This window comes from Dipodomys merriami, unplaced genomic scaffold (assembly GCF_024711535.1).
Source record: "Dipodomys merriami isolate MVZ:Mamm:240054 unplaced genomic scaffold, mDipMer1.0.p SCAF_16, whole genome shotgun sequence".
Classification (NCBI taxonomy): domain Eukaryota; kingdom Metazoa; phylum Chordata; class Mammalia; order Rodentia; family Heteromyidae; genus Dipodomys; species Dipodomys merriami.
Window position 1 is genome coordinate 8,525,501 of NW_027202937.1, and position 277,752 is coordinate 8,803,252.

Sequence of the window (277,752 nt, forward strand, 5' to 3'; positions counted from 1 at the left end):
TGTGACCCTCAGATTTCAGCCTCCTGAATAGCTAGGATTACAGGCATAAGCCACTGGCACCCAGTTTTTCCTAAGAATCTTGAGATGGGCTAACAGCATCCCCGGTTCTACACATAATCAAAGGAGACACAGGGAAGGAGGGTGCAGATACTTGCCCAAGGTGACACAGCTGGGATTGAAGCCAAGGTGGCTTTGCCATGGTCAGTGCTGGTGGTCCAGCGCCCAGCTACATGGGGTTGTACCTGGGAAGTGACACCTCTGTCATTCAGGAATCTGAAATCAATTCTCTTATTGCTCCTTCCATTACTGGGCTGATCACTGAGTGTCCCCAGAACTCCTCCTGACTTCTGAGAGTGTCTCTTTCTGTCCCTCTCCAAATCTAATGACAGAATCCCCTTCCTCCTAAAGGGAAACAGCCAGTGCTGTGCTGAAGGCAGGTCTGGGGATGCCCAGCACCAAGGTAGAGTGTTTGCCATGGCCATGGTATAAGCACCATGCACAGCATCACACCACCTGAAGAATCTCAGTCATTGTGGCCACTTACAACTGTAATCCCAGATCTCAGAAGGCTGAGGCAGGGAGATCATGAGTTGGAAGCCAGCCTGGACTGCAATAGAGAAGCCCTGTTGCAAACAACAACAAAAAGCACATCTCAAGAGTTACAATGAGCCAGGCACCAGCGGCTCACGCCTGTAATCCTAGCTACTCAGGAAGTTGAGATCTGAGGGTCGTGGTTGGAAGCCGGCCCAGGCAGGAAAGACCACATGAGACTCTTTTTTTTTGGGGGGGGGGGTCCGGTCATGGGGCTTGAACTCTGGGTCTGGGCGCTGTCCCTCAGCTCTTCAGCTCAAGGCTAGTGCTCTACCACTGGAGCCACAGTGCCACTTCCGGCTTTTTTCTGTTTATGTAGTGCTGAGGAATCGAACCCAGGGCCTCATGCTTGCAAGGCATGCACTCTACCACTGAGCTACCTTCCCAGCCCCCCATGAGACTCTTATCTCTAATTAACCACTCAAAAACTGACTGTGGCTCAAGTGGTAGAGCATTAGCCTTGAGCACAAAGAGGCTCAGGGACAGCACCCAGGCCCTCAGTTCAAGCCCCACAACTGACTAAAAAAGAGAGGAAAAAAAAAAGAGAGGAAGTGTTACAATGAGTGACACCACTGTCAACCAAGCAGGGGCATGGCCAGAGATAAACAAAGATGACTGGGTACAAAGTACCAGCTGGTCGCCTGAGCCCTATGCCCACACCTGTCTCCCAGGCCTTTTCTAATGCCCCTAGAACTTGTGCAGGTCCCCTGGAGGGGCCCCTATCTCCCAACCTTATGAATTAACATTAAAGAGGAGGTATGGTTGGGAGGAGTTTATCTGTTTTTTTTTTTTAGTTTACTTCCTGATGTTTCAAACGTGAAGTGGCGCCTCCTTGGGGAGCTCATAGACTCTTATTTTCCTCTGCTCTCTGTAGATCTCCTTGGAAATGAGAGGAAACTTTAATCCAGCCAACGAAACTTGGCTGATCACCTATCAAACACAGGATACACAAATGTTCCTGACCCTGTCCTCCCCTAGAGAGGGAAACAATGGAGACTACAATGCTGCCACATCACCTGCAGGTGGCAGTGTAAGCTGCCTGGGCTTTGCCACCGTTCCGATGTTAACCAAAGTGGGAACATAGGCACTTTGCTTATCTTGGTAATTAACTCTATGCCTGTCACTTCAGTGAACTGAACTGGAAGAGGGAGTCCCAGGTTTGGAGGTACATACGCTTACAGAATAAGGGCTGAGGATAAGGTCAGTTGACTGATGCCAGTGGCAGGTCATGGCCACAGAACTCTTCCATATACCTACCATATTTGTGTCCACCATTTTAAAAATATACTTTATTTAGAAAACAAGCAATAACGAATGCTCATAGGGATGTGGGAAAAGGGAACCATATTGCATTGTTGGTGTAAGTGTAAATTAGTACAACTACTCTGGAAGGCGGTTTGGAGATTCCTAAAAAAATACTGAACTTCCCTATGACCCAGCCATACCACTCTTGGCATCTACCCAGAATATTATAAGTCAGGATATGGTAAAGACATTTGCACATCCATGTTCACCGCTGCACTATTCATTTTTTTTCTGTTCATGGGGCCTCAACTCTGGGCCTGGGCACTGTCTCAGAGATCTTCAGCTCAAGGCTAGTGCTCTACCTCTTGAGCCTCAGTCTCACTTCCGGCTTTTTCTGCTTATGTGGTGCTGAGGAATCGAACCCAGGGCCTCATGCATGCAAGGCAAGTGCTCTACCACTGAGCTACCTTCTCAGACCCGCTGCACTATTCATGAAAGCCAAATTATGAATACAGCCCAGATGCCCTACAACAGATGGGTAGATCAAGAAAATATACCTATACCCAATGGGGTTTTACTCCTCTATCAGAAAGAGTAATATTATGTCATTTGTAGGGAAATGGTTGGACCTAGAAAAAGCTATGTTAAGTGAAGTAAGCCAGGCTCAGAGAGACAAATGGTGCATATTTTCTCTTATATGTGGAAGCTAGATCTAAAATACAAACATACACATGGTTTTATGCATATATACACAAAAACTGTCTAGAGGAGGGTATATGGGGGAGGATAGCAATGGTGTAATCCCTCTGAACCACTAATGAACTGTTTAACAAAATGAATATCAGGAAGCTGATACATGTTCTTGAAGGGGAGTAACGAGGGGAGACACAATTGGGCGAGAAAATGTAGTCATTACATTCAATGTACATTATATAAAAACTGAACTACATAACTTGAGGGTAGAGATGGGAGGGGGAAAATTGGGGGAGAATGACATTGATCAAGATGCATTGTACTCATAACCTGACTTACAGAATTGAAACCTCTTTGTACAACTAATAAAAATAACAATTACAGCCACGCTTAGTAGCTCACACCTGTAATCCTAGACACTTGTAGAGTTTGAATGATCTACAGAAGTCAGGCAGGGCAAAAAATGTTAGCAAGATACTCCCCTCTATCTCAAAAAGAGAACAAGCTGGGTGCGACAGTTACCATCTGTAATCCCAGTTACATAGTCCGCAGAGGTGGAAGGATCACAGTCCAAGACTGGCCCAGGCAAAAAGAGAGAGCCTATCTAAAATATAACTGAAGCTGGGTGCCAGTGGCTCACACCTGTAATCCTAGCGATTCAGGAGGCTGAGACCTGAGAATCAGTTCAGAATCACAGTTCAAAGCTGGCCCAGGCAGAAAAGTCCATGAAACTATTATCTCTTAATTAACCACCAGAAAAATGGAGTGGTGCTGTGGCTCAAGTGGTATGGCACTTGCCTTGAGCTGAAGAGCTCAGGGACAGCACCCAGGCCCAGAGTTCAAGTTCCACGGCCAACAAAATAAATAAATAAATAAATAAATAAAGTGGTAAACCTGAGACTAGAACCTAAACCTACTCTTGATCACTGAGCTTTTTGTACTCCTCCCTGCCTATGTACCTCCACAGAGCTGACCACTGTCCGAAGCTGGCATGGTCTTATTCCCAGGAGGGCTCCCATGCTGACAGTGTAAGTGACACCCAGCTGATGGTTAGTGACTGCTTTTTTCCCTGGACTGTTGGGGAGGTCTACCCATACCAACCTTGAGTCATCTGATTTGGAGCATGTCAGCCTTAGTACAAGTGACATTTTAGCTCAGATGACTCTGGGGAGGGCTATCCTGGGTGCTGCTGCATCCCTGGCCTCTGCCCTAAGTATGTCAGTAGCTCATTGCCTCCCTCATAGGTGACAACCAAATGAATGCTTCTAGCCACAACGAACTGTCCCTGGCTGTCCAGACAAAACAGGGCAATAGAGATAGGATCATCCTAGTTCATTTGCTTGCTTTTGCTCTTCTATGAATGGACCATATGTATTTCCCAGTCTCCAGAAGATGAACTTTGAGGGAGTAGACCTATTTTTTTTCCTTTCCTTTTTATTTTATTATTATTTTTGGGGGGGGGGTCCGGTCATGGGGCCTGAACTCTGGGCCTGGGTGCTGTCCCTCAGCTCTTCAGCTCAAGGCTAGCGCTCTACCACTTGAGCCACAGCACCACTTCTGGTTTTCTGGTGGTTAATTGGATATAAGAGTCTCACAGACATTCCTGCCTGGGCTGACTTTGAACCTTGATCTTCAGATTTCAGCCTTCTGAGTAGCAAGGTTTACAGGCATGAGCCATCGGTGCCCAGCTCCATGCATGTTCTTTGAATAAAAAATATGTCTTACGTCTTGAAGGAAAATAGGAAAAGTCACGTGGTACATGACATGGTGCTTATAAATTCAGTGGAGTCATAAGTCCACGTGAAGCAGCACCTGGCTGGACCTGGAGGCTGGGCGAGGACGACAGGGAGGGACAGGATGCAGCTGGTGAGGACAGAGCTGCCTGTTCTAGAAAGAGCCAGTTTCTACCACAAGTGCTTGTCACAGCCATTATCAGTCACTGCCTGGCTCACTGGGCAGAGCTGTGCATGGCCAAGTTCTGCATGCCCAAGCAATGGCCCAGAGGAAATGGGTCTTCATGTCATGGTGGCAGATGATGACCTAACACTGGAAACAGATGGCAGAGCCAGCCAATCAGGTCCTGGCCACACTTGAACTCCCACATCAAATCCTGCTGCCTGCCCATCGGCCAACTGCCAGAGAGGTGGTCAAAGAGGCACCTAGCCCAGAAATGCTTCCCATCCCCCAACAACCTGTGCAGTGAGGTTCTGTTCTAGGAGCCCTGGGGAGGTGGCCAGCCATTGTTCATGACTTCCTTTCCTCATTCAAAGGTCAGCGCCACAGGAGCAAAGCCGGGTGGGACTCTAACTTTTATTCTTTCCCCTATTTCCGGTGCCTGACACTTGGAAGGCACCTAACACATATTTGCAGAATGGCTGAATGAGATAAGACTCCATAATGACGTTCAATTGTTTCCTTGATATTGTGGTTTTAAAGTGGCAGATGGATGGGCAAACAGGAGGATTTTCTGGATCATATTAGCTAGTGTCAATAACCTTCAGAGCCTTGTTCTAATTCATTAAGTTGTTGCACACCCAAACTGATTTACAAAACTCCATGTAACCAAGAAACCAAGATCACAATTATCCTCAAATATGTATCCTCAAATATGTTTCTCCTTAAACAAGGAACTTTTCCACAGCATCATTTCTTAGGCAAGATGGATAACTATGTGTTTGCTTTCTTTCTTTTCTTTTTTTTTTTTTGTGCTGGTCCTGGGGCTTTATACTCAGGGCATGGGGTAATTAATGTCCTTGAGTGCACAGGGCTAGTGTCCTACCATCGCACCATTTCTGCCTTTTTTTGGGGGGGCGGGTATTTGAAGATAATAGTCTCATGGGCTTTCCTGCTCAGGCTGGTTTTGAACTATGGATCCTCAGATCTCAGCCTCCTGAGTAGCTAGGATTATAGATGTCAGTTACCAATGCTGAGTTTTGGTTTCTTTTCTTTTTGCCAGTTGTGGGGCTTGAACTCAGGGCCTAGGCACTGTCCCCGAGCTTCTTTTGTTCAAGGCTAGCACTCCATCACTTGAGCCACAACGCCACTTCCGGCTTTTTCTATGTATGTGGTACTGAGGAATCGAACCCAGGGCTTCACACATGCTAGGCAAGCACTCTGCCACCAAGCCACATTCCCAGCCTGGTTTCTTTTCTTTCTTTCTTTTTTTTTTTAATATGGTCTTTGCTTCTAAAGACTGCCGATTGTAAAACAGGAAGCAGGGGCTAGAGAAGTAGCACATTTGCCTAATATGTACACAGCCCTGGGTTTGATACCTGGCACCACAAAATAAGGGCACACAGGACAAGATGATTTGTAAGGACAAGTTGATTAAAAGATGACAGTACTGTCTTGGTTAATAGTGAACGCCTCTGCAGAGTGTGGTGGCACACAATTGTAAGTCTAGCTACTGGGAAGGTGAAGAATCAGGATTGTGATCTGAAGCCAGCTCAGGCTGTTATCCAGATCTCATCTCAACTAAAGCCCCATGGGAGGTATACATAGGATTTCAGGCTGGGAAGGTGGATCAGTGGTAGAGTACTTGCCTTGGTTGGAGGCCTGGGGTTCGATTCTACAGCACCACATAAGCAGAAAAAGCCAGAAGTGGTGCTGTGGCTCAAGTGGTAGAGTGCTAGCCTTGAGCTGAAGAGCTCAGGGACAGCGCCCAGGCCCAGAGTTCAAGCCCCATGACTGACCAAAAAAAAAGAAGAGGATTTCAGTCCAGGCCACCTGAGCAAAATGATAAGCTCCTACCTGAAAAATAACTTGAAGCAAAAAGGGTATGCCTCAAGCGGCAGATCACTTGTGTGGCAGCATGAGGCTCAGTTCAAACCTCTCAGAACCAACAGAAAGAGTGGGTGGGTACCAGTAGCTCATTCCTGTAATCCTAGCACAAGAGGCTGAGATCTGAGTTCAAAGTCAGCCCAGGCAGAAAAGGCCATGGGAATCTTTTTATTTTTATTTTTTATTGGTCATGGGGCTTTAACTCTGGGCCTGGGCTCTGTCCCTGAGCTCTTCAGCTCAAGGCTAGTGCTCTACCACTTGAGCCACAGCACCACTTCTGGTTTTCTAGTGGTTTACTGGAGATAAGTCTCACAGACTTTCCTGCCCAGGCTGGCTTTGAACTGTGATCCTCAGATCCTAGCCTCTCTGAGTAGCTAGGATTACAGGTGTGAATCACTGGCACCTGGCTGTCCATGGGAATATCTCTACCAGCAAAAGCCAGAAGTGGAGGTGTGACTCAAGCAGTAGAGCACCAGCCTTCAGTGAAAAAGCTAAGAGACAGGATGTATGCCTTGAGTTCAATCCCCACTACTGGCACACACAAAAAAAAAAAGAATAAAAAAGGGGGGAGGTTAGGAGGATATATGCTCTGGCTTGCTACATTAATCGCTCCTCCTTCACAATGTACTTCACACATATACCCACTCACTGTGCAGATAGCCTTGTATCAGTCAGGTCCTTACTGATAGGCAAGCACCACGTGTCTTGCTATTACAAAGAAAATGGCATAAAATACTCCTGAACATAATGCTAGGTTCAAAGGGTATGTCTATTATTACCTGTCTGAATTATAAATAAAAGGGGGCCCTCATTATTTGCATCTTCACTGAGTCCTTCCAGCTATGGATCACAGAAAGAAAGTGATCACCATATGGGAGCACTCATTAATGACCTGACTTCTGAACTAGCCTTTGCTATATAAGTGAACCTGAAGAGTCTACCTGCCTAAATCTTAGTCTGCTGCTCTCTAGGGTACTATCGTAAACATGTGACAAATGATTAAAAAAATGCAGACTAATTGCAATAACCAAAAGTCTTGAGAATGATGGCAGATTTGTCGCAGTTCATTGTAGAACAGATTTGATGCTAGAAAACTCAACTATCAACTGCTGACAGATGGATGTCAGTTTCAGAACAGTGATGAGGTAGGTCTTGATGGGTACTTCTAAACAAGAGTATGGTAGGATATTAAATTTTTTTTTTTTTTTTTTTTTTTTTTTTTTTTTTTTGCTTATGTGGTGCTGAGGAATCGAACCTAGAGACTCATGCATAAAAGGCAAGTGCTCTACCACTGAGCCACCATCCCAGCCCCATGTTTTATGAAAAAATATTTCATCTGGCTGGGAAGTTGGTTCAGTGGTAGAGTGTTTGCCTAGCATGCAAGAGGCCCTGGGTTCAATTCCTCAGCACCACATAAGCAGAAAAAGTGGGAAGTGGTACTGTGGCTAGCTTGAGTTGAAGAGCTGAGGAACAGCGACCAGGCCTAGAGTTCATGCCCCACAACCAACAACAAAAAAATCTAAAAATCGAATGCTTGAATCATTCTATGCTCATGAGAAGAGTATCTATTTGTGCTAGGTGGGTGTGGTGGTACATGCCTATACATCCCAAGAGGTATAGATAAGATTGTGAGTTCAAGGCCAGCTGGGCAGTTAGTGAGACTGTCTCCAAACCAAAAACATACTGGGGAAATGGGTCAAGTGGTAGAGTGCCTGTCTTTCAAGTGTGAGGAACTGGGTTCAGTCCTCAGTACCTAATAATTACAAGGAAGCTTGTATAATTTTGTTGCGCCTTTGTGCTAACAGTCCCAGTGAGATTTCCTCCCTCCCAAGTCCTCTACATACTGTGTGGGTTTGTGTATGTGCATACCAGTATTGACCCTTGAACTCAGGGCCTAGATACTTGCTGCCCCTTAGGCTTTTTTTTTTTGCTTTAGGCAGGCACTGTACCACTTGAGCCACAGCTTCACTCCTGGTTTTTTGATATTTAACTGGAGGTGAGCCTCACAGACTTTCCTGCCTAGGCTGGCTTCAAACCACAATCCTCAGATCATAGCCTCCTGAGGAGCTAGAATTACAGGTATAAGTCTCTGGTGCCCAGTTTATGATGTTTTAGGTCTGGAGTTTTAAGTGTTTTTATTCACTTAGTATGACTTTTGTGGTGCCAGGTCTCCTTGGGCTCAACAGGCCTACCCTCCTCTTCAGGAGGAAGAGGAAGGCCTCAGCCATGTCTAGTGTGTGAGGGCAAGATTGTCCCCACAGTCGTGTGACCTCCACAGCAGCACCTGTACCCCATGTGAGGACCAGGGCTTTTATGAAGTCACTGAGCCCAGGAATGAAGACTGAGCTTTCTTTGCCTCCACTCACTGCCACTGTCCCTAGTGCCATCCAGGGGCTAGCAGACACATGACAAAATAGTTTGTTCTCCATATTCTCCTGAGCCACCCAGGGCTCCCATCAGGTGTCACTCCCAGGACATTAAGCTAGGACATACAGCAGCAAGTGACCTGAGCACCCAGCTGTGTGAGGCTCTTTAGTCCTGTGAAAAAAACTCACTAGTTTTGAATGGTATTTTTTTGTTTTGTTTTGTGTGGGTTTTTTTGTTTTTTGTTTTTGCCAGTCCTGGGGCTTGAACTCAGGGCCTGAGCACTGTCTTTGGGCTTCTTTTTGCTCAAGGGTAGCACTCTACCCCTTGAACCACAGCACCACTCCTGACTTTTTCTGTTTATGTAGTACTAAGGAATCTAACCCAGGGCTTCGTGCATGCTAGGCAAGCACTCTACTGCTAAGCCACATTCCCAACCCCATGAATGATATTTTCAAGTGCCATTAGGATAGAGCTACTGTTAAATAGTTTGCATGCTGTAGGCTCTGCTCTCTGTCTTGACTGCTCAACTGTCAACCACAGCACAAAACCAGCCACAGACAATATGGAAACAAGTAGTGGGATTATATTCCAATAAAACTTTATTGGTGGACATCAAGATTTGAATTTGACATGATTTTTCACATGCTACAAAAATATTTTCTTCTGTTGATAATTCTCAACCTTTGAAAAAATGGAAAACCATTCTTAGCAGGCTCTGCACAAAACTAAGCAGTGGGGGAGGGGTTTGGCCAGCAGGGGCAGTTGACTGAGCCCCACCCGGTCACATGGATACACTGCAGTAATACAAACCCTGCTTCTAACACCTTGTTTATTTTTTTCACTTTTCAGACCCAGATTCTCTTCATTATAAATACATGAGTAAATGTTTTCTAAATGTTCAGAGTTAAGACCTGTAAGAATCTCATGCCAGGCCACAGTTGAAAGAATATTGATACAATGCCATGTTGTGCATTAAATCAAAACAATCAAGAGAAACACATAATAAATTTGAGAAATTCACTGAATTTGAAAAATAGGCTTTATTTTTAACCAGTGGTATTGTCTGATATCCTATATGGCATACCTGATTACAGCCAAGTTCATGAATACAAATAAAATACAGTTTCCTCTTCTCCCTTGTCAGAATTCTGTTGAGAAAAACTGGGAGGATTATGCTCAAAATCCACAGAACTTTCCCAGTTTCAAGTTCAGGTTCTCCAAGCACAAAGCCTCCTAACACATATGTGGTCACATGTGCAAAGACCTTATATATGTATACATATATGTACATACACATATACACACAGATGTATATATATATGTATATACACACAATATTCAGAGCAGTATTTCTGTATGAAATCACACTAGCATTTACACCCAAACATCCTGATGAAATTCATCTTGCTATTGATGGTGAGGATTTCAAAGGTGAGTGAGGCTCTTCTACTCACTTTCCTGTAAGCACACAGAATCCCAGGTGAGGCAAATAACCCGAGACTCCACTGGGGCCTGCTGCCTTCCTTCTGTCTCCAGTGGATTCCGGGGCCCCACCTTGCCTTCTGGAGGCTGCACATCACCTCACTAAAATCGAGTCTGGAGACAAGCTTGGCTTAAATACAAGATTTGCCAATACTGAAATTGGCTTTACACTTCCTTAGTACACAAGAGGCTTAAATAAGATGGGTCCTCATATAGCACAGAATGCTTGAAATTCAGAAAATTACAACAGCAACACTTCTCTACCCCTGAGGATATTTCATCTATAAAGGCGAAAATATAAAATATTAAAATAATCTGCCCTTTCTCCCCATCAAAAGGAATCACATTCTCAAAGGATTCCTGCAATGTACAAAATTCTAAAACAAATTGTATTACTCCCTAAACCAAGACCATAAAATCAATCAACGTTAAGCTGCCAAGAAGACCTTTTTTCATGGAGGGGTAGAAAAGACACCTTGTTGACCAGTTTTCCTTCCTTCCTTTCTTTTTTTTTTTTTAAATAATCATATTTAGAGAAAGATAGCAAAAGGAGTTTCTGGGCTCGTGAGCTCTGTATTTTTCACTTTGATTTTAAATAGTTCTTAGCATTGATAGTTGGGAGAGAAGGGAACGACTTGTTTTCCAAAGTATGGGATGTTCCTGGGGAAAGACAGGGCTTTCCCAACATAGCTCTTTGAAAACAATTCGTTGAAAATCAGATGGCAAGAATAAAAATGCTATCCATCCACCTGTTCCATCTTTTCCGGGTTTTCCCAGCAAGAGCACCTGGAGTAGCAACTGTATTCAACGCCAAAAAGCGCTGGGGGCTGCAGAGGATGAAGTCACTTGCCCACAGCATCAGCTGGGGAGATACAAGATCAGAACCACCCAGGAGGTCTTCACAGGCAGACTTGCCTGGCCCAGGGCCTTCAGAGGAGAACAGCACGAGCAGCGGCACATGCTCAAACAGCAAGGTGTGCAAACATATCCTCACTTGGCTAGGAAGAAGGAGCATACAGGAAGCACACAGACAGCAGCAGAAACCTGTGCCTGACTACTGGGGTCAATTCTCAGGAGAGCTGTCTTGCAGGTGACAAGCAAGCAACACCCTCTGGCTTGGAGGGAGAGGAAATGCACATATACGCATGCGCACACATGCACACTTGGTTTCTTCTGGCTCATAGTGGCCACCCCACAGCTCTTGTCTTACTTGCTTGGCTCAGAACTTCAGCAGCTGAAGTCTTTCAATTATCTACACATCCTTCTCTCCTTTTTAAGGCACAAACATATTTATAGTTTCAAACACAATGTGTCAAGTTCTGAGACTATTAAGCAAGTTAATCACAGGCTGGCGCACAGAAGGCAGATGGTCCTTTCCGGCTGTGGCATCACTGAGGGCAGGCCTTGGACCTGAAGCAGTGAGGTGAGTTCCTCCTCCATGTGCTGCTGTGGCATGTGGTCAAGTTCACTCCGTGAACTTGACCATGGTGGGGCCACAGGAGAAGCCAAAGAGGCAAAAGCGTGACTAGGTCCAGGGACATGTCATATTTTTCACCTTGTATTTTCCATATCCTAACAAGATAGTGGCTCTTGTCTGCCTCAGCCAGCTTTCAGAAAGAGTAGGCAGAGTCTATGGCCATACCACCTTGAATGCATCCGATCTCATCTGAGCTGGGAAGCCAAGCAGGACTGAGCCTGGTTAGTACTCAGATGGGGAAAAGAGCAGGCAGGACAGACACAGACATCACAACTTCACATAATGTCACTGTGATCAGAGTTAGCTCACATTATGCTCTTCACCTTCCACAAAGACAAATGCATACACCCTCATCCACACTCACACACACACACACACCATGCACACACGCACCCCATCCACGTTGGAGGAAATTTTTCAACAAGAGGCACTTGAATAATATTTGGAGAGTTCCCATGAAAAGGCCTTCCCCTCACAGTGAAGTGGGAGCAACAGAACAGAAACCAGGTCCTCAGGACTCCATCTCTTCTTGGTCAAGGGGTGGTGGCACAAAGCTGACAACTTCATCATACGTCAGGCCTGGAAGTTGGGAAGGAAGAGTGAGCATCTTTGCTGGTGGACATTCTGACTTCTAAGTTCAAGATCCTTCCTCTCATTCAGGTGAGTGGTTTGAGGACTACTTCCAAGTAACTGGCTTTATTGTCTGTGTGTGAGATCCTAGTATGACATATGATTCAAACAAGTCCAAGTGCAGAGAGCCATTGCTTCTCTTTTCTTTCATCACTGACTGCCTTCTCTTTAAAGCTCTGGAGAAGCTGCTCAAGAATAAAGAAGCTGGGCATGGTGGCTCAAGCCTGAAGAAGCTGGGCATGGTGGCTCAAGCCTGAAATCCTGGCTAGGCAGAGATGTGGATGGTTCAAGGCCAAACTGGGTAAACAGTTAGTGAGACTCCATTTCAATCAATGACTGGGTGTGGTACTATGTACCTGTCATCCCCAGTGACACAGGAAAGCACAAATAGGAGGATTGCAGCTCAGGCTGGTAGGGACATGAAGAGAGACCCTACTCCAAAAATAGCAAATATAGCCAGGCACTGGTTATCATAGCTACTGAGATCTCAAGATTATGGTTCGAAGAGAGCCTGGGCAGAAAAGTCCGTGAGACTTATCTCCAATAAGTTACCAAAATGTCAGAAATGGAGCTGTGGTTCAAGTGGTAGAGCACTAGCTCTGGGCACAAGCTTGAGAATTCAAGATCCAGGACCGGCAAAAAAATTAACAACAATGTATAACCACATTATGAGGCCCTGAGTTTCCCCCAGTAAAAGAGTAGAGTACTCACAACTGCAGCAAAGATAGTCTTGGCTTTTATGATTTAACTAGAGTTCTGAACTTGTGATTTATAGAAAAAAAAAAAGAGAATAAGGAATGGAAATACGGGTTCTATGCCTGTATCTCTCAATAGGTTTTAGATAACAGATAAGATACAAATCCTTCTTGTCTCAAAACCCTATTAATTATACAATTATAATGCCTTACTACTCCCCATTCACCTTAGATTTTTATAAATGAAGAGCCTCTTAAGAACCCGAAGGCTCAGGGCTGGGAAGGTGGCTCAGTGGTAGAGCACTTGCCTTGCATGCCTGAGGCCCTGAGTTCGACTCCTCAGCACCACATAAGCAAAAAGAAAAAAGCCGGAAGTGGCGCTGTGGCTCAAGTGGTAGAGTGCTAGCCTTGAGCTGAAGAGCTGAGGGACAGTGCCCAGGCCCAGAGTTCAGGCCCCACGACTCGACCAAAAAAAAAACAAACAAAAAAAGAACCCGAAGGCTCTACACAGATGTGAGGAGTACTATACTGTCTGACTAAATGAAGCAGCTCAGGGGCCAGATGCTCTGCATCTAGAGTGGACTCCATCAGTAGGGGATGGTCATTCTGCATCAGCCCTCAACTCTTAAGTGTTACTCAGCTGAATGGAGTAATTCAGCTGTTGTTTTTCCTGAAGCCTTTGGTGAGCGATTTACCCAGAAAAGATTTTACAGTATAAATTCTCAAGGTGCATGTGAATCATGCCCTCAGGACTTACTTTTCCATTCATCTATAAGGAGGTCCCTGCTTTCAAATGACTGGTCGTAGGGATCGGCTACTGGCTCATCATCTGGATCGTGGTACTGCGCAAAGTAGGCATGTGCCAGGGCTTGGGCTGCTGTAATCCGCTTATCCGAGTCCAATACGAGCATCTTCTCCAGCAAATCGACAGCTATCAATCAGTGCCAGAGACAGAAACGAAAAATGAAGAGTATTAACATGCTAGGAAAAAACCAAAAAACTCCTGGTAACCTCGGAGGATAAATACTGCCATGATCACATGGCGCATGCCACATAACTGTGGCAAAACAGAGGCATTTGCAACTTTGCAAATTACCTTCCAGATGTAATTAAGAGGAGGGGAGTTCCCTGAAGAGATCAAGTTCCTAAGTTTCATCTTGCAAGTATCATGGGCACTGCCAGTCACACAGTTTTCTGATGTTTGCACTCCTTAGAATAAAAAAATCTTTGTGGCTGCTGCTTTTCAGCTGAATGTAGATTCTATGATGGGGTTTTGCCACGCTGAGAAAAAAGTACCATTTCTTATACTTGGATGAAGAGTAAGGCCAGAGTAAGAAAAAGATGTCTCAAAGATTTTGACAACTGTAAACACATACACTAACATCCAAGGGGCAATCTGAATTTTCATTAGTGTTATGTGGCTGACCAAACAGAGCTGCTAACACTTCGATGGCTGGTGCATCTATGCTCAGTCGGCATGCAGGGTACTTGCTCCTGATGAGTGGTGACGTACTGTTTGCAGCAAGAGGGACTTTATGACACTGCTGCTGGCAACGGGCCATCAGGCATGCCTGAACTCAGAGAAGTACCATGCTGAGTGACACCAGATGCTCCTTTTGAGGCACTTGATGACAGTCTCGATTGCTAAGTGATGTCAGGTTCTTTTCAATGCTGAAGTGTCACAGTGCCAGAAGATGGGGATATCTGTCAGGATGTGTGTGACCTAAATAAGCTGCTCTTCCAGAAAAAGGATGTTCCTCTTTCAAAAAACAGAATTATCTTTTTGAGTGTGTTAACAAAGGAGTTAAAAGGTGAATTATGTCTTATTTGAACCATGGGGGCTGGCAAAATGATAAAAGACACAACAAAGACAAAACTTCCAGCATGCTGTGCACTCGTGGCTTATGGGGCAGGGAAATCTGTGGGACTCTCATCTCCAGTTAACCATCAGAAAACCCAAAGTAGCACTGTGGCTCAGTGGTGGGACACTAGCCTTGAGCAAAAGAGCTCATGACTGACAAAACAAAAAACAAAAAAAAAGAGGGTGGGGTGGGGGGCTTTCTAGCACATAATTCTTGCCAACATCTTTGAGTACTTGTAGCTCCACAGAGCTTCTACAGAACCTTGAAGGGAACAGGACAGCTCAAGTGAGAGCATGCTAGAGCAGATGTAAACCTTAACCAAGAACTGTAGAATCCTACATACCCAAAGAGAGTGTGAATTCATCCCTGGACAGCAGAGCAACACAGTGGAGATCTGACACTCTGCATCTCCAAGGCTGGCGCAAATTCATCCAGAAGAGCCATGTGCTTCCAAGCACGAGCATCTCTGCTATTTTAAGAACTATCACACCCATTCTGAAACCCCTCTTCACAACTTCTGTGGTGAAGTTCTTAAAACAGGTTACACAAGCCAGCCTTTATCCTACTTTTTTTTTTTTTGTGCCAGTCATGGGGCTTGAACTCAGGGCCTGGGCACTGTTCCTGAGCTTCTTTTGCTCCAGACCAGCACTCTACCACTTGAGCCACAGCACCACTTCTGGCTTTTTTTGTATGTGGTACTGAGGAATTGAACTCAGGGCTTCATGCATGCTAGGCAAGTACTCTACCACTAAGCCACATTCCCACTCCTATCCCAATTTCTTAGGAGGTCATCATGATCATCAACCCTTAAAAGGAAAACACTAAGCCTGAAGCAGAGTTGCTGGGATGCTTCAACAGAGCGATGCCCCACACAGACATGAGGAAATGCAGTGAGATTACCAAACACAATCCTATTATATAATGTTAAGAAAAGGCTGCTGGTGACACTAGTTGTCATGGCAATGCTGCTTTCCTTCTGGTCCTTCTGTGTTTACCCGTAAATAAGTAGCACTGTCTACTATACTTTCCTTGGTTAGAGAACCTGAGCCTCAGGCAAAGCTACCTTCTGGGGCCATTTCAAGCCCACACCAGCCCTGCAGCTTTAAGGAATAGAGCAATTCCTGAGAAGCTGCTAGAATCTGGAGGTGATGGAGGAGGAAGGAATATGGAATCAATCTAAAACATAGGAAGGCAAGTCAGCTTTGCAAAGCAGAATAGATGAGTAAGCCTCTATGGAACAGAGGAGACGGAAGAACCTGAGTGTACCAGGTAGCTCCCTGCACATAAGAGGAGCACAGCACCTGCAGGTGATACCATGTGGATCCGCTGAACACCCATCCTTGCTTCAACTATTTCCTCCCCTCAGTGTGGGACAATATTGTGAACAATCCACAGGCTGTCATTTGTACCCGCCTTCCTGCTGCCCCAGTCTTCTCTCTTAATTTTTCAAGTCCTTTCTTTTCTTTTTTGTTGGTTGTGAGGCTTGAACTCTGGGCCTGGGTGCTGTCCCTGAGCTCTTCAGCTCAAGGCTAGTGCTCTACCACTTGAGTCACTGCGCCACTTCTGGTTTTCTGGTGGTTTATTGGACCTAGAGTCTTATAGACTTTACTGCCCGGGCTGGCTTTGAACCACAATCCTCAGATCTCAGCCTCCTGAGTAGCAAGGATTATAGGTGTGAGCCACCGGTGCCTGGTTTCCTTTCCTTTCTTTACTGTACCACTCATTTCTCAAACTAAATCTGTTGGTCATAGATATATTTCCCCTTTCTTTTTCTTTTTTCTTTTTGGGGTCCGGTCGTGGGGCCTGAACTCTGGGCCTGGGTGCTGTCCCTCAGCTCTTCAGCTCAAGGCTAGCACTCTACCACTGAGACACAGTGCCACTTCCGGCTTTTTTCCTCTGCTTATGTGGTGCCGAGGAATCAAACCCAGGACCTCATGCATGCAAGGCAAGCATTCTATCACTGAGCCACCTTTCCAGCTTCCCCTTTCTTTTGATGGTTTGAATTCAGGGCCTGGGTACTGTCCCAACATATTTGCTCAAGGCTAGCACTCTTTGAGCCACGGTTCCATTTCCTGATTTCTGGTGGCTAACTGGAGATACAGAGTCTCACAGACTTTCCTGCCTGGGCTGGCTCTGAACCATGAACTTCAGATCTCAGTCTACGAAGCTAGGATTACAAGGGGTAAGCCACCAGCACTCAGCTACATGTATACTTTTTTTTTTTTTTGCCAGTCCTGGGGCTTGAACTCAGGGCCTGAACACTGTCCCTGAGTTTCTTTTGCTCAAGGCTAACTACCACTTGAGCCACAGTGCCACTTCTGGCTTTTTCTGTTTATGTGGTACTAAGGAATCAAACCCAGGGCTTCATGCATATGAGCACTCTACCATTAAGCCACATTCCCAGCCCACATATACATTTTTCTTTTTTTTTCTTTTTGGTCAGTCGTGGGGCTTGAACTCTGGGCCTGGGCGCTGTCCCTGCGCTCTTCAGCTCAAGACGAGTGCTCTACTGCTTGAACCACAGCGCCACTTCCTTTTTCTTTTTCTTTTTTGTAGGTCATGGGGACTGAACTCTGGGCCTGGGTGCTGTACTCAGCTCTTCAGCTCAATGCTAGCGCTCTACCACTTGAGCCACAGAGCCATTTCTGCCCTTTTTCTGCTTATGTTGTGCTGAGAAATCGAACCCAGGGCCTCGTGCATGCAAGGCAAGCACTCTACCACTGAGCCAAATGCCCAGCCCACATACACACTTTGTAAAAAAGTAACAGCTGGGTGCTGGTATAATCCTAGCTACTTAGGAGGTTGAAAGCTGAGGATCATGGTTCAAAGCCAGCCCAGACAGGAAAGTCTGTAAGATTCTATGTACAATAAACAACCAGAAAACAAGAAGTGGCACTGTGGTGAAGTGGGAAAGTGCCAGGCTTGAGATGAAGAGCTGAGGGACAGTGCCCAGACCCAGAGTTCAAGTCCCACAAACTTCAGAGAAGGAAAAAAAGTGACAACACAAACACAAATAATAGATGCCATTATTGATCGCATTTCAAGATTTAATTGACATAAGTGTAACCCCTCTGTACAGTATTTTTACAATAAAAAAGTATAAAAAATTTAATTGATAATACTCTTATTTGGTAAAAGGAAAAAACTTTCTTCAAATTCCTAATTCATGTCACAACCAAATCAATACCATGAAATGAGAATATGATCAACTTACCCAGGGGATTGGCACCAATAAATACATTTGCAAAGTTCATCTTAGGCATCTGGGTCAAAGACTGAATATAGTTTCTTGCCTGTAAAAATAAAGGTTTTCAGAATGACTTTGTTCAACAGTATCTTGGTCCTGATTGAGAACATTCATCAAAGACTTAAAAAGAAAGTTATAGGAATTGGACATACACATGGCCATATTCCGTTCTTGTTAACTATGGAGATTAAATAATTGGTTTCAAGAAAGAGAGATAAGACCACTCTCATACAAAGAACAGTCAAACCTTTAATAAAGATATATGTAGATTGGGCAAATGCAGCAGCAATAGAAACAAAGTTAGGGGAAGGGGCCCTCTGTGATCCTAGCCTCATTCCCCCAAATAGAAAGGGCATCTTACAAAGAAGGGCCTAGTTACCATTGACTGTAAAACTAGTTATATTAAATAAGTAAGAATTGGTAAAGAGAGATTCTAGTTCCACCTAGAATCGTATTTATTCAATTTCATGTGTATTTTATTTTAAATAGAACTTTTAGTCATAAAAAATAAAAAGGTGAGCTAGGTGCCGGCTGGTAGCACACACCTGTAATCCTAGCTACTTAGAAAGTAGAAACCTGAGAATCAAGGTTCAAACCTAGCCTGGGCAGAAAAAGACTCATCTCTAGTTAACCAGCAAAAAGCTGGAAGTGGAGGTATGGCTCAAGTAGTAGAATACCAGCCTTGAACACAAATACTGAGCAGAGAGGAGGAGGCCCAGAGTTCAAGCTCCAGTACCGGCACTTTAAAAAAAAAAGGTGAACAGAAAAGTATGCTAATGATGTCAGTGAACTACACCTCGGATGAAGCCATATGATAGTAATCACTTTAACTACAGGAAGAAACACACAGGCCCTTGTACCCTAAATTTACAAGCCCACATACCAAAGGAATACCATTTTTACGAGCCTAACACTCATTCTTGATCCCACTGATTGGTGATGTTTGATGTCAAACGTGACATTTTGCGACAGCACACTCAGTCATGGCCTCAGGACTCCTTGGGACACATGCAAGCAAGCATTCAGTGACACTGAAGCCTGTGTCAGTTACACAGTGGCAATACAGAGAATGCAGCCTTCTGAGAGAGGCACTCCGGTGCCTCACTGTTTTTCTCACCTCATGGCTTGGCATCCTGTTAATGAGGTAAGCAGGGGGCGTCCCCGTCAGACGCATAATCTGCTGAAGCTGGTTAATATCTTAGATCCCCTGTCAAGGGCATTGTTAAACACACAGTGCAAAAAAACAAAAACAAAAACAAAAAACTTTCCAACTCCAAGTTTTAAGTTAAAAAAAAAATCCACCCTCAACACAAAACAAGACCCTGCTCCCACCCACCCCAGGCTAGTGCCCAAGGCTGCATGTTAAGGCATGCTTTGGTGAATGGCTCAGGTTGTTAGGCTCGTAGCCAGGGAGTAGCCATGCACATAGGAAAAGTTTCGTTTCTTTGCTTTTAGCATCATCTTCAATGTTCAATAGTCTAGGTCCCCTGGAATCTGATTGCTCCTTGAGCCAGGATGCCAGCCAGAGAACTGTTTCAAGAACTAATGGCCAAAACCTGTGTGCCTGTGGGATTAAAAATAGATGACTGAGGAAAATAAAAGATCCAATCAAGGAAGAGATTCAGTATTTGTGGCATTGGTTCTCCAAGGCATCAGCCCTCCCAATGAAGACATGAATGGAAGGGCAGATTGGTAAGTGATGCCGTCTCAAAGACATTAGCTGTGGAACATTCAAAATACATGCCACAAACATACAGGGTAAGTGGAGGAGGGGAGGCAAGTTAGAGGATAACAGCAGAGGCAAAATAGAAGTCACAAGCCATCGACAGAATTATGACATGCTACAAAGATTATTTCCACAAGTCTCTCTAATGAGTAAATGTAACAGATTAATTTCACAGAACAGACAGCTGGGAGGAAGTGTGCAAAACAGATTATGATGGAGGCAGAACTGAGTTTTTATCACATTTAAGTTCTACTTCAAAGTAACTGTGGCCACAATTCCCCAATTATAAGTCACTTACTCCCCAAAATATAAAAACTAAGCGTTAACTTGTTTTCTAAATCCTCAACTTTATTCAACTTTCCTTCCTTGTTAAAATCAGTTCCTTACTTCAGTTGCAGCATCATCTTCAATAAAAGCCATGGCCATATCATTTTGCCTCTTCAAGGCTTCCCTGAATAATTTCTCTAATTAATACTTAAGCTCCACCTCTGATTGCAACTCCCTTGTGGCCAGATTACTGCTAAGGTGTGTCTACAGCTGGCCTCTGGGACAGAGCTAGGACCACATGCTCCATTCTGCTCCCTTATCTCAAAGACAAAAGCCAGCACACTGTCATCACACAGTGTAGATGCACCTTTTAAAGAAACCATCTGGTAAAATGAGCCTGGAGAAATGACAAAGGCAGAAAAGAGGGTCACAAAGTAAACCAGCAATGGTAGGCTACTAGCTAGGCCTTCAATGTTGGAATCCTGCCATCCATCTTCCTTTTTGGGAGCAGTACGTGGCCTGGACATGTTCTGGTTCTGTCTTCTTTAATCAGTAGGTGATGACATCCCCCTCCTGTCAGCTTGTAGTTCCAGAAAAAACTGTGAGTCAAGCTTTTGCTTTTGCAATACAATGTTTTGTTCTTTCCCTGGTTACTCAAGGTTCTAGGATACCAACCAAATAAATTCTCTATCCTTAAGCCACAAACATCCAACTTATCCCTTTTCTTATGCCGCATCCTAACCTTTTCCCTATGCTGAGTGCATTTTCTGTTTGTTTTTTGTTGTTGTTGTTGTTGTTTATGCCAGTCCTGAGTTTGAACTCTGGGACCAAGTGCTGTCCTTTAGCTTTTTGTGCTCAAGGCTGGCTCTCTACCACTTGAGCCACAGCTCCAATTCTAGTTTTTTTGCGGGTTAACTGGAGATAGGAGTCTCACAAACTTTCCTGCCCAGGCTGGCTTTGAACTGTGGTCTTCAGAACTCAGCCTCCTGGGTAGCTAGGATTAAAGGTATGAGTTACCAGCACCCAGCTTGGCTGTATTTCCTTACTCAGAATGTCCCTGTTACAAATGCAGGCTGGGGTTACTAGTCATTGCTTTTCAGGGATAATAAAAACAATTAAAAAATACCTATTCTTTATGTTTACTATGTTTCAAACATTTAAAATCTTTGAGCAATTTTACTCACCTGGTTTTATTTCTCCATCCATATTCCACACATCATGAGATTTTTTTTCCCCCCCAGTGTGCTGGGGATGGAACCCAGAGCCTTGTGAATACAAGCAATCTCTCATTCAGCCCTTGCTTTTTTGAGATAGATTCTTAGTATGTAGCTCTGATTTGCCCCAAACTCTAGATGTGCCTGCTTCTGCCTCCCAGAGTACTTTAAAAATAAACAGGTTTGGGGCTGGGAAGGTAGCTCAGTGGTAGAGTGCTTGCCTTGCATGCATGAGGCCCTGGGTTCGATTCCTCAGCACCACATAAGCAAAAAGAAAAAAGCCGGAAGTGGTGCTGTGGCTCAAGTGGTAGAGCGCTAGCCTTGAGCTGAAGAGCTGAGGGACAGCGCCCAGGCCCAGAGTTCAGGCCCCACGACCGGACCCAAAATAAATAAATAAATAAAAAATAAAAATAAACAGGTACTTGGGCACTGTCATTCACAGTAAATTAATCTTGGCTGCACTTTTAAATAAAACTGTTTTTATCCACTTGCCACAATTAAATGGGGAAATTCATTCTGTTCTTCTTGTACTCAATACTGTATTGAGTATATTCTTTATTCTGGCTAATTCCATAATGCCCAGTGCTGTATGGAAGCTGTTGAAATATATGATGTGCCCATTTCCCATAAGATAAAGTCAGCTCCTTATTAGCTCATGTACCCAACACCATTTCTTCCTTAAACACAAACGATGGACTAATGACAGGTATGCACTAGGTTAACCATCCTGTGTTTTGGAACCTCTCATCTCTAGGGCAGATGGCTGGGTCGAAGGAGGCCATTATTCCCAGTCTCATTAGCACCACTCATTAATTAACTGAGCTTCTTTCCAACCCTCCTTCTGGCCCTTGTCCTTTTGGCAAATCTAAGCCAAAATATTTTTGTCTTTTTTTTTTTTGGTACTGGGGATCAAACCCAGGACGTTGCACTTGCTAGGCAAGTGCTTTGCCACTGAGCTACATCCCAGTCCTAAGCCAAAATATTTTGAAAACATAACAACCCATTCTGGGCTGGGAATTTGGCTTAGTGGTAGAGTGCTTGTCTAGGATGCATGAAACCCTGGGTTCATTTCCTCAGTACCACATACAGAAAAAAGCTGGAAGTGGTGCTGTGGCTCAAGTTCTAGAACACTAGCCTTGAGCAAAAAGAAGCTTAGGGACAGTGCTCAGGCCCCAGTTCAAGCCCGAGGACTGGCAAAAACAATAACAACAACAACAAAACCTCACGTCTTTCTTTGGCATCTTATCTTCTCTGATTCACACTAACCCAGCTTCTGTACTTCAGAAGGAAAAAGAAAAGGAGTGTTTGGATGGAGATTGTGGTCAATACTTCTGACAATGACTCTCAAAATAGTGCACAGCCCCATGAGATGATTAGGACATCTGGAATCTAGCTCTATTTCACTCTGCCAAATGACTCAGCATGACTCCAGCAAGTCCTGTGTCCCTGTGCTTCGGCCTCCTTATCCTAAGCAAGTAAACAAAACAAACAAAATAGAGCCAGAACATCCCTTTGTTGAAGTTCTGCAGCTTGGAGACTGACATTACTGAGCTGTGTGGTCCTTCTAAGAGATGCACACCAAAGATGGTATTCTTTGTCAGGGGGGTGATGAACCACTAAACCCACCTGTTCATGCCTGCCTCGAACTACACAGCTGGCTTCCCAATTGGGCAAAGGAGCCTTTCAGTTAGGAATCCAGGAAGACGCAGCTGGAGCTTGCACACTTTTTTCCTTTTTATCCAACTGCAGGGTGGGGCAGGAGAAAGGCTGGACTTCTGTAGTTCCTCTCAAGGCTCTGGCCCGAGCAAATGATCAACAGCAGGAAGTCATTGTCAAAGTAAGCCAGAGTCACCTGCCTGGGGCCCCTTTCCAAATCCCTGCTTACAGGAATTGGAGCAGAAAGGCACCAGTTCCACAGCCTTTCCTTAGGTTACTCAGCTTGGAGTTCATAAGAAGGACTTAACACCACTCTCCTGCAGAAATACCAGGAGCAGAGGTATTTCCTGAGTGGTCTGAGGGCTGGGAAGAGAGGAAACCCTAGGGTGAACAAATACTTTGTTGGATGTGTGTCCGTTCTACAACAGCAAAAAGTGAGTGACTTTGGGAGAGAAACAGGAGCATGGAAATGATGCACATTTCATTCTTTTAGGGATGAGGTTAGATTAATTGATGGGGAAGCCCATGTGCTAAGATCCAGCACCAGCCAGAAAGCAAAAAACGCTCATTGTCCATGAAACTTCTGGGAGAATGTAGTGAGGACATGAGGAATAAAGGCACAATTTTCCAATTCATATTTTCTGGGCTATAACTGCCCAACAGAGGTTCCTGAGATCCAATTACATACCCAGAAAAAAAGAACAAAACACACTCTTGCATGCAAGCAAGCACGCATGCGCGCACGCACACACATATACCTCATCTCAGACATCAGCATACAAAGGGCACTTGTGCTTACAAACATACCAGGGTCAAAGTACAGAAGGATGGAAGGCAAGTGGCAGAGACTCCCCACAGGGCAGGTAATTACAATCAAAGCATCAACTCACAGACTCTGAGGAGATTTTCTTCAAAAGCTCAGCCCCTGGGGTTCCAACGAGTCTTAAAATGAGCTTCAACTGATCAATATCTAATGGTAGACTATAAAGGAAAATGTTGGGACAAATAAAAATGAAAGAAACAAACAAATGAATAAATAAAAACAAACAACAAAACCATAACAAATATAACAAAATAAACAAAACATCCCAACAAGTTTAAAATCCCAAACCAAGCCAATAAGGTGAACTCATCTAGTCAAGCCTTCTGCAGAACAGTCATTTAAGGAGGACATGCACCCCTGTACAAAAGTCAAAATGTTGCCCCAAATGTACCAACTAGGATTCATTTTGTGCATCTGTCAACATCACCAATCAGTAAAATGAAGCGACTTTGGCTGGAGCTTAGCTGCCAAAGATGGCAGATGAAAATGCAAAGTCTCCACTTAGTCCAGAGGCTCAGCCTATACATACCTCCTCACCTTCCATCAAAGTACTAGGACCTGGCACATACTGAGTGCTGGCAAGCAGAGGGCTACAGAAAGGAAAAGAAAAAAAAAAAGAGCACAGCAGCTAGGGACATGCAGTCTATTTGTGACTATTCACCTAAGGCCTAACCTGAAGAGCTTGAAACATGCCAGTCCAGAGGCCTGTGGCGATCCCAAAGCCTGCCCCCTCCACACACCCTAAAGAGACTTCTCCCTCCTACGACTGCTGCAGTGGGCCAGCAGAGGGTGCTTTCTCACTGTATGTTCTTTCCAGAGCTCCACAAAGAAGCAGAACACACCAGTTTTAAATCTTACAAAGGCAAAGTGAATATAGAATATAGGCATGGGTGGCTCACACCTGTAATCCTAGCTACTTAGGAGGCTGAGATCTGAGGATCACAATTCAAAGTCAACCAAGGCAGAAAAGTCCTCATGATACCTTTTTTTTTTTTTGGTCGGTCATGGGGCTTGAACTCTGGACCTGAGCACTGTCCCTCAGCTCATCAGCTCAAGGCTAGCGCTCTACAGCGCCACTTCCGGTTTTCTGGTGGTTTATTGGAGATAGAGTTTCACGGACTTTCCTGCCCAGGTTGGCTCTGAACCGAGATCCTCAGATCTCAGCCTCCTGAGTAGCTAGGATTACAGGCATGAGCCCCCAGCCCCCAGCCCCCAGCATGATACTCTTATTTACAATTAACCACTCAAAAAACCAGAAGTGGCACTGTGGCTCAAGTGGTAGAGCGCTAGCCTTGCACACAAAAAGGCTTAGGCACAGTGCCAGGTCCTGAGTTCAAGTTCCATGGCCAGAAAAAAAGTATTCATCTGGGCAACCAAGTCTCATGTCTGTAATCCTGGCTACTCAGGAAACAGGTCTGATGATCCTGGTTGGAAGCCACCTGGGGCACACAAATCCTAAAGACTCTTTTTTTTTTTTGGGTCCGGTCGTGGGGCCTGAACTCTGGGCCCCGGCACTGTCCTTCAGCTCTTCAGCTCAAGGCTAGCGCTCTACCACTTGAGTCACAGCACCACTTCCGGGTTTTTTCTTTTTGCTTATGTGGTGCTGAGGAATCGAACCCAGGGCCTCAGGCATGCAAGGCAAGCGCTCTACCACTGAGCCAACTTCCCAGCCCCAAATCCTAAAGACTCTTATCTCTAATTAATCAGCAAAAAGCCAGATGTGCATGTGTGGCTCAGATGGTAGAATGCTAGCCTTGAGGGAAAAAAGCCAAACAACAATGTGAGGCCCAGAGTTGAAGCCCTAGTTCCAGCACAGAAGAAAAAAAGTAAAGAAAAAGTTTGCAAAACCCCATCCCAGAGCCAAACACCTATATTCTTCAGGAAATAAATTAGAAACAAGTGCATTAACATGTTATTTCAAAATTAAGAATATAAAAGAAACGTCTTTTTTTCTTTTTTTGTTAGTTATGGGGCTTAAACTCTGAGCCTTGGCGCTGTCCCTCAGCTCTTCAGCTCAATGAGACCACTCTACCACTTCCGGTTTTCTGAGTGGTTTACTGGAGATAAGAGTCTCATGGAGTTTCCTGCCCAGGCTGGCTTTGAACCTGGATCCTCAGATCTCAGCCTCCTGAGTAGCTAGGATTACAGGCGCGAGCCATTGATACCCGGCTAAAAGAAACATTTCTTAAAGCATATTGTTCATGGGCACAGAACAGGAATGAGGCAAGATGAATACTCTCTTACTCTAAAAGAGAAGAATCAGCTAGATGTCAGTGGCTCACACCTGTAATCCTAGCTATTCAGGAGGCTAAGATCCAAGGATCACTGTTCAAAGCCAGCCTGGGCAGGAAACTCTGTCTGACTCTTTTTCCAATAAACTACTCAAAAAGGCCATAAGTAGCACTGTGGCTCAAGTGGTACAGTGCTCAGGGACAGCGCCCAGGCCCAGAGTTCAAGCCCCAAGGACCTACAAAGAAAAATAATCTTCTTAGCTTATTTAAAAGTACTCAATTTACACAAATTAGTTCCTTCACAGAGTTCCCACAAGATAGAGTGTATCACACAAGAGAAAAAAAAACTAAACTATTTAAATCCTTAACAGGTCATCCTATATGAATCAAAACTGACCTATAAAATAAAGCAGTAGAGACTGATACTTTTGTTTAGTGACTCTGGACTAGTTGGCAGGAAAGTCAAGTCTCATCCACTCTGTAAGACAGAAACTATTGAGTGGCCTCCCAGATGCCCAAACTCATGGGAACCAACCTCAGTGGCTCCCATCACGAGGGTCACACTCCATACCTTTCTCCATATGGGTGGCGAACAAGCCTCAGTTACTCAGCTTCATACTCACAGCCCTCTGGGATTGGAATCAAACTTTTCTGAATCTGCCTTAAACTATGAATGCCGAACTCACCCAGTGCTTCGATTCACAGCAACTTTCAGACACTCCTAAGTTAAAAGGAAAATACCCACACCTCTCTCTCCCCCCTTGTACCAAGCATTTCCCCTTGTTATTGACCCTCTAATCCCTGCTCAAACAAGAACTCTTCCACAAGCTCTTCCTGGGTATCTTGAGTTTGAAAATTCTCTCATTTATTTTCCTAATAATATTCTTCTATCATAGTGTTTTTGTCTTTCACCTAATTTGGCAATCAGAAGAAGATGTTTGTCTAAGTAACTCCTACAAATCATTTCTGTTATTTTGTTTTGGCCAGTCCTGGGCTTGAACTCAGGGACTGGGCACTGTCCTTGAGCTTCTTTAGTTCAAGGACAGCACTCTTTTGGCCTTTTCTGTTTATGTGGTACTGAGGAATCAAACTCAGGGTTTCATGCATGCTAGGCAAGCACTCTACCACTAAGCCACATTCCCAGCCCATCTTTTTTTTTTTTTTTTTTTTTTTGGAGGGTTGGTCATAGGGCTTGAACGCTGTTCCTGAGCTCTTCAGCTCAAGGCGAATGCTCTACTGCTTGAGCCACAGTGCCACTTCCAGTTTTCGAGTGGTTTACTGGAGATAAGAGTCTCACAGACTTTCCTGCTCGGGCTGGCTTTGAACCTCGATCCTCAGATCTCAGTCTCCTGAGTAGCTAGGATTATTGGCGTGAGCCACCGGTGCCCAGCTTTTTAAAAAATTATTTTTGTGCTATTCCTAGGCTTGAACTCAGGGCTTGGGGCTGTCTCTGAAATTATTTGCTCAAGGCTAGCACTCTTACCATTTAAGCCACTACCCCACTTCTGGCTTTTTTGTGGTTAATTGGAAATAAAAAGTCTTACGGACTTTCCTATCCCAGCTAGCTTTGAACCACGATCCTCAGGTCTCAGCCTCCTGAATAGTTAGGATTATAGGCAGGTGCTACTAGCTCTTGGCTTAATTTTTTATAGTAGTACTGGGACCTGAACTCAAGACCTCAAGCTCTTATTTGGCTTTTTCACTAAGGCCAGAGCTCTACCACTTGAACCACACCTCCAGGTGTGTCTTTCTTTTGGTTAAATGAAGAGTCTGCCTAGGCTGGCTTCTAACCTCAATCATCAGCTTTCAGCTTCCTGAGTAGCTAGGATTACAAGTGTGAGTCACTGGCACCCGGTTCCCACTCAGTTTTGAGTGCAGGTAACATCATCCATAGAGTAGTTTGGTAAATCCTGGCTGTTCTGAAAAAGACATACTTCCATAGGCTTCTCAATCTGATTCAATCTACCTGGCTCTCAAAACCGTATTTTATGAAAGTTTACACCCAAAAATTGTTCCAAAAAAGCTGTTTCATTTACTACTGAGCCTGACAGAAGTCTCAAACACCCCACCTGATGTGTTCACACCATGAAAAGTAGGCAGACAGTGCTACGAAGTGTTCACACCAAGAAAAGTAGGCAGATACAGTGTGTGAGCATGTAAGGGCTTTGGGCAGGGCTGATACAGTATGGCAGCCAGGGTTCTGAAGATTAGTTACTGCATGATATAAAGAAGAAATCTGCTTAGTTGCTAAGAGCATTTGAATAAAGGAAGCCAAAGTATGTAAACCCTAGGTTCCCCGAAAGCTGCATTTCCAGCTAAACACAAGCCCAGTCTTTCAATAGGACCAGGTATTGCAAGGCCACAACCATGTGTCCGGGCAGATAAGCCAGGAGGAGTTTCAGGCAGCAATAGCAGTAGAACAAAGCAAAATTTAATGCAATATGACAAGAAGCTATTTCCATAGCAAGCCATCTTTTCTAATAGATGTAACCTCCTTTTACCCCTGGGTAGAAGGTCCATTTACTGTGCTTTAAACTTGAATCATAACGCCCCCTCCCCTTGAGTTCTCCCCATCCCCCCCAGCCCCCTGTTTGCAGGGCCTGAACTCTGGGCCTGGGTGCTGTCCCTCAGCTCTTCAGCTCAAGGCTAGCGCTCTACCACTTGAGCCACAGTGCCACTTCCGGCTTTTTTCTTTTTGCTTATGTGGTGCTGAGGAATCGAACCCAGGGCCTCAGGCATGCAAGGCAAGCGCTCTACCACTGAGCCACCTTCCCAGCCCCCCCCCTTTAAAAAAATATAACAAATATAGAAAATGGCGATCTGGACTGAAATTTGTTGTGTGCATGTGCATCCAGTACTGGGGCTTAAACATAGAATTGTGCTCTGGTTTGGCTTTTTCGCTCAAGGTTAGTACTCTACCACTTGAGCCACATTTCCACTTCTAGTCTTTTGCTGGTTAACTGGAAATAAGTCTTCCAGATTTGTTTGCCCAGGCTAGCCTTGAACCACCATTCTCAGATCTCAGCCTCCAGAGTGTCTAGGATTACAGGTAGGAGCCACTGGTACCTGGCTTGAATATTATTAGTAGTAATATTATTGTCAGTCATGGGACTTGAACTCAGGGCCTGGGCGCTGTCCCTCAGCTCTTCAGGTCAAGGCTACTGCTCTACCACTAGAGCCACAGCACCACTTCTGGTTTTCTGAGTTTATTGGAGATAAGAGTCTCACAGACTTTCTCAGGCTGGCTTTGAACTGCAATCCTCAGATCTCAGCCTCCTGAGTAGCTAGGATTACAGGCATGAGCCATCAGTGCTTGGCCTTGAAGATTATTTTTAAAATCAAGTTCTCTCAAACAAGAGCAAAATGTAGTTAGAATGAAGAGGTAAGGAAAAAAAACAAAAAGGACAATGGATAATTGGAGGGAAAGGTAAGAAGGATATTTTGGTCACTTTTAGTATCTTAATAACTCCTCAGAAGCATCTATGAACCAAAGTTAATGATGAGCAATAGACCTTGTGCAGGACCTACCTGCCTGAGAGCAGCAGCTCCCAGTGAACTAGATCCACACAGAGTAGAGAAGCTCGTAGGGACAGACAGGATGAGCTCCAATGAAACCCAGCCTACTTCTTTCTCTTCTGGATTTTCAGTTACACACACACACACGCACGCACGCACGCACGCACGCACACACAACTAGTAAGGCACCTTAGGTTTGTCAATAAACCCAAGAACTTTAGCCTTTTCTGGAAATATACATTCTAAAGTTACCAACATTTATTAAGGCTTAGTATGTAGAGTGAAATCACTTTGTAAAAATGAGGAAGAGGACTGGAGAGGTAATTCTGTTTCAGTGATAGAGTGCTTACACGCAGTCACGAGGCCTTGAATTCCACCTCAGCATTGTAGGGGGGTGAGGAGGAGGAAGAAGAGAAGAAAATGAGAAGAGCATTTGAAACCAACAACTGAAAGCCATGAAATATGACCACAGGGGGCGCTCCAGAAGCTTTGGTTCAACTACCCACCTTTTTATCACTTCATCTGAGTAGAGTGGACCCAGGTGGTCATTTATTACTCTTTGTTCTGAAGCGTGTCTGAACTGTTTCACAACAAGTTTGGAAGAGATGGGAAGAAGAAATGAGTAACTGTACGTGCTAATTTCATCCACTGAGCAGGCCATCAGTGGAAGGCAAGTGGGTTGTAGCACAATGGTCCCCCAGTCCTCCAGTCAAGTAAGAGCACTAGTAGTAAGAGCGCTAGTTCAATGCAAATGAGAGCAGGGCATGCTTTGACACATGTAGGAAATTCACTTAATTTACTTTATTACACAGGAAAGCAGGACAACAAAGCAAGACTGTGATCTCTGGGAGACAGAGCTGCAGTTGATGCAATAGGGTTCTGAGACTCATTTCCTTGCTTCCTTAGGTTGCAGTGAGCCTGGGAAATCATGTGTTTCTGAATCATTTCAAATCGATGGCATCTGAAATAAGTTAGCAGTACACCAGAGAAGACATTCTCTGTCTTCCCTCTATCTGATACACCTAGTCAGTCCTACAGACAAGGGCTGAATTCTTTACAAAACTACTCTTATGAACACTATTATTAGACCAGAAGAGTTCTGTAATCATAATAGGCAGATGGGCTGGGAAGGTGGCTTAGTGGTAGAGCGCGCTTGCCTTGCATGCATGAGGCCCTGGGTTCGATTCCTCAGCACCACATAAGCAGAAAAAAAAGCTGGAAGTGGTGCTGTGGCTCAAGTGGTAGAACGCTAGCCTTGAGCTGAAGAGCTGAGGGATAGCGCCCAGGCCTAGAGTTCAGGCCCCATGACCCGACACCCCCCCCAAAAAAAAAAGAATAGGCAGAGGTGGTGACTGTGTGACATCATGAACATAATTCCCTCTAATGAATTAGAAACTTACTAATGGCCAAGCGCCAGTGGCTCACATCTGTAATCTTAGCTTTTTAGGAAGCTGAGATCTAAGTATCACAGTTTAAAGTCATCCCAGGCAGGAAAGTCTGTAACCCTCTTATCATCAATTAACCACCAAAAAGTCAGAAATGAAGCTGTGGCTCAAGTGGTAGAGTACTAGCCTTGAGCAAAAGAGTTCAGGGACAGTGCCAAGGCCCTGAGTTCAAACCCCAGAACTGGCAACAAAAAACAAAACCCACATACACATAAATGTTTTTTGTTTTTGTTTTTAATTTTTTTTGGTCTGGTCGTGGAGCCTGAACTCTGGGCCTGGGTGCTGTCCCTCAGCTCTTCAGCTCAAGGCTAGCGCTCTACCACTTGAGCCACAGCGCCACTTCCGGCTTTTTTCTTTTTGCTTATGTGGTGCTGAGGAATCGAACCCAGGGCCTCAGGCATGCAAGGCAAGCGCTCTACCACTGAGCCACCTTCCCAGCCCATAAATGTTTTTTTTTTTTTTTTTTTTTTGGTCGGTCGTGGGGCTTGAACTCTGGGCCTGAGCGCTGTCCCTCAGCTCTTCAGCTCAAGGCGAGCGCTCTACCACTTGAGCTACAGCGCCACTTCCGGTTTTCTGGTGGTTTATTGGAGATAGGAGTCTCAGGTCTCTCCTGCCCGGGCTGGCTTTGAACCGCGATCCTCAGATCTCAGCCTCCTGAGTAGCTAGGATTACAGGCGTGAGCCACCAGCGCCCGGCTAAATGTTTGTTTTTAAACTTGCTTAAAGACCTGCAGCTGGAAGGAGCAAAGATCTAAACCCAGTAAGTATGATTGCAGTATGCAGTGTTATCTGTCTCTCTATCACTGCCTATGCAGGCATGTGAGTCTGTGACTGTCCAAATGAGAGCTCCAGATACAGCAAGGAGAAGGGGCAGAGGACAGCCTCAGGAAAATGTCTGCTCCAGAGGGCAAAACAAGGGAGCTACAAATTTCCCCTAATCCTCTCAACTTGGACTGTAATGTAGATATGCAGCCAACTGCTAAGGGAAAGCGATAAGGCAAATAAAACAAAGGACAAGGGAGAAATTTTGTGCATTAAACAAACAAAATACAGCAGTAGGGGTTAGTAAAAAAGTGAGTGAATATGGGGGGGAGGGTAGAATGGCTGAACTCTACATGGATCCCATAATGTCCAGGAACACCTTAGCTTTCCCTAAGGAGCAGGTGTTTCAGTTTCTGAGGGAAGTCTATGATCTCTAGCTAGGAGATGTTCAGAATAGAAAACATGGATAGATACCATGACATCACAGTAAACTGACATTCTGGCTGATCAATTCAATTCCTGAATTTATTTGGGTATGGGGCTACACCAGCACTTAAGATATTTAAGCATGATTGTAGAGAGGGAAATGTGGCCCAAACAAAACCATTTGCAGACCAGTCAGCTGAATTTTACAGATGCCGCCCAAGCCAACTGTAGGCACACATGTAAAGGCTCTCACATAAATACCCACCTTCTGTAAGTGGAGCAGATGAGAGAGTGAAAAGCCACATTTGAGGACATTTGACATTTCCTAATCATACAGCAGGGAGTACAGGGCTAAGCTAGACCATGACCTAGAGAACAAGTCTGGGACTACACTGGGACTGGCTCTACCCCAGGACAGAGTTGTGCTGGGACGGACACACACACACACACGCGCGCGCACGCACGCACGCACGCACGCACGCGTGCGCACATGACATGGTGACCTTCTTGCTTTTACTACTTGTTGTTACAAAGCAAACTCAACAAGACAGCAGGCCTGTCACTGCAGGGACACAACGCAGCCTTTTTAGTACATAAACCAAACTCAACCACAAGATACCCTTGATTTATAGATGGGTGTCTGCTCACTACGGGTTGCATAAATCCACTAAACCTGTCACTGGGGTCTAGGACATGTAGACACTTGGGTGTCAGAACTGCTATAGGAAGATTACTCCAATAAGAACCTTATTGTCCCCCCCCCACACACATACAAAAGAAGGGTTTTTGTTTTGTTTTGTCTTGTTTTTTAGCCCTGTGCCAGTGGCTTATGGCTATAATCCTAGCTACTTAGGAAGCTGAGATCTGAGAGTCACAGTCTGAAGCCAATCAGGCAGGAAAATCTTTGAGACTCATCTCCAGTTAACTAGCAAAAAGCTGGAAGTGGAGTTGTTGCTCAAGTGGCAGGGTGTCAAGCCTTGAGTGAAAAAGCTAAGGAACAGCATCTAGTACTGGCAACCACATGAACACATGAACACACACACACACACACACACACACACACACACACACACACACACACACACACACACACACACACACACACACACACACACACACACACACACACACACACACACACACACACACACACACACACACACACACACACACACACACACACAGGGTTTTTAAGCTTGGTTTTCCAGCTTGCAAAAAATAAACGGAAGTCTCTTTTTTAGAAAGGCACACAACCCAGCAGGAGGGGAGGAACTCATAAAAAATATCTAGATTATGAAAGCAAAAAATTGAGAGCTTCTCTACAGACAAGTAAAGCCAATACAAATCCATGGACACCAGAATATGCAGAAGAAACAAACTTTATAAAGGATACGGTCTGTACCAGGAAACAATGTTCTTCCAGTCAACAGCTCGGCCATTATGCATCCCACTGACCAAATATCCACTGGCAAAATTAAAGAGAAATAAAAGCACATAAATGGTTACTGTTATTATACTTGGTCACAGTAGGACCATCACTGAAGGTGAAATATATTCAAGCTAAGATGGGTGCTAGAGGCTCATACCTGTAATACTAGCTAGTCAGTAGGCTGAAATCTGAGAATCTCAGATCTGGATTTGTGTGGTAGACAAATCCAAGGAACTCTTATCTCCAATAAAGCAGTAAAATAGCCAGAAGTGGAGATGTGGCTCAAGCGGTAGTATACTAGCATTGAGTGAAAACCAAGAGCTTGCGGCCCTGAGTTCAAGCTCCAGTACTGGCACAAGAAGAAGAAGAAAGAAGAAAGAAGAAGAAGAAGAAAGAAGAAGAAGAAGAAGAAGAAAGAAGAAGAAGGAGGAGGAGGAGGAGGAGGAGGAGGAGGAGGAGGAGGAGGAATATTCAAGACAATCATTACATAAGACAACTGAAGTTAAACAATAATCACGTCTCATTTCTATAGAACTAAATAAACTTAAGACACTCAATATTTGACACCCCATAAAAGGTGTCAAAGTCATAACAAGGTAAAAATTTCTTATTTATAGAATAGTGCATTCTCCTACATAAAACTAATGGGCTACTGGCTTCAGAAGCACTCAAAGTTTTGTTGAAAACTCAAATAAAAACATAACTGCTAAATGACAGTTGGAAAGCTATTAAGAAAAAAAAAAAGCCCTGTTTCAGCATCTGAGCAAATGAAACAGTTTCTATTGATAGTTATTGAAAAGAACACTAAGGGAAGATGCTTCCTCCACTGCCATCTCTGAGAACCAATCAGCAGCCGGGAAATCCAAACCACAAGGCCCTGGGTAAGCAGAACAAGCAATACCTGTCTGGTTGTAATGCATCCAGTTCAGCATGATCTCAGGAGCCCTGTACCACCTGGTGGCCACGTAACCTGTCATTTCATCATCAGTATGTCGAGCCAGTCCAAAATCAAGAATCTAAGAAGACAATCAGGCACTAGAATAAGCAAATGCTAAGATTCATAGAGTGGGCAGGCAGGGAAGGTCTCTATTGCTTTATTTAAAAAGAAGCTATTGGGCTGGGAAGTTGGTTCAGTGGTAGTGTGCTTGCCTCACATACATGAGGCCCTGGGTTGGATTCCTCAGTACCACATTAGCAGAAAAGGCTGGAAATGGCACTGTGGCTCAGGTAGTAGGGTGCTAGCCTTGAGCTGAAGAGCTGAGGGACAGTGCCCAGGCCCAGAGTTCACCCCCCCCCCACCAACCCACACAAAAAAGAGGCTATTATTTTCTATTTATTTATTTATTTTTATTACTGTGAAAATACTGTATAGAGGGGGGAGGCTATTATTTTCATCAACAGATTTTTGGGGTCCAAACTTAGATTGAATGGTAAACACATTATAAGAACTTTAGAAAATTATAAGCAAAACAAAAGTATCCTTCCTTGGTATTTACTGGATCAATAAAAACATAAAAACATAAAGTTTGTCCTTAATGGCTTTACAGAGCCCCAAACCAGAAATAAAGCAAATTTCCCTAATAGATAAATGGGCAACAATTTCTGACATGCCTATCAAATGGAATACTACTCAGCAACAAAAGGGAAAAGACTCCTAAAACACATAATATAGCTTAAGAAAATTCTAAACAAAAGCCAGATACATAAAATTATATGATTCATTTGTATAAGTTTTTGGAAAGATTAATCTATAGGGTTTTTTAAAAAACGATATGTGGTTATTTGCAACCAGGGTTGAGGATACAGAGGTAAAAAATTTATAGGAGGAAAACTTTTTTAAAAATGGGGCCTCACCATGTAACAAAGGCTGGGTTTAACCTGGAGATCCTTCTGACTCCATCTTCTGAGTTCTGGGTTATTACAGACATGTACCATGATACCTGGCTCTTAAAAAAGAAATATGTGGCCAGGCACTGGTGGCTCATACCTGTAATCCTACTCAAGAGGCTGAGAGATGAGGGCTGTGGTTTGAAGCCAGCCTGGGCAGAAAAGTCCATGAGACTCTTATTGCAATAAACTACCCATAAAAAGCCAGAAGTGGTGCTATGGTTCAAGTGGTAGAGCTCTAGCCTTGAGCACAAAGAGTTTCAGAGACAACTCCCAGACCCTGAGTTAAAGCCCCAGGACTGGCAAAACAAAACAAAAAAATGTGTGTGTGTGTATGCATGTGTGTGTGCGCGCGTGTATTTGTGCATGTTTATTTTATTTTATTTTAATTTTTTTTGGAGTCCGGTCGTGGGGCCTGAACTCTGGGCCTAGGTACTGTCCCTCAGCTCTTCAGCTCAAGGATAACGCTCTACCACTTGAGCCACAGCGCCACTTCCAGCTTTTTTTCTTTTTGCTTATGTGGGCTAGGGAATCGAACCCAGGGCCTCATGTATGCAAGGCAAGCGCTCTACCACTGAGCCACCTTCCCAGCCCAAGTGTGTGTTTATTTTGCACTGCTGGGAATCAAACCCAGGGACCTATGCAGGCTAGGCAAGTACACAGCCACTGAGCTACATCCCTAGCACAATTATAATTGTGATGGTTAGGAAGATATATAAACTTGTCAAAGGTACACTTAAAATAGCACATTTTACTGTATGTTATTTGTTTTAAAAAAGTTAAGGTGGCACAGGCATGTAATCCCTGCAAGGCTGAGACAGGATGATCTTAAGTTGTGGACCAGCCTGAATTAGGATTACACAGTAAGACCCTATCTCAAAAAGATAAACAAAGTTATTTAAAAAAGGAGCATTAGACAAAACAGCTCTAGAACTCTATTCTTCTACACATAGTTTACTTATCTTTTTTTTTCCTTCTTTTTTTTTGACTGTGTAGGTCTTTAACTTTGGGCCTAGGCACTGTCCCTAAGCTTTTTAGCTCAAGGTGAGCACTCTACCACTTCAGCCCACAGTGCCAATTCTGGTTTTCTGATAGTTAATGGAGATAAGAGCCTCATGGACTTTCCTGCCTGGGCTGGTTTTGAACCGAGATCCTCAGATCTCAGCCTCCTGAGTAGCTAGGATTACAGGTGTGAGCCACCAGCGCCCCGGCTTACTTATCTCTTATTTCAATTATTTCAGTGAGTGGTTTTTGGCCATTTTTCCTAAATAATTTAACCTAAACAATCTAGTAATTATTGCTTCAGGAATGCTTGACATCCAGACTACAATTTTCCTTTATTATATTACATCTCAAATTTAACTTTACTCAAAATAAAACCAAAAACCACTCAATGCCACTTTCAATGTCACTGAAGCAGCTTACTCAGTCTATGGTTTAAATTCCACAGTTTCACCTAAAAGTTTATGGCTTAAATCTAGAAGTGTGCCTTGATCAAGATGCTTTGTGTTCATAAACTAAGATGTTGAATCAAAACTCCTCTGTACAACTACTTAAAGAAAATTTCATGAACAAGTGAAAATTAAAAAAATAAAAACACATTTGAAATTTGCTATTGCTCAGGATGAATTTTCAGACAAATCAAAGTCGGCCTGATTAGTCACAGGAATCATCTGTAGGCAAAGCAAACCACAGCCACTGTCTCCCTCTTGGTCTTACCTTTAGCTCACAGTCCTCATTCACAGCAAGATTACTGGGTTTTAGGTCCTAGGAAGCAAGTACAGAGAGGACAGGCTGGACTTTATCCTCAATGACAATCCTCTCCCTAGAGGTAATAGTGAGGATCCACATATCAAAGGAAGACCTTATTTATCCACACATCATCAGACCATCTTCAGCCTAGAGGCAAACTTACTTAGCCTTAACTAGGCATAAAATTTTAAAGAAATTGCAACTTTCTTCAGTCAATCTCAACAAAGAGCAGAGCTGCAACTGGTCAACATTCCAATGGCTAAAAGTATGTTTAAATTAAGATTGGCTGAAAGTTATTCTGTTTTCTTTGGTGATGGTACTAGGAATTGAACTTATTCACAGTCTCATGCGTGCTGGGCAGTGAGCTACTGTCAGCCCTGGGTGCCATTCTTCTAGTTCCGCCTCATATTCCCAAAATAATAACTGAAGTCATAATACATACCCTGTGAATTATGTCAGCTGAATGTATATACTGCGAAAGAGAAAGAAGTCCATCAAGTAAGTTCTTTTCAACTTTCAATTATAAATATTCTAGAACAAATTTATAGCACATTTTCATGAAACAATAAGGACCTACAACTATTCACAGTAGGAGCCAAGACAGTTACAATTAGCAATACAGTGTCCATTCACAGTCATGATTTCCACAGCCTTCAACTCTGCCTACTTGAGCTTTCAAGGATTGCTTGACTGTCTGAACCTCGATAAAGACTCAAAGCTGTTAGATATTAAAGATGGCTTGATTTTTAGGACACAATTTATCTTCTTCTGCTACAATTAAAATAGCCTTCTTGAGTTTGTTAACACTTCAGCATTACACTGACCAGATACATCATTATATTACAAAGTTACTAGTTTTTAATATGGTAAGTAAAAAATCCTTAGCTCCTAGATATTTATACATCATATATATGGCTAGAATGAAATGATGTCACTTGGGAAACACAAAGAAGCAAGGTTGGCCATGTTAAGATAGTTGTAGTTTCTGACAGACCACCGTTTGTTACACTGTGTTCTTTCCTTGTGATTTCGTGTGTTTGAATTTTGCTTCTTTGTTCTAATGCCTAGACAGAAGGAAGAGAAAGGAAAAAGAGAATTGGTTTCTCTGTCTATACCTTTAGACCTCGGAGAATCTGGTAGATGAGGAACTGAACATGGTCATCCGTGAGTTTCTGACATTTTACAATATTGTTCAGATCAGCCCCCATGAGATGGGTCACCAGATACCTAGAAGTGAATGGAAAGTTATACAGTGATACAAATGTTTAAAAAGTTTTTTTTTGTTTTTTGGGGTTTTTTTTGGTCCGGTCGTGGGGCCTGAGCTCTGGGCCTGGGCACTATCCCTCAGCTCTTCAGCTCAAGGCTAGCGCTCTACCACTTGAGTCACAGCGTCACTTCTGGTTTTTTCTTTTTTGCTTATGTGGTGCCGAGGAATCGAACCCAGAGCCTCATGCATGCAAGGCAAGCACTCTACCACTGTGCCACCTTCCCAGCCCTTAAAAAGTTCTTGTCTTCATAAAATTTTCAAAGGTTTTCAATGAAGGCTTGAAGCAGTGGCTCAAGCCTGTAATCCTAGCTACTTGGAAGGCAAGAGATTTGGCCTCGAAGTTTGAGGACAGCTTGCGCAAAAAATGTTTGCAAGTTGCCATCTCAACCAATGAGATGGTGGTATGTGACTGTCATCCCTGCTACACAGGGAAGCACAAATATGAGGCTTGTCATCCAGACTGAACCAGGCATAAAGCAAGATCTTATCTTAATAGTAACCAATGTAAAAAGGGATAGCAGAGTGAATCAAGTGATAGAGTGCCTGCCTAACAAGCACAAGGCTCTGAGTTCAAACTCTAGTACTATTTATTTATTTTGATTTTTTATCTATTTATTTTTTTTGTTGGTCATGGGGCTTGAACTCTGGGCCTGGGTGCTGTCCCTCAGTTCTTCAGCTTAAGGCTAGCACTCTACCACTTGAGCCACAGTGCCACTTCCAGCTTTTTCTGCTTAGGTGGTGTTGAGGAATCGAACCCAGAGCCTCATGTATGTGAGGCAAGCACTCTACCACTGAGCCACCTTCCCAGCCCTAGCACTATTTTTTTTTTTAAGCTGGTGCTGGTGATTCATGCCTGTAATCCTAGCTACTCAGGAGTTTGAAATCTGAGGATCCCAGTTCAAAACCAGCTGGGACAGGAAAGTCTGTGAGACTCTTCCTTTTTTTTGGTCGGTTGTGGGGCTTGAACTCTAGGCTTGAGGGCTGTCCCTGTGCTCTTCAGCTCAAGGCTAGCACTCTACCACTTTGAGCTACAGTGCCACTTCCGGTTTTCTAGTTTTCTAGTGGTTTATTGAAGATAAGAGCCTCATGAACTTTCCTGCCCGGGCTAGCTTTGAACTGCCATTCTCAGATCTCAGCCTCCTGAGTAGCTAGGATTACAGCTATGAGCCATGTGCGCCCAGCTGTGAGACTTTTATCTCTAAGAAAATACTCAGAAAAGGCTGTGGCTAGGGTGGTAGAGTACTAGCCTTGAACAAAATAAGGCCCAGGACAGTGCCTAGGCCCTGAGTTTAAGCCCTAGACCTGATTCCCCCTACCCCCCCCAAAAAAAAATTCCTTTTTTTTTGTTGTTGTTGTTGGTTGTGGGGCCTGAACTCTGGGCCAGAATGCTGTCCCTCAGCTCTTCAGCTCAAGGCTAGTACCCTACCACTTGAGCCACAGCACCACTTCCGGCTTTTTTTTTTCTGCTTCTGTGGTGCTGAGGAATCGAACCCAGGTCCTTATGCACGCAAAGCATGCACTCTACCACTGAGCCAACTTCCCAGCCAAAAAGTTTCTTCTAAGAGAAATAAACACAAGTATAAACAATTATTTTATAGCCATAATAAAGTATGTTAAATGTTTAAATCCATCATTATATTTTTAGTTCCCTTGTAAACCTGCCGTGCTATAGGTTCTAAAACAGGAGTTATATGTAGATTTTCAAGCTACCATTTTCCTTTTCTCCTCAAGTGACTAATAAAAGCATATTGTTCATTGACAATATTCCTGCGTCTGCCTTGAAGGAAGCAGGAGGCACCAAAGAACTCTCCACGGGTGTGGTACTGCTTATTAATCCTTCCTTTCACGGGAAGATGAGGAATGATTACATTCAAGTCCAACAGGTTCACCCCAGAAACCCTAGACTTTCATAATGCCTCAACCTATTCATTACTGTATTACCCAGTATGGGAACATAAAGACCAGACCAATATTACACAGGCTGACTCTTAATGTTAACATAGGTGCTTCTTCCTCCAGGAGGAAGTGAGAACTTTTTTCCTCCTATCACGATTTCCCTGTAGAGCTGCACTGTGTGAAGAACATCAACACCCAGCCTAGCTCTAACTTTAAGGTTATATGTTAGTATTCCCTAATTTAAAAATGTATATGTCTACATTGCCTTAAGGCAAGGGAAAATTCTAAAGGTAATTTTAAAGAGTAAATTTGAAGACCGAGTGCTGGTGGCTCATACCTATAATCCTAGCTACTCAGGAGGCTGAGAGGTGAGGATCATGGTTTAAAGCCAGCCGGGGCAGGAAAGTCTGTGAGACTCTTATCTCCACCAGAAAACTGGAAGTGGCACTGTGGCTCAAGTGCTAGAGCACTAGCCTTGAACGGAAGAGCTCAGGGACAGTGCCCAGGCCCAGAGTTCAAGCCTCATGACCACCACCTCCAACAGCAAAAAATTTGATTCTTTTGAGAATCAGTTTTTTTTTTAATTAATTTTATGTGGTACTGAGGAATTGAACCCAGGGCCTCATATATACTAGGCAAGCACTCTATCACTAAGCCACATTCCTAGTCCTAGAGAACCCCGTTTTTATGAAGTCAGTGGTGACTCTACCCAAGAGCTCTATTTTGTTTGGTAGCAGTCCTAGAGCTTGAACTCAGGGACTAGGCACTGTCCCTGTGCTTCTTTTGCTCATCAGTGCCCAGCCAGAGCACTTCTTTTGAAAAGTGAAAATCAAAGTGGGGTTCTTCACTGATGCTTGTGACTAGGTTCGGAAGGTGTTGGGTTTTATGTGTTTGTTTTTTTTTTATCTTGGTAGAAATATTATGCTCATTCTATGTAAAAACTAGCTGGTTTTCTTCATAACTCTTTCCTTTGTAATAAAAAATCTTGACTACAGAAAAAAAAGTGGAGTTCTGGTGGCTCACGCCTGTAATTCTAGCTACTCAGGAAGCTAAGATATGAGGATTGAGATTCAAAGCCAGCCCAGGCAAGAAAGTCCGTGAGACTCTGATCTCCAATTAACCACCAAAGTAGAAGGAGAGCTGTGGCACAAGTAGTAGAGCACAGCCTTTTTAATTGAAAAATCTCAGGGACAGTGCCCAGGCCCTGATTTCAAGCCCTAGAACCAACAAACACCCTGTAAAAATCAGATCAGTCACTAATTTTCCTAACCCCCCATTTAAAAAAAAAAAAATCCTTTCAACGTCCTTTAAAGCCCTGTATTATGTTAATCCAGGACTCTACCCCAATTTTTTCTGTTACTTCACCATCTACTTTTCTCCCCTGCTCTCGTTCAGCTCTACAACTAGCCTGTTTATTTGCTAATTCCAATACAATATGCAACCTCTGCTGCATGCTTTAAGGCCTTTACCTATCTTAATACTGCATTTAAAATTGCATCTCCCTGCTGGCCTTTATACTCTTAATTTCCTTTCTCTGTTGTACCCTTTGCTGTTTTGCTATAGCACTGATTGTCAACATCCTATATCATTTCCTTGTTTACGTTAATTATTATCTCCCTGTACATTGTGCATGGAGGATGGAACCATGTCTTACCCTGTGTACTACCTAGAGCAATTTTCTGGCAGATAATAGACACTCAACTATTACAGGATGAACTGACTCAGGACAAGGTGGCAATGTATTTATTGACAAGGTGCATGCCCAAGATCTTATCTGGTAAGACCAGATTGTTCTAACATTGGGGTAGGAGACCCACTCCTGTCACCAAGCAGGCTCTAATAAGCTTATTTCACAACAAACTATTCTCATTTGAAGTGAAGATTGCTAAAAGATGCTTGCAATCTCCATTACCAGCATTAATTGAACCAGATAATGCTCTATCACAGTCTGCAAGCCAGTTAAAAGAGGACACAGTGCAGGCCATCAGACACTAAGTCACCAGCCACTTACACAGGGACAGGACATGGCCATTCATTCCCTCAATCAAGTATTTGGTGTTCAGTGCTAGAGATGTAATGAGGAAAAGGGAGGTACCATTTAGATGAGAGGAGGGTGTACATAACAGAGCTACAATGGGGCCATCAGAGGTGGGGAATGCACACAGGTGATGGTCCCTACAGGGACCAAGGAAGGAGCAAATTAGGAAAAATTTCACAAAGAACTTGAACTCTTAGCTTGGCCTCAAAGCTTCTTTATTTTTCCTGTAGGTTGGCTTCAAACCTTGAGGCTCAGATCTGAGCCTCCTGAGTAAGGAGGATACCAAAGAGCCACAGATGTCCTGCCCCCCAGCTATCTATCATAAGCAAGCAGTTGTGTCTCATCTTTTTAATGAGACCAGAAGCAACTAGAAGACACATATACTCTTCACCTCTGGCATCTCACAGAATCTCACACAGCATTTACTCAATAACAAGGATTAGCAGACTTTCAAATGATAGCCTTGACTCAAGAAAAATGTGGTGGGAAATAGATGCAGAGCCAAAAGACCTGGGATGGATGCAATTTTGTATGTATTAGTATGTAATGAGGCTTGTCTCTTCCAACCTGTTTCCTTATCTGAAAATTAGACATAATGATACCTACTTCACAAGACTTCAGTGTCAAATGAGAAATCTGATATGCAAACCTTTGTAAGTCATCAAGGCCATTGATAAAGTCAAGTTAATAATTAGACTCACTCACATGCATAAGACTATGTTTTTAAACAAACAATCTGTTTGTAATGTCAAGAATTGAAAGCAAAGGAAAATTGAGATCAGATATTAATCCTGAAGATTATGTCTACATTTTAGTTCCTGGAAAAGGTGCAAGTTTGTTTCAGGCTTGGTATGCTAATTCAAAACATTTCCTGGGGCTGAGAAGGTGGCTCAGTGGTAGAGCACTTGCTTTGCATGCCTGAGGCCCTGGGTTCGATTCCTCAGCACCACATAAACAAAAAGAAAAAAGCCGGAAGTGGCACTGTGGCTCAAGTGGTAGAGTGCTAGCCTTGAGCTGAAGAGCTGAGGGACAGCGCCCAGGCCCAGAGTTCAGGCCCCACGACTGGACCCCCCAAAAAACAAAAAACAAAAACAAAACATTTCCTGGTGTGTTGGTAAGGATCCAGAGGAAACTGCCTCTACTAAAATTCAATCTTCCTGCACATTATAGTAAGGAGTGGGTGAGGGGAGAGGAATCAGGGAGAGAGTTGTAGCTAAGTAGCAAAGCCTTTCATCCCTTTCCCAGTCCCTCCCTCAGTGTCCTGGATGCTTTGATCTCTTTTCTCTGACAACCTCTTTACTAAGGCTTAGCTTATAAAGCCCCAAATAACCCAGCTCCTCCCCCATCCAGCTAAATCTTTCTCCATGTATACCTCTTATCCAAGGTCCATCACCTCTGCTCTCAGCTGTTGACTACTGGTTGAACCTGTTCAGTACTTACTTCAAGCTCAGTGGACAAATTTTTGCACAGCCTTCTCTGAAGATACATGTCTGGGGTAGGTGGCCCCTAGGGCTACAAGGCCCTTTAGAACTCTGTACCTGCCCTGCCTAGGGTGAGTATTACATTGACCTACTCAATAAGCAACATTCGCATGCCTGTGACTGTTCTAAGTACCAATGGTTGAGATGAGAAGACAACAAACTGCTCTAACACAGAAGGTAGCCACAAATATGATGGTAAAATCTACTAAGAACACAGCAGGGTAAGGAACAGAATCAAAAGTATTTCAACTGAGAAGGGAGAATGTATCACAGGAAGGCTGGAGGAAGGAAATCCCACAAGTGGGCAGTGTTCTGAGCCACCTTGAAAACCTAGGTCAGAGCTCCTAATGGGAATGTGGTGGCTCTAATATATTTTTCAAACCTTAAAAGGATAGTACTCTCTTGTCCCTGGAATTTTTTTTCCTGTCAGTAGTGGGGCTTGAACTCGGGGCCTGAGCACTGTCCCTGAGCTCTTTTTGCTCAAGACTAACACTGTACCACTTTGAGTCACAGTGCCAGTTTTTTGTGGTTAACTGGAGTCTCATAGACTTGCCTTCCTGGGTTGGCTTTGAACCAGGATCCTCAGATCTCAGCCTCCTAAGTAGCTAGGAGTACAGGTGTGAGCTACTAGCACCCAATTCCATGGAATTTTTGTAAAGACTCAACATCTGACTCCCTGAATGAGGCACCATGTGCCTGCCGTGATGGAATACTAAACCATACCACGTGTGGTCTACTCACCCATCCCAATTCATCCCACCCCCTTTTTCCCCTTAGAGCTGTATAACAGGAATAAAGAACCTTCTAAGGCCTGTGAACAGTTATGAACAGAAGTAGGCTGCTAATCATCCTCCAGCTAAAGAAGCAAATACAGGAGATTACTCACACATCGTTGAATTCCTCCAGAGACCGTGCAGGTGTGAAGACATCCAAAAGACCAATCACCTATATGGAACACACAAAAGTCAAAGAGTAAATCAGGGGGGCTGGGAAGGTGGCTCAGTGGTAGAGCGCTTGCCTAGCATGCCTGAGGCCCTGAGTTTGATTCCTCAGCACCACATAAGCAAAAAGAAAAAAGCCAGAAGTGGCGCTGTGGCTCAAGTGGTAGGGTGCTAGCCTTGAGCTGAAGAGCTGAGGGACAGCACCCAGGCCCAGAGTTCAGGCCCCACAACCGGATCCCCCCCCGCCAAAAAAAGAAATGTACTCAAGAGTAAATCAACAGCAGCTTATTGTAATACCCTAGGTCCTGAGCATTTTAAGTGGAACTAATTCCAACACATCCGCCTCAGTTCAATAACATTCTAACACTATATGGTTAACTCCAACTGCTTATCTACCCAAATCATGCTTTTGGGTCTCAATTTTTTCCCCCAATCCACTGCTGAACCATGATTCTCCCACATATGCTTTCCTGTATAGCAGGAATGACAGGTATGCACCACCACACTTAGCTTCTCCTTAATCTTTTCTGCCCAGGCTGGCTTCAAACTGTGATGTACCATGTACACCACTGCATCTAGCTATTGGTTAAGAAGTTCTACAAACTTTTTTTACCCAGGCTAGTCTCAAACCACAATTCTCTCAATGTCAGCCTTCCAAGTAGCTAGGATAACAGGCATGAAGCACCAGCACCTGGCATTATATTGCTATCTTAACATATAATGATGATTGTCATATCTTTATTTTTCAGTAGTACTTATAGCCTCCATATCTATCATTTGTATATATCATAATTTAATATAATATTTGGAAAACTGAATATTTGACAAAATGAAATCATTTACCAAATATATTTGGTACCTTCTCTAGGGTTTTATTTTCATGTAATTTGGAAATTGTTTTCATACTACTATGGAGTTTTATCTGAAGATGGCTCACACAGGGATTGGCCAACTGTGGGTGATCTAAATAAAGTGTGATCATAAACTATAGACTTCTTTTTTTTTGCCAGTCCTGGAGCTTGAACTTAGGGCCTGGGCACTGTCCTTGAGCCTGTCTGTGCTCAAAGCTAGCACTCGACCACTTGAGCCACAGCACCACTTTTCGGCTTTTTCTGTTTATGTGGTACTGAGGAATCAAACCCAGGGCTTCATGCATTCTAGGCAAGCACTCTAGAGTTTCATTCCTCGGTACCACATAAACAGAAAAGGCCAAAAGTGGTGCTGTGGTTCAAGTGGTCGAGTGCTAGCCTTGAGCAAATGAAGCTCAGGGACAGTTCCCAGGCCTAGGACTGGCAAAACAAACAAACAAATAACAACAAAAAAAACTCCAAAGAACCACAAAATGTAATTCTTTTTTTGTTGTTGTTGGCAGTTGTGGGGTTTGAACTCTGGGCTTGAGCGCTGTCCCTGCGTTCTTCAGCTCAAGGCAATCACTCTACCACTTGAGCCACAGCACCACTTCCAGTAAGAATCTCATCACTTTCCTGTCCGGGCTGGCTTTGAACCATGATCCTCAGATCTCAGCTTCTGAGTACTAGGGGAGAGCCACCGGTGTCCAGCTAAAAATGAAATTCTTATGAGCAAGCTCTTTGAAGCTGCTACTTCAGTAACAAGAATTTAAAACCTAAAGCTAAACTAAATTATTCAGATGATTAAAAAGCAAGGCTATAGTCAGGCTCATACCTGTAATCTTAGCTAAGGAGGGAGGCTGAGATGTGAGGATTTGTAGTTCAAAGACAGCCTGGGCAGGAAAGTCCATGAGACTTAGTCTACAGCTTCTCATTCTCAGGTAATGTTCTAGTTATACTCACTCACTGCTTTACCATATTAGGGTTTTAAAAACTGAGCAAAATAAGTTATATTTAAATTATATAATTCTCAATGACATTTATTAAAAGAATAGCTGCCTTTTGGAGAAGATTAGAAAGAACGGTTATAAAAACTCTGCACATGTTCTGTACAGTTGTATTTTCCAGATGTTTTCAATGTGTGGTTGGTTGAAACAGACTCTATGGATACAGTGACTGAAGGTACATGTAAACTAAATAGACATCTTATTTATTTATTTTTAATGCTAGTCATGGGGCTTGAACTTGGGGTCTGGGAGTTGTTCCTGAGTTTTTTTTTGCTCAAGGCATGTGCTACCACTTGAGCCACAGCTTCACTTCCAGCTTTCTGGTGATAATTGGAGACACATGGACTTTCTTTCCCAGGCTGACTTCAAACTGTAATTCTCACATCTTAGCCTCCTGAGTGGCTAGAATTACAAGCATGAGCCACTGGTGCCTAGCTAAATAGTCATCTTTAATAGAGAACTTTTGGTGAGCCAGACAAAGCATTCTTTCTCAAAATTTGTCTCTGCACTAACAAAAATACCCATGAACCAACCTCTTAAACAAATCAGGCAAACAATACAAACGTTCTTTTTATGCCAGGTTCCAGTGGTTCCTTTTTTTTTTGGTCAGTTGTGGGGCCTGAACTCTGGGCCTGGGCACTGTCCCTCAGCTCTTCAGCTCAAGGCTAGCGCTCTACCACTTGAGCCACAGCGCCACTTCCAGCTTTTTCTGCTTATATGGTGCTGAGGAATCAAACCCAGGGCCTCATGCATGCAAGGCAAGCACTTTATCACTGAACCACCTTCCCAGCCCCACAGTGGCTCCTTTCTATAATCCTAGTTACTCCCTTCTCTCTCCCTCCCTCCCTTCCAAAAGTGATTTCTTATTAAATATTTAGCTCTCTGGGAGGATACACCATTCTCATATGAGATCAACCTGATCCCCCCCAAATGCCACTAACACACAACAGTGCTGGGCTGGTACAAGACAACCTGGAGCACGTTTCCACAGGTGAATGAGGACACATGATCTTGAGCACCTCCTTCCTGGAGGACTTACATTCTCATGCTTCATGTGCTTGAGTAAGCGCAGCTCTCTATATGTCCTTTTGGCATGGATGATGGACTGAAACGGCCTGGACAGCTTCTTCACAGCCACACGCAACCCAGTCTTTGTGTCAAAAGCAGCACTAAAGGAGAAAAGAAAAAAAATTCCACCTTTAATTAAAAGTGGTCTCAATACAATTTCTTAATATCTACAAGGCCACTTTCTTTCCAATTAAATGGATCTATAACAAAATTTTTAAAAAACCCTTAACGTAAGACAAAATCTCACTATAATCTATACACTATAATGGATTGTTTTTGATGTTTACATCCACTCTTTCCTGTGTATCTAAATCAGGAGCCAGTAAAACTTTTCCATAAAAGTCCAGAGAGTAGTATTTTATGCTTTTTGAACCCTAAGGTTTTTTTTTTTGGGGGGGGGGGTGGTTCCGTGGGCCTGAACTCTGGGCCTGGGCGCTTTCCCTCAGCTCTTCAGCTCAAGGCTAGTGCTCTACCACTTGAGCCACAGCACCACTTCGGCCTTTTTTTTTTCTGCTTATGTGGTGCTGAGGAATTGAACCCAGGGCTTCTTGCATGCAAGGCAAACGCTCTACCACTAAGCCACCTTCCCAGCCCAACCCTAAGGTTTTTGTCACAACTATTTGACTTGAAGTTGTAGCTGCAAAACAGCCAGAAAATAAGTTAAAACAAAGTAATAATAGGTACAGCCAGGTTCTAATACACTATGTAGAAACAAGTGGCCTCCTCGTGACCTAGATGAGCCAACAGATCTAGATGAGCCAACAGACTGGTAACCAGAGTTCCAGAGTGTCAGTCCTGCTGTCACCTTGTCACATGGTAACTGGTCAGAATTTCATGACCACCTCATGCCCAGGACAATGAACTGGTACAGTTCTTGAGACTCAGAGTATGGGGCACTTTCTAAACGCTGAGATGCAGCAGGAAACAAATCAGCAAATCACACTTAGGGTAGGTGGGGAGGGGAAGAGCAGAAGAATAAAACACTTTCAAACTGGAATGGATACTGACAAAGATAAAGCAGGGCCAGGGCTGCTGTGCTGAGATGCCTTAGGGATATACCTGAGCTCCAAAGGCAAGCAACCATGCAGAGACATGGGGGAAACGAGCAATAAACCAAGGAAGAATGGTAAAATTAGCAGTCTTTACTTCATGCAAGAAGCTGTTCTGAGCCCTATTCATTACTCTTCTTGAAAATGGCTCTTTTGATCTCAACATTCTGACAAAGAAATATGGTCATTTCATCACTCACACATGAGGACACTAAAGCACGGTGAAGTGCTTTGTGCCATGTTCACAAAGCCAAGAAGTGGCAGAGTAGGGACAGTGAATGCAGAACTCATGTTATTTATTATTTGCTTGGCTAAACTGCCCCTCTGAAGAGTAAGTACAGCCAGGCACCAGTTGTTCACACCTGTAATCCTAACTACTAAGGAGGCTGAGATCAGAGGATCATTGTTCAAAGCCAACCCAGGCAGGGAAGTTTGTGGGACTCTTATCTCTAATTAATTACCAAAAAGCTGGAAGTGGAGCTATGGCTCAAGTGGTAGAGCACAAGCTTTGACAGAAAAAAGCTAAGGGATTAAGCCCAGGTTCTGAGTTCAAGCCCAGTACTAGCACCAGAAAAAGAGCAAATGCAAACAGCCAAGTGCAAAATAATAAAAACAAACAGAGCCGGAGGACTGGTGGCTCACACCTTGTAATCCCAGCTACTCAGGAGGCTGTCATCTGAGAATTGTGGTTTGAAGCTAGCTTAGTGGTAGAGTGCTTGCCTGGCATGCAGGAAGCCATGGGTTCAATTCCTCAGTACTACATATAAAGAAAAAGCCAGAAGTATGCTGTGGCTCAAGTGGTAGAACGCTAGCCTTGAGCATAAAGAGGCTCAGGGATAGCACTCAGGCCCTGAGTTCAAGTGAAAAGAAAAAGAAAAAGAAACAGAGGTAAAAAAGTATGGCATGCTGGGGTGAAGGAGAGGAGGAGAAAGGCACCTGCATGGCAAAGCACAGGAAGGAAGAGGACAACAAGCAGAGAGGAGATGTAGGCAGAGAGGTAGATTTTCCAGAATATCCATGGCAAAAAATGTGATGTGGTCTGGGAATGTGGCTCAGTGGTAGAGTGCTTGCCTTGCATGCATGAAGCCCTGGGTTCCATTCCTCAGTACCACATAAACAGCAAAAGCTGGAAGTGGCATGGTAGCTCAAGTGGTAGAGTGCTAGCCTTGAGCACAGAGAGGAAGAAAAGAAAGAAAGAAAGAAAGAAAGAAAGAAAGAAAGAAAGAAAGAGAGAAAGAAAGAGAGAAAGAAAGAGAGAAAGAAAGAGAGAAAGAAAGAGCGAAAGAAAGAGCAAAAGAAAGAAAGAAAGGAAGGAAGGAAGGAAGGAAGGAAGGAAGGAAGGAAGGAAGGAAGGAAGGAAGGAAGGAAGGAAAGAGTGATGTGGCCCATGGTGGTATACTCCTATAATCCCAGTTACACAGAGAAACACAGCTCTGCCATCAGAGGGTGCTCTCTCACAGACAGCATACGTTAGGCTAGTAGGCTGGATGGTGTCTTGTCAACCATTTTTTATTACTTCAAACACACTACTTTTTTGTTTCCTAAAGCCCCTGCCCACAACCCTGATAAGCCATTCCCTTCTGTGGTTATCTGCTAACTTGGAATTTTCCACCATTTACCAAAAAGTCCTGTCTGGGTGTCTCTGTCCACTCCCAACTTATTCTTGGTAACTTCAATACCCAGGTGGCAGGCCTATCTAATGTCCTGTTTCCTGGTCTTCATATCTCTCTCAAACCTTCCAATCACCCACCTCCCTCAAAAGTTGCCCTTGCCTTCATGGAGAAAATAGAAACCATCAGACGTGAGTCGGTCTGCCTAGCACCAGATCAATAATCCCATCTTCCCTCTTGCTACAGCTAAGGATGCAATGGAGCTTCTTACAAAACCCAAAGCCTCCATACATACTTTGGAGCCATTCCATATCTTCCCAGACCACTTAATCCCCTTTGTCCACTGTTTCAGTGACTGCTTCTCCCTATAACCTTGTCAAATAAATATGCTCTAGCAATCTCCCTTCCTCAACACATTACTTCCCTCAATTTGACTGCCAATCACAGTTAGTCTCCCTGCCTGCTCCCCTCCCCCACCAAAAATCACCTACACCAGCGAGCCCAACACAGGGGAAACAGCCCATCAGTTTCATGTGGGAATATGTAAGAAATGAAAATTCTCAGGCAGCATCCCGGAAACTGAAGGAGGTCCAGTAGTCTGTATTTTCTCAAGCTCTTCACACAACTCCAACTCACTCATCTCTACATCTGCTATTTGGACAAGCAGTGATGCCATCATCTAAGTGTTTGTTGGAAATAGTCTACTGACAAGATTGTCCAGAGTACCGGGCACCAGTGGCTCATGCCTGTAATCCTAGCTATTCAGGAGGCTGAGATTGGAGTATCGTGGTTCAAAGCCAGCCTGGACAGGAAAGTCTGTGAAATTCTTATCTCCAATTAATCACAGAAAAAACTGGAGGTACCACTGTGGCTCAAGTGATAGAGCGCTAGCCTTGAGCTGAAGAGCTAAGGGACAGTGCCCAGGCCGAGTTCAAGCCCCATGACCAACAACAAAAGAAAAGATTTTCCAGAGTTTCAAACAGTTGTTAAAATTTGGGAGGCACAAATCTTCACAATCCATTCATCATTCCTTCTTGAAGCCATTCAGAAACTGCTCTTCTCCCAATCATTAGTGACCTCTGTGACCAAATCAGATGACCATTTTCCTGAATTAGCAAGGTGACATGGTTACCATTGCCCCCTTCCCCTCAACTCTGTCCCTCCTAGTCTATAGCACTATTTCCATTGGTTCCCAGGAGCTCTCTCCTCCTATCCCCAGCGTGTGTGCTCCCTTTACTCAAAGCTCCTTGTGACAAAGTTCTTCAGGACATGTCCTGTCTTCTCTTCTCCCTGTCACATTCCATAGCTTCAAGTTAAATGCCATTGAAAACCCTACATCTATATTTCTTACTGAAATATTTTTTTCTCAGCCAACTGCCTGTCAGACATTCTTATATAAAACATATATGGGGGAGGGGAGGGGCTGGGAAGGTGGCTCAGTGGTAGAGCGCTTGCCTTCCATGCCTGAGGCCCTGGGTTTGATTCCTCAGCACCAAAAGAAGTGGCGCTGTGGCTCAAGTGGTAGAGCTCTAGCCTTGAGCTGAAGAGCTGAGGGACAGCGCCCAGGCCCAGAGTTCAGGCCCCATGACCGGACCGCCCCCCCCCAAAAAAAAACCATATATAGGGGGCTGGGAAGGTGGCTCAGTGGTAGAGCGCTTGCCTTGCATGCATGAGGCCCTGGATTCGATTCCTCAGCACCACATAAGCAAAAAGAAAAAACCGGAAGTGGTGCTGTGGCTCAAGTGGCAGAGCATTAGCCTTGAGCTGAAGAGCTGAGGGACAGTGCCCAGGCCCAGAGTTCAGGCCCCATGACCGGACCCCCCCCCCAAAAAAATATATAGGACCCTCGAACTTAACAAGTTCAAAATGCCCAGACTATTCCTCTCCCTATCTGTTATTCTGATAAATGGACCATTCTTCTAGTTGCTCAAGCCAGACATTTGAGTGTCTGGCACAACTCTCACCTTAGTGAATGGCATCTTCATCATTCCCTGATTTTCATTTTTCCCCTTCTAATATATTCTGTACTAGCACCCAATACACACACACACACACACACACACACACACACTGATTTTTCTGCCTCAGACTCCTGACTGCTGTGATTACACATGTGAGCTACCATGCCCAATATGTGTATGTGTGTGTGTATGTGTGTGTGTGTATACGTGCACACTCCTTGGGGCCTGGGCACTGTCCCTTAGCTTCTTTTTGCTCAAGGCTAGTGCTCTACCACTTTGAACCACAGCTCCACTTCTAGCTTTTCTGGTGTCTCATGGACTTTCCTGCCCAGGCTGGCTTTGACTCATGATCCTCAAATCTCAGCCTCCTGAGTAGCAGGATTACAGGGGTGAGCCACCAGTGACCAGCTTTCTGATACAATCTTTTAAAAATGTAAATTAGACCTTTGCTGCAAATCATTCAAGCAATCTTCTTAACATATAGAACAAAGTGCAAATTTCTTATCATACAGCCCACAAGGCCCGGGTGACGGGACCCCGCCAAGCCCTCATCCGGCCCCTGCAGTACTCCTTCCTGTCTCCCCTCCCAAGCTTGCTGTGGGACAAGCAGGCTCCTTTCAGTTCCTTAAACTGCTCGGACAGGCTGTTCCTGAGATTCTCCTTGCCCCCATTCACATCTCATGGTATGACTAACCCCCTATTCTTCCAGAATTTGTCTGGTCACCCCCTCAGAGACCTAAGAGGTCCCCAGCAGGCACTTGGTCCCAACACCAACTCCTTCCTTACTCCACATAAAGGTAGGGATTCTCTTCTCTTTTGAATATGGACTTCAAACCTATCCAAGAACAACTTCCTTTCTCTTAGGAATTTACTAAATTTGTATTCCTTTTCAAACTGGCTTCAGAATGGGGAAGTGGGTTGGCTCCTATGGGACCATCTCTGACTCTCCACCTCAAGGCAGTCCTGCTGGGGAGAATGCTCATGGGTGCCTAGTTGACCTGCCTACCACTCTGTGCAAGTTCAACTCAGTGGGAAGGAAATAAGAGGCCCACCTGGCTGACCTGGCCCCGCCTCTCTCCAGGCCAGCTTTACCAGTAGCCAAGTATATACCTTCATCTCTAGTTGGCTCCTGCATCTATTCAAGAAAAGGCAGGCTAGGAGAGTTAATCAGTCCTCTATGGACTCCAATAATCCTACTTATTACATGTTTATTTGCCATCGGCAGAGTAGTTAAAGGTGGCTTTGGAATCAGACTACATGGGTTTTAATTCCAGTCCTGCCACTTAGTAACTATATAATCTTGAGGAGTTTAATTAATTCTTTCAACCACATATGTGGAATACGGATAGTGTTTATATTTAATTTGTAGGGTGTTTTTTTTTATCAAGGTGATAATTTTTATGGTAGGTTTAGCAAAAGCCTGGTCCCCAGTAAAGCTCAAATATTATACAGTAATAATCATCTGCCTTTCCAATGCATCTAAACATCTCAAGAACAGGAAATGCATATGCCTTGTTCACTATCAGAGTACACTAGCACACAGGACTTAAGATTAATGCCTGTCACACAGCACATTCTCAATAACTATTTAATATAAGAGGATATCCAGTGTTTATAATGGAGCTACTTCAAAATACAAAAGGAAAACTACTTTCACCATTTGGCTCAGTTTTACAAATTCAGTAGCATGCAGCCAAGAACTTGTACTAATCGGGGGCTAGGAGTGTGGCTTAGTGGTAGAATGCTTGCCTAACATGCATGAAGCCCTAGGTTCAATTCCTCAGTATCACATAAACAGGAAAAAAACCAGAAGTGGCCACTGTGGCTCAAGTGGTAGAGTGCTAGCCTTGAGGAAAAACAGCTCAGAGACAGTGCCCAGACCCTGAGTCCAATCCTCAGGAGAAGAGAAAGAAAGAAAGAGAGAAAGAAAGAAAGAAAGAAAGAAAGAAAGAAAGAAAGAAAGAAAGAAAGAAAGAAAGAAAGAAAGAAAGAAAGAAAGAAAAAGAAAGCCGGGCGCTGGTGGCTCATGCCTGTAATCCTAGCTACTCAGGAGGCTGAGATCTGAGGATCGCGGTTCAAAGCCAGCCCGGGCAGGAGAGACCGTGAGACTCCTATCTCCAATAAACCACCAGAAAACCGGAAGTGGCGCTGTAGCTCAAGTGGTAGAGTGTCTCGCCTTGAGCTGAAGAGCTGAGGGACAGCGCCCAGTCCCAGAGTTCAAGCCCCACGACCGACAAAAAAAAAAAAGAAAGAAAGAAAGAAAGAAAGAAAGAGGGAGGGAGGGGGAGGAGGGAGGGAGGGGGAGGAGGGAGGGAGGGAGAGACAGAGAGAAAGAGAGGGAGAGAGGGGGAGGGAGGGAGGGAGGGAGGGAGGGAGGGAGGGAGGGAGGGAGGAAGGAAGGAAGGAAGGAAGGAAGGAAGGAAGGAAGGAAGGAAGGAAGGAAGGAAGGACGAACTTGTACTAATGGCCAAACTAATTTTTGGTGTTTATTATTGCTAGGTACTGTTTATCTTCAACATATAAGAACACCTTTATCACAACAACCTCAGATAAGCAAACTGAGGTACAAACAGGTTAAGTAACATGCCCAGGGCACAGACAGAAAATGGCAGAGCTGAGGGTGGGTACAGTGGAATATGTCTATAATCACAACTATTTCAAAGGTAAAAATGAGGAGGATCACATTTGAGATCAGCCTGTGTTAAAAGCTTCAAAGCTCAAGACTCTAACCCCAAAATAACAAAAAGCAAAAAGGGCTTGGAGGCATGGTTCAAGGGATAGAAAATGTGTCAGTGATGGTAGAGGAGGAGAAAGAAGAGAGGAGACATTTCTATATCAATGATTATCATAAAATGATTACAAAAATATTACATGCAGGGGCTGGGAAGGTGGCTCAGTGGTAGAGTGCTTGCCTTGCATGCATGAGGCCCTGGGTTCGATTCCTCAGCACCACATAAGCAGAAAAAATGCCGGAAGTGGCGCTGTGGCTCAAGTGGTAGAGTGCTAGCCTTGAGCTGAAGAGCTGAGGGACAGTGCCCAGGCCCAGAGTTCAGGCCCCACAACTGACAAAAAAAAAAAAATATATGTATATATATATATATATATATATATATATATATAAAATATATTTATTACATGTAGATTGTTTTGCTATTAAAAGGCCTCCTTACACTTCCACTCTGCTTATGTACTAGGAATATTTTGAAGTCAATTTTTTTAAGGTATCACAAACAATTTTAACTGCTTTCAAACAAATTTAAAATACTGAAGACTAATTATCCTGAGTTATACTGTAATCATTTAGTACTGTCTTGCAGCTACAATTTCAAAGCATTCAAAGTGTTTCTAGGATTCATACCCACTTTACAAATATATGCCATGTACATGATTATCTATATACATAGCAACCTTCACTGTGTTTCCACAATTTTTATTTCTCCATCTTACATGATATACATCACCATAACACGTAACATCTTAGTTATCTACTAGAGAAAACAAATTACCCCAAACTCTGGTGTTTTAAACAAGATGTATGAGCTCATATTTCAGTAGGCCAGGAGTCTGAGTAGTTTCCATGAGTGGCTCTGGCCCATTGTATCTCAAAAGATCACAGTGAAGATATAGGCCACTGGGCTGGGAAGGTGGCTCAGTGGTAGAGTGCTTGCCTTGCATTCATGAGGCCCTAGGTTTAATTCCTCAGCACCACATAAGCAGAAAAAGCTGGAAGTGGTGCTGTGGCTCAAGTGGTAGAGCGCTAGCCTTGAGCTGAGGGACAATGCCTAGGCCCAGAGTCCAAAAAAAAAAAAAAAAAAAAAAAAGATATGGGCCACAGCAAGTCATCTAAATACTTGCCTAAGCTTGCAGAATACACTTCTAAGATGCCTCACTGTCACACCAGTTGTCAGGACTCCTGTTCTTTTCCTGGAAACCCTGTACAGGGACTATTCGGGGTCTTTGCAGCAAAGTACCTGGCTTCCCCTAAATCAGTGGTTCTTCACCGAGGACATTTGACAATGTCTGAGACATTTTTGGCTGCCACAACTGAAGATGCTCTTAAGCATCCTACCAGGCACAGAACAGTTCCAGACAACAAAAAATGCTCTGGCCCCAAATGCCATTCTTCTCAAGGGTGAGACACTCTTGTCTAGAGCAAGTGATCTAGGCAAACCAAGGCAGGAGGCACAATGTCTCTACTACCTGCCCTCTGAAGTCCTACTCCACAATTTCTGCCTCATTTTGTTCTTTAGGAAGTAAGTCACAAAGTACAGGATTTATTGGAGGGAAGGAAACTGAGCTCCACTTCCCAATGGAAGGAGTATATTAACCAACTTTTGAAACCATTGCACTTAGCATCCTGGTTCTTCTACATATGGCCCCCAACTTGGGATGCTTTAGTAACTTTCCCATGGTTTCACTTTCCAATGGTGCTAATAAGCCTTCTATAAATATCATACTTCAAATTTAGAACCGTGATCTTTTTCCCAGACTAGCAAGAAGAGGCACAAGCCTTTCTCACTACTAGCAACAGCGGCTGGTCTCAGCTCTCAGTCATGTGATCACAAGGATAACCCATGCTCTAAGTGTGGCACATCCCTAAGGTATGCCTTGAGTAGGTTAGGTGGATTAAATGCACTTTGATTTAAGACTATTTTCAGTTCATAAGGGATTTATTAGGATAGAACCCCAATGAAAGTTGATGAATACGTGTCCTGGTATCTCAGTATCTCACTTACTTAGGGGAATAGACAATCTTTTTATTGCTCTAGAAAAAGCACTGAAATTCTATTTAGCAAAGCTACTTTTGCATCCTAGAAAATGACTTCCATATGCACTATTTTTCCCCCATATACCCTATTTTGATGATTTGGTCTTGCTTTTTTGGTCCGGTCGTGGGGCCTGAACTCTGGGCCTAGGCGCTGTCCCTCAGCTCTTCAGCTCAAGGCTAGCGCTCTACCACTTGAGCCACAGCACTAGTTCTGGCTTTTTCGCTTATGTGGTGCTAAGGAACCAAACCCAGGGCCTCATGCATGCAAGGCAAACGCTCTACTACTAAGCCACCTTCCCAGACCCTGGTCTTGAAATTTTTTATTAAGCAAAAATCATCCACAGCATACTCCCAGAGAGGAGTAAATAAACCAGTAGTTGAGGGGCAAGTTCTAGTTATGGTTTTGGTACTTCCTGGGAATCTCTAGCAAAGCTTCCATGAGCCTGGTTGGTTACACTATAAAACAAGGGTGTCACCAGCTTTACCTACCTCATAATGCTGTTTGGAGGCTCAAAGAAGATAATTAACTGGAAGTGCTTTACAAATTGGAAAAGGCAAGTAATTTAAAACCCTTTTAAGTCCAAACAAACATACTACTATAAAAGAATTCTCTGGTCAATGCTGTATCTGCAGCCTCTAACACCAGGCTTTTCACAGTACAAACTCTCTACTATCAAATTAGAGGTCAAGTATACCTCTAAAAAAAAAACCAGTGGCTCATACTTGCAATCCTAGCTACTCAGAAGGCTGAGATCTGAAGAGCATGGTTCAAAGCCAGCCCCCAGGCAAGAAAGTCTGTGAGACTCTTATCTCCAATTAACCACCAGAAAGCCAGAAGTGGAGCTGTATCTCAAAGTAGTAGATCACTAACTAGCCTTGAGCAAAACAAACTCAGGGAGAGTACCCAGGCTCTGAGTTCAAGACTCATGACTGACAAAATAAATAAAATGCAAAAACAGAAGAATATTAAAAAACTATTTACTGTCCATCCATGGATAGGCAACTATAGTTTCTACAAGTTAAAAATGCACTTTTAGGGCTGGAAATGTGGCTTAGTGATAGAGTGCTTGCTTAGCATGCATGAAACCCTAGGTTGGATTCTTCAGTGCCACATAAACAGAAAAAGCCCTAAGTGGAGCTGTGGCTCAAGTGGTAGAGTGCTAGCCTCAAACAAAAAAGCTCAGAGACAGTGCCTAGGCCATGAGTTTATCAAGCCCCAGGACTGGCAAAAAAAAAAAAAAAAAAAAAAAAAAAGCACTTTTATTCAACAATTCTTAGATAGGCTCTAAGAACTATTACAATTAATAACATAGCCACCAAAAATGGCCACTTGCTGCAAAGGTTTACAAAGCAGCACATTTGCTTCCTCTGATCCATTCTGGAAGCATGCTCAAGCCAGATGCACTGAAAAACACTATTTCTCACCACTACTTCACAAGTTAAGAAGCTATGACAGCTCTTTACTACACAGAGAGTACAAGTCAGGAACTCACAAGTCAGGAACACACATGTACTACCCTTGACCTAAGTCTATATATGTCTGGGTGAAAGGGCTCAAACACCTCTATGGTTAAAAGTCCCACAAGAAATTCTGAACCATAACCATCTCAGGTAGGTTCACCCTACCTCAGATGTTTGTAACATTAGGCCTGTCTTTTTCTGTCTGTTCACTTAGTGTATGTTTTCTCCTTTGTCTAAAAAAATGTCCTCTTCCCTGTTCCCCAGACAACTCCTCAGCCTTCAAAATAAGTCTCCTCTATGAAGTAACATAACCCATAATGCCTCACTTAAGCATGTGTCAATAATTTATTTATATAATTTGCCATGTATACCAATTTCTTTTACAGTGGCAGGCACTGAATACTATCTGATGGGTGATCAACAATTTTTTTTTGCTACAGGAGAACTAAAACATAATTGTATATATACATACATTTGAAACTTGCAAACTTATGGTGCCTTAATACCTAATTATAAAAACCTGCAAGCAATGAGCTCTATTGGCTTTTGCTTTAATCTTACCCATTCAGAAGGCTGAGATCTGAAGATAAGGTTCTCAGAAACCAGTCTGGGCATCCCTAAGACTATCTCCAATGAACCAGCAAAAGGCCAGAAGTGGAGCTGAAACTCAAATGGTGAAGCACTAGCCTTAAACAAAAAGTTAGGAACAGTGCTCAGGCCCTGAGCGCAAGCCCCAGTACGCATGGCAATGGGGAGGAAAAGATTCGTAACAACCAGATCTCCTCTATCACTAGTGTCCTAATTGCACCAGGTGTGGTAATATACCTGCCTAGCAAACATGCCAGGTAAGTTCTCCTACCCACTAAGCTGATTAGTCGTATTTTGGACCTTGTCCATTAGAAAGCCTGGAAATAATGACAAATATGTTCAAAGAAGCTCCAACTTTTTTTTTTCTTTTTTCAGGGGCTTGAGCCTGGTTCCCTGAGTTCCTTTTGCTCAAGGCTAGCACTCTACTACTTGAGCCACAACTCCACTTCCAACTTTTTCTGTGATTAACTGGAGATAAGAGCCTCATGGGGGCTAGGAAGGTGGCTCAGTGGTAGAGCTTGCCTCGGATGCATGAGGCCCTGGGTTCAGTTCAGTACCACATAAAACAGAAAAAGTGATCCTGTAGCTCAAGTGGTATAGTGCTAGCCTTGAGCTGAAGAGCTGAGAGACAGCACCCAGGCCCAGAGTGCAGGCCCCACGACTGACCAAAAAAATTTTTTAAAAAAGAGCCTCGTAGGGGCTGGGAAGGTGGCTCAGTGGTAGAGCGCTTGCCTTGCATGCTCGAGGCCCTGGGTTCGATTCCTCAGCCCCACATAAGCAAAAAGAAAAAAGCCGGAAGTGGCGCTGTGGCTCAAGTGGTAGAGTGCTAGCCTTGAGCTGAAGAGCTGAAGGACAGCGCCCAGGCCCAGAGTTCAGGCCCCACGACCGGACCAAAAAAAAAAAAAAAAAAAAAAAAGAGCCTCGTAGACTTTCCAGCCCTAGCTGGCTTGAACTGTGATCCTCAGATCTCAGCCTCTTTTTTTGGCCAGTCCTTGGGCTTGAACTCAGGTCCTGGGCATTTCCTTGATCTTCTTTTGCTCAAGGTCTAGCACTGTACAAATTTGAGCCATAGCACCACTTCTGGCTTTTTCTGTGTATGTGAGTGATACTGAGGAATCAAACCCAGGGCTTCGTGCATACTAGGCAAGCACTCTACCACTAAGCCACATTCCTAGCTCCAAGGCTCCAAATTTTAAAGCAGAAAGAACAATATTTCTTTTTTATTATTATTGAACAGGTAGAAAGTGTAAGTTATCATAAGTTTTACTAGGACAAATTAATCTAAGTACCTACAGTTACATAACATTTCTACAAGCCATCTATGAACCTTTTTGGTTGTAACAACTAGAAACTGCTACTGGTTATCTTGAGGGTAGGAGACTGGGATACTGACAAACATAAATGCACAAGCCAGACTTCACAACAAATGGCCACAGATTTGAGTAGCTTTTGTTTATACTATGTTTGGAAATGTAAACCTAACTTAATAGATGCTCATAGTACTTAAGGCTAATGCTCTTAATTTGTTGTTTTTCCCTTTTGCTCTACCATCTGTATCATTTTATACTGAGATTTCTCATTTCAAAGCAAATAAATTCTATGCTTAAAGCATTTAGAATACTAAACTAAAAATCAGAAAATGAGGCAAGCTGAATTTTGTAATGTCAAGTAAGGGAATGACAGAACACCAGCACCAATACTCTACTACCAATTATTATATTGGTCAATGGGGAGTCATTTTTCTTACACTGAATCAGAAAGATAACCAGGGTTTTCACCATCATCTGGTAGAGAAGAAAATGTACATAGGAAGCCTAAGTTCAAGAAGGTCCAAGCTAGCCGGGCGCTGGTGGCTCACGCCTGTAATCCTAGCTACTCAGGAGGCTGAGATCTGAGGATCGCGGTTCAAAGCCAGCCCGGGCAGGAGAGACCGTGAAACTCCTATCTCCAATAAACCACCAGAAAACCGGAAGTGGCGCTGTAGCTCAAGTGGTAGAGCGCTCGCCTTGAGCTGAAGAGCTGAGGGACAGCGCCCAGGCCCAGAGTTCAAGCCCCACGACCGACAAAAAAAAAAAGAAGGTCCAAGCTAGCTAAAGCCCTAAATTGAAAAGCTAAGCAGGGGGCGTAGCTATTGTAGACATTAAGAATAAGGCGATGACTTCTAGGAAGTCATTAAGATCTACAAGCTGAGAGTCACAGGAAGGGTGTGATGACAGACCATGAAATTTAGATGAGAAGACACAAACATAATTCAAGCGAAAGCACAAGGAGAGGCAAAGGACCCAGGGGCCTTTCTCCCTCCTAGTCCTTCTCTACTTTTCCTGGTGCCGTCCAGATCAAAAGGAGTCTGGGGATTTTCTGACTTCTCATGGGCACATGCTGATGCTGTCACTTTCTAGATCTGAACCACCAGACTGAAAGGCTTCTGACACAGATGTCTAGCACAGAACCTGGCCTAACATTGCTCTAGATGTTACTAAATTTGGGATAAACATAGAAAAATCTTTAAAAAAAAACAAAAAAACCCACAAATATATATATATATATATATATATATATATATATATATATATATATATATATATATATATATATATTTCAAGCGCTTTAGCCTGTAATCCTAGCTATTTGGAAGACTATGATTGGGAAGGATTGCAGTTCAAGCCAGCATAGGCAGAAAAGTTCATAAGACCCCTTCGTAGCTGGTATCTGGGAGGCGACAGTAGTATGTGCTTGTCACTCTAGCTAAGTGGGAGGCTGAGATTAGAAGAATCCCATTTCCAAGCCAACCTAGGAAACAAAGTGTGTAAAACTTCATTTCAACAGAAGAAGCTAGGTATGGTGGTGCACACCTGTCATCCCAGCTAGGACAGGAATCCCAAAGTAGGAGGATCACAGACCAGGCACATGCCTGGGCAGGAAGCAAGACCTTATCTCAAAAAAAACCAGTAAAAAAAGGATTGAAGGTATGGTTTGGGAGTAAAGAACTCTCCTAGTGAGAATGAGGAGGAAAGGAGGGAAGAAGGGACAAAGGTAGCGTTGAGATGAAAATTTAAACTAAAAGAATTTCAAAAAGCTACAAAGGACATCCAAAGGTAATCCAGAATCCTTCCTGCTTTTTAAAATCTCTGTAAATGATGCCCGGCACTATCTAAATTAATGAGTTTATAGAAACAAAGGGGACAGTGTGTATATGTGTGTATGTGTGTGAGTGTTCATGTATTTTATTTTGGTGTGGTCATATGTGGTGTGACATTACTCTCTGGATCATAAGCTTCAAAACACAATCATTGCCTATCATATAATCAGTGTGTGCTCCTCTCATCCATTCTCCCCCCCTTACACACACACACACACACACACACACACACACACACACACACACACACACACACACACACACACACACACACACACACACACACACACACCTTCCTTCATGTCACAAGCACAGTGAGAATACCACTAAGGACTAAGAGGAGAAGGTTTCTCAAGCAACAAGAAAACCTGTAACCACACCATTCAAAGTAACAGGAACCAACATGTTCAGGGTCTAAAGTTAGTCAGACAGCAGGTCTAGACAAAATAAACATTTGTTCTATTACCTTTTTGTTACGTTGCCTTGGGAATCTGTGTTTGGGCAGGAAAACTCACTTTCTGCAACCAGATGATAGAGCAGTAAAAAGGGGAAGGCTTTGATGAAGGAGAAGAGCTTATATCTGTAAAGGCAGGGAAGACAATAAATAGTAGGGGTTTTTGTAAGGTGACTTCTCTGTAGATTCTAACTACACGGTCTATTTAGCAGACAAGTCCCTGGGGCCTTATAGTCAAGCATTAGTGGCAGGGAACAACAGTCCAATGTCTACTAAAATTATGAAAGAGAGATTAGTGTAAAGAAGACAAAGAGTCAAAGGCAAAATGATATTATTCATAAATTCTTAAATGTTAGAGAAGGTAAAATCAGGCTTTAAAGTAGGAGCCAAGGGGCTGGGAAGGTGGCTCAGTGGTAGAGCACTTGCCTTGCATGCATGAGGCCCTGGGTTCGATTCCCCAGCACCACATAAGCAAAAAGAAAAAAAGCCAGAAGTGGCACTGTGGTTCAAGTGGTAGAGCGCTAGCCTTGAGCTGAAGAGCTGAGGGACAGCGTCTAAGCCTAGAGTTCAGGCCCCATGACTGGACCCAAAAATAAAATAAAATAAAACAAAATAAAATAAAATAGGAGCCAGTAGGCTGGGAATGTGGCTCAGTGGTAGAATGCTTACATAGCATGCATGAAGCCCTGGGTTCAATTCCTCAGTACCACATAAGCAGAAAAAGCCAGAAGTGGCACTGTGGCTCAAGCGGTAGAGCACTAGCCTAGAGCAAAAGAAGCTCAGGGATAGTGCCCAGACCCTGAGTTCAGGACTGGCAACAAAAAAAGGAGCCAGGGGCTGGGAAGGTGGCTCAGTGGTAGAGCGCTTGCCTTGCATGCATGAGGCCCTGGGTTCGATTCCTCAGCACCACATAAGCAAAAAGAAAAAAGCCAGAAGTGGCACTGTGGCTCAAGTGGTAGAGCATTAGTCTTGAGCTGAAGAGCTGAGGGACAGCGCCCAGGCCCAGAGTTCAGGCCCCATGACCGGACCCAAAAAAAAAAAAAAAAAAAAAGGAGCCAGTAGTAAGAACAATCCTAAAAGCCAAAACTGCTAGGAAATGCTGCCAGCAGGCTAATAATCTTTGTTCAGTTGAACCCTAGAGCTAATCTCCTTGCTCCCTTACTTCTGGCAATGAAAACCTGGAAAAGAGAAGCCTATATTATTTAGAGCTGGAATGAAGTACATGAATTTCCAGGGCCCAACACCTATACTGGGACTGTTGGAATGAGAATTGTGTGTATAGACTGGGCTCTGTACTCAGTCATCTACTCCTCTCATTCTACCTTGAGCTACAAATAGCACCTCATCTGGTAAAGAATAGAAATGAAAATAATAATAATAATGATAATAATAATAAATGAAGAAGATGAAGATGAAGGAGGAGGAGGAGGAGGAGGAAGGATGTAAGGGTAGACTGATGTGTTAAAATCCAAGTTACATCCTATCTGTCTATAACCATCCACAAGTAAAAGTCACACTTCTTACAAAGGCAAATTAAGACATAAAGGTTTCCTGCACAGCTGCAATCCCCCCCAACTCTCTACCACCACTCACTCACTCACCTAGTACTTAGACCCTGATTCATTCAGCTATAGTCATGCTGCTCTCTGAGCTATTCCTGCAGCACAAGGTTTGCCCAGGGCTCTGTGCATTGGCTAATCTCCCAGCCTGGGAGGCTCTTCCATCCCCAACCCATGTCCAACCAGTGTAATAATCATCTCCTTAGGTCTTCCCCTCAACTGTTACTTATCAGTAAGGCATACCTACCCAACCTGCTTAGCGATACAACCCAGGGGACTAGGAATGGAGCTCAGGGGCAAAGCAGTCCTAGCATGTGCAAAGGAGGCCCTGGGTTTATCACCAGCACTCTCCTTCTCATGTTTTACTTTCTCCACAGCATTCACCATCGGATACACTACCAATACTGCTGCTACTGCCCACCTCCACTGTTGTCTTAATACAGCTTCTTAAGGGTATGCAAGAGTGTGCTTGTTCATAGTACATATCCAGTACCAAAGACCAACCCAGTCGTAATAATTCTATAACCTGCAGTCATGTTCTCAGAAAGAGAACATGAACCGTGCCCTGTCCTTCTGCAATCCTGGACCCTGAAGAAAATATCACCTCAATCTACCCATTTGCCCAAAGCCACTTTTATCACTTCTGTCCCACAATCACCCTGAAGCCAAACACATTTGTCAAGTGCAGAATTTACAAACCACAATCTTTGTCTTTCCCTTAATTCCTGAAATGCTTGAACAATGGAAAATCCTTAGCACACTTTAATTTATGGAAGCACTGTGCAAAGACCACACTAACATATTGCTTTTTTTTTAACTAACTTACTTCTAATACTGAAAGTTTCTGTTACAAAGCACACTTACAAATTTTAAAAGATTTTGTGCTTTTTGTCCTCTTTGTCCAGAAAACACCACCACCACCAACAACAACAATAGACATGACTTCCAAGTGTAAGGCAAACATGAAAGGAAATTATTAGGTTCCAAGTCAGGGAGCCCCCTTAACAGCAAGGTGAACTATGCACTACAGTAATTAGACCTCTTTGCAACATATCAGTTTGTGCAAAACTCATATACATAGCAAAAATCTGATGTACATTCAAAGGCATAGGGAGACATGACTATTTCTTTTTATATCTCATACATACATAGCACAAACATGTCAGACAGCCCCAACTTTATAAAAATGTATAGCTGAAGAACTCTAAATGAATAGAACTCATAAATTCAGGGATCTGAGGATTGAGGTTCAAAGCCCAGCCAAGGTAGGAAAATCTGTGAGACTCTTATCTCCAATTAACCACCAGAAAACTGAAAGTGATGCTGTGGCTCAAGTGGTAGGGCAGTTGCCTTGAACTGAAGAGCTCAGAGACAGTACCCAGGCCCAGAGCTCAAGCCCCAGGACCAATCAAAAATAAATAAAAAAATAAATAAAAAAAAATAAATAAGTAAACCTTATCTGGCCTCAGGCATGCAAGGCAAGCACTCTACCACTGAGCCACCTTCCCAGCCCTCTGTGAGACTTTTTTTTTTGGTTCTTTTTGGGTCCAGTCCTGGGGCCTGAACTCTGGGCCTGGGCGCTGTCCCTCAGCTCTTCAGCTCAAGGCTAGTGCTCTACCACTTGAGCCATGGTGCCACTTCCAGCTTTTTTCTTTTTGCTTATGTGGTGCTAAGGAATCAAACCCAGGGCCTCATGCATGCAAGGCAAGCGCTCTACCACTGAGCCACCTTCCCAGCCAATTGAACTCATTTTTGAGGGAAGCCTTTAATGGATTAAGTCATGATCCTCAAATTAGCAGGACAATGATATTTGTGCTTTCCTACCATCACAACTGTTACAACTCTACACTGCAAGGGACTGTATGTACAAGAGGAGGAGCTACAACTTCAGCAAGCCACATCTGTAGGAAAGGAGACTAACTTACAGTGTTGAAACCCCAAACCAAAGCACATCATCTCTTTAATGACTGAGTACAGTTTCTCATCTAGAAAACTGAGTTACAGATATCAGCCTTGAGGCTAGGAGTACAGCTCAGTGAAGAGCATGTGCTTAGCATGATCAAGGACTTGGTTCAATCCTTAGCACAAGAAAGAAAGGAAGGAAGGAAGGAAGGAAGGAAGGAAGGAAGGAAGGAAGGAAGGAAGGAAGGAAGGAAAGAAGGAAGGGAGGGAGGGAGGGAGGGAGGAAGGGAGGGAGGGAGGGAGGGAAAGGAAGAAAGAAAGGAAGGAAGGAAGGAAGGAAGGAAGGAAGGAAGGAAGGAAAGAAAGAAAGAAAGAAAGAAAGAAAGAAAGAAAGAAAGAAAGAAAGAAAAGAAGGGAAAGAAAGAGGTTGTCTCTATGGACTGGTTAATAATGCTTTGAATAAAAAGTTGTTTGTTTTGCCATTCCTGGGATTTGAACTCAATGCCTGGGCACTGTCCCTGAGCCACAGCACCACTCTTTTTTTTCTGTGTATGCTGTACTGAAGAACTGAACCCAGGACTTCATGCACATTAGGTAAGCACTCTACCACTAAGTCACATTCCCAGACATTTTTTTTTTGGTAGGTCGTAGAGCTTGGGCGCTATACCTGTGCTCTTCAGCTCAAGGCAAGTGCTGTACTGCTTGAGCCACAGTGACACTTTCCGCTTTCTGGTAGTTTATTGGAGATAAGAGTCTCACAGAGAGGGGCTGGGAAGGTGGCTCAGTGGTAGAACGCTTGCTTTGCATGCCTGAGGCCCTGAATTCAATTCCTCAGCACCACATAAGCAAAAAGAAAAAAGCCGAAAGTGGCGCTGTAGCTCAAGTGGTAGAGCGCTAGTCTTGAGCTGAAGAGCTGAGGGACAGTGCCCAGGCCCAGAGTTCAGGCCCCAGGACTGGACCCAAAAAGAACAAAAAAAAAGTCTCACAGAGGGCTGGGAAGGTGGCTCAGTGGTAGAGTGCTTGCCTTGCATGCCTGAGGCCCTGGGTTCGATTCCTCAGCACCACATAAGCAGGAAAAAAAAAGCCAGAAGTGGCACTGTGGCTCAAGTGGGAGAGCACTAGCCTTGAGCTGAAGAGCTGAGAGACAGTGCCCAGGCCCAGAGTTCAGGCCCACGACTGGACCCCCCTCCCCCACCCAAAAAAAAAGAAAAAAAAATCTCACAGATTTTCCTGCCTGGGCTGGCTCTGAACCGTGATCCTCAGATCTCAGCCTGAGTAGCTAGGATTACAAGTGTGAGCCACTGTTCCCCGGCTTAAAAAAAAATTTTTAACTACAGAAATCCCACCAAAATGTCAGCTGATATGAATGTGAGCGTGATCTAGTCAGGCAAATTCTACCTTTGAATCCTAAGCTCCAGGGTCAGCACCATAAACACAGATCATCTCAGAGGATAAACTAGCAGGAAATCCAAAGCAGAATACTAGCCAGGTAGCATCACTGGTAATCCTAGCTACTCAGAAGGCTGAGATATGAGGATCACTTGAGCCATATCTCCACTTCCAGCTTTTTGCTGAAAGAGTCTCACAGACTTTTCTGCACTAGCCAGCTTGATACTGTGGTCCTCAGATCTCAGCCACCTTGAGAAGCTAGGATTACAGACATGAGCCACCAGTGCCAGGTTCTAAAAGTTTTGTTATACATTTTATATGCTGATGATAAATGTAAAATACTCAGTATAATACCTTAAACATAGTAAGCAACCCATAAAATATGATAATTAAACCCACTGGGATACAAAGTATATAAGGGAATGGATTATCTTGTTTAACACTCTACCTCAAGAATCTAGCCAGCTATTGGCCCATAGTTTGTTTTGTTTGTTTGTTTTACTTTGTTTTGTGTGCCAGTCCTGGGGCTTAAACTCAGGGCCTGGGCACTGTCCCTGAACTTTTTCTACCATTAAACCACAGCTCCACTTCCATCTATCTCTTCTTCTTCTTCTTCCTTCTTCTTCTTCTTTTTGTCGGTTGTGGGGCTTGAACTCTGGGCCTGAGCGTTGTCCCTCAGCTCTTCAGCTCAAGGTGAGCGCTCTACCACTTGAGCTACAGCGCCACTTCCGGTTTTCTGGTGATTTATTGGAGATAAGAGTTTCACGGACTTTTCTGCCCAGGCTTGCTTTGAACCTCGATCCTCAGATCTCAGCCTCCTGAGTATCTAGGATTAGTGACTGGCATGAGCCACCGGTGCCCGGCTTTTTTGGTTAATTTGAGGTAAGAATCTCACGGACTTTTCTTATCCAGGCTATATTCGAACCATGATCCCCAGAGCTCAACTTCCTGAGTAGCTAGATTATAGGTCTGAGCCTGGTGATAGATATTACTGAACAAATAGTTAAATATGATCTAGGAGTAATCTTCAAATCTCACTCCCCATCCTTTTCTTAATCATGGGGTTTGAACTCTGGGCTGGAGCATGTCCCTGAGCTCTTCAGCTAAAGGCACACTTTGTAGCACTTGAGCCACAGCAACACTTCCGGTTTTCTGGTGGTTTATTGGAGGTAAGACTTTCATGGACTATCCTGCCCAGGCTGGCTTTGAACAGTGATCCTCATATCTCAGGCTCCTGAGGAGCGAGCTAGGATTACAGGTGTGAGCCACCAGGACCTGGCTTCACCTCCCATTTTATGGTTACCAGTGTTCCCATTTTTAGTCAACAGCAAGAGACTGGAAAAACCTTACCCCAGAGGAAAGGCACTTAAGTTCCTGTTTATATTTCCTTAAACTCACCACAAAGATTCTTCCCAAAACCACAAAAACAATGCCTTGCAACAACTTAGTCTTAAACAATTTTGCTTCATTTCCCCTCACAGGGAAAGAACAAAGTTCCTTAAAAACAAAGTTCCTAATAGTTCCCTTACCCTTTTAGAAAGAAAGACACTTGCAAGACTATCAGTTCTCAAAATTCTAGTTTGTTTGACCTTTGAGTCATAGTTAGTTATTCTACAAGCTGTTTCTTTTTTCTACATAGTACAAAATAAAAGTAGGCTCCATACTTTAAAAAAATCAAAGTTACACATCAAAGTGTAACAAAGTATAATGCTCAGAGTAACAATATTGGGAAGCTATTTCTCCAATGTTGTAAGCCTTAAAATAAAATTCAGTATTTTTATTTGTTGTTGGTCTTGAACTCTGGGCCTGGGAGCTGTCCCTCAGATCTTCAGCTAATGGCACATGTTCTAACACTTGAGCCACAGTGCCACTTCCAGTTTTCTGGTGGTTAATTGGAGAGAAGAGTCTCACAGACTTTCTTGCCCAGCCTGGCTTTGAACTGCGATCCTCAAATCTCAGCCTCCTGAGTAGCTAGGATTGCAAATGTGAGCCGCCCCCTCCCCGGCAGAGGCAAAATTCTCAGTGGTTTTTTTCCCTCCAACAGACCTCAGGTCCAGTAGGAGTTATAACTCCTATCTGACATAAAACACCATCCCCAAATGGGCTTATCTTTTTCATCAGGTTTGAGTCTAAATTCCTTCTGTTATCTGTATTCAGATCGACTTTGTTATTCCTTAACATCAAACCTGCTTTCAAAGGGAAGATGATTTAGGAAAGTAGCAAAGACCTCAAAGTAGATTCAAAGAGAAGTTTCAAACACATTTTCTGTCATTCATTCCTGAAAAGTTGCTAGCTGAAAGAACAACTTAAAATAACTACAGTATTCTGAATGAAATAACTCAAATCTAAATTCTGGGATCTGCAGTCTGAAACATTTGTTTACAGTCAACTGTCTTTTCCTGTTACAGCAGTAGAAATAACACACACACACACACACACACACACACACACGAGCAAAAAGAATTCCTGAAACACATACACACACACACACACACACACACACACACACACACGCGCGCGAGCAAAAAAATTCCTGAAAAGACAATTTAACAGTGGCAGCTTCTAAAGGAGACATCAGAGCCAGCAACAGACTTCTGAATACCTTTTTGAACTGTATAAAAAAATAGATCTATTAACCTAATATTAAGACAGAGAAAAATCTATATCTAGCAAAAGTACTTTCAAAGTTGTCAGATAGAAAGGCACAAAACTAAAGAAATATGGAGTTTATGTTAATGGCACTTCCTGAAAAATCTAAACCTCTTTCCCGCCACCAATGGTAGTAAACTTTGCAGGGAGTTTAACTTGTTAAAATTCACCTACACTCTGGATAGTTGAGTATTCTTCCATATCACTCAACACTGGAAACAAAAACCTGATACTCTATTAATGTGTCAGTTCAACAATGAATAATGGAGATATATATTAAGGAGAGCTGATGCAAATACATCTGTAAAAATTAACAAATCAACAAGTATATATACTGAATGTAAAATGTTGCAAATTCCCTTAAATATCTATCTATATCTATATCTATATATAAAATAGGCACAGGGTGCCATTTGCAACATAACTTGAGCAGCTTGAAGGAGAGAATGCAATTGGATCTGTTGCAGAACACAATTGCACAATCACAATTACCCAGAAGATTCTACCAAACAGGAAATTCATGCTGTACTTTAAAAAACACGGGAATAGTATTTAAAGGTTAACATATCCAGAAGCCCCCTGGAATTTATTCTAAAACAATAAGCACATCACAGGCTCTTTTTTAAAAATAATGCATGCACATAAAATATAAAGACAGAAAAAGCTAAGGGTTAAATCTGATATTTAGTTTCACATCAGGAGCGCCTCAAATCATTAAGTCTAAAATACGGTTATAAAATACTTTGAAAATTGGTAGAATAGTCCAGGTCTGGAAATTTTATGGCATGGATTTAATTTAAAACACCCAGTGTAAATTAAAGCTGGAAACTTATTCTTCCTTTGCTTTGTTTATGTTCCTCCCGAAAACAATCGTGTACCTCAGGCCATACATGAAGATAAGGTTCCCTGCAAAGCCTCGAAGGGACTTTGGTGGGGGGGAGGGGGAGGGAATGTGAGACACCAAACTATATTCAGGAATTATCTAAATTTTAAAATATTTATAATACCTCCTAGCACTGTTAATAACTTTGATCTTGAGGGCGCCCAGCAGATCGGAATCACGATTGCTCCACAGGAGAAAAGTGTTTTGTCAAACAATACTTAAATGAGCAGAAGGTACAATGTGTCTACCCAGAGGCTCCCAGTTTCTCAAGCTGCATGCAGGGAGGGCTCTCGCAGGCTCAGCCACCGGCCCTCCCCGAAAAGGAAATACGCTTTCAACCGAATCGGAAACACACCACTCAAGCTGGCACCGCGCTCCCGAGATAAAGTCGGTATTTTAAGCTCTGTGGACCGCTGCTAACACAAGTGCGAATTCATAAACGAGATTTCGACAGCGGCTTGCAATAATAATAATAATAATAATAAATGCTGTTGTTATTATTATTATTATAAAGGTCGGGAGGGAGCGCCTTTGCCCTTCAGTTTCGTTCAGATGACCACAATCTACTGATCGGGCTTCGCCCTCCTGCTCCTCCCAGCAGCAACCTAGGCAAGCTCTGGAGCCCCGGGTGGCCCGGGAAAGGGTCCTTCTGCTCCACGGCTGCAGGGAGGCCTTCGCTTCCCGCGATTCCCACTCCCCCACACACACACCCCAATCCCCCCAGAGGAGCAGCACACCAAGAAGGAAAGGCGCGGGGTAGGAGCCAGGGCTGAGCACACCACCTTCCGCCCACTGCGGACCTGCGTGGTGGTGCACGCGGCTGGCCGCCTCTCTGGTGCACAGCCAGCGTGCGGGGTGCAGGGCAGGCCGGGCTCAGGGGGGTAGCGATGCCCAGCCCTGAGGAAAAATTCCTGCCGCTGGGCGCATCGCTGAGCCACGGGGACGTGGGAGCAGGCCTGGACCGCGGGCGTGCATGGGGGTGGGGGGCAGCCCGCCGCAGCCCCCGGGCCGGCGACACTCACCACACAGAGCCGTAGGCGCCGGAGCCCACCGGGGACAGGTTCTGGTACCGCTCCGGCACCTCCCAGATGGTCTTGTTCAGCTCCTGCCGATAGAACGTGGGCCTCTCCTGAGACATCTTCCAGGGGGCCCACGGGGCCCCGGCCTGCACCCGTACCCACTGCCCGGCTCCGGTGGCTCGCCCGGGTGGCGGGGGAGCCCCGCGCCGGCCGCCCTCGCAGGGGTGGCTGCGACCCCGCGGACTCCCGCGCGCGGCCCCTGTCAGCGGCAGCGGCGGCGCGCTCCTCAGCGAGCAGGGAGAGCCCGGCTAAGGGCTGGAGCACACGGTGGAGGGTCGAGGCTGCGCCCAGCGCCGCCTCCTTGCAGCAGCTCGCGGACCAGGCCGACGGCGGGGGGCACCGCACGACACCGGCCCCGCCACAGCACTCGACCGGGCTTCAGTGGTCGCCAACCCGCAAGCCAGAGAGCAGGAGCCTCCCGCCGTACTCTCGCGAGAACAGCTCCAGGGACTCTCCGTGGGCCGAGATCTTACCCAATATGGAACACCCCCGCCCCTCGCCCCCGCCCATGGGAGGGGGGGGAGGAGAGCGCTACCGAGAAAAGGAGGAGACACAGTTCTCGCGAGAAAAGAGCAAACAGCTGGAGAGCGGAGGCCGGAACTCTCGGGGACTGTTCTCCTTCAGGGCGCGCCAGCGGTGTCGCGGAGGTGGAGGAGGAGGCGGCGGAGAGAGGCGCTTGCCGCACAGGCCGCGCGCGCCTCTTCGTGGTCGGCGGGGCGAAGGGCCTGGCTCCGTGGCGGAAAGCCATAGTGACAGTGTTGGGAACCTTGCCACGGGATCTTTGAACTGCCGAGCAGTCGGCGGCAGCTGCACCACCTGCTTACTGGAACCTGCAATTTCCAAGAAATACTTGCACGAAGAGATCGGCTCCATCTGTCCGGAACGCTGTGGTTGCATTCCCATCTGCTCAAGGACGGATGACTGACTTCCCGGGATTCTGACGAAATCGGCCTCAGGCAAATATCAGACCTGCACCAAAGCTGAAATGTTCCCCACAAACCTTCCAACCAGCTCTTAACCTTGGGCCTGCAGAATGACCCTGAGAGTTTAAGAAGCAGATTCCCGCCCTCGCCCCCCTACACACACACATACACACACACACACACACACACACACAAAGTCTAACTGGATAAGTTAGAAGTAAACATCCAGATTTTATTTTTATAATATGGATATGTGGTTTCCATACAGCAAAATCTGCTGTCTCCCCTCTAAGAAGCATGTTTGAAATGGATCCTTCCCCATAAATCCTCTTTATCTAGGAAGAGGATTTAATTCATACCTCCTTGAATTAAGACTAGGGGCTGGGGTGGGGGGGGTGTCTCTGGGCAAGTCTGTCTACCTTTTAGGCTACTGTTCATCCAGCCTAGAGTATTCTTGTTCTACATTCCCACATAATACAGACGTTTGGAAAAACTGAGACCAATTATGGATGTGCATAGTGAAAATGTAACCCCGTGCCTGTGCCCACTGTCACCAAGCTATGTTGTTACAATGAGCAGAAGCGAACTCTTACTCTGTCGTTATTTTTATAGCCGGAACAATTACCTAAGGGCTCCCCCACCTTGTGTGAAGAGATCCGACAAGTACCACCTCTCCTAGATGTCAGCTCCCTCCCTTTCCTCGCCCCCCTTGTCTCCCGCCCTCCCGGAACGCCTGGCGGGTTCGGGCCGCAACGGCTCGGGAACTGCCGGAGGGCGGCGTCGGTGTCCGCAGGGCCGCCCACCAGGCCCGAGCTGTGTGGGACCCCAGCGCCCGAACTCCCGCCCCCCACCGGGGAACCAAGTGAACGGCGATCCGAAGACGTCTGCAGGTGGAGAGCGGCCAGGCCCTGGCGGGTCCCAGGGCGGAGACTGAGTCGGTTAGCCACGGGGCCAGGCTGGTCAATGTTTGCGCAATGAATGAGCGCATGACAGCGGTTCCTGGGAGCTTACCTCTCAGGTATTGTTTCTGTGTGAGCTAGGACTAGAGACAACGTGAGTGCTCTGCAGGCCTAATCCTTTCTGATTTGCTAATCTGGGGTTCTGGTGCTGGGGCCTCACTGCCTACCCCTTCTTTCTCCTCAGGCCTCACCCCAGTGGCTCCTCCTCTTTGAGAACGCGCAGCTTTTGTTTATTTTGTCCCTTCTGATTGAACTCCTGCTATGCCCCCCCCTCCGCCGCCCTTCCCCTTTCTCTTCCATCAAATCCTACTTAAACATCCCATGGATCCTTCTAGAAGCCTCCATTCCTCAACCCAATAGTAGGTCCTACTCCAGAGCATCTCCTTGGCATTGCACTCACCCTGCAACATCAAAAGAATTTGTCAGCTAGATGCTGGAGGCTCACACCTGTTATTCTAGCTACTCCCAGAGGCTGAAATCTAAGGATTATGGCCTGGACAGGAAAGTCCATGAAACTCTTATCTCCAATTAATCACCAAAAAGCTGGGAGTGGAGCTGTGGTTTAAGTGGTAGAGTGATAACCTTGAGCAAATAAACCTCAGGGACAGCACCCAGTCCCTGAGTTCAAACCCCAGGCCCAGCACCAGAAAAAAAAAAATGTCCCTTGTTTATGTGTCTGATGGTCAGTGGACTGTCCCCTTAATCATTCATCTCTAGCCACTAGACAGACTTCTCTTTGCTTTTGACATTTCTGTAATCTCATACATTTCCCACACAAACCTAGGTAGCAACAAGCAAATGGTGTGTTTGATAGAATTATATATGCTTAGGGTTTTTTTTCCTCAGCTTTTAAAAATCTTTAGTTGTACAAAGGGTTTCAATTTAACATGTCATTTTATGATAGGATGCATCTTGATCGATGTGACATCTACATTTTACATCTATTTTACAATCAGAAAAATTGGGCTCAACTTGTGGCTGTTAATTACTTGAGACTCTGAAGAGCTTATTAAGGTGAACATAGTTAAATATACCTGGAAAGCAACAGCACCCACCCTATGGAAGGGCCTGACATACATAGAGCAGGCCAATGATAAATTTTCATTCCTGTCATTTCCACCTGTAGAGTTTTGATATCTTTATTCTACCAAATTGTAAAGCCTGTTTGTATCCCTAGAACACTTGGAGTTCAACAAATGTTCATACTAGAGTGGTTGTGGGAATTTAATGGAATAACTTTTTTTTTTTTTTTCTGGTCACCGTGCTTGAACTCTGGGCCTGAACGCTGTCCCTCAGCTCTTCAGCTCAAGGCTAGTACTCTACCACTTGAGCCACAGCACCACTTCTGGTTTTCTGGTGGTTTATTGGAGATAAGAGTTTCACAGCCTTGCCTGCTTGGGCTGGCTTTGAACTATGATCCTCAGATCTCGGCCTCCTGAGTAGCTAGGATTACAGGCATGGACCACTGGCACCTGGCTGGAATAACATTTTTTAAAAAGACATGTGATGCCTGACTTATGATTAATGCTCAATAATGTAAGGTGCATGTGATGCAAATGTTGATGATGTTGGAAATGTTGGTGATGGTGATGATTGGGATGGTGATAATGATGATACTGATGGTGACACTGATGGTGATGATTATGTTCATTGAAGGCCTACTAATTACAAGACATTATTTTTCCCTGGGAATACATCTATGAAGAGTCAAAGTCCTGCCTTCTGAGGGCCTTACCTTTAAGGGGGGAGAAAAAAAAAAAACAGACAAATAGACAAATGTTAAATCAGGTACTGGAAAAACCTGTGAAGAAAAGTAAAGGGGAAGGGATGATGACAAGTGCTACTTTTTTGATTGACTGACTGATTGATTGATTGAATTGGAGTTTGAATCTAAGGTCTACCGTTTGAGCCACACTCCCAGCCCTGGATACTATTTTAAAATATAGATATTAGAAGACACACTATATTGTGCACTTATAGCATTTTCTGTGAAAATTGGTGATTAACACTGACTTGAACCTCTTAAATAATTTTCCTGCAACACAGCCACATGATTGAAAAGTAAACAAGGTTTCCTTAGAGGACAGCTGGGTTCTTGTCCTGATTCTAATTATTATACAACCCAGGCTTTAAACTGTTGAGCTTTCTTTTCTCTATTTGAATTTTTTGTTGTCTTATTGTTGTTTGTTCATTTATCTGTTTGATTCAGCGTCTTACTAAGCAGTTTTTGGTTGGCCACAAACTCATAATCCTTCTGCCTCAGTCTCCCAAGCACTGAGATTATGAGTAAGAACTACTACACCCAGTCTGTTGTCTCCATTTCAAAAATGAGAACGACACCTTGCATTCAGGATAGGATGATTGTGAATATAATTTTCTTTTTTGTCAGTTGTGGGGCTTGAACTCAGAGCACTGTCCCTAAACCCTTTTGGTGCAAGGCTAATACTCAACCACTTTGAGCTCCATGTCCAGTTTTCTGGTGGTTGTTTGAAGATAAGAGTCTCCACAGACTTTCCTACTCGGACTGACTTTGATCTGTCATCCTCATATCTAAACCTCCTAAGTAGCTAGGATTACAGGTGTGAGCCACCCACTCCCAGCTTGTGAATATACAATTGTAAAACATCTAGAAAGAGTTTTGTAAAATGGTCATACAAGTGTAAAATATTGTTATATTAAAATTATGTTTCCTTAAAAATGTCCTGAGAGCCTGTAATCCTAGCTATTCAGGAGGCTGAGATCTGAAGATTGCTGTTCAAAGCCAGCCCAGGAAAGTTTATGCAACTCTTATCTCTAATAAACCACCAGAAGTGGCGCTGTGGCTCAAGTGGTAGAGTGCTAGCCTTGAGCTGAAGAGTGCAGGGACAACACCCAAGCCCAGAGTTCAAACTCCAGGACCAAAACACACACACACACACACACACACACACACACACACACACACACACACGCACATGCACAAATGTGCTAAGAAACAAGTACAGTGGTCCATTCATGCCTATACTCTTAGTGTATATTCTGACCTACCTGGATGCCAGTGGTTCACACCTGTAATCCTAGCTACTTAGGAGCCTGAGGTCTGAGGATCATGGTTGGAAGCCAGCCCACGCAGGAAAGTCTGTGAGACTCTTACCTTCAATAAACTACTCAAAAAAACAAACAAAAAAAAAAAAAACTAGAAATGGTGTTGTAGCTCAAGTGGTAGAGTGCTTGCCTTGAACAAAAGAAGCTCAGAGACAGTGCCCAGGCCCAGCGTTCAAGCCCCAGAACTGGAAAAATAAAAATAAAAAAGATATCAAGGCTCTGGCTCAAACAACAGCAACAACAAAAATAGTGAGGATAGGGCTGGGAAGATGGCTCAGTGGTAGAGTTCTTGCCTTAACCTGCATGCAGTCCTTGGTTTGATTCCTCAGCACCACATAAGCAGGGAGGAAAAAGCCAGAAGCAGTGCTATGGCTCAAGTGGTAGGGCGCTCACCTTGAGCTGAAGAGCTGAGTGACAGTGCCCAGGCCCAATTCAGGCCCCACGAACAACCAAAAAAAAAAATAAAAAAAGTGAGGATTTAGACTTTTAAAATTGTTTTGTTTGTTCCTCATCCAGGAATGATGCAACAAGAGAGCAGCACCCAAAGTTATGGCTATAAATCCAAGCAAAATTCTTTCACCTACAATGTTAAGCGAGACGTGTACAATGAGGAGAACTTCCAACAGGAGCATAGGAGAAGGGCCCTGTCCTCTGGGAATGTGGACATCGACATCACCACCTTCAGACACCATGTCCAGTGCCAGTATGTATCTTCATTATTCAGCTGTTTTATCTGCTTGCTTGCTTGCTTGCTTTTTTTTTTTTTTTTTTTGGTGGTCGTAGGGCCTAAACTCTGGGCCTGGGCGCTGTCCCTCAGCTCTTCAGCTCAAGGCTAGCTCTCTACCACCTGAGCCACAGTACCACTTCCAGCTTTTTCTGCTTATGTGGTGCTGAGGAATTGAACCCAGGGCCTCATGCATGCAAGGCAAGCACTCTACCACTGAGCCACCTTCCCAGCCCTTCTTTCCTTCCTTCTTTCCTTCCTTCTTTCCTTCCTTCTTTCCTTCCTTCTTTCCTTCCTTCTTTCCTTCCTTCTTTCCTTCCTTCCTTCCTTCCTTCCTTCCTTCCTTCCTTCCTTCCTTTCTTCCTTCCATTCTTCCTTCCTTTCTTTTTTTCTTTCTTTCTTTCTTTCTTTCTTTCTTTCTTTTTTTCTTTCTTTCTTTCTTTGTTTCTGCTCTTGGGATTGAACTAGGCCTAGGTGTTGTCCTGGAGCTTCTGCTCAAGGCTAATACTTTGTCTATTGAGCCACAGCACCAATTGCAGCCTTTTCTGAGTAGTTTATTGGAGATGAGAGTCTTGTGAACTTTCCTGCCCAAGCTGGCTTTGAACCACAATCCTCAGATCTCAGCCTCCTGAGTAGCTAAAATCATAGGTGTGAGCCGCCAGCGCCCGGCTTTCAGCTGCTCTATCTTCATCTAAGCGCCTGAAGATCAAAACCTAACTCTAAATTCTGTCCCCAGAATTCTGTAGTTTATTGTGTAATTTTCCTTCCATTGTTTTTAGGTGGTTTGTCTTGTAGCACCTTCTTAATTATAAACCTCTTGGGCATTTTCTTAGCTCATTTTCTGACATTTTGCTAGAACAAGATACCTGAGGCTAAATAAAAGGAAATATAGGGATGGGCATGGTGGTAACATACTTTAATACCAGTTACTTGGAAGGCTGCTATAGGAGGATCATAGTACCAGGTTAACTCAAGCAAAAGCTCGAGACTTTATTTTAAAAATAAAATAAAGCAAAAAATGGAATAGGGGCATGATTCAAGGGGTGGAACACTTTCAAGCCTGTGGCCCTGAGTTTGAGATCTATTTGGATAAATTCTGGTAACTAGAGAGAGTCTAAAGAGCCTGGTGCTGGCACCCAGGAAAAGGCGCCATTTCTGTAAAACATGGCTGAGAAATGGCAAGTTGTGGCAGCTTGTCGAAGGTCCTGAGGCATAGGATGGGCTCACTATAACCACCTCCTTTCTGGGTTTTAATCTAATCCATAAGAGGTAGAACTCCAGAGACACAGCCTTAGTCCACTGAGGAAGGGAAGATCTCCCAAAACCTACTGACTTCCCACTGAGCTGAGCACCACCTCGGAAAGGTTTCACTGCCTCTGTGCACCAACACACTGGGAACCAAGCTCCCAGCACAGGAGCTTCTGGGAGACAAGCCCACGTAAGTCATAGCAGACATACAGACCTGGGGTATTCTGGCATACAGACCTGGGGTATTCTCCCAGTACAGAGGGATGACATTTAATAAATATGTTGTTTAATGAGCTATCATTACCAGGCTCCTTACCAGAAAAAAAAAAAAAAGGCAGTGTGGTAGACTAATTAATAGAAGAATGAGATCCTCCTAACTTGCCACCAGCAGGTTCTGCCACAAGTGACTATTAGTTCCTACAGTTCAGGGCTCTCTCTCTCTGTGTGTGTGTGTGTCTCTGTCTCTCTGTCTTCTATCTCTGTCTGTCTGTCTGTCTGTCTCTCTCATGGGGCTTGAACTCTGGGCCTAGGCACTGTCCCTGGGCTCTTCAGCTCAAGGCTAGCACTCTACCACTTGAGCCACAATGCCACTTTTGGTTTTCTGGTGGTTAAGTGGAGATAAGAGGTTCATGGACTTTCCTGCTTGGACTGGCTTTGAACGGTGATCCTCAGATCTCAGCCTCCTGAGTAGCTAGGATTACAGGAGTGAGCCACCAGCACCTGGCTCAGTTTAGGACTCTTAATCTACACTGTGCCATGAATCTTTCAGTGACCTCATTACAGAATAAATTGCTGTTTTTATTGGGATAAAACATGTATAACATGTTTTGATTTTCTTTTTCTTTTTTCTTTTTTTTTTGGTGCTGATACTGGGGCATGGACTCATGACCTGGTGCTCTTGCTTGATTTTGTTTTTGTTGTTGTTTTCACTCAAGGCTGGTCCTTTACTACTTGAAACACAGTTCCGCTTCAGGCTTTTAATGGTTAGTTGGAGAGTTTCACAGACTTTCCTTCCCAGACTGACTTTGAACCAATGTCATCAGATTTGAGCCTCCTAATTAGCTAGAATTACAGGCATAAGCCACAGCTCCCCGCCTCTTTTGACCATTTTTAAGTATGTAACTCACCTGTGTTGTTGACATTGGCAAAGTTATGCAATCATCATAACTATTTATTTGGAAAATGTTCTCATCACCTCAAATGGAAAACCCTGTACGAATGAAGCAGTAACTCCAACTCCTGTCTCCTGGTCCATCCCATCCTCTCCCTCTCAGCCTGGTGATGTCTCTTAATTTCTATGGCTCTCATCTGCCTATCCAAGGTATTGATTGAAGTATTAATTAAATGTTTGTATTTCTTCATTGGCTTTCTTCACTTAGCATAGTATTTTCAAGATTCATCAGTGTTGTAGCACTTATAAGCATGCATTGTATAAATGTATCAATTTGTTAACCGATCCTTTGTATTGTTTCCATCTTGATTGGCACAGGCATCTATTTGGATTCCTGTGTTTCATTCTTTTTTTTTTTTTTTTTTTTGCCTCCAACTGAAAGTCTGGGTGCTGTTCCTGAGCTTCTTTTGCTTAATGCTAGCACTCTGCCCCTTAAGCTACAGCTCCATTTTTTTTTTTTTTTTTTTTGGTAGTTTATTGGAGATAGAGTCTCAAGGACTCTACTACCTGGGCTGGCTTTGAACCACAATTCTCAGATCTCAGCTTCCTGACTAGGATTACAAGCATGAGCCATCAGTGCCCAGCTCCTGCTTTCAATTCTAGAAGAAATCTAAATATATGGAAGAAGCATTGCTGGATGATATGGGAGTTCTAAGTTTATATTTGTGTGTGGAGGCAAGGTCTGGCTGGCTATGTAGCCCATATTAGCCTGGAACTTACAATTCTCTGACCTTAGCCTCCTGACCTTGCCCAATATTATGTTTAATTTTCTTCTTTCTTTCTTTCCTTCCTTCCTTCTTTCTTTCCTTCCTTCCTTCTTTCTTTCTTTCCTTCCTTCCTTCTTTCTCTCTCTCCCTTCCTTCCTTCCTTCCTTTCTTTCTTTCCTTCTTTCTTTCTTTCCTTCTTTCTTTCTTTCTTTCCTTTCCTTCCTTCCTTCCTTCCTTCCTTCCTTCCTTCCTTCCTTCCTTCCTTCCTTCCTTCCTTTCTTCCTTTCTTTCTTTCTTTCTTTCTTTCTTTCTTTCTTTCTTTCTTTCTTTCTCTTTCTTTCTTTCTTTCTTTCTTTCTTTCTTTCTTTCTTTCTCTTTCTTTCTTTCTTTCTTTCTTTCTTTCTTTCTTTCTTTCTTTCTTTCTTTCTTTCTTTCTTTCTTTCTTTCTTTCTTTCTTTTCTTTCTTTCTTTCTTTCCCAGTCGCACAGTGTGAACTCTGAACCTGAGCTCTGTCCCTGAGCTTTTATGCTCAAGCCTAACAATCTTCCACTTGAGCCACAGCTCCATTTCTGGCTTTTGGTGGTTAATTGGAGATCAGAGTCTCATGGACTTTCCTGCTTTGAACCATTATCTTCAGCCTCTTCAGTAGGTAAGATTGCAGATGTGAGCCACCAGCAACTGGCTTTATTCTTAATTTTCTTTTCTTTTTTCTTTTTTCAGTCCCAGGGCTTGAACTCAGGGCCTGAGCACTGTCTCTGAGCTTCTTTTGCTCAAAGCTAGCATTCTGCCACAGCACCACTTCCAGCTTTTTCTGCTTTTGTGGTACTGAGAAATCGAATCCAGGGCTTCATGCATACTAGGCAAGCACTCTACCACTAAGCCACATTCCCAGCCCTATGCTTCATTTTCTAAAAAGCTGGCAAACTGTTTTCTACAGGGCCTGAGCCATTTTATATTCCCATCTGAAATATGCAGGGATTCCAGTTTTTCACATTTTCTCCAACATTTGTTGTTTTAAATTTTTTATTAGCGTTGTTTTAGGAGGTATGAAACAGCATCTTATTGTGGCTTTTTGTTTTGCATTTTCCTTATGATGACCATAGATGATAAGCAACTTCCCATGTGTTTATCAGTATAGCTTTCCCTCAGACATGTCTATTCATTTCCTGTATCTTCTTAAACATAAGGTTGTTTGTCTTTTTGTTGGTTTAGGGCTTCTTTAAACATTCTAGATATTGAACTTTTATTATATATATTTTTTTTTCTTCCATTTTTTTTGTGTGTGTGGGGGGGGCTTGAACTCTAGGCCTGTCCCTGAGCTCTTCAGCTCAAGGCTAGAGCTCTACCACTTGAGCCATAGTGCCACTCTGGCCTTTTCTTTTTATGTGGTGCTAAGGAATCGATCCCAGGGCCTCATTCATGGGAGGCAAGCACTCTATTGCTGAGCCACCTTCCCAGCCCCTTTCTTCCATCATGTAGTTTGATTTTTCACTCTCTTCCTATTTACCTTTAATGCACAAAGATTTTAAATTAGATGACATCTAATCATCTTTCTTTTGTCAGTCATAGGGCTTGAACTCTGGGCCTGGGCACTGTCTCTGAGCTCAAGGCAAGCGCTCTACCACTTGAGCTACAGTGCCACTTCCAGTTTTCTGGTGGTTAATTGGAGGTAAAAGTCTCATGGCCTTTCCTGCCTGGGCTGGCCCTGAACCATGATCCTCAGATCTCAGCCTCCTTGAGTAGCTAGGATTACAGGCATGAGCCACCAGCACCCAGCATCTTTCTTTCTTTTGATGCCTGGACTTTAAGTGTCATATTTCTTTTTCCTTCCTTCCTTCCTTCCTTCCTTCCTTCCTTCCTTCCTTCCTTCCTTCCTTCCTTTCTTTCTTTCTTTCTTTCTTTCTTTCTTTCTTTCTTTCTTTCTTTGTTTTCCCCAGGTTCTGGAGCTTAAACTCTGGGCCTAGGTCCTTGGGCTCCTTTTTGCTCAAGACTAGCAGTCTAGGAAGTGGCGCTGTGCCTCAAGCAGTAGAGTGCTCGCGTTGAGCTTCAGAGCTAGGGATAGCACTCAAGCCCTGAGTTCAAGCCTAGCAAGTTCAAGACTAGCACTCTACCATTTGAGCCATAGCTCTACTTCCAGCTTTTCCTGTGATTAATTGGAATTTTGAGTCTCATGGACTTTATTTCCCAGGGTGGCTTTGAACTGTGTGTACAATCCTCAGATCCTCAGCCTCCTGAGTAGCTAGGATTACAGGCGTAAGCCACAGGCACCCAGTTTTGGATATCATGTTTAAGAAACTATTATAAAGTTAAAGATAATTTTTTCTTCTGTGTTTTCTAATAAGGTTTATAACTCTGGCTCTTAAATGTAGGTCTTTGATCCATTTCAAATTACTTTTTATATATGGTATAAAATAATGGTCCCACTTCATTTTTTTGCATGTGGATATTTCAATTTACTGGTGTGTGTGTGTGTGTGTGTGTGTGTGTGTGTGTGTGTGTATGTGTGCGTGCTAGTCTTGGGGCTTGAACTCAGGGCTTGGGCATTGTCCCTGAGCTTTTTTGTGCTCAAGGCTTGTTCTCTACCACTTGAGCCACAGCTACATTTCCAGCATTTTGGTGGATAATTGAAGATAAGTATTTCACAGACTTTCCTGCCCAGGCTGGCTTTGAACCATGATCCTCTCAGATCTCATCCTCCTAGTCATGAGTAGCTAGAATTACAGGCATGAAACACCAAGTCCAGCCTACAATTTGTTAAGGAGACTTTAGCAAAGGGTCTTGAAAGGACTAATATTTTTTAATATTTCAGATAGGCCGCATAGGAAAGCAAACAGGTGCATATAGTTATCAAAATATGAAAAATCTTCAAGTTATGTTAACAGTGTGGGTCTAAAACAAGCATAATTTCAAGGTAGCTATGAATGTAACTCTATCTGTAGCAATTGTATTGTGATAAAAGTTGTGATTTCCACCGGGTGCCAGTAGCTCATGCCTATAATCTTAGCTACTCAGGAGGCTGAGACCTGAGGATCAGAATTTAAAGCCAGCCTGGGCAGGAAAGCCCATGAGACTATCATCTCCAATAAACCACCAGAAAACCAGAAGTGGCACTGTGGCTCAAAGTGGTAGTGTACTAACCTTGAGTGAAAAAGCTTAGGATCAGGGCCCAGGCCCTGAGTTTAAGCCCCTCGACTGACAAAAAACAAAAAACAAAAAGAGTTGTGATTTCCATTGGTGACATAGTCAAGTTCTGATGCTTTTGCTGTGGTTTGTCCGTGTTCCCAATTGAAGACAATTGTAGAGTTTACTTAGAGGTTAGTGAAAATACAGATGTGCTTTCCTATCTGAGTTTAAATACACCTCCAATTTGATCTACAGGTCACTTGAGTAGTCCATAACCTTCAGATTAAGGACCTGATGACCTTTGTTTGGCCACCATGCTAATTCTCAGGTTGTCCTCACTCACATTCTGGATTCATTCTCCTCCTGGATTGTCACACATAATTGGCAGTAATGTGGATGGCAGTGGGAAAAGATACTGTTCAACCCTGTTCAGATAGTTCCCCTTTAGGGACACCCTTTTTTGTTTATATCCTACCACTCACAGCTACGTCCATTTCTGTGTTACTTCTCTGATTTCCTCTGCAGATAAAGGAAGTACATATCTAAGAGGATATTTCTCTACCTCAGTTTTATCTCTGCAACTGTTACACAAGACACTGCAACCTAACCTGCCTCCACCTGCCCCAGCCTGACCCTCTGGACACTTAGGTCTGACTCATTTGGCCTCCTGTGGGCTTCCATGGCTATTGTGGTCCCTCCTTTGGTTTAACCACAAAGGCTGCACAGCACAGATGTGAAGAACATGAGTCTGAATCAGGGCTGCTGAGTTCTGAAACTCATCCTGCTGCTCACAGTTATGGAGCCTTAAGTTTCTCATCTATAAAATGGGCATGATAATAGCACCAACTTCAGAAAGTGACTGAAGACTTAACAAATGAAAGTAAAGTATTGGAGAAAGGAGGAAACACTAGATAAGCAGGCTTTGGGTTTTTCTTTTCCAGTAAAATTTTAACTCCATCTCTTCCTTTCTACAGGAAAACTTTCTTATCTCTTTCCTTATTTCTTTCTCTGACTTAGTAACTACAAATCCTCCCTTTCTTAGCAAAAGGCCGTCTGTGCTTTCCCATCACCTCTTACATTCTTCATTCTTCAGATGCCTTCACCAAATTCCAATCTAAATGCTTCTCCCTGCCTAGTGCTCATGACTGTAATCCTAGCTACTCAGAAGGCTGAAATCTGAGGATCACGGTTCCAAGCCAGCCCAGGGAAGGAAGGCCCATGACACCCTTATCTCCAATTAACCAACCAAAAGCTGAAGTAGAGCTCTGGTTCCACTGCTGAAGTACAAGCCTTTAACAAAAGAGCTCAAGGACAGAGCCCAGACCCCAAGTTCAAGCCTCAGTACTCACACTCACACACACACACACACACACACACACACACACACACACACACACACACACACACAGAATAAGCTAACAAATGCTTATCCTGTCCCCTACCACCCGCTGGTAAGTTTCAAATTTCTTTTTTTTTTTGGGGGGGGTCCGGTCGTGGGGCCTGAACTCTGGGCCTGGGGGCTGTCCCTCAGCTCTTCAGCTCAAGGCTAGCTCTCTACCACTTGAGCCACAGCGCCACTTCCGGCTTTTTTCTTATGTGGTGCTGAGGAATCGAACCCAGGACCTTGAGCATGCAAGGCAAGTGCTCTACCACTGAGCCACCTTCCCAGCCCCAGTTTCAAATTTCTTGCTTTAACTTCCTCCTTGATTTCTTTCAGTCTTAGAAGCTCATCATTCCATATTCAATTTGTTTCTCACCATGCCAAAGAGCTTCAGTAACTCTACACAGGTCATCAGGTCTCCAGCCAAGTGGCACATGGCAAGGAGGGGTGTGTGGACCAGGCAGGCATAGGAACCAATTTGTCCCAGTGCCAATCTCTAGGCTTAAGGCAGGTGCATAAAGACTGTGTTCTCCAATTACGCCTCTTCATGCACCTGCTTCAAGCCAAAGTGACTCCTGTAAGAATAGCAATGTGCTATTCCTTCCAAACCAATGGCCTTGCAGAATTTCACAGCTGTCAGTAGGAAGTGTGGGGGTGGTAAAGAGAGTAGAACACTGAAGCAGGAATCAGAAGTCCTGGCTTCTCATTGCAGCTCTAACTCACACCGACTACTGTGACCTTGGAAAAATCATTTAGACTTATTTGGCCCTATGTATCCTCAAGTTGCAAGAGTCAGCTTTGTATGAAATGACTTCTTTTTGGAGCACATACATTGTCACTGCACACACTAAAGTTATATTTTTTGGGTAGTCAAATCCCAAGTATGTAATTCATCACACAACTGAAAACACATCTCCAAATTCTTTGCTTGCAAGCCAGGCTAAAACATAAATAGCAAGCCAGGCACCAGTGGCTCACACCTGTAATCCTAGCTACTCAGGAGCTGAGATCTGAGGATTGCAGGTTCAAAGGCAGCCCTGGCAACAAAATCCATGCGACTCTTATCCCCAGTTAACCACCAGAAAACCAAAAGTTGTAGAGTGCTAGTCTTGAATTGAAGAGCTGAGGGACAGTGCCCAGGCCCAGAGTTCAAAGTTCAAGCCCCACAACCAACAAAAACAATTTATATGTGTGTGTGTGTGTGTGTGTGTGTGTGTGTGTGTGTGTGTGGATAGATAGATAGATAGATAGATAGATAGATGGATGGATGGATGGATGGATGGATGGATAGATAGATAGATAGAAAGTAATTTAAAATCAAGCAGACCAGAGCACTGGAAGCTCATGCCTGAAATCCTAGCCACTCAGGAAGCTGAGACTTAGAGGATGCTGGTTCAAAGCCAGCCCACAAAATTCCATCTCTAATTTACCAACAGAAAACAATGTTGGCTGTGTGGTTCACATGGTAGGGTTCCAAATTAGCAACCACAGGCCCTGAGTACAAAACAAAGCATTGTCAAAACAAAGAACCAAATGAAAATTGGTTCTGTTGATTGCTTCATTTGTAGGGGGTCCTGCTATTTTTTATATCTAAAAAGTTAAAGAAGACTTAATAGGATCTCAGCAGCATTAACATTTTGTTTTTGTTTTGTTTAATGTTGCACTTTTTTGGGGGGGGTGTCAGTCCTGTAGCTTGAACTCTGGGTCTGAGCACTGTCCCTGAGCTCTTCAGCTCAAGGCAAGCACTCTACCACTTGAGCCACAATGCCACTCCCTTGTTTGTGTTTTAAGATGGAGTCTCACTATGTAGCCCACACCAGACTTAGACTCAAGGGCTTAAGTTAACTTCCTGACTAAGCCTCCTAAGTAGCTGGGACTACAGCTATGCACCACCATGCCCAACTTCTAATACTGATATTTTGGACAAGAAAGTTCTTTCTTGTGTAGAAATGGCCGCAGAATATTTAGAAGTATTCTAGCCTTTATCTAATAGATATCAGTCATAAATATGAAAACTACCTCCAAACACTGCCAGGTGTCCCCCAGGAACAAACTTGGACCAGACTGAGATACACCAAGTTAAAGGCTTAAAAAAAAAATGTATGTGGACTGGGAAAGTGGCTCAGTGGTAGAGTGTTTGCCTTGCATGCATGAGGCCCTGGGTTTGATTCCTCAGCACCAGATAAGCAGCCAGAAATGGTTCTGTGGCTCAAGTGGTAGCACGCTAATCTTGAGCTGAAGAGCTGAGGGATAGCGTTCAGGCCCAGAGTTCAGGCCCCATGACCGACCAAAAAAAAAAAAGTATGTGGCCAGTTGTGATTTCCACATGGTGCCAGTGGCCCATGCCTATAATCCTAGTTACTCAGGAGGCTGAGATCTGAGGATCACAGTTCAAAGCCAGCCCAGGCAGAAAAGTCCATGAGACTCTTATCTCCAATAAACTATAAGAAAACCAGAAGTGGTGCTGTGGCTCAAATGGTAGAGTGTTTGCCTTGAACTGAAGAGCTCAGGGACAGCACCCAGGAACTGAGTTCAAGTCCCATGACCAACAACAACAACAAAAAAAAATGCTCTGGGTACCAGTGGCTCATGCCTATATTCCTGACTACTCAGGAAGCTGAAATCTGAGGATCACGGTTCAAAGCCAGACCAGGCAGAAACATCCGTGAGACATTTATCTCTAATAAAACACCAGAAAACTGGAAGTGGTGCTGTAGCTCAAGTGGTAGAGCTAAAGAGCTGAGGAACTGTGTCCAGGCCCAGACTTGAAGACCCATGCTAAAAAATAAATAAATAAATAAAAGTTTGTAGATGGGTGTTGGTGGCTCATCTATAACTCTAGTTACTCAGCATATTGGATTCTGAGGATAGAGGTTGAAAGCCAGTTTGTGCAGACAAATCCAAGAAACTCTTATCTCCAATTAACCAGCAAAAAAACTGTAAGTAGAGTTATGGTACAAGTGGTACAGTGCTAGCCTTGAGTGTAAAAGCCAAGTAGGAGCACAAGGCCTGAGATCACACCCACCAGCACATACACACGTGTATAAACACACCTGTGTATGCCTTTCTTTACATGGTTAATTCCTTAAGCCTGAGATTCCATAGTCTATATTTTCTATACATGTCCACATATTACACAGGTCAAAGACACACTGAGTGAATGCCTGGTAAAATCTTACTATATGTGAATGTGTCCATTACCTTCATCACCCTTCAGTATTGAATCTCAAAAAACTGTACTTATCCTAAGCAAACAACAACATTTCATTTTCTACTAAAATTGGTAGATTTGTTTCTTCCTCAGCATACAAAAACACAGAAGCATGACAAGCATTGGTGGCTCATGCCTATAATCCTAGCTACTCAGGAAGCTGAGTGTTCAAAGCCAACCCAGGTAGAAAGGCCCATGAGACTCTTATCTCCAAATATCCACTAATGGACTTTTATCTTCAAAGCAGGAGGTGGAGTTGTGGCTCAAGTGGTAGAGCGCTAGTCTTGAACAAATAACAAAGACAGTGCCCAGGCATTGAGTATAAGCCCCAGGACTAGCACACACACACACACACACACACACACACACACACACACACACACACACACAAAATTACAGAAGCAGTGCATGGTAGACATAGGAGTCTTAGGTCTTGTAAGATATATAACACGTGATTTTATCTTCTACAAGGTACTTGTTTGTGTCTGGAGGTATTTGTGGTTGTCACAACTAGGGGGAGGAGAGACTACTGGGTACACAGGATGCTGCTAAATGTCTACAATGTGTGGGGAAGATCCACAACCAAGTATTATCTAGTCTAGTTGGGCGCTGGTAGCTCCCACTTATAATCCTAGCTACTCAAGATGCTGAGATTTGTGAATCATGGTTGGACATCAGCCCAAGCAGGAAACTGTAAGACCCTTACCTTCAATTAACCAGCAAAAAAACTGGAAGTGGAGCTGTAATGCAAGTGGTAGAGCACCAGCCTTAAGCAAAAAAAGTCAAGTGAGAGCACAATGTCCTGAGTTCAAGCCCCAGTACCAGCACAAAAAAATTAGTTGGTTCAATATGTCAAAATGTGAATAGGACTGATGTGAATTTTTGTTCTGTGGGAAGAAGGATGACTATTGTACCTTTGACTATATGGACCTTCTCTTTAGGGAACCTAATCTAGCCTCTGCTTTTTCTTTCTTGAAGCTGCTCATGGCACAAGTTCCTAAGATGCATGCTTACACTCTTTCCCTTCCTGGAATGGATGTGTTTGTATCGATTCAAAGACTGGCTTCTTGGAGACCTAGTTGCTGGTCTAAGCGTTGGCCTTGTGCAAGTTCCCCAAGGTAAGGAAAACATGAAGCCATTTCCCCCCAAAACAACCTGTCAGACTTTATCCACATACAGAGTAAACAATTTCTCATGCTAGACGAGCAGAAGAGAATGTGAGCAGAATCCACACCATTCTCATTTGTTCCTTCAATTACCATCCCTCCAGGATGGTTCAAAAGACTTAGTTCAGTTTATGATTATTTGTGTGTGTGTGTGTGTGTGTGTGTGTGTGTGTGTGTGTGTGTGTGTGTGTGTGTGTACATGCAGTATTCGCACTCTTGTTTGGCTTTTTCACTTACTGTCTACCAATTGAACCACATCTCCACTTTTGGCTTTTTGCTAGTTCATTGGAGACTCTCATGGACTTTCCTGCATGAGCTGGCTTTGAACCTAGATCCTCAGCCAAAGCCTCCTGGGTAGTTAGGATTGCAGATGTGAGCTACCAGTACCCAGATTCCTTCAGTTTAGATTCCTGAACACTGCAGAAAATGTACAGTGTCTATTGTTGGTGGGTTTTTTTGTCATATTAGTCCTCTCAGATTTGTTGACTATAATAGATCTCAGGTAGTATTTGTTTTACTCAGAAAGGTAAGGTTTAGGAAACATGACAGTCCAGTGTCTATCCAGCAGATGACCCTTCCGATAGGAAGGGTAGATAGGACTCGGAGCTATTGGGGCTTCAGGAACCTTATTTTGAAACAGGAACCAACAGCCCTAAGTATGGCTTCCATGGACAAGATAAGTTAATAAGAGATATTCACCCTTCATTCACAGTCCTTTCTGTCCAGATGGAGGATTCTAATTGGACTCGTTTTTACCAAGCAGTTCTGCTTGCATATACAGCTAACATTCTGTTGTTTCCAGGTCTCCTGGGAAACGGGTAGAAAGTTAACCTAAGACTAAATTTGTCCACAGAGAATAGAATGGGTTGAAAGGGTTTTATTGCTTCTTACAGTTCCCCATTTTGCCTTTTGTTTCTTTTTTCTTTTTTTCTCCTCCTCTTATTTCTCCTCCTCCTCCCTCTCCTTCTCTTCCTCCTCTGTGTGTGTGTGTGTGTGTGAGAGAGAGAATGTGTGTGTGTGTGAGAGAGAGAGAGAATGTGTGTGTGTGTGTGTGTGTGTGAGTGTGTGTGTGTGTGTGTTGGTACTGGGGCTTGAACTCAGGGCCTCTAGGCCTTGCTTAGCTTTTTCACTCAAAGCTGATGCTCTACCACTAGGAAGTAAAGGACATGATAAATGGTATTAATTAAGGACTATTTATCCAAGGATACAATTACCACACTTAGCTGCACAGATCTTTTTTATTCTAAGATTTAGTTCTTAGTTAAAGTGACTTTTACATGCCAAGCTACCTTTTCTTACTTAAACTGTCTTGCTTTTCAGGCCTGACACTTAGCTTGCTGACAAGGCAACTGATTCCTTCTCTCAATGTCACTTATTCAGCTTTCTGTTCTTCGGTAATTTATGTAATTTTTGGATCATGTCATCAAATGTCCATTGGTGAGTTCAGTTACCGAAGCCACAGGAAGTCGATGAAATGTCTACCTTGATCATTTACTGATAGCTAAGGTCAACAAAGTACGCAAGAAGGTCAAGTTAACGGAGGAAAAATTTTATTTTGGCACATGGTTTCAGAGGATTCAATCCATGGTCACTTGGTTCCATTGTTTCTAGGCCTATAGTCAGAAAGAACCTGGTGAGAGACTAGAGAGGAAGGAGGGCGTTCATCTCCTGGCAGCCAATGAGCAGAGAGGAGAGACAAACAGTGGCATCTTATACATAGTAAATATCCAAGAAGCATTGAGTATTCTTTTTTCCCCTCTTGTTGCTGTGGCTTTGTTTTATAGTCCTTTCACCTTGCTTTTAACTTCCTCTTAGTGTAGGCACAGTGGCTGAGCCTGATATCCATTTCCCATCAATTTCTCTTTGAATCCCACCCCATATTCCCATGATGACAAAGAAGTAAGCACCTGGACCACCAGCATCTACGTTCTGTGAGTTTGGTCATGATATTGGACTCATGGCTGTAGGACTCTCTTCCCTATTCTCTCTCTCTCTCTCTCTCTCTCTCTCTCTCTCTCTCTCTCTCTCTCTCTCTCTCTCTCTCTCTCTCTGTCTCTGTCTCTCTCTCTCTCGCTCTCTCTCTCTCTGTGAGACAGACAGACAGACAGACAGAGACAGAGACAGAGATAGAGACAGAGAGAGAGAACATGCACGTACATGCACAGGTACTGAGGCTTTAACTCAGGGGGTAGGCGCTGTCCCTGAGCATTTTTGCTCAAGGCTGGCACTCTACCACTTGATCTATAGTTTTACTTCTGGATTTTTGCTGGTTCAAAGGAGATAAAAGTCTCAGACTTTCCTGCCCAGGCTGGCTTTGAGCCTTAATTCTCAGATCTCAGTCTTGTGAGTAGCTAGGATTACAGGTTTGAACAACTAGCACCTGGCTTCCCCTGCTCTTTCTTCTTCTTTTTTTTTTTTTGGGGGGGGGGGGTGGTCCAGTTGTGGGGCCTGAACTCTGTGCCTGGGCACTGTCCCTCAGCTCTTCAGCTCAAGGCTAGCACTCTACCACTTGAGCCACAGCACCACTTCCAGGTTTTTCTGCTTATGTGGTGCTGAGGAATCGAACCCAGGGCCTCATGCATGCAAGGCAAGCACTCTACCCCTGAGCCACCTTCCCAGCCTTCTTACTTCTCATCAGCCACATTTCAATAAGAAAGTCCTTCAGACCAAAGTTGATACAAAATCAGATTATACCTTGCTCTTGTCAGTATCAGCTTATCTAGACCTGAACCCTTACTTTGTGCCTAACCAGGTCCCTTTTTCCTTGTGAGTGCTCTGATAATGGATGTCTTGAGTGAGAGCCCATTCAACAATGGTCACCTGATCATGGGAACGTTCATCAAGGATGACTTTTCTTCCCCCTCCTACATTATCAGCTATAACAGTTCCTTAAGTGTCGTTGCAACCACCACCTTTCTGACTGGAATTATTCAGGTAGGATATGAGTCTCTAAACCCCTGGAAAACAACAACTAAATAGAGACTAACATTGGACCCCTTTTAATGCTTCTGTGATCCACGGTGATGTATGGATACTTGCATGGTTTATTTCCAGGCTAACTTGTAGGATGTGTGGCTAGACTGCCTCTTCAGAGATAATTCTTCTTCCTTCCAACTCACCTGCTTCACCTGGGGGAAAGTGAAGGAGTGACACTGTCCAAAAAGAAATGTACTTACTAAGCCGGGCACCAGTGGCTCACACCTGTAATCCTCGCTATTAGGAGGCTGAGATCAAAGCCAGCCCAGGCAGGAAAAGTCCATGAGACTCTTATCTCCAATAAACCACTCAGAAAACTGGAAGTGGCACTGTGGTTCAAGTGGTAGAGTGCTTACCTTGAGCTGAAGAGCTGAGGGACAGTGCCCAGGCCCAGAGTTCAAGCCCCACGACCAACAAAAAAGAAAAGGAAAGAAATGTGCTTATTATCTGACTTATGAAATGGTAACCCACTGTACAACATCTTACTAATAACAATAAAATTACATTTTAAAAAATCACCCACTTCTAGCTGGGCATCTGGTGGCTCATGTCTGGAATCCTAGCTACAAGCTATATTTGGAGTTAAGTAAATTTAAAATAATTTAAGTTGAGAGAGCATACTCTCTAGCAACAGCAGAATTGAACTAGAATGTTAACAGGAAACTCTCCAGATATTTGGATATTAAGTAACAAATTTATTTTGTTGTTGTTGTTTTTGTTGTGGGGCATGAATTCAGGCTGGCACTCTACCACTTTGAGCACAGTGCCACTTCCAGTTTTCTGGGGGTTAATTGGAGATAAGAGTCTCAGGGACATTCCTGCCCAGGCTGGCTTTGAACCATAACCCTCAGATCTCAGCCTCTTAAGTAGCTAAGATTACAGGCATGAGCTACCAGCACTCAGCAACAACAGATTTTTAAGTAATCCATAGATCAGGGAGGAAACCTCAGGAGGTTGAAGGAGTTAGTGAACTTGTACCTGCAGAGCCAGTGAGTGGCAGCAGCAAGATTGAAGGAGGGTGGGTGGTTATCATACTTCTTCACCTCACCTCTTAGAAGGGAAGACTTAAGGCTGGGAATGTGGCTTAGTGGTAGTAGTGCTTGCCTAGCATGCATGAAGCCCTCGGTTAGATTCCTCAGTACCACATAACTAGAAAAGCTGGAAGTGGGACTGGGAAGTATCTCAGTGGCAGAGTGCTTGTCTTGCATGCATGAGGCCCTGGGTTTGATTCCTCAGCACCACATAACCAGAAAAAGCCAGAAGTGGCACTTTGGTTCAAGTGATAGAGTGCTAGCCTTGAGCTGAAGAACTGAGGGACAGCGCCCAGGCCCAGAGATCAGGCCCCACGACTGACCAAAAAAAATAAGGGGGGGGGCTGGGAAGGTGGCTCAGTGGTAGAGTGCTTGCCTTGCATGCATGAAGCCCTGGGTTCGATTCCCTAGCACCACATAAGCAAAAAGAAAAAAGCCAGAAGTAGTGCTGTGGCTCAAGTGGTAGAGCGCTAGCCTTAAGCTGAAGAGCTGAGGGACAGCACCCAGGCCCAGAGTTCAGGCCCCACAACTGGACCACCCCCCCCCCAAAAAAAAGGCTGGTATTAGTGCTGTGACTCAAGTGGTAGAGTGCTAGCCTTGAGCAAAAGAAGTTCAAGGACAGTGCCCAGGCCCTGAGTTCAAGCTCCAGGACTGGCTGGGAAAAAAGGGTGGGGTTGAGGGGGGAGACTTAGTGGGATCTTGGGATGCTGGATACAGGCCAGCAGAGATGGCAAAAGAGTGGGGTTTGCACATTAGTACAGAAATGGCTGCCAGCCAACCACCCAAACAATAGGAGGCAGATGGGCCTGACTCAATTGCACACATGAACATATTGAGCAATATAAGATTAAGGCACACACACCACAGGCTGAATCAAAGCTCAGAAACAAAAGGCCTTTAAAATGAAAGGATTTGTTGTTCTGTTTGTTTTCTGAGAGCTTCTAGAGCAAGACAGGGTGAAGTGGTGATAGCATTATGCTGCAAGACTTTCATTTTGTCTCTTTTTTTCCTCCTTTTAATAGACTACTCTTCTGAATAGTCTTTATTGGCCTGTACCAGCCAGTTTTTTTGTTTTGTTTTGTTGTTTGTTTTTGTTTGTTTGTTTTGTTGGTTTGGGGTGGTTGGTTTTGAGACAGGGTTTTATTTTGTGGCCCAGGTTAGATTCAGACTTCTGTTTCAGCCTCTGGGTGAAATGCTGAGACTACAGTTGTCTGCTACCATGTTCTTTTTCTCTTATGAGAAAGAGATTCTCTCCATCAATTTTCTAGATGTATTTTTTATTATAAAAGATGGTATTAGGGCTGAGAATGTGGCTTAGTGGTGGAGTGCTTGCCTAGCATGCATGAAGTCCTGGGCTCAATTCCTCAGTACCACATGAACAGAAAAAGCCAAACTGGCACTGTTGCTCAAGTTGTAGAGTGCTAGCCTTGAGCAAAAAGAAGTTCAGGGACAGTGCCCAGGCCCCGAGTTCAAGTCCCAGGACTGGCCAAAAAAAAGAAAAGAATGGTATGTGTATTCCAAAAATCTCTTAAAGAGTGAAAAAGTATATAACTTAGAAAAAGTTTTCCCCCTTGTTTAATTCCTTCCCCTATCCTTTCAGATATTTTATTATTATATCTACTTGTTGTATATCTAATTGTTGTTTGTTTGTCGTCCAGTCCTGGGGTTTGAACTCAGGGCTTGGGTGCTATCCCTGAGTTTCTTTGTGCTAAAGGCTAGCACTCTACCATGTAAGCCAATAGTTTATTGGAGATGAGAGTCTCACAGACTTCCTGCCTAGGCCGGCTTAGAACTGCAATACTCAGATCTCAGCCTCCTGAGTAGCTAGGATTATAGGCATGAGCCACCTCCCTTAGCTTATTAAATTTAATTTTATTACATATTATGTAACAGATATTTACATCATATGTATGCACATATGCACTTAAAATACAGGTGGAGCATCCTTGATCTGAAATAATGGAGACTGGAGTAATTCAGATTCTAGATTTATTATTTTTATTTTAGAATATTTGCATATACACAGTTAGCTATTTTGGGATTAGTACCTAAGTTTAAATACAAAATTCATTTATGTTTGTATAATAACAAATATTTTATGTAAAACCTTTAGCGTAGCTAGACACCAGTGACTCAGGCCTGTAATCCTAGCTACTCAGGAGGCTGAGATCTGAGAGTAATGGTTCAAAGCCAGCCCAGGCAGTGACTCAGGCCTGTAATCCTAGCTACTCAGGAGGCTGAGATCTGAGAGTAATGGTTCAAAGCCAGCCCAGGCAGGAAAGTCTGTGAGACTCTTAATCTTCAGTAAACCACCAGAAAACCAGAAGTGGCACTGTAGCTCAAGTGGTAGAACATTCACCTTGAGCTGAAGAGCACAGCAACAATGCCCAGGTCCAGAGTTCAAGCCCAGGACTGACAAAACAAAACAAAACAAAAAACAAACCTTTACTGTACTTGGAATCCATCATATGAGGCCAGGTGTAGAAGTTTCCTGTGCTATCATGTTGATGCTCAAAAATTTTGGATTTTGGCGGGGCAATAGTGGCTAATGCCTACAATCCTAGCTACTTGGGATCCTGAGATCTGAGGATGGAGGTTGGAAGCCAGCCTGGGCAGGAAAGTCCATGAGATCCTAATGTCTAGTAAACTAGCTAAATTAAAAAAAAAAAAAAAAAAGGCCAGGCCAGGAGGAGAGATGTGGCTTAAATGAGAGAGCACAGAATTACAGGTGTGAATCATCAGCACAGCCAGCTAACCATTCTCAAACATGAAGATGCGATCTAGCATTACCCAAACACAGGGACAATAGGTGAATTTCAAAACTTCTGTTTGCCAGACATGCCTTCCAATTTTCGGTCTCTACTCATGCAAAGGGTTTGTAGCTTCCTCATGAAGGGGAAGCAAGTACAGAGTGCCCCATCTGTCTCCTATTCTTGGAATTTGATTTGCAAAAGCAGTAGGTGATGGGAAGAGAGCTTGATGCCCCCCCCTTTTTTCTTTCCAGTTTTTTACTTTTTGATTTTATTTGCTAAGTCTGACTCTGTGTGTGTGTGTGTGTGTGTGTGTGTGTGTGTGTGTGTGTGTGTGTGTGTGTGTGTGTGTGTGTGTGTGTTTACTGGTATAGGGCTTGAACTCAGAGCATAGTTGCTGTTCCTTAGCTTAAGCTCCACTTCTGGCGTTTTGTTGGTTTATTGGAGATGAGAGTCTCACAGACTTAACTGTCTGGGCTGCCTTTGAACTGAGATCCTCTGATCACAGCCTCCTGAGTAGCTAGGATTACAGGTATGCATCTTCTGTGCCTGGCTGAATCTGGCTCTTTTTTTTTTTTCCATTTTTATTTTATTTTATTTTTTGGGTCCAGTCGTGGGGCCTGAACTCTGGGCCTGGGCCCTGTCCCTCAGCTCTTCAGCTCAAGGCTAGCGCTCTACCACTTGAGCTACAGCGCCACTTCTGGCTTTCTTTTTTTCTGCTTATGTGGTCCTGGGGAATCGAACCCAGGGCCTCATGCATGCAAGGCAAGTGCTCTACCACTGAGCCACCTTCCCAGACCCCATTTTTATTATTTTATTTATTTAGTTTTGTCTGTCATGGGGCTTGAACTCAGGGCCTGGGCACTGTGCCTGAGCTTTTTCACTTAAGGCTAACACCTGACAACTTTGAGTTACAGTGCCACTTCTGGTTTTCTGGTGATTTATTGGAGATAAATATCTCAAGGACTTTTCTGCCCAGGCTAGCTTTAAACTACTATCCTCAGCTCTCAGCCTCCTGACTAGCTAGCATCATAGGGATGAGCCACCAGTGCTCAGATAATTTTATTTATTTTGTTTATTCTTTGTTTATGTGGTACCGAGGAATTGAACCCAGGGATTCATACATACTAGGCAAGCATTCTACCCCTAAGCCACATTCCCAGCCCAAGACTGGCTCTTTCAACATTATTTTTAGCTTCCTTGTCACTTTCTCCACCTATCCTGCCTCAGTGCCATTGCTGGTGTGATGACATTCTGCCTCTCGGGTTTTCCTTTCCACCTGAACCCCCTACAGCTGTGTATGGGCTTGCTGGGCATGGGCTTCATGGCTACGTACCTTCCAGAAGCCACCATCAGTGCGTACCTGGCTGCTGTGGCCCTGCACATCATGCTGTCCCAGCTCACCTGCGTCCTCGGGATTATGATTAGTTTCCACGCTGGTCCCCTCGCCTTCTTCTATGTGAGTAACTTAACCTTTCCCTAGAGGAACAGTGGCTCTCCCCTGGCCTCCAAAGAGAAACAGACCCTGCTCTCCTAGAGGTGCAGCTCTAAGGCATTTCTGTAAAGAAGGACCTAGAAATAACTGCATCCTTTGTAGATTTAGTGTCCTAGTCAACGGCAGAAACCCGTTTGACTGTGTTCTCAGTTGCCAAAATCATTTCAGCCTAGCCTTTTAAACCAATATGATTTACATTCAGATTTGACCTGGGAGTTTCTGTATATGTGTCTTCATTCTCCCCATCACATGCCTCACAGCAGATATGTATCCTAAAATATGTAAAGGATATACAATACTCCTAAGCCAGGCCCCAATGGCTTCCTCATGTAATCCTAGCTACTCAAGAGGCTGAGATCTGAAGATCAAGGTTTGAAGCCACCATAGGCAGAAAAGTCTATGAGACTCTTATCTCTAATTAACCACTATAAAGCCATAAGTGTAAGTGTGACTCAAATGGTAGAGCATTTACCTTATGTGAAAAAGCCAAGTGAGAGCTCATGCTCTGAGTTCAAGTCCCAGTTCTATTCCCTTCACCCCAAAATCTTAAGTATTTCCAGATTAGTTAAACTAACAAAAAAGTCACTAGACAGTTGTTGAATGCCAAGGTTTTGAATGATATTTCTAGAACTGCAAAGGCAGGCATGGCATTGGGGATTTGAGAAGTATTTTTTTTTTAATTGGTGTATATCAGTTACATAAGGAAGGGAGATTTCTTTCTTCCATCTCTATACATGTTAGCACTGTACTAATGTGTATCTTTGTTTGTTTTTAACTGATTTTTTTGGTCAGTCCTGGGGCTTGAACTCAGGTCCTAGGCACTATCCCTGAGCTCTTCAGCTCAAAGCTAGCTCTCTACTACTTTGAGCCACAGCACCACTTCTGGTTTTCTGGTGGTTAATTGGAGATAAGAGTCTCACAGACTGCCTAGCCTGGCTTTGAACTGCAATCCTCAAATCTCAGCCTCCTAAATAGTGAGGCGCCAAAGTGCTTGGCTTTGATTTTTTTTTCTGTCTTTTCTTTTTTGGTACTGGGGATCAAACACACAATGTTGTACTTGCTAGGCAAGCACTTTGCCACTGAGCTATATCCCAGCCATGTAATGTGTATTTTTTAAAGCTGGAAAGAAATATTAAAAGAGTAATGTCCAATAAGAAGAAAATACATTTCTGTGTAACAGAAAGGACCTAGGGATTGTATATATTGGCCTACTTACAATTAATTTGCCTAGGCCCTATATGTTTTTTAGTGAGCTTCTCCTTCATTTTTGCTTTGAGGAGTTAATTAGTATTTTATATTCTTTATATTCTCGTGTGTGTTTGTGTGTGTGCACACACGTGCGTGTGCATGCATGCGCACACACACACACACCAGCGCTGGGGCTTGAACTCAAGGTCTAAGCACTGTCCCTTAGCTTTTTTGTTCAAGGGGCTGGCACTCTACCACTTGAGTCACATCTTCAATTCCAGCTTTGTGATACTTAATTGGAGATTAAAGTCTTAGGGCTTTTCTGCCTGGGCTGGCTTCAAACTGTGATCCTCAACTTCCAATCTCCTGGCCTGAGAATGTGGCTTAGTGGTAGAGTGCTTGCCTAGCATGCATGAAGCTCTGGGTTTGATTCTTCAGTACCACATATACAGAAAAAGCTGGAAATGGTGCTGTGGCTCAAGTGGTAGAGTACTAGCTGTTAGGTTTTTAAAAAGAGGTAGCCGAGTAAGAACCACATCACGCACGTGGTATTCAGGTAAGGGGTAGGTTTATTCAGTAGACCTGCTGGGACCAGGGAAAGGCCTGAGAGAGACCTGGGAAAGAGAGAGAGCTGGGAGAGAGAGAGAACTAGGAAAGACAGAGCTGGGAAAGAGAGAGAGCTGGGAAAGAGTTGGGAAAGAGAGCGGGGAAAGAGCTGAGAAAGAGAGAGAGCCAGAAGAGGGCCGCTGGGCCTGCGCTAGCCCTTATCTAGGGTATGGGCGTAGAAAGGTATGGCCACATCAAATTCAGATGTGACCTCAGCAGATGCAGATGTGACCTCTTCCAGGTGTGCCAGTTGCCTAGATAACTCAGATACTGGGTGGAGACTTTGCTGGGAGGAGGGTGGAGTCTGCTTGCCATCCAGGAGCGGACCTTACACTAGCCTTGAGCCAAAGAATCTTAGGGACTGTGCTCAGGCCCTGAGTTCAAGCCCTACGACTGGCAAAAACAACAACAACATCAACAACAAAAACGCTCAGCTGGGTGCTAGTGGCTCAGCTTGTAATCCTACCTACTCAGGAGGCTGAGATCTGAATATCAAGGTTCAAAACCAGCCCGGGCAGGAAAGCTCCTAAGGCTCTTATCTCCAATAAACCACTCAGAAAACCAGAAGTGGCACTGTGACTCAAGTGGTAGAGCAATCACCTTGAGCTGAAGAGCTGAGGGACAGCACCCAGGCCCAGAGTTCAAGCCCCTAACTGACAAAATAATAATAATAATAATAATAATAATAAACCCTCAGCTTCCTAAGTAGCTAAGGACAGGTATGAGCCACTGATACCTGCTGGCTCAAGATTTTTTTTTTTTTTTTATCAGTCATGGGGCTTGAATTCTGGGCCTGGGAGCTGTTACTCAGCTCTTCAGCTCAAGGCTAGTGCTCTACTACTTGAGCCACAGCACCACTTCTGGTTTTCTGGTGGTTTATTGGAGATGATTCTCAACAGACTTTCTTGCCCGGGCTGGCTTTGAACCATGATCCTCAGATCTCAGCCTAGTAGCTAGGATTACAGGCTTGTGCCACTGGTGCCTGGCTGACTTTTTTTTTTTAATTAGTTTATATTAGTTATACAGAAGGAGATTTAATTGCTACATTTCCACACATTTATGACTTCTTTTTAATGAATCTATCTAGATTTAGGCTATTATTATGTCCCTTCTAAGTCTCTGTATTTTTTTTTCTTTCAGAACATAATTAACTACTGTATAGGTCTCCCCAAAGCAAATTCTACCAGCATCCTGCTTTTCCTAACTGCTGTTGTTGCTCTGAGAATCAATAAGTGTATCAGAATTTCTTTCAACCGGTACCCCATTGAGTTTCCCATGGAATTATTTTTGGTAGGTATTTCTAATGCCCGGATTTCATGGCTCAGATCATTTTAAGTTACTACTTTAAAAAATTTTTAAAGACAAAAAAAGAAAATAACCCTAAGAGATCAAAGATAAATAGAAGATTGTAAAACTAAGAATTTTTTGAAATTTTATTTTTTATTGTTATTATAAGTAATGTACAGATGGGTTAAAGTTACATAAGTCAGGTAATGAATACATTTCTTTTTAGATAATGTCACTTCTTCCCTCACTCTCCCCTGTAAAAACTGAGAAAAAGGGTTGGGAAGGTAGCTCAGTAGTAGAGTGCTTGCTTTGCATACATGAGGCCCTGGATTTGATTCCTCAGCACCACATAAGCAGAAAAAGCCAGAAGTGGTGCTATGGCTCAAGTGGTAGAGTGCTAGCCTTGAGTTGAAGAGCTGAGGGACCAACAACAACACCAAAAAAAAAAACTAAGAAAAATTTTAAAACATACATTGAATTGTGTCAAGCCTGAATATATACTTACACCTAAATGTATGCTATGATTTTTTTTTTTTTTTTTTTTTTTTGGTTATGGAGCCTGAACTCTGGGCCTGATCACTGTCTCTCAGCTCTTCACCTAAGGCTAGTGCTCTATCACTTGAACCACAGTATCACTTCCTGCTTTTTCTGTTTATATAGTGCTGAGGAATGGAACCCAGGGCCTCTGCATGCTAGGTGAGCACTCTACCACTGAGCCACCTTCCCAGCCCATGGTTTGCTTTAAAAAAAAAAAAAAAAAAATTGCCAGGTACCAGTGGCTCAAGCCTGTAATCCTGGCTACTCAGGAGGCTGAGATCTGAGGATGGCAGTTCAAAGTCAGCGCACACAGGAATGGCCATGAGACTCTTATCTCCAATGAATCACCAGAAAACCAGAAGTGGTGTTTTGGCTCCAGTGGTAGAATGCTAGCTTTGAGATGAAGAGCTCAAGGACAGCACCCAGGCCCAGAATCCAAGAACCATGAACGACCAAAAAATAAGTTTTGTTGGATGCCAATGACTCACAACTGTAATTCTAGCTACTTAGGAGGCTGAAATCTAAGGATTGAGGTGTGAACCCAGCCTAGATATGAAAGTCTGTGAGACTTTTATCTCCAACTACCCAATAAAAAGTCAGAGGTATACCCCAAGTGGTAAAGTCTAGCTTTGAGCAAAAAGGTCAGGGACAACACCCATACTTTGAGTTCAAGCCCAAAGACTACCATACGCATGAAAAAGTTTAGTGATAAGAGGGTATGAGATTGATTGAAGGGGCTGGGAAGGTGGCTCAGTGGTAGAGTGCTTGCTTTGCATGCATGAGGCTCGATTCCTCAGCACCACATAAGCAAAAAGAAAAAAGCCAGAAGTGGCACTGTGGCTCAAGTGGTAGAGTGCTAGCCTTGAGCTGAAGAGCTGAGGGACAGCGCCCAGGCCCAGAGTTCAGGCCCCATGACTGGACCCCCAAAAAATAATAATAATTTGATATTTGTTTGTTTAATTGCCTATAGATTATTGGCTTTACTGTAGTTTCAAACAAGATAACCATGGCCACAGAAAACAGCAGGTCCCTCATAGAGATGATCCCTTTCAGGTCAGTAATCTTCTCTTCTCTGGTACCTTCTCTTAGCCTCTCACCATATAACCTGAATGGAGTCAAATCCTTTTATTTTTCTTTTATTGTAAAGATACTGTACAGACGGTTACAGTTATATGAGTAAGGTTATGAGTACATTTCCTATTGAGCATTGTTGCCCTCTCCTTTGTTTTTCCCCTACTGTCCCTTCCCTCACCTTTCTGACTCCTCCCCACCCTGCTCCCTTTATTTTATTTTGTCAGTCTTGGGGCCTAAACTCCGGGCCTGGGCACTGTCCCTCAGCTCCTCAGCTCAAGGCTAGCACTCTACCACTTGAGCCACAGTGCCACTTCCAGCTTTTTCTGCTTATGTGGTGCTGAGGAATGGAACCCAGGGCTTCATGCATACGAGGCAAGCACTCTACCACTGAGCCACCTTCCCAGCCCCTTATTTATTTATTTATTTATTTATTTATTTATTTATTTATTTATTTATTTATTTATTTATTTATTTAGCCAGTCCTGGGACTTGAATTCAGGGCCTGGGCACTGTCCCTGAGCTTCTTTTGCTCAAGGCTAGCACTATACCAGTAAGCCACATAGCCAGCCCTTGGCATATTTTTGCTGAGACGGTATCTCACTAACTTTTTGCCCAGGCGGTCCTCCAACCACAGTCCTACCAGTCTCTGCCTCCTGAGTAGCCTGGATTATAGGTATGAACTACCTCTACTGGTCAGACCAGGCAGACAAATCCCAGGAGACACTTACCTCTGATCACCAGCAAAAAGTCAGAAGTGGAAGTGTAGTTCAGGTGATAGAATGTCAGCTTTGAGGAAAAGCCAAGCAAAAAAAGTGGGGCCGTAAATTCAAGCCCCAGTACCCAAAGAAACCTGTGCCTTATCTAAGGCCATGGAAGATTTATCTCTATGCTTTCATTTGAGGCTTCTGGCTTGCGCTTTTAAATGAAGGTGTTTGATCCTTTCTGAGTTGCTATCTCTGCAGGGGTCCAGCTTCATTCTTCTGCATGTGAAGAGCTAGCATTCCCAACACCATTTGGTGAAGAGACCATTCTTTCCAGGTTGAATGTTTTGTTGTTGTTGTTGTTGATGATGTTTTTTTTAAAAAAGCAAGCCACTTTGGGTTTATTTCTGAGCTTGCAATCCTATCCCATTGATCTATGCCTGTCTTCACCACAGCAAGCCTTGGGTACTGTAGATCTGAGGTAAGTTTTGAAGTCAGGAGCTATGAGACCTCCTACTTCGTCCTTTTTGATTGGTTTGGCTTTTAGGGTCCCTTGCCATTCTACATGAATTTTAGGATTGCATCTCTATTTCTGCAAAGCAGGCCAATAGAATTTAATAGAATTGAATTCAATCAGGAGATCTCTTTGAGGCTCTTGCTGGCCTAATACATCAAGTATGTTTAGATTTATGAATATATAAAGATTCTAACACTCTTTTTTCATCATTAGAAAATGCTAGGGAACCAACTCATTCTTCAAAAATGATTACAACAGGTAGGCTGGGAATATGGCTTAGTAGAGAGTGCTTGCCTAGCATGCAAGTAGTCCTGGGTTTGATTCCTCAGTACCACATAAACAGAAAAAGCCAGAAGTGACACTGTGGCTCAAGTGGTAGAGTGCTAGTCTTGAGCAAGAGAAGCTCGAGGACAGTGCCCAGGCCCTGAGTTCAAACCCCAAAACTGGCAAAATAATAATAATCACTATGATGATGATGATGACTACAGCAGGTATTTATCATGATTTTCCTGTAAGAATTGCACATTGTGAGGTGCAAAAACACATTTTGTGTTACAGAAGTATTCCAGACAATAAAGGAGAAAGTACATAGAATATCAATATTAAGAGTTATTGACATAAGATCTGTTTATGTCACATATACATACAGTTATTATACTCCTAACAGGTGCATACTATCACTTCTGAAGTGGTGGCTCACACCTGTAATCCTAGCTACTCAGGAGGCTGAGATAGCAGTTCAAAGCCAGCCTGTGCAAGAAAGTCCATGAGACTCTTATCTCCAATTAACCACCAGAAATCCAAAGTGGAGCTGTGGGTTGTGATTCAAAGTAGTAGAAAACTAGCCTTGAACAAAATGAGCTCAGGGACAGCATCCAGGCCCTGAGTTCAAGCCCCACCACCAAGAGCAAGAAAGGAAGGAAAGAAGGAAGGAAGGAAGGAAGGAAAGGAAGGAAGGAAGCCACAGCATCTGGGCTGGTAAGGTGGCTCAGTGGTAGAGCACTTGCCTTGCATGCATGAGGCCCTGGGTTCGATTCCTCAGCACTACATAAGCAAAAAGAAAAAAGCTGGAAGTGGCGTTGTGGCTCAAGTGGTAGAGCACTAGCTTTGAGCTGAAGAGCTAAGGGACATCGCCCAAGCCCAGAGTTCAGGTCCCACTAATGGACCAAAAAAAAAAAACAAACAAGCCACAGCGCCTCTTCAGGCTTTTTTTTTTTCTGCTTATGTGGTGTTGAGGAATTGAACCCAGGGCCTCATGCATGCAAGGCAAGCACTCTACACCACTGAGCCACCTTCCCTGAGCTTTTTTGTTCAAGGCTAGTATTCTACCAATTTGAACCACAGCTTTACTTCCTTTCTGGAGTTTAATTGGAGATAAGAGTCTAACAGACTTTTTCCCCTGATGGCCTTCAACCATGAGCCTCAGATCTCAGCCCCCTGAGTAGTTAAGATTACAAACATGAGTCACCAGTGACTTTGTGAGACTTTTATCTCCAATTAACTAGCAAAAAGCCAGAAATAGAACTCTGGCTCAAGTGCTAGAGTGAAAACCTTGAGAAGAAGAAGAAAATTTAAAAAGCTAAGGACAGTGCCCAGGCCCTGAGTTCAAGCCTCATAACACACACACACACACACACACACACACACACACACACACACACACACATACACACACACACACACACATCATATTCTCTTAATGACTTTTGTAACTTTTTTTGGTGTTTGTCAGCAGTTTTGACAAGCAGCTGGCTTAGTTATTCTTTATATCCTTTATTGTTATTTAAAAAGAAAGAGAGAAAGAAAGAGAGAGACAGAGAGAGAGAGGAGGCGGGGCACCACCAGCACTATGAGAAAGAAGGAGGGTGGGAAGAGGCCAGCAAAGAACTCATATTACCTGGGAATAATTCCACCATTTCTTTCTCTAGCTTCATCTCTCCGGTGACACCAGACATCAGCATTATTCCCAAAATTATCTTCCAAGCCATCTCCTTATCTTTGGTGAGCGCCTTTCTGATCATATTTACTGGCAAGAAGATTGCCAGCCCCCATCACTACAAAGTCAATTCCAACCAGGTGAGGGGGGCTGATATTTCCTCTGTCTCAGAAGTCTCTGTTCTCTAATGTTTTGTCCATTTTGCTTTAAACAGAGTATCACCTGGACCATAATTTAAAGAGTAATCACAAACAGATCTTTGAGAAGTAAAAGGATCTTTTTTTTTTTGGTCCGGTCATGGGGTCTGAACTCTGAGCTGGGCACTGTCCCTCAGTCTTCAGCTCAAGGTTAGTGCTCTAACACTTGAGCCACAGCGCCACTTCCGGCTTTTTTCTTTTTGCTTATGTGGTGCTGAGGAATCGAACCCAGGGCCTCATGCATGTGAGGCAAGCACTTTACCACTGAGCCAACGTCCCAGCCCCAGTAAAAGGATCTTTTTTTTTTTTTGGGTCCGGTCGTGGGGCCTGAACTCTGGGTCTGGGCACTGTCCCTCAGCTCTTCAGCTCAAGGCTAGCGCTCTACCACTTGAGCCACAGCACCACTTCCAGCTTTTTTGTTTATGTGGTGCTGAGGAATCGAACCCAGGGCCTCGTGCATGCAAGGCAAGCACTCTACAACTGAGCCACCTTCCCAGCCCCAGTAAAAGGATCTTTAATGTTGAAGCCACTTGAATTAAAAAGTATTATCTCTCCTAGAACAGATGCAGGTCAGAAAGACAAGAAGATAATATGCTGATGTTGTGTTGTTGAATTAGAAGAGTTCGTCTCTTCATAATTTTAATCTTTTTTTCAAACACATCCTAAGAAGTTAAACATATCAATACGTAACAAAAAATTATGTAGTGTTGGGCATGGATGGCTCACACCTATAATTATGCCTATTCAGGAGGCTGAATCTCAGTTTGAAGCCAGCCCAGCATACATACAAACACACGCATGTGCATGTACACACACACACACACACACACATATCTGTAATCTTAGCTTCTCAGAGGATGAAATATAAGGATCATGGTTTGAAGCTGGACCAGGCAGGAAAGTCTGTGACTCTTATCTTCAGTTAACTACTACAAAGATGAAAGTGGAGCTGTGACTCAAGTGGTAGAGTACTAGTCTTGAGCAAAAATGCTCAGGGACAGAACTCAGGCCCTGAATTCAAGCCCCACAGACTACCAATTATATAAATAAAGGTATGGCATATCATATACAACACCAGGTTGCTAATTTATGTAATCAAGTTGGCCTCTTGGTCTTTGCTTTTATGTTTCTTTTGTTTGTTGTGCCAGTAAGAGACCTTGACCTCAAAACCTCATGCTTTCGCTTTGCCTTTTTGCTGAAGGCTGGCCCTCTATCACTTGAGCTACAGCTCCACTTCTGCTTTTTTTGCTTGTTAATTCAAGATAAGAGTCTCACAGACTTTTCTGCTCAAGCTGGCTTTGAACCTGGATCCTGAGATTTCAGTCACCTGAGTAGCTAGGATTGAAGGCATAAATCACTTACACTGGCTTTGCTTTTATTTTTATTTTAGTCCTTGAACACAGAGGAAAAGACAGAAGCAAAGGATGTCCTAGTTGGATCTTAGAGTAGTGTAGAAGGAAGAGAGAAGAACACACTGTGGTTCTTTCTGTTAGAGTCCCAGTGCGTGTGAGATAGAGGAGAATAAGGCAAGAATCTTGTTTTGTCACCTTTAAAAAGTGCTTCCTTATGTCTGATAGCTAACACAAAGGTGCAGTTTAATCTAGAAAATCAAATTTGCCATCTTTGTGTTCTTTCTAAAATTATCTCAATCTGTTATTAAAAATGATATAAAGGGCTGGGGGTTTAGCCCAGCGGAAGGGCGCAAGGCCCTGGGTTCAGTCCTCAACCCTGGAAAAAAAAAAGATATAAATGACCTTAAATCCCACTCATAAAAATAAACTGTAGGGGGGCTGGGAAGGTGGCTCAGTGGTAGAGCGCTTGCCTTGCATGCCTGAGGCCCTGGGTTCAATTCCTCAGCACCACCTAAGAACAAAGCCGGAAGTGGCGCTGTGGCTCAAGTGGTAGAGTGCTAGCCTTGAGCTGAAGAGCTGAGGGACAGTGCCCAGGCCCAGAGTTCAGGCCCCACGACCGGACCAAAAAATAAAAATAAATAAATAAATAAATAAACTGTAGGGCTGGGAATGTGGCTCAGTGTTGGAATGCTTGCCTAGTATGCATGAAGCCCTGGGTTCCATTCCTCATTACCACATAAACAGAAGGAGCTGGAAGTGGTGTTGTGGCTCAAGTGGTACAGTGTTATCCTTGAACAAAAGAAGCTCAGGGACAGTGCCCAGACCCTGAGTTTAAACCCCAGGACTGGCAATAAAATAAAATAAAAATAAATAATCTATATCTTTATTTCCAAATTCAAGTAGTTCAACCAAAAATGGGCTTAAAGGGTCTGCATTTCTTTTCAGGATTTGATAGCCATCGGCATTTGCAATGTGGCCAGTTCCTTTTTCAAATCGTGTGTGTTTACTAGTGCTCTTGCCAGGACTATTATTCAAGACAAGTCTGGAGGAAGACAACAGGTGTGTTGCAAAAGAATTTCATCTCTAATATGTATAATGAGACAGATAATTATGTTGACTTAGGGTGTATGTTCACAGAAGTGAATAAATGGGTTTAATTCTAACTTTAATGTTATGCTTTATGGGCAGACCTTTATTTGGAAGAATGATGATTCTATACTTAGCTTAATTTTTGCTTAGATTTCTGTCTTAAAAATTACTGGTTCCGGGGCTGGGAAGGTGACTCAGTGGTAGAGTGCTTGCCTTGCATGCATGAGGCCCTGGGTTCAATTCCCCAGTACCACATAAGCAAAAAGAAAAAAGCCGGAAGTGGCGCTGTGGCTCAAGTGGTAGAGTGCTAGCCTTGAGCTAAGAGCTGAGGGACAGCACCCAGGCCCAGAGTTCAGGCCCCACAACCAGACCCCCCCCAAAAAAAATGACTGGTTCCATGGAAGTGGTACTGTGGCTCAAGTGGTAGAGCACTCACCTTGAGCTGAAGAGCTCAAGGATAACGTCCAGGCCCATAGTTCAAGCCCCATACCCAATCAAAAAATGATAGATAGATTAGATAGATTAGATAGATAGATAGATAGATAGATAGATAGATAGATAGATAGATAGATAGATAGATAGATAGATAGATAGATAGATCGATCCCAAAGCATGGTAGTGTACCTGTAATCTCAGCTACTTGGGAGGCAGAAGTAGGAAGATCTGGGTCTGTGGCTGTTCCAAAAAAATAAAAATAAAAAATCATAAGACCTGAGAAGGGGTCAAGCATTTGTCTAGGAGAGTCTGAGAAAACTAGGACCATTCTACCTTTGCTTAAAAAATCATCTATATAAGATTCTTCAAGTAGTCTGAATGAATAAACTAAATGTTTAGTAAACTGAATGCGAGAGTCAAGGGACAGTGATAGTAACTATTCTAAAGGTCACCTAATTGCAGGCTTTGTAAGTCCAATGTTTGAGTTTTGAAGTGACTAAACAAAAATCACAACAGGATACTCCAAGGGCATGGTGTCCTGGCTCTGTGTTGTGATGAAATGACAGAGTTATCAGGATTGAAACTCTGGCAAGCCCCGGGAATGAGTCAGGGTGGGTTCCAATGGCAGAGAAATAGTGGCCAAGGTCAAAGGCAAACGCATGCCTCAGAAGCACAGTGACAAGCACAGCCACATTCAGAGGCTGATGTGTCAGGAGAATGGCCACTAGGTTTTAATGAATGAAAGATAAAAGTATCACAGTCCACAGGTGATTATAAAGTGAAATGAAAAGTCAGGAAGATTAGGCAGGGTTGAGAGCAAGGGCCTGGATGAGATTACAGCCTACAGTTTTATGCAGACTGAGTTACACTGTCACAGAGCATCTCCCAGGCTCGCTGGGCCTATCGTCTCCTGCCTGAGAGGAAGGAGCTGCGCAGGCTGTGTTAAAAGGAAGGATTTTCTGTGCAGGCGTGCAAAACTTCTGGAATCAGAACAAAGGGGTTTTATATAAGAAGAAATAGAAATGGCAATTCCAGAAATCAGTTCCATTAACTTTTTATAGCATGCTTTATTGACTCAAGTATGTACGTGTAATACCAATTTGGGGAGACAAGATATGCGCAGTTGGAAAAGGTTGAATCACAGTGCAAGGAAAATCAAGTGCAGAATGGACACAGCAAACAAAAAGAGCCATAAGTCTTGTGAGGAGGAGTATGATGGGGAAAGTATCCCAAGATGGAGCTAAGATATGGTGCGGTACTGGGGCGTGAACTCAGGGCCTTGTGTTCTCACTTGGCATTTTCACTCAAGGTTGGCTTTCCTACCACTTGAGCCACACTTCCACTTCCGGTGGCCAGGATATGTACAGGGGACATGTCAGATGGAGGAGGAAGAGGACCTTAGATCAGCCCCAGAGCTATTGCAGAAGCAGGACACTGTCCTGTGTGAAGTGGTCCTGAGGGAAAATAGCCTTGCTGGCCCTACTCACTGATTTAGGGAAGAGAAAGGCCAAGCTTTGGAAACACCGCAGCATATGATGGCATGTCTAAGCTCTGAACCAGCCTGTTCCTACCATTTTAGTCATTGGGCAAAAGGCCTGACCCAAAGGCAGCCTGTGACCTGCTTTCTGCTTTGCTGTAGCAGCACATTCTCAGCAATGACACCTGTCACCTCAGTGCAGAGGCATGTCCCTTGAGATGCCAGTAAGCCCTCCCACAAAGATACCAATAGGCCAATTCAAATCATGGGCTCAAGCAGGAATGCTGTGGGCTCTGGCCCCACACACAGAGCTTCCCAGACCCACTCTGACTTTATAACCTGCATCAGAAAAGATTGCCCAGACTCAATCAGCCTTCATCCCACAGCAAGGGCCTAGCTTCTCCAACCCCCAAGCTACAGATGTTGTGGTTGTGCTTGGTTTAATCCACTCTGTATGAGAGCAGATCCCTCTTTTTCAAAGATTCTCAGGACTCCAGGAAAGAAAAGTAGAGCTGGCTCTGAACCTCTCCCAAATGACCTGCCACAAAGGGTCATTTGATTTTTACTTCTTAGCTGGCCTGAAGTCAAACAGAAGATATGTGTCTGAATTCCTCTTTGTTATTTCTCTGTCTAGAAAAAACACCATTTCCTTCCATTGGTGACAGCAAGTAACAAAACCTACTGGCTCTTCTGGCCATGGCCTCGCCTGGGGTTTGACAGGTCTGACCATGGCAGAGAAGAAAAGAGGAGCCCAAGGCCAGTGGCCAGTTCCAGTGTCCCCACTCCATAACGCAGCTCCTCCAAGGTCTGAACATAGGCTTGCTTCCTGACCCCTTATGATTGGATTTCTTGCCTTGTCCCTCATTCCTAGAACTGCTTTTAAAAATGAGTTATAAGCCAGGTGCTGGGGGCTCAACCCTGCAATCCTAGCTGCTCAGAAAGCTGAGGTCTGGGGATCGTGGTTCAAAGCTAGCCTGAGCAGAACAGTCCCCATGAGACTCTTATGCTCCAATTAACCACAAAAACTAGAAGTGTAACTGTGGCTCAAAGTGGTAGAGTGCTAGCCTTGAGCAAAAGAGCTCAGGAACAGCTCCCAGGCCCTGGGTTCAAGCCCTACAATAACACACACACACACACACACACACACACACGCACACACACGCACACGCACACACACACACACACACACACACACACACACACACACACGAGTTTATGAAAGAGGGAAAAAGGCTACACAGGAGGCTAAGATCTGAGGATCATGGTTCAAAGCCAGCCCTGGAAGGAAAGTCCATGAAACTCTTATCTCCAATAAACCACTAGAAAACTGGAAATGGTGCTGTGGCTCAAGTGATAGAGCGCTTGCCTTGAGCTGAAGAGCTGAGGGAGAGCACCCAGGCCTGAAGTTCAAGCCCCACGACTGACAAAAAAGAGAAGGGAAAATGTGTTCAAACACCAATACTGCCAAAATGAGACACATGGAAAGGGTGAGGGGGTAAATAGAGAAACAATACCGAATGGCTGATTGGACAGACTGGAGGGACTCCCTAACTTCTGGCCACTGTTTGATTTGCGGTGACAGTTTTACTCCTATCACAGTGGGAAATGACACCGCTTTATGTCATTTTTTTACTCCCAGAGGCTTTAAAAGATAGAAATTTATCAATAGAGGAGATAATGAGCTCCAGACCATGGAACTGTTTCTCAGCCTCATTTGCCAGGTGCTGATCCCTGCATTCTGAGTGGCACTGGGCCCAGTAGTGAATGGCTAGGCTTGAATCCAGGGTTGCTGTCTGTGTGTAGCCTCAGCTCCTAGCAGACAGAAGCTGCGGCAGGAAAATGGGAAGTAATCATCATTGTATTCTTAAGGATGAAACACCCCAGAAGCCTTTAGATGGGAAGTTATGCAAGCTCCCAGCAGAAGAGTTGCTGGGCAGAATGCTTACGCATGTTTACATCAACAGAAAGGTTATACTTTTAAAGCCATTAGTAAGAAGTCAACTTAGGGACTCTCTAAAAATGTCCAAGGAGAGGTGAAACGTTCCTAGCACAAAGCTGTAACAATAAAGATTCAATACCCAGGAAAACTTGTATATTTTCAGACCATATTCATTCAACAGATACCTGTTTTGTCCCTGCTATGTGCTTAGCCCTTTGGTAAGACCCTACAAATATCAGTTTTTACTTTAAAAATGTTCTCATACTGACCCCAGCTCCTTTTAAGAAACAGTGACATGCTTCTCACCAAGCAGAAGGCCTCAGGTACAGACAGGGACCAATAAATTCCTGATGGTTTCTCTCCAACCGGCTCTGTCTCCTCAGTTTGCATCTCTGGTAGGCGCAGGTGTGATGCTGCTCCTTGTGGTGAAGATGGGACCCTTTTTCTACGAACTGCCCAATGTAAGTAGAACACATCAAGTAACTAAGTCAAGAAAGACCCAATGTCTGCATGGCATCTTGGTGGAGAATTGCATCCATTTTGTGCCCAGTGATTGCCCCAGCCGGTCTCTGGTTCTTTTCCTTTAAAATGACAGATGCAGGCTGGACTCACACCTGTATTCCTAGCTACTCAGAAGATCCAAGGACCTCGGTTAAAAGTCAGCCTGTGCAGGAAAGTCTGTGAGACTCTTATCGCCAATAAACCACCAGAAAACCAGAAGTGGCGCAGTGGTTCAAATGGTAGAGTGCTCACCTTGATCTGAATTGCTCAGGGACAGTGCCTAGGGCCAGAGTTCAAGCCCCACGATTGACCAAAAAAAACAAAACAAAAATATATATATATACACACACACATATGTATACACATATATGTATATATATAATAATAATAAAATGACACATGCAGCTGAGCACTGGTTACTCACTCCTATAATCCTAGTTACTCAGGAGGCTGAGATCTGAGGATCATGGTTCAAGGCCAACCTGGGCATAAAAGTCTGTGAGGCTTTTATCTCCTAATAACCAGTAAAAAGCCAGATGTAGAGGTGTGGCTCAGTGGTAGAACAACAGCCTTGAGCAAGAAAAGCAAGGAAGAACATGAGGTCCTGAGTTCAAGCCTCGGTACCAGCACAAAAATAAGCTAAAATAAAAATATTAGAAGCTGGGCGCTGGTGACTCATGCTGTAAATCCAAGCAACTCAGGAGGCTAAGATCAGAGGATCACGGTTCAAAGTCAGCCCAGGCAGGAGCATCCATGAGACTCTTACCTCCAATTAACCACCAGAAAACTGGAAGTGCCACTCTGGCTCAAGCCTTGAGCTGAAGAGCTCAGGGACAGTGCCCAGGACCAGAGTTCAAACCCCATGACCGACAAAACCAAAAACAAAAATAATAGAATGCATATCATGGCAGGTTAAATAACATAATATGGGATATCCATGTTTATTTATATGTAATATATGTGTGAGTTGGGCTAAGAGTAACTGCTCAAGAAACACTGTTATTCTCAATCTTCATTGCTTAAGCTATAAAGTGATTTTTCTAGGTAAGGACTAAGTAAGAACTCCATAGACTTCAGATGCCCGACCTCGCTTCCCAACAGGAGCTTGGAAAACCACTGTGCAGTCAGGCCATCTGTTTTCCCACACTGTTTCCAGAAAGCCTGGTTCTGTCTTCTGTTTGATCTCAAGTTCTACCCCTACTGCTGCCACACTGCCTCTGGGCTAGTTGGCAACACCAAGGGCAAGTGTCTGCGCATTGGATTTGAACTCAGTGCTAAGCTAGGCTGTCTCTCTATATGAATGTGCCATTTCTTTCCTCTGGGTGAGATACTACCTGACACTTAATGATGTCACATGTGCTCATTACTGACTGTGACCAATTTGTTCTCAGTTATAATACAGATCCATGCTCAGGACCATCACTTCCTTCACAGTTTTCTTGATGTTGGCTATAGCTCTTCTATTTTTATTTTTTATTTTTTGCCAGTCCGGGGGCTTGAATTCAGGGCCTGGGCACTGTCCCTGAGCTTCTTTTGCTCAAGGCTAGCATACTGCCATTTGAGCCACAGTGCCACTTCCAGCTTTTTCTGTGTATGTGGTACTGAGGAATCTAATCCAGGGCTTCATGCATGCTAGGCAAGCATTCTACCACTCAGCCACATTCCCAGCCCTTGTCCCTTAGCTTTCTTTGCTTGAGACTAGCACTCTATCACTTGAGCCATAGCTCTGCTTCTGGCTTTTGGGTGTTTAATTGGAGATAAGAGTCTCATGGAGGGGCTGGGAAGTTGGCTCAGTGGTAGAGTGCTTGCCTTGCATGCCTGAGGCCCTTGATTCGATTCCTCAGCACCACATAAGAAAAAAGTCGGAAGTGGCACTGTAGCTCAAGTGGTAGAGCCCTAGCCTTGAGCTGAAGAGCTGAGGGACAGTGCCCAGGCTCAGAGTTCAGGCCCCATGACCGGACCCAGAAAAAAAAAGAAAAAAAAGAGTCTCATGGATTTTCCTGCCTGGGCTGGCTTTGAACCGTGATCCTCAGATCTTAGCCTCATGTAGCTAGGATTATAACCATTTTTTAATACAGTATTTAGGGAGGTGAGACTGTTTCTTGTCTGATGTAACGACTTAGTTACATGCTGAAGTTTGTGTCTATGAAGTTGACCTGCTTATGTTACCCTAACCTTCCCAAACTCCCCTTTCACCTGGCGACCATCAGGTTTCCATAGAGCTGGACTGCACATAGTTGTAGCAGGCATCTGTGATAAACAGTCCTTGCTTTGAGCTAGCCACGTTATGACACATTATGTTTGCAGCATTTAGCCCATTTCTGAGTGAGAAGATGTGAAAACAATCTGATTAATAGAATAGTTATCGCAACAAGACAGTCCTCTGAGTCTTACACCACTGAAGACTTCTTCCTTCCTTGAAAAACAGCAGATAGTTTGTTGCAAAATTCTTCTTGTAGTCACTACTAGAACATATCCTGACAAGATCTTAACTAGTTAGCAAAACATTTAAAACAAATTAATGCACAAAATACAAAACAGTACACTGTTATGCCAGCTTTTTTTTTGTTGTTTCAGTACTGGAGTTGAACTCAGGGCCTTATGCTTGTAGGCAGGTGCTTTACTGCTGAGCCATACCTCCTGTTATTCCAATTTTGGGGGGAGTGGAAGAACATACAGAACATCAGAACATCTGGGTGTGGTGGCTTACGCCTGTAATACTAGCTGCTCTGGATGGTAGAGAGCAGGTGATTGCAATTTTGAGGTGAGCCTGAATATAAAAATTCTTGAGACTCCATTTCAATTAATGTCTGGATATGGTAGCACATGTCTGTCATCTCAAGCCATGGGGGGAAGTACAATGGCTGGGTACATTGGCACATGCCTGTCATTCCAGTGAAAAAAGGAAATACAAATAGAAGAATCATGGCCCAGAAAGTGAAATCCTATCTGGAAAATAACCAAGACAAGAGACTGGCAGAGTGACTCAAGTAGTAGAGTACTTGCTTAGCAAGTGTGAAGCCCCAAGTTCAAACCACAATACCACCAATAAAACAAACAAACAAACCCATATGGACCATACCAAAATGCTAACAATGGTTGTCTCTTTGATGATAGAAATTTTGTCAGAGTGCATTTTTTATTTTTTACACAATGAGCACATTTATTTAGTTAGTTAGTTATGTCATTCGTGGGGCCTGAACTCTGTCCCTCAGCTCTTCAGCTTAAGGCTAGCACTCTTAACACTTGAGTCACAGCACCACTTCCAGCTTTTTCTATTTATGTGGTGCTGAGGCATTGAACCCAGGGCCTCATGCATGCAAGGCAAGCACTCTACTACTGAGTCACCTTCCCAGCCCAATGAACACATTTTTTACCCTAATACTCAGAGAGCTTTTTGTTTGTTTGTTTGTTTGTTTTTGGGTCCAGTCATGGGCCTAAACTCTGGGCCTGGGCGCTGCCCCTCAGCTCTTAAGATCAATGTAGCACTCTACCATTTGAGCCCCAGTGCCACTTCCAGCTTTTTCTGCCTATATGGTGCTGAGAAATCAAACCCAGGGCCTTATGCATGCCAGGCAAGCACTCTACCACTGAGCTACCTTCCTAGCCCCTCTAATTAACCACCAAAAAGCCAGAAGTGGAGCTGTGATTCAAGTAGTAAAGCACTAGCCTTGAGGAAAAGAAAAAAAGCTCAGGGACAGCACTTATGCCCTGAATTCAAGCCCTAAAAGCAGCATGCATGCATGTGCCTGCGCACATGCGCACATACACACACACACACACATACAGCAGAGCAAGTTTGGACCCAGACTTCCTGGTGATTAAATCAGTTCTAATTTCTAGACACAATATGTAGAGGAGATGATAACTAGGGGAAAAAAGCTGTTCTATTCCTAACATGTATATCACAAATGAGTGATAATTACTTTTATCACTATCTTTTAGTGACTTCTGATACTTTACTTGTTGGGATTAAAAAAAAAGTCTATTACTTCTAGATTTAACAGAAATTCTCTATCAGTGCAAGAATTACATGAATACGAGAAAATGTATCATAAAGTAGGTTAGATCTTAAGCCAGGCACGGTGGTACAGGCCTGTTATCCCAGCAGGCAGGAGACTGAAGCAGGAAGATCTTGAGTTTTAGGCCAGCCTACTTGTGCTCACACACTCTCTCTCTCTCTCTCAAATTCCCTCCTCTCTCTCCCTCTCTCTCTTTCTTTTTTTTCTCTCTCTCTATGTGTGTGTGTGTATATATATGTATATATGTATATATGTATATATATATATATAATTATGTTTTTGGTCATTGTGGTGATTGAACTTGAACTCAGGGCCTTGAACTCTTTTGCTCAAGGCTAGTGCTCTACCACTTTAAACCATAGCTCCACTTCCAGCTTTTGAGTAGTTACTTGGAGATAAAGAATCTCACAGGAGGGGCTGGGAAGGTGGCTCAGTGGTAGAGTGCTTGCCTTGCATTCATGAGGCTCTGGGTTCAATTCCTCAGCATCACATAAGCAGAAAAAGCCAGAAGTGGTTCTGTGGCTCAAGTGGTAGAGTGCTAGCCAAGGATAGTGCCCAGGCCCAGAGTTCAGGTCCCACAACCACCAAAAAAAAAAAAAAAGAATCACAGGAACTTTTCTATCCAGGCTGGCTTCGAACTGTGATCCTCAGATCTCAGTTTCCTAATTAGCTAGGATTATAGGTATGAGCCACCAGCTCCCAGATGGTTTACATTTTTTAAAAAATGAAAAGAAAAAGAAAATAGGTTATGTTCTTATTTGAGCCACCGAAGAGTGTTCTACTAATCTTATTTTAAGTATAGATTTTTATTTCCCATATTTAAAAAACATTCTTTCCATTAGAAAAGTAGACAGGTGCCAAGCACCAGTGGCTCACGCCTGTAATCCTAGCTACTTAGGAAGCTAAGATCTGAGGATCGCAGTTCAAAGCCAGCCCAGGCAGGAAAATCCATGAGACTCTTTTTTTTTTTGTCGGTTGTGGGGCTTGAACTCTGGGCCTGAGTGCTGTCCCTCAGCTCTTCAGCTCAAGGCGAGTGCTCTACCACTTGAGCTACAGCGCCACTTCTGGTTTTCTGGTGATTTATTGGATAGGAGTCTCACCGTCTTTCCTGCCAGGGCTGGCTTTGAACTGCGATCCTCAGATCTCAGCCTCCTGAGTAGCTAGGATTACAGGCATGAGCCACCAGCGCCCGGCATCTGTGAGACTCTTATCTCCAATAAACCACCAGGAAACCAGAAGTGGTGCTGTGGCTCAAGTGGTAGAGCACTAGCCTTGAGCTGGAGAGCTGAGGGACAGTGCCCAGGCCCAGAGTTCAAGCCCCATGACCAAAAAAAAAAAAAAAAAAGAAAGAAAAGAAAAAAGAAAAGTAGACAGGTTCATTTTTTTAACCTTCAGAAAATTCATGATATCACCAGTAATTACAAACAAACCACCACCATCATTTGAGGATGTTATCTAAACATCATTTTCTATGAATAGATATCACTTTGCATCATTGTAACCTAACTGTACAAATTTTGTATAAATCGTTGGTTTCTTTAGTCTGTAGCGTGAGACACCAATGTTTCTATGTGAAAGCTTAGCAGCATTTCCTGATATGATTTCCCAAAAGAGAAGAACCAATTTATACTCAAGAATCATGTACATGATGTTTTTGTTTAATTTGACAGATTAAAAATGGCATCTTATTAGTGAAATAATTGCAGCTTTCTATCATGATTGAACTTGATTAAAAGCCCACTTGAGATGGTTTTAGAATTTTATCTGAGCAGAGTCTCTTTTACTTTATCAGCCCACCTGCAAATGGTTTCCAGTCAAAACAGATTCAATAAGGTCAGGTAGTCAGAGGTGCCAATTCCCAAAGGATCTTGTCCCCACACCCTAGGAACAGCACTGAAACAGAGTGGGGCTTAAGATTGTTGGGGTATCTTTGCTACTTTTTTTTGGTCACTATTTGCATGAGTGATAAAGTGGATCTAGAAAGGTGTGTTTGAATCAAATGCCGCAGCATGAGTGGATGAATCAGTCAGGCCTTGGCCTTGACCTTAGCCTTAGCCGTGGTCTCATGTTTAACAAACTATGGAAGAGAGTAAAGAAAACACGTGGAGAGTTTTTATTTGAATGAACCATGAATCTGAGCTTGGACATGGTTTTTAAGTGAAACAGCAACACAAAGGGACAAGGCTGACTAACTTTTTGTGATTCCTTTGTGGGGATTGGAAGCTTTGCCCCCCGGAAAGGAAAATGAAGCAGGGCTTCCCTTTTCCCACAGGCTGTGCTGGCTGGTATTATCCTGAGCAACGTCTTGCCCTACCTTGAAACCATTTACCACCTACCCTCTCTGTGGAGGCAGGACCAGTATGACTGTGTGAGTGCAGAAGCCCGGGTGAGGAAGGGAAGGACAGAGTGGGAAGGCCACAGAGAGAAAGAGAACAGACAAGAGAGATCTGCCATGGATATGAAGAACACTAGCAACTCTTCAATGCCCTGTATTCTTTGTCCTTTACAAGTGTAGGTGGGGAGGTACCAAGGTTGTTGGAACAGGAATGGAACCCTCATTCCAACCACGCAAAATGTAAGGAAAGATACTAGGGGAACTAATGGCTCACACCTGAATTCTCACTGCTCAGGGGACACTGAGACCTGAGGATGTCCCTAATTAACCATCAAAAAGCCAGAAGTAGAGGTGTGGCTTAAGGGGTAGAACACCTGAATTGAGTGAAAAGAGCCAAGTGAGAGCAAGAGGCTCTGAGAGTTCAAGCCTCAAAAATTAAAAAAAAAGGACTAGTTAAGTGGCTAAAGTTGCATACAGTTAGGAAGGAAGGAAGGAAGGAAGATAGGAAGGAAGGAAGGAAGGAAGGAAGGAAGGAAGGAAGGAAGGAAGGAAGGAAGGAAGGGAGGGAGAGAGGCAGGGAGAGAGGGAGGGAGAGAGGCAGGGAGAGAGGGAGGGAGGGGAAGAGAAGGGAAGAAAGAAAAGAAGGAAAGGAAGGAAGGGAAAAAGAGAGACAGAAAGAAGAGAGAAGGAAGGAAGGAAGGAAAGGAGGAAGGAAGGAAGGAAGGAAGGAAGTAAGTCATCCAGTCCATATTTGAGTGATTTTAATGTTTTTTTTTTTCTAATCCTGGGGCTTGAACTCAGGGCCTAGGCACTGTCTCTGAGCCTCTCTGTGCTCAAGGCTAGTGCTCTGCCACTTGAGCTTCAGTGCCACTTCTGGCTTTTTCTATTTATGTGGAACTTCATGCATGCTAGGCAAGCACTGTACCACTAAGCCACATTCCCAGCCCTGACTTCTAATCTTTTAATCTAATGAATTAAATACCTTCCAGGATAAAGGGCACCAGTCTTGATCATACCAGACAGAATATGGGCTGGAGTGTCCTGCTGCTCTGAGATGCACACAAACAAGAGAACAGAATGGGAAAAGAACAAGAAATAAAAGATGGGGCAATAGAGTAAGATGAGAGAAGGACCCAGTAGAGGCAGAGAAATATGAAAAGGAGTATGGGGGGCTTAGACAGCCCATGATCCAGAAAGAGTTTCTGGTCCAGGAGGAAGATGGCACGGTCCTACTGGACTGAAGAGAATAAGTGAATGTTGTGTTGGGATACTGTGGCAGGGGGAAGAGGAGGTAAATATTGAAGGGAGTTTCAGCCTGCTTTTTTTTTTTCTGTGACTATGCAGGTTAAGGTCACCTGCTGATAGTAAAACTACAATAGACTTGAAAATAACCACCCTTGGTTAGTGTCTTGGGTTGCTTTACAAGTGGGATTTCTATAAAGCTATATGTATGTATGTGAGTGTGTATGTATGTATGTATGTATGTATGTATGTATGTATGTATCTCAAGTAGTAGAGTGCCTTGCCTTGCAAATGAGCTGTCTACTACTAACACAGCCTGTACACTACCTAGCATTATCTCTTGCATATGAAGACACCAAAGCTTCCAGAGAGAGAAAGAGAGAGGGGGGAGGGGAGAGGAGAGTTCCATGGAAGAACTGCTAGGCAGCCTTGATTGAAGGTCCAACTGATTGCTATGGAATGTTTTCTGTAAACCCCAGGTGCACAGAGGGAAAGGTGGAGGTGAATTCAGAGCTAGGCTTGGTATTCTCCATTTTGCTGAATTCTTGATTTCCCGGTCTTCCTTTTTCCCCACAATGCCTTTTCCACAAGGTTATTTGGATGGTGACATTCTTGTCTGCAATTTTTCTGGGACTGGATGTTGGACTCTTTTTTTCCCTGATATTCACCTTCTTCATCATCACGGTTCGTTCACACAGGTACTTTGTCTGGGGTAGGTAATAGGAGGTTAGCTATGGTAAGGGAAAGCCTGGCTTCCCTAAAGTCTTACAGTCAAGTGTGTTTCTTTCCAGAATGAAGATTCTGCTCCTGGGTCAGATTCCTAACACCAACATTTACAGAAGTGTCAATGACTATAGGGAGGTAAGGAGCCAAAATCAGCACTACTGTTTGGCCAAAGGAATGGGGTTGGACCAAGCCCAGTGCCTAGTTTCACTGCTGTAGGCCATGCTGAAGTCCCATTCACAAAGGACAGGGAAGGAGATGCTGGGGGAAGGGAACCAGTTCTTTTTTTTTTTGGAGGGGGGGTGTCCGGTCGTGGGGCCTGAACTCTGGGCCTGGGCACTGTCCCTCAGCTCTTCAGCTCAAGACTAGTGCACTACCCCTTGAGCCATAGCACCACTTCCGGCTTTTTTTTCCTGCTTATGTGGTGCTCAGGAATCGAACCCAGGGCCTCATGCATGCAAGGCAAGCGCTCTACCACTGAGCCACCTTCCCAGCCCGGGGAACCAGTTCTTAAGCAGCTCAGTCCTGATAGTTCTGCAATCAGATAAGGATCCAAAAGAGGAAGGCTAAGAATAAAGAGAAGAATGAGAAATGTGATGGAAAAGAGAAAAGGCAGAGGGTGAAAAATGAGAGGAAAATGCAGGTGCTGGTGGATCATGCCTATAATTCTAGCTATTCAGGAGGATGAGATGGGAAGGCCATGGGTTGAACTTACCCTGGGCAGACCAATCTGACAGAAGTGAGATCAATCTGAGAGAGGTGAATGTGTGGCTCAAGTGGTAGAACACCAGCCTTGAGTAAAAAAGCTAATGGAGACTGATGGGCTCCAGAGTTCAAGCCCTGGTACCGTGACTTAAATAAATAAATAAATAAGCAAAATGTTTCTGGCTTATTTTTTTTTTTTTTTTTTGGTCAGTCATGGGGCCTAAACTCTGGACCTAGGTGCTGTCCCTCAGCTCTTCAGCTTAAGGATAGTACTCTACCACTTGAGCCACAGCGCCACTACCAGCTTTTTCTGTTTATGTGGTGCTGAGGAATCAAACCCAGGGCCTCATGTGTGCAAGGTAAGCACTCTACCACTGAGCCACCTTTCTAGCCTTGCCTTTTCTTTGTAACAGGGAAGGGTATAGACTCTATAACAGGTTGAAAGCTTCCTTCATAAAAGAAGTTAGATAGTTGGAGTGATCCTAGTATAGGTAGACTAAAGCAGAAGATTAGAACTTCGAGGCCAGCCTGAGTTACATAGCAAAATACTTTCTCAAGAAAAAGAAAAAGAGGGCTGGGAATGTAGCTTAGTGGTAGAGTGCTTGCCTAGCATGCATGAGGCTCTGGGTTCCATTCTTCAGTACCACATAAACAGAAAAAGCCAGCAGTGGTGCTGTTGCTCAAGTGGTAGAGTGCTAGCCTTGAGCAAAAAGAAGTTCAAGGACAGTGTCCAGGCCCTGAGTTCAAGCCCCAGGACTGGAAAAAAAAAAAGCCTGCACATTTTCTTTCAACTTCTGTTTTTGTCTTGCAGGTTATTCTCATCCCTGGGGTAAAAATCTTCCAGTTCTGTAACTCCATCACATATGTAAATGTACACCACATAAAACAAAAGCTGTTGAATGAGGTAGCCATCTGCCTTCCCTTTTTCCACATGCTCCACTGTGGGCCAAGCATCCTTCTCCTGCCCCTTGGCCCTCCTTTTTTTCTAGTATTCTCTCCTCCCTTCTGTCTTTCAGCTCGATTTGATACGGGTGCCTCTTAGAGAAGAAGACATTTTCATGCTGTTTAATGAAAGTGACACCAGTCTACAGGGTGCCGGTATTTGCAAATGCTTCTGTGACTGTGAAGAACCTCAGCCAGAGCCCAGGGTAAGAAATGCCTCTTTGTTCCTACTTTTGTCTTCATGTTTTATAAAGTTTCTTTCAACAACCACAACAACAACAAAATCACTGGGCACTGGTAGCTTATGTCTGTAATCCTAGTTACTCTGGAGTTTGAGATTTGAGGATTGCAGTTTAAAGCCAGCCTGAGCAGGAAAGTCCATGAGACTTTTATCTCCAAAGCAGGAAGTGGATCTGTGGCTCAAGTGGTAGAGTGCTAGCCTTGAGTGAAAAAGCTAAGTGACAGTGCCTAGGCTCTGAATTCAAGCCCCAGTATTGGCACGCGCACGCACACACACACACACACACATCAAAACCATCAGTGGATTTTGACTTATAGATGGACCACAGAGAGAAAACTGGAACTGGAAGATTTCTACTCAGGAATAAAGATCCCTGTTTCTTTTCTTTTCTTTTTTTTTTTTTGTCAGTTGTGGGGCTTGAACTCTGGGCTTAAGAGCTGTCCCACAGCTCTTCAGCTCAAGGCTAGTGCACTTGAGCTACAGCACCACTTCCCGTTTTCTGGTGGTTTATTGGAGATAAGAGTTTCACAGACTTTCCTGCCCCGGCTGGCTTTGAATCGTGATCTCAGATCTCAGACTCCTGAGTAGCTAGGATTACAGGCGTGAGCCATTGGTGCCCGGCAAGATCCCTGTTTCTTTTTCAGGTTGAGGTTCTGGCATGAATCTAGAGGCAAAGTCCTGACTACGGTTGGGGAGGAGAGCATGGCTGGTGATTGAGACTATCAGGCATTCCTTGGTTTCATTTCTGAGTGACTTAATGATTGTGTTCTGAGCTGGGAACCAGTGGCTCTTTCCTGTAATCCTAGCTCAAGAGGCTGAAGTCTGAGGATCAAGATTTGAAACCAGCCTGGGCAGACAAATCTGAGAGACTTTTTTTTTCTTTTTGTCAGTTGTGGGGCTTGAACTCTGTCCCTGACCTCTTCAGCTCAAGGTAAGGGCTCTACCACTTGAGACACAGCAACACTTCCAGTTTTCTAGTTGTTAATTGGAGATAAGAATCTCACACTTTCCTGCTTTGAACCACAATCCTCAGATCTCAGCCTCCTGAGGAGCTATGATTATAAGCTCGAGCCACTGGCTTGGGGCCTGAGAGACTATCATCTCCAATTAACTACCAAATAGCTGGAAGTAGAGGTGTGCTTTAAGTGGTAGAGCACCAGCCTTGAGCAGAAAAAGCCAAATAAGAATGCAAAAGTTCAAGCTCCAGTACCAGCATACACTGCGCGCGCACACACACACACACACACACACAGCATTATTAACTTTTAGAGACTCATTAGCATGCAGGCATAGAGGAAGGGAATAAATCAAAGAGTGATTTTAAATCTAGTCCATGAGGACCATAGCAATGGCAGTGATGACACAGGAGGTTGGGAAGTAAGAATGAGGAAAGATGAATGTAGCTTAGTTTGGGGAGACGTTGCATAAGAGAGAGGGAAGTGAGCTAGTAGGCAGATAAAGCAGAATTGCAAATACTCCCAGTCCTCCTTGGAGTCTAACCACAGCCCTCCTTTACCTCTGTTGTCCCAGATCATCTACTTAGAACGATTTGAAAGTAAAATGGAATCTGAATCATCCATTAACCTGGTCCGCTGCTCCTATTTTGAGAACATGTACATGAGCGAAAATTCTTCCGAGGACCAAGTGCCCTACACAATATCTTCTACATCTCAGAGATATCCAGAGCAAAACTATGAGGAGGTGGACAAAACCTGGCTTTATGCATCCCCCCCAAGACAAAACTCAATTCCACTGCCGGACAATACTACTGAAAGTGTGGATAGGAGTAGATCCATCATCCCTTACTCAGAATGCTCCCTTCAGCCCAGCATCCACACCATCATCCTAGACTTCTCCATGGTGCATTATGTGGATTCTCGGGCTTCGATTGTCTTAAGACAGGTAAGTACCCAGAAGGCACTGCCTTACCCTCCATCCCCCCACCCACACTCACTCCCCATGCCCAGGGATTCCTGCCAGTCATGGATCTGCTGTTATGAGAATTTCTAGGCTACCAGAAATCTGAACACTGAAGGTTAGCTTAACATCAATCAGCATGGGCTGTGAATGAAGCTCGGTGGTAGAGTGCTTGCCTAGCATGCATGAAGCCCTAGGATCGATTCCTCAGTGCCACATTCACAGAAAAGGCCAGAAGTAGCACTGTGGCTCATGTGGTACAGTGCTAGCCTTGAGGAAAAGAAGCTTGGGAACAGTGCCCACGCTGAGTCCAAGCCCCAGCACTGGCAAAAAAAAAAAAAAAAAAAAAAAAAAATCAAATAAAGAAAACTACTCAGAGCCGATTTGTGGAAGCAGGCTTGGCTCAGGAAGCAGCAAACATTGGTTATTTCTCAAAGAATGAAAAAGAGGAAATTCTTATCAGCCTGGAAGCTGAAATCTGGGCCATGTCCACTGTGTAGCTCCCTGTGCACCCGCAGAGTTACATGTAATGCTATCAGGAAACACACACACACACACACACACACACACACACACACACACACCCTCATGATTCTTGCTAGGTTCACACACACACACACACACACCCTCATGATTCTTGCTAGGTTCAGCTTCTCCAAGCCAAGCACTGCTTGTCCTCTGCTCAGGTGGGAAAAGTTGGGGTGAAATGAAACCACAAGCTGGGGCCCTCTGTCTGGTACCTGTACCATCTTCCCAACTTTCCTTTCTATTGCTTTCATCTTCAGGCAAAAAAAAAGAGAATATTTTCTTTCAAAACTGTGTCCCTGCTGGCGCTAGTAGCTCATACCTGAAATCCTCTTTACTCAGGAGGCTGAGATCTAAGGATTGCAGTTTGAAGCCAGCCTAGGCAGAAAACTCCATGAGATTCAAATCTCTAATTAACCAACAAAACACCAGAAGTGAAGGTGTGGCTCCAGTGGTACAGCACCAGCTTGAAGCAAAAAAAAAAGTCAAACAAGCCGGGCGCTGGTGGCTCACGCCTGTAATCCTAGCTACTCAGGAGGCTGAGATCTGAGGATCGCGGTTCAAAGCCAGCCCGGGCAGGAGAGACCGTGAGACTCCTATCTCCAATAAAACCACCAGAAAACCGGAAGTGGCGCTGTAGCTCAAGTGGTAGAGCGCTCGCTTTGAGCTGAAGAGCTGAGGGACAGCGCCCAGGCCCAGAGTTCAAGCCCCACGGCCGACAAAAAAAAAAAAAAAAAAAAAGTCAAACAAGAACATTAGGCCCTGGGTTCAAGCCTCAGCATCAGCACAAAAGATAAAAAATAAAAACTGTGTCCCTGAGTCCTGACTTCTATCATCTTGGGGTCTTGGACAATTCTCATTTTTCTCCTTTCTGTATGGAGCACACAGTTTAGCATAATGACCCATACTTGTTTCATTTTTTCCTTTTTCTTTCTTTTCCCTTGTTTTTTTCTTTTAAACCAGTCCAGGGGCTTGAACTCTGGGCCTGAGCACTGTCCCTGAGCCTCTTTGTGCTCTAGACTAGTGCTTTACCACTTGAGCCACAGCACCACTTTACACTTTTTCAGATTAATTTATTAGAGATAAGAATCCCACAGACTTTCCTGCCCTGAGCTGGCTTCAAACCTGGATCCTCAGATCTCAGCCTCCTGAGTAGCTGGGATTACAGGCATGAGCCACCTGTGCCCAGCTTTTTTCATTGTTTCAGCTTCAATAAGCAGTCTTTCTCTTTTCTGCCAGCTTATCTGTGTTTGTTGCATTCTCCCTTTCATCCTGGTTAGCAATAGACCAGATTGAAGCATCCTGAATGCTCTCTTCACATCACTAAGTACATTCACCCTTTTATGAAGCTGGAAGTGGCATTGTGGCTCAAGCGGTAGTGCACTTGAGCAAAAAGAGGCTCAGGAACAGCATCCAGGCCCTGAATTCAAGTCCAGGGCCAGCAAAAAAAAAAAAAAAAAAAAAAAATCCTTTTAGTCCTTTCTTCTTGGTGACATCACCCAGTTTGTTCCTTAATTCAAGGGACTTCTGTTAGATTATTTGGACTTTGCCAGAAAACCATGCAGACATCCAGGTACAGAGAACAAAGGGAGGTTTATTGCTGGGAAAGCAAGACCCCTTCTCACAAGGGAGAAGTGAGAAGCACAAGCTACTGTCTGAGGTGACCTATGTAACTTAGGAGGTTTAGGAGGGGCTAGAAGGAGATAGGAGGTGGAGACCCTGGTGTGGACATGAGGACCAGGGCTTCATCATGGCGGACTAGGATTTATGGTTGCTGCCCAAATAGTACATAATGGTCCTGCAGCTGCCCAGACCTGAAGGTCACTCTAAGGGGCTCCTGTTGCCTTATATGGTGGTTGCCGCCCCAGAGAAATGCCCCGGAGAAGGTAAAGAGGGTTGGAGGCTGATTATTTACTGCCTTTACTAAATGGGCCTGGTGTTGCCTCGAAAGGGAGCATGCTAAGCCGTGGAGAGGGGAAGGAGGGTACTAAGCTATGGGAAGGGAGCTCATTTTGCTAACAACTTCCCTTTCCTACTAATTGTCATTTAAAGTCCATCTGTGGTGGTCTTCCACCAAATGACTGTTAGGATTCACCACATGATCAAAGATGGTTTTGTTTGTTGGGTGCTGGTGGCTCTCAGCTACTCAGCAGGCTGAGATCTGAGGATTGCATTTTTAAGCCAATTTGGGCAGGACGGTTCATGAGACTCTTACCTCCAATTAACTAGTAGACGTGGAGGTGTGGCTCAAGTGATAGAATGCCAGCATTGAATAAAAAATAAATCGACTGGGAATGTGGCTTAGTTGTAGAGTGCTTGCCTAGCATGAGTGGAGCCCTGGGTTCGATTTCTCAGTACCACATAAATAGAAAAAGCTGGAAGTAGTGCTGTGGCTCAAGTGGTAGAGTGCTAGCCTTGAGCAAAAGAAGCTTGGGGACAGTGCGCAGGCCCTGAGTTCAAGCCCAATGACTGGCAAAAAAAAATTAAAATAAGCCGGGCGCTGGTGGCTCACGCCTGTAATCCTAGCTACTCAGGAGGCTGAGATCTGAGGATGGAGGTTCAAAGCCAGCCCGGGCAAGAAAGACCGTGAGACTCCTATCTCCAATAAACCACCAGAAAACCGGAAGTGGCGCTGTAGCTCAAGTGGTAGAGCGCTCACCTTGAGCTGAAGAGCTGAGGGACAACGCCCAGGCCCAGAGTTCAAGCCCCACGACTGACAAAAAAAAAAAAAAAAAAAATTAAAATAAATAAATAAATAAATAAAGGAGAATATGAGGCCTAAGCCACAGTACCAACACACACACACACACACACACACACACACAACTTTGTTGTGTCTTCTTAGTACTAGATGAAGCAGAATCAGTTTCTGTTTCTTTTTATTTTTGTGTGTTTGGGGGGGGGGGTCAGTCATGGGGCTTGAACTCTGGACCTGGGTGCTATCCCTCAGCTCTTTACCTCAAGGCAAGCACTCTACCTACCGCTTTAGCCACAGCGCCACTTCTAGTAGCTAATTGGAGATAAATTTAATGGCCAAGCCGGGCGCTGGTGGCTCACGCCTGTAATCCTAGCTACTCAGGAGGCTGAGATCTGAGGATCATGGTTCAAAGCCAGCCCGGGCAGGAGAGACCGTGAGACTCCTATCTCCAATAAACCACCAGAAAACCGGAAGTGGCGCTGTAGCTCAAGTGGTAGAGCGCTTGCCTTGAGCTGAAGAGCTGAGGGACAGCGCCCAGGCCCAGAGTTCAAGCCCCACGACCGACAAAAAAAAAAAAAAAAAAAAAAAAAAAAAAGAATTTAATGGCCAGCCCCAGTGGCTCACTCCTGTAATCCTAGCTACTCAGGAGGCTGAGATCTGAGGATAGCAGTTCAAAGCCAGCCCAGGCACAAAAGTCCATAAGACTCTTATCTCCAATTAACCACCAGAAAACTGGAAGTGGCGCTGTGGCTCAAGCGGTAGAGTGCTTGCCTTGAGCTGAAGAGCACAGTGACAGTGCCCAGGCCCAGAGTTCAAGCTCTATGACCACCACCACCACCAACAACAATAACAAGATAAGAAAGAAAGAAAGAAAGAAAGAAAGAAAGAAAGAAAGAAAGAAAGAAAGAAAGAAAGAAAGAAAGAAAGAAAGAAAGAAAGAAAGAGGGGGAGGGAGAGAGAAAGAGAGAAAGGGAGGTACGGAGGGAGAGAGAGAAAAAGAGAGAGAGAGAAAGAAAGAAAGAAAGAGTCTCATGGACTTTCCTGCCCTGGCTAGCTTTGAACTGCCACCGGCACCTGTTTTTTGTTTTTGTTTTTGTTTTTTTTTGACATTTTAACTTAGCACCTAGGGTTGAAGTCTACTCAGTCTTAGATTATTAAGGTTAGTATTGACTAGTGTGGGAGTGAACTTGATGATGGATGCCCCAGAGCTCTTGTATGGGCTGGAGTAAACCTGAGGTCAGTATGTGATGTTTGCTCACCTGATACTAAGGATGTGACTCTACTGAAATCAAATGCAAATTGGCAGAGCAGCTTAGGATGTGACCCTCAGGGTTTCTGAATTCTTTTCCACGGTCCCACACAATCACTAAGCAATAACACTAAGATAGGGCTATTTGAGACCACTCTCCAAAGGGCTTCTTCCATCACACCTAAGCCTGTCTCCATCCAGGGCCTCTTCGTACAGACATCCTTTATGTGAACTGTCCCCCACCCTTGAGACTGGGAGCAGCCCTCCCTCTCACGCCCCCTCCAAGCCCAGCTGAGATGGCCTTGTCTTCATTCCCAGCACATTAGACATTTCCTGATCCACAGAAGTCCATGCAAGAAAGTTCATAGAGCAGACTTGGAGGGCAGAGATACATATACTCCAGACACGTGGACGATCAAAAAGGTTTTCCCATTCAGCTAGTTAGAAGGCCTTTCCTAGTGTGTACAAAGTGCCCTCACTACTTCCTGTCTCTCTGCAGATGTGCAATGCTTTCCGAAATGCCAACATCATGGTGCTCATTGCAGGATGCCACTGTGAGTACCCTCCACCCGAGATGAGGGCTGTGTCTTCCTCCCTGGGGGCTCTGCTCCCTAGGTGCTGACAACTGTGTGCGTGCTGGGTTTTCTTTGCAGCTTCTGTGGTCAGGGCATTTGAGAGGAATGATTTCTTTGACGAAGGCATCACCAAAGCCCAGTTCTTCCTCAGCCTCCATGATGCGGTACTATCTGCTGTGACGAGGAAGTTGGCAGAGTCCGAGTTAAGTGTGGATGAGTCTGAGACAGTGATACAAGAAACCTACTCGGAAACAGACAAGGTGGGATGAAGTGAAGCACTGGGGTTGGGGGAGAATGGCGGGCATAGGGAAGAGGAACAATAGTCAGGAAAGGGTAGGGGGGTTGTTTTGTCCTAGTATGGCTGTGTCAGAATTTGAGAGGTTGAAAATAATCTGACCAGGAGGCTGGGAAGGTGGCTCAGTGGTAGAGCACTTGCCTTGCATGCATGAGGCCCTGGGTTTGATTCCTCAGCACCACATAAGCAGAAAAAGCCAGAAGTGGCACTGTGACTCAAGTGGTAGAGCGCTAGCCTTGAACTGAAGAGCTGATGGACAACGCCCAGGCCCAGAGTTCAGGCCCCACGACCAGACCCAAAAAATAAATAAAAATAAAGAAATATGATTGCCAGGCACCAATGGCTCACACCTGTAATCCTAGCTACTCAGGAGGCTGAGATCTGAGGATCACAGTTCAAATCCAGCCCAGGCAGAAAAGTCCATGAGAGTCTTATCTCTAATAAACCACCAAAACACCATTCATGAGGCATTGACTCAAGTAGTAAAGCACTAGCTATGAAAAAAAAAAAAAAAAAAAAGCTCAGGGACTGAGTGCCCAAACCCTGAGTTCAAGCTGCAAGACTGGTGTTGGTGTCATGGAAAGCTAGGCACTGCTCTACTACAAGGAGTTAGTAAGGGACAGATGTGTAAATAAATATGGAAATGCAGTAAGGGTCTAATGATAGAAATGTAAGTGAGGTACAGCTGGAACACAAAGGAGGCTGGGAGGCTGGCTAATCATCTTGGATGTGATATGGAATGATGAGTATGATAAATGTATGAGGATGTGCTAGAGATAGAAAAAGCCAAAGAAAGCCAGAGGAAAATCAGGAGCAAAGATTAAAAAAAAAAAGAAAAGAAAAGAAAAATAGGCTGGGAATGTGGCTTAGTGATAGAGTGCTTGCCTAGCATGCCTGGAGACCTGGGCTTGATTCATCAGTACCACATAAACAGAAAAGGCCAGAGGTGGTGCTGTGGCTCTAGTGGTAGAGTGCTAATCTTGAGCAGAAAAGCTCAGGGACAATACCCAGAGTTCAAGCCCAACCACCCACGGGGGAAAAAAAAAAAAAAAAGGAAGAAAGAAAGAAACAAAGGAGTCAGAAAGAGCCAGAGGCCAGCTCACAAATAGCCTGCCCTGCCCAGCCCTGTCAAGGGTACACTGGGAGTTAGCAAGATAAATAAGATAAAAAAGCCTGGGAGCTTGGGGCTTGGTGCCTCACAACTGCAATCCTAGCTACTCAGGAGGCAGAGATCTGAAGATGGGGTTCAAAGCCAGCCCAAACAGGAAAATCCATGAAACTCTAATTTCCAATTAACCACCAGAAAACGAAGTGATGCTGTGGCTCAAGTGGTAGAGCGCTAGTCTTGAGCTGAAGAGCTCAGGGACAGAGCTCAGGCCCAGAGTACAGGCCCCACAACCAATTTTAAAAAATTTAAAAAAATAAAATAAATGGTTGGACATCAATCTCAGGTAGCAAAACTACAGAGCCAAAAAAGTTAGGGGTTAATGTAGGCAAAAGAACAGTGAATGAGAAAATAAAGATGAAAATCAGACTTAGGTAAGAATGTTTTCTACTTTGCCAGGAATTCCTGATTCTAGTAAGCTAAGTCCTATTGCATTGTGAAGTGCCTTGACTGCTCCAAGTTAAATCAGTTAGCGGGGCTGGGAAAGTGGCTCAGTGGTAGAGCATTTGCCTTGCATGCCTGAGGCCCTGGGTTCGATTCCTCAGCACCACATAAGCAAAAAGAAAAAAGCCGGAAGTGGCGCTGTGGCTCAAGTGGTAGAGTGCTAGCCTTGAGCTGAAGAGCTGAGGGACAGCGCCCAGGCCCAGAGTTCAGGCCCCAGGACCGGACCCCCCCCCAAAAAAACAACAAAAACAAACAAACAAAAGAGTTAAATCAGTTGGCAACTTTAATCCATCTGATTGTGTGTATTTCAGAATGACAAATCAAGATATAAAATGAGTGGCAGTAGTCTTCCAGAAATCACCAGAAGCGGAACCCAGAACTTCACCAAGATCCCGGAGCCAATAGAAGAGGAGTTTGAAATGGATTTGGAGCCCATCCTGGATTCAGATCAGAATGGTCTGGAAATCACTTTAGACATGGATCAAGAGGTTGAATCAGAACTCGCACCTGAATCAGAGCTGGAGGCTGAAATAGAATTTGACACCCAGCCCGAGATTGAGCCTGAGCTGGAGCCCGAGCATGTGCCTGAGCTTGGGCCCAAGGAGATATATCTGGACTTGATAAGAGAGAGGAGGCCTGACCCCCAAACCAAACCAAGGTCTCCCAGTCAGTGGCAGAAACTGCCTGAATATCAGCCTGTGATTCCCAGACCCTCTTCTCAGTTGCAGCCTCGGACACAACCTATGGACAGGAAACGGCAAAATACAAGCTTCTACTCATGAGAGAGCACTGACAGTGAGGATGCCTGGGAGGTGAACTGGGAATAAGGGCTCAGACAACCTCGGCAAGTCCTTCCCCATCCAGAAAGGGCCACTTGTCGGGAGACCTAGACTGGGTTGGGCCCGGCCATGCTCACTCTGTGACTCCACTTGCCAACTTCACATTACTAAATGACAGCAGTCATCGCTAGATTCCCTACCTCATTTCACCTCCTGCACATATTACTGTGAATTTCCTTCTGCATACATCCCACGGCGGTGCTTTGGTGCCAGACCATCTCTGCCTTAAGTAATTTTCATTCTTGTCCCTTTTTTTTTTCCCAGAGATGAGGCTCAAATAAAATATACAAGTCTGCTTTTTTTTTTCTTTTTTGATCCTTCCTGCCCCCCTCTCCCTTCTCTGTGTCCCCAAAGGAATGTCAAATGGGAGGGAATCCAGAAGAGTCTTGGATATGGTGGACCAAGATGATAAAGGAAAAGAAAATGTGGCATCAGATGCTGGTGGCTCACATCTGTAACCCTACTCATGAGACTGAGATCTGAGGATCACAGTTCAAAGCCAGCTCTGGCCTGAAACTCTTATCTCCAATTAATCACTAGAAAACAAGAAGTGGTTCAAAGTGATAGAGCACTAGCCTTGAGTGAAAAAGCTCTGAGACAGGGCCCAGGCCCTAAGTTTAAGCCCCACAACTGACCAAAAAAAAAAAAAAAAGTAACATTTGGAGTTTATAAGATAGTTTTACTGTACCAATTGCTTACCTATTTTAAAGGTAGCCAGCCTGGAGGCTTGCAGCACAGGGACATGCTAAGTAGAACACACTTGCTCTGTTTTGCCCTGAGGTCAACATCTAATTTATTATGCCCCTGCATTCATAGACCTGCTACAGATACCAGCTGAGGAAAATGTCATTTTAGAATGCAGCTCTTCTGACCTTCAGATTCATACACATCTACCACTATTTGTCTTTTGTGTGTGTGTGTGTGTGTGTGTGTGTGTGTGTGTGTGTGTGTGTGTGTGTGTGGCTGGGCTCTGGTGACTCAAGCCTGTAATCCTCAGGAGGCTGGGATCTGAGGATGAAGGTTCAAAGCCAGCAAGGGCAGGAAAGTCTGTGAGATTCTTATCTCCAATTAACCACCAGAAAACTGGAAGTGGCTACGTGGTAGAGCTCTGGCCTTAAGCTGAAGAGCATAGGGACAGCACCCAGACCCCAAAGTTCAAGCTCCATGACTGACAAAAACAAAAGAACCTAGCAAGAGGATTTTCTTTCTTTTTTTTTTTTGCCAGTCCTGGGTCTTGAACTCAGGGTCTGAGCATTCTCTCTGAGCTTTTTGCTCAAGGCTAAGACTCTACCACTTGAGCCAACACATCATTTCCCCAACTTTTTTCTTTTCTTCTTTTTGGGGGGGTCTGGTCATGGGGCCTAAACTCTGGGCCTGGGTGCTGTCCCTCACCTCTTCAGCTCAAGGCTAGCACTCTACCACTTGAGCCACAGCGCCACTTCTGGCTTTTTTCTTTTTGCTTATGTGGTGCTGAGGAATCGAGCCCAGGGCCTCAGGCATGCAAGGCAAGCACTCTACCACTGAGCCACCTTCCCAGCCTCACAACTTTTTCTTTTTATGTGGTACTGAGGAATCAAACCCAGGGCTTCATGCATGCTAGGCAAACACTCTACCACCGAGCCATATTCTCAGCCCATGAGAAAATTCTTAAAAGCATTTAGAGATAAAAATGAGCATTACAAACAGAACAAAGAAAATAATAGCACATTTCTCATTAGAGACCATGAAAGGATCTGTCACCTCCATGCCAGGAGACTATGCAGAGGTAGACAGACACGGGAGAAAGATTATTGCAAGGTTTATTAGAGGAGCCATAATTCCTCTGGAAAGAGAGCAGGTGGCAGCCTCCACTATAGGTAGCAGCAGGGTCTGGGGATTAGGAAGTGAGGTAGATGGGAGTTCAGGTGGGCCTGGGCGGAGAGAGAGAGAGGCCAGCTGTATGGCAGGAATCCAAGGGGAGGGAAGAGCTCAGATCTGGGTGGAGCTGAGAAACAAAGGTAGGCAAAATGCTTACAGACCATACATACTATGAGACAATGGAATAACTTCTTTTAAAAGTTTACATTGTCATCTGGTCACCAGTGGTGGCTCATGCCTATAATTATAGCTACTTAGGAGGCTGAGATCTGAGGATCAAGAAGTGAAGCCAAACCCAAGCCCATGGGACTTTTTTTGTTGTTGTTGGTCTTGGGGCTTGAACTCTGGACTTGAGCTCTTTAGCTTAAGGCTGTGCTCTACCGTTTGAATCTCAGTACCACTTCCCAAGGTTAGTTGGAGATAAGAGTTTCATGGTGCTGGGCACCAGTGCCTCACACCTGTCATGCTTAGCTACTCAGGAGGCTGAGATCTGAGGTTCTTGCTTCAAAGCCAGCCCTGGCAGGAAAGTCTGTAAGATTCTTATCTCCAATTAAACACCAGAAAACCAGAAGTGGCTTCTGTCTAGTCTGGCATTGAACCTGGATCCTCAGATCTCAGCCTCCTGAGTAGCTAGGATTACAGGCGTGACCCACCAAAACCCAACTTAATTGATAGTTTTTAGCAATTTGCTTACAATGTGCTTTAGTGTAGTTTTCTCCGTTTACTCTGCTTGGGGTTTCTTTGGAGTTTTGGATCTTTTGCTTTATGGTTTTCATCAAGTTTATAAAATTTTTGGCCTTGTGTCTGTCATATAGGATGTTTCTCTTTTTCTTCTATAGTATCTGATCTAGGATTCATGGCCTCCAGTAAATTCTTTTCACATCATGTTAACTTTCTTCTCTATAAATTCAAATTTTATCTTTTTTACATCTTTTCTTTTCTTTTTTTTTCTTTTCAAGCCCTAGTCCCTGGGGCTTGAACTCTGGGCCTCAAGGCTGGTGCGTTACCACTTTGATCCACAGAGTCACTCCCAGTTTTCTGGTGATTAATTAGAGTGAGAGTCTCACAGACTTTGAACCACAGTCCTCAGATCTCAGCCTCCTGAGTAGCTAGCATGAGCCACTAGTGCCTGGCAATTTTTTTTTTTTTTTTTTTTTTGCCAGTTCCGGGGCTTGAACTCAAGGCCTGGGGACTGTCCCTGAGTTTCTTTTAGGACTCTACCACTTGAGCTACAGTGCCACTTCTGGCTTTTGCTGTGTATGTGGTACTGAGGAATAAAACCTGGGGTTTCTCCAATGTAAGGTAAGCACTCTACCATTAAGCTACAGTCCCAGCCCAAGATTTTTTTTTTTTGGGTCCGGTCGTGGGGCCTGAACTCTGGGCCTGGGCGCTGTCCCTCAGCTCTTCAGCTCAAGTCTAGCGCTCTACCACTTGAGCCACAGCACCACTTCCAGCTTTTTTCTTTTTGCTTATGTGGTGCTGAGGAATCGAACCCAGGGCCTCATGCCTGCAAGGCAAGTGCTCTACCACTGAGCCACCTTCCCAGCCCCTGTCCCTGTGATCTTGAGGCAAGCACTCTACCTCTGAGCCACCTTCCCAGCCCCCAAGATTTTTTTTTTCAAAGTAGAAAGACTGACTGGCTGCCCATCCCTGACCCAAGCCCTATAGTCTACAGACTTATTTCTATCATTTTTTTCTTACCCTGAATAACTTTCGGGGGCAGCCAGAGTAATCAGAAACTAAGGCCACTCCTGTGCCCCCTGAAGTTTTTTTAGGAAGCCTTGGGTAACAATTGCTTTCCAGTCAGACCCAGGGAAGTCTGCCCTTGGCCAAGCTGTGATATTGGCACTTTACCTCCATATTTATTTATTTATTGCTAGTTCTGGGGCCTGGGCATTGTTCCTGAGTTTCTTTTTTTTTTTCTTTTTTCTTTTGGTCGTTCATGGGGCTTGAACTCTGGGCTTGGGCGCTTTCCCTGCACTCTTCAGCTCAAGGTGAGCGCTATACTGCTTAAGCCACAGAACCACTTCTGGTTTTCTAATGGTTTATTGGAGATAAGAGTCTCACTGAGGGGCTGGGAAGGTGGCTCAGTGGTAGAGTGCTTGCCTTGCATGCCTCAGGCCCTGGGTTTGATTCCTCAGCACCACATAAGCAAAAAGAAAAAAGCCGGAAGTGGCGCTGTGGCTCAAGTGGTAGAGCGCTAGCCTTGAGCTGAAGAGCTGAGGGACAGCGCCCAGGCCCAGAGTTCAGGCCCCACGACTGGACCAAAAAAAAAAAAAAAAAGAGTCTCACTGAGTTTCCTGCATGGGTTGGCTTTGAATTATGATCCACAGATCTCAGCCTCCTGAGTAGCTAGGATTACAGGCGTGAGCCACTGGCACCTGGCTCCTGAGTTTCTTTTTTGCTCAAGGCTAGCACTCTACCACTTTGATCCACAATGCCACTTCTGGCTTTTTCAGTTTATGTGGAACCAAATCAAACTGAGGACTTCATGCATTCTACACACTCTACCACTAAGCCACATTCCCAGCCCCATATTTATTTTTTTAACTGTATTTTTATTGTTGTTGTTATTATGGTGTGGTGCAGAGGAGTTACTGTTTCATAAATTAGGTCATATTTCTTTTTTTTTCTGGGGGGGGGTCCGGTTGTTGGGACTGAACTTTGGGCCTGGGCGCTGTCCCTCAGCTCTTCAGCTCAAGGCTAGCGCTCTACCACTTGAGCCACAGCGCCACTTCCGGCTTTTTTCTTTTTGCTTATGTGGTACTGAGGAATCGAACCCAGGGCCTCATGCATGCAAGGCAAGCGCTCTACCACTGAGCCACCTTCCCAGCCCTAGGTCATATTTCTTTAAAGTGTATTCAGGGATGAGTAGGTGGCTCAGTGGTAGAGTGCTTGCCTTGCATGCATGAGGCCCTGGTTTCGATTCCTCAGCACCATATAAGCAGAAAAAAGCCAGAAGTAGAGCTGTGGCTCAAGTGATAGAGTTCTAGCCTTGAGCTGAAGAGCAGAGGGACAGCGCCTGGATCCAGAGTTCAGGGCGCAGCCCCCCCGCGCCCCCCCCACCACAAAGTATATTCAAGTGTTGGCCATGTGCTGTTTTATGCTTGTCTGAGGTTTTACAGTATGATCTCTGGATCTGAAGGAAAGCATGAAGCCAGGGAAGGGAGAGACTGTAACCCTGGGACTGGGCTGCTGGGTGCACTGGTGGAGTAGGGTCAAAGATGACAGCTGGAGGGGGATGGACAAGGGAGGCAGGAAAGGACTGGCTCCTATCCTCTGCATGGGTCCCGGGGAAGTCCTGGAGATAGACGCCTTGAAGAAAATGTGGTTGGAGAGCCACTTACCTATCATGTCCTGCTATATCCACCAAGACTCACCCATGGATTTCCATTTCCCCTTAGGACTTGAGTCTGTGTGACAGCTCAATACACCTGTCATAAAAGGTATGTATGAGGCAGTGTCTGCAAAGACCCTCACTCTCCTACCCCACTATTACTCTGGGCTGCCCCTTCTCTCCCAGCTCACACACATTATTTTCACCAGTGCCTACAGGCAGGCCAAAATAACAGCCCTCATGTATTTACGCTTTTATTGTGTGCCAGACTCTGCTCTAAGCACTTCATCAAAGTTAACATGTGAAGCTGCCCCAAAATCCTGTGAGGCAGGACAGTCACTAGCCTGTTATCTGACTGAGGAAACAACCCTGGGATTCCACCTGGGGACCCCACCCTAACACACCGTCCACTGCTTAGCATCTATAGCAGCAGGGACTCAAGCCCAATAACACAAATTTCTGAGCTGGCAAGAGTGCAGGGTAGTGTCACCAAAGGAAAAGAGGCAGGGCCAGGACAGAGGACAATCTATATTTACTTAGTGTCACAAGAATTGTATTTAATTGTCACTTCCTCACTGCCTGTCCTTGAAGTAGGAACAATTATCCTTTTTATCCATGTGAAGAACCTGAGATTAGGGGTTTGCCCAGAGTCACAGGCTATTCAATATCCTTCTCAAAAGTCAAATCCAGGGTGGGCATCTGTGGCTCATGCCTATAATCCTAGCTACTCAGGAGGGTGAGATCTCAGGATCCACGTTTAAGACTTTTATCTCCAATTAATCGTCAAAAAGAGCCAAAGTGGAGCTGTGACTCTAGTGGTAGAGCACTAGTTTTTAACAAAAAAGTTCAGAGACAGCACCCTGGCCCTGAATTCAAGCCTTAGGACAAACACACACACAAACGCAGATGCACACATGCACACACACACATATACAAAAGTCAAACCCAGCCACGTGCTGGTGGCTCACACCTATAATCCTAGCTACTCAGAGGCTGAGATCTGAGGATCATGGTTCAAAGCCAGCCCAGGCAGAAAAGTCCCCAGAAGTGGCAGTGTGGCTCAAGTGGTAGAGCACAAAGAGGCTCAAGAAGAGTGCCCTGAGTTCAAGCTCCACAACAGACAGCAACAACAACAACAAAAGTCAAACTCCGGTGGATTCCAAAGATTAGACCTTTGTTCTATGCTGCTGCTTCAATTGTGAAAGGGTGGGCATTTGGTGCTTTTGGAATAATTTGGACCAAATTGTGTACTGAATGCCTTTGTCTCTGTCTCCTGTCCTTGTTCCCAGTGTACAGACCCAATACTGACCATTTTGCATTCTTTACAATATGCTACATATACTTCTTGAGTTCCTCCTAAGTTGATATCTTTCAAACAGCTTGGCTTTTATGGAGCTACCATTGCAAGGAGTGGTGGGAAAAAAAAACAAAATAAGCAAGAAAGAAAACAAAAACAAATGCCTCTGACCCAGCCTCTATAATACTGGATATTCAGGAGGCTGAGGTTCAAGGTTCACAGTTTGAAGCAAGCCTGGGCAAGAAGGTTCATGAGACACTTATCTCCAGTTAATTACCAAAAAGCAGGGAGTGGAGCTGTGGCTCAAGTAGTAGAGTGCTAGCCTTAAACAAAAAAAGCTAAGGGGGACAACACCCAGGCCCTGAGTTCAAGCCCCAGTACTTGCACACACACAAAGAAAACCTCTTTTCTCCCTAAGGAATCTCAAGTGTCTTAGGGGCTGTAAATCTCCCAGAGGTCCAAATAAACTAATGTGCTGAACACTAGTGTGTCTAGATTAAGAATGTGACTGAGTAACAGTGAAATTGATGACTGTGTAACATATACTTTTGCAAGTCTAATGGTTTCCAATTATTTGTGTTCAATGAAATTGAATCAGAATCTCTTGGAATTGTCATCTAGTTGGTCATTAAAGTGAGTTTTGGCTTTGATTATGTGACTTTTGGCATACTACATTTAAAGAGTTTAAAAAAAAAAACAACAAAAAAACAGTGCTATTGCTTTATTAAAATGTGTTTCATTCCCAAATACTTACATCAGGTGAACAAGTTTTCTTCCGAAAAAAGTATAGAATGATGCAGGATTTCACCAGGTGCCAGTGGCTCACTCCTGTAATCCTAGCTACTCAAGAGGCTGAGATCTGAGAATCACGGTTCAAAGCCAGCCCAGGCAGAAACGTCCATGAGACTCATCTACAATTAACCATCAGAAAACTATTAGTGGTGTTTTGGCTCAAGTCATAGAGCATTCTCCTTGAGCAGAAGAGCTCAGGGACAGCGCCCAGGCCCAGGATTCAAGACCCATGACCAACAAAAAAGAAAAAAAAAATTAAGGATTTCAATAAAACTTACCTTATAGTGCACTGAAATGTATTTGCAGTAAAAGCTCATTAAAGATAAAAATCAGGGGGCTGGGAAGGTGGCTCAGTGGTAGAGCGCTTGCCTTGCATGCCTGAGGCCCTGGGTTCAATTCCTCAGCACCACATAAGCAAAAAGAAAAAAAAAAGCCGGAAGTGGCGCTGTAGCTCAAGTGGTAGAGCACTAGCCTTGGGCTGAAGAGCTGAGGGACAGCGCCCAGGCCCAGAGTTCAGGCCCCACAACCGGACCAAAAAAAAAAAAAAAAAGATAAAAATCAGGCCAGGTGCTGGGCATCAGTGGCTCATGCCTATAATCCTAGCTACTCAGGAGGCTGAGATCTGAGGATTGCAGTTCAAAGCCAGCCCGGGCAGGAAAGTCCATAGGACTCATCTCCAATAAACCACCAGAAAATTGGAAGTGGCGCTGTGGCTCAAGTAGTAGAGTGCTCACCTTGAGCTGAAGAACTGAGGGACAGCGCTCAGTCCCAGAGTTCAAGCCCCATGACTGACAAGAAAAAAAAAAAATCAGGCCAGGTGCCATTGGCTCATACCTAGAATTCTACCTACTTGACTACTTGAGTGGATGAGATCTGGAATATCATGGTTTGAGTCAGAAAAGTTTGTGAGAGCCATTCTCAACCAATAGTTGGGCATGGTGGCATACTCCTGTTTTTCTAGCTATGAAAGTCTAATTTAGACCTGTCACGGTCCAGGCAGGATATAAAGCCTTATCTCAAAATAACAGCCAAGAAGGGATAGTGGGAGAAAAACAAACTAATGGGTAATAATATTCAACAAAAAATGTACTCATTACCTTACTCATGTAACTGTAACCCCCCTGAACAGCACCTTTATAATAAAATAAAATAACAGCCAAAAAGGCTAGAGGGATACTTCAGCAGTAGCATGGTTGTTAAGTAAGCACAAGATCCTGACATCAGGGGCTGGGAAGGTGGCTCAGGGGTAGAGCGCTTGCCTTGCATGCATGAGGCCCTGGGTTCGATTCCTCAGCACCACATAAGCAAAAAGAAAAAAAGCCGGAAGTGGCGCTGTGGCTCAAGTGGTAGAGCGCTAGCCTTGAGCTGAAGAGCTGAGGGACAGCGCCCAGGCCCAGAGTTCAGGCCCCATGACTGGACCCAAAAAAAAAAAAAAAAGATCCTGACATCAAACCCTGGGATTGCCAAAAATATAAATAAAAATAATAAATGATACTGTGTGTTAATCTGATTAATCATGGAATAATAATACTCAGAATGATAGCTAAGAAATTTCTTGGAGGATCATGATCCCAGGCAATTAAATTTCTATGAAAAGGCACATTCCTATGGTAGAGATGTGCAAGACTTTCTAGAATTTTTTTATGCTACTATAAACTTCTGCATGGAGAAAATAAAATAGAAATTTCATGTTCAAGGAGAAAATAGAATTGTGTTTAATTTATTTTAAAAGGGTGCTTTTACTTTTTTAATGCAGTATATCTAAATGGATAATGATAGACTAGAGCTGTATCTTGGTGATAGCGCTCATACTTAACATGCCCTGTGTACGGCCTTGGAAGGGTGGCTTAGTGGTAGAGTGCTTGCTTAGAATGCATGAAGCCCCAGGTTCCATTCCTCAGTACCACATAAACAGAAAAAGCTGGAAGTGGCACTGTAGCTCAAGTGGTAGAATGCTAGCCTTGAGCAAAAAGAAGCTCAAGGACAGTACCTAGGCTCTGAGCTGAAGCCCCAGGACTGGCAAAAATAAAAAATAAAAACAAAAAACATGTCCTGTGAGCCGGGCGCTGGTGGCTCACGCCTGTAATCCTAGCTACTCAGGAGGCTGAGATCTGAGGATCGCAGTTCAAAGCCAGCCCGGGCAGGAGAGACAGTGAGACTCCTATCTCCAATAAACCACCAGAAAACCGGAATGGTGCTGTAGCTCAAGTGGTAGAGTGCTAGCCTTGAGCTGAAGAGCTGAGGGACAGCGCCCAAGCCCAGAGTTCAAGCCCCACCACCGACAAACAAAAAAACAAAAAAAAACAAACCATGTCCTGTATACAACCCCCAGTGCTAAAATAAAGAAAACTATATGGATGGGGATACATAGCATGGTGCTATGTATTTTGTTTTTTTGTTTTTTTGGGGTCCGGTTGTGGGGCCTGAACTCTGGGCCTGGGCGCTGTCCCTCAGCTCTTCAGCTCAAGATTAGCGCTGTACCACTTGAGCCACAGTGCTACTTCCGGCTTTTTTCTTTTCACTTATGCAGTAATGTTTAAATTCCATTGGATGACATTCTAAAACCATGATCTACCATTTTATTTTAAAATTCAAAATTCTTTACCAATCCATATGCCTTGTAGTAGTTAATGTTCTTGCCTGGTAGCATTGGCTAGAATGTCTAGTACAATATTTAAGTCTGTCAAGAGAGGACACACTCACCTTGTTCTTCAGTCTTCCACCATTAAACATGAGGTTAGCTGTGGGTGATCCATAGATAACTTTGACCAGGTTGGAGAAGTACCCTTCTATTCTTTGGTTTGCTTACTGATTAAGATAGGGGTAGTTTGTAATGAGGCATAGAGGTAATGTGCTAAAAATCATTTCAATGCGTAAGGTAATGGAATGATAGCTCAAGATGTAAGTTCTTTACATACTCTGTCCTTGTTATACCCCCAGTGCCAAACAATGACTGAACAAAGATGGACTTGAAGAAGTATTTGTGGAGCAAACTATCTCCTACCCTCTCCTTGGCATTTCTTTTCTCCTGTCCGTGTGATGTCCATTCACACTTTCCAATTCTACTCAGATGACACCTCACCCAAAGGATACCTCCTCAAACCCTGAGCCAACTATGCCTATTTTGGGGGGCTCTGATACCTTGTGGATTAAATAATATGCATTGTCTTTAGTAATTTATATTTCTATCCCCGTACTCTCCTGGATAGGTAATATAGTATGGGGTAAAAAGTGCAAATCTCAGGTTGGGAAGGTAGCTTAGTGGTAGTATGCTTGCCTAGTATACATGAGGCCCTGGGTTTGATTCCTCAGCACCACATAAACAGAAAAAGCTGGAAGTTGCTCAAGTGGTAGAGCAGTAGCCTTGAGCAAAAAGAAGCTCAGGGAAGTACCTAGGCCCTTAGTTCAAGCCCCAGGACTGGCAAAACAAACAAAATATAAATCTCTAACTAGGTACTGAGGCTCACACTTGTAGTCCTAGCTACTTGTGAGACAGAGATTGAGAGGATCAGGGTTCAAGGCCAGCTTAGGCAAAAAGTTCATGAGATTCCCATCTCCACTAATATAAAGCTAGGCATACTGATATATGCCTATTTCCTGGCTATTTCCTAGAAGCATAAATGGGATCAGGATCAGGATAAGTATCCAGTATCAGGTCCTATTTGCAAGGTCATATTAAAAAAAATAACTAAAACAAAAAGGATGGAGGTGTGTGTCAAGTGGTAGAGCACCTGCCTAGCAAGCACAGGGTCCTGAGTTCAAAACATTCTCACTTCTTTGTGTGATCTTCATTGGGCCCCAGGTTTCTCAGCTATCAAACGGAGATGACTATAGATAATACCTATCTTGTGGGGTTGTCTGGGGACTGTAGTACATCAGCATCAGTAAACAATAATTATTATACAATAGTCAACTGTGAGGAACCGCAGAGCAAAGCCTATGTTTTTTCTTCTCTGCTACTGTAGCCTTAGTCCAATCTGCAAGGTATAAAGTCTTACAAGAGTGAGCAAAAAGCATTTGAAAGAAAAAAATGAATTCAACATGGCATAGCAGGTAAAACTCAGAACTCAAGTGTATAAGGCCGTATTGTCTATTTCTATATATATTTCCTAAATTGATTTCACTATGATCCTGAGCCTACCAACCTGGAAAAACTAAGACATTGGGAGGTTATGCACTGCTCAGGAAAAAGATAAGACTTTGATGAGCTGGGAAGTTGGCTCAGTGGTAGAGTGCTTGCCTTGCATGCATGAGGCCCTGGGTTTGATTCCTCAGTACCACATAAGCAGAAAAAGCCAGAAGTGGCACTGTGGCTCAAGTGGTAGAGCGCTAACTTGAGCTGAAGAGCTCAGGGACAGTGCCCAGGCCCAGAGTTCAGGCCCCATGACTGACAAAAAAAAAAAAGAGTTTCAATAGTCCATTCTTTTTATTATTTAAGCCTACTTGGCCCCTTGGACATGCTAAGCCTGGTACAGCATCTTTGTCTGGCTTGGGAGCCCCCTAGGAGAACCTCTGCCTAGCTTCATGTGAGTGTAGCTCAAATGGTAGAGTTCCTGCAGATCAAACACCAGGCACTGAACTTAAACCCAAGTACTACCAAAAACACCAGATCAAGCCAACAAAACTAACAAACACAAACCTTCGCCATTCATTCTTGGAACCAAGACAAAGAAAACAAATTCTGGCACTTTCAGAACCTTAGACAGGATTCAATATGTTCCTGTTTTGGCAATTCACATAGAAGGATGTGATGTCAAAATGTTTAAGCAGGGGCTCAGAGGTAGAGCGCTTGCCTTGCATGCCTGAGGCTCTGGGTTCGATTCCTCAGCACCATATAAGCAAAAAAAGAAAAAAGCCGGAAGTGGCACTGTGGCTCAAGTGGCAGAGCGCTAGCCTTGAGCTGAAGAGCTGAGGGACAGCACCCAGGCCCAGAGTTCAGGTCCCACGACCGGACCAAAAAAAAAAAGAAAATATTTAAGCATTTTCCTAGTCTGGATTCCCAGATTGCTGCTGCTTTAAAAAAAAAAAAATTGGCAGGGCTGGGAATGTGGGTAGAATGCTTGCCTAGTATGCATACAGCCCTGGGTTCAATTCCTCATTACCACATTAACAGAACAAACCAAAAGTGGAGCTGTGGCTCAAATGGTAGAGTGCTAGCTTTGAACAAAAGAAGCCCAGGGACAGTGCCCAGGCCCTGAGTCCAAGCCCCAGGACTGGCCAAAAATAAGAAAAATTTTAAAAATTGGCATTTAAAAAAAGTAAATTTACTTTAAATAAACAAATACTTGGGTCTGAAGGTGTATTTCCACAGAGTGCTGGCTTAGCATGAGCAAGTGCTTGGTTTTTATCCTCAGCACTGAAGAAAACCTACCTACCTTGTGAATATTAAAGTTTTGGCAAAGATAGAATGACATTTATTTACAGGAACCAGTGACCGAAAGTTAACCAGATGCAGCTTGTGCTCTAATCGGCACTTTCCCATGCCAGGAGTGGTCAGCAAATCTTCAAATCAGAAAGTGGCTTCCACAAAGAAGCTCTTTTGAATCATTATTTCACAATTTTCACAAATGACAGGTCTATTCTAATACTCATTTCACACATTTCTAAATAATTCTTTTTTTTTCACCAGAGAAAAGCTGTTTTTTATAACACCAGGGGCTTGTATCAGTCTTGGAACAGCATTAATGATTATGAGGCATGCTCAACCTCTGCTTGTTGTTTGTTGGCCAACATGAGGTGACAGGGTTCTGGGTGAGACTTGAATCAGCCTTTCATCTACATTGTGGCCTCATTACTTAAAAGACAGAAAACTGAGACTTCAAAGAACTTCCAAAATAGACCATAGAAGCTGTGTTGAGCTTGTCTACTAATGAATATTTTTCAAAAGTATATGAGAGTTGGATGCTGGTGGTTCATACCTGTAATCCTAGCCACTCAGAAGGCTGAGATTGGAGGACTGCAGTTCAAAGACAGCCCAGGCAGGAAAAACCTTCAGCCTCTTACATCCAATCAGTCAGCAAAAAGCCAGAGTGGCGTTATGGCTCGAGTGGTAAAGTGCTAACCTTTAGCAAATAAGTCAAGTGAGAGTGTAGAGCTCTGAGTTCAAGTCCCAGTACCAACATATGCACACAAAAAATATATATAATAGATAAGACTATATTATCTATTATATAACATATATATACATATGTATATAACATATACAATATTATATACATTATATAACAATTGTGTATTATATATAACATACATACTATATATATAGGACAGATAGATTTTACTTTTTTTTTTTTTTTTTTTTTGTCGGTCGTGGGGCTTGAACTCTGGGCCTGGGCGCTGTCCCTCAGCTCTTCAGCTCAAAGCGAGCGCTCTACCACTTGAGCTACAGTGCCACTTCCGGTTTTCTGGTGGTTTATTGGAGATAGGAGTCTCACGGTCTCTCCTGCCCGGGCTGGCTTTGAACCTCGATCCTCAGATCTCAGCCTCCTGAGTAGCTAGGATTACAGGCGTGAGCCACCAGCGCCCAGCAGATTTTACTTTTGAGCTTGTTTTTTGTTGTTTCCTTTGTGTGTGGGGGGGGTTTTAAAAAGTATTATTTTATGACTGCTCCCAGGAGTGGGCTGCCCAGTGTGGCAGGTGTATTCAGCTCAGGGTAAATGTGGGTTGGGAGAAGGACAATTGAGTGGCTCGAGGGGAAGAGGAAGGTTTGAGGCCAGGCCCACAGAAGCTCAGATACACTTCTGAGGATGGGAGCTGAGGAAGCTGCCATGGAAAGCTATGACTAAGCCACCAATAGGATTAAGACATTCTTGGAAATCTAGCTGACCATCGGAGTTGAGGTCCAGCTTCTTCATCATGCAGTCAAGGACACCAGGATCCTTCTGGTTCTTTGTAAAGGAAGCCAGTTCTGAATTCATGAACCTTAGGAACTCTGTCTTGGACAGAATTGAGTTGTTCCCATCCCTTCCAGCATACTTCTGGAAAACAGCAATCAGGGACTTGATGCATCTCTTATACTCTGTAGGTTGAGACATTTTTTTCCAAGTTGGAGTAGAGCAAGGCCCGGATGGCTGAGGTGGCGGCTGGGAGCGGAGGTGTGCTGGGCGCTGGGTGTCTGTTGTTTACTTTTTTAGCTTGTTTTCTTTATATCAAGTGAGGTTGTTGGGGAAGCAAATCTTCACCATGTCACACAGCTCAGATAGGCTCCATGTTAACCCGCAAGATCTCAGGAGCACAATCATTTCAGGCCACTCTAACACATTGCTACCTCTCCTAAGCACTTCCAAAAAGAGAAGCAGGACTCTGCCTGCCTGGGGAATCGCCAGTCCCTGCAACTTCTTCATTCTTCACACCCTCTTCTCTATCTGGACTCCATACTATGGCTCCAACCCCACCCCACCAAGCCAAGACCTTTGTTCTTTTAATTTTTTGGGGGGGGAGGTCTGGTCCTGGGACTTGAACTCTGGGCCTGGGCCCTGTCCCTCAGCTCTTCAGCTCAAGGCTAGCGCTCTACCACTTGAGCCACAGCGCCACTTCTGGCTTTTTTCTGCTTATGTGGTGCTGAGGAATCGAACCCAGGGCCTCATGCATGCGAGGCAAGCACTCTACCACTGAGCCACCTTCCCAGGCAAGACCTTTGTTCTTTCATCTGCTTCTATTTCCTACCAACTTCTTTACTCAGGAGCAATTTCCTCATGAAGATTAAGCTTTTATATAGAACAAAGCCAGGAAGGATTCCCAAGCAACTTGGGTTCTCAACTCTCTCCAGAGATCAGAGATTCAACAGGTAGACTTACCTGCTTGGAAAGTGCTAGCTGCTTTGGGTGTACCCACTGCCCAGACTGGCTGTGCTGGATAGTCCCTGTTTGGCTGTTCAGATCCACGCTCCACCCTCCTCTGTTCTGCGGGGGCTTGGGAGGCCAGCTCATAGACCTGTGCCACCCAGGATCCCCACTCTTCCACTTCCAGTGAGGTTTGTTAGTGGGATCTACTAGCCTGGGGGAATAAGAGGAGAGAAAAAAAGTTAAATATTTAATTCCTTGCTCTCTCCCTGCTGGATTTGCCAACGGCACAGCTTCTGTCAGTGGCCTTGTCGCGGGATGAATTCTGTCCCTTCAAAAAAAAAAAAATGACATGTTGGAGTCGTTATCCCCAGGTCCTTAGCATGAGCCCTTAGTTGCAAAGTCTTCACAGAAGTCATAAAGTTGAAATGAGGTAATTAGGGTGAGCTCTAATTCAGTAGGGTTGGTGAGAGACACACACAGGAAGACGGGAAGACAGGAAGCAGTGACACAGGTAGAAGATGGCCAGCCATCAATAAAGCAAGGGAAGAGCCCCAAAGAGATTCTCTTTTACAACTCTTAGGAGGAGCCAACCCTGCAAACACCTTGATTTTGGGAAGCTGAGATTGGCATGACTGTGGTTCAGATGTGCACCCAGGTAGGGAATGAGACCCTAATTAGCACAAAAAGGGCTAAACGTGTGGTTCAATGGTAGAGTGCTTGACTAGCAAGCATAAGATCCTGAGTTCAAATCCCAGTACCCCCAAATTCCAAGAACTTTGAACAATGTAATGATTTGTCATAACCAAGACAAGGAGGGGTGTGAGAATACATGTGTAAAAGATATACGCAATGAAATTTCAAGATGCCAAAAATAAAGTGTTGGGGAAGATTCCAAGGGCTGCTGTATTAAAAAGTAAGTTAAGGAGTGGGGGGGCAGGGAAGGGGGAGCTGGGAAGGGATGGGAAGGGGAAACAAAGGAGGAGGCAACAATGCTTGATAAGAAATGTACTCATGGGCTGGGAAGGTGGCTCAGTGGTCTCTAGAGCGCTTGCCTTGCATGCATGAGGCCCTGGGTTCAATTCCTCAGCAACACATAAGCAAAAAGAAAAAAAGCCGGAAGTGGCACTGTGGCTCAAGTGGTAGAGTGCTAGCCTTGAGCAGAAGAGCTGAGGGACAGTGCCCAGGCCCAGAGTTCAGGCCCCATGACCAGACCCCCCCCCCCCAAAAAAAAGAAATGTACTCATGATCTTGCCCATGTAATTGTAACCCCTTTGTATGGTATTTTTCACAATAAAAAATAATAAGATAAAATACAAAGTAAGTTAGTTCACAGGAAAGGGATTTTCCAGAAATTTGACTGTGACACTCCTCAAGAGCAGCGCCCTCCCCCCAAAAAAAAACAACAACCCACAATTGTTCATTCATGATTTCTGGAAAATTCCACTCTTAAATGGACTTGCAGAAAAACTGCTAGAGGAAGAGGGGGAGGCCTATGTATCCAACAAAGAAGAACAGCTATTACTTTTAAGAATAACTTCTGGTAGGGCCAAGGCCAGAAATAGCAAACTGTGAATTTGGAAGATGGAGGATAAGGACTTTTTAGGTTACATTTATTTATTATTTATTTTTTGGTCGGTCGTGGGGCTTGAACTCTGGGCTTAGGCGCTGTCCCTGTGCTCTTCAGCTCAAGGCGAGTGCTCTACTGCTTGAGCCACAGCACCACTTCCAGTTTTCTAGTGGTTTATAGGAGCTAAGAGTCTCACGGACTTTCCTGCCCAGGTTGGCTTTGAACCACGATCCTCAGATCTCAGCCTCTCGAGTAGGTGGGATTACAGCGTGAGCCACCGGCGCCTGGCTTTTAGGTTACATTTAAAGCAAGGAGGAGCTGGGTAAGGGCAGTGGGGGAAGGAATAGCTTCAGAATGGAGGAGGGGAACAAACTTAGATGGATATTTAGAGAGATCTTAGAAAAAGTGTGGAGAACTGAAGTATGATGTGAGAAACACAGATTTCTTTCTTTCTTTTTTTTTTTTTTTTTTTTTGTCGGTCGTGGGGCTTGAACTCTGGGCCTGGGCGCTGTCCCTCAGCTCTTCAGCTCAAGGCGAGTGCTCTACCACTTGAGCTACCGCGCCACTTCCGGTTTTCTGGTGGTTTATTGGAGATAGGAGTCTCACGGTCTCTCCTGCCCGGGCTGGCTTTGAACCGCGATCCTCAGATCTCAGCCTCCTGAGTAGCTAGGATTACAGGCGTGAGCCACCAGCGCCCGGCCCAGATTTCTTTCTTTAAAAAAATGATTAATTCTAGTAAATCAATCCAGTGAACATAACATTGGCTTTGCAAAAATTTTCAAATGAATTATTTAAACAGATGGTTAGTAAGCTCTTGGGGAGAGAAGCAATAATCAGAATATGTATGACAGAAGCATAACAAGCCAAACATTTCCTTTTAGAGGGATCTGTAGTAACCATTTGGATTTTAGCACAATTCTCTCTCATACTGTCTTTGTCAGACTCTCTCATCCCATTGTTTCTTATGAACTTCAGATCATTTCTTCAATTAAATATTTTAGCTCCCACTAAGAGCCAGACACTGAAAACTTAGACAGGTTCCCTATTCTCATAAAGTTTGTTTTTCTAGTGGGTAGTTCTTTCCCAATTCTAACTCCTTCCCCTTCTTCAGACACCAGCTCTTTCTTGTCTTTGCTAAAACAGCACAGTCCTCAAACCCCAGGGCTTTGTTTTCTGTGCCTAGTTCTCCTTTGGTTCTCAAGTTTCAAGTAGAGAAGAGACTAGGCTGCAGTTTTCCTTGGCCAACAGGTGCTGTCATCTTTCACAACATGCTCAGAAATGTTATCATTCCGGTTCCATGCAACAAATATTAATTATCTAAATTTCAAATTTGGCAAACCTACCTTACCAGCCTTCAATCATCATTAGTCTCATTCCCACCCACAAGTTTCCAGTCATACCTTTTCGTTGAATCAATTTTTTTTTCATTCCTTCCCCAACTATAGAGATAACTATTCATTTTCCAACACCAGGTCAAAAGCTTCCTCTTCCCTGAATGGATTTAATTACTTAGTTTGCTCAGTAAGTCTCGCTTGCATCTCCATGTTTGATTTGGGCTGTACAATTATACTCTCTTCTTGCTCTCCTAGATTACTTGTGTTGCTTGCCCACCTGAGTCTCAATTCTTTTAGTATAAGGGTCTTCACAGTTTCCTTTCTAGCTCCATGCAGTACAACAACAATGCAAGGTTTCACCCAACAACTCACTAATGTATGACAGTAGCCCCATGGATTAGAGAACCTGGTAATTTTATAGCCATCTTCATTCTTCCAAGACAAAAATTAAAAAAAAAAAATTGCTGAGTGCTGGTGACGCACTCCTGTAATCCTAGCTGAGATCTGAGGATCACGGTTCAAAGACAGACCCGGCAGGGAAGTCTGTGAGACTCTGATCTCCAATAAACCACCAGAAAACTGGAAGTGGTGCTATGGCTTCAGTGGTAGAGTGCTTGCCTTGAGCTGAAGAGCTGAGGGACAGCACACAGGCCCAAAGTTCAAGCCCAGTGACGGATCAAAAAAAAAAAAATCACCCTACTACATTATTTCTCAAAACACATCCCTTTTCTTTTTTATTATATATATATATATTTATTGTAAAGATACTGTACAGAGGGGTTACAGTTACACGAGTAAGGTAATGAATCCATTTCCTAAGGAGCATTGTTATACCTTCCTTTGTTTTTCCCCTACCATCCCTTCCCTCCCTATCTCCCCAACCCCCACCCCTGCACTTTTCAATAGTGTTTGACAAATTAAAGTTCAAGCTAAGAATGCTTGAAATGGTTGAAAAAAGATAAAAAAGAGTATTTCACCATAATGTGAAAAGTATATAAAATTCAAATTTCAGTGACTGTAAGTAAAGTCTTTATGGGAAAACAGTCCATGTTTTCTGACTGGTTTTGAATCCTAGTGGCAGAGGTGAATGCCTAGGAAGGAAACCTTGGAGTAATAAAGCTTAAATATTGATTACATTGCCTAGATCAGAAACACTCTACTGACTGTGCTTTACAATATAAGCATCTGATCATTGAGCTAACTGATTTGGCATATTAAGTATTCTGAGTATACATCCTTTTCAAGTTTTCATTTCTTCCTGTAATGCTATAGTAACTATCTTACCTGTAAGTGGTCATAAACATCACACGCGCTAATACACTAACGAAACTACAAAAACATCCTACAGCCTTTATCATGCACTGAAAAAGTGTGGTAAAATGAGAAAATATTAAAACATTTTATGTCCCTTCTTCCCTTAACAATTCTCATTTAAACTTGCAATTTTAAGAGAAAATTCACTTTTGAAAATTTTCACGGGCTGGGAAGGTGGCTCAGTGGTAGAGTGCTTGCCTTGCATGCATGAGGCCCTGGGTTCGATTCCTCAGTACCACATAAGCAGAAAAGGCTGGAAGTGGCACTGTGGCTCAAGTGGTAGAGCGCTAGCTTGAGCTGAAGAGCTGAGGGACAGCGCCCAGACCCAGAGTTCAAGCCCCACGACCAATCAAAAAAAAATTTTTTTTTCACCTTTGTTGTTGTTGTTGTTGTTGTTGTGTGTGTGTGTTTTGCCAGTACTGGGGCTTGAACTCGGGTTTTTAAACTTTTAAATAAGGTCACAGGTTTCCTTCCTTCTCTTTCCTTTATTTCTGACATGTAATTTTTTTTTCTCCCATTTTCTTTAGCCTTTTTTTTTTTTTTTTTAAACTCAAGGCCTGGGCACTGTCCCTGAGCCTCTTTGTGCTCAAGGCTAGTAGCGCTCTGCCACTTGAACCGGAGCGTCACTTGCAGCTTTTTCTGAGTAGTATCTTGGAGATAAGAGTCTCGTGGACTTTCCTGCCCGTGCTGGCTTGGAACCATGATCCTCTTCTCAGCCTCCTGAGTAGTTAAGACCACAGGAGTGAGTCACCCGCGCCGGCTTCTTCAGTCTCAATTGGCTCTCACAATAAATAGCTCAAGGCCAGCCCCGCGACAAGGTGGGACAAGGTGGTTGACCAATCCATTGGCCAGGAAACTGAGGCACATCCCAATTGTCTGCAGAACTGTGTCTGACTCAGCACATACTGAGTCCTCAATGCTCCATTGAGCACTTTTCCTAAAAGACGACTACCTACGGCGGGGTCAATAGAACGAAACTCACCTAGCCAGGCTTCGGAGCCCGGGGTTCCTCCCTCCGCCCCGCCCCTCCCACTTCTACTCATCCCTTCTCTGCCCGGCTTCTCCCCCCCTCTCCCCCTCGGCCCTGGAGCAGGTGGTAGGCTCCGCGCTCCAGCGCAGGCGCGCGGTGCCGTGGGGCGGGGCGAGGCGGGGCGGGGCCTGGGGCGGGGCGTGCGCGGTCTCGGATTTGGGCCGCGGCGGGAGCCGGAGTCGCCGCCACTCGAGTGCGCAGGCGCCTGGCGGTTACCGGTCTCGCCATGGAGCGGAAAGGTGAGCGGTGGAGCGGCCTGCGCCACGAGGGGCAACGGCCTCCGGGGCGAGGCCCGAGTCAGAGCCAAGAGCCTCGCCTCACCGCCGCCGTCCGGTAAACCGGGCGTGCGGCGCTGCTCCTCTGAGGTGGCGCCTCCCCTCACCCTCCGCCTCTGGTCGGTGGGTCGGCGCCCCTCAGGCCGGGCGTCCTCCGGGGTTGGCCGTCACCGCCCCTTGTTCGCCGCCAGGTCGGCTCGCGCCGCGCGGCCACTCCTGCACCCGGCCATCCGGCCACGCCGACTCTCGGCCCGGCCCGAGCCCCCTCGGGCGCACCCCGGCTGGGCGCTGCTCCGCGCCCCGTGGGCCGCCGGCCTCCCGGTTCCAGCCGCGGCACTGGCCTCGCAGCCGCCCCTGAGGCTGGCCCCGCGACTCGGCCTGGCGCCCCTGCTGGGTCTCCACCCTCGGCTGGGTCGCCTCCTTTCCGCCACATTTGTCCTTCATCCATCCCTCTCTCCTGCAGTGCTTGCGCTCCAGGCCCGAAAGAAAAGGACCAAGGCCAAGAAGGACAAAGCCCAAAGAAAGTGAGTCGTGTACCCCAACATCGCGTACCTCGGATTTCTACGGGCGTCTCCTCTGCTCTCGTTGCGCGGTTCGGACGTGCCCCGGGTTGAGTGCGCTCCCCCCCCCCCCACGGAGCCCCCCCCCTGCGGCGCCCCCCCCCCCCCCCCGGCCACATGGCCTCCGAGACGCTTGTGTCGCTTTGCGGATCTTGTGGGAAGGGTGTTGCTGCGGAATGCGAGGCCTGCTAGGTAGAAAGCCCCTCCCCGCCTTTCTGCTCCCAAATCCGCCGAGGTGGAGACCCAGCTCCCCAAGTGCCTCCGCCCTCGCCGTTGCGGGTAGATGATTGATTACCAGTCTTTGAACTCTGGTCTCCCTTCCTTCCTGGCTTTCCTGCGTCTTAACCAAGTGTGCATGGCAGGCCATTAGGATGTTCTTGAATAAATTTTCCGTGTTTGCTTTTGGTGGTGCCAAGCTCACGCTCTTTTCCTTAGCGGAGGGCAGCAGAGCGTGCCTCTGGCAGTCCACGTCCTGAGTCTGCAGGCCGACCCCGGGGTGCACAATCGGCCCACTTCCTAAACCCCAAGTTCTCACACGGAGCGCGGGGTAAATGGCCTTCTGGAGGGACGTGACTTCCCCACCGAACGTTTAGGCGATTCTGGTTCGATGGATTAAATGCCACATGCCCACTTTGATCTGAAGGATGCCTAACTGTGGTTTAGCGCTATTGTGGGAAGCACAAAAGTTCTTCACTGCCTGGTAAAAACGCCCCCGGTGGAGGGCTTCTGCAAGTGACGCTCAGCTTTAATTTTCACTTGTGCCAACGTTTTTTGCAAAAGCTCTTCCAAGTCGTCTTAGACCATTTGTATTCAGAAGGGGGAAATCAAAACAAAACCTCTGTCTAGCTCTTAACATTACATGCACATTTTCTGCGCAGTTTTTCCATTTAGTTGGTATTTTGTGGTGGTGTATGCCATCCAGTCCTTTCGGAATTGATGTGACACATTTCAAAGATATTCTTAGGTCACCCTACTGAATGACAGTATCAGGTAGTGGCCAGTGGGTGTGTTTTTTTGGAGGCTACCAAATAGCACCTAAGATGTCTTTCAAAAGAACTGGGCGGTAGGCGAACTAGATGTGTTTTGAATTCTTGCTCCATTTTCTATTACTGCTTATGAATTTTTTTATTTTGTTAAATACTTGGTGACCAGGGCATGTGTGTGTTTTAACAGCAGGTACCCACTACTTTGAATTATCTATGTAGACCATATAATTCATTTCTAAAGCCAGACATACTTTGTTTTATGTTCTTCATGACTAGTAGATAGCCCAAAGTTAAGTGTTCTTAATTATTTCCTTTTGTGCTGGCAGATGATAATCTACCAGCTATTTCACTCTGTATTTAATTTTGTACAACGTGACAAGAGAATGAATTACCTCGATACTTCTAATCTAAAAGATGCTTTTGCTTTTAGTTATTTCTTTTCAGTTTTACCTTCCTCTTCTTGTTTGTCCAGCCTTTTAAATATCTAGTGTCTAATTAATTAAGTTGGTTAGAATACTGTGTCAGAAGTTCAAGCTCCATCTGACTCAGGTAACTTGATTCTGTTCATGACTCCTGACTACACACCTGACAACTTCCAGTTATTTTGCAAAGGCAAGCTACTAGCTACCAGATTAGTAGGTCTGAGGGAAAAAATGGCATAGAATTGGATCTTTGGAGTGAAAAAAGCTGGTTTTGCTACTGATTTCCAACCATGTAACTGTGGGCAAGTTAGCTAAGAAAACAAACCTATATATATATACTTATATGACCATTGCAACAATATATCTAGCACACAATTGTAAAAACATTAGAAATATTTGAAAAAATATACAGTTATGATTGAATGGGTTTTCATTCCCTGGCGTGTAAAGCTAGAACCCATGAATTGGAAGTCAGGTACTGGAGGTCATCATGCTGTTTGCCTTGGAGTCTGTGCACTTGTCTTCCAGCACAGTGTTGTTTAGAGTGTTCCTTTTGGGTTCTATCACTGTGCTGAAAGATTTAACCTTGGGGAAGTTTAGTTGTCTTTTTTGAAGCTTTCTTCACATTTTTTTAAAATTTAATTTTAATTTTAATTTTTTGTGAACATACTGTACAGAGGGGTTACAATTACATGGGCAAGATAATGAGTACATTTCTTATCAAGCATTGCAGCTTCCTCCTTTGTTTACCCTTCACATCCCTTCCCCTTCTTCACATTTTTTATGCAATATTTACTAACATTAACTAGTTTGTGATAATCTCCATTTTACAGATAAAGAAATTGAAGTCTGGCCAGGCGCCGGTGGCTCATACCTGTAATTCTAGCTACTCAGGAGGCTGAGATCTGAGGGTCTCAGTTCAAAGCCAGCCCAGGCAGGAATGCCATGAGGCTCCTATCTCCCATAAACCATTCAGAAAACCGGAAGTAGCACTGTGGCTCAAGTGGTAGCTAGCCTTGAGCTGAAGAGCTGAAGGATAGCACCCAGGCCCAGGGTTCAAGCCCCATGACCACAAAAAAAGAAAAAAGAAATTGAAGTCTGACAATTTACTCCTATAGAAAATTGTAAAGCTAGAATTTGAACCTAGGTATGACATGCTTTATAGTCATGGTTATTAATCACTAGGTGATAATGCTTTCTAATGCATCTGAAGATGAGGTAGAGGCCCAGTGAGAAGAGGGTTTGGAATGAAAAGAGAGTTTGGGGACCTTGGTGTTCAGGTACCCTTCCGTGATACACTGTTTTTGTCTCTGAGAGAGCACAGTGCTCTATCTGCATTTCAGTATTTGGATTTTAGTATGTATACCAGTAGCCATCCATATGCCTTTGTCTATCATAAGCTTCTAAATTTTTTTTGTTTTTTTCTTTTCTTTTGTTGGTTGTGGGGCTTGAACTCTGGGCCTGGGCGCTGTCCTTGAGCTCTTCAGCTCAAGGCAAGCACTCTATCACTTGAGCCACAGCACCACTTCGATTCTAAAATTATTTTATGGAATGTAATACCAGAAAGGATTTCATATCTAATAATTTCAATAGGAAGTTAGTGTGGAGAATAATGCTTTATTTGTATTTGCAGTTAAGTAACTTTATGGGTATAGAATAAATTGGTAGTAAAATTATTCACTTGAGCTGGGAAAGTACTTTTTTTCCCAGACTTTTTTATTTATTTTTTTATTTTTATTTTTATTTTTTAATTGTCGGTCGTGTGCCTGAACTCTGAGCCTGGGCGGTGTCCCTCAGCTCTTCAGCTCAAGGCTAGCACTCTACCACTAGAGCCACAGCACCACTTCTGGCTTTTTCTGCTTATGTGGTGCTGAAGTCTCGAACCCAGGGCCTCATGCATGCAAGGCAAGCATTCTACCACTGAGCCACCTTCCCAGCCCATCCCAGCCCGCTTTTTAACTTTTGGTCTTGTTTTGGGCCTGGTGCTTGAACTCAGGACCTGGACACTGTTCTTGAGCTCTTGTTTTGCTCACTGTTAACACTCTGACTTGAGCCACACCTCCACTTCTGGTTTTTTTCCCCCCCATTAACAATTAATTGGAAGTAAGAGTCTTTCCTGCCCAGGTTGACTTTGAACCACAGTCTTTAGATCTCAACCTTTTCTAGAATTGTAGACATGAGCCATTGGTACCTGGCAGTGTTTTTTTTAAGTTATTCACTAAGTTTTACAAGTAGTTTCATATTGAGGTATAGGCATATATATAATTTCCCAAATTTCCCAATATTGTGGGATAGTGATGCTTAGTTAAAGTCACAAACACATTCTAACTTTCATGGGGCAAATTGTCTATTGTGGTCTATAACATTTATGAGTTCTATGAACTTTGACAATACAGTTATTTCTTCCACATTGGGTGATATGTACATTTCTTTGGTTTTGCATAGCGTCAACTGTTCCCTCTTTCCCACTCGTTCCCTCCCTCCCATTGCTGCCTTTGAGTTGCTTAGTTCATTTTGATCAATGTCCAGTGCAGCTTCATCTAACATTCTTTTATCTAGCATTCCATTGAGTGGATATGCTATAATTTATTTCCTAATTTAAAAAATGGGTATGCACTCTCTTATCCTCATCCCCTTGCTGCTCCTAGGCCTGGCACTCTGAGTTTTTTTGCTGAAGACTGGAGCTTTACCACTTGAACCACAGCTCCACTTCCAGCTTTTTTTTGGTGGTTAGTTGGAGAGAAGAGTCTCACGGACTTGGCTGGCTGGGCTGGCTTTGAACCATGATCTTCAGAACTCAATCTCCTCTATAGCTAGGATTAGAGGCATAAGTCACTGGCACCAGCTATATATAGGTTTTAAGGGGGAAAAAATGGAATCGCTAGGCATACTTTTTCCCCAGTTATAATAGTTTTCATAGCATTATATATTCTACTTATGGACTATTTCCAGTTTTTCCGAAGTCACAGCTAAGACTATTTAAATAATGTGGCTACCAAGACTTACATTCAGGGCTTTTGATCACTCATTTTCCTTGCTGAAGACTGATGATCTGTCACTTGAACCCACACCTTTATTCTGACATTTTTGCAGCCTAATTAGAGATGAAATCTTTGCTAATTTTTTTCTCCCTGGCTGACTTGAACTTTGATCCTCCAGATCTCGGCCTCCTGAGTAGCTAGGAGTACCAGTGGGTGCGTGCAAAACCACCCATGAACATGCATATACACACAGTGACAGATAATCATGTGTAATCAACTTAGGCCTTGTGGGATAACTGACAGGTTTAGCCTTCCCCTTATCCCCTCTTAGCAGTCATTTGTGCATACCCAGTTTTCTCTACCACTAATGCCAGTTTGGAGAATAAATTCATTTGTGTGTATATATGTCAATAAAATAGCCTACCACCTTATGATGTCTGGGATTTGCAGGATTTGAATGAAACCACATTGGCTATAGTTGAATTGTTGAGACTGATATGAATACATATTTTTACTTTGCTATTTTTTCCCTCCCCCCCCATATATATATGACTTTTTTTTGGAGGGGGGGTTAGTTGGGGGCTTGAACTCTGGCCTGGGCGCTATTGCTAAATTCTTGAGCTCAAGGCAAGTGCTTCTACCACTTGAGCACAGTGTCACTTCCTGTTTTCTGGTAGTTAATTGGAGATGAGTCTCATGGACTCTCTTGTCTGGGCTAGTTCTGAGCCAGGATCCTCAGATCTCAGCCTCCTCAGTAGTTAGGATTACATGTGTGAGCCACAGGCCCCCAACTATATATAACTTTTCACAATAGCTTTTAAAACACAATAATGGCTGGGCACCAGTGGCTCACATCTGTAATCCTAGCAACTAAGGAGGCTAAGATCTGAGGGTTGCAGTTTAATGCCAGCCTGGGCAGGAAAGTCTGTGAGACTCATATCTACAATTAACCAATAAAAAGCTTGAAGTAGGGGCTGTGGCTCAAGAGGTAGAGTGCTATCTTTGAACATAAAAAGCCTAGGGACAGACAGCACTCATTTTTCTTGTTTTTTTTTATTGTTATTTTTGGTTTATTGTTATTATAAAGGTGATATACAGAGGGGTTACAGTTACATAAGTCAGGTAAAGAGTACGTTTCTTTTTGGACGAAGTCACCCTTTCCCTCTCTCTCTCCTAGTGTTTCCCTCCTATCCTCACCTACAAGTTGTATGGTTCATTTTCAACATGGTATCCAGTTGCTGCATTTATTCACCCTTTGCTGCATTTATTCACCCTTTGTCCATCCATTTCTGTACTTTCCCTTACATTCCCAATGGCATACAAAGAACAGACAAACAAAAATGAAGGAAAAAAAATGCAAAAACCTCTTATTTTCATTTCCTGGAGTTTGTATGTGTGCGTTCATGCGTGCGTGTGGTGTGTGTGTGTGTGTGTGTGTGTGTGTGTGTGTGTGTGTGTGTGTGTGTGTGTGTGTGTGTTTTGCCAGTCCTGGGTCTTGAACTCGGGGCGTGTGTGTGTGTGTGTGTGTGTGTGTGTGTGTGTGTGTGTTTTTTGCCAGTCCTGGGTCTTGAACTCGGGGCGTGTGTGTGTGTGTGTGTGTGTGTGTGTGTGTGTGTGTGTGTGTGTGTGTGTGTGTGTGTGTGTGTGTGTGTGTGTGTGTGTGTGTGTGTTTTGCCAGTCCTGGGTCTTGAACTCGGGGCGTGTGTGTGTGTGTGTGTGTGTGTGTGTATTTTTTGCCAGTCCTGGGTCTTGAACTCGGGGCCTGGACTGTCCCGAGCTTCTTGAGCCACAGTGCCACTTCTGTTTATGTGGTACTGAGGACTTGAAACCAGGGCTTCATGCATTCTAGGCAAGTACTCTACCACTAAACCATATTCCCAGCCCCTAAATATTACTTTGTATGTACGATCAGATGCACATAGGCATTGTGTCTTTCTGTTTCTCTCCTAAGAGTATATTCCTTTGGTCTTACTGTGTGTGAATGCCTAGAGACCTATATAATTTATTATGTCCCTGAGTATTTTAGATCTAGCTACCTCATATGAGAAAAAATGTTTACCTACCATTTCTCTCTGAGCTTTTTTTTTTTTTTTTTTTTGCCGGTCCTGGGCCTGTAGCTTTTGCTCAAGGCAAGGGCTCTACCACTTGAGCTACAGCACCACATTAGTCTTTTTTTGAGTAGTTTTATTGAAATAAGAGTCTGATAAGTTTCTTGCCCCGCCTTTACTGCCTCAAAGGCTTCCAACTGAGAACCTCAGATCTCAACCCCCTGAATAGTCTAGGATTATAGGCCTGAGCCACTGGCATTTTGCTAGATGTGGGGCCTGAGCTGTGGGCCTGGGCCCTGTCCCTCAGCTCTTCAGCTCAAGGCTAGCGCTCTAACCACTTGAGCCACAGCGCGACTTCCAGCTTTTTCTGCTTATGTGGTGCTGAGGAATCGAACCCAGGGCCTCATGCATGCAAGGCAAGCACTCTGCCACTGAGCCACCTTCCCACCCCTTACCTTTTTTTTTTAAATTACTGAACAAAACCCATTGTTTTATGTGTATTTTTATCTATTTGTCCTTTCTTTTTGGTACTGGGGTTTGACTCTGCTTCTTGTTTTGCTGACACTCTACTACTTAAGCCACACCTCCTGACTTTTTTTTCTTTTTGGTCGGTCATGGGGCTTGAACTCTAGGCCTGGGTATTGTCCCTGAGCTCTTCAGCTCAAGGCTAGCGCTCTACCACTTGAACCACAGCGCTACTTCAGTTTTTTAGTGGTTTTATTAGAGATAAGAGTCTCACAGACTTTCCTGCCCAGGCTGGCTTTAAACCATAGGATTACAGGTGCCAGCCACCAGCGCCTGGCCTGCCTGACTTTTTGCAGATTATTTTGGAGATAGAATCTTGTAGACTTTTCTACCTAGGCTGATTTCAAACTGATCCTCGGCCTGTTGAGTAGCTAGGATACAGGGTGAGAGACACTGGTACACACCTTGCTTATCCATTCATCTTTTCATAGGTTCCTAGGCTGATTGTGTAAGTTGGCTATTATGAATAATGCCCCAGTAAATATACAACTTAGAATATTTAAGAACAGTTGTTAAGCATCCACTCATTTTTCAAGTTCTATTGCTAATTTTGTTTGAATCACACTCTGTAAGGTCTTCATATTGTCATTCTTCAAAATATTTCTCTAGTCTTTACAAGTTCATTATTTTTTGCAAGTTCTTGCTAGACTATTTCATGGGTGATACTGAATTCTGGCAGGAAGCATTTCCTTTTTTGTGGGTCTTGAACTCAGGGCCTGGACACTGTTTCTGAGCTCTTCATCTCAAGGCAAAATGCTCCACCACTTAAGCTACAGCACCACTTCAGTTTTTTCTGCTTATCTGGTACTGAGGAATCGAACCCAGGGCTTCATGCATGCTAGGCAAAGTACTCCCACTAAGCCACAGTCCCAGCCCAGGAAGCATTTCTTGTTTTATTTTATCTTGTTAACATTTATGATATTAGCACCCATCTAATGAATATTATTGCCTTGAACCATTCACTTACTTAGATTTTCAAAATTATAACATCCCCCTAATTTATCAATTGTAACATACTCTATAAAGAGGCATTTTACCTTGTATCGGTTACCCAGAAGTACAATTCATACTTGGATTTCTTAGCATCCATATTCTGACCAAAAGGTTTATTTTATTATAAACTCAGAGATTTAAATATACTTATTAATCCCTGAAATTGAAGATTTTTCTTACAGTATTTTGGAGATATAATTTGCATATCATAAAGCTCTCCCATTTAAAATGTAGTTTTGAGTTAGTTGCAAGTGACTTATGTCTAATCCTAACTACTGGGGAAGCTGAGATAAAAGGATCACAGTCCCAAGTCAGCTCAAGTATGAAAGTCAATGAGAGTCCAGGTGCTAGGGGCTCGTGCCTGTAATCCTATCTGCTCAGGAGGCTGAGATCTGAGGATGGCAGTTCAAAGCCAGCCTGGGCAAGAAAGTACCTGAGACTTATCTCCAGTGAACCACCAGAAAACCAGAAGTGGCGCTGTGGAATAATGCCCAGGCCCAGAGTTCAGGCCCCACGACTGACACCCCCCCCCAAAAAAAAAAAAAAAAAAAAGGCCTGGGCACTGTCCCTGAGCTTTTCAGCTCAAGGCTAGCACTCTACCACTTGAGCCACAGTGCCACTTTCAGCTTTTTCTGCTTATGTTGTGCTGAGAAATTGAATCCAGGACCTCATGCATGAAAGGCCAGCACTCTACCACTGAGCCACCTTCCCAGCCCTCAATGAGACTCTTATCTCCACCTATGGGGTGCAGAAAGTGGTTGTGATTGATACATAGGCCAATATGGGAAACAAGAACCTGTCTCACAAATAACCAAAAAAGCTGGGCGATGGTGGCTTATGCCTATAATCCTAGCTACTCAGGAGGCTGAGATCTAAGGATTGTGGTTCAAAGCCAGCCTAGCCAGGAAAGTCTGTGAGACTCTTACCTTTCCAGTTAACTACCAAAAAGTTAGAAGTGGAGCTATGGCTCAAAGTGGTAGGGTACTAGCCTTGAGCAAAAAAGCTCAGGAACAGTGCCCATGCCCTGAGTCTAAGCCCAGCATACACAGAAAAAAGTAGAAGTTATATTCTCTATTCTTCCTAGCAAATTAATTATGTATGAATCAAAAATTTAAACATTAATCAAGGAAAATTAAGCCATGAATGTTCAAGGTAAAAATGTACAAGATAAGGGGCTGGGAAATGTGAGTTAGTATTAGAATGCTTGCCTTGCATGCATGAAGCCCTGGTTCAATTCTTTTTTTTTTTTTTTTTTTTTTTTGGTCGGTCGTGGGGCTTGAACTCTGGGCCTGGGAGCTGTCCCTCAGCTCTTCAGCTCAAGGCGAGCGCTCTACCACTTGAGCTACAGCGCCACTTAGGTTTTCTGGTGGTTTATTGGAGATAGAAGTCTCACGGTCTTTCCTGCCCGGGCTGGCTTTGAACCGCGATCCTCAGATCTCAGCCTCCTGAGTAGCTAGGATTACAGGCGTGAGCCACCAGCGCCCGGCCCCTGGTTCAATTCTTCAGTACCACTTAAACAGAAAAGGCCAGAAGTGGTGCTGTAGCATAAGTGGTAGACTGCTTGCTATCTTTGAGCAAAACAATCTTAGGAATAGCGCTCAGGCCCAGAGTTCAAGCCCCAGGACTGGACCAGGAAAAAAAAAAAAGTACTATATGAAATAAAGTAATTTTGGAGTCAGTCTCTGTACATATGAAGGTAGATAGATATATTTCATCCTATAAGATTCTAATATGTGACAAAAAAAAAAGCCTTAAGGAAAGTCAAAAACAAAAATCTTTTCAAATTATACTGAAAGGGTCTTGATCTATTATAATTAGATTCATTTTGATGCTTACATTCCCTTTTGAGTGCTCATGTCCTGGTTGGTTTTACTTATTTTGAAAGCTGTAGGTCACATTACTGGGAGTCTAAGGAGTTAAGAGATACATACACCAAACACACACAGTTTGAATGTTTAAAAAACAACCTTTAGCTGACCACTGGTGGTTCATACCTTTAGTCCTAGCTACTTGGTAGTCTGAGAGCTGAGGTTTGAAGTCAGCCCAGCTTGGAAAGTCTATTAGAGTCTTATCTCCAATTAACTACCAAAAAGCCAGAAGTGGAGCTGTGGCTCAAGTGATAGAATGCTACCCTTGAGGGAAAAAGAAGCTCAGGGCAGTGCCAAAGCCCTGAGTTCAAGCCCCAGGACTAGTACTAGATAAATAAATAAATTTTAATGTTGTTTATTCCCATGATACTTGGGTAATTCTAAGTGTTCTAGCCTGTCAAACCCAGTTTTCACTATTCATATGATACTGGTTTTCAGAAATTTCATAATTTTAGCTCTAACTAAGTAAGTTTTTCAAAGACATGCTTTGTTTTATCTTTTTCAATAAAACTTAACAATTTAATCGTGGAGTTGTTTTTTGGGGGTATTTTTGTTTGTTTTTTGTCAGTCATAGAGCTTGAACTCAGGGCCTTGACTGCTGTCCCTAAGCGTCTCTTTGTGCTCAAGCCTAGCTACTCTACCACGTAGGCTACAGCGCCACTTCTAGTTTTCTGGTGGTTAATAAAAAAAGAGTCTCAGGGACTTTCCTGCCGGGGCTGGCTTCATGAAACTGTGCTCCTCAGATCTAAGCCTTTTGAGTAGCTAGGATTATAGGTGTGAGCCACCAGTGCCTGGCTAATCATGAAGCATTATAGATACTTCCGTATGCCTGTGAGGCTAAGAATTAAGGAGAATTGAACTTATCACCAAAAGTCTAGACTCACAAAAGTATTTTTTTATTGCTTCAATAGCTCATATAAGTGGTTTTCTGTTCAATTTTTTTCTGTCAAAATGGATCTTTTGAAAAAAGTAAAACAGGCTGATTTTTATATTCTCTCTCTCTCTCTCTCTCTCTCTCTCTCTCTCTCTCTCTCTCTCTCTCTCTCTCTCTATTTTTTGGCCAGTCCTGCGGCTTGATCTCAGGCCCTAGGCACTGCTCTGTCTTTGAGCCTCTTTGCTCAAGGCTAGACTTAAGCCACAGCACCACTTCCAGCCTTTTTTTTTGGGGGGGGGGGGTCTGGTCATGGAGCCTGAACTCTGGGCCTGGGCGCTGTCCCTCAGCTCTTCAGCTCAAGGCTAGCGCTCTACCACTTGAGCCACAGCGCCACTTCCGGCTTTTTTTCTTTTTGCTTATTTGGTGCTGAGGAATCGAACCCAGGGCCTCAGGCATGCAAGGCAAGTGCTCTACCACCGAGCCACTTTCCCAGCCCTGCACGTCCAGCTTTTTTGTATGGTACTGAGGAATTGAACCTAGGGCTTCATGAATGCTAGGCAAGCACTACCACTAAACCAAATTCACAGTCCTGATACATACTTTTTCTCTTCTTTTTCTTTTTTTTAAAAAAAACATTTTTTTAAATCGGTCGTGGGGCTTGAACTCTGGGCTTGGCACTATTCCTCAGCTCTTCAGTTCAAGGCGAGCGTTCTACCACTTGAGCCACTGTGCCACTTCCGGTTTTCTTGGAGATAAGAGTCTCATGGACTTAATTTGCCCGGGCTGGCTTTGAACCGTGATCCTCAGATCTCAGCCTCCTGAGTAGCTAGGATTACAGGCGTGAGCCACCGGCGCTGGCTTACATACTTTTCTTTATTTTGGTGGGGGGGGGGGGTGGTCAGTCGCGGTGCTTGAACTCTGGCCTGGGTGCTGCCCCTCAGCTCTTCAGCTCAAAGGGAGCATTCTGCCGGCACAATGGCTTACGCCTGTAATTTTTACCCTAGCTACTCAGGAGGCTGAGATCTGAGAATCTTGGTTCAAAGCTAGCCCGGGCAGGGAAGTCCGTGAAACTTTAATCTCCAATAAACCACCAGAAAACTGGAAGTAGGACTGTTGCTCAAGCTAGGGCCCTCTCCTTGGGCTGTGAGAGCAGAGGGACAGCACCTAGGCCTAGAGTTCAAGAGCTATAACCTATAAAAGAAAGGAAAACAAAACAAAACAAAAAAAAAGGGAGCACTCTATCACTTGAGCCACAGTACCACTTCTAGTTTTCTGGTGCTTAATTAGAAATAGAGTCTCCCAGACTTTCCTGCCAGGGCTGGCTTTGAACCGTGATCCTCAGATCTCAGCTTTCTGAGTAGCTAGGATTACAGGTATGAGCTACTGGCATCTGGCCCAGATTTTTTTTTTAATGAGAATTAAAATTTTTTCCCAAACTAATAAAAAGAATGCTAAGCCAGATGTAGTGGCTTGGGCCTGTAAAAGCTTCTCACAAGGTTGAGGCAAGAGTAGGTCAAGTTAAGGAATAGCTAACATACCAGTATCCCCTTTCAAGTGGAAAAATGACTGTGTGGCTTGTGTTTTGCTTAAAGTCCTTTATAGCAGGCAAGTTTTAAGTGTGAGAACTTGAAGGTATGATGAACCTCATTATCATTATCAACCAAGTGGCAGATAGGGATGGAATTCAGTACAACTCTTCTGGAAGACAGTCATACTGTGTAACAATGCTTATGACCATAGAGTTGAAAGAATTACCTCCCCCAATACAAGTAGTTATTTAGATTAGGGAGATCTCAAAGTGAGTATTTTCTAAAATTTCAACATTTCATGTTATTTATACACATAAGGGAAATATTTTAATTTTCTAGTAATCTAATGTTAGGAAAGAATTCTAAGTACAGAATACTCCACAGCTTTACTTGTAGTAAAAATTGAAACTAGTAAGCCGGGCGCTGGTGGCTCACGCCTGTAATCCTAGCTACTCAGGAGGCTGAGATCTGAGGATCGCGGTTCAAAGCCAGCCCGGGCAGGAGAGACCGTGAGACTCCTATCTCCAATAAACCACCAGGAAACCGGAAGTGGTGCTGTAGCTCAAGTGGTAGAGCGCTAGCCTTGAGCTGAAGAGCTGAGGGACAGCGCCCAGGCCCAGAGTTCAAGTCCCACGACCGACAAAAAAAAAAAATTGAAACTAGTTAAATGTCTAAATTAGAAGGTGCCAAAGTAAATGGTGATCCTTTTAAGGGAAATAGGTGTAAGAAGTTGCATGGAAACAGTTTACATTAAGGTAGGAAAAGCAGGAAGCAAATTTGTTTGTATCATATGTGATTTCAGCTAATTATGTTCATGAAGATTCAAAATACTAGAAATCCTTATAGTTGCTGGGCGCCCGTGGCTCACGCCTGTAATCTTAGCTATGTAGGAGGCTAAGATCTGAGGATCACGGTTCAAAACCAGTCCGGGCAAGAAAAGCCGTGAAACTCTAATCTCCAGTAAACCACAAGAAAACCGAAAGTGGCACTATGGCTCAAGTGGTAGAGCACTAGCCTTGAGCTGAAGAGCTGAGGGACAGTGCTCAAGCCCAGAGTTCAAGCTCATGACCGATCAAAAAAGAAAAAAAACCTTATAATTTTTTTTTTTTTTTTTGTCGTGGGGCTTGAACTCTGGGCTTGGGCGCTGTCCTTGTGCTCTTCAGCTCAAGAGTGCTCTACCGCTTGAGCCACAGTTTTTTTTTTTCTAGAAGCTTATTGGAGATAAGAGTCTCACGAACTTTCCTGCCCTGCCCGGGCTGATTTTGAACTGGGATCCTCAGAGCTCAGCCTCCAGAGTAGCTAGGATTACAGGCCTGAGCCACAGGCGCCCGGCTCCTTATAGTTTTCTTAGTGATTATATACAATTCAATTTTCCTATACTTTTTTCCAACTTTTATTTAGTTATTAGGTATTGCTAACTTTTTCAAAAAGTGGTGTTTTCCTAATGTGAGGTAAAACTAATGTTTTCTTCAACTGCCACTTGATAAGGTTATGTTTGAAGGTTTAGAGGAAGAGGGGTTGATAATATTTTTTTAAAGTTCTTTTTTTGTTCTGGCTTAAACTCTGGGCCTCTGGGCATTGTCCTTGAGCTCTTTTGCTCAAGGCTAACACTCTACCACAGCACCACTTCCTGTTTTCTGGTGGCTAATTCAAGATAAGAGTTTCACAGACTCTCCTTCCTGGGCTGGCTTTGAACTGTGATCCTCAGATCTCAGCCTCCCGAGTAGTTAGGATTACAGGAGTGAGCCACTAGCACCTGGCTTTTTGTTCATATTAAATGAGCATGTTCGTATCTTTTCTTAGATCTGAAACTCAGCACCGAGGCTCTGCCCCACACTCTGAAAGCGATCTCCCAGAACAGGAAGAAGAGATTCTGGGGTCCGATGATGATGAGCAAGAGGACCCCAATGATTATTGCAAAGGTAAGTTTGTAAGAGATATATAGATATCTGTATAGTTGTAGTTTCTCATTTGGATATTTGCCCTGTCTGCTAAAGTGGTTTTTTTGTTTTTGTTTTTTTGAGGCACTGGGATTAATTAAGAATGATATATAGGGCTAGAAAGATGGCTTGGTGGTAGAGTGCTTGCCTCGCATGCAGGAGGCCCTGGATTTGATTCCTCAGCACCACATAAGCAGAAAAAGCTGGAAGTGGCACTGTGGCTCAAGTGGTAGAGCACTAGCCTTGAGCTGAAGAGTTAAGGGACAGCACCCAGGCCCAGAGTTCAGGCCCCACAACTGACCAAAAAAAAAAAAAAAAGAATGATATATAAGCATTTTGCTGCTGAGCTACACCCAAGCACTATTTTTTAAAATCATTTGTCTCTCTAAAAATGATAGTATATATGGATCTTAGCAAATTTCAAAAGAAGTAACTTTGTTATATCTTACATATAGGGTTTGTTTGTTTGCTATTATTGGAGTTTGAACTCAAGGCCTCATACTTACTTGGCTTCCTTTCTATACTGGCACTCTACTACTTGAGCAATGCTTTCTACCCAGGCTGACTTCCAGATGCGCTCCTCTGGATCTCAGTCACCTGATTAGCTAGAATTATAGACGTGAGCCACTAGCACCTAGCTTGTTTTATTCTGGTTTGTTTGTTTTGGCCTGGTTGGGGTTTCTTGTTTTGAGACGCCATCTTTCTTTTTTCTTTTTTTTTTTGGGGGGGGGGTCCGGTCATGGGGCCTGAACTCTGGGCCTGGGCGCTGTCCCTCAGCTCTTCAGCCCAGGGCTAGCACTCTACCGCTTGAGCCACAGTGCCACTTCTGGCTTTTTTCTTTTTGCTTATGTGGTGCTGAGGAATCGAACCCAGGGCCTCAGGCATGCAAGGCAAGCGCTCTACCACTGAGCCACCTTCCCAGCCCCAAGACGCCATCTTTCTATGTAGCCTACTGGCCTCATACTCATCTTCCTGCCTCAGTACTGGAATTTTATCACCATACCTGGTTGGAAATCAAAGAAAACTTTAATACTTTTTTTCTCATGAGATGTTTGCTGAGATAAATTATAAACTAATTAAAGGTAGTTAGACCTTTTAGCAGGTTACCATCTTTTGTTTCCTGCTGAGACTTTTAGATCTTTGAAGCAGAAACTTAGAATGAAATCTATTGAATTATGTAGAACAAGAAGAACTTGGTCCTTTTTGGAGGGGTGGGGAGGGAAATCCGGTCGTGGGGCCTGAACTCTGGGCCTGGGCACTGTCCCTCAGCTCAAGGCTAGCATTCTACCACTTGAGCCACAGTGCCACTTCCGGCTTTTTTTTCTTTTTGCTTATGTGGTGCTGGGGAATGGAACCCAGGGCCTCATGCATGCAAGGAAAGTGCTTTAACACTGAGCCACCTTCCCAGCCCCCATTTGGTCCTTATTTTTCAACAGAGACCATTTAAAATACCTTGATTTTCTATTTTCAGCTAAATAGAATTCATCATTCTCTTTCCTTAAACATGAGAGCATAAGTAGATTTCTGTTTAGATAAATCTTTTGTTTTTTTTAATGGGAAAAATATTGTGATACATAACCTTATTTCTAATTGAGGAGGTGATTTTATGGATTATACTTATTATTGATTTGCTTAATTCAAAATCTAAGATTAATTTTATACCATGAACTCATTAATACTATGTGCCTTAATTTGACTGGTAAAAAGTATATAGATGAGAGGTAAGATAACTTTCCTTAACTGTTTAAGTGGTTGTTTCTCCTGGTTCTTTTGATTATATTCTGCCAATTGTTTCTTTTAGGAGGTTATCATCTTGTGAAAATTGGAGATCTATTCAATGGGAGATACCATGTGATCCGAAAGTTGGGTTGGGGGCACTTTTCAACAGTGTGGTTATCATGGGATATTCAGTAAGTTCTTTTGCCCTGCAGATATATAGGATACTTTCTGATTTGGTTGGGGGTGGGGGTGTCTCCTTATCAATTCCTGTTTTTCAATTTTACTTGGGATTCAGGGAGATACTCAGAAGATGTATTTTAATCTTAGAGAAAAATTTTGATAACTGAAAACAAGTTATCTTCCTATAATTGATATCTAGTCAGTTAGTGCCATGAATAAGTACACATGATTCTATAGGAGTAGCTTATGTCTAGCTACAGGAAATGTGACCTTGGTGTTTGTATTTGTTCTTTTTTTTTTTTTTTCCAGTCGTGGGCCTTGAACTCTGGGCCTGAGCGCTGTCCCTCAGCTCTTCAGCTCAAGACTAGCCCTCTACCACTTGAGCTACAGCGCCACTTCCGGTTTTCTGGTGGTTTATTGGAGATAAGAGTTTCATGGAGTTTCCTGCCCAGGCTGGCTTTGAACCGAGATCCTCAGATCTCAGCCTCCTGAGTAGCTAGGATTACAGGCGTGAGCCACCGGCGCCTAGCTTGTATTTGTTCTTTCCTAACAGTAACTAAGCGTAGTTTCCAAAAGTAAAATAGTTAGTCTTAATTACCTGTGTTTGTCTTCTTAGGGGCAAAAAGTTTGTGGCAATGAAAGTAGTTAAAAGTGCTGAACATTATACTGAAACAGCATTAGATGAAATCCGGTTGCTGAAATCAGTGAGTATTATATGTATGAATTGTAGAATATTATAAGACATAACATTTTATTGCAGTGAGACATACCAATGGTGGTAGACTTTTTATTTTTTCAGCTGGGGGGTTGAACTCAGGGCCTGGGCGCTGTCCCTGAACTCTTTTGCTCAAGACTAGCACTCTACCACTTTGAGCCATAGCACCACTTCTGATTTTTGAATGCTTAATTGGAGCAAAGAATCTCAAAGGGGTTTTTCTGCCCAGGCTCGCAATCCTTGGATTTCAGCCTCCTGAGTAGCTTGGATTACAGGCATCAGCCACTGGCACCTGGCAAGACTCTAATGTAACTACATTCTTACCATATCTCCTTAGAGTGGTTTAAACTAGGAACATGACAATATTCATTTCTTACATGTATTAGAGAAGTGGTGGGATATTGTAATTAGATTCTCCCTATGCACGCACATGCACACACACACATACAAAAGCTTTCAAATAATTATGCCAGATAATACTGTCATAAACGTTAATCTTTCCTACCTACTGTGGTTAAAAGGAAAGTTATGAGAGTAAATTTGTAACATCTATTTTATTGGGGTTTGATCTCGGGCCTGGGCGCTGTCCCTGAGCTCTTGTGCTCAAGGCTAGCACTACCACTTGAACCACAGCTCCACTTTTGGCTTTTTGATGGTTAATTGGCGATAAGTCTAGTCTTATGGATTTTTCTGCCAGGGCTAGCTTTGACCTGTGATCCTGATATCAGCCTCCTGAGTAGCTAGGATTACAGGCATGTACCACCAGTACCTATCTATTTCACATTTTAAAATACATTCCATAGGGGCTGGGAAGGTGGCTCAGTGGTAGAGTGCTTGCCTTGCATGCCTGAGACCCTGGGTTCGATTCCTTAGCACCATATAAGCAAAAAGAAAAAAGCCAGAAGTAGCGGTGTGGCTCAAGTGGTAGAATGCTAGCCTTGAGCTGAAGAGCTGAGGGACAGCGCCTAGGCCCAGAGTTCAGGCCCCACGACCGGACCCAAAAAAAAAAATACATTCCATACTCATAATAAAATATAGAAGTTATAAATTAGAAAGATGTCAAGCCATGTGCTAGTGGTTCACACCTGTAATCCTTGTTTCTCTGGAGGCTGAGATACGAGGATTGTGATTCAAAGCCAGTCAGGGCAGGAAAGTCTGTGATACTCTTTGTTGTTGTTGTTGGTTGTGGGGCTTAAACTCTGGGCCTGAGCGCTGTCCCTTCAGCTCTTCAGCTCAAGGCGAGCACTCTACCACTTGAGCTACAGCACCAGTTCTGGTTTTCTAAGTGATTTATTGGAGATAGGAGTCTCATGGTCTTTTCCTGCCCCGGCTGGCTTTGAACCTCGATCCTCAGATCTCAGCCTCCTGAGTAGCTAGGATTACAGGCATGAGCCACCGGCACCCAGCTTTTTTTGTTGTTGTTGTTGTTGGTCGCAGGGCCTAAATTCTGGGCCTGGGCGCTGTCCCTCAGCTCTTCAGCTCAAGGCTAGCACTCTACCATTTGAACTACAGCACCACTTCTGTCTTTTCTGCTTATGTGGTGCTGAGGAATCGAACCCAGGGCCTCATGCTTGCAAGGCAAGCACTCTACCACTTAGCCACCTTCCCAGCCCCAAGTCTGTGAGACTCTTATTTCCAATTAATCACAGAAAAAGCTGGAAGTGGTAGAGCACTAGCCTTGAGCAAAAGGAGCTTAAGCTGGGCACTGACACCTACTCAGGTGGCTGAAATCTGAGGATTGGTTCAAAGCTAGCCTGGGCAAAAAAGTTTGTAAGACTTTGAGTTCCAGTTAACTACTAGAAAACCAAAAATGGTGCTGTGGCTATAAGTGGTAGGGCATTAGCTTTGAGTGAAAAAGCTCAGGCAAAGTACCCAGGCCCTGAGTTCAAGCTCTATGACTAACAACAACCACAAAGAGCTCCACAGCATCCAAGCCCAGAATTCAGTACACAGGACTGACCAAAGAAAATGTCAGTGTGGTAGAAAGATCTTCAACTCAAGCTTAGAACACTTGTGGTATTGTCCATCTCATTGTTTTTCCTCCACTAGGCCTTTATATGAGATGTCTAATGTGATACTTTTCAAAGTGCCAGTTTGTGACTTTGAGACAAGATAAAATATGTGTCAATTAGTAAACATTCTGCTTCCTTCATTGAGAAAATTTTTCTATTTTTAAAAAAAGCATAAAGTGTTGTAGTTGATTTGCAGCCTGCAAAGTTCCTTAATCCCTGAGAAGTTGATAACTCACAGGTAATAAGTCTGTAACTAACAGTCTGGTTGATTTAGGAAGATAGCACATCAATTTCTAGCTCTTTCATGGAGTTTGCTTGTGCAGATATTCCTTTCATCCCATTTGCCTTTGCTAAATGCTGTCTCTCCCAAAACAGGTTCGCAATTCAGACCCTAATGATCCAAATAGAGAAATGGTTGTACAACTACTTGATGACTTTAAAATATCAGGAGTTAATGGAACACGTATCCTTCTGGGAATTTTCTTCATAAATCATGAATTAGCTGTTGCTATAATAAGTAGCAATTACTTTATTAATCCTGCAATAAGTTTATACCAAACAAATGAACTGGGTTTGTACAAATAGCATTGGTGTCTTTTCTCGAGGTAATAATTATAGATTATTTGTATGTGTGTGTGTGTGTATTTGTGTGTTTGTATGCGCCTTTCCTGTGGCTTAAACTCAGGACTTGGGTACTGTCCCTCTGCTTTTTTTGCTCAAGGCTAGTAGTATTCTACTATCTGAGCAACAGCTCTACTTCTGGCCTTTTCAGTACTTATTTGGAAATGTCTTATGGACTTTGTTGCCGAGACTGGCTTTGAATCATAATACGCAAATCTCATCCTCCTGAGTAGTTATAGGCATGAGCCACCAGCACCCAGCTCAAGATTACCCCCTTTTGTTTTATACTTCTAAATATAGATCTGAATTGTATGTTTTTGTGTAGTATGCTTTTTCAAGATACTGCTTTAATCTGATCTTCCCAGGAAAATCAAAAGAAATTTTTGTAGGCGTAGCTTTATAGCTGGGCACCAGTGACTTATGCCTGTAATCCTAGCTACTCAGGATGTTGAGATCTGAGGATCATGGTTCAAAGGCAACCCAAACAGTCTGTGAGACTTATCTCCAGTTAACCACTTCCAGTGGCACTGTGGCTTAAAGTGGTAGAGCACTACTAGCCTTGAGTGAAAAAGTTCAGGGATAGCACTCAGACCCTGAGTTGAAACCCCAGAACTGACAAAAAAAGGAAAATAACTTTATTAATGATTAAATATTATATGTTCTTTATCAGTTAACATGAAAGTTTTAAGTAATTTCATAATAGTAGATAAAACATTTAAGCCAGACACTGGTGGCTCACACATGTAAACCTAGCTGCTGAGGGGGCTGAGATCTGAGGATCTTGGTTTGAAGTCAGCCAGAACAGGAAAATCTGTGAGACTCTTCAGTTAATCGCCAAAAAGCTCGAAGTAGAACTGTGGTTCAAGTGCTAAAGAGCTGGCCTTGAACAAAAAAGCTAGGGGTCAATTCATTTCTATCCTTTATCAGGAGTCATTGTACTTGTTACCTACTGTTCAGGGTCTTCTCTTGTTTTATATATATCTGGGCATGATAATATGTGCCTGTCATCAGCTACAATTTGAAGTCTAGAATAGGCAGTGAAGGTGCACATGCAGGTAACAATTCAGATTCTATCTCAAAAATAGTGCAAGAAAGGGCCAGAGGCACCCCAAAAAAAAAAAAAAAACCTCTTTGGGTTGGGATGTAGCTCAGTGGCAAAGTGCTTGCCTAGCAAGTGCAACGTCCTGGGTTCGATCCCCAGTACCAAAAAAGAAAAGACAAAAAAAATACAGTTAAAAAAAAAACCCAGGGCTGGGATGTAGCTCAGTGGCAAAGCGCTTGCCTAGCAAGTGCAACGTCCTGGGTTCGATCCCCAGTACCAAAAAAGAAAAGACAAAAAAAATACAGTTAAAAAAAAAAAAAACCCAAACAAAAAAAAAACCCAGACAACAAAAAAAGAAAAGGCCAGAGGCAAACAAGGTAGAGTACCTCCCTAGGAATCAGAAAACCTTGAGTTCAAATCCCAGTACTACCCCCAAAAAAGAAAAAAAAAATGTTGAGGACTGGAGACATATATAGCTCAATGGCCCTGCTTGCCAAAGTCCTGATTTGCTTCTCTTCCCCCACCTCCACCTTGCATCCCAGTGCTGGGGCTTGAAGTCTGGGCCTGAGCTTTTGTGCTCAAGGCTAGCATTTTACCAATGGCTCCACTTCCAGATTTTTGTTTGTTTATTTGTTTGTTTTGTAGTTTATTGGAGATAAGTCTAGACTTTCCAGCCCAAGCTGGCTTTGAACTGTGATCCTCAGATCTCAGCCTCCTAAGAAGCTGGGATTACAGACATGAGCCACCAACACCTGGCCTCTATAACTTTTTATAAAATTGAAAGAAATGCATTTTCACTGGGGTGGAATCTGCATGTAGTCTTGTGCTTCTTTTTTCCTCCTTAACCAAGTCCTAGATATCTGCATGGTATTTGAAGTTCTGGGACATCATCTGCTCAAGTGGATCATCAAATCCAACTATCAGGGGCTTCCACTGCCTTGTGTCAAAAAAATTATTCAGCAAGTATGTATCTTTATCTTTGCTATGTGGTAACTTTATGTGAAAGTATCTGGAGTTTTTATTTATTTATTTATTTTTATCGTGAAAATACTGTACAGAGGGCTTACAATTACATGGGCAAGATAATGAGTACATTTCTTATCAAGCATTGTAGCCTCCTCCTTTGTTTCCCCTTCCCATCCCTTCCCATTCTCTCCCCACCCCCTCTATTTATTTATAATAGTTGTTTTTAAAACTTGGGATTTGGGGGCTGGGATGTAGCTCAGTGACAAAGCGCTTGCCTAGCAAGTGCAACGTCCTGGGTTCGATCCCCAGTACCAAAAAAGAAAAGACAAAAAAATACAGTTAAAAAAAAAAAACTTGGGATTTTTTCATTGCTAATGTTAAATGCCAATATTCAATACCTACCATCTGTTTTGTTTGTTCTATATTAAAATATTTTAGCATATACATTTTCCTGAACATTGTAATTATTAGAGGGGGAGTGTTTCCATAATTTTGGAAAATTGGAGATCTTATCTAAAAATTATGGTTATAGATATCAAGTATATAGTAATATAGATTTTTTTTTTCCAGTCCTGGGGCTTGAATTCAGGGCCAGGGCACTATCTCTGAGCTTCTTTTGCTCAAGGCTAGCACTCTACCACTTGAGCCACAGAGCCAGTTCCTGTTTTTTCTGTTTATCTGGTACTGAGGAATCAAACACAGGTCTTCACGTGTGCTAAGCAAGCACTCTACCACTAAGCCACATTCCCAGCCAGTACCATCACTTTTATGTAGAATTACTCATGAGCATTTTCTTTCTTTTTTTTTTTTTTGTTGGTCATGGGGCTTGAACTCTGGGCTTGAGCGCTGTCCTGGTGCTCTTCAGCTCAAGGTGAACATTCTACTGCTTGAGCCACAATGCCACTTCAGGTTTCTAGTGGTTTATTGGAGATAAGTGTCTCATGGACTTTCTTGCTTAGGCTGTCTTTGAACTGTGATCCTCAGATCTTAGCCTCCTGAGTAGCTAGGATTAAAGGTATGAGCCACCAGTGCCCAGCTTTCTTTTTTTGGTCTGTAGTAGGGTTTGAACTCTGGGTCTGGGTGTTTTTCCTAAGCTCTTCAGCACAAAGCTAGCGCTCTACCACTTGAGCCACAGCAGCGCCACTTCCGGTTTTCTGATGGCTAATCGGAGATATGAGTGTCATGGACTTTCCTGCCCATGCAGGCTTTGAACTACAATCCTCAGATATCAGCCTCCTGGGTAGCTAGGATTATAGGCGTGAGCCACTGGTGCCTAGCTCCTGGGCATTTTCTACATAGTCTTAGATAGATTATATAGAATTTCACCCTCAAGAAAATGTTCAAGGGACAAATGTCTAAGAAATAAGACATTTCTTCATCAGTGAGGAAATTTATGTTAAAAGATATATAAGGTTGCCGGGCACCCGTAGCTCATGCCTGTAATCCTAGCTACTCAGGAGGCTGAGATGTGAGGATCCAGGTTCAAAGCCAGCCGGGCAGGAAAAACTGTGAGACTCCTATCTCCAATAAACCACTAGAAAACCAGAAGTGGCACTGTAGCTCAAGTGGTAGAGTGCTCGCCTTGAGCTGAAGAGCTGAGGGACAGAGCCCAGGCCCAGAGTTCAAGTCCCATGACTGACAAAAAAAAAAAAAAGATATCTAAGGTTGGACACAGTGATGCATATTTGTAATCCTAGCGTCTCTGGAGATAGTTAAGAGAATCCTGGTTTGATTCTAGCTCTGGCAAAAAGCATTCTCAATACAAATAGGCCTATATTCCCAGCTATTGAAGAGGCATAGGCAGGAGTATAACTGTCTTGAGGTCGCCCTAGGCAAGATATAAGATCCTCCCTTAAAAGTAGGTAAAATAAGTCAAGTCAGCGGAGGCTCATGCCTGTAATCCTAGCTACTCAGGAGGCTGAGATCTGAGGATCATGGTTCAAAACCAGCCTGGGCAGAAAGTCTGTGAGACTGGTATCTCCAATAAACCACTCAAAAACTGGAAGTGGCGCTGCAACTCAATTGGTAGAGTACTTGCCTTGAGCTGAAGAGCTGAGGGACAGAGCCCAGGCCCAGAGATCAAGCTCCACGACTGACCAAAAAAAAAAAGTAGGTAAAGTATGAAAGTGATAGAGCACTGAGCTCTTGAGCTCAATTCTTAGTAACACTAAAAAAAGGATATCTAAACCACTATTACTGTGTTTTCAGTTCTCAAAAGGGGTATTGAACATTGAGTCTCAGTCTTTATGACGCACCAAGTTAAAGAAAACTTTCAAATTACTGAGTTCTGGTTGCTCATACCTGTTACCCTAGCTACTCAGGATGCTGAGATCTAAGGAGCATGGTTTGAAAGCCAACCTGGGCAGAAAAGTCCCTTATCTCCAGTTAACCGCTCAAAAACCAGAGGTGGAAGGAAGTATGGTTCAAATTGCTAGAGCCCTAGCCTTGAGCATAAAGAGCTCTGAGTTCAAGCCCCCAGGAGTGGCACCAATAAAAAAGAATGAGCTTTGTAAGATTTAGAAGCTTATAATAAATCTTTCTGAGGAATTTGTTTTTGGGGGAGAGGTCAATCATAGGGCTTGAACTCAGGTCCTTGGCACAGACCCTAAGCTCTTTTGCTCAAAACTAGTATTCTACCACTCTGAGCCACAATGCCACTTAACATTTTCTGGTGGTTAATTGGAGAAATGAGTCATGGTCTTTCCTGCCAGGGCTGGCTTTGAACTATGATCCTCAAATAACAGCCTCCTGAGTAGCTAGGATTGCAGGCATGAGCTACCAGTGCTGGGCTCTTTCTGGGGAATTTCTTTGTGCTTTCCCTTTTTTAACTTTGTATTGAGATGTAATCCTTTTCAAGAAAGACACGCCCCCCCCTTTTTTTTTTTTTTTGGTCGGTCATGGGGCTTGTACTCTTAGGTTTGGGCCCTGTCTTTGCGCTCTTTAGCTCAAGGTGTGCACTCTACCACTTGAGCCACAGCACCACTTCCAGTTTTCTAGTGGTTTATTGGAGATAAGAATCTCATGGACTTTTCCTGCCTGGGCTGGCATTGAACTTCGATTCTCAGATCTCAGTCCCCCAAGTAGCTAGGATTACAAGAGTGAGCCACCAGCGCCTGGCATGCATTTTATTTTTACAAGTCTACTGTCCTCTATTTTTTTTAATTCAGGTATTACAGGGTCTGGATTATTTACACACCAAGTGCCGTATCATCCACACTGACATTAAACCAGAAAACATCTTGTTATCAGTGAATGAACAGTATATACGAAGGCTAGCTGCAGAAGCAACAGAATGGCAGCGATCTGGAGCTCCTCCACCTTCTGGTTCTGCAGGTATGTGGAGGAGAGGGAATCTTTGCTTTCAATAGTTAAGGGTGATTTCTACTTAGATTCTGTTGCTGGGCAGTTAAACACTACTCAGTCATTTAACAAAAATATTTAAGAAATAGCATCAGCCTTCACAAGGTTTTTTATTTTCATTATTTATTCTCATTATCAATATAAGAATAGAGATTTTTGTGTCTTTCAACTAAAGATATGTTATATTCTAAAGTAGCTAACTTGCATTGTTTAAGATTGTTTTTTCGGGCTGGGAAGGTGGCTCAGTGGTAGAGTGCTTGCCTTGCATGCCTGAGGCCCTGGGTTCCATTCCTCAGCACCACATAAGCAAAAAGAAAAAAGCCAGAAGTGGCGCTGTGGCTCAAGTGGTAGAATGCTAGCCTTGAGCTGAAGAGCTGAGGAACAGCGCCCAGGCCCAGAGTTCAGGCCCCACGACCAGACCCAAAAAAAAAAGATTGTTTTTTCATTTGATGGATTTAGGGTGGGAGGTTGATGATTTTTTCCTTCAGACAAGGTCTGTGTAGCCCAGACTGGCCTCACTCTTGAAATCTTCCTGGTTCTTGATGACCATTTCATTTATATTTATTCTATTTGACCACCTATACTCATTTATGAATTAGTACATAGGAACTTGATGACATTGCTGTTAAAAATCTTGGGGTTAGCAAGTACCGTGACTCATGCCTTTGATCCCAGCTAATTGTGAGGCAGAGGTCAGCTTTGGCAAAAGGTTATTGAGACCCCAACTCTACCAATAACCCAGTCATGGAGGAATGCACTATAACCCCTACACAGGAGACTGAAAGTAAGTAAGAAGATCAAAGACCCAGGAAAAAGTGCTACACTCTATCCAAAAAATGACTAAGGAAATGGAAGTATATGACTTGTATAGTAAGTAAATCATCACTTTGAGTAAGCAAGCCAAGTGCAGCCCTTGAGTTCAAGCCCCAATAACAACAAAAAACGGGCTGGGACATGGCTTTGATGATAGAGCAAGTGGTTCAGTCCCCAGTATTACTAAAAACAAAACAAACAGTGTAAGCATTGATTTGAATAGTCAGACCTGGTTTGAATTGTAGTTTTGCTATTGATAGGGAAGCCTTTTCCAAGTTAACTTGGCTTCCTTTTCCTACACACTGGTGTTACTGGAATTAAAATTCACTTTGATGCAGTTCACTTGTGTAGTATGTTTCAAATAAATTCTAATTGCTATCGTTGCGTTGTGATTATTTTCAGCTTTTAATTGTTTTTGCCAGTCCTGGGGCTTGAACTAAGGTCCTGGGCACTGTCCCTGAACCTCTTTTGCTCAAGGCTAGTACTCTGCTACTTGAGTCATAGATACTTCTGGCTTTTTCTGTTTATGTGGTACTGAGGAATTGAACCCAGGGTTTCATGCTTGCTGGGCAAGTACTCTACCACTAAGCCACATTCCCAGCCCTAGGTTTTAATTTTAGTAGTCATATTTGAGGAACCTTCTTGATGCTTACGGTGGAAACATCAATTATAATATTCATTCTATTTTTGTTGTTAATGATGGAGCTTGAACTCAGGTCTTGGGCACTGTCCCTGAGCTTTTTTGCTCAAGGCTAATACTCTACTATTTTGACCCACAGCTCCACTTCTGGTTTTGTGTGGTTAATTGGAGATAAGAGTCTCACAGATTTTCCTGCCTGGGCTGGCTTTGAAACATGATCCTCAGATCTCATCCTCCTTATTATAGTATAGGTATGAGCCACCAGGGCCCAGCATCATAGTCATTCTTTAAAGGAAGACTAAAGAAAGAAGCAGAGAGTTGTTGCATATAGAGAATCAGTTTTCAAGATTAAAAAGTTCTAAGCTGGATGCTGTTGGCTCACACCTGTAATCCTAGCTACTCAAGAGGCCTGAGGATCAAGATTTGAAGCCATCATGGGCAAGAAAGTCAGGGAGTCTTATCTCTGACTAAGTACTAGAAAACTGTAGGTGGAGCTATGGCTTAAAGTGACAGAGCACTAGCCTTAAGCATAGAAGCTCAGGCAGGGACAGCACCCAGGTCCTGAGTTCAAGCCCTACAACCAACAAAGAAAGGAAAAATTCTCAAAGTTCTGGAGTTCTGCTGCACAGCAGTGGAGATATTTGTAGTTACCCAACTATACATCTAAGAGCAATTAGAGGAAGCACAATAGTTCAAGCCTGTAATCCTCAGGAGATGGAGATATTGGGGGAAATTGACATTCAGTGCCAGCCTGGGCATGAAAGTTTTCAAAACTCCATTTCAACCTATAGCTGGGCACATTGGTGTGAATCATTATTTCACTTTCAAAAGCACAGTGTGTGCCTGGTAGGAAAGACTGCAACCCAGGCTCTCTTTTTTTTTTTTTTTTTTTTTTTTTTTGGGTCCAGTCGTGGGGACTGAACTCTGGGCCTGGGTGCTGTCCCTCAGCTCTTCAGTTCAAGGCTAGCGCTCTACCACTTGAGCCACAGCACCACTTCCAGCTTTTTTCTTTTTGCTTATGTGGTGCTGAGGAATTGAACCCAGGGCCTCAGGCATGCAAGGCAAGCACTCTACCACTGAGCCACCTTCCCAGCCCAACCCAGGCTCTCTTAATCATAAAGTTTGACCTTACTCAAAAACAAACAATATATCCAGGTGCCTGTAGCTCACAACTACTCTGAAGGCTTGAGATCTGAGGATCTGGCAGTTTGAAGCCAGCCCAGGCAAGAAGGTCCTTGAGTCTCTCATCTCCAGTTAACCACAAAAAGGAGAAGTGGAGCTGGGTTTCAAGTGGTAGAAAACTAGCCTTGAGCAAAAAAAAAAAACCTCAAGGACAGCATCTAGGCCCTGAATTAAGTTCCAGGACCAGCACGTGCTGGAGTAGGGGGTGTGGAGGGGGGATTAAATTTATATCATGTAGGGTTTTTTGTTTGGTTGTTTGATTTTATTATTATTTCACAACAATTACAGATGCTTTCAAATGGAAAGAAAACTAAGATAAACTGATGTCTATAACATTGTAACATAGCAAATTACTACAGCTCATGGTGTCAGATAAACTTTCCTTTTGACATTTGAAAAATGACAAGAGGGAAGAATCAAGAGTGAGAGTCCTGGAGAAGGATAGCTAGGGTGTTGTAGGTCACTTTCTAACTGGAGCCGTGCTTGGGAATGGGAAGTGGGTGCTGTTAGCATGTCAGTACTGGTAACAAGATTTGAACTTGGCTCTGCATATGCTACTTGGGAGGACATAACTTTTTTTTGGGGGGGGGGTCTGGTCGTGGGGCCTGAACTCTGGGCCTGGGCGCTATCCCTCAGCTCTTCAGCTCAAGGCTAGTGCTCTACCACTTGTGCCACAGCGCCACTTCCGGCTTTTTGCTTTTTGCTTATGTGGTGCTGAGGAATGGAACCCAGGGCCTCAGGCATGCAAGGTAAGCACTCTACCACTGAGCCACCTTCCCAGACCCTGTTGCCTTTATTTTTAAGAAAATAGTGCATATAAAAGTTATGTCCTGGGGCTGGGAAGGTGGCTCAGTGGTAGAGTGCTTACCTTGCATGCCTGAGGCCCTGGGTTCCATTCCTCAGCACCACATAAACAGAAAAAGCTGGCAGTGGTGCTGTGGCTCAAGTGGTAGAGCGTTAATCTTGAGCTGAAGAGCTGAGGGACAGCGCCCAGGCCCAGAGTTCAGGCCCCACAACCGACCAAAACTTAATTAAAAAAAAAAAAAAGGCACCATAGCTTCTACCAATGTAATTTAAAAACAATGTGAGTTGTAGAAGAAAAAAAATTAATTATAACATGACTTTTCTAAGCTTACATTTGTGTTGTCTGCTGAATGCCAGAATTCTTACTTGGTTTTCTTTTCTTTTCAGTCAGTACTGCTCCTCAACCTAAACCAGTAAGTATAAGGTGTTTCTATACTTATATCTGTCTCTAATTCTGATCTGTGGGTTATGGGTATGATCTTTTATGATGTGGTTGATTACAGTTTTTTTATTTTTTATTATTTTTATTTTTTGGGGGGTCCGGTCGTGGGGCCTGAACTCTGGGCCTGGGCGCTGTCCCTCAGCTCTTCAGCTCAAGGCTAGCACTCTACCACTTGAGCCACAGCGCCACTTCCGGCTTTTTTCTTTTTTCTTGTGTGGTGCTGAGGAATCGAACCCAGGGCCTCAGGCATGCAAGGCAAGTGCTCTACCACTGAGCCACCTTCCCAGACCAAAGTTCAAAAATATTTTTTTCTTGGTTTCCAAACTAAAAAAACTGTAATCGGGGCTGGGAAGGTGGCTCAGTGGTAGAGCACTTGCCTTGCATGCTCAAGGCCCTGGGTTCGATTCCTCAGCACCACATAAGCAAAAAGAAAAAAGCCGGAAGTGGCGCTGTGGCTCAAGTGGTAGAACGCTAGCCTTGAGCTGAAGAGCTGAGGGACAGCGCCCAGGCCCAGAGTTCAGGCCCCACGACCGGACCCAAAAAATGATATATATATTTTTGAACTTCTGTAACTTTATCCAGTAATTTTCCATGTATCTTCACATTTGTACTGGTGAAGCATCCATAAATTTGAGTGTCTGAGAGTTAACCATCCCTACAGATTGCTCAGAAGAATGAACTTTACTATTGGCTTTATTTTTGTTTCATAAGAATATCTGTAGTTTTTTAACTAATGAAAAACCTAGGGAATATGTGAAATTTAAGCCGGGCACTGGTGGCTCACACCTGCAATCCTTACCTACTCAGGAGACTGAGATCTGAGGATTATGGTTTGAAGCCAGCCCAGGCAGGAAAGTCTGTGAGACACTGGTCTCCAATTAACTCCAAAAAACCAGAAGTGGCGCTATGGCTCAAGTGGTAGAGCGCTAGCCTTGAGTACAAAAACTCAGGGACAGTGCCCAGACCCTGAGTTCAAGCCCCAAGACTGGTACACATACAAAAAAAAAAAGAAAAGAAAAGAAGAATGAAATTTAATTAGGAAATAATTAAAATTAATAGTTATCTCTAATTAGGAGTACTGGATTAGCCACCTGAAGGCTTTATCTGTTTGTAATCTCCGCCCAGGCTGACAAAATGTCAAAGAATAAGAAGAAGAAATTGAAGAAGAAGCAGAAGCGCCAGGCAGAATTACTAGAGAAGCGAATGCAGGAGATTGAGGAAATGGAGAAAGAGTCGGGCCCTGGGCAAAAAAGACCTAACAAGCAAGAAGAATCAGAGAGTCCTGTTGAAAGACCCTTGAAAGAAAACCCACCTAATAAAATGACCCAAGAAAAACTTGGTATAAATAGAGCATCACAAATTACTTTATGGCACACTATAGCATTAATTTGTCATTGTTATATATTATAGTGGTTTCATGCATACAACATATCTCCTTATAAGAATTCAGATCTTGTCGTAAATATTAGGCAGGCAATACTAAATTGTAATTTCTTACTTTTCTCAGGAAATAGAAAGAACATAGACTTTTAGCTATTGGGTAAGAATGAGCAGGTCTTAGTCCTTCCATAAGTAGGTTTTAGATGTCCAGCTTTGTTTTCATTTCACTCAGTATAAGTTCTAGAAAGTGTTTTAATCTTGTGAGTAATTTTTCTGTTCTTTTGTTTACACATATACATACACATGCTTTTTTTTTTGTTTGTTCCTTAGAAGAGTCAAGTTCCATTGGCCAGGATCAAACACTTATGGAACCTGGTGTAGAGGGTGGTGCAGCAGAAATTAATTGCAATGGAGTAATTGAAATCATTAATTATACTGAGGACAGTAATAAAGAATCATTGAGGCTTAAAGAGGATCTACATAATGCTAATGACTCTGATGTCCAAAATGTTCAAAATTTGAACCAGGAACCTAATTTTCTAAGTTCCCCAAATGGAGACAGTCATCCAACTCAAGAAGCAAACTCTTATACAACTGTACCCTCTGGGGTGTCAGATACCATGGTATGCCAGTCTTCATCTGTAGACCAGTTATTGAATGAACAGAACATCAGCCAGCTTCAAGAAAGCATTCGCGCAGAGATACCATGTGAAGATGAGCAAGAGCAGGAACATAATGGACCACTGGACAACAAAGGTACCATTCAGAAATACTTATCCAATACCCTTCCTTGTACAACACATTATTGAATATCTTTACTAAAAGTTCAATAACGTTGTTTTTGTAACTATAGTTTTACAGCAGGTGTCTATTCTTTTGAGGTAATTGGTGTGTTCTTTGTTTTGTTTGTGCTGTTTGGGATCAAACCCAGTCTTGCATGTGCTAATAACCAAGTGCTCTATAAATGAGCTATATTCCCAGCAAGCACACATGCAAGTTGCCTTCAATGTGTACATCTGTAGATAGTTTACTCATTGCATATGGGGTGCACAGCATTTTACTTGTTAGGAGCAACGGGTTTTTAATTATAGAAACCGGGGTATTTAAATTTGAGGGGCCTAATTGGTTAACTCTTACCTTGTAGAGAGTTTACTTACCCTGTAAGTGCTCCAAAAAGTGTTTGTTAAACAGTTTTGTTGATAGTACTCATTGTCTATAGGAAAATCCACTGCTGGCAATTTTCTTGTCAATCCCCTTGAGCCAAAAAATGCAGAAAAACTCAAAGTGAAGATTGCTGATCTTGGAAATGCCTGTTGGGTGGTAAGTTAAAACTTGCTTTATTTTGAAATGACAGGGATTGAATGACAATTTGCACTTGGTTATGCTAAAATTGAGCTTACATTTCTTCATTTTATTAAATTTACTAATTCTTCCATTTAGTAAATAATATTTTACTTTTGCTTTTAACTTTTGTTATAGAGAAGTTCAGGTACATTTACAAAAGTTGGGGAAAGCATCTAGCCCTCATTGCAGTTACCCTTCCCCAGATTCAGTTAATTAATGTCCACTTGTTTTGTACCTATCTTTATTCACTTGTATCGTCTGTATATGTGTGTTGTGTTTTTTTTATTTTTTTGTTTTTTTGTTGGTCGTGGGGCTTGAACTCTGGGCCTGGGTCTTGTCCCTCAGCTCTTCAACTCAAGGCGAGCGCTCTACCACTTGAGCTACAGCGCCACTATGTGTGTACATGCACACCAATCCTGCAGCTTATACTCAGGGCCTGGGCTTTTTTGCTCAAGGCTGACATTCTACCACTTGAGCCACAGCTCCACTTTTGGCTTTTTGGTGGTTAATTGGAGATAAAGAGTTTCTTAACTGCAGACTTAACTGCACAGGCTGGCATCAAGCCAACAATCCTCAGATCTTAGCCACCTGAGGTGCTAAAATTAACAGGTGTAAGCCACCAGTGTCCAGCTCACTTTTGTACTCTTTTTTTGTTTCTGAAATTTTATTTTTAATACATACGTTTCACAGAAACACCATATACAATTCCATAATCAGATGTTTAACAACGTTGTTCAACTATTGACACTGTCATCCCTCAAGTGTAATCCAAGACATCCTGACAAGAAATATGTACAGACAACAATATGTTCTTTAGCTAATTTTAACAGTATCCACCTGTTATATTTCATTCAGTCGCCTGAAAGAATAATGAAATCACCAGGACATGGAGATAAACTGGGTTAGGCAGCATCCTATCAAGGAACCAACTTTCTTCCTCAGCCTCCAACTAAAATTACTCAGCAGCTGCCACCAGCAAACTAAACAATAAAATAAACCAGAGTTAGCAATCTGGGCACAGCAGAGCAGACTGCTAGAAGGACTTTTTATTTAGAAAATGAACTTTTAGCCAGGCGCTGGTGGCTCACGCCTGTAATCCTAGCTACTCAGGAGGCTGAGATCTGAGGATCTCGGTTCAAAGCCAGCCCGGGCAGGAGAGACCGTGAGACTCCTATCTCCAATAAACCACCAGAAAACCGGAAGTGGCGCTGTAGCTCAAGTGGTAGAGTGCTCACCTTGAGCTGAAGAGCTGAGGGACAGCGCCCAGGCCCAGAGTTCAAGCCCCACGACCGACAAAAAAAAAGAAAATGAACTTGTACAAACACTAAATAAAGGGCATTTGGGTAGCTCCTTTTAGCATGGGACACTTGAGCAGCCTCTCCATTTATTTCATGGCACAATGTATGTCTTTTAAGGTCAAAACCCAGTATATCAACTGATACAAATGTAACCAAAAAAAAAAAAATAGAGCTGAGATGGCTTGTAGGAAAAATAAGCAATCAGAAATTGACTCATCTCTAAAGCAGATAATTTTATTTGTTCAAGGTATGGAGCTCATAAAAGTAAATGACTAGTTGAGAATGTGGCTTAGGGGTAGAGTTATTGCCTAGCATGCATGAAGCTCTGGATTCAATTACTCAGAAAAGACCAATAGTGGAGCCGTGGCTCAAGTGGTAGAGTGCTAGCCTTGAGCAAAAAGAAGCCCAGGAACAGTGCCCAGGCCCTGAGTTCAAGCCCCAGGATTGCCAAAGTAAGTAAATAAGTAAATAAATGACTAAAAAATAGTAGAGCAGAAATTATTAGTCACTATAAGTCTGCCGCATGTTATTTGAGCACTATTCATAAGAAAAAAACAAGTTGATTTGGTTCCTGGGTGACTAATACCGTTTAATATCTTTTTTTTGTTTTTTTTGTTTTTTTTGGTCAATCATGGGGCCTGAACTCAAGGCTAGTGCTCTACCACTTGAGCCACAGCACCACTTCTGGCTTTTTCTGTTTATGTGGTACTGAGGAATTGAACCCAGGGCCTTATGTATGCGAGGCAAGCACTCTACCACTGAGCCACCTTCACAACCCCACCTTTAATATCTTAACTACAGTAAAAATAATCTTTCTTGAATACTCCAATTCCGACCAAGGTATTCAAAACAAGCTTAGGGAAAACATTAAGGTCAGCAGATTTCTTTTTTTGTTTGTTAGTTTGTTTTTTGTTGTTGTTTTTGTCAGTCGTGAGGCTTGAACTCTGGGCTTGGGCACTATCCTTGTGCTCTTCAGCTCAAGGCTAGTGCTCTACAGCTTGAGCCACAGCGCCACTTGAGGTCAGCAGATTTCTAAAGTAAGACTTACCTTTATAGAGTATTGCATACTCAATTGTAATTTATTCTCAAATCAGCCAAATTTCCCCCCTTAGACAGAAATGTGATATCTCAAAGGCACAGGATACTGAATATGGTATGTAGGCTTTTCTTTACTTTTGTATTCTTTTTTTTTTTTCGGTGGGTCCGGTCGTGGGGCCTGAACTCTGGGCCTGGGCACTATCCCTCAGCTCTTCAGCTCAAGGCTAGCACTCTACCACTTGAGCCACAGCACCACTTCCGGCCTTTTTCTTTTTGCTTATGTGGTGCTGAGGAATCGAACCCAGGGCCTCTTGCATGCTAGGCAAGCACTCTACCACGAGCCACCTTCCCAGCCCCTACTTTTGTAGTCTTAATACCTATATTCATATCTTCTGCTGATATTCATTTTCAAAATATGTAGCCTCCTTTTAATTAACTTTGTGCATTTGGGACACTTTGTCACCAAGACTTTATATAGGGCTTGGGAATATGGCTCAAGAAGTAGAGTGCCAACTTAGCAAATATGAGCCCCTGAGTTGAAACCCCAGTACCCAACTGTGTGTGGGGGCAGGGGGGGGAGGAGTGTATAAAATTCTGTATTCATGAGTAGTATAATCTTTACAAATTTTTGACAGCTGTGATGAGAGCCTTTGGTACAGAAATTTTTTGAAGTCTTTAGGACATGTCCTAAATGTGGAATTGCTAGTCAACAATTCAGTGGGTTTTTTTCCCCAGCTGCTTAGGAAGTAAAGACCAGGAAGAGGATAGTTTGAGGTCAGTCTAGGCAAAAATATGAGCCCTCATCTCAACTAACAAGCCTGGCATGGTAATGAATGTCTGTCATGCCAGCCATATGGAGGACATGATCAGAGACTGGTGTGTGTGTGTATGTGCACGCACATGCACGCATGTGTGCTTGGGCTTGAACTCAGGGCCTCACACTCTTGTTTAGCTTTGTCCATGCAAAGCTGGCATTCTGCCACTTGAGTCACACCTTCCTGGCATTTTTGATGGTTAATTGGAAGGAAGAATCTCAGATTTTTCTGCCCCAGCTAGTTTTGAAACATTGATCTTCAGATCTTAACCTCCTGAGTAGCTACAGTTACATGTGTAAGTCACTGGCAACTGCATAATTTTTTTCTTAATTTCCTTTCCATCTTTTTTCTTTCTTTTTGTAGTGCTGAGTTCTGCTTATTAAGCAGATACTATACCATGTGAGCCGTGATCCTAGTCCTTTTCATTGTAGTTTTTTTTGTTTTGTTTTGTTTTTGGGTCCGGTCATGGGGCCTGAACTCTGGGCCTGGACACTGTCCCTCAGCTCTTCAGCTCAAGGCTAGCACTCTACCACTTGAGCCAAAGCGCCACTTCCAGCTTTTTCTGCTTATGTGGTGCTGAGGAATCAAACCCAGGGCCTCATGCATGCAAGGCAAGCACTCTACCACTGAGCCACCTTCCCAACCCTTCATTGTAGTTATTTTCAAGTAGGATCTTATAGTTTTGCTTAGGCCAGACTAGACCACTATCCTCCTATTTATACCTCCATTACCTTGGGATCACAGGTGTGATAATGACTGGCTCAACCATGCCCATCTTAGTGTTTGAGATGGGGGTGTTACTTTTGTCCAAACCATTATCCTCCTGATATCTTGATATTTGCCTCAGGAGGCAGGATTTCAGGAGTGAGCTGTTATGCTCAGCCTTAAAAAGGCTTTTTTTTCTTTCTTTTTGTCGGTTGAGGGGCTTGAACTCTGGGCCTGCGCCCTGTCCCTCAGCTCTTCACCTTAAGGGGAGCGCTCTACCAGTTGAGCCACAGTGCCACTTGCATTTTCTAGTGGTTAATTGGAGATGAGAGTATCACGGACTTTCCTGCCCTGGCTGGCTTGAACTGGGATCCTCAGATCTTAGCCTGCTAAATAGCTAGGATTACAGGTATGAGCCACCAGTGCCCGGTAAAAAGGCTTTTTTTGTTGGTGGTGGTGGTAGTTGTAGTTGTTGGGCTTGAACTCAGGGCCTGAGCACTATCTGGCTCAAGACTAGCACTCTACTACTTTGAGCCACAGCACTGGTTCTGGTTTTCTGGTGGTTAATTGATGATTAGAATCTCACAGGCTGACTTTGAACTGGGATCCTCAGATTTCAGCCTCCTAAGTAGGATTACAGGCAAGGGCCACCAAAGCCGGGCTAAAAAGGCTTTATAACTTTTTTTATATTACTTATTTTTTAAATATATAATTAGGCTTATTTATAATTATAGTACTTACTTTTGTATTATTCTAAAAGAAGACACATCAATTTTTCACCTGTTAACAGGACATCATGTTGGGAAGTTCTCTGCCCAAATACCTAACATAGTTAGCAAACTACCATTGTATGTGTGTTTTTGTTTGTTTGTTTTGGGGTTTTATATTCTTTTCCAGTCTTTCCCTCTCCCTTCTTTTTTCCCCCAGTCTGGGTATTAAACTCAGGGCCTCACACTTATGTTTTATCCCTTGAGGTATGTCACTGTCCTTTTGGTTTTTAATTTGTTTTTCAAGTAAGCTTTTGTGATCCTCTACCTCCCAGCTAGCTAGAACCACAGACATGTTCCACAACTAGCTTTTTTTTTTGGTCAGTCATAGGACTTGAACTCAGGGTCTGGGCTCTGTCCCTGAGTTCTTGCACAAGGCTAATATTCTATCACTTTGAGCCACAGTGCCATTTTAGGTTTTTGAGTAGTTAATGGGAGATAAAAGTCTCAAAGTAGCTGGGTGCCATGCTCACGCCTATAATCCTAGCTACTCAGGAGGCTGAGATCTGAGGATTGTGGTTCAAAGCCAGCCCCGAGGTCTGTGAAACTCTCATCTCCAATAAACCACCAGAAAACCGGAAGTGGCGCCTTAGCTCAAGTGGTAGAGCTGGTAGAGCGCTTACCTTGAGCTGAAGAGCTGAGGGACAGTGCTCAAGGCCCAGAGTTCATGCCCCATGACCGACAAAAAAAAAGTCTCAAAGTCTTTACTGTTTGGGCTGGCTTCAAACCGTGATCTTCAGATCTCAGGCTCCTGAGGAGCTAGGATTAGAGGCCTGGCTTTTCGTTTGTTTGTTTGTTTGTTTTTGAGCCTGAGAACTCACTTTTGCTGGGGCTAGCCTCAAACCAAGATCTTCTTATCTCTGTCTTTTGAATAGTTAGGATTATAGAATATCCATTGCCCTCATTCTTTTCCCCTCCACATTATTTAGTGCCCTCTGATGATCTATATTTGATTCATATACCCTTCCTAGAACATATGTCCAATTGCAACAAAGATTTTACTTTTTTTTGGCTCACTGCCATACCTGGTACATAGTAGCTGTTCAATATTTAGTTTAACTGTAGAGAATTGAAATGGAGTGAAATATCACCCTATGTAGCCATCAAGTTCTTGTTGGTTTTTCTATTTCAAATTTCTGTGTCTTTGTTTGCAACACTTTCTGAATACTTTCTTTCCTTTTTTAACTCTGATACAATTGTTTCTTTCCCTTTTACTACCACAGAATTATTCTCTCTCAAACTGTTAAATGTATGTCTTTTTCTAACATGTCTCTCTGCTAAAATTTCTAAATTTCTTCACATTCTTTTCTTTTTTTTTTTTTTTTGGTCAGTTGTGGGGCTTGAACTCTGGGCCTAGGTGCTGTTCCTCAGCTCTTCAACTCAAGGTTAACACTCTTACCACTTGAACCATGGCACCACTTCCAGTTTTCTGAGTGATTAATTGGAGATTAAGAGTCTCTCATCCTTTCCTGCCTGGGCTGGCTTTGAACCTCAGATCTCAGCCTCCTGAGTAGCTAGGATAACAGATGTGAGCCACCACACCTGGCTTGTCTTCACATTCTTTTTGCCCACTCACTCAATATCAAACTACACCTATTCTTACCTGGGTACTAAGATACCTGATTGAACTTGAACATAAATGGCCCAGCTGGATCTTGTCATTTCATCTTTTGGTGACTTCTCTGAGTAATCTATTGGAGATAAGAGTCTCATGGGTCTTTCCTACCCAGGCTGGCTTCAAGCTGCGGTCCTCAGATCTCAGCCTCCAGAGTAGCTAGAATTATAGACTTGAGCCACCAGTGCCGGGCTACACAAAGTGTTTTATCTTTTACACTGAGGTCATTTAATTTCCCTATTTTCAAACTATACTGTTCCTTTGACAGTGTTGACTGTGTTCTAGGCCTTGTTTTATCCACTTCAGAGAATAAACCTCTTGGTAGTCTGTTTGACTAGGAGAGGATCCGACAGGGATGTATTAGAGAATAGATCCCTCATTTTTAACTTGTAAGTTTTGTTGCTCTGACTTCTTTGCCATTCTGATTTTGTCATTTTAAGTTGCTTCAGACCTGGCAGCAGACCCTATTGTGTTCTTGTAAAACCACTTCCTCCAGTCTCCTCTTCTGCTCCTGTCCTCAACAGGTGGTTAGCTCTAGATCGCTGTAGTAAAGTTCTGTTACACTTTCCATTGCCTTTCCATATCTGGCCACTGAGTTTTTGAATTATGCCAATACCCATTTCTACATCTAGCAATTAACTGTGTTGGTTTTTAGCAAGTATCTTAATGTGCTCTATTGCTGATACTCTCTATTGCTGATACTCTCTCTTCCTGTTTTATGTTCTTTTGGTCAAACCTAGTTCAGTACCTATTGAACTGGTCTAGACTGAATCCTGTCTAAATCTTTCTCTACCAAATTTCCCCTCTTCATAATAACTATTCCTTGTTTTTGAAATTGAATGATGTTAAAGAGTTTTTCACACTTCATGTGTTTTAATATTCCTTGAATTTTGTTTCCTGCATGTGGCCTATATTACATGAGTGTTTCTTTGTTCATTTATGGAAATTTTTAAGCATACAGAATAGCAAGAATAAAATAATGAATTCCTATGTCATTATATTGTTGTCACTCAGCAATTATAAGCACATTGCCAATTTATTTTCATATGTATCTCAACTTTGCCATCTACCCCAGATTGTTTTGAAGTAGATGTTTAATATCTTATTTACATTCTTAAATATGCCTTATTAGATCAGTTTTCCAAGTTATCTCTTGAATATTCTTTTTTTTTTTTTTTTAATGCAGATTGCAGCACCCAGGCATCCCCACAAAGTAGGAGGGTCACCTTAGGGGCAACCTTTATCCGCTCAAAAGTTCATCTCACATTAGCAGTGAGCTTCTGGGCATCATCCCTTACTCATAGGTTTAAGGCTTTCTTGAATATTCTTTTTTTTTTTTTTTGGCCAGTCCTGGGCCTTGAACTCAGGGCCTGGGCACTGTCCCTGAGCTTATTTCGCTCGAGGCTAGCACTCTATCACCACTTCCAGTGGCTTTTTCTGTGTGTGTGGTGCTGAGGAATCGAACCCAGGGCTTCCTGCATACTAAGGGAGCACTCTACCACTGAGCCACCTTTCCAGCCCCTTGAATATTCTTTTAATACAAAATATAGAGGTCATGAGCTGGGCTCCAGTGGCTCACGCCTGTCATAGTAGCTACTCAGGAGGCTGAGATATGAGGATCACAGTTCAAAGCCAGCCCTGGCAGGAAAGTCTGAGAGACTCTTATCTCCAATAAACCACTCAGAAAACTGGAAGTGGCACTGTGTCTCAAGTGGTAAAAAGCTAGCCTTGAGCTGAAGAGCTGAAGGACAGCGCCCAGGCCCAGAGTTCAAGCCCCATGACCGACAAAAAAAATCCAGAGCTCATGATTGCAAAATTGAGTACCGTGTCTCTTAAATTGCTTTTGGTATAGAGGTTTCTCTCCATTCTTTGTACATTTTATTTATTCAATGAATTCCAGTTTTGCTAATTGTATACCCAGTATATTTAACATGTTCTGTTTACCCAAGATGCACATTTGATAAGCAAGGATTCTTTATAGGTGGTTGTATATTCTTCATTAGTGGTTATAAATGTCCTGAAAGTTCCATCTTTTATTTCATTATAATGAGCACATAGCAAGGTCAATTTTTAATGGAGTCTAAATTAAGGTTATTCATTTTAGATAAATAAGAAACATAAATTTTGTTTGGGGTACTCTCCCATTTTTTTTAGGAAGCTATTGTGTTATTCTGTAATCTATGTACTTGTATTTCCATTAGACTTACCTGTTTGCAGAGGTACTTTGGAATAGCAGTTTGTATGGCCAAGAGCATCAAAATGATACTTTAAATGAGCTAAAAGTACCTTTGGTTTGGGAAATTTTTTCAGGGAATGTAATTTTATCTCCATTATTAATCTTGATTTTTCTTTTTTTTTTAACTTTTTGAAACAAATATTGAGATTTTCCTTTTTCATTTACTCAGCACAAACATTTCACTGAAGATATTCAAACAAGGCAGTATCGCTCCCTGGAAGTTCTGATAGGATCTGGCTATAATACACCTGCTGACATTTGGAGCACAGCATGCATGGTAATGTTCTTTCCCCATGTCCTTTACTCATTATGTAATAGTGTCATACCTTCTTGTTAATAAGCAGAAAAAGAACTTGACATAGGTGACTTACCACAGAAACTCTGTCCTATAGCTGAAGAGATCTAAATTGAAAACAGGTGCTATTAAGACAGTGTTAGCTTGGATTACAAGTACCTTTATCTTTTTTGGGGGTGGCTGGGGTATCAGTCGTGGGGCTTGAACCAGTCTGGGCCTGGATGCTGTCCCTGAGCTCTTCAGTTCTACCACTTAAGCCGCATTGCCACTTTTGGTTTTCTGGTGGTTAATTGGAGATAAGAGTCTCAGAATTTCTTGCCCAGGCTGGCTTTGAGCTATGATCCTCAGATCTTAGACTTCTGAGTAGCTAGGGTTATAGACATGAGCCACCAAGCTCCTTTATCATTTTAGAACTTATCTGTTTGCTGACCAGTGACACATAGCTGGGAACTTCATTGTGTATAATTCAGCAACTCCTGTACATCTTCACAACTCACCTAAATGTTAAGTCTAGTCATCCATGTATTCATTCGTTACTGCTGTCCTTTAATTGATAGGAAATGACTTCCCACAAATAGTTTTATATCAGAGTCTATTACATTATTTCCTGGCAGAAACTCAAAATCTTATCATCATTTATACTTTTATTTACTTATCTCTCTTCCACAAGGTTATATATCTGTTTCATACATGTTTTGTTTTTGTTTTTTGCCTGTTCTGGAGCTTGAACTTGGGGTTTAGGCACTCTCCCTGAGCTCCTTTGCCCAAGGCCAGCACTCTACCACTTGAGTCACAGCACCACGTCTGGTTTTCTGGTGGTTAATTGGAGATATAAATCTCAAGGACTTTCCAACCTGGGCTGTCTTTGAACCGTGATTCTCACTTAGATCTCAGCCTCCTGAGTAGCTAGGATTACAGGCATTAGCCCACCAGTACCAGCTGATTGCATGTTTTAAGTAGGTACTTTCAATGTAGAAAGCCTTTGCAGACTTGATAGGGTAAGGGCATAATTACAAGTTGTCTGTGTCATAGAGTAAGTCCTGAAGTTGGTATCTGTTGAAGTATCTGAATTCTAAGGCACTGCTGTCATTGAAAGGGAAGAATACCTAGATATTTGCTACATTGAAAGGTTAAGGATAAAAACATGTACAGCTCTCAAAGCAAAGCATTCTATACACAGAAAGTAGCAAGAGGACTTGAGAAAGACAAATATGCACACGCATCTTCTACCTACCCAAAGATGATTCATTTGAAGTTGATTGGCTACAGGGCATTCACCCCAAAAACTAGCACACAGTTGAGAGGCAGGTATTGAGTTATTGGGATTACTAAGGGTGTTCTGTTTTGGTCAGTTCCTATAGTTGTATATTGGAATATTAATTTTAGGGATGCTTTGATTTTAGCAAAGGAAAGCTAAAACTTTAACTTTTGTCCTTACAGTTTATTTTTTGTGCACCCAACTTAATCCTTTTATGTATCTAATAAATATCTTAAATGACATGTTCAAAGTATTTAGTTCACTCCATATACATGTTTTTTTTTTTGTTTTTTTTGTTTTTTTTTTTTGTCGGTCATGGGGCTTGAACTCTGGGCCTGGACGCTGTCCCTCAGCTCTTCAGCTCAAGGTGAGCGCTCTACCACTTGAGCTACAGCGCCACTTCCGGTTTTCTGGTGGTTTATTGGAGATAGGAGTCTCACGGTCTCTCCTGCCTGGGCTGGCTTTGAACCGCGATCCTCAGATCTCAGCCTCCTGAGTAGCTAGGATTACAGGCGTGAGCCACCAGCGCCCGGCTCATATACATGTTTTTTATAAATGATCTTCTTTTTCACTCGGACCAAAAAGTTTTAGTTCAATTCTTAATACTTTTTCTTTCTCTACACATAACATTAGCAGGTTCTATGTTCTACCTTCAAAATAGATCCTGTACAAACCACTTCCATTAACCCATTACAGCCCAAAACCTACTCTTAATTTTTTTTTTTTTTTCAGTTGTGGGGCTTGAACTCTGAGCCTGGGCGCTGTCCCTCAGCTCTTCAGCTCAAGGTGAGCGCTCTACCACTTGAGCCACAGCGCCACTTCCAATTTTCTGGAGGTTAATTGGAGATGAGAATCTCACAAACTTTTCTGCCCAGGCTAGCTTTTCAGATCTCAGCCTCCTGAGTAGCTAGGATTACAGACATGAGCCACCAGCATCCAGCCTCCTAAGCTTCCATTTTTTTATCCTTTTGTACTTCATTCTCATACAATAGGCTGAGTATCTTAATTAATAATTAGCTCTTTTACTGCCCTGTTATAATTGCCTGTTGAAGTTTTTGCATATGTTCATCAAGGGTATTGGTGTGTAATTTTCTTCCTTGTAATGGCCCTTTTCTAGATTTGATATCACATCAGTTCTCCCTCTTATAAGTAGTTTGAAATAGTCTTTTCTCTTGGATTTTTGTTGTTGTTGTTGTTGTTTTTAAGAGTTTGAGAAGGATCCTTAAATTCCTTATGTTCTGGGCTTTTCTTTGATGAGAGACTTCTCATTATTCATTCAGTGTTCTTTTTCATTATCGTTTTATTCTGGTTTTCTGTTTCTTCATAAGTAGTTTTAGTACACTGTACATATGTATCTGGGAATTTGCCTACTTCTACATTTGCTAGCATGTAATTGTTTACATTAGTCACTTATGATCCTTCATATTTCTACAGTTTCAGAAATTTCAGGTCTTCTGTATTCATTTAGTTGTTTTGATTTTTTTTTTTCTAGTAAGTTTGGAGTTAATTTGTTCTTTTTCTAGCTCTTTTAGGAGCAGTATTAAATTGCTTGAGAATAGTTTACTTTTTGTAGGCATTTATTGCTGTCAACTTTTCCTTACATAGAACTGTTTTTGGCTGGGCGCTGGTGGCTCACGCCTGTAATCCGAGCTACTCAGGAGGCTGAGATCTGAGGATCACGGTTCAAAACCAGCCCGGGCAGGAAAGTCCGTGAAACTCTTATCTCCAGTAAACCACTCGAAAACCAGAAGTGGCGCTGTGACTCAAGCAGTAGAGTGCTTGCCTTGAGCTGAAGAGCTGAGGGACAGCACCCAAGCCTAGAGTTCAAGCCCCACAACCGATCAAAAAAAAAAAAAAGAACTGTTTTTGGTTTTGTTTTTTTCTTTTTTTTTCTGTATTCCTTAAGTTTTGGCATATATGCTTTAATTTACTTTTTGGATGTGGAGATTGAATCTGGGACCTTATATGTGCTCTGTGCTCTACTACCCCAGCAAACACTCTGAGTAATACCTATTTTGTCTTTACTGAATTTCTCTCTCTCTCTCCCCATATATATATATATATATATATATATATATATATATATATATATATATATATGTAGTTTTAGAAAATATTAACGAATACTGATGAATACTGATAATAAGAAACACAATTTGGGGCTGGGAAGGTTGCTCAGTGGTAGAGTGCTTACCGTGCATGCATGAGGCCCTACATTCGATTCCTTAGTACCACATAAGCAGAAAAGGCTAGAAATGGCACTATGGCTCACAGAAAAAAAAAAAAAAAAAGAAACAATTTGCTAGGCATCAGTATTCATACCTATAATTGTTGCTACTCAAGAGACTAAGATCCAAAGGATGGAAGTTCAAAGCCAGCCAGGGCAGAAAAGTCTATAGAAGTACATTGACTAGTGCTGGGAATGTGGCTTAGTTGTAGAGTGCTTGCCTAGCATGCATGAAGCCCTGGGCTCGATTCCTCAGTACCACATAAACAGAAAAAGTCAGAAATAGCACTGAGAGGCTCAAGGACAGTGCCCAGGCCCCAAGTTCAAGCTCCAAGACCTACCCCCAAAAAAAAAGTGCATTGACTATAGTCCATCTCCAAAGTAACCAGCAAAATGTTGGTCTGGAGGCATGATTCAAGTTGTAGAACCAGCCTTGCGCTGGTGGCTTACGCCTGTAATCCTAGCTACTCAGGAGGCTGAGATTTGAGGATTGTGGTTCAAAGCCAGCCCGGGCAGGAGAGACCATGAGACTCCTATCTCCAATAAACCACCAGAAAACTGGAAGTGGCGCTGTAGCTCAAGTGGTAGAGCGCTTGCCTTGAGCTGAAGAGCTGAGGGACAGCGCCCAGGCCCAGAGTTCAAGCCCCACGACCGACAAAAAAAAAAAAAAAGTATCAAGTTGTAGAACCCTTCCGTGCTGCCAAAAAAAGAAAAATGACTTGGTTCTGTGTTGCTTTTAAGATTATCAACTGTTTGGGATAATTCAGTATAGAATTGTTTTTACACTGACTACTCTGTTAATGTAGTTACTTTTCATAATGAATTACTGATATATAAAATAGCCATAGCATTCCTGACAAGAATTAGATTCCTAGAATTATTTGACACTTTTTATTTGATGACCTCACTCTGGGCAATATACAGACAAGGAGTAAAGACTTAATCTGAATTGAAAATGTGCCCTGACTAAACCTGCCTTTACAGTTCTTGATATTGTAATCTTTAAAAAAAAAAAAAAAATCCAAAGCTGGACACCAGTGGCTCAGGCCAGTAATCCTAGCTACTCCTGAGGCTGAGATCTGAGGATCACAGTTCAAAGCCAGCCCAGACAGGAAGGTCCATGAGACTTATCTCCAATTAACCACCAGATAACCGAAAGTGGCATTGTGGCCCAAGTGGCAGAGCACTCGCCTTGGGCTGAAGAGTTCAGGAACAGTGCCCAGGCCCAGAGTTCAAGCCCCATGACGGACAAAATAAAAAGATAAGTTAGTTCCTGAATCTGCTGACAGTTTAAGCTGTGCTTTTTCTCTTGCAAGATTAGATATGGTTTTTATCAAACATTGAAGAGAGATCTATATTTTAGCATTTGCTTTGAGGTATAGAATTCATTGTCTAGCAATATGAAATAATAAGGAAAATACATTCTCACAAATAACTTAATGATTTAGAATCACCTTAATATCCTTTTCTGACCCAAAAGGAAAATTCAAAAAAGCTTCAGTGTTATTTTCGTTTTTCTAAGTGCACATATTTATAACTATAGTCACCTTACTGGCCAGTAGAGCTTTTACTGTATGTGACTTTATATCCATTGTCAATCTCTACCCATTCCCTGCTGAACGGTTTGCTTTCTTTGTTTGGTTTATTCTTTGTTTGGTCTTCCACTATGAGATAACTCATACATTTGGTACAAATTCAAACTCTTTTTCTTTATACTTCCTTAAGATAATATAGACCGGGCAGGGCACGGGTGGTTCATTGATGCTTTCATGTGCCATCCTCTTTTTCTTAGGCCTTTGAATTAGCCACAGGCGACTATTTGTTCGAACCTCATTCAGGGGAAGAGTATACTCGGGATGAAGGTAAGCCCACTTAACGTGGTTACACTTGCTATACATGGCTAAAATCATTTGTTCTCACTAAGACTTAGTAATAGGTCCTCCAAATGACAGCACTATGAAAAATTAAGCCAGGTGCTAGTGGCTTATGCCTATAGTCCTAGCTACTCAGAAAGCTGAGATCTGAGGATTATTCTTTGGTAAACTTGTTTCATTTTGTTTTAGTTTGGTCTTGGGGCTTGAATTCAGGAACTAGGCACTGGCCCTGAGCTTTTTTGCTCATGGCTAGTACTCTACCACTTCAGCATAGTTCCACTTCCAGAATTATTGTTTGAAGCCAGAATGGGCTGGAAAATCCATGAGACTCTTCTTTTTCTCAGGCATGGGGCTTTTTTTTTTTTTTTTTTTTTGTCATCATGGGGGCTGAACTCTGAGTCTAGGCGCTGTCCCTCAGCTCTTGAGCTCAAGGCTAGCACTCTACCACTTGAACCACAGCACCATTCCAGCTTTTTCTGCTTATGTGGTGCTGAGGAATGGAACCCAGAGCCTCATGCATGCAAGGTGAGCACTCTACCACTGAGCCACTTTCCCAGCCCTCAGGCATGGGGCTTGAACAGAGAGAGAGAGAGAGAGAGGAGGGAGGGAGGGAGAGAGAGAGAGAGAGAGAGAGAGAGAGAGAGAGAGAGAGAGAGAGAGAGAGAGAGAGAGAGGGAGGGAGGGAGAGAGAGGGAGGGAGGGAGAGAGAGGGAGGGAGAGAGAGAGAGGGAGGGAGGGAGGGAGGGAGGGAGGGAGGGAGGGAGGGAGAGGAGTTTTGTTTCCACTTCAGTTTATACTGAAATTTAAAATTCTGTTTCAGAGATAGAGGATATGGATGTTGCTCAAGTGGTAGAGGGCTTGCTGAGTTCAAACCCAGATAGATAGATAGATAGATAGATAGATAGATAGATAGATAGACAGACAGACAGACAGACAGACAGACAGACAGACAGACAGACAGACAGACAGACAGACAGACAGATAGAATAGATTTAAATTTTTTGGTGACCTATGGGAAAAGCCTATGTTGTCATTGCTCCCATCAAAGACACTGTGGAAGAAGACAATTGTAAGTTACTTTTCTATCCTCCTAGCATAGCCTCCTAGTGTAAAGAACACGACCTTCAGTGACTGTGCTTTGCTCCAGGCTTTGTGTCCTTTAGTTGCTTGGTGTATTTTGTTTTTTGTTTTAGAGGGTCAGTACTAGGACTTGAACTCAGGTCCTTGTACTGTCTGGCTTTTTCTCTCAAGGCTCTGCTCTACCATTTGAGTCAGACCTCCACTTCCAGCTTTTTGCTAGCTAATTAGAGATAAGTCTTTTTTACCCTGATCTTCAGATCTTAGCCTCCTGAGTAGCTGAGATTACAGGTGTGAGCACCAGCACCTAGCTCAGGCTTTGTGTATAGAATCAAAACTGTTCTAGAAATACTTTGTGCTTACTTAATTCTCATAGCCTGTGTTTTACCTGTGTTTTACCCTAATGTATCTGACTACAGGATCATTTTTTTTTTCTCTCTCTCTTTACATGCCTAAACTCTCTAAAAGTATTTTTTGTGTGGTACAGAACATACTGGCTTGAATTACATGATCAGAGAATCCTAACTACCATACTGAAAGTTGGAATATATGTGAAAATCCTCCAGGAAACAAGAATCATCTCCCTTTGATATTTATTCCACCTTACCCCAACCTGTGCTGTTCTATAGCAATTTATCCTCTTCTGCTGGAGCAGAGAAAAAGCAAATCCTGAATGCCCTTACTGTACTACTATGTAACAGTTTTGAGGGAAATATTTATTTTTGGTACTAAGTCTTGAGGCTTAAACTCAGGGCCTGGGTGTCCTGTTGAGGCCAGTGCTCTACCACTTAACCCACAGCTCCACTTCTGGCTGGTTTGTTTTGTTTTGTTTTTTGTTTTGTTTTTGTTTTTTGTCAGTCACAGGGCTTAAACTCTGGGCTTGGGTGCCGACCCTCAGCATTTCAGCTCAAGGTAAGCGCACTACCACTTGAACCACAGCCCCATTTCCAGTTTTCTGGTGGCTATTTGGAGATGAGAGTCTCACAGACTTTCCTGCGTGGGCTGGTTTTGAACAGCAATCCTCAGATCTCAGCCTCTTGAGTAGCTAGGACTACAAGCTAGGATTACACCAGCACCCAGTAAGCTTTTTTTTTTTTGAGTAGTTTATTGGAGATAAGAGTCTCACAGAGGGGGGGTTGGGGGGGGAGGCTGGGAAGGGATGTGAAGGGTAAACAAAGGAGGAGGCTGCAATGCTTGATAAGAAATGTACTCATGGGCTGGGAAGGTGGCTCAGTGGTAGAGCGCTTGCCTTGCATGCATAAGGCCCTGGGTTCAATTCCTCAGCACCACATAAGCAAAAAGAAAAAAGCCGGAAGTGGCGCTGTGGCTCAAGTGGTAGAGCGCTAGCCTTGAGCTGAAGAGCTGAGGGACAGCGGCCAGGCCCAGAGTTTCAGGCCCCACAACTGGACCACAAAAAAAAAAAAAAAAAAGAAATGTACTCATTATCTTACCCATGTAATTGTAACCCCTCTGTACAGTATGTTCACAAAAAAAAAAAAAAATTAACAAGAGTCTCACAGAGCCGTGCACTGGTGGCTCACGCCTGTAACCTAGCTATTCAGGAGGCTGAGATCTGAGGATCTCTGTTCAAAGCCAGCCCAGGCAGGAAAGTCCGTGAAACTCTTTTATCTCCAATAAACCACCAGAAAACTAGAAGTGGCGCTGTAGCTCAAGTGGTAGAGCGCTAGCTTTGAGCTGAAGAGCTGAGGGACAGCGCTCAGGCCTAGAGTTCAAGCCCCACGACCTACCAAAAAATAAAATAAAATAAAAAAAGAGTCTCACAGAATTTCCTGGACTGGCTTCAAACCATTATCCTCATATCTCACCCTCCTGAGTACTAAGATTACAGATATGAACCACCAGCACTTGGCTAATAATTTCTTAGTATAGAAAAAATAAAGAACAAATATTTTGCTTGGAAGTTTGCAGTAAAAGACTATAGTCTCATTTATTCCTTGGTATTCTCATTTTGATTGTTAATGGTAATTAAACAACCATTTATTTGCAGGTCCTGCATAAAATTGGCTTTTTTTTTTTTTTGTGGGAGGGGTTGTGGGGCACTGTCCTTGAGCTCTTTTTGCTCAAGGTTAACACTCTATCACTTTAAGCCACGTTACCACTTTCAGTTTTCTGGTGGTTAATTGGAGATAAGAGTCCCACAGACTTTGCTACCTAGGCTGGCTTTGAACTGTGATCTTCAGATCTTAGCCTCTTGAGTCACTAGGATTCTAGACATGTGCAGAACTTTCTGACAGCCATATACTTATTATAAAAAATTATAGCGAACTTGTGAATGTAAAGTCCTTTCTAAATGATATCACTAGATCCTGAGATTTTCAGATAAATATGGATGTTGCCTCCAGAAGATGTGCACTTGGAAGTTAAGTGACTCCTAACCCTTAATGGTTCAGTGAGTATATGGTTAAAGTAATTTATAAAAGCCCTTTTCTGTTGAGCACCCATGACTTAGGCCTGTAGTCCTAGCTACTCAGTAGGCTGAGATCTGAGGATTGCAGTTTGAAGCCAGCCCTGAGTTCAATGTCACCCACAGAGTGAAATGGACAGTAGAGCTGCCTGGAAGTTTGAGTCATGGCTAGTACTAGTCTTACCCTCCAACCTGTAATCTGCGCACTTTCCTGGCTATGATGTCTCTGTCTACATTCATGCTGTGACAGTTAAATATTACTACATGACTTAGACATTTTAGTAGACTATAGTCAAGTAGATGTTTGTGGACTGGGCTTTGGTGCCTCATACCTATATTCCTAGCTACTCAGGAGGTTGAGATCTGAGGATTGCGGTTCAAAGCTAGCCCAGGCAGGAAACTCCATGAGACTCTTACATCCAATAAACCAGTTAGAAAACTGGAAGTGGCACTGTGGCTCAAGTGATAGAGCACTAGCCTTCAGCTGAAGATCTGAGGGATAGTGACCAGGCCTAGAGTTCAAGCCCACAACCGACCCCAAAAGAAATAAATAAATAAAGATGCTTGTGGTAATTTGTAACTGTAAAGTATGCTTTTATGAAAAACTTTAGGGCTTTGGGCTACACATGATGTAAGTTTTCATTAGAATTCACCTCTTTTTTTTTTTTTAACTGTGTTTTTTTTGTCTTTTCTTTTTTGGTACTGGGGATCGAACCCAGGACGTTGCACTTGCTAGGCAAGCGCTTTGCCACTGAGCTACATCCCAGCCCTAGAATTCAGCTCTTTTAACCCTGAAGCTTCTAAAGGTTATTTAGTCTCTCTAAGAGTCCATTTTCTCATCTTTGAAATGGTGCTACTGACTCATGCATGTAATCCTAGCTACTTGAGAGGTTGAGATATAGAGGATTGAGGTTCAAGGTCAGCCAGAACAGAAAACTACATAAGACTCTTATATTCTAAATAATAAGCACAAAGCAAGTCTATAGGCATGCCTCAAGTGGTAGAGTGTCTTACCCAAAGAATCCACCTAGGGCTGGGAAGGTGACTCAGTGGTAGAGTGCTTGCCTTGCATGCATGAGGCCCTGGGTTCGATTCCTCAGCACCACATAAGCAGAAAAACAAAAAGCCAGAAATTGTGCTGTTGCTCAAGTAGTAGAGTACTAGCCTTGAGCTGAAGAGCTGAAGGACAGCGCCCAGGCCCAGAGTTCAGGCCCCACGACTATACCCAAAAAAAAAAAAAAAAAAAAAAGAATCCACCTGTACCTAAGTATATAAACAAAAGTAAAGTTGTAGGTAGATAGGCTTCCAAAATACAGAATAAGACTTGTCAGCTACCTTGCCAGGTGACCAGTAATTCTTAGCCTTTCCAGTCTCTGCCTAAGTATGCTTGGTTCATTTGTAGTTACTTGTAAATAAATAGTTCTTGAAACAGCTTTTCATAGGAAAACTACATTTAAATTATGATTGTTTTTTAGTGTTTGCTTAAGTCCCACTGGAATAAGTGACGTATTTGTTTGACTTTATAAACTCTCCATTGGATAGATTTCAATTTCTTGTTTAGGATAAGAGGTACACCTAAAAGATATGTGTGCTTGGGACCATTGCTGCCAGTGTCTAGAGCTACGTTTGTTACTCTGGTTATGTATGTCTCTTTTTCCCCCTTTTAAATACTTAAAACACACAGATCACATTGCATTGATCATAGAGCTTCTGGGAAAGGTGCCTCGCAAGCTCATTGTGGCAGGGAAATACTCCAAGGAATTTTTCACCAAAAAAGGTAAAAAGCAGATGTACTAAAGAAAAATACCTAAAGATGATAAGGTAAGTCCAGCTGACCAGTGAGTGCGCCAGTACCCAGAGGTGAGTATGCTCTCCGTGCTGAAGAATGGTTTATATGGAGTGAGGTATTATAGTCAAGAGTAGACAGTGGAGCAGAATGTCAAATCCCAGATGCTTCATTGTACATGAAGCTAATCATTTCTAAATAAAAAAAAACTATATCCTTCATATGAAGTGTATAGAACCTTAAATATAAATTGGTGATTCCAGAAAGTAGACAACTTAAGTTTATGTTATTATGTATTAATAAACAGATGAAACTTTTGAATTTTTTTGCATCTGAACAAATATAAAATATTTATTGAAATGATGAATTTTTTACTTATGTGTTTCTTATGCATTCCAAATAAAGTTAAAATGTGAAAACCTAACTTCAAAGGATCTAGAAAACTGTCTGGCCTTTATTTTCTCCACTGTTCCTGGTTCCTCTTTTCCTTATAACCTCTACACAATTACCAAGAAAAATTGTTTTTTTCAACCCTTGATAGGAACCCACAGAAATGTTACCCTTTTAAAACTCTTTCTGGGAACAAGCACTGGTGGCTCAAGCCTGTAATCCTAGCTACTCAGGAGGCTGAGATCTGAGGATTGTAATTCAAAGCCAGCCCAGACAGAAAAAGTCTAAGAGACTCTTATCTCCAATACACTATTCAAAAAAAGCAGAAGCGGCACTGTGCCTCAAGTGGTGGAGTGCTAGCCTTGAGCAAAAAGAAGCTCAGAGTCAGCACTGAGGCCCTGAGTTCAAGCCCCAGGACTCGCACCAAAAAAAAAAAATCTGGGCAGGAAAATAGTGAAAAACTTCTAAGAGTCTCTCTTTGTAAGCAGAATTAGATTAAGGTTGTGTGTATACCACATAGGTAATTAAATAGGCATATACTATCCATAGAAAAGATACCAAATAAGTGCCATATATAGGGGGAAATTTTTAAGCAGCATTTGCCTTAATATACTATCTTCTTTTTAATTTCCCCAATCCTGGGGCTTGAACTCAGGGCCTGGGTGCTATTCCTGAACTTCTTTTGCTCAAGGCTAGCACTCTACCACTTGAGCCACAGCACCACTTCTGGCTTTTTCTGGTTATGTGGTACTGAGAAAATGAACCTAGGGTTTCATGCATGCTAGTCAAGCACTCTACCACTAAGCCACATTCCCAGCCCCATACTATCTTCTTTAAATTGTCAGTTTTGCCAGGCACAGGGAGCATGTCTCAGCTACTTGAAAAACTGAAGTAAGATCACTGTTGATTTTATGTACAAATGACATGCTGTTGGCTATTTTGAATTAACATTTGCTAGATTATTGAACCAGAAAAAGCATTAGCGAATGATTATTTATATGTGATGATGGCCTTCCTCTGCACCCTGTATGAGGCCATCTGTAGACTTGTATGTGTATGTGTGTGGGCATTTGCTGTTCATTTTAGTGAATAACTAGTTCTCCAAAAATGTACTTTTAAAAAATCCTTGAGTAGGATTATACTGACTACTGGATTTCCACACGAGGATCTTGCCAGTTATGAGTGTTGGTCAGTTTGTTTTGTACTGTTTTCACAACAGGTGACCTGAAGCACATTACGAAGCTGAAACCCTGGGGCCTTTTTGAGGTCCTAGTGGAGAAGTATGAGTGGTCTCAGGAAGAGGCGGCTGGCTTCACAGATTTCTTACTGCCCATGTTGGAGCTTATCCCTGAGAAGAGAGCCACTGCTGCTGAGTGTCTCCAGCATCCTTGGCTGAACTCGTAAGCCTCTAACCAGCCCTGCAGCAGAGATCACACACTGATCTTCAGCCCTCCTCTCCAAGCATTCCCCTCTGCCCTTTTTAGGGTGAAGCTCTTTCAAGGGTTCCCTTCCCCCTCCCCCCCCATCCCCCACCCCATCCTTAAATCAACATCTTCATTTGGGTTTGCTTACTTGACCCTGTGGAAATCCACACAGCCATTGGGCATCCTAGGTGACTTCAGCTTTGGTTGGGCTCTGCCAAAGACTACCAAACTAAAAATACAGAACAGCCTTTCACGCTGTACCCCTGCCTTCCCATCAGGACATGTATAAATTATCAGCACCCCCCCCTTTTTTTTTTTTTTTTAAAGAAAGGTTTGAAGATGTGTGAGCCCATCCTTTTATTCTGACTCTAAGAGTCAAATTTTCTAGTGCATATCTTGTTGCTACATGAGGATGAGGAGAGGGGAAAGGTGGTAAATCTGTGTCCAGCAGAAACATTAAACATGCTATATCCAGGCTGCATCATCTTCCTGGATTGTTTCTGTTATTTTCCATGTTCACATTTGCCCTGCAACCTTTGTGCTACTTCCTTTTTTAAATGAATTGTGAAAACACCAGATTTGGGTACTATTCTATCACTGTATAAAGCACTATCACAATCCTTTTGTCCTTTAGGAATTCTTAAGATCCTGAAATCTTTAGTCTGACTTTTAATGTAAACAAAACCAGAACCATTGAATAATGGTTGAGAATAATTTCTTGAGATCCTTAGGTGTTCTGCAAACAGTTATTTCCTGTGTATCTTCTGTACCCTAAGAGCAGTTATTTTGACTGCTTTCTTTAATGCCTGGCTGGCACTTTACTCATCCAACTTAAGTTGTTCCCCATAACAAAGAATCAGGGTGACTCCAGAAAAGAGATCTGGATTTTGGAGGGGGAAAATTTTTTCCCCATTAAAAGGGAAAATGTCCTAGAGTTCTGAATCCTTTTCAAATAGTTCTTTTTTTGTTTTGTTTTGTTTTTTTTCGGTTGTGGGGCTTGAACTCTGGGCCTAGGTGCTGTCCTTCAGCTCTTCAGCTCAAGGCTAGCGCTCTACTACTTGAGCCACAGCACCATTTCTGGTTTTCTGAGTGGTTTTATTGGAGATAGAGTCTCACGGACTTTTCTGCCCAAGCTGGCTTTGAACCGCAATCCTCAGATCTCAGCTTCCTGAGTAGCTAGGATTACAGGTGTGAGCCACCAGCACCCAGCAGTTCTATGCTTTTATTTACAGCTTTTTCCTTACTTTCACAAATTTTTAGTATTGAAGCAGTTTCTGTTTGTGGCCTTGATGTTCTCATTTTCTCAGAAGCTTGAAACCCTGGATAAAAGAACAAAAGGGGATGGGTGGGATGGCACTTTTTTTTTTTTTTTGGTGTGTGTGTGTGTGTGTGTGTGTGTGTGTGTGTGTGTGTGTGTGTGTGTGTGTGTGTGTGTGTGTGTGTGTGTGTGTGTGTGTGTGTGTGTGTGTGTGTGTGTGTGTGTGTGTGTGTGTGTGTGTGTGTGTGTGTGTGTGTGTGTGTGTGTGTGTGTGTGTGTGTGTGTCCCCTGTTCGTTTCTTAAAATTAGACATTCTCTGCTGCTATTTCTTTGTACGATGCAAATTTTTAACTGCAAATTTGAAATAATTGAAGTGTACTTGAGGCCTTTTTTTAATCTTGATGCAAAAAAGCATTAAGAGGATTGGCCTCTCACAGACTTGTCCTAAACATTACATATTCCTCCAGTGATATGACCATCAAAAGAGGGCAGGATTGGGGTCTTAGCCGCTTATTTACCATGGACAAGTGGGCCCCGGGATTGCAGCATTTTCCGGAAGCAGCTCTAGAACTCTTAATTTACAGAAAGCCAAGGAGGTGCAACCCAAGGTTCTACTGGAAAGCTACCGATGAAACTGTTGACTAGCCACCTTTCTGTAAGGGAGACTGGACTCACTTTCTGTCATTTATCCACAACAGTGACACAGGAAAAGTAGTGTCATTATGCAAGCCATGAAACATAAACATACTATGAGGAATTGGCCCGCCACTCATCGGATCCTTGATTGGTTACTCCTGAATTCAGATATGTTCCTGTAGAAAGAATTTTAAGTCAGGCTATCTATGCATCTATCAAGAATAAGCAGATTGTATCAAACAACGGCAGGGAAATCCTTCAGCAATTCTAACCCATTTTGGGTTTGCTACTGTATTTACATCTAAAGCAATATCAGACTTAACTGAAATCTCTCCTACATTGTGGAATTACAGAAAGTCTGGTGTTGAGTGATGATCTGATGTGAAATAACCAAAAATCACATGAGCAAACAGAGGTCTTTAAAAACTGACAGGAAATTTTAATGGGAAGGAGATCCCATCACTTCATTTTGGAAATGTTTTCCACTATATAGAAGGGCTTTTGTCTCCATCACTTGAGCCAGATGAGTCAGAAAATCCTGGAAAGAGGCAGCTGTAGGATCAACCTACCTGGTACTCCATGTACCTTTATTGAACTTAGAATCCTGCCCAGTTACCATGATCTCACTAAAGGATTTCTATTTGCTCTTAGTTAAAAATAAAGCCCTGATAAAATTTTTATTCTTTCTACTGAGTGCATTGTCTGTTTTCTTTTCTTTATAAATTCAGTACAATAAACAACTTATTTAATAACTGTTTCCAGAAATTTTGTTCACTTGTTGCCCAAATTGGTCTGACCCAAGCAGTTAGAGAAGAGGTGTGATTGAAATAATGCCTTTGAACTTAAATACACAATGAAACTGAAACTTGAACACTTGACATTTTTGTTTGGATTTCATCTCTATCTCTTTTTGCTTTCATTTTATTGTGAGATTAGCAAAATACATTTTAGGGAATTAATGAGAATTATTTTTCCACATTTTCCCATAACATTCATACAGTTTTCTTTTCAAATTACTAACATGAAAAAACGCCAATTCCTTTTCTAACACTGAAGTTCTAGCATGCTGAACACTTACTATATACAGGTTTTCATGCACTAGTAAGAATAAATCTTGTAACTTCATTTGTTTTATTCTTAGTATCTGACCCCATCAGTTCCCCACTCCAAAAAGGGGCAGGGAGATATTAATCTGCATTCTGGATTACTAGTAAAATAAAAAACTTGTTTCAAGGGATTTTTATGAACTGTTTGTGTTTTAGGTCATTTGACTAAATTACCCAGGTGCCTTTTGCTGTGCTTCCTTGTTTGATAACTTGGTCAGAACTTGTTATACATTAAAGTTGACAGTTTTTCTTTGTTTTTTTTTTTTCTTCTTCATGTGCATGTCTATGTGTGGTAGTAGGAATTGAACTCAGGCGCTTTACCACTTGAGCACCACCCTCAGCTGCCTTAAGTGTTTCAAGGTTGGAGTTAACATGCATATTACTCATTAGAGTGCTGCTAAATCAGGTGTCCTTGTTTAAAAACAAGAGACTTTTAGATCATATTCAGAAATTTTAACCAAGGAATGTGTCCCTGATAACTGTATATAGATGTCCAATTTTATACATACCTACTGCCAAGTTAAGCTTTATATCATAAACTGTCCATGTATTCCTTGCTTTAGATTTACTTGGGATAAAGAGTAGTTGATCTTGGAATTAACTTTATGGTATTTGTGTAATGTGTACTGTGAACTGAGTCTGTGTGTACTGAGTCTGGGCTAGCTGACATTGAGGTTCTTGGAAAATAGTGCATGCAGTGGGATAGCACTCCTGGAATTCGGTTATAAAGGGACTGGACGCTGTTTAAGTGTTCTGTAGCTGTCTTGTGCTTTTAAGTAACCCTTCTGGGGAAGCAGGCTGCCATGTGAGTGACCCCATAAGGGGCCAGCAGCCAGTAAATGGATCCCAGTCCCAACCACCTATGCAAAACAGTGCTGCAAATAGCCACACTTGGTAATGGAGCCAACGTTATTGGAGCCTGGAGGCAAAGATACTTGGCTAAATTTTGATAGGATTCTCAACCTATGCAAATTTTTATGAGTGTACTGTCAGTCCACTGAGTTCTGTACTAGGACTTGAACTGGGCCTAGACACTGGCCCTCCCCTTCCCCCCCACCCCCAGGGCTGGTGTTCTACCACTTGAGCCACAGTTCCACTTCCAGCTTTTTGCTGGTTAAGTGGAGATGAGAATCTCAGACTTGCCGGGCGCTGGTGGTTCAGGCCTGTAATCCTAGCTACTCAGGAGGCTGAGATCTGAGGATTGCGGTTCAAGGCCAGCAGAGGCAGGAAAGTCTGTGAAACTCTAATCTCCAATAAACCACCAGAAAACCAGAAGTGGCGTTGTAGCTCAAGTGGTAGAGCACTAGCTGAAGAGCTGAGGGACAGTGTTCAGGCCCAGAGTTCAAGCCCCACGACCGACAAAAAAAAAAATCTCAGACTTGGGGCTGGGAAGGTGGCTCAGTGGTAAAGTGCTTGCCTTGCATGCATGAGGCCCTGGGTTCAATTCCTCCGCACCACATAAGCAGAAAATGCCAAAAGTGCGGTGGGTCAAGTGGTAGAGTGCTAGCCTTGAGCTGAAGAGCTGAGGGATAAAGTTAAGGCCCCACAACCTGCCCCCTCCCCCAAAAAAAAACAAAACTCAGTTTTCTGCCTGACCTGGCTTCAAACCAAGGTGCTCAAAACTCAAGTGATTTGCCTAAGTAGCTATGATTATCTATCTTGGCTATGCATTTGTGACATGGAGGCTGACAGAAGATTCCCTGTGCAGTATTTTGAATGCAGAGTTTAGGAGAAATGCCATCTATTCCTATGACTTGCATGTCAGCAGTTTCTGAAGCTGATAGCCATTTCTGTGAGGGTTATCCCGGTCACTATGAAGAGATGTCATTTTCATTTCCCAAGAAGAAGGGAGTCAAATTAGTCTTTTTTAGATTTTTAGATCCCATGTTTTGCCTTCACTCTTAGGGGGGCAACATTAGGAAAACAAAAAGGAGGACTGGGTGTGGCTCAAGTGGCAGAGGTTTTAGCATAGTGGATCCCTGACATCACTCCCCAATGTGTTCTCTGTTGATTAAACTGTTGGAGATGGACTCAACCTAGCTTTCTCATTTGTTGGTGGGAAGGAGTAAACCTGGGATCCCCCATGGGTGGGCACCCCCACACACCACTGTCTTCTGTGAAGGTAATTCCATTCCATATCACTTCCAGAATGTTCTGTGCTGCAGGAGGTCTTGTCTCAGGACTGTTAGCTTCTAATCCTAGAATGAAAGGCTTGCCTCAGGCCTAGTATCCTGGAAAAGGAAAGAGCTTTTGTCTCAGCAATTGGATTTCCTGATTTTCTGTTGTCTAGGAAATGGATGACCTGTGGTTTTATAAAAAGAAAAAAAAAGAAAAAGAAAAAAATTCAAGATTATAAAATAAGACATTTTTTAAAAGCCAGTTTATAAAAATGCTACCATTTTTACTGACACTTTGGATTTCCTCATTCATGTCTATGCTAGTATTTAGTATCACTCTACACTTGTCTCCAGTGATGGGGATATAGGGTTGTAATTGCTCTCTGAACCAATTCTACTATCATCAGCCACAGGTTACAATAAGTGACACTAAACATCTAATAACCAAGGCCAGGTTAAAGAATAACATACTAGTGATGTGGAATATGAAGACCTTTTTAAGGGAGGGGGCAGGAGTAGTGTGTTTCATACCTGTAACTTTAGCCATTCCAAAGGCAGAGATAAGAGGATAACAGTTCTAGGCTAGCCCGGGGTGGGGGTAGGGGAGACAGATTAGATCCTGATCCTATCTTAAACTAGGCAACGTGATGCACACTTGTGGGTCCAGCTATTTAGGAGGTAGGATTGTGGTCCCAGGCCAGTCTGTAAATGCATGACACCCTATCTGGGGATAAAACAAAAACACTAAGAAATAGGACTAACGTGGAGTAGGAAGCTGGTGGCTCACACCTGCAATCCTAGTTACTCAGGAGGCTTGAGGTCTGAGGATCACAGTTCCAAGCCAGTTAGGGCAGTAAAGGCCTTGAGACTCATCTCCAATTAACCTAAAAAATGCAGGGGGGGGGCGGCTGAAAACTGAATTGTGGGGTTTTGTTTTTTTTTAGTTGGGTTTTTTTCTTTGTCTTCTTTTATTGTCTAGGTTATTATACAGAGAGGTTACCATTACATAACTATGGTAATAAGTACATTTCTTGTCAAACTTGTTACCCCTTCCCTTTTTTTCTCCTAATTTGCCTCCCCATCCCTCTCTTTTTTTTTGCCAGGCCTGGGGCTTGGACTCAGGGCCTGACCTTCTTTTGCTCAAGGCTAGCACTCCACCCCTTGAGTCACAATGCCACTTACAGCTTTTTCTGTTTATGTGGTACTGAGGAATCAAACCCAGGGCTTCATGCATGCTAGGCAAGCACTCTACCACTAAGCCACATTCCCAGACCCAGTAGATTCTTTTTTTGCTTCAGCTCTCAGGAAAGCATAGACGTAAACTTAATACTCAATGCAATAGTTCTCTTAGCCTTGCTTTCTTGGATTTGTTTCCTCTTTATAACTTCTATTTTATTAGGGTTTTTAGTATGCTTCTTACTAATTAAAATTCTTTCTGAAAATAAGAGCCAAAATGGTAACAACAATCTCATTTTCCAGAGACTTAGAATTTAAAATTTAAAATTATTCCTTCCTTCCTTGTTCTTTTTTCCATGTTGTAAAATTAAAATCTTCCTGTTTTCTTCCCCCACCCCACTCCCCACACATGTCCCTATGGTGGCACTCTACCTCCTGAGTCATCCCTCCAACCCCCAAGTCTTCCTGTTTCCCCCCCTAGAGAAGGTGCCAAATAGCACCGTCCAATAGGTGGGTTGTTTCTTCTCTCTCCCCAGGCCCCATGGTTGCTTTGGGGCCCCTATGGAGTCATTCCTCCTGAGGATTCAACAAAGGAAGCGGAAAGACCGGCCTTTCCCAACGCATGCAGAACACCCACCCTCCAAAGAAATGACTCACCAACCCTGCAGATCTCAGCTTCATTCATTCAACCCTGCTTCATTCAGACTTCCTCTGTAATGGGAGAGAGAGAACACTATTATCAACCAAGCTTATCGTTATAGTAATTCCGTGCATAATACTCCATCTCCAAACTAGATCAAACTCTTCTAATTCACTCCAGAAATCTTAAAGCTTTTCATTCATACCATTGATCAGCTTGTAATTCTGAATTGGATGATTTCCTCCTATATCAGACCATAAATGCCACATTCAACTCCTTTATTCACTATTAAAAGGTGTTGGTGGGCAACTGGAGTGCAGTAATTGTTACAAGTTGGACTGATGAGAAATATAAAAAGTGGAGATACTAGAGTCTTGAACTTCAATTTCTTAATGGAGAAGAAGGAATGTTTTAATCTCAATACTTTATCCTGTTATAGTAAAATAAACCATTACTAAAACTTCCACCTTGTAAGAGTCTTCTTTTTGTGAAACACCGTGGAATTCCTTTCATGCGTGAATCTCAAGGACTTGTCAGAATTTTTTGGTTTGGTTTTGGGGCTTGAACACTGGGTCTGGGTGCTGTCCCTCACCTTTTCTGCTCAAGGCTATCACTACCACTTGAGTCACAGCACCACTCCCAGTTTTCTGGTGGTTTATTGGAGATAAGAGTCTCATGGACTTTCCTGCCCAGGCTGACTTTGATCCATGATCCTCAGATCTCAGCCTTCTAAGTAGCTAGGATAACAGGAGTGAGCCCAGCTGAACTTGTGGATTTTTAAAAAGAGAATTTAAAGATAATTTGTTTTTGCAACACAATATGACTTCAATATAAACTACTGGAGGGGCACCAGTGGCTCAACCTTATAATCCTAGCTACTCAGGAGGCTTAGATCTGAACATCATGGTTCAAAGCCAGGAAAGTCTATGAGACTATTTTTTTTTTTTTTTTTTTTTGTAGGTCACAGGGCTTGAACTCTGGGCTTGGATGATGTCCCTGTGCTCTTCAGCTCAAGGAAGGCTCTTTACTGCTTGAGCCACAGCACCACTTCTGGTTTTCTAATGGTTGATTGGAAATAAGAGTCTCAGGGATGGGGCTGGGAAGGTGGCTCAGTGGTAGAGCTCTTGCCTTGCATGCCTGAGGCCCTGGGCTCGATTCCTCAGCACCATATAAGCAAAAAGAAAAAAGCCGGAAGTGGTGCTGTGGCTCAAGTGGTAGAGCACTAGCCTTGAGCTGAAGAGCTGAAGGACAGCACCCAGGCCCAGAGTTCAGGCCCCACGACCAGACCCAAAAAAAAAAAAAAATGTTAAAAAAAAAAAAAAGAGTCTCAGGGACTTTCCTGCCTGGGCTGGCTTTGAACTGTGATCCTCAGATCTCAGCCTCCTGAGTAGCTAGGATTACAGGTGTGAGCCACCTGCGCCCAGCTTCTATGAGACTCATATTCAATCAACCACCAGAAAACCATAAGTGGTGCTGTTCAAAGTAATAGAGTATACTAGATGAGCTGAAAAGCCCAAGGATAGCACCCAGGGACAGAGGTCAAGCCCCATGACCTACAGAAAAACTTAAGTAATGGAAAATGCTACCAGGTGTCCGTGGCTCACACTTGTAATCCTAGCTACTCAGGAGGCTGAGATTTGAGGATTGTGGTTTGAAGCCAGCCTGGGCAAGAAAGTGTGAGATTTATCTCTCCTAAACTACAAAAAAAAAAAAAGTGGAACTGTGGCTCAAGTGGTTAGAGCGCTAGCCTTGGGCAAAATGAAACTCAAGAACAGTACCTAGTACCCCCCCCCCCAAAAAAAAGGCAGAAAAGGGAGAAAACTACAATTTATGAATTGCTGATAATGGATATGCCATCACATCCTCAGCACAGTATTTCCTTGACAAGTTAACTAGTACAAAATTAATTCATTTTAAGTATACAACTTAGTGATTTTCAGTGTGTTCAGTCGATTGTGCAACCATCATCCCTGTTTAATTCCAGGACATTCTCATTTTCATCCTAGAAAGAAAGGCCATGTCCATTATTAGTCACTCAATTCTTCCTCCTTCCCAGCCTTAGCAAACTACTAATCTGTTTTCTGTCTATGAATTTGCTTATTTTGAGCATTTTATATAAATACACTCCAAAATGCCCAAATGGAGCAGACTTTTGTATCTGGTTTAACTTAGCATTTCCAAGGTTCACCCATATTGTAACCATCCCATTTTGCTTCATTCTTTTTTATGGCTGGATGTTTATTGTATGGATACGTATAATCATTTGGGGTGTTTTCACTTTTTTTGGCTATGATGTTGCTGTCAATGTTTCTGTGTACATTTTTTCTGAGCATGCGTGTTTTCAGCTTTCTCTTATGCATACCTAGGAATGGAATCACTGGATCTTTGGTAAGTATAATTACCCATTTGAGAATCTGCTCCATTGTTTTTCCAGAGCAGCTGCACCACTTCATATGAGCAGTATACAAGTGTTCCACTTTCTAACTCTGCTTATCAACACAGCCATCCTAGTGGGTGATAAGTTGTACTGTGGTTTGACTGGCATTTTCCTAATAACTAACAATATTGAGCATCTTATAATCTGCTAATTGATCATGTGTACATCTTCTTTAGAGAAATGTCTGTTCAAATCTGTTGTCAATTTTAAGAATTGGATAAGGTCCAGCACCAGTGGCTCATACTTGTAATCCTAGGTACTTGGGAGACTGAGAGAGAAGAAGTAGAAGTACACTTCGAAGTCAGCCTAGGCAGTAAAGGCTGTGAGACTTTTTTTTTTTTTTGTCAGTCCTGAAGCCTGAGCTCTGGCCCTGGGCACTGTCCCTCAGCTCTTCAGCTCAAGGGTAGCCCTCTACCACTTGAGCCACAGCACTACTTCCAGCTTTTTCTGCTTATGTGATGCTGAGGAATCCAGCCCAGGGCCTCATTCATACATGCAAGGCAAGCACTCCATCACTGAGCCACCTTCCCAGCCTGCCTGTGAGACTCCTATCTCCACTAAACTATCAAAAAAAGCCAGAAGTAGAGCTGTGGTTCAAGTGGTAGAATGTTAGACCTGAGCAAAAAGCTCAGGGACAGGGCTCAAGCCCTGATTTCAAGCCCCAGGACCAGCCCCAGGAAAAAAAGAAGGAAAGAAAGAAAGGAATGAAGGAAAGAAGGGAAAAAAAAGACTTGGCCATAAATGTGTGGGGTTATTTCTGAACTCAATGAGACTCTTACCTCCAATTAACCAGCAGCAAAAAGCTAGAGTAGCAGTATAGTTCAAGTGGTAAGAGTACCAGCCATGAGCAAAAGAGCTAACTAAGTAAGGACATGAGGCTCTTAAGTTCAAGTCCAAGAACCAGCAGAAAGAAAGAAAGAAAGAAAGAAAGAAAGAAAGAAAGAAAGAAAGAAAGAAAGAAAGAAAGAAAGAAAGAAAGAAAGAAAGAAAGAAAGAAAGAAAGGAAAGAAAGAAAGGAAAGAGAAAGAAAGAAAGAAAGAAGAGGAGGAGGAGGAGGAGGAGGAGGAGGAAGAGGAGGAGGAGGAGGAGGGGGAGGAGGAGGAGGAGGAGGGGGGGGGAAGGAAGGGAGGGAGGGAGGGAGGGAGGGAAAAAAAGACTTGGCCAGGGGCTGGGAAGGTGGCTCAGTGGTAGAGTGCTTGCCTTGCGTGCATGAGGCCCTGGGTTCAATTCCTCAGCACCACATAAGCAGAAAAAAGCTGGAAGTGGTGCTGTGGCTCAAGTGGTAGAGCACTAGCCTTGAGCTGAAGAGCTGAGGGACAGTGCCCAGGCCCAGAGTTCGGGCCCCACGACTGGCAAAAAAAAAAAAAAAAAAAAAAGGACTTGGCCATAAATGTGTAGGGTTATTTCTGAACTCTCAAATCTATTCCACTGAATATCTATCTTATGCTGGTACCACTCTATCTCGATCACTGTAGTTGTGTAGAAAGTTTTGATATTGCAACCTGTGAATCCTCTAGAGTTGTCATTTCGTCTATTTTGAGTCCCTTGCATTTCCATATGAATCAGAATCAGCTTGTCAGTTTCTGCAAAAAGTCAGATGAGATTCCAGTGAGGATTGCCACAAATCTGTAGTAGAATTTACATCTCAACAATATTAAGTCTTCCCATCCATGAACATGGGATGTCCTTCCACTTATGTAGGTATTTAATGTTTTTCAACACATTTACAAAACATTTTGAACATTTTTACTGAACAAAGTGCTGGTTTTACAGGATGTCACCAGAATCCTCAACTCCTAGCTAAAAATGATTCCTATGGATAAATCAGCCCCACATATTGGAAATGGCTTCATAAACATGAGCTCCATTTTCTTTCCTCAAAGACTCAGGTCCTAGGAACCCCTCTGAGCCAGATGCTAAGCTAGCTGCAGAGGAAAGAAAGCTCCCTCTTGTCTCTTCCTTAGCCCAGTTCTTTTAGTAATTTGCGTACCAAATGACAGGTATATGAGTTTCTCTTCATCTGCTCTGAAAAAAAAAAGGCAAAATGTGTGAGATTTCTTGGAGTGAAATGGGCCACTGGCTCAGCTACAGAAGACCTGAGTTTGTAGGCAATTCTTTGTTTTTTGGGTTTTGTTGTTTGTTTTTGTAAATTGTGGGGCTTGAACTCAGGGCCTGGGTGCTGTCCTTGAGCTTCTTTTGCTCAAGGCTAACATTCTACCACTTTGAGCCACAGTACCACTTCTAGTTTTCTGGTGGTTTATTGGAGATAAGAGTCTCACGGACCTTCCTGCTCTGGCTGGCTTTGAACCACAATCCTCAGATCTCAGAGTCCTGAGTAGCTAGGATTACAGATGTGAGCCACTGGGGCCTGGCTCTAGGCTCTTCTTTGCCACAACTTTCTAAGACCCTCCTGGTAAATCTCTCTGGCTTTCATGTGGAAAGTGTCCTTGGGCATAAGGACATGCATGGGAGTTTGGCTACTTCTGGGTTAGATCCAAGGACTGACATGAAAATGGGGAATGGAGACTGGAGAAGCCCTTGAAGTACAGCAGACCCTAAATGGTGATCACCTGCCATTGCTTAGCGATTTTCAGGAATGAGACCAGCTTTGCTTCTGAATTAAGAGATGAAATTTGCATCTGAAAGAGTCCCTCAAGACAGATCAGAGACAATGAATGAGAGACAGGCACACAGCACCCTATAGGAAAGAGGAGATCATGACAAGCCATCTGGGAAGGTTCCAGAAGGCTCAGGAGCTTGAGGATCAGCTAGAAATGACTGGCAGGTAGGATCTGGATGAGAGCACACTGGAGCAGGAGGGACACCAGGCTTGAGCACTTGCACTACAGCTGCCCCTTTGGCTCTGTTTCCAAGTATTTCAAGGATTAGCCCACACTCCTTCCCCTCTCCTCCTCTCCACTAGCAAAGCCTGGCATCACTTCAAGACCCAGCCTGTCCTAGGCTGGATTAGGACTCTCTTCCCTTTAGTTTCTGAGAGGGGTGAGGGACACTCCTGTGTCACAGCCAGACTCTGCCACGCAGGTCTCCCACCACCTCTTCCATCACCTGCCATCTCGAGGCCCTCTGCTGGCCTTGATCCACTGGACCAAGGCTGTGCCTTATTAGTCTTGGTGTCTCCAGCTCAGGGGAACCCAACTCACCAGAATGCCTGAGCTGAGCTCCCAGCCCACCTCCCCGCAGCCCCCAGAGCTGCAGGAGAAAGAGCTCACCTTTCCCATCGGCAGTGTAGTCATCAGGGAGAAGTTTGTCCTGCCGGTAGCCTAGCACAAAAGCCAGGAAGGAGAGGATGAGGGCGTCCCCGATACTGAGGATGGCCAGCATGAAGGCCCAGCGGATGGTGCAGTGGCCCAGGGTGTACTTGCCCGTCTGCTCCCCACACATGCGCCGCACCTCACTTGAGTCCCAGCCATCTGGGTAGACCAGGCAGCCAATCATCAGGCCTGTGGCTAAAGGAGGAGAAAGCGGGAAGTATAGATAGTGTTCTATGGAGAGTGGGGGACAGGGGTACCCCACTACCTCCCACCTTGAGCTCCTGTCATCTTCCTTGTCCCTTGGTTAGCCTTGACAGGCCAAGAGGCAGCTCCTGGGCTGGGAATGTGGTTCAGTGGTGGAGTGCTTGCCTAGCATGCATGAAGCCCTGGGTTCGATTCCCCAGCACCACATACACAGAAAAAGCCAGAAGTGGCGCTGTGGCTCAAGTGGTATGATAGAGTGTTAGGCTTGAGCAAAAAGCCCAGGGACAGTGCCCAGATCCTGAGTTCAAACCCCACAGCCAGAAAAAAAAAAAAAAAAAAAAAAAACACTTGCCAGCACAGGTGGCTATCACTTGTAATCCTAGCTACTCATAAATGTTTCATGGGATGGCACCCGCCCACCTCTGCTATTGATGTCTCCAGCTCTGTGACCTAGATAATGTCTGATATCAATGGCCTGGTGAGCCCTCCCCCACCCAGGCTTTCCTGGCACTGCCTGATCAGCAAAGGACACTTGTTGCAGGATATTGGAGTGTGTGTATGTGTGTGTGTAGGAGACAGCACTGAGAATGAGAGAAGAGGGAGGGTGTGTCTCCAGCACCCCATAGCCCTGACATGGAGGACCAGCTGGCATACATAGCTGCCCATCCTACTATTCTCATTCCCAATTCGTTCTTGACATACCCACCCCTACCTCTCTCCCCACTGCCCACCAATACTTGCAGCGGCTTCCCTATCCCAGGTTTGCCCTTATCAGATGAATAGATGTCAGAGGAGATGGAGAATGCTGGAGACTTTGGCAGGTCTTCTCCAGATAGTAAGTATGAAAGTATTTTGTAAATCATTATACGATGTAAAGGTGGGCCTCAAAAAATGTCTCTGAGGGCTGGGAAGGTGGCTCAGTGGTAGAGCGCTTGCCTTGCATGCATGAGGCCCTGGGTTCGATTCCTCAGCACCACATAAGCAAAAAGAAAAAAGCCGGAAGTGGCGCTGTGGCTCAAGTGGTAGAGCGCTAGCCTTGAGCTGAAGAGCTGAGGGACAGCGCCCAGGCCCAGAGTTCAGGCCCCACTACTGGACCCAAAAAAAAAAAAAAATGTCTCTGAAATTCATCTGGTTTCTTTAGACCTACTACCTTCATTGGCATAGAGCCTCCGTTGCCAGCAGATTAGCTATAATCTTGGCTAACGACCATATCTCTCAGCCCCAGATTTCTCATCTGTGGCTGAGGTCAGGGTTAACTAACTGGGTCCCCTCCAATTGCAGTCTTGAGTCTGTGTGGTTGGTATTCAGATTCCTGTTTTTATTCCTCATAAGAAACACCACCTTTGGTATTCTTACAATAAAAATAAAATAAAATATTAGAAAAAAGAAACACCACCTTTCATTCTAATCAAAGAGGTCAGTTTCAGTCTTCTGAACTGTTCTGGACAGCTCACCAGCATGGACAGTGTGCGTGCAGTCTCTGGCACAGACAGGGACCCATGAAAGGCTGTATGAAAGGTTTTAGGCTGTCTCCTCCTGATCTCCAAAGAAGAATAGGACCATCTGTCCCAAGGACCAAGGGGACAGATAATGTCTGGCCTGCAGGTCCTACAAGTGGCTAGCTACTTGAAATAGTGTTAATGGGCCCTAGACAGCTTCCTTCACATGCCCAAATACCACTTTATTTGCTGCCCCAAGTATGGAATTCCATAATCAGGAACTAAGATTTTGACTTCTCCACAAAAGAAAGAGAAATTAGACACAAATTTCTAGGGGAGATTCACATCCAGCACAACACTAACACTCCAAAATCAAAGGCAGACCTGGAACCTTCAAGAACAGTTTGTGAGAGGAAGAGAGGGAAGGAGGGAGGGAAAGAGGGAAGGAGGGAAAGAGGGAAAGGAGGAAGGAAGGAAGGAAGGAAGGAAGGAAGGAAGGAAGGAAGGAAGGAAGGAAGGAAGGAGGGAGGGAGAATAGGGATCTGGGCTCTGCTAAAGGAGAAAGAACAAATGCTGGGAAATGGGAGCTAAGGTCATCTAGAATGTTCATGCCCATCACTATTTGCTGCTAGGGTTGGATCCCATTCCCACACACCCTTCCAGAGTTGCAACAACCTCTGGTGTGGTGGCCTGGGCATTAGGACACCAGGTTTCTTTCTGCCTCCAGAAGCTGTGGGCCTCTGAGCAAGTCATTCCCTGGCTCAGTAACTTTGTAACATCAGTGGGTGAAACAGTTCAACTTCTCTAAGATTCTGTTCTCCATGTTCTTCGGAGCTCTGAGTAGAAGACAAAGCTTCCACAGGGGATGGGATGGGTAGCCACAGCCGTGGCCTGCAGGGAGGCCGTGGCCAGTGGCCCGCCCTCCCACCCAGCCCGCTCACCAGCAGCCAGCTGCATCCACGCGCAGATCTTGTAGACCGTGGCAGTGTTGCAGATGAAGAACAAGCTGAAACAGATGATGGAGCCGATGATGAGGAACATGGCCAAGGCTATGAAGAACATGGCTGTCTTGAAGGCTCTGGAAGGGATGGAGGAGAAGTCCAGGGGTCCGCCCTTGCAGATGAGCTCCGAGGACAGCACGTTGCCCACGCAGTAGGAGAAGAGGCCGAAGTAGCCGGCCTGCGGCGTGCTCACGCTGTCGCCGATCCAGTAGGGCTGGATGAAGAGGGCCATGACCAGCACCGAGAAGCAGATGGTGAGTGTGCCCCACATCACCCCCACGGCGCGCGAGTTCCGCACGTAGTTGGTATGGTAGATCTTGGCGGCCTCCTGGGCCGGCAGCAACTTCACCATGGTGGGGACGGCGGGGCCCTGGCTGCCAAGTCTGTGGCTCTGGGGAAGGAGGCCCACGCGTGGATCATTCCCCCGCGGGGTCGGGGGGGGGGGAGGCTGAGGTCAGGGCCCAAGGTGAGAGCTCCTCCAAGGTAGAGGGACAACCTTGGCGCGGTCTGGGGCAGTTCGCCAGCCGCCCGCGTGCGCGGTCGCCAGGCCGGTCTCTCCGGTCGCCTGCTCCTCTCAAGCCAGCCAGGGCTACGGCCGGCTGGAGCCGCCCTGACCCCCCTCCCCGCGCCAGCTCGGAACTGGAACCCCGCCCCTCCCAGTACTTTCAGCACCGCGGCCAGCGCCCCGGGGCGGGGCTTGTACAGAGGCGGGGCTTCTGGAGGCAGAACGGCCTCTGAGGAGCGGGATTGGGGAGAGGGCGGGACTAGTAGAGGGCGGGACGACCTCTGGGAAGCAGGATTGGGAAGGGGGCGGAACTAATAGAGGGCGGGCGGGACTCGGGGGTAGGGGGAGGGACTCGGGGAGGCGGGGCCCGGATGAGGGGCGGAGGACTAGGAACGTGGAGCCGCACGCTCGTGTTTTGTTTATTAGCGAATCGCCCTCCACACCCCACGGCACCCCTGCCGCGCGCCCTGGAGACTGTCCGCGAGCCTAATTCCCACTCCCCAGGCCAGCAAAGAGCCGCCCGACTGTGATGCCTGGTCTCTGTCGATCACAGCGCTCGCTAAGAGCCTCGGTCATCCCAGCAAGAGCCAGAGATAACAAAGGACGCGACCCACCGCCCGCCGCCGGCGCTCACGCCTGTCATCCTAGCTGCTCCGGGGCTGAGACCCAGGATGGAGGTTCAGGGCCAGCCCGGACAGGAAAGGCTCATCTCCAATGAGCCACCAGAAAGCAGCATGGAGCTGTGGCTCAGAATGGTAGAGCAGCGCTCGCCTCAGCAAAGGAGCTCCGGGACAACGCCCAGACCCCGAGTTCAAGCCCCACTACCGGACAAAGAAATACCAAAGCGCTGAAGTGGAGCTGTGGTTCCTTGAGCACAAAAGCTCAGGGGCAGCACCCAGACCCTGAGTCCCAGCCACAGGATCGGCACACACACACACACACACACACACACACACACACACACACACGAGAACATTTTATCAATTATTCTTTGACATTTAAATGGATTATTGTTGTGGGTAGAGCCTCCGGTCATGACCACCAGAGGGCGATAGGATGCTGATCTACAGAGAGGACAGATTGGAGTATGAGAGCTCAAGAAACGCCTGGGTTAGCCGATCGCCGGTGGCTCACACCTGTAATCCTAGCTACTCAGGAGGCTGAGATCTGAGGATCACGGTTCAAAGCCAGCCCGGGCAGGAAAGTCCATGAAACTCTTATCTCCAATAAACCAGTCAGGAAACCAGAAGTGGTGTTGGGGCTCAAGCGGTAGATTGCTCTCCTTGAGCTGAAGAACTAAGGGACAGCGCCCAGGCTCAGAGTTCAAGCCCCACGACCAACAAATAAAAGGAAAAAAAAAAAAAAAGAAAGAAAGAAACGCCTGGGTTGACTCTTGTTACTATGTCCAAATTAACGGGAAGAATACGTAATGCAAGGCTTCAGTCATTCAACACAGGAGGCAGAACCATGAAGAGCCCAGGAATCTCAGGAACAGATGGGAATGAATGAACAGAATAAGAATCCTCAGGGCAGAAATGCTAACTTGGCTTTTTCACTCAAGAATGGCACTCTAGGGGCTGGGAAGGTGGCTCAGTGGTCGAGTGCTTGCCTTGCATGCATGAGGCCCTGGGTTTGATTCCTCAGCACCACATAAGCAGAAAAAGCCAGAAGTGGCGCTGTGGTTCGAGTAGTAGAGCACTAGCCTTGAGCTGAAGAGCTGAGGGACAGCACCCAGGCACAGAGTTCAGGCCCCAGGACTAACCAAAAAAAAAAAAAAGAAGAAGAAGAATGGCACTCTACCACTTGAGCCTACTTTCAGCTTTTTGGTAGCTACTTGGAAATGAGTCTCCCAGGCGGGCTGGGAAGGTGGCTCAGTGGTAGAGCACTTGCCTTGCATGCATAAGGCCCTGGGTTCGATTCCTCAGCACCACATAAGCAAAAAAGAAAAAAGTCGGAAGTGGTGCTGTGGCTCAAGTGGCAGAGTGCTAGCCTTGAGCTGAAGAGCTGAGGGACAATGCCCAGGCCCAGAGTTCAGGCCCCACGACCAGACTAAAAAAAAAAAAAGTCTCACAGGCCAGCTTTGAATGTGATCCTTAGATCTCAGCCTCCTGAATAGCAAAGATTATAGGTGTGAACCAACCACAGTACCTTGCTAGTTCAGGTTTTGAGACCAGGTCTTACTATGTTGCCCAAGCTGGCCCAAATTCTTGGGCTCAAGTGATCTTCCTGCATGTTGAAATGGCAGCGCCTCCATGCCCGGCCTGCCCAGGGGGAATTTCAATCTTTTTTTCCCGTCCTGGGGCTTGGACTCAGGGCCTGGGCTCTGTCCCTGAGCTTCTCTGTGCTCAAGGCTAGTGCTCTACCACTTGAGCCACAGCACCACTGCCCAGGGGGAATTTCAATCTTTTTTTCCCGTCCTGGGGCTTGGACTCAGGGCCTGGGCTCTGTCCCTGAGCTTCTCTGTGCTCAAGGCTAGTGCTCTACCACTTGAGCCACAGCACCACTTCCAGCCTTTTCTGTTTATGTGGTGCTGAGGAATCAAACCCAAGGTTTCATGCATGCTAGGCAAGCACTCTACCACTGAGCCACATTCCCCGCCCAGGAATTTGAATCTTGAGTGTATTTTTTTTTGGGGGGGGGTCCAGTTGTGGAGCCTGAACTCTGGGCCTAGGCGTTGTCCCTCAGCTCTTCAGCTCCAGGCTAGCGCTCTACCACTTGAGTCACAGCACCACTTCCGGGTTTTTTTCTTTTTTGCTTATGTGGTGCTGAGGAATTGAACCCAGGGCCTCAGGCATGCAAGGCAAGCGCTCTACCACTGAGCCACCTTCCCAGCCCCTCTTGAGTGTATTTCTTTCCAGCTGTCTGACTCCGTGCTTTACACACATCTGACCAAGAAGAGTCCTTCTTTTTTCTGTTCTTTTTTTGTTGGTCATGGGGCCTGAACTCTGGACCAGGAGCTGTCCCTCAGCTCTTCAGCTCAAAGTGAGCACTCTACCACTTGAGCCACAGCACCACTTCCAGCTTTTTCTGTTTATGTGGTGCTGAGGAATCGAACCCAGGGCCTCATGCATGCAAGGCAAGCACTCTACCACTGAGCCACCTTCCCAGCCTGAGTCTTTCTTTTTTCTTTCTTTTTTTTTTTCTGGTCCTGGGGCTTGAACTCAGAGCCTAGGCTCTGTCCCTGATCCACTCTGTGCTCAAGGCTTGTGCTCTTCCACTTGAGCCACAGCGCCGCTTCCAGCTTTTTTTGAGTAGTTTATTGGTTATAAGAGTTTCACAGCCTTTCCTGCTCGGGGTGGCTTCGAACCTCAATCCTTAGATCTTAGCCTCCTGAGTTGCTAGGATTACAGATGTGAGCCACCAGCACCTGGCTCACAGCTAGATTTTTGCGTGTATTATGCCAAATCAAGATTTAGGACGATTCCAGCAACTCAGGAGGCACTCCCAGGTTCCTCTCCCAGCTGTTACAGCCATGATGTCTGCCTGTTCCCTGCAACCACGCGGGCCTGGCTGCATTTCTTGCTCCATACAGTGTCTGTGAAGCTAATTCACATGAGGGTATGACCTCAGTTTAGTTTTTAGTGGAAAAGCCCAACACAAAACCTTCCTTAGAAATTAGGAGAGGTGGTTTAAAGCTGGGGAAGTTTTGGTACAGAAAGTACAGAACTTCTTGCTTACGTTTGGAAGTACATGGAACTCTTTGCTACCCTCTGTGTTTGCCATGGAAACACTCCAGTCTCTCTTGTGGGAAGCTGGTTGTGACGGGCCGGGGACAGAAGTGAGTCCTTCTCACAGCTGGAGCCATGAGGCTCCTTTGCCAGCCTCCAGTCTCAATTTAGGAGATCCACCCTAACTGGCGTCTCAGTGGCTCAACTACCAAGGACCTGGGGGCCTGGGGAAGCAGGTTGAAGAAGAGCAGGTAGAGCGCAGATCTGTGGTATCTGCATCTCTGCAGCCCCTTGGACGGGTTCCCCCTGTTCCAGTTCCCAGGACAGTGTGGAGGGAAGGGGGTGGCTGTATGTCCCGAGCTCCCCAGGGATCTGGCACTTCTATGGTTCCCTGCACAGTGGGTCTTATTCAATCTTGATCTTAAGAAATCGGAGCCACCTTAGGAAGACAAGGAAAACTAAGGCCCCAGGAGCTTGTGAAGTTTATACAACATATCCAAGGTCATGAAACTAGGACATGTTGAGTGTTGAAACCGGGTTGGCCTGCAACCAAGCCGTGCTCCAACAATCCTATCTGGGGCCTCGCAGTGAGCAGTTCACTACCTCCTGGCACGATGGCCAGAAGAAACAGGCAGCAGCAAGGACCCGGACCTTCAGGGAAACGGCTCTGTTTGCACACCTGAGCACACTCAGCCAGCTGTGCCCTTCCCAGCCTCCAGGCACTGGTCCATCTGCAGACACAAAACCTTCTTATATCCCAAGACCAATGACTGCTCCTGCTTGCATGTGGCTTCGAGTACTGCAAGGGTAAAGTTCAGGGTGACGGCTAGGAAGATGGCTCAGTGGTAGAATGCTTGCTACCATGCATGAAGCCCTGGGTTTGATTCCTCAGCACCACATAAAAGGAAAAGGCCAGAGGTGGCGCTGTGGCTCAAGTGGTAGAGCGCTCGCCTTGAACAAAAGCAGCTTAGGGACAGTGCGCAGGCCCTAAGTTCAAGCACAAAAAAAGTGAGTCAAGTAAGTCTTTTCTTTTTGCTTATGTGGTGCTGAGGAATCGAACCCAGGGCCTCAGGCATGCAAGGCAAGCGCTCTACCACTGAGCCACCTTCCCAGCCCAACTGAGTCTTTTCGTCTCTGAAATAGGTTCTAATTATGTGACCCTGACAGTTAGCCTAGACCTTCTAAGTCTCCTTCCTCAGCCTCTGAGAGCTGGGACTACAGGTTTGTGCCACCATGTCTGGCTGAGCTGAGTCCTCCCTCATGTTAAGTGGGGTAAGAATGGGGCGAAGATCCTTGAGAAGGACCCCTGAGAGCATGGGCAGTACTGCGAGCACCCCTGAGAACAAGGGCAGAAGTTGTGCACCAGAGCGAGCACACACCCACGGTGGCCTGTCCTGGGACCTGCACCTGCCCTGGCATCTTCTAAGGACAATGGAAAGAAGGTAGAGGGATGGAAGACCTCATCTGAGCCTCTCACTGCCTGGCACTGGGTTTAGGTGGGATCAAAGTCAGGGTTCAGACTCGGGCAAGACACAAGAAGTGCCTTAGTGCTTTGTCCCAGGAGCTGCCCTGCCACACCCCTCTTCCCCCACCCTGGCCCAGGGCACAAGGCAGCCAGATGCACACGCCACTCACACGCGCGCCACCTCAAGCACCGCGTGGCTGCTCCTGTGTAATATGAAGACATTTGAATAATCATTTGTGTTGATATATGTACTATTCATATATATGCATATTAAGTTGCTCTTCCAAGTTCTTGAAATTATCTTTGGTTGACAGGTCAGAAGACTAAGCCAAAACATTCAGATAATTTGCTCAGCCAAAAACTTGGGCTGTTAGAGTCCGCACTGGATTTTCCTTCCTTCCTTCCTTTCCTTCCTTCCTTCCTTTCTTCCTTCCTTCCTTCCTTCCTTCCTTCCTTCCTTTCTCTCCTTTTATTTTATATTTTTCTGCCAGTCTTGGGGCCTGAACTTAGGGCCTGGGCACTGTCCCTGGGCTTCTTTTGCTCAAGGCTAGCACTCTACCACTTGAGCCACAGTGCCACTTCCAGCTTTTTCTGTGCATGTGGTACTGAGGAATCAAACCCAGGGCTTCATGCATGCTAGGCAAGCACTCTACCACCAAGCCACATTCCCAGCCCCTTTCTCTCTTTCTCTCCTCTCTTTCCTTCCTTCCTTCTTTCTTTTCTTTAGTTATTTATTGCAGTGCTTAGGATTATACCCAGGCCCTCATACACAGCTACGCAAGTGCTCTGCCTCTGAGCTACCCCCTCAACCCGAGTTTACACTAACAATCTACTATTACTTGTGTGCACATAAGCAAGCGAACTCACACACACACACACACACACACACACACACACACACACACACACACACACACACACACACACACACACACACACACACACACACACACACACACACACACAGAGGGCTCCCAGGTGCCTGCCCAGCCACCTTATCAGGCCCTCCCCTCCCCTAGTAGATAGGCCACATCTGTGCCTCCGCTCACAGCACGCCTGTGGGGTGAGAGTACAATGTAAGCCACGTGGACAAAGCCCTTTTTAAGGTGCCGCAACATCTCAACTAGCTGTCTTCTGCCATCTGACCTGCTAGATCTACCATCACCAGGGACCAAGGTGGGCCAAGGAAGTCCCCAGAGGGAGGGATCTTCAGTGTGGGGAACTGGGTCCCTGACTTGCCTTTATAATGTCACAGACAAAAATTCCAGGACCGATCAAGTTAGAGAGCACTGAAGCGCATTAGGATGGGGAGGGGGCAGGCTCAGCTGAAGAGGGCCCCTGAGGCGCGGATGTTGGGATACTGACGCTGGAAAGCAGGGAGGGAGACTGGGCTGTTTTAAGATTTGCTTACTCCAGGATATAGTCATTGTTTGGGGCAGGGTAAAGGAAAGGAGCTGTGTTCTAAGGCAGGCTACAGTTGAGTGAGAGAAAAGACTAGGGTGATGTGCTCACAGCACTCTACTAACTAATATCGAAGTAATTGTACTTTAATTTCTGCTACAGGAGGAAGGCAATGAAACTTAAAGGATAGCAAATGTGTCTTGCTCTTAAGATTAGGCACTAGTGAATGTTTGTGCTGAATAGTAAATATATGTTGCTCCAATAATGTTTAGCTCGCAAGACTAAGCAGGACTACAGTACTTTATTCTTCCAAACACTTTGTCCTAACTCACTTCAGCACCATTTGCCATGGAGAAGATCCTCGTCCTCCTGCTGATCACCCTCGCGGTGGCCTGTGCAGCTCCTCCGGACCCCCGCGGAATCATCATCAACCTGGTGAGGGGATCTGCAGGGGGGATGGCTAAGTCCCCAGAGGGGGGTTTCTAAGTTTGATGAGAAAGAACTCTTGCAGGGAGATGGTTTTCAACTTTCAAAGGTGTGTAGGAAGATAGGCATGGTGGCATACACTTGTAAGGCCGAGACAGGGAGAATAAGAGTTCAAGAGCAGCCTGGGTTACATAGCAAGACTCTGTCTCCAAAAGAAGAAAGCTGGGCATTGGTGGCTCGTGCCACCAGCTACTCAGGAGGCTGAGATATGAGGATCACGGTTCAAAGCCAGCCCAGGCAGGAAAGTCTGTGAGACTCTTATCTCCAGTAAACCACTAGAAACAAACTGGAAGTAGCGCTGTGGCTCAAGTGATAGAGCACTAGCCTTGAGCTGAAGAGCTCAGGGACAGTGCCCAGGCCCAGAGTTCAAGCCCCATGACCAACAAAAGAAAAAAGAAAGAGCCGGGCGCTGGTGGCTCACGCCTGTAATCCTAGCTACTCAGGAGGCTGAGATCTGAGGATCTCGGTTCAAAGCCAGCCCGGGCAGGAGAGACCGTGAGACTCCTATCTCCAATAAACCACCAGAAAACCGGAAGTGGCGCTGTAGCTCAAGTGTTAGAGCGCTCGCCTTGAGCTGAAGAGCTGAGGGACAGTGCCCAGACCCAGAGTTCAAGCCCCACGACCGACCAAAAAAAAAAAAAAAGAAAAAAGAAAGAAAGAAAGAAAGAGGAAGAGGAGGAGGAAGGAAAGAAGGAAGGAAGGAAGGAAGGAAGGAAGGAAAGAAAGAAAGAAAGAAGGAAGGAAGCAGCAGCAGCAAGCACTGGTAGTTCACGCCTGTAATCCTAGTTACTCAGGAGACTGAGATCTGAGGATTGCAGTTCAAAGCCAGACAAGAAAATCCATGAGACTCTCTGTCTCTGTCTCTCTGTCTCTCTGTCTCTGTCTCTGTCTCTCTCTCTCTGCCAGTCCTGGGGCTTGAACTCAGGGCCTGAGCATTGCTCAAGGCTAGCACTCTACCACTTGAGACACAACACCACTTCTGTCTTATTCTGGTTATGTGTTGCTGAGGAATCGAACCCAGGACTTTGTGCATATTAGGCAAGCATTCTATCACTAGGCCACATTCCCAGCCCTCCATGAGACTCTGATGTCCAATTAACCACCCCCAAACTGGAAGTGGAGCCATGGATCAAAATGGTAGAGTCCTGGCCTTGTGCAGGAAAATCTCAGGGACAGCACCCAGGTCCTGAATTCAAGCCCCATGACCGACAAAAAGAAGAAAGAAAAAGGAAGAAAGGAAGAAAGGAATAAAGAAAGAAAGAAAAAAAGAGAGAGAAGAAGGAAGGAAGGAAGGAAGGAAGGAAGGAAGGAAGGAAGGAAGGAAGGAAGGAAGGAAGGAGAAAAATTAAGTGTGGGGGCATGTGGGAACTGGAGCTGTTTGGATCTGGAGACCTTATTTTGGTGCCATCTATATACATGTCAGATGGGAACACTGAAGCCTGGGAGGGCAGTAAGTGGTTGGGGTCACCCAGGGGGTCAGTAGGACTAGAGTCCCATGGATGGGCACCAGGGGTTGGACATCTTCCCACAGGTGTCCCTGAGGGAGGTGCGTGGCAGGGGGAGGGGCTGGGGAAGGTCCTGGGATAGCCCCTCTCTCCTCAGGATGAAGGCGAGCTCTGCCTCAACAGCGCCCAGTGCAAGAGTGGCTGCTGTCAACACAACACCGTCCTGGGCCTCTCCCGATGCACGCAGAAGGCCAGGGAGAACGCCGAGTGCTCTCCTAAGGTGGGGACCGGGACCAGGACTGGGACTGGGGTGGAGGGACACGGGGTAAGAGCCCCGCTGGGGTGCCCGTGAGGTCTGGGGATGGAGACGCGGAGTGTGGACAGGGACCTCAGCCGGCACCTCCGCGTCCCTCCTGCCATCGCCCACTGAGCTGGATGAGGCGGGAGTGCAACCTCCATTTCACAGCTGGGCACATGGAGGCTCCCCTAGGCAGAGCCAGAAAGAGAAGTAGAGGCCAGGCGCCCGTGGCTCACGCCTGTAATCCTAGCTACTCAGGAGGCTGAGATCTGAGGATCACAGTTCAAAGCCAGCCCAGGCAGGAAAAGTCCATGAGACTCTTATCTCCAGTTAACAGCAGAAAACTGCAAGTGGCGCTGTGGCTCAAGTGGTAGAGCGCTCACCTTGAGCTGAAGAGCTCAGGAGTAGCGCCCAGACCCAGAGGTCAAGCCCCACAACCAACAACAACAACAACAATAATAGAAGTAGACTGCCCAGAGCGCCCTCTGCAGAGGCAGTGGGAGAAGCGCATCCTGTAAGGAACCACCTGCTGGATCCCTGGCCAGGAGAGACTGAACCCCAGCAGCCGCCCCCCTCTACCCCCAACCTAAGACTCCACCTCCTGTGTCTCTGCAGCACATCCAGGGGGTTTACTACCGATGTCCCTGTGAGCGGGGCCTGTACTGTGAAGGGGACAGGAGCATCATTGGTGCCATTACCAACACCAACTACGGCATCTGCCTTGATACCAGACGCTCCAAGGAGTGAGGCCGCCCACACGCCCCTGCCCCTAGTCCTGCGCACCATAGGACACTACACCAGACCACCTCTCCCCTAACCTTCACGGCCTCCCGGGCTGGCCCCCTCCTCCTCCTCCAGCCCCTCTGGGATCTGATTGGGCTCTCGGCAATTAAAGCCCACCTGCAACCCTCCCGGCCTCCTGTGGATTCTTGCTGGGATGTGAGAGAAAGCCTGTGCCTGCATGGCAGGCAGCAGAGGGGCCAAAAGAATCAGGGACAGGAACGGGGACAGGGAGGGTGGAGCCGGGCAGATTGGAGACCGGAGACGAGGCTGTGAAGCAGGCTTAGCCAGCCCAGGATTAGTTCCAGTCTGGGGATGACCTCCTGTCTCTCAAGTTCTACAATGGCCCACATGTACCACCCTGTGCCCTGCACCAGATCTCGCCAGCCCCGTCCTGTTCTCTCTCACCTTTTCTGGGCTCCACAGTTGACTGGGACAACCCATGGAGAAGGGGGTCAGATCACTGACAATTGCTGTGGGCTTACTTGGTCCTACCAAATCCACATCATGGAAAAATGATCATCCCTATATGTGTGGGCATATATGTGTGTGTGTCTATATACATATATACACCCTGATATCTATATTTACTTTGATATATAATCACATGTATATGTATAACACATACATACCCTGGTGTGTGTGTGGGGGGGGCAGGGGAACCAAGAGACTAGAGATGGAAAGTTCTGGGTTTGTGTGGTGACTGGCAGATCTGCAATTCTCTTGGCCTTCCTGTCACAGCTTCAGCATAGCAGCAGCTTCCATCACTGTTATACCTTCTCACCGTATTCTGAGACAGGAAGTGGAGGAGATGGAGGGAGGGAGGAAGGAGAAATGGGCGTGATGAAGGAGCAGAGCAGCCCAAAGGCTCCAGGTAGACTTCTCTTCATATCACAATGGTCAGACCTGGGTCACCCAACCACCTTTAGCTGCCAGGGAGGCTGGAGACCTGAAAGGACTGAGGAATGAGGACCCCTCTGTCCAAAGAACGCTGGGGCTCTTGCAGTGCTGCTGGGGAAGCAGTAACAGTGCCTGCTACACATGTGCTGGTACAGAACAAGAAAGGCTGTCAGGCCGGGCGCTGGTGGCTCACGCCTGTAATCCTAGCTACTCAGGAGGCTGAGATCTGAGGATCGCGGTTCAAAGCCAGCCCGGGCAGGAAAGACCATGAGACTCCTATCTCCAATAAACCACCAGAAAACCGGAAGTGGCGCTGTAGCTCAAGTGGTAGAGTGCTCACCTTGAGCTGAAGAGCTGAGGGACAGCGCTCAGGCCCAGAGTTCAAGCCCCACGACCGACAAAAAAAAAAAAAAAGAAAGGCTGTCAGCACTGACTCCAGGGGAGGTGTCAGGCCCAGGGCAGGGGCGAGAATCCCTTCTTGGTGTCCAGACTCAGTCCTTGACTGTAGTCTTCCTCTTCTCTATCTGCAAAGTGACCACAGTGATGAACCCCTGCAATGAATGACTCCCTGCAATAAGTAAGAGCCCTGTACCCGTGGCTCACTCCTGTAATCCTAGCTACTCAGTAGGCTGAGCTCTGAGGATCACGGTTCAAAGCCAGCCCAGGCAGGAAAGTCCGTGAGACTCTTATCTCCAATAAATCACTAGAAAAAGCCAGAAGTGGCGCTGTGGCTCAAGTGGTAGAGCGCTTGCCTTGAACTGAAGAGCTGGGGGACAGCGCCCAGGCCAAGAGGTCAGGCCCCACCACCACCACCACCAACAACAAAAAAAGTAAGGAGCTTGCACCCAGACATAGACTTTTCTGGAGACTCAGAGTAGGGGAAAAAAGACAAGCCTTGCAACAGCTATAGCTCAGATCCCCTCATGCCCCTGCGTTGGTACTGTCCGGACCCCTTCTGGAGCCTCTGCGCCCCTGGTGGACAGAGAGGGGAATTGCAAGCACTGTGTGATCCACTGAGACAACGTGGTAACCAACTCAGGCAGGGCCCCTCTGCATCCCTGCGCTAGCTAGCCTGCCCTGGGGTGCTGGTCTGGGTTCTCACTCAGTTAACAGGAAGAAAGAGCTTGAAGTCCTGGATCCCAGCTTAAAGGAACACAATGGTAGACAATCCTGGGCATGGAGCTGCAGTTCCCCATCCAGAGGGATGTTTCTTACAACATCCGGGCACCTTTGTACGGGGGCAGGCATAGGTGTGTGTGCACATGCATGTGTGAGTGTGTGTGTGTGTGTGCATTCAGGTTCTGCACACACTCTCGTAGCACTCTGGGGGTTCTCTTGTGACTCAGATACCCCCACTGGTGACATCCCTCTGACCTCCCGCCCATGGGTACTCCGAACACTCCAGGTATACTCTTCAACTCTGCCTGTCCTGTGCAACTTTCCGAACCCAAACTGCTCTCCTGCGTACCGGCCCCCACCCCTGGTGGCCTTCCTTCCTGCAGGCGGAGGTGGGGTGGGGAGGGAGCGCTGGGGCTGTAGACAGGGCCACAGCCCTGGAGAAGGGCTCCTCCCTCAGGAAGTATAGACAGAGACCAGAGCCAGAGAGGGACTTTAATACTCCACTCAGGAGAAGCAGAGCGCGCCTCTATAACAGATAGCACCGGTGGGGACACATCAGGTCCTTGGTAGAGCAGGTCAAGCCTGTGCGGCACGGACACATAATGTTGACGGCTCCGTTGGTCTGTGGGGAGGGAAGTGTGTATGAGCATCAGGGTCACCAGGGTCTAGGAAAGGCAAGAGCTGCCATTTCTTGTGTGGTGGTAGGGGGGACAAGAGCACAAGTACTAGAGAGAGACAGACTCCGAGTCGGTGGCTCTACAGCTTACGAGTGTGAGGCTGAGGACTTGTGTGACTCAGTTTCCCCATCTGTTATGTGGTTAACAGTAAGTGGTCATCCAAGTTGAAATACGATACATGAAGCTCTCCTGATTAATAAACACAAACCAAACTACAACAACCAGGCACCAATGGTTCATGCCTGTAATCCCAGCTACTCAGGAGGCTGAGATATGAGGATGGTGGTTCAGAGCCAACCCAGGCAGGAAAGTCTGCAAGACTCCTATCTCCAATAAAGTGCTCAGAAAAAGCCAGACGTGGTTGCTGTGGTTCAAGTAGAAGGGCTCCAGCCTTGAGCAAAAGAAGCTAGAAGCTCATGGACAGTGCACAAGTCCCAGGACACACACACACACACACACACACACACACACACACACACACACACACACACACACACACACACACACACACACACACACACACACACACACACACACACACACACACACACACACGGCATCTGGGCTGCAGGGTCAGGCAGGGTCAGGCCATGGGAAAGGCCCAGCACAGGCTTCCCCTCCCTGCAAACGTTCACGCCCAGGGCCAATGAGCAAGAACAAGATCTTCCCTGCCTGCATTTCTACCAGCCAATGATGAACACTGACAGCTCTGGCCTAGTTAGGACCATGGATTCTTCTCCCAAACCCCATGGTATATATGTGGGATCTCTCTACTTCACAAAGTAGGAAATGAAGGCTGAAGGAGGGTACCCAGGGCCTAACCTTGGGGTCCACTCCAACGCTGTGGTCCTGGCCCCGCACTTCCTAGGAAACTCGTCACAGTGATAAGGAGAGATCTTTTCTTCCCTACCTTGCCCCAGTAATGTTAGGGTAGAAATCATTATTCAACAAATGTTAGTTGAGTGTCTACTATGTACAGGCCCTAAGCTGGGGCTCTCATTACAACAGGAGGCAAACAGAAGCATGGCAAATCTAAGACGTGTGTTCTTCTGCCCAGAGTTCAAACCCAGAGCATGGGAAATCCAAGGAGGGAAAAGTAGCTAGGGTATTACAGGTGAGTAGGAGTTTGCCAGGTGGAGAAGGGGCAAGGAGGAACACCGTGGGAGGAGGACAGCAAAGCTCCATGTGGTTCATTGTGTTCCCTTCCCCGCCCCCTCCCATCTGCCCCAGCCAGAACCTCACCTGGGGCAGGCACACGGTGGCCATGCCGCCCTTGGCCTTGCAGAAGGCCCCCCCGAAGTCCCAGTCCACGAGGCAGCAGTCGCTGGAGCACTCCGAGTGGTGGTAGCACCTGCTCCCGTTTCTCTGTGGGGACAGGCGGCCACTGCCAGGCTGGGACACTCTCTTAGCCACCAGTTTCTTTGGCTATGAAGACGATGGTGGAGTTGCTGGCAGTGCCAGACAAGCCGGGGGTCCAGGACAAAGAAGCCGTGAGGTGCTCACCCCACATCCCGCCCTCCATTGCTCCTCCCCCAAGAACTCAGAGGCACAGAGGAAGGACTGGGGGAATGCCCTTCCCCCTCAGCCTCTCCTGGGGACCCCGTGCTGGCTACTAAGTACTCCCAGCTTGCCTTGAACAGGGTGAGTAGAAAGGGAAAGAAAGCCCGGCACCTGTGGCTCCCACCTGTAATCCTTGCTATTCAGGAGACTGAGATCTGGGGATCTTGATTCAAAGCCAGCCTGGGCAGGAAAGTCTGTGAGACTCTTATCTCCAATAAACCACCAGAGCCGGGCGCTGGTGGCTCACCCCTGTAATCCTAGCTACTCAGGAGGCTGAGATCTGAGGATCGCGGTTCAAAGCCAGCCCGGGCAGGAAAGACCGTGAGACTCCTATCTCCAATAAACCACCAGAAAACCGGAAGTGGTGCTGTAGCTCAAGTGGTAGAGCGCTCGCCTTGAGCTGAAGAGCTGAGGGACAGCGCCCAGGCCCAGAGTTCAAGCCCCACGACCCACAAAAAAAAAAAAAAAAGCACCAGAAAACTGGAAGTGGCTCTGTGGCTCAAGTGGTAGAGCGCCAGCCTTGAGCTGAAGAGCTGAGGGACAGCGCCCAGACCCAGAGTTCAAGCCCCACAACCGACCAAAAAAAAAAGGAAAGAAAAAGGGAAAGAAAGAGGCAGAGACCCAAAGTCACCACAGCTGGGAAGATCCTGGGGGCGGGGGGGGGGGGGGGGGGGGGGGGAACAGGTAGGGGGGGAGAAACAGCAGGGAGGGAGGGCTGGGGGCTCTTGGGGGGAGGAGCAGTGACCTGGGGGCTGGACAGCTGGGAAGGGGTGCTGACTGGGGTCCAGGTCCCCCAGGATGGGCCGAAAGGGGCTTTGAGGTGTGTCTGAGCTCAGATCCCGGCTGGGCCCGGGTTTCTGAGTCCTCTCAGGGGCGGCCGGGCTGTGGGAGCGGCCGGGCTGTGGGAGCGGGCCAGGCCTCGCGGCTCACCAGTCTGCGCTGTGCGTTCTTCCCCGCGGACGGCAGCAGGGCTCCCGCAAGGAGCAGGGCGGTGGCGGCCAGGGCTGCAGCCGCCATGCCTGGGTGAGGGTGGCGGAGTTTAGGGTGTCCCCAAGTGTGTTGGGATAAACCTCTCCACCCGGCCACATGACCCGCCTCACCCCACCGAGACAGAGAGCCCTAATGGTCACAGGCTGTGCCGCCCACAGCCGCCTCCCAGCTCAGCTGCTTCTGGTGGAGGGGGAAGTGGTGGGGGGAGGGGCGGGGGAGGCGTGGGGGGAGGGGCAGTAGGGATGCAACTTCCAAACAAAAGAACTTTGAACTATATAACCACCCCCACCCCCCACAAAAGAAAAGTAGACAGTGGCTTGGCATCATAAGGATTTATTTACCACCTGTGGAAGGTGTGATTGGGCGCAGAAGGAATCGCTTCCCCCTCTTCCCCCCACCCCCATCCCCTCCTCTTTTTATAGCCAGGCCACCTGGAAGCAGGTCTCTGTGGTCCCTAAGGAAGATTCTAGACACATCACCAGCTCCACCAGGCATAATGCAGGCCTCAATTAACCATTGGCCAGAGTAAGTCATACGACCTCCACTTCCTGCCGGAGATGAAGGGAAATTCAAGGGACCCATTTCCTCCCGTGTAGCTCATCCCCATTCTACAGGGTGTAGCTCATCCCCATTCTGCAGGAGAGAACCCTGAAGGCTCATAGAAACGTAGCCAAGTCACGTGACACAACCAAACAGGCGTGTCAGAGGCCCAGGGCCTTCTAGCCACTGAAGCCAAACTCTTCCACTGGGCTACATGATCCAGGGCTGTCAGAGGTGTGTCCCCCTAAAGCACGTCTGTCCTTACTGTATCCCCTGCCTCTATCCTGATCTAAAACTGCGTGTGTAAATGTGTGTATATGTGTGTGTGCGTGTGTGCATGTGTATAAGATAAACACCAAGAGCCTGGTTCTGATGGCTCACGCGTGTAATCCTAGCTACTCAGGAAGCTGAGATCTGAGCATCACAGTTCAAAGCCAGCCTGGGCAGGAAAGTCCATGAGACTCATCTCCAATAAATCACCAGAAAACTGCAAGTGGCGCTGTGGTTCAAGTGGTAGAGCGCTCGCCGTGAGCTAAAGAGCTGAGGGACAGGGCCCAGGCCCAGAGTTCAAGCTCCAGAACTAGCACACATGCGCGCGCGTGCGTGCGCACACACACACACACACAAAGATACGGTCCACTTGATGTGGCTTCTCTGGGGGAGGTTGATGGCAGCTGGTCAGGATGGAGGATGGTAGCTTGTGGAAAGGTTACGCGGTGAGGATGGGATCGCCCTGCTCTGTCCATGCAGTGGAGCTTCTAGGGCCATTTCCTGACCGACAGGGAGTGATCCATGCCCCCTTCCCGTCGCCCCTGCTGCACCCGCAGACCCAGCAAACAGTCCCAAGCTCATCTCCTCCCAGGACACCAGGACAGGGTGGCCCTGGCTTGGCAGGAAGTGGCCAGGAAGGACAGGTGGGAGCTGACCACAGTCCCAGCCCACACCTGGCTGCTTTGAGATGCCTCGGGCTGGCGGGCAGGGCTGTGTGGGCACAGCTGGCAGCTGGGTGTGCTGCCCGCTGCCCGCGCATGCGCGCTGCCCACCAGCAGGATGGATGCACAGGCGCAGTGGAGCCGTGATCAAGGCCCTGCCGTCCCCCTCCAGGAGTCTGAGCCACATGTGCATCTGGTCCCTTTGGCAATGAAGGCTTCCTGCTCGCTTCAGGACTGTCAACGCCTGCAGCTGCACGCGAAAGAAACCTCAACCCAACCAACTTACTGAAGAACAAAACACCCCAGAAGTAAAACACCTCACCAGTGGCTTGCACCTATAACTCTAGCTACTCAGGAGGCTGAGATCTGATGATTGTGGTTCAAAGTCAGCCCGGGCAGGAAAGTCCATTTACCACCAAAAAGCTGGAATTTGGAGGTGTGACTCCAGTGGTAGAGCACCAGCCTTGAGCTGAACAGCTAAGGGGATGGCACCCAAACATTGAGTTCAAGCCTCAGTACTGGCGCACGTGTGTATGCATGCTCTTGCGCGCACAGACACACACACACACACACACACACACACACACACACACACACACGCTGGTTAGGATCCACCCACTTCTTTGCTCTGCCTGTTCTTCCTCTACTAGTCGACTGAGCCAGCCCGTTTGTCCGCAGACTCCCAGGTCACATCCTGCGTCAGCGCTCCACTGCTGGGGAGTGGCTGCCCGCCTAGGACATTGCCAGAATGAAGTCCCACTGGGGACACTTCGCTACACCAAATTTATTCCTAAAATATCGTTCTTCCTTCACTCATAACTTAGTTTGAGCTTCCGGTAACTGTTTTACTTTATAAGCAGAACTCTTTTTTTTTTGGGGTCCGGTCGTGGGGCTTGAACTCAGGCCTGGGTGCTGTCCCTCAGCTCTTCAGCTCAAGGCGAGCGCTCTACCACTTGAGCCACAGCACCACTTCCGGCTTTTTTCTTTTTGCTTATGTGGTGCTGAGGAATCGAACCCAGGGCCTCAGGCATGCAAGGCAAGCGCTCTACCACTGAGCCTCCTTCCCAGCCCCTGAGTCCATTCTTAATATGCCTGTGGTTCTCTGTCCTTCATGCTATCACCAAATTCTTCCCTGGATACGTGGTAAGACCAATCTTCTCTCATCACTTTTTTTTTTGTCAGTCGTAGGGCCTGAACTCTGGGTCTGGGCGCTGTCCCTCAGCTCTTCAGCTCAAGGCTAGCGCTCTACCACTTGAGCCACAGCACCACTTCCAGCTTTTTCTGCTTATGTGGTGCTGAGGAATCGAACCCAGGGCCTCATGCATACAAGGCAAGCGCTCTACCACTGAGCCACCTTCCCAACCCATTCCCTCATCACTTTGGCCAAGGAAATATGAGCAATAGGACTAAAGCATCATTTCTGGTGGAGGATTGAAAAGTAGGTGATGACAACCACATTCCGGTCTCTCCCTCTAACCGCTGTACAGGCATAGTGAAGGAACTTCCTTCCACCACCTCTGAGGGCAGTGTGGAGCAGAGGCCCCTGTTCCCACCCCCAGCATCCTGTGCCAGGCATGTACTGTGAATGTAAACTAACCTTTTAGCATTTTTAAGCCACTGAGACTGGAGGTGTATTTGTTACTGTGGCGTAGCCTAGAGCCCATCCTGACTAAATCCAATGCTATCCCGATGTCTCCTAAGGATCATCTTTGCTCTCCATCCCTAAGCTTGTTGTACTAGTCAGCCAAAATGAAATACCTGAGGTATTATGAAGAAAAGAGGTTTATTAACGGCACAGTTTTGGATGTTTAAAGTCCGACATGAGGCAAACACCATTAGTTCGACATCGGATGAGGGCCTAAAGTGGATGACGCCCCCATCTTGGCAGGAGCATCGCCTGGACATGCAGGACTGGGACCCTGTGGTTCTTTCTAAGGATACTCCGCCAATGACCTGAGGCCCTCCCACTAAGCCCCGCCTCTCAGAGCTCCACAGTGTCTCCTAAGATCCACCTTCTGATTGGACACCCTACGGACCAAACTCCAACACTTAATTCACAGCACCTGCCTTCTCCCAACTCCCTGAAAACATGGGGTCTACATTACAGATCGAAAAACAGCAAGAACAAAAGAGAGTCAGAAGCCAGCTTGCATGACATCTCTACCCAGCCCTGAAAGGCCACAGACTGTAGCTTCAAGAGGTCTTGAGCATCTATCCCATACTCATTTATTGGTTTCTCTTTTAATTCTATTCCCCAGTTCTAAAGTAGGAATGGCTAGGTTGGCAAGAGGAGCGCCGGGATACCAAGTCCTGGGGACACTGAAGGCTGACAATGACCTTGCAGGCCTGGATCTGAACCTCCTCTTCAGGGTGGATGACCAGCGCAAGCAGCCGGTCTGCCAATCGGGACTCATCCCCAAACAAGGCTTCGTGTAGGGACTGTTCGTTGTAATGCCATTTCACAGCTCGATAGTGGGGTACGTTCTGACCTTCACTCAGCCGCTCTGCAAACACCAGTATCTCGTAAAGCAGACTTGGTGGTTGTGTGGACTGGAACATGTTCAGGAAATTGCAGTGTACCTGCCACGTGGAAACGGAGGAGAACACAAGTGACATCGCGGGCAGGTTCTCACATTCTTATTCTTTTGGACTTCTATTGTCCTGACTTATCATTGCACACAGGTTTTCCTTTCCTTTCCATTCTTCTTTGCCTAGTTTAATTATATTGTGGTCATAAAACACAAGAGATATGATCCTAATATGGATTCAGGAGCCAGACAATGACAGCATACACCTTTAATCCCAGCTACGCCAGAGGCCAAGATGTGAAAATCTGACTTTGAAGTCAGTCTGGGCAGAAAAATTCAAGAGACTCTCATCTTCAATTAGCTAGCAAACAACTAGAAGTGAAGGTGTGGCTCAGGTGGTAGAGCACTAGTCATAATGGGAAAAGGCTGAGTAAGAGCACAAGGCCCAGCAGGTGCCAGTGGTTCACGCCTGTAATCCTAGCTACTCAGGAGGCTGAGATCTGAGGATCATGGCTTAAAGCCAGCCCAGGCAGGAAAATCCAGGAGACTATTATCTCCAATTAACCACCAGAAAACCAGAGGTGGCCTGTGGCTCAAGTGGTAGAGTGCTAGCCTTGAGCTGAAGAGCTGAGGGACAGTGCCCAGGCCCAGAGTTCAAGACCTATGACCAACAATAAATAAATAAAAGAGCACAAGAACTAGAATTAAGATGTAGTACAGGCACATAATAATAATGATGATGATGATGATGATAATAATAATAATAATATGGATTCTGGAGAAGTAGAGCTGTAGCTCAAGTAGTAACCTTAAGCAAAAATGCTAAGGGACAGTGCCCAGGCTTGGAGTTCAAGCTCCAGGACTAGCACAAAGAATATGTAAAGTAATATAATAAAATAACATGGATTCTGAAAATTTTGTTGAAACCAATATTAAGGTTTAGCATCTGGTTAATTTTTTATTTATTTTTTATTTTATTTATTTATTTATTTTGTCAGTCGTGGGGCTTGAACTCTGGGCCTGGGCGCTGTCCCTCAGCTCTTCAGCTCAAGGCTAGCGCTCTACCACTTGAGCTACAGCGCCACTTCCGGTTTTCTGGTGGTTTATTGGAGATAGGAGTCTCACGGTCTCTCCTGCCCGGGCTGGCTTTGAACCGCGATCCTCAGATCTCAGCCTCCTGAGTAGCTAGGATTACAGGCGTGAGCCACCAGCGCCCGGCTCTAATTTTTTATTTTATCTTATTTTTTTGTTGGTCATGGGGCCTGAACTCTGGGCCTGGGCACTGTCCCTAAGCTCTTCAGCTCAAGGCTAGCGCTCTACCACTTGAGCCACAGCAGCACTTCCGGGCTGGTTATGTGGTGCTGAGGAATCAAACCCAGGGATTCATGCATGTAAGGCAAGCGCTCTACCACTGAGCCACCTTCCCAGCCCTCTGGTTTTTATAATTTGTGTGTGTGTGTGTGTCAGTTGTGGGGCTTAAACTCTGGGCCTGGGCGCTGTCCCCAGCTCTTCAGCTCAAGGCTAGTGCTCTACTACTTGAGCCACAGAACCACTTCCAGTTTTCTGAGTGGTTTATTGGAGATAAGAGTCTCATGGACTTTCTTGCCCAGGTTGGCTTTGAACCGTGATCCTCAGATCTCAGCCTCCTGAATAGCTAGGATTACAGGTGTGAGCCACCAGCGCCCGGATTTTTATAAATATTTTATATATGCTTGAGAAGCATGTGCATTTAATAACTGTACCATTCTAGGTTATTTTTTGTTTGTTTGTTCTGTTTTTGGGTCCAGTCGTGGGGCCTGAACTCTAGGCCTGGGCGCTGTCCCTCAGCTCTTCAGCTCAAGGCTAGCATTCTACCACTTGAGCCACAGCGCCACTTCCGGCTTTTTTCTTTTTGCTTATGTGGTGCTGAGGAATTGAACCCAGGGCCTCAGGCATGCAAGGCAAGCACTCTACCACTGAGCCACCTTCCCAGCCCCTCTAGGTTATTTTTTTAAATCAGTTGTGGGGCTTGAACTCAAGGAGATGAGTCTCACTGACATTCCTGCTTGGTCTGGCTTTGAACAGATTCTCAGATCTCAGCCTCCTGAGTAGCTAGAATTATAGGCATGAGCAACCAGTGTCCAGCTTTAGGGTATCTAATAATAATAAGTTCAAGTTTATTTGTGCTATGCACAAGTCTACCTTTACTAGTTTTTTTTTTTCCTTTTCTTTTTGATGACCCTGAGACTTAAACTCAAGGCCTGGGCACTGTTCCTGAGCCTCTTTGTACTCAAGACTAGCTCTCTACCACTTGAGCCACAGCATTATTTCTGGCTTTTGTTGTTGTTGTTGTGGGTTGTGGGTCTTGAACTCTGGGCCTGGGCACCAGGCTCATTTTTGAATAGTTTATTAGAGATAAGAATTTCTGGCTTTTGTTGTTGTTGTGGGCCTGGGCACCAGGCTCATTTTTGAGTAGCTTATTGGAGATAAGACTCTCTCAGAAGCCAGTAAGTGGCTCATGCCTGTAATCCTAGTTACTCAGGAGACTTAAGATCTGAGGATCGAGGTTCAAAACCATCCCGGGCAGGAAAGTCCATGAGACTCATCTCCAATAAACCATCAGAAAGCCACTTTGACCTGTGGCTCAAAGTGGTAGAGCACTAGCCTTAAGCTAAAGGGCATTGCACAGGCCCAGAGTTCAAGTCCCATGACTGACCAAAAAAAGTCTCAGAGGGACTTTTCTACCCAAGCTGGCTTTAAACCATGATCCTCAGATCTCAACCTCCCGAGTAGCTAGGATTACAGGCTTGGGCCACTGGCTCAAGTTAGTTTCATTGTTTTCTGTTTGTTTGTTTTTTGTGGGCCTGAACTCTGGACCTGGGCACTGTCCCTCAGCTCTTCAGCTCAAGGCTATAGCCACAGTGCCACTTCTGGCTTTTTCTGCTTATGTGGCGCTGAGGAATTGAACTCAGGGCCTCATGCATGGGAAGTACTGAGCCACCTTCCCAGCCCCTACTTTCATTGTTTGATGTGTCAATTGCTGAGAGAGATGTTGAAATCATCAAATTCTCTGCTATTGAGAACAGATCACTTCTTATAATTTCATAAAATTTTGCAATACGTATTTTGAGATTATGTTATTTGGTGCAAACAAGTTTAAGGTTTGTTTTATCCTTCTGGTAAAGTAATCCAGATTATTACAATAGTGACACTTTCTATCCCTAAAAACACTTTATGTCATAAGTCATTTTGTCTAACCTGCATTATTTCTGTTTTTGTTTTTATGCCGGTCCTTGGGGCTTGAATTCAGGCCCTGGGTGCTGTCCCTGAGCTTTTTCTTGGGGGGGGGGGTCTGGTCGTGGGGCCTGAACTTTGGGCCTGGGCGCTGTCCCTCAGCTCTTCAGCTCAAGGCTAGCGCTCTACCACTTGAGCCACAGCACCACTTCCGGCTTTTTTCTTTTTGCTTATGTGGTGCTGAGGAATCGAACCCAGGGCCTCAGGCATACAAGGCAAGCGCTCTACCTCTGAGCCACCTTCCCAGCCCCTGTCCCTGAGTTTTTGTTCTCAAGACTGACAGTCTGCCACTTAACCTACAGTTCCACTTCTGGCTTTTTTGCTGGTTAAGTGTAGATAGGAGTCTCAAGGATTTTCTTGCCCCAGCTAATTTCAAATGGTGACCCTCAAATCTCAGCCTCCTGAGTAGCTAGGATTATAGGCATGAACCACTGGTACCTGGCTTTAATTTCTGTTTTGTTCCCTGTGTTTCTAACTCTCAGAATTCAGAAAACGGCTCAAAGGAGAATGCCCTTGCAACAAAATGGCCTTTCATTGTACTGGGGGAACAGCTCTTCAGTGTAAGTAGTACACAGGCAGGAAAAAGAAGATAATTCATCAGGACAGGGTCTGTCTTGAGATACCTACGTGGGCTCCTATTAGCCCCGCTTCCCTTCTCACCTGGCAGTTGAGAATGTCATAGAGAAGGTCATTCTTCTGCGCTAGGTAGCTCAGTAGCCGCAGGGCTTGCACCTGAAGTGAGGAAAGGATAAAGCTTGAGGCGCAGCTGGCCTCAGTGGGGAGAGGATAGGATCCTCCGCCCTTTCCCCAGGGGCTGTGCCTGCGGCTGCCCCATGCGGCGCATCCGTACCTGAGCCACGATGTAGTCCGACTGCATGATCTCCATCAGGGCGGGCATCACCCGCCGCAGCTGAGGATGCACATAGTCAGGCAGCGGAAGGTTGTTGAGGAGCCGGAGGCCTGCGACGTGCAGATCCGTGTCCCAGATGGTGGAGATCAGCTCCAGCACCTTGATGGAATGTTCCTGGGGTGGGAGACACAAGAAAAGGCTGGTTTTTTTTTTAAGGGACAGCGCCTAGGCCCTGAGTTCAAGCCCCAGGACGAGTACAAAGAATATATAAAATAATATAATAAAATAACATGGAACCGGGCGCCAGTGGCTCATGTCTAGCTACTCAGGAGGCTGAGATCTGAGGATCGCAGTACAAAGCCACTCTGGGCAACAAAGTCTGTGAGACTCTTATCTCCAATGAACCACCAGAAAACTGGAAGTGGCGCTGTGGCTCAAGTGGTAGAGCATTCGCCTTGAGCTGAAGAACTGAGGGACAGCACCCAGGCCCAAAGTTCAAACCCCACGACAGACAATAAAATTCCTGGGGCTTGGTCCTAGACACAGTCCCTGAGCTTTTCTTGCTCAAGGATAGCACTCTACCACTTGAGCCACACTGCCACTTCTGGCTTTTTGTTTTTATGTGGTGCTGAGGAATTGAACCACAGACTTCATGAATGCTAGGCAAGCACTCTACTATTAAGCCACATTCCCAGCCCTCTGTTTTAGTCTTTTGTGCCCATCCTCCTCTTCATCTTCTTTAGTGAGATCATCCAGACTTGCAGAAGTAAATACTGTCCATTCACTGAGAGCTTCCAGATTTGCATCTCCAATGAGAAACATACCCAGCCCAAACCTGAGTTGCCAGCCTCTGCCACTGGTGACACCTTCCTTTCCATGGCACAAACGAGCTGCTCCATCATTCTTGACTACCTCACACACCTCTTTTTCGATCCTTTAGAAACTCCTATGGGCTCTCCCTTCAAAATCCACCAGAAACCAAGCCACTTCGCACAATTCCACTTCTCTTTCTAGTCCCAGTACTGGCACGCGCATGCACGCACGCACACACACACACACACACACACACACACACACGCACGCACGCACGCACGCATGCGCGCCAAGAAATTCGTTTACTTGTATAAGTTGGTTTATTGCTGGCGCATGTGCCTCATTGTCGTTTATCACACTTATGCCACTGCTGTCAAAAGATGTTTCCATCAGAATGACCACGGAACCACCACGCTCGTGGGACCCACTTACAGTCATTACCACCCACAACCCCGGGCCAGAGCCCTGCAGACCCTAATCTGTTTTCCAGCTCTATTACTTTTTGAGAACGTTGTACAAATGAGACTCTATTTTTAAAAATACTGGCGCTTCAAGTCAAGCCTCCCACCTGCAACACACAGGACTCTCCCATTTGAACCATGCCTCCAGTTCACTTTTGCAGATTGGGTCACTTGTTTTGTGCCAGCCTCAGACTGTAATCCTCCTACCTGTGCCTCCCATGTAGCTGGGGTGACCAGTGCACTCCCGTCAGGCTCTGCTCATTTGTCAAGATGGGGTTTGGATAATATTTTTCCCAGGCTGGCCTTGAACTGCCATCTTCTTAATCTCCATCTCCTGTAGCTGGGATTACAGGCATGTGCCACCATACCTAGTCCTTTTACAGGACCTTTAAAGATTTTTTAAAATATGTAACATACTGTCCTCAAGATCCATCCAACTTATGTGTTTCAATATTTCATTCCTTTTTTTTTTTTTTTTTTGGTCAGTTGTGGGGTTTGAACTCGGCCTGGATGCTATCCTCAGCTCTTCAGCTTAAGGCAAGCACTCTACCACTTGAGCCACAGCAGCACTTCTGAGTGGTTTATTGGAGATAAGAGTCTCACGAAGGATCTGGGAAGGTGGCTCAGTGGTAAAGTGCTTGCCTAGCATGCATGAGGCCCTGGGTTCCATTCCTTGGCACCACATAAACAGAAAAAGCCAGAAGTGGTGCTGTGGCTCAAGTGGTAGAGCGCTAGACATAGCTGAAGAGCTGAGGGACAGCACCCAGGGCCAGAGTTCAGGCCCCATGACCGACAAAAAAACAAAACAAACAAAACAAAACAAAACAAAAAACATAAAAGAAAGTCTCACAGAGTTTCCTGCCCAGACTGGCTTTGAACTGTGATCCTCAGATCTCAGCCTCCTGAATAGCTAGGATTACAGGCATAAACCACCGATGCCCAGCTGTTTCATTCCTTTTTACTGTTGAATAGTAGTCCATGATATAGCCATAGCACCATTTGCTTAACATCCACCTATTGTTGCTTCCAGTTGGGGACTATTTCAAATAAGGTTGCAAAGGGCAATTGTGTGCAGGTTTTTGTGCAGATGTCAATGTTCATTTCTCTAAGATGAAGTCCAGGAAACAGGTTGCTAAACACATATTTAGCATTCTTCACAACTGCCAGGCTGTTTTCCAGAGTGGCTGCCGTTCGATTTCACAACCCCACCGGCAACGCAGGAGGGATTGCTTCTTAGAATCTTCCCCAATACTTGGTATTTTCATGAATTTTTATTTTAGCCCTCTTAATAGGTATATGTGAATATCTCCACCTGGTTTTAATGTTTTATTTCCCTAGTGGCTGGGATGTTCAACTTCCTTTCCAGTGCTGATTCGTAACTGACACATTCTCTTCAGTGTCGCTTCTCTTCAGGGCTCCTGTCCATTTTCTAACTAGACTGATTTTGTTTTGTTTTAATACTGGGTTTTGGGAGCTCTCTGTATAATTCTGGTGAGTCCTTTGTGAGATAGGCAGTTTGTAAATATTTTCTCCCCATCTTCTCTTTGCTTTCTCATCTTTTTGTCTTTTTTATTTTTGGTCGGTCATGAGGCTTAAACTCTGGGCCTGGGCGCTGTCCCTCACCTCTTCAGCTCAAGGTGAGCACCCTACCGCTTGAGCCACAGTGCCACTTCTGGTTTTCTGACTGGCTTATTGGAGATAAGGAGTCTCACAGAGTTTCCTTCCTGGGCTGGCTTTGAACCATGATCCTCAGATCTCAGCCTCCTGAGTAGCTAGGATGACAGGCGTGAGCCACCAGCACCCAGCTGGGCCTCACGCCTCACACTTTTGCCTAGGCTGTCCTAGAACTTTGATCCTCTCATCTTCATCTCCCTCATGGCTTGGATTACTGGTGTGAGCCACCATGTCTGTCTTTTCTTGTTTTTTTTTTTTTTTGTCGGTGGTGGGACTTGAACTCTGGGCCTGGACGCTGTCCCTCAGCCCTTTAGCTCAAGGCTAGCGCTCTACCACTTGAGCCACAACACCACTTCCAGTTTTGTTTTGTTTTTTTTTTTAGTGGTTTAGTGGAGATAAGAGTCTCAGGGACTTTCCTGCCCGGACTGGCTTTGAACTGCGATCCTCAGATCTCAGCCTCCTGAGTAGCTAGGATGACAGGCGTGAGCCACTGGCACCTGTTCCCATGTCTGTCTTCAACTTACCAAGCTTGTTTCCTTTGGTATCAGGAACTCCCCTCCACAGCCTTCCTTATCCTTGGACTTGATTCATCTGCACTGCATAGGTCATATGTGACACCTATGTGTGACACACATGACCCATGTTCCTTGACTGCGGCTCGCCTGGCGTGCCCTGTGCGGGGGTCAGTGCACAACAAGGACAGGGGTCTTTCCTTCTGGCCTCATTTCCAGCACACACAACTGCGACTTAGCATAAAGTAAGGACTCCACACACATGTGTGAAATGAGTAGAGGATCCTGGGTTCTGAGATGCTGGAGGCCAAAGACAGAAAAGAGGCTCGAGAACCCCGGAAGGCGGGGAGAAGGATCCTGGGGTGCCAGCCAGCAATCCCAATAGGACCCCTGCTTCCTGCTCACTCCATTGAAGGCCAAGAGCTGAAGTTCACAAGTCTGGGTGGAGCCTCAGATGGAGCCTGGAGCAGGGGCAAAGGTCAGGGGGTGGGAGAGGGAAGAGCTCAGAGGAAATGCTGCCCTGAGGGGCGGGCCCGCCACCTGCACACTGTACGCCTGACAGAAGCATGAGGCCAACTCCATTTTGGATGTGTTGAGTGAGAGGACCTCTAGTGTCCATTAACAGCTGGCCAAGGGAGGCAGTGTGGGCGCCCCCTGGCTGTGGGGACCAGAAGAGCACATTTAGCAGAAACAGGATGCTCCTCAGGAGGGAGGAGAGGGACGGGTCCTCAGGACTCAGCTGCTGGGGAGACGGGAACAGTACGGCTAGGCCACCTCCATGAGGAGTTGCTGGGGGACTCATGAGAAGCAGAGCTCCCCTGTAGGAGTGAGACCCGACATCACTGCTTTTACAGCTGTGCAATGATCCACAGGCTGGAACACCAGGGTGGATGGAGTGGGAGACCCAGACACTCGGTTTGTTTGTTGAGACAAGGCCTCAATGTGTAGCTCAGGCTGGCCTCGGACCTGAGATTCTCCTGCCTCCGCCTTCTGAGTGCTGGGATTACAGATAGGCACTACTACATCTGTTCTGCTACTCCCCCACCTTGTCACGCACACCAAGTTCCAAAGTGTGTAATCCTCAAATTCTGACAGAAGTGTTACAGGAACAATGGTATGAGTCCAACCAGGGTGGACTCTGGACAGCCCTAAGAAAAGTGGGAAGCCGGGAGCAGGTAGCTCACGCCTGTAATCCTAGCTACTCAGGAGGCTAAGATCTGAGGATCACGGTTCAAAGCCAGCCCAGATAGGAAAGTCCGTGAGACTCCTTATCTCCAATAAACCAGGCAGAAAACCAGAAGTGGGGCTGTGGCTTAAGTGGTAGAGTGCTAGCCTTGAGCTGAAGAGCTCAAGGACAGCGCCCAGCCCCAGAGTTCAGGCCCCACAACCAACAACAAAGAGAGAGAGAGAGACAGACAGGCAGACAGACAGACAGACAGACAGACAGACAGACAGACAGACAGACAGACAGACAGACAGACAGACAGACAGACAGACAGACCCTTATCTCCAATTAACCACCAGAGAACCAGAAGTGGCACTGTGGCTCAAGCAATAAAGCCCTTGCCTTGAGCTGAAGAGCACAAGGACAGCACCCAAGTCCAGAGTTCAAGCCCCATGACTGACCAAAAAAAAAAGAAGAAAAGAAAAAGAAAAAAAGAAAAGAAAGAAAGTGCCTTCCAGTCCTGCACACTCCCCTACAGCAAGACTCCAAAGACCAGCAAAGGGGGGTGCACAAGCATGCTCAGGGCACAAGAACCTGGGAAAAGTGAGAATACTCCCTAACAGGCAGACAACAGGCTACTCCCAAAATTACCACCACACAGCCTGGAAGGATGAACCATTTGATGCAGGGAGGACACAATGTTAAATATGCCCTACTCAATAGGCAAATGAGTTCCATTTAATATGCAAATGTAGGCATAGGGTAACTTTTTACAAAGACTACCCAGGAAAGTGTGGATGAGCGGCGGGTGAGGAGGGGAGGCCCTCCAGGGGCTATGTTCCATTTGAGAAATGGGCTGGAGTTGCAGGTTTTGTTTTTATTGATATTCTACTTTACACCTACAAACTGTTCATGAGTTTTACAGGTTTGTTTTAAATCAGGGAGAACCCTTTAGTTCAGAAGAGGTGTTTGGGGATCTCGATTTTTTTTTTTCTGTGCCAGTCCTGGGGCTTGAACTCAAGGTCTGGGCACTGTTCCTGAGCTTTCTTGCTCAAGACTGGTGCTCAACCTTGGGCCACAGCTCTACTTCCAGCTTTTTTGGTGGTTAATTGTAGATAAAAGTCTCACAAACTTTCCTGCCCAGGCTGGCTTTGAACCCCTGTATCAGATCTGCCTCCTGAGTTGCTAGGATTACAGGCGTGAGCCTGTACTTCAGATGCTGTGTGCTTAAGTAAGATGAGGCTGGTCACCACAGAGGCACAGACTGGACACCACAAGGACAGACTGGAATCTCCAGCCCCGCCCTACCTCTAGCTCCTGAGGGGGGGGGGTGGAAAGGGAGGTGGCTGGAGATTGAGTTTTATTGCCAATGGCCAAAGACCTAATCACTCATACCTACACAATGACCCTCCAGAAACACTCCTAACCAATGGGGTTCAGTGTTTTCAGATGGCTGAGCTAAGAGGTGCTGATGGGGGCCAGGGTGAGGGGGGAAATACCCAGACGGGATCTTATGTTCTTTTTTTTTTCTTTTCTTTTCTTTTGCAGTTCCAAGGACTGAATTCAAACCCTGCATATACTAGGTGAGCATGCGCTCATTTATTTTCATTTTAGGGTTGAGATAGGTCCTGCTAATTTGGCCATAGCCGCTCTGGAACATGTAATCCTCACGCCTCCATCTCCTGAGTAGCTGGAATTATATGTAGTCACTACTATGCCCAGCTAAGTTGTGCCCTTTATTTATTTATTTAATTTTTGGGGTCCGGTCTTGGGGCCTGAACTCTGGGCCTGGGCGCTGTCCCCCAGCTCTTCAGCTCAAGGCTAGCGCTCTACCACTTGAGCCACAGCGCCACTTCCGGCTTTTTTCTTTTTGCTTATGTGGTGCTGAGGAATCAAACCCAGGGCCTCATGCATGCAAGGCAAGCACTCAACCACTGAGCTACCTTCCCAGCCCTAGAGTTGTGCCCTTTATAATAAATAATAAACTGGTAAACTAAGTGTTTTTTGTTTTTAGTTTTTTGGGTTTTTTTTTTTTTTTTTTTTTTTTTTGCCAGTCTGGGGTCTTGAATTCAGGGCTTCGGCTCTGTCCCTGAGCTTCTTTTGCTCAAGGCTAGTACTCTACCACTTGAGCCACAGTGCCACTTCTGGCTTTTTTTCCCCCCGTTTACGTGGTATTGAGGAATTGAACCTAAGGCTTCATGCATGCGAGGCAAGCACTCTACCACTAAGCCACCTTCCCAGCCAACTAAGTAGTTTCTTAAGTTTCATGGGTCACTTTAGCGGGCCACAGCTAAAAAGGGAAGTTAGGGGATCTCCAGCTTTAGAGACAGTTGGTCAGAAGTTACACTTAACCCACTGGGTCTGAAATGGAGAGATCTTGAGGGACGGAGCCTTAATTTGTGGGTCTCTATTAACATCACTGTGTGTAGGACTGCACTGTATCCTGACCAATATATCCAGCTAGTGCTGGAGAACTGATTGGTGCCCAACAATTTCTGGAGGGTGGGGAGAGACTTCTTGCCTTGTTCAGTTTCACCCCAACCTTCAGAGGCCTTCACAGCCTGCGGGGAAAGCCGACCACATCCCCCATTTGTTTCTGGGCTACCAACTCAACTATCAAAGAAACTTCTGGAAACAGGTGCATTTATCCTATGCAAATTAAAACACCCAAAAGCCCAAGGCTGTCCCGAGTGTAGCGCCCTGCTACTTGCCCGGGGGCTCACCTGAATTTTGAGCCTGAATTTCCTGATGCCCGAGAAAGCTTTAAGTGCATTCAGAGCCTGAATCTTGACATTGTTGTCCTTTTCGTCCAGCATGTCACCCACCAACATGATGTCATCCGTTGTACAAGCAGAGGCCTGGGGTGTGTGGGGAGATGGAAGAGGCAGGAAGAATCAGAGTCCCCGGGGGTCCGTAGGCACACCCCTGCTGCCCCCCTTCCAGAGAGGTCGGGGAAGCCGTGCATCCGGTCGCCGGGCAGGGAGGAGGCCAGGCTGGCGTCCCTTGGCTCACCTCAGCCTCAAGCAAGTACACGCAGCGGGTGATGCTGTGCAGAATCATGCTCTTGGCGTAGTCGTCCTGCTTACACTCCAAACAGTTGAGGAGTCTCCGGAGCTCACCCGAGTCCCGCCCATGGCGCTCTCGCTCGATTGCCAGGCCTAGACAGCCACCCAACCCAGTTCAGGCTGTGGACTCAGAAATAATGAAAGTAGGGGGTTGGGAAGTGGGAGAACAGGAACCTGGGGGACAAAGCTGCCCAGCTTATTCTAAAGAGAAATGTGTGTGTATGTGTGTGTGTGTGTGTGTGTGTGTGTGTGTGTATGCGCATGTGTATGTGTGTGTGCGCACGCGCACAGGTACTGGGGCTTGAACTCAGGGTCTTGCATTCTTGCTTAGCTTTTTTGTTGTTGTTCAAGGCTGATATTCTACCACATGAACCCCAAGGCTACTTTCAACTTTTTTTTTTATCAGTCATGGGGCTTAAACTCTGGGCCTGGGCGCGATCCCTGAGCTCTTCAGCTCACGGACAGCTCTCTACTACTTGAGCTACAACGCCACTTCTGGTTTTCTAGTGGTTTATTGGAGATAAGGAGTCTCACAGAGTTTCCTTCCTGGGCTGGCTTTGAACCATGATCCTCAGATCTCAGCCTCCTGAGTAGCTAGGATTACAGGCGTGAGCCACCAGTTCCCAGCTACTTTCAACTTTTTACTGAGTAATTGGAGTTAAGAGTCCTTCAGGGGGCTGTGAAGGTGGCTCAGTGGTAGACTGCTTGTCTTGCATGCATGAGGCCCTGGGTTTGATTCCTCAGCACTACATAATCAGAAAAAGCCAGAAGTGGTGCTGTGGCTCAAGAAGTAGAGGGCTAGTCTTAAGCTGAAGAGCTGAGGGGCAGCACCCAGGCCCAGAGCTCAGGCCACACAACTGACAAAAAGCAAACAAAAAACAACAACAACCAAAAAAAAAAACAAAAACAGTCTTGCAGATTTGTCTGCCTAGGCTGGCTTTGAACTAGGAGCCTCAGATTTCAGCCTCCTGAATAGCTCAGATACAAGTAGGAACCACCAATACCTGGCAAGAAAAAGCTCTTTTGCTATCTTCAGGACTGCCATGTACAGTTGTACAGGGAGCACATTATACAAGGCTACCATACATAATAGTGTTCAGATCATAATGTCATACGTTTGTCTGTTTACTACCTGCAAATTGGTGCAGGCAGTAACTGGTGTTTCCTTGTGTGCTCTGTACATGGCAATGAGACCCCCAGACAGCCACACAGGGTCTCACCTCATACACACACCGCATGGGCTAGAAGAAGCACTGCACACGTGCCCACAATTTCCCCTTTGCTTCAAGTCTCCAGTTCCTAGATGAGACATGGAGCCGGGAGCTACAACGGAGGAGCCAGGCAAGTTCTCAAGACTGGAGTCCTGGTAACCAGGCTCCATGCAGGATTCGGAAAACCTGCCTTTGGGGCTGGGAAGGTGGCTCAGTGGTAGAGTGCTTGCCTTGCATGCATGAGGCCCTGGGTTCGATTCCCCAGCACCACATAAGCAGAAAAAAAAAGCTGGAAGTGGCACTGTGGCTCAAGTGGTAGAGCGCTAGCCTTGAGCTGAAGAGCTGAGGGATAGCGCCCAGGCCCAGAGTTCAGGCCCCACGACCGGACCAAAAAAAGAAAAAAGAAAACCTGCCCTTGGAAAACTGGAGATCTACTGTAGAAAGGTCCCAGGGACCCAGAACTAGCTTCTGTCACCCTAGGCTCTGACCCAGGGTGCTGCAGAGTAAGCCTTAGAAAGATGGAGGGAGAGAAAGGAGGAGAGAGGAACTTGAAGGAGTCACCTGTGGGCTTTCCCCCAGGGGAGGCCTCAGAAGCAGGTGGCTCCTGGGGCAGAGCCCTCTCCCCAGAGGGCAGACACTCACGGGCGATGCAGATGGGTGAGTTGGTGCAGAGGGGCGGTTGACATTTTATACCAGCCTTGATGGCCTTGTAGAGCAGGTACAGGGCTCCAGCACCCGTGGCCAGGCCCACTAGACTTTTTCGGAAGTTCAGCTGCTGCAGGCAAGTGGGGAGGCTCCTGCCCATGTCTTCAGCCCTGCCTTGTGCCAGGTGGGAGCCAGGCCCCCGGCCTACCGGCGAGGGCCTTCCGGAACCAGAACTCTGGTAAGGGCTAGGAATCAGGTGTTAGAATTGGAACTCAGAGAGACAATGGGATGGAGGATGGTAATCAGGAAATGCAGCCATGGGGACAAAGGTTCGGTCTCGCAGGAAGCTGGCTTCAAGGGTATAAAAAGGCAGGGGCAGCTGGCACTGGTGGCTCACGCCTGTAATCCAAGCCTATACAGGAGGCTGAGATCTGAGGATTGAGGTTCAAAGCAGCCTGGGCAGGAAAGTCCATGACACTCTTTTTTTTTTTTTTTTTTTTTTTTTTGTCGGTCGTGGGGCTTGAACTCTGGGCCTGGACGCTGTCCCTCAGCTCTTCAGCTCAAGGCGAGCGCTCTACCACTTGAGCTACAGCGCCACTTCCGGTTTTCTGGTGGTTTATTGGAGATAGGAGTCTCACGGTCTCTCCTGCCCGGGCTGGCTTTGAACCGCGATCCTCAGATCTCAGCCTCCTGAGTAGCTAGGATTACAGGCGTGAGCCACCGGCGCCCGGCCGTCCATGACACTCTTATCTCCAATAAATCACCAGAAAACCAGAAATGGCGCTGTGGCTCAAGTGGTAGAGCACTAGCCTTGAGGTGAAGATCTGAGGGACAGCGCCCAAGCCCAGAGTTCAAGCCCCATGACCAACAACAACAACAAAAAAGGGCAGGGGCAGCAGATCAGGGGTGGGGGTGGGGGGGATGTAGGGGGGAGGGTGGGGGAGGGGGAGGGGAGGGGTTGGCTTGGTGGTAAAGGCTTGCCTAACATCTGCTAGGCCCTACCTAGGTTCTACTTCCAACAATGTTTTTAGTTTCATTAGAGGACCAAGCAGGTAGTAGCTGAAGTGCCCTTTCTTCCAGCAGGGGGCAGCAGAGGCCACAGCTGGGCACTGGGCCTCTGGGCGTGCTGGGGAGAAGGTGGGTTATGCACCTTGGACTGGTTCCTTGGTTTCCCTGGCCTTTCCATCTTTCATCTCTTTTTCTTCCCTCCTTCCCTTCCTTCCTTTCCTTCTGTCTGTCTTTCTTTCTTTCTGTTTCTTTCTTTCCTTTCTTGGTTGTGGGCTTGAACTTGGTTGTGGGACTTGAACTCTGGGCCTGGGAGCTGTCCCCGAGCTCTTCAGCTCAAGGCTAGCGCTCTACCACTTGAGCCACTTCTGGTTTTCTGGTGGTTAATTAGAGATAAGAGTCTCACAGACTTTCTTGCTCTGGCTGGCTCATGAACCGGGATCCTCAGATCTGAGCCTCCTGAGTAGATAGGGTTACAGGTGTGAGGCACAAGCACCCGGCCTGGAAGCCGTCCTTGGTAGGTGTGAGGCCTGTGCCTAGGATGGAGCAGGTGAGACCCACCAGATGCTTCACTTCTCTCCACTGCTTTCGTACAAAACCCTGCCCTCCAGGCAGGGTCAGGCCCAGAGCCCAAGCGCAGCTGCCGCATGACAGGGCTTCACCAGCCTGGCCTGGGGTCCCTGCTAGGAGAGCTGCAACCAAAGGCTCTGGTCTCAGGATATACCTGAGTAGGAAGCAAACAGAGGCCCAGTACTGTCACCCAACCTGCAGCCTGCTGGGCCTGCCCACTCCAAAGTTATGCCATCACACCCTAAGCTGCAGGCAGGGAGCAGGATGCATGCCTGCGGACCTTTCTCTTCCCACCTCTCTTCCAATTTTTTTTTTGGTTGGTCGTGGGGTTTGAGCTCTGATCTTGGGCGCTGTCCCTGCGCTCTTGAGCTCAAGGCCAGTACTCTACAGCTTGAGCCACAGCACCACTTCCGGTTTTCTAGTGGTTTATTAGAGATGAGTCTCACAGACTTTCCTGCCCGGGCTGGCTTTGAACCACGATCCTCAGATCTCAGCACCCTGAGTAGCTAGGATTACAGGAGTGAGCTACCGGCACCCGGCTTTGTCTTTTCTAATTCTTAAGGGTCATTCCTAGAACTATGTCTTACCCTGAGATGGGTGACTCCATGGCTCCTTGCAAAAATCAGGGTCCCCCACAAGTCTCCCCACTGATATAAAACCACCTATCACTTTCCAGGAACACAGGACAGAAAGTCCTTAAGTTCCTTTGGCCATCAAGCTACCTAAAGGTCACTGCCCTGAGCTACTTTGGTAGATCTGGGACTAGATCCTCAGGGGCCCTGGCTCTATCCTTATCTGAAGTGAACCCTAGAAGTTCCTGCTCTTTCCATCCTACAGAACTGATTACAAAATCTTCACATCCTAAGCAAATACTCCCTAGTCGTTGATTCTTCTTAAAGACTTCCAAAGCTGACTGGGCATAATAGTATACATATGTAATCCCAGCTATTCAGGTGACTGTAATGATCTCACGCCAGCCTAGAAGAACTAAGGAGCAAGTTAGTGATACATATATCCTCTCAGCCAATACACTAGGTATGGTGGTGTGGACTTGTAATTCCAGCTATCCAGGAGGCATAGCTAGGAATGGGGTCTGAAGGAAACCCCAAGGTAAACCCTCAAAAAACAAAAAACAAAAAAACCCCTACCTAAATAATAAAGCAAAAATGGGCTGGTGGCATGACTCAGTGGTAGAGCGCCCCCTAGCAAGTGTGAGGCTGAGCTCAAACTCCAGTAACCCCCCTCCTCCTCCCCCCCCAAAAAAAATCTTTCAGACAGTTCTTTTTTGGCTGTAACTTGATCTCCTCCAGCTAAACCTAAAATGTAAGTCCCCAATACAACATGTTCATGTCCTCAATGCAATTTAGGAAAAAAAAAAAAAAAAGGAATGTCTGTCAAAGTAAAGACAAGGATGCCTTTAGTGGAAATGTTGCTGTTTGTAGCGATGCTGTTTCACTGTGTTGCCAACGCTGGTCTTAAAATCCTGAGCTCCAGTGATCCTTTCAGCCTCCCCAGTAGACTACAGGTGTGCACTACTGGGCCACGCAGGAATGACTGTCTTGATTCAGATGATGATGTTTTTATTTTCAGATGATCGATAGTGGGTGTGTTTTGAGTGTTCTTAGGAAACATTTATTAAAAGCTGCAGCTCTTTCTGGGAACTTGGCTTTTATTTTCCTGTTTTGTTTTTCTGTCAAATCCAGAAATCTGAAACCACTGGTCAGAGTCTCTGGGAGCCATTATACACAGAACCAGCTGGAAGTTCCTTACCTAGCTCCACCAAGGAAAGTACAAGGGGTTACCACCTGTGCTGGTACCAAGCTCATGTGGGCATCATGTTTGGGTGCTGGCCACACAGCCAGGGTTCAAAACCAGTTCAGCCACTTAGCTGTGATCTTTGTGCCTCATTTTCCCCAGCTGTAAAATGGGACTAGACCTACTTCCTGGTGTTTGTGAGAGTTTAGCCCTTGGATCCGTGCCCAGCACAGCGTTCAACCAATGTTGATTGGGGGTTGGTTCCACAGGCAACACGGTATGGGAAAGCAGAAGCACAGAACGCAAGCCTATGTACCCTGGAAGGCCCCACAAATCCCTAGGGCAGGAGCACCGCTCCCCAGCCCACTCCTCAGAGCTACTTTTTGTTCCTTAAAGTGTTCCAGCCACCTGTGAAACCCCAAGCCGGCTCATTCTCTCCCAGCTGAACCTAGCGGCCCATTTCGGCCTGGTTACTTGAAGACTTCCGGGAGCTACTGGGGGCCTGCTTTCAGAGGCCCGGCTCTGGAGGCCTGCTTTCAGAGGCCCAGCTCTGGAGGTTTAAAAGCTACAGAAAATTTGATCAACCCCCCCTCCAATAAAAAGCCCTTGGGAGCCTGACCCTGAGTTCAGTGTAGGGGTGGACAAATCCCAGGATCTTAGTGCCTAAGTGCCACCAGGAAGCCGGGCCAGGGAGGCGCCCTGCTGTGAGCCCCCCCCCCCCCGCGTGCCCGCGCCAAGTCCACGAAAGAAGGGCTGGGGCGGGGGGGGGGGGGCGGCCCACCCTCTGGGACCACCTGCTCCCGGCCCAGCAACCACTCCGGGGGGCCCATGGCTCATTACCCCAGCGAAAGGGGGGAAACAGAGAAGCCCGGCCAGAGCACTGGAGGGTGGGGTGCAGAGGAAAGACCGGGAGGGGGGCGGCCAGAGGCCTGGTCTCCCCGCCGGGACCTCCTCCCCCCGGCCTCCCCCCCCAGCCTCGCGCGGAACCCCTCCCCCCCTCGCCTCTCCCGCCCGGGCCTCCCCCCCCCCCCCGCCGCTCCCCTCCCTCCCCGCGCCCGCCTCCGGCCTTTCCCCTCCCCGACCCCCCCCCCGCCGCTCCCCTCCCTCCCCGCGCCCGCCTCCGGCCTTCCCCTCCCCGACCCCCCCCCCGCCGCTCCCCTCCCTCCCCGCGCCCGCCTCCGGCCTTCCCCTCCCCGACCCCCCCCCCCCCGCGCATCCGGCGGCGGGCACAGGATGTTCTTTCGCTCCCGTCCTCCCTCCCCCGCCCCCGCTCTCACTTTCTCTGCGCTCCCCTCCTCCACTCCGCCGCGCCCCGCGCCGGCACCTTGCTTAACTCCTCCTCTCCCGCGCTCCGCGGCGCGGGCCCGCCCGCCTCCCCGCCGCGCGGCGAGCTGGAGGGATCCCCGCATAGCGCAGGGCCGCGGCCCAGGGCCCAGCGGGGATGGACTGCAGAGGGCTCCCCGGCGCCCTCCGAACCCCCTTCGCTCCGGCCACGACGCACGCCCGGGGAAGCGCCCCAACGGGCGCAGTGGCCCCGGCCCGAGGGGGACGGGAGGAGAGGATCGGGTCCTGGGGCCCCCGGCACCAAGCTCGCCCCAGGTGGCGATCCAGCGCCACCCCGGCCGCGCCAGAGGATGGAGGCAGGCCACGCCCCTGACTGCGTCACCATCTCCACGGCAACGGGGGCGGGGCTCAGGGAGTCCAGACAGCCCGCGGCTCTGGGACCGGGTGGGGTTCAGGGTGGGGGCGCGGCGGAGCCCGCGGTTTCGGTTCTGGTCCCTGAGGTCCGAGAATCTGAGTGAGGGACAGCTTTTGTTGCCTGCTTGGTTTCACAAGCTCGCTTTGGCGCTTGGGCACCGGGCCACCGAGCTGGATGGAAGCTTGCAGTCACCTGCAGTCGTGAACCCGAATAGCGGCCATGCATCCCAGGCGAGAACCTGTGTAACTATTAATGTGTCCTTTTCACGCGTACGTAGCCCGGAATGAGCAGCTGTTAAGGAAGACATCGTCCTCCCAACTCACGGAAGGCTCCAGCCATGCAAGGAAGACACACCTGTGTGCTCCTCATGGAACGGGACTTTTCCTGGCCATTTGTTGTCTGGGTGCTTTGCCACCTTGTGCAGATAAGTATCCCATCGCCTTTCCCACATGGAGAAACTGGCTCAGAGAGGCAGCTGGTCCCTCAGCCAAGTGTTAGAACTAGGACCCAGCCCCAACTCTACGTGGGCCCCAGTGCCCTACCCTTGCTTCCTTCCTAAGACAAATAGGAATATAAAGTAAAACACACACAAGCCCGGTGCCAGGGGCTCATTCCTGTAATTCTAGCTGCTCAGGAGGCTGAGATCTGAGGAGTGCTGTTTGAAGTCAACCTGGCAGAAAAGTCACCATGAGACTCTTAGCTCCAATAAACTACCCAAAAATGCCAGAAGTGGTACTGTGGTTCAAATGGTAGAGTGCTAGCCTTGAGCACAAAGAGACTTGGACAGTGCCCAAGCCCTGAGTTGAAGACCCAGGACTGGCAACACACACACACACACACACACACACACACACACACACACACACACAGTAAAACACACTTGTCCCTGCCATGCTGCAGAAGAGTTGGAAATACCACAGAACACAATTAAGCAATCAAACAGCAAAGCTCATAAGGTAGAAAAGGAAGATGGTGACAAATGAATCGCGGTGAGTAGGTGCATATCAGCTTCCCACAGGAAGTGGATTTTCAGCTGGATTAAGACATGGATACTTAGCCATGATTTGGGGGGGGGGGGTGTAGAAGAGCTACAAAGATAGAATGATACCAAGGAACAGAATAGTCCAGGGAGGGGCAAGATGCATATTAGGAGGAACTCAGAACTAGGTAGACTAGATTCTCCTAAGGGAAAGATCCTTCTGGAACAATGGAAATTGTTGTGCCCACTTCCTTTCTGTCCCCTGTGGTTTGTCTCGCACAGCAGAGGTTCCCACCGGGCAGCTGGCTCATTCCACTCTGCACCTAAGGTACAAGCGATAGCACTAGCTACTTGGATGTCAGCTTCTTCCCCTCTCTTGTCTCTCTGAAGATTAGGGGGAAATGAAAAGTCAAACGGCTGCGCACTGGTGGCTCATGCCTGTAATTCTAGCTACTCCAGAGACTAAGATCTGAGGGTTGACTTTTGAAGCCAGCCTGGGCAGGAGAGTCTGTCACCAATTAACTACCAGAAAGCTGTGGCTCAAGTTGTAGAGTACCAGCCTTCAGTGAAAAGCCTTAAGTTCAGGGCTGGGAAGGTGGCTCAGTGGTAGAGCGCTTGCCTTACATGCCTGATGCCCTGGGTTCGATTCCTCAGCACCACATAAGCAAAAAGAAAAAAGCCAGAAGTGGGGCTGTGGCTCAAGTGGTAGAGTGCTAGCCTTGAGCTGAAGAGCTGAGGGACAGCACCCAGGCCCAGAGTTCAGGCCCCACGACCGGACCAAAAAAAAAAAGCCTTAAGTTCAAGACGTAGGACCAACATACACTCAACACACACACACACACACACACACACACACACACACACACACACACAGTCACTAGATATGGAATGACAAAACCAAGTCAGGAAAAAGGACTGGATGAGAAGGGAATACAACCAAATAGATTGGTTCATTTGAGGAACTGCAGCAGACACTGAGCTAGACTCCATCAGGAAATGTCATGCATGAATCTTGGGTTGTTCACAGGGAAGACAGGTTAGCAGCTGGTGTACCCACTGTGCTGGGCTGAGGGATCTGCTGTTGATAATATACACAATAAATGGTGTTGGAGAAAGATTATTCCAGCAGGGTATGTAGGACAGAGGGAAAAACCTGGATCAGAAAGACAATGTAGGCAAATTGGACCAAAGGTGGAAACTATGGGACTGAAGAGGAGTGAAAAAGTAATGAGCTAATAGTATATTTCAAAATAAAAGCAGCCAGGTGCTTGTGAGTATCAAAACCAGTGGAAGTAAGAATGTCCATGAGTCTCTAACCAAAAAGGCAGAAATATAGGTTTGGCCAGCTTTGAGTGAAAAAGCTAAACCAAAATACAAGGCCCTGTGTTCAAGCCCCAGTACTGTCTCACACACTCACACACACACACACACACACACACACACACACACACACACGGAGTTAAGAATAACCCACCTTCACTGGGTCACAGTGGGCCATGAGGATGAGGAGGATGCATCCTGTCACTTCTAGGCCATTGGATGGCAGATGCCCTGGAGGGGACCAGACCTCGGTGGTATAGGGAAGTCCATAGGGACAGTATGAGAAAGTGCCTTGGGAAAAAGTGTCCCATCACTGGTTCTGAGAAGTTGACAGTCTTGAGACACCATGGGCAGATTGTGGGCATCCAGTGAAAGGCTGAAGTACATCAGCCAGGGGGGATTTAGTGAGAGATGGCGGGTGGTCAGTGTGTGGGAAGCACGTGCGGGAAGCGTGCAGTGTGTGTGGGAGGGTGATCATGGCCCAGGCCCCTGTCCTCACCTTGGGCTCTAGAGTATGCAGGTGACCCCATCAGATGAGGCTGGGGCTCCGCAGGAGGCTCAGGTGAGGCACTTTAGCAGCCCAGGGTCCCTCCCCGTGCCCCACCCTTGAAGGCCCTGGAGCCCAGGCCTGTGCTGCCTGCCAAAGCTTTTCCTGGAATCCAGAGGACGGAGCCCCTCCCTGCCTGCCCTGGCACTCTCCCGGGCACAGGGTGTCCCTCCAGGCACCTTGCAGACACCCCAGGAGGCTGCAGTGTGAAACAGCCCCTCCTCTCTTCCTTCCCAGGAAAAGCCCTGCTCTGGGCTGTGGCCATCCGCCCAGTGGCCCCACTGGAGCCCGGCGGGCAGCAGGGCACGGGGAAGGATGGAGGAATGTGGTGGCTGGGTAGTAGGCAGGCTTCTGAGGTCTCAGCTGTGGCTCCAGGTGGAGGGTGGGGACAACAGAAAAGTAGAGTCTCAGGCTACAAAGGCCCACACCACCTGCTTCTCCCTCCTAGAAGGAAATCTTCAGGGGCCTCGTGGTTTTGAGGGGAGGGGACAGGAAGAGACGCTGAACTCTGGGTCAGCTGAGGACAGAGACAAGGGAGAACTCTTGCTTTATATCCTATTTCTCCCAGGACGCTTGCTCTATCTGCTTCCTTCCCCACTGCCACCGCAGAACACCTAGCACTTCCAACCGCCCCCCAACATACACACACACAGGAATCCAGAATCCACAGGCATCCTGGAGCTGGGGACTGGGGGAACCCCCAAAGGGGCCAGACTATACCTATCGATGCGGTGACCCGAGCGCCCCCTCCCCAAGGGAGCCCGAGGCTGCTGGGCCCGGGCGCACCCCGGAGATGCTCTGGCCCAGGGCGCGGAGGCTCGGGCGGGCACGGCCACGTGGAGCCCCGCGCTGCCGGCGGGGCGCGCGCCGGGCGGCCGCTGACCGCAGGCTGCAGGAGCGGTTGGTCTCGGGGAGCGAGCACACCCACTCGCCCAGCTGCTGAGTCAGGCTGTTCTCGCCCGCGCCCGGCCGCCCGGCCGCCCGGCCGCCCGGGACATTGTGTTCCAGCCCCGGCGCGCTGGCAGCCGGCCCAGGCGCTCGCGCCGGCCTCCGCGCCTTGTTTGTGCTCGCGGCCTGCGCTCGGCGCGCAGCCGCCCCGCGATCGCAGCTTCGCGGCCGCCTCGTACAACACACCCCCGAGGGCCGGCCTGGACGGGGGAGGGAAGGGGAAGGGCCGGGGGGGGGAGGCGGGAGGGAGCCCCCCCCCCAGGCCCGCCGCACTCACCAGCCTTGGCGCACCCATGCCCATCTGCCCACCCTCGCTGGGAACCCCAGAGCTGGGTGGGTCCTGGATTAGCACCGCTCGGGGGTGGGGTGAAGGGTGGGGGTGCCGCCCGTGCACACACACACACACACACACACACACACACACACACACGCACGCACGCACGCACAAGCGCTCAGCGTAGGATAACGGGGAGCCCGCCCGCCAGTCCCGGACTCGGGAGAGCTGGATGAGATCACGTGGACAGCGGAAGACGGCGTCGAAGGGGCCAATTCCAGCGATCCCCGGGAAGGGCCGCCCCCTTCTTTCCCGCGTGCTGGGCGCTACACAGAAGCGGGGGGACCCCAGGGACTCCATCGGCGCTGGCACACCCAGCCCGGCCCTCTTGGATAGCTTGGGAAGCCCCCGGGCAGGGCGCTGGGAGCAGGGAGGGACAGCCCGGACTTGTGGGGCGGGGGTGGGGGTCTGCCGGCCGGCCCCCCACCCCCAACTGTCCCCGGAGCCTGACACACGCTCTTCCCTTTCCTCTCTCCTGTGCCAGTTCTGAGTCTGGGCGCTGTCCCTGAGGGTTTTGTTGTTTTTGCTTAAGGCTTGCACTTGACCACTTGTGGCTTTTTTTCTTATGTCCATTTCCTGGAGTTCATATCGATAAGTACTATTTTATATCATCAGATGCACCTAGGTATTGAGCCTTTGTGTTCCTCTCCTAAAAATATCCTCCTGTGGTCTCCCTGTGTCTGAATGTCTAGAGTCCCGTATAATCTACCATGTCAGTATTAGATCTAGCTTCCTCGTAGGAGAGAAAACATGTGTCCGGTGTGTTTCTGAGCTTGGCTTACCTCACTTAACATGATTTGTTACTTCTGCCTCTTTGTGTGGTTAATTGGAGTTAGGAATCTCTGGGACTTTCCTGCCTGGGCTCATCCTCAGATCTCAGCCTCCTGAGCAGCCAGGATTACAGGTGGAAATCACTAGTGCCCAACCTGACCTTTGTCTGACCAGCCCTAAATCCTGGTTTGTTTATGCAGAAAGACATCACTGAGCACAGGTCCTGAAGGCCCCGCCTTCTCAAACTAAGGAAGGGACAGAGAATTTATTTGCTGAGCATGTATGTGTGGAAGACAAGAAGGGACCTGCTAAGGATGTCACGGAAATGTTGACACAATCCCTAAAGTCCTTTGTTCTCTCCTCTTCTCACCTCCACATTTGGTGTGGCTGGGGGGGAGCCCCCTCCACCCCACCCCCGTCCTCCTAGTCCTCCTAGCCTCTTGTCTGCCCATCCCTCCCTAGCATGGGGTCATAAAGGTCTGAGACCTCTGCTCTGAAAGCCACACACACTGTTTGTACATTCGTGGCAGAACAGCATGTGGCTCTTCTCTTATACTAGTGATATGTTTACTAATCTGTTCTAACCAGATTAGAAAGTCCTTGAAGCAGAAACAGAGTCTGTGTTTCCTTCCAGAACTTTTTATACTCCTCAACCCACCCTTCACAGCCTCAGCCTGGCACTGAAGTTGCTAATTCAATAAATATGGGATGTATTGAAATGCTTTCCTCCCCTTGGGACAGTTTGCAGGCCTGTGGACGAGACAGATACGCTGTGGTATGTAGGGTTAAATAATAACCAAATGCTGGCAGGTGGTAAGTACCAAATGTATAAGTTACAGGAACAGAAGGTAATATGGGAGAAAGATCCCAGGAAGTTCTAGACCTTGAGCTGTGTGTGTGTGTGTGTGTGTGTGTGTGTGTGTGTGTGTGTGTGTGTGTGTGTAGGAAGATAGGGGAGGGGTGAAGGTGACTCACTTTGGTTGACATCACCACAAAACAGTCTTCATGCTAAGCACTTTACATGTATTAGCTCTGATATGTAAGGGAAGGGGGACACTGGGGAGAGCTAAAGAGGACAGAACCCAGGGCTCTCCTACTCAGAGCCAGCCAAAGCACAGGGGCAGCCTTGATTGTGGGTTCCCCACCCTCAGGCCCTGGGCACTGCCTGTTCCCTGGCCTGCCACTCCTACATATTACACCCAAGAGCGCCCAGCACTGCCCAGTTCTGGATGCCCGCTGGTCCCACCCTGGAGAACAAAGCTGACCTTGGACAAGGCGCTTCCTTGCCCTCATCTGTACCTTGCTTGAAGCCCTTACAGGCTGTGACTCTGGGATCAATGCCCAACAAAGTGATGGCTACCCTCTCCTCCCCCCTCCTTACCTGGGCAGCTGCAGCTGCCTGCCCTGTCCCCTCCCCCACCACCCTGTGCTCCCTCCCAGTCTAGAGCTCCCAGGAACACTGGGTACCGAGCACAGAGCGTGAGCAGAGAGCATGGTAGGTTTCCTGGGGTTGCAAAAGGAACAGTGGGACTTTCCCTGCGGTGCTGAGCTGTGGGAGATGTGGGGGAGGAGGAGGAGGCTGGGCCAACCTCCAAGGAACCTCTGCTCTCTTCCCTCCCCTCTGCAGTGCTCCCAGCTCTTGAAAAGGCTGGTACAGTTTGTTACATTGGGGCCGGAATGTACCGTGTGTTTCATATGGCCTCTGTCCAGTCCTGCACTGCTTGCTTTACAGTTCCACTTCCTTCTCCAGCTGGGGTATCCTGCTGTCAGTCAACTGCCTCTCATCTGCCCACTTCCCCAAGAGTCCCCAGGGGCCATGAAATGTGTCTCCCACAGTCCATGTTCGCGGGGACAGAGAGAACCTTGGAGGAGAGAAGTTGGATTCCAGAAGGGTGGAAAGCCCCAAATCTCTTTCTCTCTCCCAACCCCAAGACAGCCTCTGCTAGGGTGGGGTCTCCAGATGGGGTGCGCAGATTCCCTGTGCTTTCCAGGTTGACTCTTTTCTCCTGTCCTTGTTACCTAGGTTTCCCCAGCATTTAAACAATGTTTCTAAGCACAGAAGCATTGAATCTAGAGATAGAGACAGTTTTTGATTTGGCCTTGCTCTCTCGGGGAAGTATAATAGCCTCACAGGTCCATCTGACAGACTGAAACTTGCAGCCTTCAAAGGCCCCAGAGCCCACTCACCACTCAGGGGTGGATTTGGATTGATCAGGCCTTTCAGCCCTGGGTTCAACTTGATTCTCAGCCGCGCTGGCCTGCCTGCTGCCCCTCACCCTCCTCGCAAAGATAAACAGTCCTGTTATATTGATTTCACACTGGGCTTCAAAATCCAGGCGCCAAGTCTGAGTTCCAAGGCTGCAAAGTCAGTTGTCTGTGGCACCCAGTGACACAGTGACATGACCTTTCTTAAGGCCTGTCCACAGCTAGGCTTTGGGAAGAATCAACCCTATGCAAACCCTGGCATTGATATTAGCACACGTCACTTCACTTACTGCCCTAATTCAGTACGAGCTTAATGTTCCTCTAAAATAAGAGAACCGGAATCTACTATGCGACTGGGGAAACTGAGGCCAGAGCAGCTAAGGTGCATGCATACCCTAGGGCAAGATACCAAATTAGCGATTTCTGCCTGGGGTACTGGCCTTCCTGTCACAGGCTCTCCAGAGATAGAACTTTCCAAGATGGCCTGAACCCGGTGACACATGGCCCAACTCTAATAGCCCAGGAGGGGATCAAAGCACCACCCTGCCCCTGCCACCCTCCTCCACCCCAGGGACTCCAGACACCCTGTATTTATCTATCTCTAGCTTCCTCTCCTCAGTGAATTTCAGGCACACTGTGTCCCTTCTGAGTTTCTTTATTCCTTTGAGTTCTTTCTTCTTCCTCTTTTTCCTTTCTTCTCTCTTCTGCTCACTCAGTTCTGTTTCTATGCATCAACCCATCTGTGTTTACTTTTAGACTTGCTTTTTGCATTTCCAGTCTCCTGGGAAGTTTCCCAAAGCCCCTTCTGCCTTCTTTCCTCTGCCACCATTTTGTTTTGGAGGAAGTATCTCCCATTCGTACTCCATCCTGGAGTGGCATGGGCTCTGGGCCTCTCCTAGTGTCTGATTGCTCAGGCTCATGATTTTAATGGGTACTTACCCAGTGCCTACTGTGTGCCCCAGGTATTAGATTCATTCCTTGGGACATAAAGTCCAAAACTGGGCCTGAGTACTAATTAAACACCTAATGGATGCCTCATGAATCAGGTTAGTGCCTTGGCACCCAAAGTCCAAAAGCTGGACTTGAGCAATTATTAAACATCTACTGTGTGCTCCAGGAGTTAAGTTAGTGCCTTAGGGCTTAAAGTCAAAAGCTAGGCCTAGTAAGGTGGCTCAGGCCTGTAATCCTAGCTACTCAGGAGGCTGAGATCTGAGAATCACGGTTTAAAGCCAGCCCTGGAAGGCAAGTCCACAAGTCTCTTATCTCCAATTAACCACCAGAAAACTGGAAGTGGCACTGTGGCTCAAGTGGTAGAACACTTGCTTTGAGGTGAAGAGCTGAGGGACAGCGCCCAGGCCCAGAGTTCAAGCCCCATGACTCCGAAAAAAAGAAAAAAAGCTAGACCTGAGCATTTACTAAGCGCCTATTACGTGTCCCAGGAATTGTGCTTTAATCCAGGGATATAAAAGCTGGTCCTTGACTCAGATCTCATAGGTGAATAGGGAAAACACACAAAGCTAGGTCATCCTAATACCTTGGGAAGATGGGGACTTGGTGTGGCCAGAGAAAGGGCTGGGGGGTTGGGGGCTTCTGGGAGGTAAGTCCTGTCTCATCTAAGGGGAGTTCGTGGGCAGAGCAAGGGTGCAGGGTGTTCCTGATGGAGGGAACAGTATGTCTAAAGCACACAGGCAGGAGGTGGCCGTGTTCTCAGGCGGGCACTTGGACTTGTTTGGTCTGGCTGGACATGGAGTGCAGGTTGGGGAGCCCAGGGAGATGAGGCCAGAAGCAGGCAGGCCCAGATGGTGCAGTACCTCGTGTTCCAGCAAAGGGTTGACCTTTATCCGGGAGCAGCCGGAAGCCCCAGCAGTCTCTCAGCTCCCTGGAGCTGGGGCGCTTCAGAGCTGGGTGTGGGCCAGGCCCAGAGTGTTCTCCAAGCCTCCATTAACGCACTTTTACTGCCCTTTGGCTCGAGAAGGTCTGTGGGAGAGTCAGTCACTTAAATATAATGCTGTTTCCTAGCACAGTCGTTCATTCATTGCTAAGTGTTTGCTGGGTGCTGCTCTGAGCACGGAGCCTGGGTCAGCGACCTGCAGAGGTCCCAGCTCTCAAGAAACTTACATCCTTGGCAGTGGAGCTGGGGACTGGCCATAAACCAATAAATGAAACAAATTAGCAAGATAATTTGGGATCATGACAAGTGCACTGGAGAAAAATAAAACAGTGAGCCAATTGAGAGAACTAGTGTCCTGGGTCATCAGGGAAGGCTGCTCTAGAGCTAAGAGGATGGGGACAGAGGATGGGGACTAGCCAGTCCTGTGGATATCTGGGGGTTGAGGGCTCCAGGCACAGGAACCAGCACATGCAAAGGTCCCAAGGTATGAAGAGCTTGGGGGTTTCCAGAGTTTAAAAAAAAAAAAAAAGCCAGGTACAAGCCAGGCATGGATGGCTCACGCCTCTAATCCTAGCTACTCAGAAGGCTGACATCTAAGGATCCTGGTTTGAAGCTAGCCTGAGCAGGAAAGTCTGAGTGACTCCTATCTCCAAATAACCACCACCAAAAGCTGGAAGTGGTAGAGGCTAGCTTTGAGTAAAAACCAAAAAGCTCAGGGACAGTGTCTAGACCCTCATCTCAAGCCCAAGGACCAGCACCAGCACCAAAAGAAAAAAAAGGAAGGGAGGGAGGAAAGGAAGGGAGGAAGGAAGGAAGGGAGGGAGGGAGGGAAGGAGGAAGGGAGGGAGGGAGAGAGAGGGAAGGAGGAAGGGAGGAAGGGAGGGAAAGAAAAGAAAGAAAGAAAACTAGGTCAAACCCATTACTCCCAAGGATTATGGAGACCCATTCTGTAGCTATGGAAACTGAGATACAACATGATTAATGGAAGTTCTTTAGCCAAAAATCACAACTAGTAGTACACATTTTGGCTCTAAAACCACTGCCCCCTCCTTTTTTTTTTTTTCCCCTACCAGAGTGTATCATCTACAGCAACCAAGTGTGTATCCTAAATTATCTGGGAAGGTGTGTCTCAGCATGCCCTGGACAGTCATCTTGGATATTGTCTGTTGGAAATCATGACATGACCTGGAGCCCTGGCTTTGTCATGTACCAGTGGGATCCCCCCCCCCCCACCATTGTGAATGTCAGTTTCCTCATCTGTAAGTAGGAAGAATGATAGTGCTGGGGGATTAAATGAGCTCATTCATGGAAGCCACTGTCTAGGACACTGTGCATTCCATTCATGGTAGGCTCTTCTTTCTTGTTATCTTGGAAAATGGAGGCCAACTGCAGAGTGGTCCTGTCCCCAAGGATGGGGACCTAAGAGAAAAAGGGAATGGGATAGGGGTGGAGTACGTGGGAGGCGTGGGGTGGGAGTGCACAGCGGGAGAGGCCAACCGCAAGGGCCCCTCCCCTGCCCTCCCCTCCCTTCCCCTCAGTCGAGATCCCACACTGACACATCTTGTACTTCCCGTTTCCAGGGAAATTCCTTGTCTGCTAACCACACCCTCTCTGAGCCCCTCCCAGATCTCTTTGGGCAGAGAAGAGGCCAGACAGAGACAGGGACTCTGAAGTGACAATCTGCAGCCCTGTGTGTGCCAGGCATCCAGGGGAGGGGGGTGGTTAGGGGGCTCCACTGCAGGAGGGCTGTTCCTTCGCACCCTGGGCTCTGCAGAGCAGAGAACTTCTCGCAGGAGGCGGTAGAGGACGTGACTCCTGCTCCTCTAACTGCTTGTTCCAGGACAGAGACCCCCCACCTCCCCACCATCCCCAGCCTTGCCCTGCTTCCTGCCCTGGCTACTGGGAGGCCCTGTCACCACATATGTGCAGCATACAGACATTTCCCCCCCCCCGCCCCCATCCTCTGGGACACCCCTGAGAGGAACAGCTGCAGCTGGGAGCTGGGGGGGGGGTGGGAGAGTGGCCAAGTCCTGCCAGGTTCCCAGGTCTCCCAGCTTCCTCTCCCATCCCACCCTCTGGTGCCCCCTACTCCTGAGCTGCTTCAGCAGAGAAGGAAACAGGCCTCTTTCCTGCCTGCAGCTCAGGGCAGCAACACTGAGGTGTTTTTTTTTGGGGGGGGGGGCGTGGGGCTTGAACTCTGTGCTTGGGCGCTGTCCCTCAGCTCTTCAGCTCAAGGCAAGTGCTCTACCACTTGAGACACAGCACCACTTCTGGTTTTCTGGTGGCTTATTGGAGATAAGAGTCTCATGGACTTTCGTGCCTAGGCTGGCTTTGAATCCTGATCCTCAGATCTCAGCTTCCTGAGTAGCTAGGATTACAGGTGTGAGCACCCAGCTAAGACTGACGCTTTCACTGGGAACAACCCCCCCACCTTCACATCAAGACTGTCCTGGAAAGCCCCCTCCCCCAAAGGTGAAACCGGTGTGTTTTCTGTTTCTTCAGTTCATCAGGACTGGAATGGAAGTCAAGTGTGAGGCTGAACAGATGGGAAAGTCTAGCTTCCAAAAGCCCCTGGGCTCCATCTTATTCCCTGTATCATAAATCTGGGGAGCAAGAAGCCCCAGCAAGAAACAGTCCCCCAGCCTCCTAGGGAGGCGCTGTAGACAGCTCAGGGCACCAGGCATGGTGGGGAGTTTCTGTGATTGCTGGCTTTATAAGCTATTAAACAGAGCATATCTGAACCTTGCGGTTTGTCTTTTAGATGCAAGAAGTTGTATATTGAGCATTGAAGTATGGTCTACCTATGTGCTATGTACAGTCAAAGGCACAGATTTGAATGCACAGAGGATGAAAAATGTGCATGTTCCATCTGGCCATCACCCAGACCAAGATGTTGGTCCATTTCATCACCTGGAAATTCCCTTGTGCTCCTTCCCAGTCCTCACTCAATTCTGAGATTGTGAATGTGATTTGCAGAATGTGATTTGCACGTGTGTGTGTATACGTGCATTTGACCAAGTTAAAAGAAATAACAAGGCAGGGGCCAGCAGCTTGCACCTCAGGAGGCTAAGATCTGAGGATCTCGGTTCAAAGCCAACCCTGAGCAGTAAAGTATGTAAGACTCTTATCTCCAATAAACTACTCAGAAAAAGCTGCAAGTGGCGCTGTGGCTCAAGTGGTAGAACATTACACTAGCCTGGAGCACAAAAGCTCAGGGACAGTGGACAGGCCCTGAGTTCAAGCCCCAGGACTGGCAGAGGGGCGGGGGAGGGTGCGGGGGGAGAAGGAAGGAAGGAAGGCAGGCTCTATCATTTCTTTTTTTTTTTTTTTTTTTGGGTCCGGTCATGGGGCCTAAACTCTGGGCCTGGGTGCTGTCCCTCAGCTCTTCAGCTCAAGGCTAGCGCTCTACCACTTGAGCCACAGCGCCACTCCGGCTTTTTTCTTTTTGCTTATGTGGTGCTGAGGAATCAAACCCAGGGCCTCGAGTATGCAAGGCAAGCGCTCTACCACTGAGCCACCTTCCCAGCCCCAGGCTCTATCATTTCAAACATCCCCCTCCCCCGGCCCCCCCCCTCCATCCCTGCCACCCCCCACCAGTCCTTTTTACTTTGGTTAGTTTTCAGATAGAGTCCTGTATTTTTGCCTGGGCTGGCTTTAGACTGGATAGCTGTAATTATTGTTATGCTACCATGCCTAATTAGTTGGTTAAGATGGGGGGGAGGGGGGTCTCACTTTTTTGGGGGGGCAGTACCAGGTTTTAAACTCAGGGCCTTGCACTCACTTGGCTTAACTGGTTCTTCACCACTTAAACTATGTCTCCAGCCCAGCTTTTTGTCTGGTTATTTTAGAGAGAGAGCTTCTCTCTCTCTCTCTCTCTCTCTCTCTCTCTCTCTCTCTCTCTCTCTCTCTCTCTCTTTCTCTCTCTCTCGTCAGTTATGGGGCTTGAACTCAGGGCCTTGGCACTGTCCCTGAGCTTTTGTGCTCAAAGTTAGTGATCTACCACTTTGAGTCACAGTGCTAATTCTGGTTTTCTGGAGGTTAATTGGAGATAAGAGTCTCATGGAAGACTGGGAAGATAGCTCAGTGGTAGAGCGTTTGCCTTGCATGCATGAGGCCTTGGGTTTGATTCCTCAGCACCACATAAGCAGAAAAAGCCGGAAGTGGTGCTGTGGCTCAAATGGTAGGGCACTAGCCTTGAGCTGAAGAGCTGAGGGACAGTGCCCAGGCCCAGAGTTCAGTCATTCAGTCCCCACGACCGGCAAAAAAAAAAAAAAAGAAAGAAAGAAAGAAAAGAATCTCATGGACTTTTCTGCCCAGGCCTGGCTTCAAATCGTGATCCTCAGATCTCAGTCCCCTGAATAATTAGGATTACAGGTGTGAGCCATCAGCTCCTGGCTGAGATAGTTTCTTGAATTTTTCTGCCCAGGCTATCCTTGAACCAAGATCCTCCAGATCTCAGCCTTCCGAGTTGCTAGGCTTACAGGTGTGAGCCACAGGTACCTCTCCCCTTCCTCACACCCCTGCCACCGGAGTATTAAGCAAGGCTAAGGCTACAGGAATGGGGGTTCTCTCACAGTTCTGTCCAGAGACAAGAAGTTGGTTAGGTTCTCTTTTCTGCCTTAATTTTCAAAGTCTTTGGGATTCTGGGCCTGGTTTCCCCTTTGTCCTGCCTGGGGAAGGGAGAGGCTGAGGCTTTCAAAGTGGAGTGTTAGGAGGGAGTTATGGGCTCTTCCTGCCTGCCTGTCTTCCTTCTTTGTCTTTCCAAAACACCTACTTGAACACCTACATTGTACTGTAGCTGCTGCCAGCTGCTGGGGCGGGGAGGATGGCTGATTTATGCTTGAACTCACTATGGAGTCAGACTTGGCCTTCCCGAGGGGGCAAGGCCTCTATCAACTTCACAGTGGAGGTGACCACCGGAGGGGCGACTTACTCAGTGGCACAAAGCCAGCTGCAGGCAAAGGGAGGTCAAGAATGGGAACCTAAGTGAGGTAAGAAAGCAAAGGAAGCCAAACCCACAGCCCCTCTCCGGGCTTGCGTGCATGCTTGCTTGCTTGCTTACTTGTGGGCTTTCAGGGGCAATGGAAAGAGCGCTGACCTGAAGTCAAAAGCCCTCAGTTCTCTCTCTAGGTCTGATGAACTTCTCATTGGTCCTGATCTTAAGCCTGGCTCATGTACTTGAGGGGGGCAGGTCCCAGATGACCTGGAGGGGGGGGTCCCCTTAGCTCTGCCTTTCCTGAGTGTACCCTGCATTTTCCTTTCTAAGTGCCCCCACATTCTCAGTCCCCCTTCGGACTGTGAGAGGCTGGGCTCATCTTTCCTCAGGGGCTCCAAGACGCTGTGCCTTTCTACTGGGCAGGATAAGCAAGACCTCCACCAGAGGGATAGCTGCCTCATCTCACCCGTGCTGTCCTCACTCACAAATATCTGGACAGAAATCCTCCCCCAATAAACACATATGTATGTCCAAACCTACTTCCACCTGCCTGGACACAAACAGAATAGCCTGGTGGCAAAAATCTACCCATTGCTCCCTTGGGGATCCCAGTGTGTGTGTGTGTGTGTGTGTGTGTGTGTGTGTGTGTGTGTGTGTGTGTGTGTGTGTGTGTGTGTGTGTGTGTGTGTGTGTGTGTGATAGTGGGGATGGGGGCAAGGTAGAGCACCCGCACATGTGCATGCACATTCATTGCTGAGACACGACTGGTCACACACACCCCCCCACATGCACAGACGCACTCAAACACCTCAGTGCAGAAGGCATGGCTATATGTACCAGTGCATGCATGAACATGCAATCGCCACACACACATGTTGACTGCACTCCTCCCTACATGAACCCAGGACATGACATGAGACCAGGTACACATGTTGTACCAACCCTGCCATGCAGCTCCCCTCCATTCATCCCCCAGGAAGCCCAGCTGACACTGTCCAGTTGAGCTGAGGTTGTCCTGGGAGGCCGGCCATGAGCAGAGTGCCTGGTTTGCTGACTACAAATGGGGATTTTTTTTTTTTTGTCAGTCATGGGACTTGAACTCTGGGCCTGGGTGCTCAGCTCTTCAGTTCAAGGCTAGCGCTCTACCACTTGAGCCACAGTACCACTTCCGGTTTTCTGGTGGTTCATTGGAGATAAGAGTCTCATGGACTTTCCTGCCCAGGCTGGCTTTGAATCGCAATCCTCAGATCTCAGCCTCCTGAGAAGCTAGGATTACAGGCATGAGTCACTGGCGCCTGGCAGATTTTTTTTTTTAAGGAATTTTTCTTCTAGGTGCCCTATGGAACTTAAAGTCTCGAGAGCTGTGGGTATAATTGCCACAGTCCCCTACTTGGATAGATTGACAGGAAGGGAAGGCATAGGGGACACAGTAAGGATCTTGTTGTTTCTGTGCACAGATTGTGTACAGGACTGTGGTTTGTGGGTCCAAACGTGAGGCTGGTCTTCTGTCTGCTCTCATGGCTGTCCCTCTTCACTGTCGTGTCCACTCTTCAGCTCCTGTCCAACTCTCGGGCCAGTGTTCTTCCCAGTGGTGAGGGAAGGTTGGGGAAAGGCCAGTCCCAAGGTTGAAGGGACGGCTTTGGGACTGACAACAGGGCCCGGGCTGGGCAGCTTCCTCACATGGTGGCTTTTCTCCAAGTCCTCCAGGCAGCCGGGCAGTAACCAGAGGCCAGCCAGGTAGAGGGTTATATCTGTGACACAATGACCAGATTCTGAGGATTGAGCAAGGAGGAGGCTTGGATTACACTCTACTCAATTCAGCTGCAGACACTGAGCCCAGAGCTGCTGCCTGGTATTTGCTGAGTGGAGGTGAGGGTAGGAGGTAGATACTGTGAGGATATAAAGATGTCTGTCAGAGGCCAACCTGGTCAAAAGTTAGCAAAAACCTACCTCAAACACAAGCCAGGCCAGGCAACAGTGGCTTACTCCTGTATTCCTACTCAGGAGGCTTAGATGTGAAGATCACAGTTTGAAGCCAGCCTGCTCAGAAAAGACCCCCAGAGACTCTTAATTAACCACTCAAAAACCAGAAGTGGAGCTGTGACTCAAGTGGTAGAGTGCTAGCCTTTGAGCACAAAGAGGCTCAGGGAAGTGCCCAGGCCCTGAGTTCAAGCCCCACAATTGAGAAGAAAAAAAAAAAAAAAAACACAAGCCAGGTGCCAATGGCTCACACATCTCAGGAGGCTGAGATCTGAGGATCTCCATTCAAAGCCAGCCCAGGCAGCAAAGTCTGTGAGACTTTTATCTCCAGTAAACCACTCGAAAACTGGAAGTGGAACTGTGGCTCAAGCAGTAGAGCACTCACCTTGAGCTGAAGAGTGCAGGGACAGAGCCCAAGCCCAGAATTCAAGCCCCATGACTGACAAAAACAAAAAACAAAAAAACCAAGCAAGGCATTTCCCCCCATTACTCAGAAAGCAGAAGATGGGAGGATCAGTAGAAGGATGGTTTTCTTTTTTTTTTTTTTGTTGGTCATGGGGCTGAACTCTGGGTCTGGGTGCTGTCCCTCAGCTCTTCAGCTCAAGGGTAATGCTTTACCACTTGAGCCACAGTGCCCCTTCCGGCTTTTTTCTGCTTATGTGGTGCTGAGGAATGGAACCCAGGGCCTCATGCATGCGAGGCCAGCACTCTACCACTGAGCCACCTTTCCATCTCCAGAAGGATGGTTTTCTGAGGCTGGCCTGTACAAATGTACCTATGAAAATCAACGAAAGCAAAAAGGATAAGGGGTGTGACTCCTAGCAAGTACAAGGCCCTAAGTTCAAACTCTAGTACCTCAACAAAAAGAGAATAAAGCAAGCCATGGTGATTATCTCTTAAGAGACTAGGAATCTTAGATGAGTTCTGGGGAGCGTTCACCAGAAAAAAGGACTCCAAAAATGGAGCTCAAACGCAGCTTATTGCACCCAGAGCCATCACCTCTACCCCTTGGCGATCACAAGCATTACCACCACCTTCCCTTTGCTGCTGTGCACCTTGTTTTCCTGGCTAACACCACATGGTGGCTCAGAGCAGAAACTTGGGGACCACACCAGATTCTATCCTATACTACCCTGTTTACTCCATCTTCATGTCCCAAGCTTTTATTTTTTTTTTCTTTTGGTGCTGGTCCTGGGGTTTGAATTCAGGCCCTGGGTGCTGTCCCTGAGTTGTTGTTTTTTTTTTCTTTAAGACTCATCCAATTAATCACCAAAAAGTTGGAAGTGGAGCTGTGGCTGAGTTTCATGGACTTTCCTGCCCAGGCTGACTTAGAACTGGTGCTCTACCACTTGAACCACACCTTCACCACCAGTTTTTAATAGTTAATTAGAAGTGAGTCTCTGGGATTTATCTGCCTGGGCTGCCTTTGAACTAGTTCAAAGGCAGTAGTTAGGATTACAAGGGGGAGCCACTAATGCCCGGTCCTCCCAGAACTTTAAATGGAGGGATCCCCATCCTGATGTTTATGCCGTTCTTCTCTGCCCATCTTGCCACACTGTTGCCAGAACACAAAGCTCATCAGCATCCTTCAACAAGCTCCTCTTTGCTAACAGAATGGAGGCTCCAATGCCTGGCATGGCATAGCTAGCCATGTGTATAGCATGCTTCTCTCAGCCTTTTCCCAGGCTCTCTAAATTCCTTTCAGTATCAGCTCACCAGGTGGTTGTATACCTCTAAAATTTTGTCTGTTCCTGTTGCTTGGGATACCCTTCCTCATTGACATAGCAAGAACTTTCTCATTCCAGACTAACAGCATTTCCTTCCTTCCTCCCTTCTTTCCCTTCTTCCCTCTCTCCCTT

At 45.3% G+C, this 277,752-nt stretch overlaps 7 protein-coding genes, 1 long non-coding RNA gene and 1 other non-coding gene across 23 annotated transcripts; 3 read left to right on the forward strand and 6 right to left on the reverse strand.

Annotated features, from left to right (window-relative positions):
* Positions 1-9,245: 9,245 nt before the first annotated feature.
* Positions 9,246-72,647, reverse strand: Mapk14 (mitogen-activated protein kinase 14). Of its 3 annotated transcripts, none has more exons than XM_070023886.1 (12): positions 72,183-72,647; positions 47,720-47,849; positions 44,771-44,829; positions 38,318-38,429; positions 37,645-37,674; positions 37,170-37,217; positions 34,465-34,579; positions 33,528-33,599; positions 19,187-19,266; positions 18,037-18,115; positions 13,718-13,891; positions 9,246-12,214 (listed from the first exon to the last, which is right to left on the reverse strand). In XM_070023886.1, exons 1-12 carry the CDS (start codon positions 72,296-72,298, stop codon positions 12,147-12,149), a joined length of 1,083 nt encoding a protein of 360 aa, XP_069879987.1. In that variant the 5' UTR covers positions 72,299-72,647; the 3' UTR covers positions 9,246-12,146. The 3 variants fall into 3 exon arrangements, with proteins under 3 accessions (XP_069879987.1, XP_069879986.1, XP_069879988.1); XM_070023885.1 differs by lacking the exon at positions 19,187-19,266 and adding an exon at positions 23,823-23,902; XM_070023887.1 differs by lacking the exons at positions 19,187-19,266; positions 72,183-72,647 and adding exons at positions 23,823-23,902; positions 62,791-62,863.
* A 1,256-nt stretch (positions 72,648-73,903) lies between these two features.
* Positions 73,904-133,236, forward strand: Slc26a8 (solute carrier family 26 member 8). Of its 10 annotated transcripts, none has more exons than XM_070023892.1 (20): positions 73,904-74,180; positions 77,722-77,908; positions 89,749-89,888; positions 91,257-91,373; positions 92,689-92,870; positions 97,988-98,152; positions 101,123-101,272; positions 102,777-102,859; positions 106,027-106,099; positions 108,529-108,642; positions 112,907-112,984; positions 119,319-119,414; positions 121,215-121,321; positions 121,415-121,484; positions 122,863-122,955; positions 123,068-123,199; positions 124,765-125,136; positions 130,123-130,177; positions 130,277-130,458; positions 132,414-133,236. In XM_070023892.1, the coding sequence occupies exons 2-20, from the start codon at positions 77,724-77,726 to the stop codon at positions 132,882-132,884; spliced, it is 2,865 nt and encodes a 954-aa protein (XP_069879993.1). In that variant the 5' UTR covers positions 73,904-74,180; positions 77,722-77,723; the 3' UTR covers positions 132,885-133,236. The 10 variants fall into 10 exon arrangements, with proteins under 10 accessions (XP_069879993.1, XP_069879994.1, XP_069879991.1 ...); XM_070023890.1 differs by having other exon boundaries at positions 73,905-74,215; positions 106,027-106,174; XM_070023889.1 differs by having other exon boundaries at positions 73,905-74,180; positions 106,027-106,174.
* A 4,592-nt stretch (positions 133,237-137,828) lies between these two features.
* Positions 137,829-148,338, reverse strand: LOC138827759 (uncharacterized). The gene is made up of 3 exons (XR_011372178.1): positions 148,021-148,338; positions 140,187-140,343; positions 137,829-138,232 (listed from the first exon to the last, which is right to left on the reverse strand). It is a non-coding gene; the product is annotated as an uncharacterized lncRNA (long non-coding RNA).
* A 5,141-nt stretch (positions 148,339-153,479) lies between these two features.
* On the forward strand, positions 153,480-207,189 carry Srpk1 (SRSF protein kinase 1). The gene is given in 16 exon segments (XM_070023899.1): positions 153,480-153,587; positions 153,589-154,052; positions 168,118-168,236; positions 170,056-170,164; positions 170,770-170,857; positions 173,256-173,343; positions 175,400-175,506; positions 178,677-178,842; positions 182,696-182,721; positions 183,876-184,089; positions 184,461-184,886; positions 185,350-185,450; positions 194,118-194,225; positions 199,521-199,590; positions 204,789-204,881; positions 206,500-207,189. Coding segments are annotated over 16 exon segments (2,472 nt in total). The 3' UTR covers positions 206,685-207,189.
* Positions 192,892-193,027, reverse strand: LOC138828506 (U12 minor spliceosomal RNA). Its single transcript, XR_011372262.1, has one exon. It is a non-coding gene; the product is annotated as a U12 minor spliceosomal RNA (small nuclear RNA).
* Positions 207,190-215,584: 8,395 nt separating the features above from the next.
* Lhfpl5 (LHFPL tetraspan subfamily member 5) lies at positions 215,585-222,382 on the reverse strand. Of its 2 annotated transcripts, XM_070023371.1 has the most exons (5): positions 221,931-222,382; positions 219,305-219,541; positions 218,065-218,094; positions 217,577-217,657; positions 215,586-215,639 (listed from the first exon to the last, which is right to left on the reverse strand). In XM_070023371.1, the coding sequence occupies exons 1-5, from the start codon at positions 222,340-222,342 to the stop codon at positions 215,635-215,637; spliced, it is 765 nt and encodes a 254-aa protein (XP_069879472.1). In that variant the 5' UTR covers positions 222,343-222,382; the 3' UTR covers positions 215,586-215,634. The 2 variants fall into 2 exon arrangements, with proteins under 2 accessions (XP_069879473.1, XP_069879472.1); XM_070023372.1 differs by lacking the exons at positions 217,577-217,657; positions 218,065-218,094 and having other exon boundaries at positions 215,585-215,639.
* A 6,333-nt stretch (positions 222,383-228,715) lies between these two features.
* Clps (colipase) lies at positions 228,716-232,167 on the forward strand. The gene is made up of 4 exons (XM_070023373.1): positions 228,716-228,804; positions 229,367-229,464; positions 231,118-231,240; positions 231,874-232,167. Exons 2-4 carry the CDS (start codon positions 229,378-229,380, stop codon positions 232,003-232,005), a joined length of 342 nt encoding a protein of 113 aa, XP_069879474.1. The 5' UTR covers positions 228,716-228,804; positions 229,367-229,377; the 3' UTR covers positions 232,006-232,167.
* Positions 232,168-234,535: 2,368 nt separating this feature from the next.
* Positions 234,536-237,361, reverse strand: Clpsl2 (colipase like 2). 2 transcript variants are annotated; one of them, XM_070023375.1, is made up of 3 exons: positions 237,225-237,361; positions 235,977-236,099; positions 234,536-234,679 (listed from the first exon to the last, which is right to left on the reverse strand). In XM_070023375.1, the coding sequence occupies exons 1-3, from the start codon at positions 237,309-237,311 to the stop codon at positions 234,584-234,586; spliced, it is 306 nt and encodes a 101-aa protein (XP_069879476.1). In that variant the 5' UTR covers positions 237,312-237,361; the 3' UTR covers positions 234,536-234,583. The 2 variants fall into 2 exon arrangements, with proteins under 2 accessions (XP_069879476.1, XP_069879475.1); XM_070023374.1 differs by having other exon boundaries at positions 235,977-236,159.
* A 3,190-nt stretch (positions 237,362-240,551) lies between these two features.
* On the reverse strand, positions 240,552-255,197 carry Armc12 (armadillo repeat containing 12). Of its 2 annotated transcripts, none has more exons than XM_070023377.1 (6): positions 254,870-255,197; positions 253,045-253,190; positions 252,756-252,890; positions 245,408-245,581; positions 245,218-245,289; positions 240,552-241,336 (listed from the first exon to the last, which is right to left on the reverse strand). In XM_070023377.1, exons 1-6 carry the CDS (start codon positions 255,111-255,113, stop codon positions 241,004-241,006), a joined length of 1,104 nt encoding a protein of 367 aa, XP_069879478.1. In that variant the 5' UTR covers positions 255,114-255,197; the 3' UTR covers positions 240,552-241,003. The 2 variants fall into 2 exon arrangements, with proteins under 2 accessions (XP_069879478.1, XP_069879479.1); XM_070023378.1 differs by having other exon boundaries at positions 254,951-255,194.
* Positions 255,198-277,752: the final 22,555 nt, after the last annotated feature.

Excerpts from the sequence above, each read along its gene's own strand:
- Mapk14 (XM_070023886.1), bottom strand. The coding sequence starts at position 72,298 with ATGTCTCAGGAGAGGCCCACGTTCTATCGGCAGGAGCTGAACAAGACC. Across the intron at positions 44,830-47,719 it reads AGCACATGAAGCATGAGAAT|GTGATTGGTCTTTTGGATGT; the intron begins GTAAGTCCTCCA and ends TGTTCCATATAG. Across the intron at positions 18,116-19,186 it reads ACAGGATGCCAAGCCATGAG|GCAAGAAACTATATTCAGTC; the intron begins GTGAGAAAAACA and ends TTATTTTTACAG.
- Slc26a8 (XM_070023890.1), top strand. The coding sequence starts at position 77,724 with ATGATGCAACAAGAGAGCAGCACCCAAAGTTATGGCTATAAATCCAAG. Across the intron at positions 101,273-102,776 it reads TTCCCATGGAATTATTTTTG|ATTATTGGCTTTACTGTAGT; the intron begins GTAGGTATTTCT and ends AATTGCCTATAG. Across the intron at positions 123,200-124,764 it reads AACCTCAGCCAGAGCCCAGG|ATCATCTACTTAGAACGATT; the intron begins GTAAGAAATGCC and ends CTGTTGTCCCAG.
- Lhfpl5 (XM_070023371.1), bottom strand. The coding sequence starts at position 222,342 with ATGGTGAAGTTGCTGCCGGCCCAGGAGGCCGCCAAGATCTACCATACC. Across the intron at positions 219,542-221,930 it reads GTGGATGCAGCTGGCTGCTG|CCACAGGCCTGATGATTGGC; the intron begins GTGAGCGGGCTG and ends CTCCTCCTTTAG. Across the intron at positions 217,658-218,064 it reads ACTCATATACCTGTCATTTG|AAACTGACAAGCTGATTCTG; the intron begins GTACGCAAATTA and ends GACTTTTTGCAG.
- Clps (XM_070023373.1), top strand. The coding sequence starts at position 229,378 with ATGGAGAAGATCCTCGTCCTCCTGCTGATCACCCTCGCGGTGGCCTGT. Across the intron at positions 229,465-231,117 it reads GCGGAATCATCATCAACCTG|GATGAAGGCGAGCTCTGCCT; the intron begins GTGAGGGGATCT and ends CTCTCTCCTCAG. Across the intron at positions 231,241-231,873 it reads ACGCCGAGTGCTCTCCTAAG|CACATCCAGGGGGTTTACTA; the intron begins GTGGGGACCGGG and ends GTGTCTCTGCAG.
- Clpsl2 (XM_070023374.1), bottom strand. The coding sequence starts at position 237,311 with ATGGCGGCTGCAGCCCTGGCCGCCACCGCCCTGCTCCTTGCGGGAGCC. Across the intron at positions 236,160-237,224 it reads AGAACGCACAGCGCAGACTG|CCAAAGAAACTGGTGGCTAA; the intron begins GTGAGCCGCGAG and ends TCGTCTTCATAG. Across the intron at positions 234,680-235,976 it reads CCACCGTGTGCCTGCCCCAG|ACCAACGGAGCCGTCAACAT; the intron begins GTGAGGTTCTGG and ends CCCTCCCCACAG.
- Armc12 (XM_070023377.1), bottom strand. The coding sequence starts at position 255,113 with ATGGGCAGGAGCCTCCCCACTTGCCTGCAGCAGCTGAACTTCCGAAAA. Across the intron at positions 253,191-254,869 it reads CCCTGGGGGAAAGCCCACAG|GCCTGGCAATCGAGCGAGAG; the intron begins GTGACTCCTTCA and ends GTGGCTGTCTAG. Across the intron at positions 241,337-245,217 it reads ATGACATTCTCAACTGCCAG|GTACACTGCAATTTCCTGAA; the intron begins GTGAGAAGGGAA and ends TCCACGTGGCAG.